General features: G+C 39.1%; 14 protein-coding genes across 20 annotated transcripts; 8 read left to right on the top strand and 6 right to left on the bottom strand.

Moving 5' to 3' along the window:
- Window positions 1-15,909: 15,909 nt before the first annotated feature.
- On the top strand, window positions 15,910-20,036 carry LOC106919326 (uncharacterized). The gene is made up of 2 exons (XM_014989587.2): window positions 15,910-17,055; window positions 17,249-20,036. The coding sequence occupies exons 1-2, from the start codon at window positions 16,896-16,898 to the stop codon at window positions 18,538-18,540; spliced, it is 1,452 nt and encodes a 483-aa protein (XP_014845073.2). The 5' UTR covers window positions 15,910-16,895; the 3' UTR covers window positions 18,541-20,036.
- A 30,706-nt stretch (window positions 20,037-50,742) lies between these two features.
- Window positions 50,743-79,440, top strand: fbxo41 (F-box protein 41). The gene is made up of 13 exons (XM_014989584.2): window positions 50,743-51,737; window positions 53,185-53,414; window positions 62,652-62,859; window positions 67,404-67,477; window positions 68,945-69,324; window positions 71,974-72,212; window positions 72,310-72,425; window positions 72,971-73,123; window positions 73,292-73,387; window positions 73,487-73,605; window positions 74,080-74,238; window positions 74,420-74,535; window positions 75,220-79,440. The coding sequence occupies exons 1-13, from the start codon at window positions 51,189-51,191 to the stop codon at window positions 75,280-75,282; spliced, it is 2,502 nt and encodes an 833-aa protein (XP_014845070.2). The 5' UTR covers window positions 50,743-51,188; the 3' UTR covers window positions 75,283-79,440.
- A 2,430-nt stretch (window positions 79,441-81,870) lies between these two features.
- smox (spermine oxidase) lies at window positions 81,871-96,308 on the bottom strand. 2 transcript variants are annotated; one of them, XM_014989583.2, is made up of 7 exons: window positions 96,164-96,308; window positions 90,418-90,652; window positions 89,562-89,788; window positions 87,845-88,018; window positions 86,075-86,813; window positions 83,834-83,994; window positions 81,871-82,410 (listed from the first exon to the last, which is right to left on the bottom strand). In XM_014989583.2, the coding sequence occupies exons 2-7, from the start codon at window positions 90,623-90,625 to the stop codon at window positions 82,291-82,293; spliced, it is 1,629 nt and encodes a 542-aa protein (XP_014845069.1). In that variant the 5' UTR covers window positions 90,626-90,652; window positions 96,164-96,308; the 3' UTR covers window positions 81,871-82,290. The 2 variants fall into 2 exon arrangements, with proteins under 2 accessions (XP_014845069.1, XP_014845068.1); XM_014989582.2 differs by having other exon boundaries at window positions 81,871-82,419.
- Window positions 96,309-108,621: 12,313 nt separating this feature from the next.
- On the top strand, window positions 108,622-140,844 carry rnf24 (ring finger protein 24). The gene is made up of 6 exons (XM_014989579.2): window positions 108,622-109,084; window positions 123,877-124,026; window positions 128,325-128,367; window positions 130,268-130,309; window positions 134,932-135,011; window positions 137,002-140,844. The coding sequence occupies exons 2-6, from the start codon at window positions 123,884-123,886 to the stop codon at window positions 137,141-137,143; spliced, it is 450 nt and encodes a 149-aa protein (XP_014845065.1). The 5' UTR covers window positions 108,622-109,084; window positions 123,877-123,883; the 3' UTR covers window positions 137,144-140,844.
- An 827-nt stretch (window positions 140,845-141,671) lies between these two features.
- Window positions 141,672-143,690, bottom strand: ccdc86 (coiled-coil domain containing 86). The gene is made up of 4 exons (XM_014989571.2): window positions 143,033-143,690; window positions 142,578-142,707; window positions 142,421-142,495; window positions 141,672-141,852 (listed from the first exon to the last, which is right to left on the bottom strand). The coding sequence occupies exons 1-4, from the start codon at window positions 143,581-143,583 to the stop codon at window positions 141,706-141,708; spliced, it is 903 nt and encodes a 300-aa protein (XP_014845057.2). The 5' UTR covers window positions 143,584-143,690; the 3' UTR covers window positions 141,672-141,705.
- A 139-nt stretch (window positions 143,691-143,829) lies between these two features.
- glb1 (galactosidase, beta 1) lies at window positions 143,830-151,917 on the top strand. The gene is made up of 16 exons (XM_014989567.2): window positions 143,830-144,256; window positions 144,671-144,840; window positions 145,748-145,898; window positions 146,561-146,621; window positions 146,708-146,802; window positions 147,554-147,734; window positions 147,953-148,011; window positions 148,095-148,216; window positions 149,123-149,163; window positions 149,240-149,352; window positions 149,439-149,513; window positions 149,628-149,717; window positions 149,802-149,915; window positions 150,297-150,428; window positions 150,677-150,916; window positions 151,208-151,917. The coding sequence occupies exons 1-16, from the start codon at window positions 144,191-144,193 to the stop codon at window positions 151,460-151,462; spliced, it is 1,965 nt and encodes a 654-aa protein (XP_014845053.2). The 5' UTR covers window positions 143,830-144,190; the 3' UTR covers window positions 151,463-151,917.
- Window positions 151,918-153,008: 1,091 nt separating this feature from the next.
- cldnd1b (claudin domain containing 1b) lies at window positions 153,009-159,323 on the top strand. Of its 3 annotated transcripts, none has more exons than XM_088004090.1 (7): window positions 153,009-153,175; window positions 153,414-153,504; window positions 154,403-154,712; window positions 155,928-156,002; window positions 156,643-156,741; window positions 156,999-157,136; window positions 158,304-159,323. In XM_088004090.1, exons 1-7 carry the CDS (start codon window positions 153,009-153,011, stop codon window positions 158,522-158,524), a joined length of 1,101 nt encoding a protein of 366 aa, XP_087860216.1. In that variant the 3' UTR covers window positions 158,525-159,323. The 3 variants fall into 3 exon arrangements, with proteins under 3 accessions (XP_087860216.1, XP_014845058.2, XP_087860226.1); XM_014989572.2 differs by having other exon boundaries at window positions 153,009-153,157; XM_088004100.1 differs by lacking the exon at window positions 155,928-156,002.
- Window positions 159,324-161,299: 1,976 nt separating this feature from the next.
- LOC106919317 (N-acyl-aromatic-L-amino acid amidohydrolase (carboxylate-forming) B-like) lies at window positions 161,300-164,719 on the bottom strand. The gene is made up of 7 exons (XM_014989569.2): window positions 164,548-164,719; window positions 163,277-163,503; window positions 162,995-163,187; window positions 162,627-162,720; window positions 162,440-162,547; window positions 162,183-162,292; window positions 161,300-162,057 (listed from the first exon to the last, which is right to left on the bottom strand). The coding sequence occupies exons 2-7, from the start codon at window positions 163,501-163,503 to the stop codon at window positions 161,863-161,865; spliced, it is 927 nt and encodes a 308-aa protein (XP_014845055.2). The 5' UTR covers window positions 164,548-164,719; the 3' UTR covers window positions 161,300-161,862.
- A 3,485-nt stretch (window positions 164,720-168,204) lies between these two features.
- tacr3l (tachykinin receptor 3-like) lies at window positions 168,205-173,633 on the top strand. The gene is made up of 5 exons (XM_014989564.2): window positions 168,205-168,742; window positions 169,725-169,913; window positions 170,056-170,206; window positions 173,127-173,323; window positions 173,405-173,633. The coding sequence occupies exons 1-5, from the start codon at window positions 168,360-168,362 to the stop codon at window positions 173,625-173,627; spliced, it is 1,143 nt and encodes a 380-aa protein (XP_014845050.2). The 5' UTR covers window positions 168,205-168,359; the 3' UTR covers window positions 173,628-173,633.
- A 1,657-nt stretch (window positions 173,634-175,290) lies between these two features.
- Window positions 175,291-177,648, bottom strand: LOC106919314 (T-cell ecto-ADP-ribosyltransferase 1-like). The gene is made up of 3 exons (XM_014989565.2): window positions 177,218-177,648; window positions 176,418-177,133; window positions 175,291-175,652 (listed from the first exon to the last, which is right to left on the bottom strand). The coding sequence occupies exons 1-3, from the start codon at window positions 177,275-177,277 to the stop codon at window positions 175,568-175,570; spliced, it is 861 nt and encodes a 286-aa protein (XP_014845051.2). The 5' UTR covers window positions 177,278-177,648; the 3' UTR covers window positions 175,291-175,567.
- Window positions 177,649-177,812: 164 nt separating this feature from the next.
- LOC148161082 (T-cell ecto-ADP-ribosyltransferase 1-like) lies at window positions 177,813-182,796 on the bottom strand. The gene is made up of 4 exons (XM_088004148.1): window positions 182,710-182,796; window positions 182,475-182,558; window positions 181,678-182,390; window positions 177,813-181,211 (listed from the first exon to the last, which is right to left on the bottom strand). The coding sequence occupies exons 2-4, from the start codon at window positions 182,532-182,534 to the stop codon at window positions 181,136-181,138; spliced, it is 849 nt and encodes a 282-aa protein (XP_087860274.1). The 5' UTR covers window positions 182,535-182,558; window positions 182,710-182,796; the 3' UTR covers window positions 177,813-181,135.
- A 338-nt stretch (window positions 182,797-183,134) lies between these two features.
- Window positions 183,135-189,945, top strand: primpol (primase and polymerase (DNA-directed)). 2 transcript variants are annotated; one of them, XM_088004129.1, is made up of 15 exons: window positions 183,135-184,007; window positions 184,332-184,430; window positions 185,444-185,657; window positions 185,740-185,834; window positions 185,902-186,040; window positions 186,818-186,965; window positions 187,064-187,160; window positions 187,242-187,366; window positions 187,935-188,097; window positions 188,197-188,294; window positions 188,568-188,654; window positions 188,997-189,105; window positions 189,188-189,264; window positions 189,367-189,413; window positions 189,517-189,945. In XM_088004129.1, the coding sequence occupies exons 3-15, from the start codon at window positions 185,484-185,486 to the stop codon at window positions 189,724-189,726; spliced, it is 1,569 nt and encodes a 522-aa protein (XP_087860255.1). In that variant the 5' UTR covers window positions 183,135-184,007; window positions 184,332-184,430; window positions 185,444-185,483; the 3' UTR covers window positions 189,727-189,945. The 2 variants fall into 2 exon arrangements, with proteins under 2 accessions (XP_087860255.1, XP_087860258.1); XM_088004132.1 differs by lacking the exon at window positions 184,332-184,430.
- Window positions 189,946-190,021: 76 nt separating this feature from the next.
- On the bottom strand, window positions 190,022-211,072 carry acsl1a (acyl-CoA synthetase long chain family member 1a). 3 transcript variants are annotated; one of them, XM_088004122.1, is made up of 21 exons: window positions 210,952-211,072; window positions 199,507-199,719; window positions 198,719-198,836; window positions 198,568-198,632; window positions 198,370-198,471; window positions 198,024-198,123; window positions 197,766-197,941; window positions 197,654-197,686; window positions 197,442-197,493; window positions 197,256-197,329; window positions 195,868-195,945; window positions 194,232-194,366; window positions 193,973-194,107; window positions 193,711-193,806; window positions 193,500-193,572; window positions 193,278-193,366; window positions 192,545-192,661; window positions 192,309-192,452; window positions 192,102-192,203; window positions 191,947-192,018; window positions 190,022-191,777 (listed from the first exon to the last, which is right to left on the bottom strand). In XM_088004122.1, the coding sequence occupies exons 2-21, from the start codon at window positions 199,699-199,701 to the stop codon at window positions 191,637-191,639; spliced, it is 2,097 nt and encodes a 698-aa protein (XP_087860248.1). In that variant the 5' UTR covers window positions 199,702-199,719; window positions 210,952-211,072; the 3' UTR covers window positions 190,022-191,636. The 3 variants fall into 3 exon arrangements, with proteins under 3 accessions (XP_087860248.1, XP_014845043.2, XP_014845042.2); XM_014989557.2 differs by lacking the exon at window positions 195,868-195,945 and adding an exon at window positions 195,994-196,071; XM_014989556.2 differs by lacking the exon at window positions 210,952-211,072 and adding an exon at window positions 202,817-202,964.
- A 4,706-nt stretch (window positions 211,073-215,778) lies between these two features.
- Window positions 215,779-217,130, top strand: helt (helt bHLH transcription factor). Its single transcript, XM_014989513.2, has 3 exons — window positions 215,779-216,223; window positions 216,347-216,443; window positions 216,573-217,130. The coding sequence occupies exons 1-3, from the start codon at window positions 216,068-216,070 to the stop codon at window positions 217,046-217,048; spliced, it is 729 nt and encodes a 242-aa protein (XP_014844999.2). The 5' UTR covers window positions 215,779-216,067; the 3' UTR covers window positions 217,049-217,130.
- The last annotated feature ends 11,074 nt before the right edge of the window (window positions 217,131-228,204 follow it).

Consider the following 228,204-nt stretch of genomic DNA (forward strand, 5'->3'; position numbering starts at 1 on the left):
AATGGCACATTTGAAGGCCTCTAGCTGACGTCAGTTTTTTTTTTTTTTCTTCTTCTGTTTTTTTTTTTTTTTTCATCGGTTTCCATGGAGCACGGTTGTTGTGAGGGCCTGGTGCTTAATTACCCCACATCAAAAGGCATGGAGTACATTGATGGCAAATTCTTTTCACTCCTTGACATGTGCTGGCATACATTCACACAGCAGGGCACACAGTGGCAGTGTTCCTTGTTAATGCTTTGCCATCGTATGTATTAAGAAAAAAAAAAAAAAAAAAAAACCTGTGGTACTGAGCAGCACTCAGAATGCTTATGTGACCATCGGGTTCCAGCCTCTAGACTTTCATGAATCCTTTGAATGGGCTAGATTCGCAGTTGTATCGCTGAAAGCTTAGCATGGTGCTGTAAGGTTGCATGGCTATAAATAGGGCCTCTGTCAGTTAGCAGAACAGCAAGTAGGCTGTGAAGCTGCACGCTGGTAGTTTTGCCAAATGTTTTACATTTCCCAGTTCCAGAGACTGGTTGTTAACTCTTCCCCGCTTCCATTGTTATTATTTTAATTGACATGAAAAACACAGACGTATGAAGTGAAATGACATGCTTCAGGGAGGTCAGAAAGGACCAAATCTCGGCGTTTGACCCTTTGACCCAGTGACGCAGGGAGCAGTATTCAGGGATTTCTACCGTGGATGAGACACATCCGTTCGCTCCGTTTTTGCCGCTCCTTACTCGTGCGAAATGGATTCTCCTGATTATAACTGCATCGGATTCATTTCTTTGAAGAGTGTACACAGTCTGTGTGACTAAAACACTCACTGCGCAATCCATCCCCCTCACCCGAGACCCCCTTTTTTCACAGGGAGATGGGATAATAGCCAAACGGCATCAGAGCTAACTAATGTGACTGCATAATAAACAGATGAGTCAGTGTTCATTTGCATATCATGTCATCCCATCCCAACCTGATCAGAGCTTCTGGACGGTTAATATTAGCGAGTGCTATAAATGTGCTTTGGATGCACTGACCAAAAAAAAAACACTGCTTCTGTTCACCGTAGATATATATATATTTTTTGTCTCTAATAATGGAAATCAGCATAGATATGCAGTTATTATAAAGCTGTCTAAAAGTGGGCCCCCCAGTCCCCAGCACTGACTGCTGTAATGAATGTAATTACCGTATTTTCCGCACTATAAGACGCACCTAAAAACCTTCAATTTCCTCAAAAGCCGACAGTGCGCCTTATAATCCGGTGCGCCTTATATATGGACCAATATTGAGCCACAACAGGTCCAGCAACGGACCTTACCACAGGGGCCGCGTTTCATTGGCTAATGCCCATTTTAGGTCACAGTGCAGCTACCACGTGCGTGACCGTCTCACAAACACAAGCTACAGTAGTAAACATATGCTAATGTACATTGTGGACCATCAAAACCATGAATGCCGACTTACCCAGCCTTGCAAGAACAATAGGCATCAGTGATCTTGTCCACAGCTATATTTATGCTGAGGGTGTGAGGATCTGCTGTTTTCCTCATCTATCGGTAGCTTTTAGCTGTGACGCGGAGGCATCCAGTGGCTCAAACACCTTGATGTTGTCCAAAAAAGATGACATGAACTTGTTGGTTCCCCTGTCCATTGCCGTGGCTGATATGTTGTGAAAATCCGGCAGAAATGCTACGCTAATTAACTCAGATCGAAATGAAAGACGTCATGTTTACACAGACATGCAGTAGGCTGCTTACGTAGTTGGTCCACTACGGTAAGCAGCCGCCAACTTCTTTTTCCCCCGTAGAAGAAGTAGTGCGCGGTGCATGCTGGGATAGTTGTCAGAACACTGGTTTGTTAATAAAGTTTGATAATACATTTAAAGGGGGGGAGGGGCAGGGGAAGAGAGACAGAGACTGCAGCGGCAGCTTGTCGGTTGGTCTGTGTTACCCAGAAAGCAGTTGGGCATAATATCGCAACACCAACACCGTGAGTGAAACAACGACTGGGCCAGCCTACTATATAAAGTACTCGGGGACCATTTCTTTATTAATGTGGATGTGTAATAATAGAGTATGAAGCGTCTATTCTATGCGCCTTATAATGCGGTGCGCCTAATGTATGAAAAAAGTCCTAAAATAGGCCATTCATTGAAGGTGCGCCTTATAATCCGGTGCGCCTTATAGTGCGGAAAATACGGTACTGGGAAGGTATGCTAGAGGGAGCTAATTAATAAGGCATTTGTGAGTGGGAAAAGTGGATTTTTCACTACAGCTTGGCTATCATTTTACGCACAATAGAGAGAGCTACTTAGAATTAAAGCAGTTATAAGTGGATAATTATGCTAATAGCTCAATTAGGATTTAAGATATGTTGGCAGGCTGTATTTCTGCGCGATCACTGCTCGGCTCTTGGACTGGCTCCCTGCATATGTGGGCTCGTGCATTCACAGTGTCTCACTTCAGATGTCCGATTCTGTGTCCCGAGGCCGTGTGATAATATGTGTTTTTCGAGTGTGACACAACTTTTTGCCTCAGATACGAATGATCCAGTGAACTTGTGCATCCTTGAATATGCAGTTTCTTTTTCCCCGTGCTTGTGTGGGCTACACCTGAAGACTTGTGGCCATTGGCTATTTCTTGGATCCATGCTTAATGAGATGACTGCATGTTAATGTTGTCTGTGAAACTCCAGCTTTGACATCACTGACCTCACCGGCCCCGCTGACATCAGACAGCATGATCCACGCCATGCTGGTAGCTGTTTATACTATGTGCCTGCTTGCAAAATGTGCTTCAGGGATCCAGCATCTCTGGATCTGTGTACTCTGCCTTTGCTTCCCCCCCCCACACCCACCCGCCCCTCAGTGGAAGCTTACTGTGTAGTACCAAACTCGCCTCAGCCAACATAGGTCTATGTATGTTATGTAAGGCCCACTATAAATAGGTTCACCCAGGATCTTTTGTCTTTACCTGATTCGCTCTTAGCCCAACAGTTTTTATTTCTGGAGAGAGCTGTGGAAGCCGGTGCAATGTAGAGCCGGCCGTTTCCATAGTTACTTTTGTTAGCTGCGAGCTCTTAACATTCTTCATCTGTTTCCTCACATGCCTACTGTTGGCTATTTGTTTGAATCTGTTTGTACTGCATGTCTGCGTAATGAGTGGACGTGCAGCAAATAAAGCAGCAGCAGAAACAGTTCTTTCTAATTAACAACGTATCTTTTATAAACACTGCAGTGTCACCCTCTGAGAGAAAAGAGCAACAAATAGAAATCAGTGTGGGTGCAGATGAGTCAGAGACCAGAATATGTAGACCTATTAACTTCTGCTGGTCAAAAGTACATGCAATTAGCTGCATGTTTTGCGAGATTCACTCATATCACCTCAAGTGCTATGAAGCAGATGTTTGCATTTGTCTCCAACATACAGTGCCTCGCAGAAGTATTAATACCTCTTAAACCCTTTTGCATTTTTGCTACATTGCAATTACAAACTCCATTGTATTTTATTAGGATTTGTGATAGATCCACACAAAGTAGCACAGATCTACACAGTGGTTTCCAACATTTGTTTCAAATAAAATCTGAAACGTGTGGGGTGCATTTGTCTAGACGTTTGGCATTTTATTTAGGTCTGGACTTTGACAGGTTCACTATGATATATGAAAACATTTTGATGTTAATCATTTCATTGCAATCCTGACTGTATTGTTTATTTATTTATTTATTTAGTCATGCAGAAGGTGACTCTCCATCCTGTCTGTTCCAGCCTTTACAGGTTTTCTTTCAGGATTTTCCTACCTTGACAAATCACGAGAGGTATACACAAACTGGACCTGATCAGATGGAGACCTAAGGAAAAACATGCATGAAACAAGAGGATCTGACAAAGAATTGTAAAACCTGTTAAGCTACACACATTGAGGGAGTGACTACTGCTTTAATAATTGGATGAATCTTATTACAATATGGAAGCATCTGGGGATGAAGAAATTGAGGAGTTTTTGACATAGAATAAGCACAAAAGAAACCCAGACTTTAGGGAAAGTAACAAAATTAATATACCAAAACATGAGAGAAATGAAAATGCAATAATAAAACTTAAACCTATGAGTAACTAAACACTGAGTTATTGCGACCCTGACAGTATTTAACTTTACACATTTTTTCACCAACTCTGACCAGCTGTGTTGACTGTTGAAGGAGAGCATCCCCACAGCATCATACGTGCACCGCCATGTTCTGCTGTAAGGCTGACGTGTTCAGGGTTATGGGCAGTGTTGCTTATAACATTTTGCTAATGGAATAAGCAGCTACATTTTGATCTCATCTGACCAGAGCAGCTTTTTCCCACAAATTTCCTGTGTTCCCCAAATGGACTGTGACAAATGGTAAACAGGACTTCTTACTGTCTTCTTTCGACAACGATTTTTAGTATTCCACTTCTGTACAGGGCAGATTTTTTTGAGTGCAAAAAAATAATTGTCCTCTCCACAGATTCTCCCACTTGAGCTGTGAATCTCTGCAACTCCCCCAGAGTTATTATGGCCCTCTTAGCTGCTTTGTTTTCTCTCCTTGTCCAGCCTGCCCGTTTAGACCTACTATAAATGTCTTTATAGTAGGTTTGCCAATGTGCCAAATCTTCTACAACTCAAGTGTGGTTTCTGGGATGTTGAAAGCTTGGGACATTGTTTCATTAACTAACCCTTTAGCTTTAGGTTGTCTTTTTTTTTAAAACCCTCTACTATTTCCCTAACGTTTGAAAACCATGCACTTCGTTATGTTGCTCAAATTCTGATGGCACATTGAAGTTTCACTGAGGTGGTATGAATATTTTTGCAAACACTGCGCCATCAGTCTTCTAATAGTAAAAATTATTCCGTTTGAATCAGTTGTGCAGGTCGTAAAACTGGGGGGGAAAAAAATAAAAATCAGATGCCAGTGTTTATTTCTGCGAGTTTTCTCTGCAAGTTGTTCAGGCAGTTAGATAACACCAGGTGCAGAAGTTGGACTGGGCCCAGGTTTTGGACTGTCAAAGTGCTGCAAGGTGGATCCAGCACAGAAAACAGGGCAAGGTGGGAGCAGCGTGAGTGTGTGGAGGAGTCTGGGAAGGATGAGGGGGATGTGGGGTGGGAGGGGTGTGGGGGGGGGCACGGTTAAAGAAACACTGGGTCACTCCAGCATCACAATCCTACAGCTGAATTACGGGTCTCACTCATCCGTGCTGTAGAACCAAACAGTGCTCAGGCGGCTGGGGACCAAAGTGGGCGAGCGCAAAAGTATTTTTGGCACACATGGGAAACCTGCCACACCAACCTCATCATCATCATCAGTAGCAGAAGCATCGGGGCCTGGTACCGGGCTTCCCTAACCCACTCCCACTCTCAGAGGAAGAGCGGGAAGAGAGAGATGTTCCCTGAGCAGAAGAACCACGCTTCCGCTGCTTTTATTTTTCCTGTTTGTGCTTTATTCCTTTCGATTGCCCAGTGTTTGAATGATGATGCAGTATAAATAACTGTGCAGAGCCCACCATGACAGAAAGAGAGAGAGACAGAGAGAGAGAGAGAGAGAGAGAGAGAGAGAGAGAGAGAGAGAGAGAGAGAGAGAGAGAATAACGAACTTGGCAGCTGAGGCGAGTTCCTTGTATTTATAGAAAGTCGTGTTTCCGGCAGAGGTTTCTGCGGTTTTAGCAACCCCAATCCATTTTTGCGGTGCCTTACAGGCTCCTATTGTGTTCAGGCTGAGATTGAAGATGTTCCCTCGTTTTACGCCTTGGGGGCAAGATTTGACTGCGAGACGTGTCAGAATGTGATTTGGGGGAGGCAGATGGATTTCTCAGTCTCTGAACAGACCTGATTTCAGAGGACCGATCCAGAAAAATTTACTTTGTAAGACATTAGTCAAAAGTACATACTAGCACTGGTGGCTACATGTGAATACATGTGAATACATGTGCGCTCCTTATTGGGTCCTGGGTGTATTTTCCCAAATTAATTTTATTTACATATTCTTGTAGTAAATGTTTTGCAGATAAAGTGCTGTAATTTTAAGATGATTGTGTGCTTGAAGTGTGGTTTTATTTTTGCTTTTTTATTTGAAACAACAATGTCATCTTCTGCATCTCAGTGGATTTTTTTTTCTTTTATGGATTTGATTCTTTCATTATTTACTCTCAAACAGTGTGGGCTGCTAAGTTGGTTGACAGCAAGCTAAGGCATGGGAATATTCAGAACTGACTGCACATTAAAATCATTTTGAAGTAACAACAAAAACCTCATAATTTAGATTAATATCCAGTCAAATCGTTGCTGGGCGATCACTCTCAAGGACTGGACTTGGACACCCCTGAATTAAAGCCATCCACTGATTTTTTATTTATTTTTTTTTTTTTTACCCCAAACAGATTTGTAATTGGTATTTGTTTATTGGAACCTGTTGGAAACATGTGGTAAAATCTTAATAATAATTTCATTTAATTTTAAAAAAAAAAATGACAGACCCTTATTACGGCATATTTTTTTCCACAGAGGGGGGACAAAAAATTGAGAAATGGCTCATTTTTTAAACAAAATCCACCCTTGCTGTTAATACTTTGAATGCCAGTGGGATAGCACTTAGATTTCTGTGACAATGATTCTCAAGCAGAGGTTCAGGCAATTCGGTGGTATTTCGGTTGACTTTAGTAGTATTCGGCAGACAGTTTGGTGTAATCTGTTTGCAAGTACTTGTTCCTGGAAAGGTTTAGTCCCAGTTTCATCTCGAAGACTGAACTTATGTCTAGTTAAGAGGTTATCCTTACCATTAGCTTCCCATGTAATTCTGTTTGATTCTCATCTCCCTCAATTGCCAATCAACAAAAAGAAGGAGAAGTTATAAACAAGGAAGTAAATTTTTTGCACTCTTTTAAAATTGCAGTTTGCCAATAGCAGGAGAGGAAGTGAACAAACCATTAAATCTGTGTTGCTCATGCTTCCAAATATTGAGCAACTAAAGTGGGAGCAAGAGGAATGTTTAAGAAATCTTATTTTAATCAGATCAAATCATTTAAATCTTCAACAGAGTCCATACCTCCAGCAAATAATGGTCTCTCAATAGCCAATTTTCAAGATTGTAATGTAGAACAAGGGGCAGTTTGTTATAACTCAAGAACAAATAGAATTTAGCAAATACACCATGTTCACATTTTGGATGTTAAGTCAGAAAATACTTTTTTCTGACATCACTTCTTAATCAACTGGTTGTCATACAGACACCATGATATGGTTGTTATAGAGACCTGGTGGCCCCAAGATACCACGCCACTCAAATTAAAAGCGCCACATTGTTGCAGTTGTTTACATAAACTCAAAATAGCTTATGGTTATCCATTGAAATGCATTGTCTTCACTAAACTAACAAATATATTGATTGCACAAAACCCCAGTTCTATCTCACATGCAGAAATCTCTGGGCCGGATCCTTCATGTTGCAGCTTTAATCCTAATAGGCTGCCCACAAGCAAAAAAAAAAAAAAAACTCCCACTCCTTCGACAGAAGTGAACCTTAAAATATCATGGTCAGTGGGTTACATGTGCAGGGTAATGAAAAGTATTTCCCTTTTTTTTGTGGCAAAAAAAAAAAAAAAAATATTTACCTTTGTGATAAAGCCAGCTTTTTTCTTATTTTTTTCTTTTTGCGAAGATTCGTGCAGACGTTTGTTGTCCCCTGATTCTTGGTTCTTAAAAATCTGTAAATCATATTCAGCACACGTAGTGACTGACAGACAGATTCAAACACGGTGCAGCGTGAGAAACAGATAAATCCATATTATGCCCGTGCCTCCTTGAAAATGCCTCTGTTCAGTCGAAGTGTCAAGACATCTTTTCTTTAAAGCGACGTTTCATCTCCATTCCGGCGCTTTGAACCTCTTTTGAAGGGAAGCTTGCTAAAAGATGGAGTCGGCTTCGCGTGGCAATGCGTTCCATCTCAACCCATTAAGCTTTTCTCTAAGAAACAGGAGCATTTTGTTCAAATGCAAAGCAACAAGACAAAAGCTGTCATTTGGCTTTCACAGGTGTGGCGGTTAGCCCTGCACTATAATGTCAGTAAGTGCTAACATTACGTAAATCCATTACTTAGTCCCAGCACTGTGGCATTTCATAGAGGAGAGAGGTTAGCCACACTGTAGTTATCATAACAGCGTCCCGTGATCTGAACTCTGTGTGATCAGATTGGTTTTAATAGACTCTGGATTACTTGGAGGCAGACCCTCCAAGCTAAACATCTCTGGGGCTGGAATTAGAGTGCAAGGCTGAGGTGAAAACCATTTTTTCTGGAGAATGTCACAGCTTCAGTGAAAGAGCTTATGTGCTATTATCATACTTTGCCTTAAAAAAAAAAGATGACAGTAGGAACTTTGAGGTCCTTTGATGCATTTTTTTCCCCGCTGCTAAGTATTGATGGAAAGCGCTAAATTTGAGAAGTTGTTTCTGTCAGCTGCACCAGACAGCCTTTCTTTAGTCCATCTTCCCAATGATCTTTTTTAACATTAGTCCTTTAATTCTAGCTCAAAGCATAAAACCTGCATCCACCGAGGCCTGAAGAAGTGAATTTCTGTTGACGATTCTTTTAGCTTGATGCAGTTACTCTTGTGTGAATGTGCAATTTGCTGTTTTATGGCTACCGTGAAGGCTGCGGTGAAGTACAACCTCAGTTCTTCTGTTTTTTTTTATTTTACTTTTCACAACAATTTCTAGGTGAAAATATGTTTCAATCTTGATCAGTGGAGAACTGGGGTAGAACCCGGAGAGGTCACGAATTCATTACAAAAACGTAAAGGACGCGTCAGATTGAATGCAGATGAAATTAAGTCTGAAAAATGATCAAGAACTAAACTAATTAACTCTAATTAAATAGAGTTCATTTGTGAGTAATTTAGCTGTTCAGGCACAGCCTTCGATGTTTATTGGAGAACATTAGACAACAGAGTGTTTTAATAAGAAAAGGAGAGTTCAGGGAGAAAGTTGTGGAGACTTAAAGAAGGGTTAGGACATAAAGCAACATCCTTAACATTGGACATCTCACAGAGCTCTGTTCAGTCTATCACCTGAAAATAAAGAATATGGCTCAAGTGGAAACCTATGAAGTTACAACCATCCACCTAAATGGACAGAGGAGAGCAATCGTCAAAGAAGCAGCCAAGAGGTCCATTGTAACTCAGAAATCAGTTCACAGGACAGTTGTTATTCATGCACTCCACTGTTGTTTTCAAGAAGAGTGGGAGGCAGAAAGCCATTGTTGATAAAAAGCCATATGACGCCCTGCTCGTCGAAAGGGACTCAAAAAATATGTGGAAAAAATTTTAACATGCACACAAAAATACTGTGCTAGGCCGAACACTAACGACAAGCATCACCAGACCTAAATCCAAATGAGAAACTGTGATACAGATCAAAAACAGTAATATACTGCAACACTCTTGAGCCTCTCTGAGTTTGAGTTATACGCAGGGAGAGCGTGCAAAAACCTAGACGTGAAAGGTTTTGAATCAGCGAGTGAACCCAAATGCAGGCAGCACTTTTTACATTTGTTTTTGCAAAAGTAATGAAAACATTGCAATTTCTTTCACTAGAACACACTGTGCTCATCTGTCAGGCAAAAATCCAGTTAAACGTGTCAGGGTTCAATAAGTGTGAAAATCCTCTGCAAGACAATTGCGACAGAACACAATAATTCTTCCCTAAAATATTCTAATGCTAGTCACTAATTTGTCCCTGGTTTACGGTTTCATGATTGTAGGATTAGTTTACTTTATGCAACTTCAAGAGGTCACAGTTATTGTTGATCTGCTAAAAAGCAGACACTGCATGCACTTAGCAACAATGACTTCTAGAACAATAGTTTGTTTCAACAATGTCAACCTTGATGAAATATTAATTAATAGGATTTTTCTGCTGCTGGTGGTGCAGCACCAAACATTGTCGCCATTAAGGTAGAACAGTGAGTTCTACCTTAATGGCTGGCTGACTTTTCCATATGGACCTTGTGTTGCTTTTCCTTCTGCTGACCTATAAGGCACTACAGAAGGAAGCTCCTCTGTATTTATCTAACCTGAAGCCACCTTATGTGCTCCCCAGACTCCAAATATCATGTTTTATCATCTGCTTTTAGTCGTCTCCAGATCTAGACAGGAGAGTCTGGACCTTTGCAGTCAGAAACACAAAAATCTAACCTGGAAAATCTATTTGTCTTCGTTGCTCTTTATTCACATTGAAAGCAGATATTTTCTGTGTGTTTTCGTTTTCTATTTTACTGCTGTATTGCTTTTTGCAAACTTTATTTGCTTTAAGGTTTTGTCTTTTACTGTCTTTGCTCTAAACTGCTATGATCCCTCTACTGTTAATACTAGAGGTGTGCCGATCGATCGGTCACCGATCATAATCGGGCCGATTTCCGTGAAAAAGTGCATGATCGGTGATCGGCGATCATTGGCTCTTGTTGCCGATACCGATCACCTGCTTCTCATTTCGCAGCCTGCCTGTGCAGCTGGTCTCCTTTTTCCTTCACTCTGCGCAAACGCGCAGCAACAAATCCTAAGCGATGCGGAACTATAACGCACTGAGTGAATGGGGAAGTTTGCGTGTTGCGGCGGAAAATTGAAGCAGGTCAAAATGCATCAACATGACGAATCTAATACAACATAAAAACAATGCCATACTTGACAGAGTTTGGCTACATCGAGGCTCACTGCAGTAAATCAGACATATGGAGGATCAGACAGCAGGTAAAGCAGCGCACAGCTACAAACACTCACCCGGATTAGCATGACGGTCAGAAAGCTAAACAAATAACCCGCAAAATTATTTAAGTCTTCGAGCTGCGATGTAAGACGCTGGTTCTGCTCTCGCTGTTGAACCGCTGCTACGCTACAGGTAGTAATATCTGACAGACGGAGCGCCGCTTCTGCTCCACCTGGTAGTGACTCTCACACCGAACCTCTGCTTAAAGCTGCAGCATCTAACCTAAAAAAAAAATACATTTTACATACGTATTAAAACTTTCGCTGTCCTAACATGAGACAGATAATCTCTGAAAATTAATCGATCTCCTCCCTGATCTGCATAATTACTCCGCTCAGTCAGAAACAGCCAATCAGAGCTAGCAGTAATCAGCTAGCCGCCATGCTATCAGGAAGTTTTCATTCAGTAACTCTGGATTGTTTATTGTAATGGAACCTGTTTTTGCCTTTGAAGGTTAAGTTTTATACTTTAACTTCTTGGCAATGTTGAGAGGTTTTATTTTGGCTCTTTGCATTATTTAGCCTCTTCAGAGCCTTCATATGTTATCAGTCTGTTAAAGATAGTATTATCAATAGCAGTACAATTTGCACAATGCCTGTTTTGTTTAGTTTTCTTTTTGGAAAAAGTTATTCAAAACAAGTTTTTGTCTAAATTAAGGTGAATTCATGGTTCCTTTTTCCATATAATGTAACTGGTAGGGTTTATGATAAAAAATAAATAAATAATAATTATGTGATCGGTATTGGTGATCGGTATCGGTGATCGGTATCGGTGATCGGCCCTCATGGGTGATCGGTATCGGTATCGTCAGGAAAAAACCTGATCGGGACATCTCTAGTTAATACTTTTTGTACACATTTTTTTTATGTGTAACCTTTTGCTTCAGCCGTTCAAATATCGAAATGTTCGCCTGTTTCAGGACATACACAGATGTGACTTCTACTATTTATAAATGTTTTTAAGCTTTTTTTTCCCCACATTGAATTGAATGTGACAGGCTTTCAAATCGTTCAAGCTCCTTGTGCTTTATAAAGGCTCAATATTTCCCCTTACTTTCAGCTAGAAATGCCATTCAAACTTTCACTGGGTCACACTTAGACATTACCAAATGTTTCAGGTTTTTAATCTCTTTTACCGCTTTTTTTTTAAAATCACAAGTCAATGTCATATGATTGTTATTTGATTTTATTTTATTAACTTCAGCTAATCCCCAACTACAGCTGCTCAGCTGAACTTCTACTTTCTTCAGTTTTCATTAACAAAGTCTTCCATATGTTATGTTAGGAGAACATTAAAGCTAAAGTGACTAAGTCAGCCATATGTTATGTTATGATGCCTCTGACGCTGGATCTCAGAGGCATCACTGGAAGTGAAGTTACATCACTTCCAGTTCAACTTGGAAGTGATGTAACACCAAGTTCAACTGGTTCTAAAGTTGTAAAGTTGTGTGATTCACTATTAAGAGGTCTTAAGTGCAGTGTGTAAACATAGTCTATTATTGAAAAACTGTGGTGAGGATTATTTTTCTGATCTCTATTGGGCCATGTTTCTCAATTCCAGTCCTCAGGTACCACTGGTTTAAATGGTTGGATGACCTCTTCTGCATGCCAGACGCTTGGTGTGTGACGGAGGGGGGGACAGCTAAAATATGCTTTAGTCCCTGAGGACCAGAATTAAGAAACAATGCAATGGGGTCATTTTTTATGACCCCATTTTTTATATATATATAAAAAAAAAATATATATATATATATATATATATATATATATATATATATATATATATATATATATATATATATATATATATATATATATATAAAAAATGACCCCATTGCATTGTTTCTTAATTCTGGTCCTCAGGGACTAAAGCATATTTTAGCTGTCCCCCCCTCCGTCACACACCAAGCGTCTGGCATGCAGAAGAGGTCATCCAACCATTTAACTCAAACAGATCCCAGGAACAACATCAGATATCTCAGTCCAGAAATGTGCAGTTCTAGGCACAGCCAAGATACTGCGCAGAACCCTCAAGCTCCCAGGCCTCTGGTAGAGGACCCGAGCTCAGAGGATGAAAGAGACCACCCGCGGAGGGTGAGAAGGGAATTTTTTATTTTTTTATATATATATCCTGTTTACAAATCTATTTATCTATATTATATATACAGATATATGTGTTTATAGTTATATAGATATATCTGAATGTATATATAGTACTTGCTCACAGGTTGAGTCCAGGAATGCGATTGTTTTGTACTTTTGGTTTGAATTGATTTAACACAGAATAATGCAGTCTGCCTGAGCAGAGAATGACAGGAGCCATTCAGTTTAAAAAAAAAAAAAAAAAAAAAAAAGCAAAGGGTCTGTGTCCTGCTGGTTCATGTGTGATTACATGGCTGAATGCAGCACCGGCGCTATCCGCGGTCCTGAACCTCCAGCCGGTGCAAGAGGTCTGCTGCAGAGAGCCGCATCCTATGAAAGAGTATCGACTTTTTGTAATAGGAAGTGTGACCACGGAGTGCACCTGGCAACAGATGCTAAATAGAAAGGAAAAAACTGCTTTGGGGGGGTTGAAATGTCATGTGAACAGTTGGGTTCAACCACTGAACACCTCAGGGGTGTTATCGACTCCCTTCCATGCTTTTAAAGGCCAAGGGTTCATTCAGACTGGCTCTGCAGCCACTCTCCCTGATCGCGAAGGCCACCACAATTTCCAGCAGCACCTTGAGGGGGAAATGAATTGGAGAAAATAAATTTAGGCAGTGGACTGTCTGAAGTGGGAGAGTGCTGAGATGCATCTAGGAACTGAAGTCTGGCTGATTGTAGGAATAAAGACAGAGGAGAGAAACTGTGAATTGGACTAAAGGTGGTTCTGAAATGTGTATTTGGTGCCAACATGTTTTTGTTTTTTTCTCTTATGCTTACAAATATCCTAGAATATAATTATAGCTTTGGGTTTTCTTGTTTAGTTGGTCTTTTGATCTATTTATTTTATTAATCTATCTCACTCCATTTACTCCCTTCATCTTTAATTTAACTGAAGATCTCATTGAACTCAGATTTTTTAAAGTGTGAAGTATTTTACGGTAAAAATGACCCTGGCAGCCATGCATGTAGATCAGGGTTGAGCAACATATTTTCCTCAAAAACATTTTAAGGATTGATATGACTATTTCTTGTTTAACAGCCATTCTGCTCCCTTTTATACATGTGGTGCTCACAGAACCTTCCACACACACGCAAGGAAAATTTAGGGGTCTATAGTGTCTTCAGTACATAGTGAAAAATAACGCATTTAACTTGATTGTGCTTTAAAATGGGCCTGGAAAATTATGCTGCCCCATCAACATTGTCCCTTTTCCTTCCTTTCAGAGCCACTTCCTGAAAAACCAACTGATTCCATCAAACATGCAGAACAGAGAACATTTACTGTCATGAATAAAATCCTTAAAACAATTAAATTGTTACTCAGTGTCTCTACATGTGGGTCAGACATTTACCACAACCCGTGACATTGAGTCAGATACTCAAGGAAAACTTGAAAGAGGCTACCTGAGGCAGGACAACACTGACATCTGACTGAAAATGTGTGGCAGGATGGGAGAAAGTTAAAGGGCTATGAATACTTCTACAATGCACCGAACACAATGTTTTGAGATGAAGATTTTTCTGAGTTTGTTTATTTTATATTTTAAGACATCTAAAGGTATGAGTTTAAACATTCTGCTTGTTTCCCCTGCAGATTCCTCAGTAAAATGACTTATGTATCTATTTATTGCGCGGTATTCATATTTTAAACCCTACAGGCAAATACAACTGCAGAGACTCTCTCCATATTGCTTGCCGTAACATTCCTCTGACAGTCCAGATAAAGATGATCCATGTCTCACACCCAGTGGCTTTAGTTTGCCCTTGTATGTGCTATGTTTATGACATGTAAAATAATAGTCAGCTCAGTGGCGTCAGTTGTAGTGAGACTTTTAATCTCGCTTTTCTATTCTTGCCATCCTTTTGCAACCTGGCAACTGTTTTTGTGAACTGAAGGCTGGATGCTGAGTCATTTCAGAACTATAAAAAAAACAACTTGGAGGCTAATCTTTACACTATAATCCCCATCCGTCTCCTCAGTAATGATTGGATGCCTTTGAGCAATCAACACTAAAATACTATAATGCGCCTATGGGGGCTGATATTATCTACCTGGACCCCATTAATGTTTTATTGGGATTTTGTGTGACATACTAACATAAAGCAGCACATACTTCTGAGGTGGGAGGAAAGGGATCCATGAGCAAGTGTGACAAGCATTTGCACGCAGTCGATACTATGTAGAAGCACCTTTTGCTGCAATAAAAAGCTGCATATCTCTTTCAGAATTTTCACATTTGGATTATTATCTGACCTTTGACCTTTCCACTGTAGCTCTGGCTGTATATATGTTTAGAGTTGTTGTCCTCATTGAAGGTGAACCCTACTGCTATTCTCATGTTTTTTTTCTTTTTCTTTTTTAGGAACTGACAGGCTTTCTTTCATGTGAAATCATCTCCACCATTTTCCCATCAACACTGACCAGGTTCCCCATCCCAGCTGAAGAGAAGCATCCAGCCACAGCCGTAACATTTTACTGTGGGGGGCGGGGGTGTGTGTTCAGGATGATGTCCGGTCTTGGTTTTCTGTCATGAACAGGTTTTTGAATGTTTAAGTTTTCATCTTGTCTGATCAGAGCACCTTCTTGCGTGTTTGATGTGTTCCCTTCTAGGTCCTCCAGCAAGTTTCCTCTATATATATATATATATATATATATATATATATATGTGTATATATGTATATAATTTTATTTTGTTTTCTCCTCTTTAAACTATAAATTAACCTGACAAAGTCCCATTGAGAGTTAAATTTCTTTCAGAAAGATGAAAGATGGCCTGGCCAAGAGGTCCACATACATACCATACAATTTAAGATCAAAATACGAATCACAAACAGCAAAATTAAACAGATAATAATTCAAATAATGTATTGACACCACAGTAATATTTAAAGGGTTCTGCTCAATGGATTAGTGTAATCTAAAAGTTAAAATAAACTATAACCTTTCAAGCTAAATAAAAAGCAATCCTGACAAAGACAAAAAAAAAGCTATGAAAGACTTCAAACTGGAGCAGAGGTTTACCTTCAAACTGTAGTCAAATGACTGAGAGTTCAGCGTGTAAATTCTCAGCAGACTCGACCATAACATAAGATTCTTGTCTGCTTCTCCAAATCGTGGTTGCTTTGCAGCTGTACCCCACTCTTTCTATCTTCCTACAGAGATCTGTGAGATCTTCAAAGCTTGGTTTTATCATTGACCTGCCTTGGATTTCTCCGAAACATTGTCTCTTACCTCTTTGCTGCGATCCTTGATTTGTATGATGTTTCTCCGCTGATGTTCTCTAACAAACCTTTGAGGCCTTCGCAGAACAGCTGAACTCATACAGAAAATTACAAACAGGTGGACTCTACTGAGCAGATGACGACTGAATGGCAATGGTGTCTAAGTGTGAAAGAGGTTTAATAAGTAAGAGTAAAAATGATATTCTAAGGTATTTCATTGTCTCAGATGCCGTAACAATGCAAATAGTTAATCGTTTATGAGAGAAGACTCGTCTTTTCTGTGGAGAGAAACACCAACAGTGGCCGCCACTTGTTGCAACGTCAGACTCCATCTCTCTCCTATCTCCCCGTACAGCAGGAGGAGGGAGGGAGAAGTGGGGGACTCCGTCACATCCTCTGTCCACATATGGGCATGAAGTTTACACGCAGCGGGGAATCCTCTCACTGGAGCCGATGAATGGGGAGGAGGGTCCGAGGGAGCTGCCAAAGTGTATATAAGGAGAGAAAGGGGAAGTCGCTGATGTGAAACCCACAGCAAGCAAATACCGAGGACCGGAGACGAAACGGAATACCTTTAATTGAATTTCTTTTTTATTCTCACTGCTTTGGATCATTTGTTTTAAAAGCCATTTAAAAGGTGGGTGGATATAAAACGGTGATCTACATTATTTGTTTCCCCCCCCCTTCCTCTTCTTTTTGTTATTTTTTTTTACACCCTTTTTTTTATTCCTTGGGAGAGACGGACTTCTCAAGTGCATCATTATGTTGAACAATATGGATTTGAACGCGAAAGATTCTTTTTATCCTCAATTTGAGAATTGCAACAGTTCTTCCCTGGGAATGGAAAACAGCGTGCGGAAAGACAGCAACCAGGAGGTGTTCGTCGATGCAGAACGGGGGGTACCTGCCCAGTTTGGCCACGGTGAGTTGCTGGTTCATAAACCCCTCTGTGCATGGCGTTAAATATGTAGATAATGAGTATTTTCAGAGAGGAGTGAGACTTTTGTCGAGTCGGGATTTATAATGAGACAAGCAGGTTTATATAAGACGCGTTTTTTTCATTTATTTATTTATTTATAAGTTATCTCTTTCGTTTTTTTTCCCTGTTTCAACAGAAGGAACCCCTGCAACCCTAAAAACTGAGGCTTCCAACTCGGAGTACGCTTTCAACCACTGCGAGTGCCCAAAAGACGCATACACCCCCTCCTCCTCCTCCTCCTCCTCGCTCGCCTACTCCGGCAGCTTCTATGTTGAGGCATCTCAGGGAGCGCCCTGCAGCACCGAAACACTCCTCAACATGATCACCGAGATCGTGGGCATATCCACGCTGCCGCTCTCAGAGGCGCAACAGAACGGCAACTGCAGCCGGGGGAGCTACCCCTCGCCCGGGCCGCCGGAAAGCAGCTCCGGCGGCTTCGGGGACTCGAAGAGGCAGCCGTACACCTGTTCTGGACCCGACCCAGACCAAACCCCGCAAGACGGCCAGGCCCACCAAGACCCGTCCACCTCCCAGTTCGGCTTTCAGAAGAAGCCAGAACCAAAGTCGGAAGCCGCGTCCTTCCCCGTTGTGGTTAAGAATGAGTTTGAAAGCAGCTGCTATGAGTGGGGGAGCTTTAACAATAAGTCTGACTGTTTGGAGACCACTTTCCACACAGAAACATTCCCCATGTCCAATGACTTCCCGCCTGACCAGCAAATGGACGTCAAGGACCTCTTGGAGACCTTTCCCCCAATTTGCCCCAATCCAGACATGGAGTTTAAAGTGGAGGAGGGCATCAAGCAGGAGCCCTGTTTCTCTGACACCTGTTCTCAGAGCTACTCCAGCCCCCTTTACAATAATTACCTTCCACCTCCACCAACCATGGGCCTGAAGCCCTTCCCAGAGCCTCCACAGCCATCAAACCAGTGCGACCCTCTCTACACATCTCCAGCCTTACCCAGCACCATAGACTCCATCCTGTACTCCTCCCTGCTGCCGGACTCGTTCCCGCAAACATACACCAACCGCACGGCGAAGCCCCCCGGCAGCAGGGCGAGGAAGAGCCCCGCGGCCTCCTCCCACGGCCCGGCCAAGGAGAAGCCCTTCACCTGCCCCATGGAGAGCTGTGACCGGCGCTTCTCCCGCTCCGACGAGCTCAACCGGCACATCCGCATCCACACGGGCCACAAGCCATTCCAGTGCCGCATCTGTCTGCGCAGCTTTAGCCGGAGCGATCACCTCACGACCCACACCAGGACTCACACCGGGGAGAAACCCTTTTCCTGCGACGTGTGCGGCAAGAGGTTCGCCCGCAGCGACGAGAGGAAGCGGCACGGACGCGTTCACCTGAAGCAGAAGGAGAAAATGGAAATAAAGCCGCAGGTGACCGCCGGAGCATGGCCGTTCAGTCTTCCTGAGGGGATATGAAAGTTGCGCCCTCCCCCCCTATTCCCCTTGCTTTGTTCTTCTTCTGTTTTTCGGGGGGGAATAAGATGTTGAAAGAAGAAGCCAGCCTGAGTCGGTTTTGCTTTGCAAATCAGTCTGCAACCTCAGAGGTTCTTTTTTTTTTTTTTTTTTTTTAAAAAAGAGAGGAGCAGAGAGAAAGAAAAGAGCCTTACAGTATGTTGCTGCTGACTTTCTGCAGCCAAGCCAAAGCTGCACAGGTCGGCTAGCAGACCAACAGAGACTTGTTGCTTCAACTTTCAGAGGTGCCAAAGCCTCTGTGCTCTGCACTGCATGACTGGCCTGTTTCAGCACCTCTTGAATCTGGACAGCTCCAGCCTCCATTTGCCTCAGAGCCATGGTTGGATTGCACTTAACAGATTATAAATGATGACTATCTCCATTTACAGATTCCTTATTTTCTGCTTTTAGCATTCGTAGAGCAATGATTTTAGCCTATGTTTTCTTCAAAAACAAAATGCATGTTTGTTTCAATGTTTTCTTTCCCTTGACTGGAATATCAGCCACTCTCAGCCCCTCACATATCGCAGTAAAGTGAAGGGGTGTTTTTTGTTTTTGTTATTTATTTATTTTTTTTTACATGAATGTATGGTTTTGACCATGAAGCTGTTCATCTTTGATCAGTTTAGTGTTTTTATCTTATTCTTATCATTTTACCGTCAATGTTTCTTTTGTCACTGGTCTTTGTGTTGTGTTACAATTGTTTGGATTATTACAGTTGTGAAAGATATATCATAAATGGGAAATAAATATATTTGTATCACTGTACCTCTTTGTATTTTTATAGATTAAGTGTATATTTGACAATTAATCCTAAGGTGAAATGTATTCTCAATCATAAATAATGTCTTGATAATTTTTTTCCTTTTTTTTTTGAGGGCTATTATTTAGTAACAACATTTTAAATGTTACAATTTGATATGAGAAAAACCCTTTTCACACATCATTCTTTTATTGGTAAGATAGAGAGCGTTGTCTCACTGAATTGTTGATCTTGATTTCTAATGCGGATATGTACTCCAGTAAATTAGGCGTGTTTACAGTTTGTACAGAATTACGTTCAGGCAGGCTAGAAGTTCCTAGCCAACCACATAAACATTGCTTTTGAGTAATCCGGTAGCACACATTGCTGCGAGTCTTTGTTAGACTGTAGAGTAAAGGGTTTTTGACTTCTGGTATCTTTTGCTGAAGGTACTGTTTTGCTGAAATGTTCACTTTAGCAAAAAAAAAAAAAAAAAAAAAAAATAAGGAGGGGAAAAAACATACAATAAAAATGTTGAAGCGTTTGGTGAAATTGTCACCAACAGGTTATTGCAAAAACAAGTAATTTAACTCGCCTTAAGTTATATTAACTGTTCAAGAAAAGATTTTGTACATAGATGATTTCTACAATATATTACATTAATATCGATGTTGTTATTTTTATTAAAAGTTTATGAATAAAATAAAATAAAAAACTCTGGAAGCTTTGAGTTTCTTGTGTGTATGCCTTGAAAGAAGCAAAACAAAAGCTTGCATAGCTACCTGCTACCACTTCACTCCAATCCGTGCCACGCCGCTCAGAGACCCCCCCTGTTCAAGCTCCATGCATGAGTGTGTCACTCCCCAAAAATACACACTGCAACAGGCCACCTGTGGCTCCTCACTGCCGGCCCAACTTTAGGCATCACTACTCCTCTCTGTGACTCACAGAGAGCGAGGACGTATTTCACGTGAATTCATTTTCATTTCTCAAAGATTCTCTCTTGGTGCAACACCGTGATTGCCTCTGTGATTTTGTTAATCAGGTCATTTTCCTGCCCTGTCAGGGAAACGATCTGAAGATTCATTTCCTTGTCTCCTCTTGTCAAAACTGCACTTGGATTCCTGTAAATGCAGGTAATAATATATGTGCTTTGGTCTCTCCTGGAACTTAAAAGCTGAGTGAAAATTAAGAAGAAGATGAAAAAAAAATAAGCAGGCTTTTATTTGATGTATTTAAGCTACAAGGCCTTGCATACGTTTTCAATTTTACTATGTTATAACCACAGACCTTGCTGTATTTAATCCAGAGTTGTATGTGATAGGCTAACACAAAGTAGTGCATCATTATGAAAATGAAGGAAATTGATACATAAAAATCTCAAAAGTGTGGCAGTAACCTTTACTCTGATACCCCGGATAAAATCTGATTTACCCATTCAACTGCAAATCCAGCAAGAAATGGCCGTCCACCGAAACTGACAGCCTGGCCAAGAGTAGAGCTGAAGCCAACCCTCCAAACATTGAACATCCATGCATGTCTTTGTAAAAACTATTTCAGACTGGCCAGTTCAGGTCATTATTGAGACATTTTAGCTCAAAGATTCTGTCCAAATTTAAACGCAAGAAAAGTGTCACAAGTCTAGCTTGGCTGGTCCATTTCATGAACCCCAATCACTTTTCAGCTGTTTGGATGTCAGAGTACGTTGTCACATTTTCACTTTTTGAGCACAAGTTTAGGTTCTGTTTACAGAATGTATCTTTGTGCAAAGAAAAGGAAAAAAAAAGCTTTTTTAGACTTGACATAAGAATGCATGGAGTAAAGTACAGGACAGTCATGGAAGAAAACCCATTAGAGGCTGCAAAACACTTAGGACTAGGGTTAAGGTTAGCCCTATAGCAAAACAATGTCCCCAAGCAAAATGCCAGATCTAAAACAGTACAGTTTAAATCGAAGCATATGTTTGTCTTACACACTGGAAGCTTATGCTCACAGACTCTATGTGTAGCTTGCAAAAAAAAATTTTTTTGAAACAATTTGGAAAAACTGTGTGCACACGTCCAATACTTTATTTAAATAATACGGGGAAATCTTGTGTCTGAAGAGCCACACACTGAGCTTTGTGTGGCTGTTAAGGGCAGTTAAAAGGAGGTGAAGTTTAAAGTTAAAGCTATAGGAATGCTTTTGCAAGGCACTGTATATGTTTCAGCACACAGTTCTATTGTAAAGTGTACCTGCAGGAGATTTTAGGGCAATTATTCAAAGGGGCTTCTGTTTTGTTCAGCATCTTTTTCTTTTTTTCTTTTACGGTGCCAAGACCTTCCAGTCTGTCCCTACAGCTCATACAGGCATGTATAAGAGGGTCTCCACGGCGGTACGTAGGACATGCATGTGTCCGTGACGCAGTCGGCTGGCAGAACACTACACTGCTTGCCCACGTCAGTGCGTAAGTGCCTGAGCTGTCTGTAGCTGACAAACATACTGTACCAGTGTGAAAATGCAAGCTGCCACATGGAGCACTGTGAATAGTATGTACCCATCTTCTGCTGTCTATCATTCATCATCTCCTACAATAGCACAGAGCCCAACCGGCATCAACAGGCGCTGCCTTTATCTGTGTTATTTTAGTGGCAAACATTTCCCAGTGATGGAGCAGATGAGATTTTGAATTGCAGCGATGTGCAGTCACAGTGACCATTATCCGCACACTTGAAGACTGAAGAGGCATTGAACTCTGGCTACTGATGGAATTTCTGCAATTGTACATTTGGTGAGCTCAAATTCACATTTGCATACAGTAAATGGTCCTTGATGTATCTGCGGTACGGCAGTATATGTTTACCCTGTTTTAACAAAAGCCCCTGATAGAGACAAAAGACATAAATCATTTCCTTTCAGCAGAGTGACATTTATGGCTTTTGCTCCTGTAGATATGCAAAATACCTGAGGCCATTAAGTAATTTTGCAGGAGCGCTGAGAACCAGGCTCTCTAAGAAAGTGGATCGCTGCGAACGGTGGCATATGAAGTCCATTAAATCCTTTGCCAAGGCATTACTAATGCTAAGATGTTAACATTAGAGATGTTGCAACAGGGTGTTTATCGGAGGTAGTCTGTCTGTCTGAATCATATGTTTCACAGGCAACAAGGGAGAAACTGATGAACAGATGTAATTTCACTTCTGTACTGCCTGATCCACAGAAATCGTTTGATATTGGGTTGCTTTTGAATTAGTTAACTGGCCTTTTTATCTGCTGCACCACTTTCCCTCAGCATTATTATTTTTTTAATTCACAAACACGACAGAGAAGGATTACATGGACCTGATAGCAGAGGATAAGTGTCACTACAAAGTGATGGGAGCTTACATGTTATGTTTGCTTCATTTATTTCTTAAATGATTAAAAATTCAGCCACGTCTGTATGTTTTGCTTTATGCACATTTGGAAAACTAACTCATAAAATAGAGAGGATATAAACAATGTAAATATGTGTCCATTTCAATGGACGCTGGAAATTTGATCTTCAGGGATCTTGTGATTAGCAGGCTCTCTGGCTGAATATAGAAATAAATATCAATGATAACACAGTTTGACACGTGTAGGTGCATCTCAGTCAATTAGAATATCATCAAAAAGTTAATTATTTCTAATTTAACTAAAATCGTGAAATTTATACGTCATACTGGGTTTTTACACACAAGATGATACACGTGGCTAACATCTAAAGAAAGCCTGAATATATATATTGAATATATGATGCTAATAAAATGTGATTTCTAATAAAGAAAAGGTTAGATTAAGGAATTATGGGTAAAACTGCTACCTTTACAGGCGTTCATCAGACAGGCAGTAAAGCTCTCCATAAGAAGCGTGAGCGACAAATTTCTGAAGAAGTGAACTGCTTAGAGTTCTGTATCCAAGTATTTTAATGGAGAATTGAGAGGAAGAAACAAACGTAGTGTGATCTTCAGATGAAGTCAAATCTTAAAGATTCACCACACATAGACATTTCCAAGACATGATATGAAGCTGTTTTTTTTTTTTTTTCTCTTGTGTTAAGCCACTGCTGAATCAGAACGTTTTAGGGTCATACATGGGCCAAGAAAGAAAGAAAAAAAAGGACTGGTCTCTTGCTCAATAGTTCTCAGTCAACTTTTTTTCAAAATGAAAGCAAATTTAGCATTTGGAGTCAGGAAGCAGAGTGGAGAGACCCATACATCTAGTCACTGGAGCTCTGGTGGGACGCTCTGATGATTTGGGGGTGACATGACATCGGTTGGTGATCCTCCACTGTGTTCCTTCATGTCTAAAGTCGGCGGAGGAAACTAGAAAAATGCTTGCTCACTTCATGCATCCTCCTGGAGAGAACCTTTATGGAGATGTTGTTTTCATTTTCATCAGAACTTGGCACCTGTCCACTCTGCCAAAGGTACAAAAATCTGCTGTAACAACCATGATATATCACTGTGCTTAATTGATTGGCCAGCAAGCTGACCTGACCTGAGCGCCACAGAGAATCTATAGTTCACTGGCGAGAGGAAGATAAGACACAACAGATCCAACAACAAAGATGAGCTGAAAGCTGCTATTTATGCAACCTAGAGTTCCTTAACACCTTGATCAGAGGAGCCACAGACCGACTGCTTTCATGCCACACAAAACTTATGCATTATTCTGTGGAAGTGATCAAATATTGAGTACATAAACATTACAGCTTATTAATTGCTGTCCATGAGCACAAAAATAAAGACGTGGAATATATTGCTGTGTGTTTGTGTGTGCGTAATGAATCTGAATAATATATTAGCTTCCATTTTTGAACTGAATTCCTGAAAAAGACAACCTTTTCGGTTGAATCCTGACTTATTGAAATGCACCTGTAAAGCATATTGTTCATAACGTCCATAACTGTTCTGCCTTAAAACCTCTGAAGTCTACTTTAGGAGCGATAAGTGCATCTTCAGCTGTCGGTGAAGCATCCCTTTTATGCATGCTTGAACTCCAAACAATTCTACCTCTACAACAATAATCCAATAATGACTTTTTTCAGAATGTTTGAAAATGAATTTATTTGCTTATGCGGAAAGATCATAGGCAGTCTTAACGGCTTGAGCTTCAGATATCAGGTCACCTCAAGCACCTATTAATAATCACAGTCCTACTTGAGACAGTCTATATGGCTGCACAGTCTCATTCTCGTGCTGGATTGATCCATTGTAGGGGTAATCACCGCATAATTTTATGCGCACCTTTGAAATGTGCACCCGGGCACGTCATGGTCCTTGGGGTGGGCTCGGTAATCAAGGTGCATAATCGCATGGCAGTAATGGCAATCAGGCTTTAGCAGATTAATTCCTTGGATCATGCATCAACCCGTTGGTCCGGTATCTGATCATGAAGAAGGGTGTAGGTGGTCTGGAGAGCGCAGGTGATTAAAAAAAGAAGAGAACCAGAACGTCGAGAAGGTGCTCGTTATGCAAACATTTTAAAGTGCCTAATTCTTTCTTTTTTCTCTCGCTCCCAAATTCTTCATTTGTATAACCGATCAGGCAAAGCACGAACCCCGAGAGTAACTTTCTCCTCTCTCCTTCAGAAATTAGAATTCAACTCTGAGGTCAAGGAGTCCATGCAGCCATTTCTTTCTTTGTGCGCTAGAGCTGTCTCTATGATGCAGCTAAGGTAAACACTAAACTATGAATATGTCCCAGCTTAATGAGCACCGTCATTGCCGTCTAGTTAGGAAAATTCATAGCTGCCCTTGAAACTTTGTAGATTTGATTCCTGGCAATACTGTCACAGCAGAGTTATGCAGCTGAATGCAGACAACCTGCAGGATCTTAGATGAACAGGGTGAACAGCCGTTTCAGTGCAGCAAAACACCGTTCACAATGTTTGTGAGAAACAGTATGTGTCGACTTATGGATTTTTTTTCTGTTGTTGCATTTTTGGCACACGTAAGTATTTCAGATTATTAAAGGCGGATACAATGTGACCTGTATTAGTATAATTATTTTTCAGTGATTATTCCCTCTATCAAAGGAAACAGTTTACCGAAAAGTGAAAATTTCCAGGAGTGCCTCACCTAACCAAATTACTCTGAGAATACATCGACTAATCATCCAGGAGGTGATAAAAAAAAAACAACAACATCAAAAGCACCACAGGACTCATTGCCTTCATCTAAACCATTGTTTATGATTTCACAATAAGAAATAGACCGGACAAAATTGGACTCCAGGAACATGTCTTGCAATAAATAATCGTCTGAAAAGCCTCTGTTGATGTTTTTTCAGAGGCTCTCACCAGAGAGTCAAGCTAGCACCTGGCCAGAGTGGGGGCCCAAAAAGAAAATGAGATTTCTACCATCTTAAAACAACTCTGACCTCAAAAATAGCACAGCACCCACTAACAGGTGTCATGGTGAAGAGATAATCAGTGTTATTCACTTCTCCTGTCAGCAGACATAATGTTATGTCTGATTTGAGCATATGGAAGTCTATGATCACCTAAACTGAATAAATGGTTGGTCTGCAGTATCTTGCAAAAAAATGTTTTCTATGTACAGCACATATTGTACAGTGGAACGTGTAAAGCACATCAAAGAAGATTAAATCGTGTATCTGAAAAGTAAAGTAGTGTAAATAAACAACAACAGTAAAACTGTATTTGTATATATAATAAAAAAAATTATACTAAACAATTTTCAATGACAGTTTCTGTATGTAGTTGCACTTAATGTTTCCTGATTACATTTTGGTCCCTATGACCAATCAGAGCAATCTAAACATAGGTGTTTGTTAATACTTTACTCTGTTTTGATCTCACACATTGTTAATTTTATTTGCACATGCCTTCTGGGGACGAAGACAAGTGCAAATAAAGTTCTGCTTTAAATGTAAAATGTATGTTGGGTAGTGTTCCAGCTCTGATCTCTCCTACAACAAGAGCTCTATGTGGATTTCTGTGGGAAGCAGCATGGCGGGTCACAGGTGGCTGTACACTGTGGGCTACTTTGGCCCACACTGGGCAATGATTCTGCAGGGGCCACTGATTTGCTTAATGTGTTGTTGCTTTTACTGAAGCTGTTGTCTGGGTGCAGTTGCAGTCAGGTAGGGGGAGGAGGGGTTATTAGAAAGCTGCTGGCTGGAGGTAGGATAATTTGCCATTTCTGTACCGAAACGTGAGGATACGTACACAACCTCTCACACATCGTATGTCTTTCTTTGTTCACAAGGATTTTGCATTGACTTCCATTAATTTGTCATTCATTTCTGCAGCCTAACCTCTAACCCTAGCCTCATATTTAACTTAAACTCAATTCACACTTTAATCCTAAACTCAGCCCATAACCCAAAAACACCACTTCTTTGGCTCTGGTCCCCATAAGGACCAGTCGGCCCCCACTTAGTATGTGTTAAATGGTACAGTCTGGTTTGCTGGATCAATTGCCTCGCTCATTCCTGGCATGCATCTTCATGTCATCCATGTAGAGATGAAGCCTAGGCAAAAATTCAGCCTGGAAGACTATTATATTCATCCCACCTGCCCAACCAAGATGTCGTCCTGCACCTCGATTCCAACCAATCGGTGATGGTCTCCTCCTCCAATAATCAAGCGTTGCTCCCTTGATAAGGTCCAGCTGTTCACCGGCGTCCGCTCGTTGGCTGAGCTTCAACCTTCCTCCACCCCTCCTCCACCATCACCCCAAGACTTCTTCAATGTCCATTCAGTCTCCACCATCCTCTCCACCACCAGTGTCCGGGCCCAGGGGGAAAGACGTCTCTAATTTTCATACACACAGCGGCCCATTCTCTCTGACAGCGGTTTTCAGCGCAACGTCTTCCTCCTGGGTCCGAGCGCCAAAGACTTTCATTTGTCAATTAAACTCTAATACCTCTCTCTCTCTCTCTCTCTCTCTCTCTCTCTCTCTCTCTCTCTCTCTCTCTCTCTCTCTTTCTCTCTCTCTGTGCATATGAGTCTCTCCAGGTTGAATTGACAGCGAATGATTTCTTCACTCTGAAAACTGTATCTGTGTCTTTGTGACGACCTAAGAGGGACCTTAGAGAACAGCAACATAACAGAACATAAACTTAGTTTGTGCGTCTGCTTTGCAGCTTTCCTTGAAACGGCCTCCAAGTGTGTCCTCCACATTTCCTTTGAGATCCTGGTAAAGATCTTCAGAGTAGCATTGTGCAGTTCCACGTATTCAAGGATTGCGTGGAAATGAAAATCGTAGAATTTCTCGACGTATGTGTGTGCTCACATTAACTGTTAGGAGACCTAACAGAAGCTTAGATGTTATGGAGAGAAATGTTATTTGTCAGCAAGGAGACATTTGCCAGTAGTCAGGGGTCTTTCATGACAAGAACTGTTACGCTCGATTGTGCTTCTGGGTGTTGATGGACCAAAGGCAGTTTCTTTTGTAAGTAAAGGTGAATCAAATCAGAGCCTGGTGAGATTCAACTCATAATTCTCAAGATTTTCTTGAACATCTATCATTGTGACATATGCAGGCTGCTGTTCTGTTGTCTTGAACTTTTAGAGTCATGTGGGGTACCGGGGTCCCCTGAGGCCTGGCTTTCTAAAACGCTTCTTCAGTATTGTTCATTCTCATCTTGAGTGGATCTCCTTGTCTTGATGAACAGGAAGTAGAGCGTAGAAGGAAAAACTGTCAGACAGAAAAGCTGTCTACATGAACAGTCAGGAAGTTATGCCTCTAAGACACAGTCAAAACTGAGCACTTACCTGTCAGAGGAGCTGGAAAATATATCATCCATCAGTCATCTAACACATGTCATGTTTTCAACAAATAGAGCTTTAGGAATCACCCTCTTGATACAGAAAATATCCTTTGTGGTGTAAAATAGTGTAAAAGGAACATATTGTATGTTTTTAACTGACTACTAAAAATAGTGACTACAGATCAAATTTGAAATAGTTATTTTTTTTAGATGCAACTACTAGTTCATTCATTGAGCCAAGCAGCCTTTCATACATAAACAGCGATAAAGGTCAGATTGAATTGCTTTAGCAAACCAGAACTTCTTAAAAATGCTTGAAAACAACAATGTCAACACAGAACCTTCGACAGACCTTCGGCAACATCTGAAATTATTGGTCAAGCTAACTTAAAAGCATCACGGGGAAATCTGGCTCATTTGGAAGTAAAACTCACCAAAATGAGAGGTGCTTGAAAACTTTTGCACAGGAATGTTGGGGCAAATCTTGGTGTTGTTGACAGAAATAACTTTGACGGAAGTTTGTGCTTGCATGAAAATGTCCACAGTGCTATTACTTGTTGTAAATATCGAGAAATCTGCTGTCAAATTAGCATGCATCTCAAACAAACAACAAAAAAAAAGTCTCGCGTCCACCTACCTATATTATTATGATTTTATATACTTGCAACTGTTAACCCCTCTTACCATAGAATAAATTACTACTGTATGTGACCGTGCATCCTGTAGGGCTGTGAGTGATTACTTTAGTGCTTTGACATTTGCAACAGCTGTAATGAGGCATGTCTCTGACAGACGTGTCACCACCAGCAGCCTATGTCTCAGCCGCTCAGTTCAACACTGAGTAGGGAGGCACAGTGTGGCCAAACACTGGCATTCTTTCTAGATAATGATGGCTCACCCAGTGGAGAAGCAGCGGGAACGTGTTGAAGTCTCAGACAACTGTGCGCATGTGTGTTTTAGAAAGGAAGTGAGTGAGCGAGGCCCATCGAGAGCCTATGTGAAGTTTTTTTAGTGTGTGCGCGTGCGTACGCGCGTGTGCGTGTGTATACTTGTGCCTGTCATTGCCAAGATGGAATCAGAGACTGGGAGAGGAGGCTGGCTTGGGACATAAAGACTAGGAGTATAAAAATGAGTGGGCCGAACTCGCTCATACAGTCCACCCTCCTGTCAAGTCAAGCAGGGCGACGATTTGCATGTGCACACCAGCCCGCAACAGCAGCCCCAGCGCCTATTCTGCATCTAAATTAACCAGGAAAATCAAGCGCCAGCTCTTTGGAGCTCCATGAAATGTATGCAAAATGTAGCTACTTCAGCAGCAGCTTGTTTCCTCCGCCACAACAGTTGTTTCAGTCCCAGCCGAATTACCACAGCTGTGAAGTGGAGGCATTAGTGAAGATTAACACAGAACTGGCTCATTAGAAAGAAAATCACACACACTTTACTGTGCCTTGTAAAAGGATTTGCACACCTGGAACTTTTTTTTTTTTTTTTTTCACATTTTGGCACATTGCAACACCAAATTACTGTGTATTTTATTGGGATGCTATGTGATAGAATGAAACAAATACAACATACTTGGGGGAAAAAAATTCCCCCAAGTATGTTGGGGGAAGCTCTTTTAAAAATATGTGTTTAAAGAAGTTCTTTGGAGAAATATTTTCAATTCTTATCATAGATTCACCGTTGGATATAGGAACGCAAAGAGGCATTCAAATACATAAATATGCTTAATAAGACCATTGTAATTGAGTCATGGCTGTATGGGTCCTGGTCCTATGAGCAGGTAAATCTCAGTCCCAGAATTTGGACAAAGACTATAAACTTGCCGTCCTTCCATATCGACCAGGTTTGTGAAGTACATGGCAAATAGTTGCCTTGCGAACAGATTTCCCCACCTGAGGGGCAAGTGAAGCTAAACATAAATGCATAAAAGACTTTTCAGAATTTTATTTGCAAAAGAAAAACAAGAAATAATCATTTGTGTCATTTTTGCTCCTTTTCACAATTATATAATGCTGTGTGTTAGTGTAGACTAATTTACAATCTGTAGCCCATAGTATAAACATTTAGGTTTGCAATTTTACTTTCCCAAAAATGTGCAAAAAATGTCAAAGGGGTTCATGGCAGTACATGTGCAGAGAGTTTTAGGTTGGGAGGAGCATTATGAAACCGCCTTGATTTCTGGCATACATATTCAAACACAGATACCCATGTATACATACATTTTACTTTGGCCATGGCTCGTGTGCATGAAGGCATCAATTTCTTATCCCTTTTTGTATGGCAATGGCTAGGGCCCACTTACAGACATACCATTACTCCTTCAGATAGACTGAAGACAAATAAGAGTACAGTGTATTTATTTAAATGTATGAACTACAATTTTTCATTTTAAATATAGAAACTTAATGGCACACCCTTTCCTTTGTTTGCTTCCTGCAATTAGTAGAGCAAAGATCTCTGTTACATTATGAGCAAGTGAGAATTGGAAGGCGAATTAGCAAGTGGAAATATTTTTAGGGAAAAGCGCTCCGATTTCTGTGCAGGTCTCCATGCATCCGTCTTTTAACAGTATAGCAGAGCTGTTGCATCTCACAACCTCCTTCCTCCCTTCCTCAGTTCTCACAAACTGTTCATAATAGCCAGCTCACCGTTTCTCCGGCAAGGTGGCTTTTAGCCAGTGATTGACTGTCACTTTCCCCAGCGGTGGGGGTTGGCGGAGAACAACGTCCCTCCCTGTCTGAGTGTATAGGAACCATGGAGAGGTTACACAGGGGTGTATCAGATACAGTATGTGCTCCCAAGCCTTGAAGAGCTGGTGGTATCAGACAGGAGCTGTCTCTGATCTCAAACCTGCAGAGTCTTGCAAATCTAAAGAGATGTGGCTTTCATTCTTTCTTTCAGATTTTTTTTTCCCTCTTTCTCCTGTGACTCTTAAATGCAGGCTTTCATATGGATGAGTCAGATCAGCAGCGCACATTTAAAAATCAAAACAGTTTCTCTCTCTATGGGTCCCCAAATCCCCTTGTCTTGTGTTGCAAGCAATCACTGTGTGAATATGTAATGTGATTCAGTGGTTTTGTAGCTCCATTTGTTGCATATAGCTGCATAAGACCAGTCATCAGCAAATGTTCAAACAAATCATTTTCTTAAGTCACTTCTCCTCTGATTTTTAATGACCGCAAAACATGTTTTAAAGACCTAGCAGCAAAAAAGGTCTCAGGTAAAAACAGCAGAGGGGGAAAGAAAAAGGAGTGAGTGCTGCTGTTGTTAGTCATCTGTGATCCTGTCACTCAGTGCTGCTGCGGCATAGGGTCTGCTTCCTGTTAACAAGATATGTTTACAGCATCAGCACTGGGCTCCCACCGTCTGCGGGTTTGTGCGTTTATGCTCCCTGTCACTCCCGAAGATTGACACGTCCGCATGTCTGTTAACCATTAACTGGTCAGGAACTGCCAACTTTTTGAGGAGGCAGATAGTGACAGGATCCCTGTTCCTCCACGGCGCTTCCTGGCTGAGGCGGACCTTCCTTTGTCAACGTGCGGAGGGAGGAGTGCGTCTAACCATTAACTGTATTCCTGACGCCGGGCCATACCACTGGGGTGACAAATCGCAGAAGTCCCTGCAGAACTTTTAGGATGGAGAAATATTAACCCCATCTCAGCTGGGGCTCTTCCTCCAACGGCCTGCAGATAAATGAAGAGTTGCTGATCGTTCCATCACCATCAACTTCTCCTTCCTCCCACTCATTCACTCACAGTGCTTGCGTCTCCTCAGGCACTTTTGACAGTGTGGTGTCTTGTAAAGGAGGAAGAGATTGATATGAAGCGAGGTTCATGTGCTGCGCCTTGGGTACAGATGAGAGAATGATAATTTATGGACTCATCACTTTGCAGGTCATAAAAACACAATTTTTTTTTTAACAAAGAAAAGCCCTCAAAGAAATTATCATTATGAACGAATGCAGAAGAGTGATTGAAGTTGAACAATCACTTAAATCGAGCCGGCACAATCAAGGGTTTTAATTCGCGGAACAGCTTCTCTACATTTGTGTCTTTCTTCTTCCAGTACAGTAGTGTGCACATATATAAATATATATATATATATATATATATATATATATATATATATATATATATATATATATATATATATATATATATATATATATATATATATTTTTTTTTTTTTTTTTTTTTTATTCATGCTTTGCCTTGGAAAAGTATTCATCCCACCTTAACCTTTAAACATTTTAGTACTCTACCACCACAAATGTAAGTGAAATTTAAAGTGATTATATGTGTCACATCAACAGTGTGTGACTGCCAAGTGGAAGAAAAATCAAACATAGTTTTCAAAATACTAAGCAAATAAAAATGAGTCGGTTTTGCATTCAGTTGTATTCACTGCCTTTGCAAGACAATGGAGATCCGCTGACAGAATCACTCTACAAAACCTGATGAGTTGCAAGAAGAAAGCCAGCACTGAAAGAAAAGCATAAGTTCTGTTTGCCACAACTAACACGGTGGACGCACCAAACATGTGGAAGAAGGTTGCTTTGAGTTAAATTTCCAGGTTTGCATGCAAAATTGCTGGGTGGTGGTGAAAAATCAACAGTGTGTTTTACCCAGAACACACAGGACAGAGTAAATGTGTTGAAAGGTGCTCTGGTCAGATGAGATCAAACTGAATGTGTTTAGGAATCGAACACAACACAGTTCCCTGACCAGACAGAAACATGGTGGTGGCACCATCATGATTTGTTTTTCAAGGCTCTGCACAGACAGTGAAGCTGGTCAGAGTTGATGTGAAGAAGGAAGGAGCTGCTTATAGAGCAATCCTGGAAAAAGAAAAAGAAAAAAAAAAAAAAAAAAGGCAAACCCCCAAATAAATGCTGCAGTCACTGAGGGCAAAAGGGGGATCTGCAATGCATTGAATCCAGGAGGTTGAATACAAATGATTTCTTTCTTTTTTTAACTTGGAAAAACATGCATCATTTTCCTTCCTCTTCTCAGTTTTGTGCTGCATTATGCTGGACTATCACATCAAATTACAGCGAAACAAAATGAAATTTCTATTTGTAATGTGACAAAATGTGCAAAAGGGGGCCATGAATTCTTTTGCACAGCACTATAATTCACTGTATTCATAATCATTGTGGTTTTTACACCTTCAAAATATTTCCCCCCCTCCTTCCACCAGATCATAAAAGGGTAAAAGACTCAACCGTTGCCTCCATCATTAAAACCTGCACCCCTTCATGAAGTCGATGCACCTCTGTTGCGTCTCGGCGCCTGTTCTGTAATGGCCGCTCACAACCCAAATGGACTGAAGGGCTTTCATGTGTCCTGAACAGTACACTCCTCTCATTATGGCCCATAGTTATCACACATCAAATGGCCTCATTATTTTCAACAAGGAAAGGAGCGCAAGTGTGTGACCAGTTGGAGCTACAAAGTAACTTCCAAGTTCAAATAGTAAAAAAAAAAAAAAAAAAAATCAGCACTTCGACTTGTACTATACAACCAAAAGGCTGCAGAGATGAAAGGTGCTGTGTATCCCCTGTCTGCTGCGATTATTAAAAACAAGAAAATATGAACCTTTGTTGGTTTTTTTGTTTGTTTTTTTTTCAATTGAACATTTTTAAGCATTTAAGAAGCCAAATGCGTGAGCGTGAATATGCTGTGCAAGATTAACATTTAACCCAAGCACATCTGAACACAACACTCCATAAATGGATTTGCACAATCTGACCGTTAAAGTGCACCAACAAGGTTTTGATTTCACAGCGACCGTTGCATCAGCTCTCAGCTGAATTATGCCTATTTATAGTTTTCAAAGCATTTCACATCATTTACATAAAAAGGTCTAATTTAATATAAGCTGACAACAATTTGACAAGGCAAGATCAAAGGTTAAGCTAACACACAATAGCTGTTAAGTCTATTAGCATGGAAATGAATGCAACACCTCCTAATAGCCTGTTGTCATACCTACAGTGAACAGCCTAAATAAGTTGCAGTGAAAAAAATGAAAAGAAAAAAAAAAATCACAAGGGCTGTACTTGATAAGACATACTCGTGTTTCTATGACAACATCCATGGCTCAAGCTAAGAATGCAGAGATTTGGATAATCGTTGTCACTGTGATGCGTTTAATGTTTGTGCTTGGACAATAATGCTTGTTTAATGTCCAAAGTGCCGCATCCCATTCAGAAATTCAAAATGACTGCAGGGATGTACGACACTGAGCCGCATGCAACATGTTCCCCTTTCAGCGCAGTCTTATTTAGAAAATTAATAGAACTACTTGCACAGGTGCGAGATGCATGTCTCACACACTGAAATAGTTCAATGGTGACGGTTTTTTTAAGTTATTTTTTCTGTACCAGAGGAAAAAAAAATTTCAACATTGTTTCCATGTTAATTTATTAGTATCTAAAAATAATACAAGTTAATTTTTTTTTTTACTAACTGGCATTATATAATCTAATTATTTTAACAGCACTGTGCTACAATGATGATCATGTTGAATTTCATCTGTATGTCACATTATAACTGTGTTGCATTGGAATACATTTTCCTAATGTGACTTCAAGATTTTATATCCAGATCCTATGAATAGGATCTGGATATAAAAAGCCTTTAAAATAGCTTTGATGCAATGTGGAGTCACTTAAAATAACTGAATTACGGGTTAGTGACAACAGATTAGAAAAAAAGATTCCCCACAACAGGATCTACAAACCGAATAAAACAATGAGCTGGAGGAAAGCACCTTCAAATTTTACCGAGGATAAATATTTCCAAACGTGCTTTACTCATGCAAAGTTGAGAATTTCATTTGTTGGTGTCTGTTCATAAATAGGTCTTGCTGTTGGCAAAGCTGCAATGAATCAGTGAGAAATTAGTCAGGTAGAAGTAATTTAAAGATTTATTGTTTTTGACCACTTGCTTCAGATTGTACATTTTACTTGCTGGATTGCTTTGGTAATGTACGGCATACTCACAGTGGACCAACATTGTTTTGTGGTGAATGTGATAATGACTTTCAAGCTGTTAGCCTGCAGTTTCATCACATTTTATCCCTTTAATGACTATAATTGCCTCTCGAGGTGATATATTGATATTGGCCAAGCTCCTACGGGCTGTGTGTTATTCCATTGTGTTACTCTGAGTGTTAACAGACAGCAAAAAAGCCCGTTTGACCTTGTGATGAAGCAAGAATTTTCTCATGCGCCGAGGAAGCCAAACAGACTGTCATTTTGCACAGTGAGCGGTCCCTGAGTACAGTCAGCGCATTGATTTGTAATAAAAATATCGGCTCACTACTTATAGCTAATGGATATTGATTTCAAGTCATTCATACAGGTTGAATAGTTGTAGCTTTTTTTCGTTTGTTTAAATAATTTTAAGTATCTTCACAATGTTTCAGACATGTTTAATTTGTGATCTGGTTCTGATAACAGAAAAGTCTTTTTTTTTTTTCTTGAGAACTAATGTAGTACTAGTGCCCTCTGCTGTTCACAGCATAGAACTATCATTTCCTAAGAGTTTAGGTTTAGTAATAACTCAGAGGGGAGAACAGCTTGTGTTCGTCTCAGTGCAAATTATCTCAAGATCAATTTTAGAATGTGAAGAAGATTTAAAATAACTTTCTGGGTCTTTGGTCATGACTAATCAACAATTACTTTAACTTTTCATCAAAAATAATTCAGTCCATTAATGCAAAAGTTATATATTCTACAAATTTGTTGCAGTGTTATATTTCAGGCGTTAATTTCTGTTCATTCAAATGATTATGGCTTAGAAATCACAAAAACCCAAAACTCAATTTCTTAGACATTTTAAAAAGGACATAAGAAACAAGACAAAAGATAGCTAACTGAAAGCATTTCCACATTGTATATGCGCTCAATACTCGGTCAGGGCTTCTTTTGTATAAATTACTCCATCAGCACAGTGCAGTCTGTGTCTCTGCTGAAACATAAAGGAAGCCCAGGTTGCTTTGATAACGGCCTTCAGCTTGTCTGCATTGTTGTGCAGTAACACCTGGCAGGTTGCACTGAGACATTGACTTGCAGTATTCACTCCTCCAGGACGATTCCGTATAGTGACAGTAGGCAATCGCTTGCACTGCGTCATTGACTTAAAAACCCTTATGACGGTCATACATGTAGCAAATGTAAGGGGGAGGAAAAACTCCCCTTTTAAATGAAGAAATCACCTCCATCAGAACCTTCCTGAGTGCGAGTGGCCATCTGCCATGACCGACTGGGAGTTTCAGAAGACAGAGCAGAATACACATAAGAGAAACAGAAGAACTGATGCTGGAGTAATTTCTATGTTCATCAGAAGTAAAATGCTAGAAGCAGGAGTCGGACAAAGTTTAACTGTTGGCAGCGGTATCTCAGCCGATGCCCTCCTCCAGGAAGGCAGCACAACCAAACAAAATGCCAGACCAGGAGTAGTTTCTATGGAGAGAGAAAAAAACAAAACAGAGAAATTAGCAGCTTAAATTATAGCAAACCATGCAAGTCGAGGAGTAATGGAAGAAGAAAGTCCTCCGGCAGCCTGTAACAGCATAACTACAGAGAGCTCAGGATAATCTCAGTCCTTAAAATGAGCCATGAAAAAGGCAGAGCCAAGGAGAACCAGCTTTCTAGACTGTTCCCCTCCCCCACCTCTGTCAGATACGGCTGTACACTCTTAGATTGCCGTTCACATGAACAAGCAGGAATCTGTCGGACAGAAAAAAATCACTGGAGGTAGAAACTTTGCCCTCAAGGAATTTGGATTCTGAGCCTCTCCAATCTCACACCGTGATTTCCGATTGAAGCGTTGGACCACTGAGAATCAGCCCGGTCCCTTTTCTCGTAGGTTAAGATGCTTCTGATGCTGTTTCTGCTTCACCAGCGGCTTAAACAAAAGGAATCTCCCCCAAACTCTTAAATAAACATATCTTTATAGACCTCTCAAGGCTACACTCAACCCTGTTGCTTGTACTTTTCTTTCAAAGGTTTGCCTTCCATCAAACTTTCCGTTAATACACTTACACATTACACAGCACTCTGTAAAGAACGAACATCATTACCAGCGACCCTTTGTGCCTTACCCTTCTTGTAGGAGGCTTCTGTAATTGTCTGTTGGATTACAGTCAAGCTAGTTTACCTCAAAGAAGGGTTATGTTGTAAAACTATATATGCCTAAAGTGCTGTTTTTGTTTGGTGCATAAAATATACGTGTGTGTAATTAACCTACATAATAAATGAGTTTCGCTTTTTAAATTATGTAACTGAAAAAAAGAAAAAAAAACTTTTGATGATACATGTAGAGATGGACCTGCTTGCCACACTTAAAACATATTTTATTCAATTAAAAAAAAATGACATAAAGTTGTTTTCCTCACCTCACATTTACACTCTACTTTATGTTGGTAAATCTCCAGTGAAATACACTGGAGCTTGTGGTTGTAACGTGACAAAATCCTAAAAGTTTACAGGAGTATAGCTTTACAATCCACTGTACAAATGAGTGGAGTCGAGCAGAATCTCTATATCGATTTTCCTCTAATAACGGGCATGAAAATGCAAAACAACAAAAAAAAATAAAATAAATAATATGAAAATATTAATCATCTTTTATGTTCTGTTTTCTCACTACAAAAATAAACTGAACCCTAGGTGAAACACTTTCATTGTACAACATTTGCAGACATGTGCTGCGGTTGCTAAGCAAACAGTGACTAATAATATCTACATGGAAGAGGTTTGCATTAGTGCAGCAAGCCAAAGCACAGCATGTCTCAGTCTCTACCAATCTAAAGACAATGAAGGTTCACCACACTGTAATTACACAACAATGAATTTGTCAGTCACCTCTCATACATATGAATGAGGGGGGACGGATAAAGGTGTTCGGTCTAAATTTGCCAGGGTTTTTTTGACGTGAGAGCGAGAAAAACGGCCCGGCATCACATTCAACCTATCAAAATCTCCCGAGGGAGAGAATTTCTAAGCTTTTGTGTGTCAGTCTTTCTCTGTCATGGCTGGATATGTGCAGCATGTAGAGGGCGTAGAGGGGTAAGAGACAGACGTAACAGGTTTAGATGTTTTACTTTAAAAAAAAAAAAAAAACATATGGCAAGAATTATAGAGGCTGAAGTTGTTGGCTTTGCCTGTCAATAGCAAGAAATTACATGTGATCACAGAAGAAAGTAAATACACCCAATTTTTTCCATTAAAAGGTCTTACACCACCAGAAAAGAGAGAAAAAAAAATCTGGTCGGTTGCAGGCTTAAATAAATAAAATAAGAAAAAGCATGACATGTGATTCAGCGTGAATAGACATCCATCTATTTTGTAAAGGGGGTCTGCTACCTGTGGCTCGTTGAACCTTTCACAATAACTCTGGCTAAAAATAATAATGAGCCAACTCATGTGTTTTTTTAAAGATACAATGAATCCTGAAAGTATTCATAACATTTTAGTTTTTCCACATTATGTTACGATACAGCGAGCTTTACTGCAAATTGTATTCATTTCTTTTGTCAAAATTGTACATAAACACCCAGATATGATGACGTCCTGCTGGTTCCAAGCTTCTTCCATTTGCCAATGATGGAGGCCGCTGAACTCATGGGGACATTCATAGCAGCATAAATATTTCTGGTTCCTTCCCCAGATTTGTGCCTAAAAACAGTCCTGTTTCAGAGGTCCCCAGACAGTTTCTTTGATTTCATGCGTGGTGTTTGACCTCTGACCTTAACTGTCCACTGTGCGGCCTTATGTTAATAGGTGTGTGCCTTTCAAAATCAAGTCAAATCAACTGAATTTCTCACTGTTGGATTCCATTTAAGTTGTAGAAACATCTCAAGGATGATCCTTAGAAACCGTTACATTTTGAGCGTCATCAACAAAGTATGAAGCAACGGTTATGAATACTTATGTAAATGTTATTTCTTGGCCTTATATTTTTAAATTTGCAAAAATCTCAAAAGTATTTTGTTGTTTTTCCATATTGTTAAAATGGGGTATTTGTAGAATTTTGAAGACAGAGATTAATTTACTACAATTAATAATAAGGTTGTAACATAACAAAATGTGGAAAAAGTGAATATTTCTTAAATGCACACTAGATATAAGTGAATTTCCCCAGCAGAACAATACTAAACATGTCGGTAATCTCATCTAGATATCTTGATATACTTTTCTATTTGTCTTGGATAATGTTTCACAAATATATAGACACATACACACACATTTATTGTCAGAAATATTTATTGGAGAAACACTTTTGATAAAAAAAAAGTTCCACCATCAGAACCCCATCCCACTCCTACCAATTTTTAAATTATTTGAATCTACATTTTTTGTGAGACTTAGTTGTTTATTTTATTTTTTAAATTATTGCTGAACTGTAATTGAAAATAAAGTGCATCGTTAAAGATTAGCTAAAATGTTCACAAAATGTTTGCATATTTTTTCAAGTCATTTAAAAAAAATTAAATGTGATATGTGAATAAAATGTATCTACTTCTTAATGACACTTAAGTCTTAAAAACTAGCTTTGATCACACAACTATTATGGGGTTTTTTCAGTGGAAGTTGTACTACTTCTCTTTGACCAGGAAGTGGTGCTTAAGCACCTACACATAATTACTGGGGATAATAAATGTCCTTCTCCCTAACTTGTTCAGCCATATTTGTTAGTGCTGACTCCTTTTTTAATTGGCATATCTTATATAGAATATTCTTCATATCCAACTATAGCTTTTAACTAAGACCCAAGAAGTGAAACAGTATGGAGCTTTTTTTTTTTTGTCAATGTAGATCATATCTTTTATGCTGAGATGTTTCTAAAACATGCAGGAACCAGTTTCTGTATCAGCATATGTCTGGACCCTTATTTTAATATCAGAAGGGGAAAAAGGTTAAATTAATACTCCCATTGCACTGTTGCATATTTGAGTGTCGTAAACAACCACTGGCTTTCATAAAAATTGCTCAAGCATCATAGTACTGTACACTACTGCTTATGGTTCAGCAGAGAGATCTCTAGGTAAACCGGGAAGAGTTTCTTGGAAATGTGATGAAATTCTCTGGCATGAGCATCACAACTTTGAGAGGGCATATAAACAGATGAAAAAAAATATGTGCAAATTTGACACGGTATTTACGCAAATGCTACTCAAATGTTGCAATAATGCATCCATTGTCTGTACCTATTTGTTCATGCAGGGTCCCTGTCTCCATTGGCCATTTTGTAAGAGACAAGGTACACCATAGACAGGTTATCAGTCCATCACAGGGCAACGCAGAGGCATGTAGGACAAACAACCATGCACACATTCACACCAAGAGGAACAAATTACCCTGGCAGTCATTTATTTTGCACTGTGTGAGGAAAGTGGAGTACCCGGAGAGAACCGACGAGAACATACAAACTACATGCAGAAAGATCCAAGGTAAGTATCTGAACCCAGGGCCTTTGCTGCAAAGCAAGAGTGCTTCAAACTACACCACTGTGCATCAATCACCTTACAATAATCAATTATCATGTCAGAAATCTAAAGGCATGCTAAACTATGCAAAAAATAAAATAAAATTTACTCACCTCAACATTTCAAATGCTTAGGTTGGCTCTAATTGATGGCACGTACTTATAGGATAATGTAGGCATGTAACCTCTTTCCTGATAAATCTAGTTAAAAATTAACTAACGACCTGGGATCACTTTCAAATTGTGACCCCATTTTGTACCCCACTCTGTATCCCAATACACATTCAATATTCAAAGGTTTTCTACTGGTGTTAAGTTTTTCTTTTTGTTTTCTTTGAGCACATACTTTTATGATGTGTTGTTATGCTGTAGTGCTGTTAAATATTAATTTAAAAAAAAACATTTAAATAGCATTCACAAACAAAATTGCAATCAGTGACCCACAAACATGTCAATGAAAGTTTCCAAGAAAACATAAAAGCTAAAAAAAAAAATAAAAAAAATGACAGTTACAAATGACATGGATAATTGCCAAGAACAAAATTAACACATTAATAGTTCAAGTCTATAAGTGGAATTCAAAACAATACACAGAAGTTCATATGTTTTATTACATCTTAATAATAGCTGAAAAACTTTGGATAATGTATTTTTACACCTTTGTTGTCTTTTGAGTCTGTCTTTTGTGTCTCTTTGTGGTAATGAACATTTAGTTGTGGTAATTTTTCGGGTTCACTTTGAATAATCTCAGACAAGACCAAATTGATCTGCTTGTAAGGTAACGCAGGGGGAAATTCAGTTTGTCTGTTCACTCTATCTTTAGTGGGCAGATGTAATCGATCTACCTTCAAATTCACAACTTGAAAACGCTCAGATACAATATCCTCCTCCTGATGAAGGAACGGGGGCTGCTTTTAAGGACTCTTCCACCTTACTCTGTCTCTCCTCCCTCTTCTGTCTAGGGCAATCTGATTTATTATATATTTCTTAGGACAATCTCACATTTGTCCTGTCTACATTTAACATTTCAGATATCTCTAGTATCAATCCTTAGGAGACAAAGGGAATAGCTTTGTCTCATTGCTGTGTTTTGGAGTTTTACCTCAGGATATTCTAAAGTACATGTTGCATATAATCAATATTACACATATCTGAAATCCAACTTGTACCAGCAGAAACTCATATTTGAGATATTTACAACCAAATTATCAGAAAGAGCAGAGTTGCTAACATTTTTAATAAATTAATTTAAAAAAAAAAATTCTGTGGGAGGTTGACTGGGCGTGCACACAAACTGAAGGCCTGAGTGCTGAACACCTAAGCTGCATCTGTTTTGGTTGTTACTGCTAAGGAGTTTGTTGCAGGCAGTGGGTGAGCTAAATCAAATGATTAAATTAGCTTTTTAGCATGCCATCAAGTGTGAAAAAGAATCAGTTCGTTTGATTCTGGTGTGTTAGAGCAGGGCTGCGCCTAACATTTTCTGGACAATAGATCTTAAGGTCATAAGTTGGAGCACCCTGGTCTGTAAGATAAAAGGGAGCTCATACAATTAGACCAAGCAATAACTCCTTCATTTGCTTTGTCTATTTCCTAGACAATAACCTTCCTAGATTAATCATCACCAGGAAAAAAAGAAAAAAAAAGAAAAAAAAAATACTGTCATTCTCTTGTCTGTGCTTGGGATCAACTTCACAACCAAAGAGATGTACATTTTAGAAATTAATAATAATTAAAAAAAAAAGATAATTGAATGAGAACAAGTTCATATTTAGACAGTAAACTTAGTTCAGAATTAGATACTGAACAATGAACATTAATTATTTCATTTTCGGGTGTGTCAAATTAACGACACCAAAAAAAAAAAACAAAAAAAAACCTTTTTATATGGGCAACGCTGGTTGTTGTAGTTTGTTGTGTGAATGGAGCGTGATGTTAGATTAAATCTCATAACGGTCTGCCTTACCTCGGGTCTGGTCCTCCTCTGCAGGCCTTACCGCTTTCTGCTGCAGAGAGGGGCTTCGTGACGTCACTGGCGGCTCCAGCGGCTCGTTGATTGGAGAAGGAAAAAAAAAATGGGGAGAAGATTGTGAGGTGAGTAAGATGCACGTTTCTTTCTTCTTCTTCTTCTTCTTTTTTTTTAAACCTCGCGTCCTCCCTTCATCATTCACACCGGTGAAGGTTCTGTAAGTGTCGCTTCTTTGACGCCGCCGGTGTGCCTGCTCAGCGGTCTGATTTGCGTGGTCCTGTCCAGCGATGAGCCCAGAGCCGCTGCTATGACCGGGAGAGAGAATCGGGTACACGCCAGGTTGTCGCCCTTCTTTTTTTTCCCTCTGCCTCTCTCTTCTCCCGGGAGAGCGCAGCCGCTGCGATCAGCATGGGTGTGAATTAACCTGCCTCCCGGCCTGCTTATGCGTTCTGTCATGACGCGCGGCTTTCGCTGCTGCTGTAGCATCAGTTTGGTGATGCCACTCGTCCACACCCACATGATCCGCTGCTTGTGATTGATCTGTGTGCAGTGCAGATATGAGGATCGGTGATTTTTGTTACCGCTGGATGTGGCAGTGTTTATTGGGAGCCCTTTTAGCTGCTGTCAGTGTGTTCAGAGGGGGACCGTGGCCGGTCTGCACGGCCTGTGTGTGTGTGTGTGTGATGGAACGGGACTTGATGCTGTATTTAGAATAATGGGCATCCTCGGTACAATATGTGCAAGTTTTATATGCCAATTTTACAGTGCACGTTGTACACTGTAAAACAGGCTATTTTACTCCTACTGTAAACCCAAGATCATCGACATGAATAAAAATAAGAGTAGAAACGACTTAACATTCAAACAATAATACTCCCTTGGGACTTTTCACACTGTCCCAGTAAGCTATTGGCTCTTACACTACAATGAAGAAGCTGCTGGAGTTTTGGGAACAGTGGGCCTTAAAGCTCTCCGTCGAAAAATCCCTTAACAAAAGTTGCAGCATTCCAGCAGAAAACGCAAGCAAACCTACAAATCATGCTTCAGTCCAGTGGTGGCATCTGATTTGGGCCATTTATTTACAACTGACAGATATAACCTGTCAGTTTCTTTTCATTTTATTTTAGAACTTGCAGTCAATGTTAAGTTGTAATACCTTCTGCTAGGAATAGGGAGAGTGCTTTACGGGTGACGTTCTACTCTGCACTGCATTTTATCCTGCTTCAGAATGTATGTTGTTCTGGTATTTTGATTAGTTGTGGGGCAGCAGAAGGAGTGCCTTACCCAAGGCGGCGTTCATGCAAAAACTACCAATGCTCTGGTTCAAAGTCTAGCATATGCATCAAGATGCTAACATCAAGAGTTATTCACCGCACCATCAAAACTGGTGCTTCAAATATTTCCCCATAATAACACATTTGGACAAACATTTCTCTCTCTTCACGAACAGCTGGGTGTCTTGTAGCCAGCTGCATAAATCAAACTATGTTGCTGCTCTAGCATAGCCACCTCTTTTCTATCTTTAGACAGGAGAAATATAGCAGAAGCAAGATCTGAACTTCCTCCTGCAGTTGTTGCATTAATTATTTTATTGTTGGCATTATTTTCTGCCATCAATACCCCTCTAATTTTTTTCATCTGCTGTGTGACAGACCAATGCTGCCATGTATTTTATCCTGGCATAAAATACCTTTATATATATATATATATATATATATATATATATATATATATATATATATATATATATATATATATATAATACACCAAAGCAAATAATCCACATTTGTAAAATAGAAGGAAAATAATAAAGGATTTTCAAAATTCTTTACAGATATCTGAAAAGGGTAAATTATTTATTTAATTATTTACTTAAAATACTTAAAACAAACCCCTACATCTTGCTGAAAAGTTACTTTTAAAGTCGTTTTGTCTTATTTCAAGTTTACTAAGATATTTGCACTGGAAATGAGACCAAAAATGCTTAGTTAGATTTTGTGTTTTTTACACAGGCAGCTCAGGACAACCTAAGCTGCTCTATCGACAGAGAGGGAAGCTTTAAGCCTGGTCTTAAAAGCAGACATGCACTTTGCCTCACAGACTAAACATTTGGAGCTGGTACCACAGGAGAGAAGCCTGATAACTAAAATATGTGCCTCCTAAGCTACTTTTAGAGATTCTAGGAACCACCAGTAAGCCTGCAGTCTGAGAGTGAAGTGCTCTGTTAGGAACATATGGAACAACCAGATCTTTGATGTATGATGGAGCTTGGTTATAAGAGGGAGAGTCTGAAAATGCATTCTGGATTTATCAATGAGCAAATGAAGGGAAGCTAAAATAGGAGAAATATGATCTGCCATTTTTATTGTCAGCAGAACTCTTGCTGAAGCATTTTGGATCAGCTAAAGGCTTCTAACTGCATTTTGTGGACTTCCTGATGGTAAAAAATTACAACATTACAGCCTTCAAGTAAAAAAAAAGCATCGACTAGTTTTTTAGTGCTACTCCTGAACAAAAATATTTGTCATTTTGGCAATATTATGGAGGCAAAAGGATGATCTAGAAACTTGTTTCATTTGGGACATGAATGGCAAATCCAAAAATAACACTGAGGTACTTTGCTTTATTACCAAAGGCCGATTTATACCATCTGGATTAAGTGATTGACTAAGCAGTTTATTTCTTAGTCTTTCTGGTCCAAAGACAAGAATTTCTGTCATGTCAGAATATAAAATCATAAAGTTGACAAAATGATACAAATGTCTACTCAGAAACTTGCAAAGTATACAGTATTTAGTCAATAAATCAGTGTCAAGAGCTAACGCTAAATACCAAGCTAATGTATGATTGCTGTCAAGTGTAACAATGAACAGGCTAAATTCAATGACAATGTAACATTTGAAAATCAATTAATGACACCAGACAGAAATTTTCAGCAGCCCAAAGACACTGGATTCAGCTATGCTAATTGGACAGATGTTTAAAATTTTTTCCTACCAACCTCAGAATTTTGCATTTTAGTTTATTTCTACGGTGAAAGTTAATATCGCCCACAAGAGAAAATGACAAGATATGTCTGGGGAAATTCACTATTCAGTGAGAGTCAGTTGGTGGGAATGTTGTGCAAATAATTCATATTACATTTAGGCACACATTATTAACTGACATTAATAATGCGGACATTATAATGCTGTTCTGGAGGATACTTGCCAGCTTTTATTGGTTCAGGTTTATTGTGAGAACATAAGATAACAGTTCTTGTATCATCTCGACCAATTGTTTTATTTACTTGAAATCAACTATAAAAATAAATCATTGGGCTGTGAAAGGGATTCATTTCGAAACTGGAGATGCCAGTTGAGAAAATGGCTCAATTTGTGGGACGATGGTCGTGTCGCACCTCTCATGAACGCCCGCCACCTCCGGTGTTGCACTGCAACGTGCCAGTTGAGAGCTGCAGCATGTCTGGGTGAAGGCCTGGCATGCTAGCTGTGATGCACCTTGAGTCACTCTCCTTCTCACACTCCCAAACAAAACAAATCTGTGTCAGAGACCGCTGGCTCGCAGAAATAAATCTTAACCGGACTGCATGATGGAGCTGCAGAAAGAGAGAAAGAGAGAGAGAGAATACTGAGCAGAGACTGTGTGAAACAGAGAGGCATAGTTTTCTTTTACCAGTTTATTAGAAACCAAAGCTTTAGGCCTTCAGCAAAAAGGGAGATGGAGGGAGATGAATAATATGGGCTTCACAATGCAGATAATTATCACTCAGACAATAAAGAAACAGTGCAAATGTACTGGACACAGACGAGACATATGAAAGCATTGTAGGGACAAATCAATGGCAGCAACAACATGTAGCACTAACAAGCGTTTTGGAATCTTCTGGACGTTTTCTCTCTCCTTCATTTTATGATTTTTGCATTAACCTGTACCACTTGAGAACGAGGAAAAAAGGTCGTCCTGTAAGACATGGCGATTTTTCAGTTTGAATATGAAAATTTCTGCTTAGTTTTTTAGTGAAAAGCAAATGCAGCCAGGTTTGTTCACGGTGGCAGTTTTTGTTCTTTAGAAAGGTCTAAAATTTGGGAGAAATAATTTGCTAGCCATGAAATTTACATTTGGTCCAAGTTAATATGGTCTATGGGTGCATCTCTAATGCAAATACATTCTACTGCTCCAGACTTATTGTTAAAAAGAACTTTACTTTCCGTGCTGAGAAAAATAAAATCTTAGTGTTATGCTGATGTAGATTCTAAGTCATACACGAGGTCTTTAGGATTAGAGGCAAGATTTCTTTACAAAACAAGAGAATCCATTTGTAATGACAACCAAAAACTACATCAGCAAGAATACCTACTCTTGTCTGTCAAGTATGGTGGTGGAGGTGTGATAATTTGGGACTCTTTCACAATCATGGGACTTGAGAACCATGCAGTCATTGACTTGACCCCAAACGCCTCTGTATATCGAGGCCACATTGTCTGCTGAAGGTTGGCCTGAATTGGGCTACCAACAGAACAACGGTCTCAAGCACAACAGCAAATCTCTGACAGCAAGGCTGAAGAAAAAAATAAGAAATAAATAATCAAGACACTGCCATAAACTCCCTTCCCTTTGGTAGGATTCATTGAAATGAAGTGAAGCAATGCTTTAACAGCATTGAGAAAACAGGAACTTCAAGTTCTTCCTTTAGAAGGTGTTTAGAAGTTAATTTTTCTATACAGCTCTAGCCATTTTAGATTGATCTTTCTTTAACAATAAGAACACAGTTGAATATTCAGTGATTCTTTTCAGAACAAGAACCTTGCTGGATGATGGGGGAGTTGGTGGCCATCTCTCGTGTCTGTCTGAAGCGGTCATTAGCCATCAAGGTAATGACCGCTTCACAAGCTAATGCCCTGTGATGAACTGGTTTCCAGTCCATCATAGGTTAATAAAGAGACACATTGAACGAACAACCATACACACAGACACATCCTTATATCAAAGAGCATGTATCAAAGTTGCCAGTCTTAAGCGCATATAGTTGGACTGTAGACAAAGCCAAAGCGCCCAGGAGAATGTTTGGAACAAGCCTTGGTCAGGATGAGAACCCTGAAAGGGAACAATGTGACCAACTCCACTACCATGCAGCCCTTATTTTTTATTTTTTATCATGGCCTGATGTAAAATCCTTGAATGGACAAAGGTTTACTTCCTTTTTATTGAAGCTGTGGTTTTCTTCATCTGTTTGTGTTACCCAGCCTTGATCCCTTCTTTTATGTTCAGAAACTTTTCCTGGGTGTGATAAATGGATTGGGAGTGCACAGTTTTCCAGGTCACAGCCCTCATGTACGCAGTCGCTGATAAAGAGACATTTACTGAACCTTTAATATTATCTGTGTCACTTGTGACCTTGCTGCAGGGAATAGGTTCCCCCTGCAAGTCTCTCTACATATTGCTACGTTTCATTGCTCGGTTTGACCATTAGACAGCTTGCAAATGTGGAGATATGACAGAGGAAAAAGAGATTACATCTCTGCAGGGAGCTTCGAACAATAGCTTTTCAATAAATATCGACAGAAGAGAATAGCTTATGGACATTTCTAATGGGGAGTCTTATAAGTTGGGAATATTGGTGTTTGTTCAAATATTAGACAAAACATAACTGTACAAAATACACATGGTGCGCTTCCTAATGCTGCACACTGTGGCACACAGAGGGGAGTCTTGCCTTACCACCAGGTGGCTGCTTTGTGGAGATTGTTTGTTTCACTTAGCGCTTGTTTGCATCTCGGATTAGTGCTGCAGTACAACTGCCACTTTGACGTAGTTGCAAATCGGCCTGTGATCAGTGCAGAAAATGAGCATGGATCGGTTTTATTCCCTTCACTTTAGTTAAAGGAGAGAAAAGATTTCAACTTGTTTCAAAGCCAGAATACGACTATTTGGTTCCAATCGAGTTAAGCATTTCCTACTTTTACATCAGTTCCACGATAGCGAATGCAACTTCAATGTCTGTTTCATGTATCTGTGCAAGAATAATTGGAACAGCGAGGGGAAATGCAAAAGCTTCTCCCGCATCATTTGTCATAACAGAAAGGAATACGGTGAACAATCCAGCTCTGTAATGGTTTTGCCTGCTGACTTCAGTTTGGTGAATAGGTCTGTGACATTCTGCCTGCTTAATAAGTGGGCACAGCTTGCCAGTTCTCTCCCCGAATTCAGCCTCACCAGACATCTAATAGCGGTCTCTGTGATTTCAGGGGATTTCCAGCCTCTGAATGGTCTGCGTCTGTGACTTGTCATTAAATTTCTAATGGTGGCTGTTTTCCTCATTCACAGCTACTGTAGGATGTAGAAGAGTTCAGACAAATCTCCACTGCTTCAGGCTTTAGTCTTAGATTGTAATTTCTACCCAGATGTAAAGTAGCCAATCTTAAAATAAAAACAGTGCACGCTGCACTATTTGGTTGCACTACTTCACACTACCTCGACCAAAAGCTGTTCGGCAAAGAGGATTTTCTTTTTTTCTTTTTCCTTTTTTTTTCATGGGTGTAGCCCCAAACCTCAGCTCTACTGCTTGACCCACACAGAATGCATTTTCCTGGCAAATGCGGCGCCACATACAGGAAAATAAATAAATAAATATTTAGTGTCAAGAAACATTGTTACAAAAAAAGAAAAACAAACATTACCAAATAGACCAGAAATGTAATGTTCTGGAAGGTCTTCAAATAATTATAATTTAAAGTAGCATATATGAGAAGGAGGAACAAAATGTTAAGCAATTTTCATCCACTGAAATTTTGTGAATGAAGAAGTGTGTTATTTGAGAAAAAGACAGTATTTATACTACAGAGAGTTGGTAATGTTATTTGTGTCTGTTTTCATTTTTCAATATGGGGAATGTAAACACAGTGTTGAATTTCGCAACTCACAGAGAAGTGCAGATGGTTGCAAGTCAGATAATTTACACATTTAGGTTTTTGGTCTTAATATTATCTTGTTTGACCTCAGACACTCAACCCAGAAAAATGATGTTGGCACCAGTGAGCACTCTCCTTAATGGAGCCATTTTCATTTCCTGGATCTCTGAGAGTTTTCCCTCTACATAGGAGGACAAAATTCAGGAGTATGATGTTGAACTCGAACTAAACCTCTTATGTTTCTGCTCTATTAAATGTGTGGACTGTTACCGACAATGATGACATGGAATGATATAAGCAGTGACTAAATGACCTCTGGATGTTGCAGTTGTTTTAAGGACTGTTATTTATTTTCTCTTTTGTTTGCAAGCATATTTCTTGAGTTTGCGTTGTGAATAATAGCATTCAAATTGCTAAAACTGAGTTTAAACAGTGAAACAGTAACAGTATAAGAGACAGCAATGGTAAAAGGAAAAGTAAACTATTTGTTTATTTACAAAAAGAGAAATTAAGTTTTTTTTAAACAACAATAAGATAATCTTAAGTGACAAGACAGCAACACCAATCAAAGGATATTAGTTGCAAGATAGTTTTTTTTTTTTTTTTTTTTTACTTAAAATGCACCACAGAATATATTTTATAAGATTAAGACTAAAGCACAGAGAAATTGACAATTTTACACTTGAAACTCAAAAATCCCAATCTTTATCAGTCAGTGAATGCCTCATTCAGTGAATCCTACCTGAGGCATTTACTCTTTGGTGTGAAAGTTTGGGGAAGAAGGCGTTAACACCAGCTTTTGTGAGGACCATTGAGGTGTTGAGTGTGTGACAGATCTGAAACAATTAGGAGTGACAGAAATCTTTATTTATTTATTTTAGATAAATAAATAAATAAAGATTACTTTTTGAAAGTTCTTTATTAAAATTAGTCACATTCAAAACCCTCTAGTCTTCCTACAGTTAGAGGTCATTTACTATATCAGGAGCAGAAGATGTCCCACCATACATGAGAGGTTTAGATAAAAATGAAAAGATTTGGAATTGACATTTTGAACTTTTATTTTAGTAGAGAGTGTGATTCGTCCAAATCATAAACATCAAGTGATTATTCCCTACACAGTACAGAGCCTTACCTTAACTCTCACATTTGTAAAAAGATACCAACAATTACAAAACCAGAAGACTTCATGACAGACAAAAGTTGAAAACCTAAAAGACAAAATTTGCAACTTTGCTGTAAACATTAAGTTTAGCTGATAGCTACTGAAGTCAGCCTTTCAGATTTTTTCACCAGACAAAAAGTCTCTCAAAGTTGGTATTCCAGTTTGTGCAATTTATGGTCAATGGAAACACATCTACCGATTAGCGAAAAATTTGAATACCAAGGTTCTGACCAATCCAGTCATCTGCCAGAACATCTCTAGCTGAACATTTTCAGATTGTGCCTAACGGTATGAACGTGACTTGATGAAACTCAAACTGTGACTTGTGTTTTTTTTCTTTGTCTTTTTTTTTTGCATCCATTCAGGTACTCAGGACCTCTAAAGTGCAGAGAGTGAATGTTCCCTCCCTGCGCAGTCATGTGACTGACCTGGCTCTTCCATTTTACGGTGGGATCTTTTCCTCCTCATGCTGACTAACCCAGTCCACCCCATTCTCACCATGAGAGATCTGACCTCCGTGCCCTCATACTGGCGCTGCCGTCGTGCCGCATGAGCGCCTCCCTCCCCTCCAGCAGTTACTGCACGGAATGGCCTCTCTGGACCTGCCATACCGCTGTCCTCGCTGCGGGGAGCACAAGCGCTTCCGAAGCCTTTCGTCCCTACGAGCCCACCTGGAGTACAACCACACGTACGAGACCCTTTATGTCCTGTCCAAGTCTAACAGTGTATGTGACGCCGCCGCTCTGCTGCCCCTAGTGGCCGAGGGAGCTCTCCTCACGCCCGCCAACAACAACGACCCCTTCGAAGCGCTCCGGCCTTCGGCTCTGAAGGAGCGCCGCTTTCCCTGCCGGGAGCTTCCCTGTGCCGACGACCTCAGCTTGACCCCAGCTAACTCCAACTCTGCGGCCAGGTACATTCCTAATGTGGAGTTCCCCCTGGGGGAGATCTTCATGAAGAAAGCGATGACATCCACGGATCCAGGCAGCCATGGAAACCCCAGCACCGCTGTGGCTGTGGCAGCAAATGTGGCTGCCAGTGCTGTAGAGGCGGCTTACGAGGAGGGCCTGGCGAGGCTGAAGGCGCGGGCGTTCGAGCGTCTGGAGCTGGACGAGAGGCTGGAGAAGTTGTCGGAGGAGGTAAGTGGGATTGCCGCTGTTATCAGAATAAACTTTATCAGCAGGAGGTGTATTAACAGGCTGACTCTGGTGGCCATGTACTTGCTCAAAGTGCAAGCCTGATTTCTGGAGGGGGTAATTGCAAAGTGCAGAAGCAATCAAGGGAAATACTTATCCCCCTCCCTCCTTAGGCTGGACATTAAACCGTCAACAACACTTCTCCTGACACTCTTCTGCTTTTAAAGAACCTTGAGCTCAGCAGCAGACAGGAAACTAAGGAGCTCATTAAAGCCACAATCTGAATGTGATCCAGTCCTTCTAAAGGTAGCAATCTTGGAACAGCTAATATGTTGCATGTTGGGAGCATAGCGTCTCTACACCTTTAATCAGAAACTCTTATAAACAAAGTGAATATGCAGGAAATTTGAGGAGGTTACCCAACCACCAGAAATGCATATTTCTTAGCCTGTGGGAAAGTAGATTTTCGATGTGAGCACACTAATACTGATATTTATTTATTTATTATTTATTTTGTACTTTTGATTGTGTTGGGGGGTTTTTTTTGCATAAGAAAGAAGCTTTCAGCTTCAATATTTCTGTAATTTGTCATACAACCAAAAAGTAACATTTTTTAATAGACCTACATACAGAATTGTAAAATGAAAAGAAAATTGGGTTTTTAAAATACTTTGCAAATGGAAATCTGAAAAGTGTGGTGTATATTTCACATCCCTATTTTGTAGAACATTCTCTGTGACTCTAGCTGCTTTTTGGTGTTTACTTTTTCACCTTTGCAGATCCAGAAATTGAAATCTTTGCCCATTCTTTCCCAAATATTTCAACCTCCGTCAGTCTTGATGGAGAATGCTGCGAAAGGCAGTTTCCAAGTGTTGCCACAGATTCTTATTTGGATTTACATCTGGAGGGTGAGGGGGCCATTCTTACACATGAATGTACTTTGATCTAAAAAAAATTTTGCCACTCTTGTTCTGCCGTAGATGAACCTCTGCCCCAGTCTGAAGTGTTTTTGCAGAAAGTTTTCTCTCGTGATTGTCCTCTGTTAAGCTCTGTCCATTTTTTTTAAATCAACTCCAACGAGCATTTCTTTCTTTGCTGAATAAAAGCATCCCCAAAGCATGATACAGCCACCACCATGTCTGAAACATGCATGGAGTCCAATACAGTTAAGGTTGGATCTCATCAGATCAGAACACAATCTTCCACATATTTGCTTGAGGAAATAAAACTATTTATGGTTTTCTTTCAACAACAAATTGCATGACTACATTAAATTGATTACACCGTAAAACTGTAAATCAATTCCTAGCAGAAGTCCTTAATTATTGATGTGGTAGTTACTTTGTGTTAAATTTGTTTACATATCATGCCGAGTTTTTTTTTTCTCTCCAGTATATAAATTTCAAAAGGACATGAAGCAGCTGAAACTGTCGGCCTTCTTGTTTTGTAGGTGGAGCAGAAAATAGCGGCCCGTGTAGGCCGTCTCCAGGCGGAGCTGGAGAGGAAGAGCTCCGAGCTGGAGAGGGCCAAGCAGGAGAGCGAGCGGCTGAGCCAGGAGAAACAGGACCTGGAGGACAAGGCCTCTGAGCTCTCTCGGCAGGTGGACGTCTCCGTGGAAATGCTGGCCAACCTCAAGCAGGATCTGGTGAACAAGGAGGCAGAGCTAAACCACAAACAGCAGTGAGAGGAATTTCATTTTTCAAAGATTTCATATGCAACAAAGTCAGTTTATCTTATTTTGTACAGGAGTAATTTTTTTTTTTTTTTTTTTTTTTTTTCTAAATTTTACCTGGATTGCACTAAATAGACTGCAACAGACTGGTGACCTGTCCATGGTGTACCCTGCCTCTCGCCCGAAATGTTCGGTGGACTTAGGCACCAGCAACCCTCCTTACCCCACTAGGGAAAAGGGTGTACAGAGGATGGATGGATGCAGTAAATAGGAACATTTAAGAATTGTCAGACAAAATGGCACCTTATTTTTCAAATGATTACTAATGGGAGTTACCCGTTGTGTGGGCGACCTCCGGATTTACAGCCACAGCTGCTACCTGCTCATTTCAAATGAAGACCAAAGCAAACTGCTGCTTTACAAATTAGTGCACAAACAAGTGGAGATGTTAATAACGAGGAGCTTGTAATTTACCAACAACACTATAAAAGCTTTTCCTCTTGGTACAACACAGGCCCTATTAGCATAAAATGGCACAATTATTGTGGGGAAAGCTCTTATTAAAACAGAACGTTAATCAGGACAAATCTGATTTCAAAAAAAGCCAATCAGACTTCTCTCTCTCAGTACATTAATTTACATACAGTTGTGTTCATTTTTTTTCATGGTTAACGGGAGACAAACAAGACAAATAACATTATGAAAATCTACAGAGCCAGAAACAGCAATCTAGCACAAAATAATTTTTCAATATTCAGGCTTTATCTTAATATACCATAAACTTTATAGAACATAATAATAAAATATGTAATAAGTTTTAACCTTTTAAATACAATCAGAGACTCGGACAACACCTAACTGAACAAATCAGAAGTTTATTAAATGCCAAACAAAAAATTAACAACAAACAGAAAGATGATACGGTATGAGCCTGCATGTGCACAAGCATTCTTTAGTTTCCAGTGATCTCAGGAGCAGCCATTTAACCACATCTTGCTAGAGAGTCTTCACCGCAGGCTACTTTTTTAGGCTTAAAATAAACATGGCACATGTGACCGAGAGCAGATGAAGTTGGAGACAGCCTAAAAGACAGCAGGCAGAGATCAGAGTCAAAGTCATTACACAATGACTTTACGTACCCATTTCCAACCAAAACATTTGTTAATTTTTTTGCAAGCCACACAGCGATCGCATATCATGGGGCCTTGACAACTCCATGAGTCCGTCTGTTGCACAGCAGCCTGCAACCTTCTAAGTTTTTCAGTTTTTTTTTTCTTCCTCCTTCTGCAAGATTATAGGCCAAACAGCAGCTTTCACAAAACCTAAGCAAAGCCCTATCCAAACCTTTTTCCTTCAGAAATAAGTAAACATAATATATCTGACTCTTAAAACTCAGTAACTTTTGCTGGGCTTCACTTGTCACAGGTGAGTGAGTGATGTGCTTAAGAGTGTTAGTTAAAGAAAACTTGATAGAAACTGCAAAAAGACATGAACTTTCAGCCTGACAATGACCCTGAACATACAGCTGATATTTCAATGCAGTGGTTCAGATTGAGATATTAGTGGTGTGTTAAAATGGCCTAGTCAAATATCCAGATCTAAAAGGAATTAGAAATCTGTGGCAAGACTTGTACATTGATGTCCACAGATGGTCAACTTTCAGTCTGGCTTTTTTTTTTTCTTTTTTAATTGAAGAACCCTGCAAAACATTCAGACTTGTATCTCAAAACACTTGCAGCTTCTTCAAGGTTTTGTAAAGTGTTGACTCAAATTAAACTTTGTGTTGCACAATTAGCCAAACAATAATGGTACAATGTGCTGCACCTTTATTGGCACCCTGTTTAAAGAAACGGGTAAAATTAAACAAATCAGTTCAGCTGTATTAGCTCACACTAATACAACTTTAACTTTAACACGCTGTCTTTTTTTTTGTTTGTTTTACCATAATGCCTTGGTTCAGGCAATATTATCCTCCAAAGAAAGACCCGTTCCCCTTGTTTCCCTCACCTCAACCTTGTTGATGTTTTAATTCAGCAGATGAGTATTGCATCTGTCCTCTTCCTCTTGTACACCGGTGCCCTTCAGGGCCGATCAGGTGCTGATTGGATGGTTGAAAAGAAGCAGCTGGGCAGGTAGCAGCAAACTCGTCTCATTGCGTCCTGCAAGTCTCTCCATAAAGCTGCCAAGCTCCTTCATGAACTAGTGCCACTTCTGCTCTGTAAATGGACTTGGACGTAAATCATGGCATTATGAAGCAAGTTGAACGTGATTTGGAGCCGTCTGGCAGTCTGGCACTGAAAGTGAGAGCTGAAACGCTTTCAGAGCTTTTATTGAAATTAGTCCCAGACTGATTTATTGTTTGTTTCCAGACACTGATGTTATTTTTAGTTGCAACCTGTAAGCTGTGCAAAAAAAAAAAATGTTTTTACCGGAGAGCAAGTCTTGTAACCTTCACTGGCCGATCCATTACGTTTGTTAAGAAACAAGCAAAATTAAATTTATGTCTCATTTAGACTAATTGATCAGAGATGTCGTGACTGAGGTCCAAACACTGATATTAGTAAAGCTCTCACCTTTGTTTGCTGATTGTTGGCCTTAAATGCAGACAAAACCTTGGAGTGTACGTGGTTACATGCAGGTCTGGCATGAAGAGAACAGATCGATTAGAAGAGACAGAGGAACGGAAGGAACCAATGAAGAACAATGAAAACCAATGAGTTTATATACAGAAGGAAAGAGCAGAGATTGACGTTGAAAGCAGGTGAATTAATCGAGATGTATGTGAAGCAGCTGTGGTAGAAAGACAGCAGGAAACTTGAGGGAAAAAAGAATATAAAGTATCTGAACTAAGACTCAGCAATAGCCACAAACCTAGGAAAAAATAAGAGCAACACTAACCTCAGAGAAATAAATCCAAATGAACAAAGATCAGAACAGAAGAATAAACTAAGAAACCAAACACAAAGGAAGGAACTCATGTGGCAACACCTAATGCATAATGAACACAGAGAATGGAACGAGGATGGCAAGACCTGCAGAATGTGGTTAAACCAGAACTTCACATATAGTTAGTAAAAAAAAAATTTTTTTTTCATTGTATGAAGTTAAATTAGACCAAACGTCTCATGGTTTAGGTCAGTTAAAATTTCCAAAATTATTGGTATGTTCTAAATGACACAATAATGAGAGAAAGAATGTGTTAGAGATTTATTTATTAGTGGCTTCCACCTTGCTGAGTGGCCTTTTAGCTCAGGTAAGTACAAGACACATTTTACGGTGGATAACGGCGCCTTGTCTCCAGCTTCAGCAGGAAGCTGGTGACAGATGGATTTATGTTGCAATAAATCCAAGCTTCATGTAGTCCAGAGAACTCCAAAGTACTTCACACTATATTAAGTCATTCACCCAATCACCCAACCATGCACACAATATGATAAGGTACTGTATTATAGCCACAACTGCTGCCTTGGGGCTGTCTGACAGAAAGTAGCCTGACATGCACCAGCGCCACAGGCTGTGTGAAGCGTCTGACCCAAGAACGCAAAAAGACAAACAGATTTGTTTGTTTCTTGTGTCAAACAAGAAAGCACATGTTTCCTTAAAATACATCCACAGCTGTGCGTCCAATCAACTCACATGCCAGTTGGTCTATTAGAAGTTTCCAAAAGCATACTTTCATAACAGCAACAATAAAATATTGTTTTCTATTTTATTTATAAATTAAAAATTGAGTTCTCTCAAAAATAAGAGGGAGGTCCTGCAGGTTGTGAAACAGAGGCATTTAAAAATAAAACCTAAGTGAAAAAGAAATGTCTTACTTTTCTGAAAGGCTAAGTCTGAAAAGACGTCTTTACACGACAAATCGTGGCTCCTTTCATTTTTTTATCTCTTTGTTGACTCTTCTGCATATTTAAATATAGAAGTGCTTCCTATCATAAAATGCTAAATTTTTATTCAAACAGCTGTTTCAAAACTAATAACATGCAAAAAAAAAAAAAAAAAAGGTTAAACTGCTGAAACATTCTGTACAAACACAGCTCCACACATCACTACTCTGTGTCTAGAAATAATGCATGGGCTATTTACCAACCCCCACTAATGGCATTGTTAAATACCATGTAGATAACAAACAGACATTCAAATGAACACTAAATGCATTAGAGCCTATTGATGATTAATAGAAGACTATAATTATCAGTATCAGATAGCAGATAATGGTGTCATCTGTTGACTGCAAAAACAAAAATTGTTTGGTTTATAAAATGCTAGCAGTCAAAGATGGCTGTTGCTGTTTGACAGTGTGAAGCATCCAGTCAACCTGGTTTCTTTAAGAAACATTATTTACATCGACACAATGATCAGCTTGAGCTTTGGGGATTGCTGGGTTATTTGTGAGCATTATAGGCCATTACCTTTTGGTTTGTAGTGACTGTTTAGATGAGAAGGCTGGAACCTGGATCTCAGCATCTCTGATTCAACAGCTGAATCAAATAAATGGCTCATTACTCGGCCTCTGGTGGGCTAAAAGCTGCCGATGAGCCATTTGGTTCAGGCGTGTTGGAGAAGGAGCGCATATAAAACCTTGAACAGGGCCGATTTAAAAACATTCCACATTTCAAAAGAAAAACATGATGGACAAATGTTCAGTCACAATGATGAAAGAAACTTAATGATGTATTCAAAATGCATGCTTGTGTGGACCCTGTGTGGATTAGAGATATGTTGCAATAAATCCAAGCTTGTTCACCAAAGTTTTTCAATTATTTTTTAATAATTCTAGAAGTTGTAACTTGTTAAACCATTGCATCCTGAAAAACGACCTATTGACCTGGCTTTATGCACACATCAGTGTAAAAAAAAAAAAAAACCTCCTGCTAACACTTTACCAACAGGACGGTTCCTGTGCAAACTTTAGCTAAGATGTGAATAGGCTACCTAAATAGCACTTAAGCATTTTTTCATTTCAAAACTATCTGTGAGAAAGAAAATACACAAAGACACCTGCCACTTTAAAGGCTACATTTAATTGTAATTTCTAGATACAGTAAACCCAGTGACACTAAAATACATAGAAGTTTCTTATGTAATTTGAATGAGATCTGGTTTTCTTTTATTTCTCTTATGAAATGAAAAACTGCTGCTCATGTGTTTCCTGGTTGAATGAGAACGAAATTGTGAAACTGCTTCCTTAAAATCCTTTCCTTAAAATCTTATCCAAAGCAACCGCTTCTCCAGCATGCACACGCACGTACACACACACACACACACACACACACACACACACACACACGCACGCACGCACGCACGCACGCACGCACGCACGCACACACACACACCTACACACACGCACACACACACACACATATGCACACGCACGCGGACTCATGCACATATCATGTGTCTGTGTCTCTGAGGAAAAGCTGGCAGTGAAACAGGGAGCTTATTCAGACTCTAAAGTACATCATAGGTCTGAGGTGGAAAAAGGGCATCACAGTAAGAACATTTACTGCCAGCCCAATGACTAGGCAGACTTCAATGAGCTGACTGCCTTTGAATAACACATTGAATAAACATTTTTCTTTGACTCATCCCCAAGTTTTTCAAGGTCACAAAGACATCAGCGGCCGCTAAGGCCCTCAGAAACTCCAAACAGGAGTAATGTTTCACATCAGAGGTCTAACTTCTGTGTCTTTTACGTTCACAAATAGCTTTCTGAACCTGAATTTTGCCTTCAGCAGCACTGAGAATAAAATGACACCCATCTGATCATTTGTCCTGAGCTCAAAACCTTTGTAGGTAAGGATGATGAGCAGGCACAACGCCTCACGCACAGCTGCTCATTTATTACTTTGTATGCAGCTGACATTGTGGAGAGATTCATTCACAGAGCAATTATGCACCACAAACAGCTCTTTAAATAGTCACTGCATATACATCATTAAGATAAAACTCCCTGGGATGAAAACAAACAGAAGTTGCTCGGGCTTGGCTGTTAACTGGCTTAATAGCAGCTGGAAAAATTAAGAACATCTGGAATCATAAAAAAAAAAAATCTACGGCTTGCGGACAAATGAAAATGGTGGAACATTTTAATTTCAGCCTTTAAAATTTTCCCTCAGACTTCAGGAAATCAGCTCATTTTATCTGTCTTTGCAATTTGCTGGATGATCAAAATCCGTTCAAGCAAAACCCATCACTGGTTATTATTGGATATAATTAGTTCTACTGCATAGTTATGCAATGGAATCAACAAATAAACACAATTTTGTGACTATTAGAAAATATGGGCTCCAATCCACTAAGATATGATCCTCTGCCTGACTTAACAGACTCCTCAAGGTGAAGAGTTGTATTTTATCTTTGTGGAAAGTATTGCCCAAACCTAGTTAGTCCACAAGTGGTTTTGATAGGAGAAGAATTTATTTTGCGGATTCCGCCACTGTTTTCTTTAGGAATATTTGGAAAGGTTTTCATTATTAAAAATATTACTCATTAATTATTTGTGGAAGAATGCTATGCATAAAGTATTAGGTATCAACGGGCCTCATTTAATCGGCTTTTTTATCTGCAGGTATGTGACTGTATCTGGAGTGCGCAATAGTCGTGACAATCTTTAGGGAATGTTCTGTGAACAGCAAGTATTTGTATTCTGACAGTACAGACCGGCTTTCTGTCGAGATGAAGGCCCTTATGATTGAATTTGATAGATAACTCAGACTGAAGTGAATGGATGGCCTGGTCGATATTGGGCTACATTTAGATGAGGATTTATGAGCAGAGGGACCGTGTGTGTCCGTGGTTAGCAATAAGAAACTAAGACGAGCGTCTTACAAGTTTTGTGAAGCTATTTGAAAAGTGAGGAAAAGAAAAAGAATGGATAACTTTGTCTTTTTGGAGGGTGTTTGTCTTTCCAGTTCTCATTGTTAGGATTGACATGTAAGGCTGAAGTAACGTAAGCCACAAATATCCTGATGTTAACTGAATCGCAAGGCAGACGTGTAGAAGTGTTTCAGGTGCATAAGACGGTGTGAACATGTGTGTTTAGATGTACTTCAGAGATCTGTGTGAATATGGCTGAGATAAAAGTGTCCATACGTCATCATAAAATCTCTGTGCTTGTGTAGAGATATGGATTGAAACAGGAAGACTGCATCATTTCATCCCCTTCACTGACAAACGTTCTGTTTTTTTCTGCTTCCACATGGCTGCAGATTTTCACCTGTTGTTTCAGCCGCTGCAGTATGTTCTTTTTTCCCCCTTCCCAGTCATTGTTCCCTTTGCTTTAACAGACACAATCCACTGTCTCTCACCCTCTGCTTTCTCACATACTTCTTCTTGCATAAGGATAAAAAAAACCCCACAATGTTCTATTTTCTCCCTTCCTGGATACAATAAACAAGGTCAACCAATATAAAATTGTCAACGTTGTGAACAGTTTTATGCTGCTAAAATATTATGTCTGCCAGACATTTCATCCTTTCATACTGTAAGAGGAGGAAAGTATTGGTTACTCCTGTTATCGTCATACGAAGCAAATTTCTGATACAGTTGAATAATTGATGAAGACAAGCTGCATGAATATGCTGATGCCAAAGCACAAAATGCTTTTTTTCGCTTACTGGTTACTAACAAAATCAGCTTTTTCTATGTTTCCTCTATGTTGCTTTCATTGGTTTACATAAATGGGGTGAATTATTTGTCCCTGTTCTTACACTAGAATTTTTAAATAACATAAAATAAAATGTCTGACAAATGATGCAGTATTCTGTTTACCTACATGAGACGTGCTTCAATCCGGCTGCTTGTTGGAAAAAACAGTTAGATTTGCTAATTGTGCTCACTAACCAATCTGACTAGCCAACACTAGTTGATAACGACGTATTTGTCTATATTTTCAAACTTTCACTGCCAGAAATTTGGAAAATGTCAATTTGTGATGATTTTGGCGAAATACAAATAACAATATGACTTGGGATGCATAAACAAATAATTAAAAAGTCTTACTGCCGCAGGTTCATAGCAGACATAGACTGCAGGTAATGAGTAGTTTGTCCAGCCACTGGAAAGAAAGAAAATCATTATGTCCATCTCAACAATCGGGTATTGTTGAAAAAGTTCCTTCTGACTGATGTCTGTTGTGTTTTCATAATGATGTGGTCACCTCACACCTCACCAAAGTTTTGCAGTCATTGCCTGAATGCATGGTACCAAAATAGTTTGCAAACATTTATTGGACTTCAAGCAGTTCTGCACACTATGTTTAATTTGTGCAGTTGTAATGATGAATTTGTGATAAACTGTGGGGCCCTTATTTATATGCTCTGATATCTTTTTAGCAGTCAGTGGCTGGATTGTGTTGTGTGTCTGACGTATTTTATATAATGTGATAAAATGTTATAGTATGTCACCCTATCTAAAATAAATATTTAAGTTTCAGCTTTTAAATTGACCCACTGAAATAAATTTACTTATTTAAGATTGAATAAAATGCATATGTATTTTCTAACCATTTGAAACCTCAAAGGGCAAATTTCAGTGAAAGCAAAAAAAAAAACCCTCCTTAAACAGTTCGCTTTCATTTCATTTGCTGATTCATTGTTTTGTTATGCAGCTTTTACGTCTGACTGACTGTCAGCTACCTTGACTAATTTTGGATTCACAATTCTTGTCAGCTGTGCCTGGAGAGGAGTAAAGTTAACCGTGCCAGACACCAAACTATTTTTATCTCTGAATGTCCCCATTTCATAAAACCTTCATTATGCGTGTTGCTGCTGCTGAGGAGTAGATTCTGGGATGTATGACGTTTCGATGCATCGACTGATGGATTTCGGCTAAACATAAACAATCCAAACTAATGACCGTCATGCTCACAAACAAACAGACTTCTGACCCAGTTTTCATTTAATGGCTGGGACATTTTCAGTGACTCGTTTTTCATCCTCAGTTGAGTTCTCTGCAGCAGCTCTTCTGCGCAGAAAAGAAATGCGCCTGCCTACATTTCAACATCTTAAAAGAAAATATACCAAACAAGTAAAGATTATCAGTTCACATTGGAAGAGTCACCTAAATGTTTAAATGATGTGGTGCCACAAAGATAAATTGTTGTTGCTCCAATTGCATTCACTTAGAGTACCTGGGCTTTACTAGGACAGCTGCTTCTGCCCTCACACACCTGTCCCATTGGGAAATAGCTTCTAGTTTAAAGACTGTCTTTATAAAACTGCCTCCTCCTTCCGTGTGTGCAGGGAGGTTTCCCAGATCGACCAGTTCCTTCAGGAGACGGCGGCACGGGAAGCCAACGCTAAGGTGCGCCTGCAGCAGTTCATTGAGGAGCTTCTGGACCGAGCTGACCGTGCTGAGAAACAGCTGCAGATCATCAGCAGCTGCGGCACCACACCGAACGGCAGCCTGGGACGCTGCAGTCTGCAGGCCTCGAAGGGCACTGGGCGCCAGGTTCGGATCTTTCAACGTATTTTTAGTTTGTGGTCTTAATGCAGTATTCATGCACTCCTGTTGGATCGTTTTGGTTCCGTTTTAAATGTGTTTGAGGGGTAAAACAGCTGGAGTCACAGAGATCAAAATGCTGCTACAATTTATCGGGAATGCTGAACTGTCAATCTTTGCCTCAAACACACACGTATGCATTTTCTAATTACAATGTCAATTTGAATCGATGAGGGTAGTCACAGACGTAGTTTGCTTTTTAAACCTGCAGGTCTTCAGATCTCCTAAAGCGAAAGATCAGTGAGGTTTTTGGATTAAGTTCCTCCAACAGGAGTCCCCAGACGATCTTTTGATCAGCTGATGCTTCCTGAACAAGGAGACTACAGAAACAGGAATCATGATCCTTGTCTGCTTATCATTCAGCACCACATCAGTCAGAACATCGAGTCTCTGCTGCAATTTTTCCTTACCAGAGAGTGTAATGGACAAAGAGGAGCCTCTGCAGCTTTAGACTGACATCCAGCTCATTTGTCTCCAGGCTCAGGGCTTGAACTGTGCCACTCTCCCCTTGTGTTTTGCCTTATTACACAATGATGCAAAAAAAAAAAAAAAACAGAAAGAGAAAGAGGAAAAAAAAGAACAATATCCAAAAGGTCGTTCTTAAAATGACACCTTTTTAAATTATTATCCAACACCTGTGGAGAAAGAGGTGACCTGCTTCATATTCTGCAAATGTGTGTGCTGCCATGGAAACCAACTCCTGCTTTCCATCAAGGTTTTAACAGGATTTTTAATCAGATGTGCTTCAGATCTGCCGGAGACCAAATTTTCTCTTTAGACTCTGTGGAAATCCTTTTCTTCAAAGACCATCAGTGACTGTACAGAGGCATTATTAATCCCTCACTCAGTGCAATGTTTTGCCATTGTTCATGATGCACAGAAACTGACAAATTTATTGTCATCCCTTGTAAAGGTGCAAATTAATCCTAAAATTATACTTCTCTTTTCTTGCTGCAGCATACTTTCAGTCTTTTTTCCCCTGACCTTTATTTTTTTTTTTATTTGATCAAGCAATTTCCTAATATCCATATGACTGCTCTATATACTAATTTACAGGCACCTCAAATTAATAAGTTCAACTATATATATTTAAATCTATTAAGCAATTTCTTTGCATTCATACCAACACTTGCATTCTTTAGTTAAAGATTCTAGAAGATAATTTAACAAAAGTCATTAGTGGAATATTTATGAATCCCTTTAAGAAAAAGGTATCTTTTTACTGATGTCTTACACAAGACAAATAGCTGTTTTGGAGACATGCCAGCAAAGTGCTTTTTCCCTCCTACCATAACGAATGTAAACACGTGCAGTTTGCTAAACTCTAATGGGACTCAAATGAGAATAACATTCAATTTCTTTTGCAACAAACGGTCCAGGGCTATTTGGCATGAAATAAATGATCAATGTGTGGCACACATTGCTTGCTGCCAGGTACAATTGGAAATCTTTTAAATCGCAATCTGATGGACTGTACAAGCAGGCTATTTTATGTTGTTATCATGTCTTTTGTTAAGTTTATGATCCAAAACATATGGTGAAATCAATACACTTATGATTCACTGGTCAACCTTTTTCCAAGGCCATGCCAGTCCTAAAACCTAGGTGTTATGGAAAACTAGTGAGGTGAACCCAAGAGAGGAGAGGATGGTGCTATTTTCAGCAAAATAAAAGCTCAGATAACCTGTAAACGTCTGCTACTTACATTTTCAGGACTGTAAAGTTTCACTTCTGTTACCATATTCATTCAGAAATGCAGCGTTACCCATTTTTGATCAATACTGTTGCCTGCATTTAGATGCGTTGTGTTAAAAGTTGAGATATCTCAGTTTCGTGTTTGCACGCATGTGCAGTGTTGTCTGACTTTGGAAAAAAATCAGCATGACGAGCACAAGTGCAGGGTAGAGCTCAAACTGTCTGACACCTTGTAGCGCCGTGAATGGGAAGCCTGGAGATGTTACCCAGGCAGCCGCTCACCCTCACAGCCTCTCTTCCTCCCTCCATCCGGTGGCAGCGGGGTCGCCCTCATCTCCGCGGAGACGGGCCTCACAGCCAATGATTTATTTGAGGGCTGACACTCGGGGTGGACTTGTTTCCGGCTCTCTCTGTGATTTTAATTCCAGGCTGATTTGAAGTGTTTTCTCACAGAAAACAAAGGGAACACAGCTTGAATCAAATGTCAGTGTTTGCTGAGATTTCTTTGGCTTTGTTACGCCAAGGGTTCGAAGCGGAAACCTACTGAAATTTCATCCAAACCTCTATAGATGAATGCATTATTATTTCGTCCATGTTCTGAAGATTTGCCCTTCTTCTTTTTTTCATCAGCGTGTCCTGGGCTCAGAGCCTCAGACAGTTTGGTCTATTTCCTGTATAGACCATTTCCACTGACAGGAAGTAGGAAGAAGGGGAACAAAGGAGAAATTGTGCTTGTGTTTGCTTTTCCTCTGAGGCATGTCAGTACACAGACCTACACCTGGCTCTGCTTCGCTCATGTCTCCGCGCAGTCTCGTGCAAACAGCGAGTGCTTTGGGGATGAGTGATGTGTGGAAGAGTGACGAGAGGAATTTGTTTCAAAGAAAACGGCGTGAGAATCAGCTTTTAAATCCTGGGAACATGCCAAATTGTCATCCGCTCTCAGATCTGCTTTCCATAAATTTTACAGTTTATGGATTAAAATATTTATTGTTCAGTTTTTTTTGTTTTGTTTTTGTTTTTTCAAATGTTCAAATTTCAAACTAACAGCTGCTGTCTTGATGATCAGTATGCTGCCTAACTTTTCAAGCTAGCCCTGCTTTCTTATTATTTGTGCTTGATGGGGTGGCATAGAGGGTCAGATTTCTCAGGGCAAGAAGATTCTGGGGCCTTTCTACCTACAGTCTGCATACCTGTATATGTTCAGTTTCTTCCCACAGTTCAAAAATATACCTGTTAGTTCAAATGGAGATTCTAAATTTGCCTGTAGGCTCAAGAGATTGATTGTCTTGTTTTGTCGTGTGTGTGTGTGTGTGTGTGTGTGTGTGTGTGTGTGTGTGTGTGTGTGTGTGTGTGTGTGGACTGGTGACCTGTCCAGAGTGTGTCCCACCTAGCACCCATTTACACCAGACACCAGGTCTGGGTCTTCAGTAGAATCAAACAGATGTAGACAACTGTTGGATGTCCTTTGGATAATCAGACTTAATAGTTAATTAATGAAACGGGTAAAAAAAAATAAAAAAAAATCTAAAGTTAAATAAGAAAACATCAGAATTTTTAGGCAGATTTTCCAGTTTTTGTAGAGCTTTTATCCACCAGTACAGATTTTATCTCCTTTTGAACTGTTTCATCACCATACTAACCAACTTCAGAATATTTCTTCCTAACCTTCCTGCCATGAGTGCTCATTACATTAGACACTGTATGTGTGAGAACAACAGGGTCTTGCCATTTTAATCCAAAGACAAACCGACAAGGAAGTTGACATTTAACACTGCTTTGTTTTTTTACTAGCAATTAGCATAATTAGCACATTAGGATTTCTAACTTTAATCATTGGTATCCATGCTTGTTTTTTTGAGAAGGAATATCTTGACTTGAAAACTCTTCTGCCACTATTTCCAAATTCAGCTTTCACCATGATAGACAGAGGCTGAGTTCAAAAGAGAGCTCCCTCCCCAGTTTTAATGTCTCCAGGCTAGATGTAAATTGATAGCCTGTGGCAGGCTATCAAAAAATAAATAAAATAAAATAAAATAAAAATAAAGCTAAGTGAAAGACACTCAAAGCACCAGAGTCTAGCTCTCTGTTGAAGCTGAATAAACAGATGACATACTCCATATAAAATACTTTTCTTTTAAAGAATTTCTGACACTTTCTGTGTTTTTTCTGTCCTCATTTATAAACATCTCACATACACTGAAAAAGCCATGTTTGCATCTTCTTGCAGTAGCAACTCCCACAACAGAGGGTGTTTTCTTTAGAACAGCCTGGATGTACTTAGACCTGGTGTGTTCACTGCATACAAAAAAAAATAGGATTTTTGAGTTTGTTACTGGCAGGGGTCATGGAAAATATAATAGAAAGTAGAAAGTAGTAGCAGGTGTCAGCTGAGTCTTATAAGGGTTTTTACAGTAAAGAGGTTTTGTTTCGTGGCACCTAAAACTGAAACTGTCCTTCACACTTCATTACAATTCTTGTCGGATATTCAATTCTCGTATTTTTTAAGGGGGTGGGGGGATTGGTTGTTTTCGATTAGTTCTTTCTTTCAAAATGATCTCTGCATTAATAATGCTTAGCCCCAGGAATGTTGGTGTTCCATCTTGGTCAGCACTTTCTTCTTAGTGTTAGTGAGTAGTGAATCAGCACCACACTGAAAAATGATCCACTTCCCCCTCAGACGTTTTCCAGACTCCAAAACTAATGAACATTTTTGATTTTTTTTTTTTTTTCAAGATTTCCATCTCTTCCAAACAAATTAACTCTTTGTTCTCACTTGTTTATTTGTCATTTTTCTTCAGAGAAATTCCAGCCTCTCTGGTAGCACAAGAGGAATGTACCAAGTGTCAGAGAGACGATCTTCTCCCAGCACAGGGTAGGTCAGAAACTGTCACCAGAAGTTTGAAATATTATTTTTTTTTCCAGATAAATCTAAAGACAAAAACAGAAGAAAAACAAGTTGTTTTTCTCACATGTAAACAATAGGTAATTCATGCTTCCTTGATCTATTTATTTATAAAAAAAAAAAGATCAGGAAAATTGTTAGAACCTTTAAATGTGTTAAATTTGGCCAATAGACAGTTTTTTTTTTTTTTTTTTTTTTTGCCCAAATCTGACGTGAGACTGAAAATATCTACAACAATAAAATTTACAGCATCACAACATAGCTGTTCACTGTTGTCAGAAGGACAATCTCTCTTTATTGGAGGTGCAGCGGTTTCGACCTCTTACCCAATGCTGTTATGTGATAAACCTTTAAGATTTATTGTTTTGTGTTGTCTACATGATGGATTTTGTCGGGTCCTGGGAAGTGTACTGGAGTTTTAGCATCTCCCTCAGTAGCAGCACTGAGACACAGGGTTGATGTCCCGATTTGAGGTGTGACTGAACTATTTCTGGGTCTCTGGCACCGACCTCAGACACATGGCTGTACCGTAGTACTCTGACTAACCCAACTGTCATTCCCAGTTGGAAGTGAATGTATTTCCTGTAGTGACGTCAGGCTTTCCCCGTTGAATCACTGACAGAAGAACAGACACAGACACACGATGTGGCCAGAAGCACTCGTCTGAGCCTCCTGTCTTGGGTTAATAATAGCTCCTCGCTAAGGATCAATACATTCTATATCCTTGCTGTTGTTGGGCATCATTTTAGAAAAACAGGGAGCTGTTTTTGTGACTTATTGAATATGACTTGATCAGTGCAAGCATGGCTTGCAAAGATAAATCTGAGAAATGGGAAATATTTTGGCATGTGGTGCAGATTATCCATGGCTTTTCTTCCAAGACAAAATAAGACAACATGTCTTCTGTACTGATTCAGGTATTTTACATTTGCTCTCTAATTCCAGATTAGGTTTTTGTGTTCGCATATTAAATTATGGTAGATGTTGGTAGTTTTGTCACAGTTTAGAGGAATACTTCCTTCTGTTGTGGAGTGAATTTCTGTTTGTCGCCAAGCAAACTTGTGGTAATGATGCTGGTCCAAGAAACCGTTTTTCACTTGACCCCCATTAAAAACACAATCTGTCATTTTCAGACAGATTTTTCTGTGCAAAACGGAGATTTACATGCTCTGGTTTGAGTAAAGCAATACATTTTTCTCGTTTGTAATTTGTGGCTTTATATTTCTAACGCAGATTTCAGAGAGGTTTTGATTCTTATACGTTTCTGTGCTTGTTCATGTTTATGTTTCTAAAACTTTCATCATGCTAATAGTCAGCCAAGCTTATTTTGTTATTTATTAAGACTAAAGCGAACTTTTAGAATGAGATGTTATAGATGTGTTTGGCTCGAAGCAGGAAGAGCATATTTATGTTCAAATACTCTGTGTTCCTCTGCAGAGCATCAGGGAGGATAAAGTCTGTCTCGCAGGGTTCTGGAGGCTACGACAGCGACAGCGTCGAGATGCATCCCATGGAGGATTGTCCCGAGGCGCAGTACTATCACATGCAGTGCCGCATGGGCGAGGGTGGCTACGAGCGCTCCCCGGGATGCGGGTCTAGAAACTGGGGTCTTCGCAAGCAGGCCATTCAGAACTGGCAGCGGCGACCGTACAGGAACAGCACCGAGGGTGAGGAGGGAGACGTGTCGGATGTGGGCTCGCGGACCACCGAGTCTGAAGTGGAGATGTGGGAGCAAGAGCGGAGAGCTGTGGCTGAGGTTCAGCAGTCTGCAGTACCCTATCCTCACCACAGCAGGGCAGCGTATCGCCCTAACACGGGTAACAGTTGTTTGCAAAATAGTCACAATCTTGAGGTATTTTCTTCACCCGCCACCAAGGCGAGTTTAATGATACGAACAATAAAGGGTTCCTGATGTTGTTCTGACTTCAAAGGTTAGTGGAACACCGTGGAACTGGCAGTTGCTGTGCTGCCCTGACTTACAGCTGTATTGAGATGTTATTTTATCATTTAGTAATTTGGGATATGCATCTGCCAGCGTTGCATATCTAGAGATTAAACCTTTGCCCCTCGCTTCATCAGTTTGAGTCATATTTGATGGAGGACAACATCTACCTTTTAGTCTTGCAACAGATTTTCATTTTAATTTAGGTCTGCACTTTAACTGGACCGTTTGGCCTCATTGATATGCTTTGACCTAAACAACTCCACTGTATCTCTGGCTATCTGTTTCATGTTAGTGTAAATGGACTGAACTTTCAGTGCTCTTTTCTTCCTGTCTTAGTAGGTTTGGAGTTGCATCATCCTCTCTCCATTTTTAGATAATAAGTTAAGTAGATGTCAGATGTGCAAAGCTTAGAATACTGTTTTTTAACCTTACCCAGACTGAAGCTTCTCCAGAGCTGGGCTCTAGGCCCTGTCTGTTGTATTCCTTGGTCTTCATGATGCAGTTTGTTCACCAATGTTCTCTAACAAACCTCTGAGGCCTTCACAGAACCATTGGATTTACACTGACATTACATTATACACAAGTGGACTCTGTGTACATGACTTGTAAAGACATTCTACTTCCACTTCACAATCATGTGTAATTGATGACATTAAATCAAAGTGCTGTGCACTGAAGTTTGTGGTTGTAACTTCACAAACTGACAAAAAAGTCCCAGAGGTATGAATACTTTTGCACTTGACTGTATTTATGTCATGATCCAACTTTTGCATCCATTGTTCAACCAGCTTTGCTCTCAAGAACACAAGGAAGTAACTCAATAAACCATCTCTTGCAGTTCCTATATAAGAGACTAGCTAGCCAGTCGTTGCTGCACAGCTCAGCTGCACAACAGATTGTGCATTTTTCTATTAGCATCATCCCACACCAACCTCCTTACAAACCCCACTGCTGCACTCTGCGTTCCCCGCCTGCTGTGGACGTATCAGGTGGACTGTGGCAGTCTGGAACTGAAAGAAACTGGGCCGGGGCTCAGTGACAAATTCACATGTATAAATTTGGCCTCCTCATTAGCTGAAAAGGTTTTTTTTTTTTGTCTCATGTAACATGTTGCTAGCCTCTCTGCTCTGACGTAGTTCTCCCTATTAGGAGAGACTCTGCCAGAGCTGTTTGTGTGGTATGTATCTGCAAGCACACAGGCTTGTTTTTTTAGTTCATTTGGCAGTCTTGAGTGTAGGAGGTGTGCGTGAGTGAGAGAGAGAGAGAGAAAGAGTCAAATAGTATGCATTGGTTCACAGCCCTGATGGTTTCAAGCAGATGCCTCCCAAGGCCAAAGATGAAGTGAGTCATGGAGGAGAAATGTTGCTGCGAGGGTTACGGCAGGCTGGGATTGGACACACTGTAACAACAGCATTAGATGGGATAAAAAGTACAAAATGCAGAAAACTAATTATGCAATCTCTGGTTCTGTGGTTTTTAGTTGGAGATTAGCGCCACCATGTGACAAAAATGGTTTTGCCACAGGATGGTGAAGACAAAACGTTTATCTAGATATTTAGCTGATTGCACACCTTAAGGGGCATACGACTTCAGGAATAAGGAGATCCCATTAAAAACAAATGAGTGAAATAATAATAATAACAAAGGGACTTTCAGAATTGCAACAAAGTTCAAAATGTACCAGAAAGGAAAAAAAATTAAAACAAGCTTTGAAACACACTGTAACAACAGCATTAGATGGGATAAATCTATCCCATCTAATGCTATAATAACTCTGTTATACATAACAGAGTTATTGTTATGCTTTGTTTCCAAAAGGCTCTCAGTTTTACTACACAGAAATAGATTAAATCATTTTTATATATGGGGTTCTATGTAGTGACTTATAACCGTCAGTATCTTACCTGCAATATGTGTCTAAATTTCCCCAGGTTAGAAAAACAAAATAAATTCTCATTTGAGGATAGTTTTACTTTTTTCATCTTAAAGCTAGCTGATTCATCATCATCATCATCAGTTAATCATCATGGGCCACTCCACAAGTCTCACATGATGACGACCTTAATTAACAAAGCACTAGACAAAGCAAAAATGTATAAGATAGTCTAACAGGATCTAAATTGAGAAGCAGTTTTCAATATTTTATGGCACAGAATGTTAACCTTTTAAGATGTTCTGTTCTACAAAGCAACACGAGTACTAAACGTGTTTTATTTTAGGAACTCCTGAAACCAGATATTTCCTTACATACAAAAACACACAGCCCTTTCTTCCTCTTTATCTGACATTAAATCAGACTAAATGTTTGCTCTTTCAGTCTGCCAGAATTAGTGTGCAGTGAGTAACGCTCTCCCTGGTCTTTGTAGATTTACAATTATTTCAGTCTTTATTAACATGATGGATGGATCTTTGTGTTATTTTGTAATAACAAAATGGGATCAATTTCAAGAGGTATGGAAACTTTCCTGAGGCTCTGTATGGTATCTGTTAAAGGCCTGAAAGGTCTGTGTTGTTGCTACAGGTCGATCTGACGTGGTTTACAGCAAGCCATGCCGCCACGAAAAGAGCCCATCGAAATCCAACGAGGTAATAAGTCCAGAGATCCTGAAGATGCGTGCAGCGCTCTTCTGCATCTTTACCTACCTGGACACCAAAACCCTCCTGAAAACCGCCGAGGTCTGCCGCAACTGGAGGTTCGTGTCCCGACACCCAGCTGTGTGGACCAGGGTGCTGCTGGAAAACGCTCGCATTTCTTCCAAGGTGCGTTGTCGACGCTTGTCATTGCGCTTTGTCCTCTGTTTCAAGGAGAAATAATTGTGGAACAGTGTAATTATTGTAAGTGTATGAATTTCTCTAGTTTTTGACCACATTGTCTCAGTGGTGCACGCAGACGCACTCCCTCATTCTACAAAACCTTAAACCAAGGCAGCGAGGCAAGAAAGAATCCAAGGAGGACTACCTTAAAAGCACACGGTGAGACACAGACACGTTCACTGTTGTAGGCAGATTACAGCTTTAGCTCCTCCGGGGGTATTTATTCCTGCTCTGTGTGCTGCCTTGACTTGATTAACCCCATTGTTTGCCCGACTGTTGTGGCCGAGCGACGCACCGAGCGATTTCCTGAACAGTGACTGATGAGAGGAAAGCCAGCAGAGAGAACACGAGTGATGTATGCTGACGTTTGTGTGCGGTTTAATTATTCCCAGCATGTGGATATCAGCTTTTATTTGCCGGAAGAAAACAAGCAACGAGGTTTGATTCGAGTGGATTGTTGTTTGTATGAAGGACACGCATTTAGTTGCATAAAGTTCTCTTAAATGCTCTACGCCGCTGAATGCATCTGATGATTGTTGCAAAAAAAAAAAAAAAAAAATAGCGCCAGCAGCAGAGCTCCCAGGAGCATGTCCTGACGTTGTTAGAAGTGAAGTATGATTAAAAGTGACCTTTATTTTTACGTCTGTTTTTTTTTTCTCTCTCTCTCTCTCTCTTGTGACCTTCTCTTATATTTCGGTCAAAAGTGGCTGTCTTGAGGAAGGTTTGGAGGCGTTGTTAAAGGCCACAGGAAGTAACCTGCTGATACTAAAGATTTCACACTGTCCCAACCTGCTGACTGATCGCTCCCTATGGTTGGCCAGCTGCTACTGCCGAGCCCTCCAGGCCGTAACCTACAGGTGAACCATTGCCATCGGATCCCAGCTGTCCTAAAATGTTACAGCATGAATCTCACCTCATTGTCTTTTTTATCCTTGTTTTATATTTCACATGAGGTAAACGAAGCCGCTATCTTCAAACTGTAATCTTCAAACATACATCAGGGTTTGTTTTTTTTTTGGCTGCAGGAGTGCCACAGATCCAGTTGGCCAGGAGGTTATCTGGGCCCTTGGCGCAGGGTGTAGAGATATTATTTCTCTGCAGGTGGCGCCCCTACATCCATGGTAAAATGATGGAACATTAATTAGTAATCAGACATGAAATTGATAACAGAAAGACCAGTCTGGTGATTATGTTTTCATTGGAGTGTTTGTTTCTCTCAGTCAACAACCAGCACGTTTCAGCAACCGATGCCTGCAGACGATTGGAAGATGCTGGCCACATCTCCGTGCTCTTGGTGTGGGTGGAGCTGGATGTGGGATTCAGGGACTCGCCTCACTGGGTAAATATTGAACATACATTAGAATGATGGTGTTTTTTTTTATTTAATACCCTGGAAAAATGTTCTTATAGCGTGATACTTTCCACAAGGCCTCTGTGGTTGCCCTGAGAACATTAATCAGAGATCTCAGTTGGGAGCTTCTGTTGGCAAGGCAACCATGCGTTGTGTACTCTTACAAATATGGCTTTAAAAATCCAAAAAATCCAATCTGAACTCAGGAAAATTATTTGATTGTATGTCACGGATGCCTTTTATTTTTGATTTTCTTTTTCAGAACTTAAGTTGTGTCAACATATTGTTTACTTTGGTTTTTGATTCTTTTGAATCACATGGCGACTTCAGGGATCGCGTTGTTTCGTGATTTCCTGAAAATCTAGATCATAAAAATAAATTGGGTGAATGTGTTGTACTAAAACGTGTTCCTACTTGGCCCTTGTGTTGAATGTGGGCTGTTCCTCTTTCCCATTTGTTCAGCGAGGAACTGCATGCGCCTGCAGGTGTTGGAGTTGGACCATGTGAGCGAAATCAACCAGGAGGTGGCAGCAGAGGTTTGCAGGGAGGGCCTGAAGGGTCTGGAGATGCTGGTGCTTTCATCCACGCCAGTCACCCCTAAAGCCTTGCTCCACTTCAACAGTGAGTTGAGACTGATGTGTAACACGATTCGATGTCAAATTCTGGACTACGCAGCCAATTATTTATTTATTTATATTTTTTTCTGTTTCAAAGCTTTTTCTTTAGAGCGCTAATTTAAATCTTCCCAACCAAGCACAACTTTCAGATGTGAATTACATCCACAAATCCTCCTTCCAACCAGGTGTTTGCCGCAACCTGAAATCCATTGTGGTTCAGATTGGTATAGAAGACTACTTTGAGGACCCCAGCAGCCCAGAAGCCAGAAAGCTGTTTGATGAAATGGTTAACAAGCTGCAGGTAAACAACACCTCTGTGTCTCACAGCAGTGTCCCTACACTTTCCAAACCACTGATGGCCTAAAGTTTTAGAGTTTTAGAAGCTGACCTTTTACGTGTCAGAGAATAGTTCCTGGCACGTGTGCAAAGAAAATGTTCCTGTGGCAAACTAGAAATTATACATCTGTTTTTTGTCAGAATTGACTCTTGATTCAGTTGTTGAATCTATTGGTGTTGGATGAGTGGGACTGACTGTGTGAGCTGGTTTCATAACACCCATGACTAGAGACATGAAAGGCTTTGTTTTGATGTGTCAGACTGACGTGTGGTGCAATGAAGTCAATGCCTACTTGCATTGGCCTCTGTGTCGCCACAGAAGTCGACACATGTCTGTGTCATGTTCACAGACCTCAGTGAACTTATTTGGGATTTTATGCGGCAGACTGATACAAGGTAGTGCATAATTTTAAAAATGATGCATGATTTTGTATTGCTTTAACAAATATATATTGTGACATGGAATCATTCTCAGTCTCATTTACACCAATAATCCTGAATATCCTGCAGGAATGGACAGAGAATCAGGCCCTTGGTAGCTGTCGAGCTGCAGCGATCCATTGCTAAATTGGGAGAATCTGTTAGTGGCGCTCCACAAATTTCACAGGGATTTATTTTTATCCTTTTGTTTTCTGTTTTTTTTTTTCAGGCTCTAAAGAAGAGACCAGGTTTCTCCAAAATCCTCCACGTGAAAGCAGACAGCCTCTGCTAACATCCTTTGTGCAGGTTGCTGGACAGTGCGACCACAGCATGAGTTGATCCGCAGGACACAGGTAGCTTGAGCCCACCTCCTGGTGGCTAGACGCATTTGGAGCACAAGAAACAGAACCAAGAAAGATCTTATTGATGAATGAAGGCCCAGGATTACCAAGTATATTTTACTAAATAAAAAAAAAAAATCTTAAAACAGAAGCAGATTTGATGAAAATGTGCTAAGTGTTGGTGATCTTCAGAGGCAGTAGATACCCAACCAAGAGCCTGTATAAACCTCACTAACTCAAGAAACACAGCTGCGTTCAAAACTGTCTCTCATCCACAATCTCTCTCTAAACGTGGAGCCACTTGGAGTGTCTCCACGCTGCATTCTTACTTTCCGCATCTGCTTAATGCAAACTAGCTTCAACGTCAACTGCAGAAACAAGATTGGGGGACGTGCGTATTTTCCACAGACGTCCATCAAGCGTCTGTTTTCACAAGAGGTTGAGGCTTTTTTTTTCCTAAAGGGTTGCAATGGGAGCTTTATGCTTAGGTGTGATGTTGAGGAAATAAATGCTTATCGCACTCTGTCCCCAAAACTTGCCAAATCCAAGTGTGTGAACATGCACTGCTTCCAAGCACTACAGAAAGGGTGGCGAGGGGGGAGGGGGGATCCTGCCCTGCAGCAACACATGGACCATGTTATCTTGAAAGTGCATGGTAGCGCTGGGGTTTTGCCTCCAGTACCGTCCTCTGCTTCCTTGTATGAGAACAAACTGGATTCAGTGTTTATGAACTTTGTTGTAATCTCTGGACCTGTTTGCGTCAGAGGACATGTACGGAGTATCCTAAGTCGCTGCTGCATTTTGTAGCGACGTTCGTCTTTTTTTCCAGTGTTTCCTTCTCCGGTGTGCCAATTATAAAAGGATGAGGGACCAGGCAAGTCACCAGTGTCCCGACTGGACCCAAGTTTGCTGTCAGCAGAAGCAGCTCAAACTGAATATAAAGTGTTTGTGTTTCCTATAAAGCAAATTATCCAGGTGTGTACAGGTGTTCTAGTGTTTGTATTCATACTGAACAGTGCCATTTGCATCATAGGGGCTATTCTCTGCATTCTAGTTCATTAGGTGACATCCTCCAATCCTCTTCTGATGTTTTCTTCCACCCAGTATCTCAGCTAGTGTGAAGGGAGCTGATCCCTGTACGTTAAGGGATCCAGGGCAAGTATTATGCTTCAGGTCTTCAGGGCTTCCCTTCAAGTTAGGAAATTGATTTGGCAGAAATTTTTTCAAACTTTGATTAGCTGTATTTTTTTTTTTTGGAGGAGGGGGGGTTGAAGACAGCACTGCTCTACACATTTACTGGTTCCAGTGTCGCTTTACTGCAGTGAAACAATAAGCCCGTTGATCCGATGGCTCTGTCTTGAGCTCAAAGTTTTGGATGTTAGAGGTGTGTGTTTGCCAGGCCTTAAAAAGGGACTCACTGTTTTATTTGATAGAATGTAATCCCTACTTCGGACCAAATATGTTTTGCATTCTGGTGCACTGATTTCTCCTTATCTCGAACTTTAATAATGTGCAATATTTTATCTTTCTCTAAAACATGCACAAAATCTGAGTACAGATTGAAACGAAATCACTTGAACATGACAGTCCTTCCCATTCCTCTGCTGCAGGTTGCTTAGAGGGTTCCGACATAATCTTTACAAGAGTGGAGTTTGCATGACATTTGCAAAAACTTATGAGGCTATGATAGATGTTGTGACTTATTTTTTGGGGGGATTGATAAAACACGCCAGTTATTTAAAACATTTGAGCTTTGGATATTAGGTAAATGATATGATAGCGAAATCAAGCCCATGGTCTCATTATCTCAAGATAATGGTATGATGAAAAATGTTACCACAACTGCCATATCTTAAGCACAAAGTATCCTGAGATTCATTTTTCTCTGCATAGTAGGATCAAAAATATTTGAAGTGAGTTTAAAATCTCGCTACTGACAAAATAAAGACACGAAAACTGTTACTGCATCAAAAACAAGCTTAACATTTTATTATCTCTAGATAATGAGACAGGGAAACCCTAATCATAAAAAAAACTAAATATTTCTTGAGGTTATGATATACTGAAAGCATTATAATGAGAAAATGAGATGCAGAGCTCAGGACAAGAGCATAAAGCACTGATATTGTCATCTCAACAAAACATCTTCAAGGCATTTTCCTATCAAAATTTCTATCACGGTATATTGAGCTCAGGATCTTGATATCTTCAGATAAAGTAACATTTGAACATCATAAAAGCAGCTCTAGATTTTTGTTATCTCAATATGATGAGGCGCTGAAATTTTCACCTTGACTAAACAAGCTAAAAAAAAGTTTGACCTTTGCTAAATGAAAAAAAAAACAAACAAAAAAAAACTGTTTTTCACTTTCCTGTGGAAAAACTGCCTGAAAATGAAATGAGAAATCTGAACATTTCGGAGTCCGGAGTTTTGAAAGGAAAAGTTTGTAGGAACCCTTTGCCTGACATGCTCACCGTGAGCACATGTTAAATTATATGTATGGTCACATATAGTATTCTGCAAGCTGTGACTCTCCCTCTTTTTATTCCACTCTGATGTGGATTGGTTGCTGGCTAACCTGAAGGAAAAAGGGTCACCACAGAGGAGATAAACTTCACAGTAGAGAAAACTCCCCACAAAGCACTTGTTGATTTTGAGTTTCAGACAATCCTGCATTCATTATCAGCTACTCTGTATATAATGTTTGTATATAGAAAAAGAAAAAAAGAAGAAAAAAAAAACTCCTGAAAAAAAAAAAAGAGAGAGAGAGACCGACATTTGATGTTATTCTAATAAGGTGATGAGTCGGAGTGGAAAAACTGAAGTTTACAGGTCTTCATTTAGAGTCCAATGAATAATTACGCATAGAGAACTATATTATGTCTAACAGTAGTGTTAAAATTGCAGTTGTGTACTAGATACTTTATATTAAATGTGCATCAGATTCATATAGAGATGGAGATTATTTAAAAAGGTTAAAGATGATAATTCAGCTATTTATTTCTATATAAAAAGAGCGCTGTGTACAGTATAATGTTGGCATGTTTGTGTTCATGCATCAATCATTGAGTTGCCTTTTTAACTGTTCTGCTACTGTGGCAAAAAAAAAAAAAAAAAAAAACACAAAAAAAACAATTAGATGTTTATACAGCTTTGATTGCCTGCAGGTTAATAATAATCTTCATTTGATCCTGTCTGTTGTTGCACTATAGAGAAAAACACTATTTCAGATGTTTATTATAAGAGTGTTTTTAATGTTTTCGGGTATTTAAAAATAAAAAAAAGATGCACTTTCCTTTCTTGAACACTTTCCATGGCCCGTTGGTCATCCATTTGGACAGACGTTTCTGGGACGTCTGTTGCTTGATTGTTGGAAATAACAGTAATAAAAATTGCTTATCTCTGTTTGAGAACAGGCAACATCTCCCACACTGGAACCTATCGTTCTCGTTTAACTACATTTAAGTGCTTTTTGAGTTGCCAGTATGACCTTATATTTGTATTTGTTGTCATCTTTGCTTTATTTCTACCCTGTAAATTTCACACTCACATCAACGGTACTCTCGCTTGGTTGTGAATACGGACTCTTTGTAAACGCCGCGAGCCCAGTAAGGCCATGAAACTACGGCGTAAAGGTACCAGTGACACTGGAAAAACCTGAATCTTTGGCTTCCATCTGTACTTACCTTATCTCAACGCATCATGCCTGAACCGTAACATTTTTGACTCAAGTGTCCTCTGTTAACATTTTTACCATGCCGTGCAATAGGAGAAGAAAGCTGCGTGAGTGTTAATGTACTTCTGTATATATTTTATGTATGAACGATTGTACTCTGCCCATTCATCTGAAGTGTGTTTTACACATTACCTCAACATTTAACAGGGCAATTATAAATGCATTTTCTGTTTTTCTTTTTTTTTTCTTTTTTAGTTTCTAGTTTGTTTCTTACTGCCATCGACAGGTGATTCATCCCAATTTCTGCGAACACATGAATTCTGTTGATGAGAACAAAAAACTTTTCCAAAAAGATCAAACAGCCTTCTACGATGACTGCAATAGATGGATTTTCATTCATTTGATGTCATCAATAAAACTGCTTTAAATTGATTGTACTTCCTCTTTTTGTTCTTTAAATATATGCCTATATATTTATACGAGATGAACTATATTTGATATATGTCTGAGGCCTTGACTGCATTACACCAGTTATTTGACCCGAAAACAATTGGTATACAACCTTTCTGGGATTCTAGTCGAAACTCTGTAATACAAGAACGTAGACATGTACGTGAAACTCAAGGCCCCATCAGATAATCCTAAATATCAGGCAAAATCTTGTAAAGAAATTTTCAGTGGAGTTGCCTTAAAAAAACAATACCTTTGACCACGTGAAGGAGCGCTGAACTAAAATGATCTTTCCATTTTCCATTCATCAGAAAATGGAAAGATCATGACACGACTGCAAACCCACCGAAACTTTACCAACCACCTAAATCTGCCACACGAGATCCGAATTTAACTTTAAATCTAACTCCTCCCTGAAGCTACAAGCACTGTATGTGCAGTAAATCTGAGCTGTGAGCCTTGCTTTAACATGAGGGAAGTCTGGTTATTTGCAGAAAAAAAGTCGACACGTACAGACGAGCAGGAAGTTAACAAGATGTCTTGGTAGTTGTGCTGGTGGTGTGCCTGAAAGCTGCGTTCAGGAAGCTCGGCTGCATGTCACACAGGAAACAACAAAGAGCTTGACTTGTGCGAGCCACTTGTCACACAAAGACCGCCCTGTCTGGGGCTTTTCCTGGTTTCTTGTGAGCAAATCATTTGTGAAAGGATCAAAAGTTCTGCTATTTACAGCACTTTCCCTTAGTAGTAGTCATACACTTGAACAGACACATTGTGTCACGCTTTAGCAAACACCAACTCATTTAGTTGGTATGTACTGAGGTATTAAAGTGGTCCAATTAGTGAATAATATCAAACAAAATTAATACAAATAAAAGCCTGAAAAGAGTTGTATGCAGACATGTCTGGTCCCCTTTACCCTCATGCTCTTAATTCAGTGTAGTCCATGTAATACACGCAAAGGAAATTGAGAAAAATAGGGCTCATCAGCCAAGACTCACCAAAATCACCGAATAGCTTTGCACCAAAATACCTTAATTTGTTGTCGTTGTATCCGGTCTTCTGGTTCTGGTCTGCTCTGCACCCCCAGAGCCAGAACCAACATGGAGAAGCAGCATTCAGTCTTTATGCTTCTCTAATTTGGAACAAACTTCCAGGAAACGGCAAAAAATGCTAAAATGCCGAGTTTCTTTTCTTTACTTTGCCACTGGAGTGTAATGCCCCTTTGCCGTTGCTGTTTATTGCATGTTTTTATCATTTAAAGCAGTTTGAAATGCCTCATTGCTGAAATTTGTGGCACAAATAAACTTGGCTTACATGGCCCTCCAACAGAGAACTAATAATGAAAGTGACTTTTGCCAAGGTGACATGATGAAACCAGGGCAGCAAGAAAAGAATGACAGTTTTGGGTGCGGCGGTGGCGCAAGGGTAGAAACCCGTGACCCATGTACGGAGGCCTCAGTTCTCGATGCAGCCGTCACTTGTTTTGAGCCACCCGCCTGTTGACTTTTGCCACATCTTCCCCATTTCTCACAATCTGCTTTCCTGTTGCTTCACCACCAAACAAAGAGCCAAAAAACAAAAATCCTTATTTTAACATGTTAAATGCATAAATGTGAAGAAGTTCACTTTCTCTTAAGCTTTGCTACTTTCAAAAAGTTGGCGTATTCCACAGATGTTCACTTTCCTTGGCTTTTGTCTTAATACAACAAAGTCTTGAAAAATATCTAGTTGTGTCAAAGTTTTAAAAAATATAGAATAATACTCACTCCTTTCAGACAAAAACTAACCAAGAGAAATTTATCATTTAGGTTTCACTAAGTATAAAACGCATATCATTTTAAGCCCAGATATGTGTGATTTTTTATTTTTTTTTCAGCTGACATTGTTGAGCGAAGCTGTTAAAACTGTGTCTTTAACTTTATGAAGCCAGGAGACTTGACCGCCTGGTGATGGTGAGGCTGCAGCTGAATTGTTAATTCCTCTGCAGCCTCACGTGTTCCTCTGCCGGAGCAGGACTCATGCCAGAACTTTGTCCCAGGGTTCTCCTCTTCTTTTCTCCCTGTCTGAATAGAGGAGGAGAGTGCACAGCCGACACAAAACAAAGTTTCAGCTTACACTCATCCACACAATCCTCTAATCTGACCGATTTAGTAATCTCAGGCAAAATGCTGAATGCTGAATGTTGAAACTTTGAGAGTTTCAGTGGAACTTAAAATACAGCAACAAAGTGTCGTATTAATGTTTAATGCACTCAGGTGATTTTATTATTTCTAGAAAAACCACTGGTATTTGTTAAGGTTTTTTTTCTTTTTTCGGTCAATTAAAACACCTTCTTTTGATGTTTTGGGTGTTTTATTTGACAGCTAATCGGTAAGCAGAGACAGTTTCATATAAAAAGCTGTGAAGCTGAAGAATGATCATAGAACTTTTATTTTGTTAAAATTTGCACTTTTTTTGTTAATTATTTCCATTATTTTCGAAGAAACATGATATTAAATACAGAAGGCACTTATAAAAAGGTAAATTAAAGATGTCGCTGTTAAGAACATGAAATTCCTGATTTAGAAAAAAAAAAAAAAACAGTAACAGCATCATGAAAGAATGGCCAAGACAAGAAATTACAGCACCGTTGATAACTGATTAAACAAAACATTTAAAACAAAATTAAGCTGATTTAAAACCTACAGTACGTGAAAAATACTCATTTATCAGTGTAATAATGCCCGAGCTATGCTTACACATGGAACCTAATCGTTAAGACAGAAAGCTTTAAGTCAATGGTTTGTAACTTTTTTCACTAGTTGGAGTCTCAATATCTTTATATAGATTGTATTAGGCTTTGTGGTCATGGTACACCTCCATCAAGCGGGTGGCCTCTCTCTGCCCTGAGAGCAAAGCACCATGTGTTGTGGAATAGTACTTTCTGTGGGTGGCCTCTCCTGCAAACAGGACCTGCAGCAGCTAAGAAAGGAGCAGAGGAAAGCGGGGGAGGGGAGAGACAAAAGGGAAAACATGTTAGAGAACAAATCCAGATGTCAGTATCATATAGACGTGATTTTGGCCTTCCCAGAGGCACCGTCTTCTATCTCTCTCTTTCGCTCGTTGGAGGTTCACTCGTTGAAATGCTGCTGGAGCTGACCTGAGTGTGATTTTTAGCCTGGCTGGCCTGAAGGACTCTCTCAGCTGAGAGAGGTCATGCTGTTCCTGCAGGAGTGTCAAATGTACACGAAGAACTCCCCACCAATCTCTAGCTCCTCTTCCTCTTCACCCAGAATCATCAGGTTTCATGCTGCAGCTTAGTGGGTAACAATCAGCATTTGCTCTCTGACAGCATTTGCTCTAAATGTGTGGCGGTGTGACGGTTGCTGATCTCTACGTAAAGATATATTAGATCTATGCATATATTTACCCAGTTTAGGATGACTCTATCTGAACTTTACTGAGCTGAACATTAACTTTTCCACATCTTGATACATTACAATCGCGTATCCTGCGCTCATCTTGGGGCAGCAACCCCTACATCCGAGGCTCCTACTCCTTCCTTTTCTATGTATTTTACAACCATTTTGTTTTGCAAACCCCAGTGGTGCAAAATGATATAAATAAAAAACTGAATGGTGTGGTGTGCATTTCCAGCTGGTGTTTAATTGGTGTTCAGTTTCGCAGTGTTCCTGAATCAATATTAGCTGAACTACATTTTGCTGCTGTCACACCTGCAGATGGTTTGACAACATTAAACATTAAAGTCTTTCTTTCTTTCACTAATGTCTTTGTTAATTGCCACTCTTCCATAAAGGCCAGATTTCTGGAGTGCATAGCTAATAGTTGTTCAATCAAAAAAAAAATATTAGACTTGAGCTGTGGATCTCTGAAGCTCCTCCAGAGGTGCCCCCTGATTAAGAGTCTCTTTGCCTGGTCTGTCAATTTAGTTGTTGTCATCTCCACTTCTCCTTGATCTGTTTGCTGTTTCTTCATCTTCATGACGCTGTTTGTCCACTGATGTTCTCTAATAAGCATCTAGGCCTTCACACAACAACTGGACTGAGACTGAGATTAAATTATAGGTTAACATTCTGTAGTATTTAGACTTCTGAAGGCAATCGATTGCATGAGAATTTATTTAGCGGGGAAAACGTGAAGCACTCTTATTTCTCAGTAAGAAACCTTTGAAAATGACGTGTTTTCTCCACTTCACAACGTTATGTAATACTTTGTGTTGGCCTGTCACATAAAATTCCAATTAAACACGCTGAAGGTTTCAAAGTGACGAAACGGGTCAAATGTTTTTAGATTATGAGTCCTCTGACAAAAAGATTTGTTTTGAGTGCATGGCAAATAAGAAAAACATGAGATGTACTTTGTGCAGTTGTCTTACCGGAGCCTTTGTGCTGTTGGCATAAGGCAGCGGCATGGCCAGCCTTTCACAGTCTTGTCCACTGGACCCGACCCTGGTGAAGGAGTAGGAGCCTCGGATGTAGGGGTTGCTGCCCCAAGATGAGCGAAGGATACGCTTGGGCTTTGGAATGTCAGGATTCCCTATCAACAGACAACATGAAGGGAAAAGGTCAGAATATGTACTACTGAATGTTCAAATTAAATATAGTTTGCTTTCCGTGAAACTCAAACAGGTGGTGTTTTGGGACAGGTCAGACTCAGTTCAAATGTACAAAGGGTATATGCATGGTGATTAAGCGTAAGATCTTATATCTTAAATCGATAGTGATAAATAAAATCAATGCTGACACAGAGGAAGCTGCAGTGAGGCCCGAGGTTTGTTGCTCTGATAGGTGATGAAGAAATTAGGACACGACTGTTACGACGGCATAGATTCTGCTAATCTATCATATGACTGCATGTGTAGATATACGCATAGATATACGCATGTTTACTATCATGGGCTTGTCAGCATATGACTCACTATGACGTTGTGCTGAATCATTAACTGTAGTCAAGCTACAGATCAGTAAAAGGGATGAACGTAAGTACAAGAAAAACAGTTTAATCACTAAAATGAAGTGTATTTGCTATGTATTTGAATTCTTAAATTGTGGTGCGCAAAGTAAAGCACGAAATATAGCAAGAAAACACATGAATGTGAGAGACTTAAGGTTTGTAAAAAAGTTTCATGTTATTTTCTATATGCTGAGTTTATGGTTTTGTTGCCCATTATTTCTCTTATGATGATGTTATTTATATTTTCTTATTTGTTTATTATAATTAAGTACCAAGTACATTTGAATTATTTCTGTATAATTACATTATTTTAACTAATTAAATCAGATTACACAGTAATACTCAAGTACCCTTATACTTTTCTGCTGATGTTTTGTGTTAGTTCTTTTTCTTCTACTGAAGTTAGTTGAGTACAGTTTTTGGCTACTTAATCTAAAATCAGGTTATGTAAGGGGGATTGATGCTGTAATCTTCTATTTTGACACAGACAAGTCAGATGAGAAAAACAAAAAAGTGACGTAAAAAGCTGTAGCCATATTGTCGCTTATATGCCAGCATATCACATGATCAAACCACTGTGGGCAAAGAAAGATAAAGTTCAACGAGTCGAAATCGTTTGCTTAGAACTTTGAGTGCAAACAGAGGCTCACCTGTGAGGATATATGTAATTAAACTACAGCTGCATAAGTAAAAACACACTGACCTAATTGAGGAGGGTGTGTGCGTGCGTGTGTGTGTGTGTGCACGTGCGCATTTGCATGTGTGTGTGTGAGAATGACTTTTGTGTAATTCACATTACACATAAATAGGAAGTGCACTGACCTCAGCATGAAGTGACACATACAGCCTCTGTACTTGGACTGTGACCTAGTTCAGAGGAAGAAGTCAGACTTGTGTGTGTTCTGTACTTCCTTCCTGACCTACTGCCATTCAGCACACAGTAAATCAGCCCAGAGAACAGGTTACATGTTCTGTTGCAATCACGTTGGAGCCCTTACGCTACTGTTCCCTGAGTTGTTCACCCTCTAAAAATGTGAGCAAGGCTTGTCTTATCTACTCAGTGATCGATACTCAGTGTTCAGTTCTGCGTCTGTGATCATTACAGAGGTTCTTTTGAGAAACAGACTCTCCCATCTGAGCTGTGGACCTCCATGATTTCTCCAGTTACTGCCGGGACTTTTGGCTGCTTTGACTTTATTATTGCTCTCTATCTGCAGTTGTCCCATACGAAAGACAGGATTTTAGTTTTTATGCTTTTTAGCTGTGAAAAATGCTGACACCGTGTGTGAGTTTTCTTCCTCTGCCTTATTCGTCGATCATACGGAATCACATTAAAATAGGTTAAAGCTTGTGGATGTAGTGTGACAAAATGTAACGAAGCAACATACTTCCTCAGGGTGTAGTACAGCTGAGTCATTCAGCTGATTCCTTTGTAAAACTTTTGGTTTTCTAGGAAAGCAAATTATATCACAGGATCAGTTATGCCGTAACAACTCCCAGATAATGACCCACTCACGACTCACTTCGTAAAGATTCTCACTCTTAGTCATCCGAGGCTTTTTCCAGACGATCGCTTTCACTGAAAGATTGTCTATCTAGAGAAGGCTCATGAAGTGAGGAAACAGATGACCGGTTCCCTGTGCTTGCATGTGTGTGTCCTGACCTGTGAAGCGCCTCAGCAGCTCGGTGCAGGTTTCAGCCACTGTCTCGTCATCGCAGCGCTCCATGTGCAGCGCCTCTTGGCCACAGATCCAGCCGCTTAGCATGTAGCCGTAGCGCTCTGGCGGGTAGAGGACGTCGAAGCTGCAGATTTTCTTGTACCACAAATCTTCGGGGTAGGCCAGCTGTTCGAGCTGAGCTTCATCCTCCCACACGAACTGGATGCTGTTGCACTCTGGGCTCCAGAAGGGCTCCTCAAACTCTAGGAAAATCTTGTCAGTGGTGCTGATGCCCAGCTTCTCTATGGCGAGCACCTTGTCTTCGGGAAGAGATGGAGAGAACATGGCCTCGTGGTTCTGCTTCAGCACGCCGAGGGAAGTCGTCACGATGACATGGTCTGCTGGGATCCACTCCTCATCCTCGCACTCCACCAAAATGGGCTGACCCAGGATCAGGGGGTCCTCGTTACGTTGGTGGTTGTTGTCGTTGTGGTTGTCCTCCATCTTGACATGGCTGCCTTTGCCGATGACTTCTCGATGCTGGGCTGAGTAATTCCAGTGGATGCAGCGGACTGGTTTGCAAAGGCAGATGGTGCGTGTCGGGATGTCCTGGGCCAGGAGGTCCACAATCTTCATGAAGCCTTCAGGAATGACATAATGTGCGCCAGGGATCTCTGTCCACTCTCCGAACTCACTCAAAGACACCTCATCCATGCTGGGAGAGCTGCTCTCACAGCTCTCCACCTTAAAGAAAGACATTATCATATGATATCACTCGTGTAAACATCAAGTCCCTTTCGCAACAAGACTGAAAAGCAATTAAGTTGTTACCCCAACAGAAAATAGCCCAGAGGAATCGTTTCAAACATGTCAGAACTTGCACGCTGTTGTGATTTACAACAAAACTACTATTTTGCCTGCAAAAGGCAAACATTCAGTACTATGAAAATGTACTTATCACCTTACAGATTTCTTCTATCTTGCTTGTTTGTCACGCTAATTTTATTGATTTATTTATTTTTTTCAGATCATCATCAAATGTTAATATCAGGCACATATAATCTGGGTGAATACAAAAAGGAGTTTTCAAATTATGCTTTCATTCATTAAGGAAAATAAATAAATAAATCCTACCAAACCAAACTGGTCTAATATCAAAATGTTATTTTCATTTAGGAATTTTAATATTTTCCAAACATCTTGAGGATCATCAAGATGCATTTCAGTCATTTGTGTTAATTTTGGTCAGCTCTTTTTCAACTCTCCCAATGATGTCATTGTGCACAGTTGGTTCTTAAAGGTGAACTCTTACTTTAATGGAGACCAGGGCTTTAGATGAGGTCCTGGATTTGTTTGTGACCTCCTGGTTGAGTCCCTGAAACCCTTCCTCATCTGTTCTTTTAGTTCTTTAGACTGGGGCATAAAATGTTTCTTTTTGAGATGTTTTAACCAACTTCACATAATACAACATCGTCTAACAATGGGGACAAACAAAATGTTATGTTCTCCAGCATCATTTGAAAATAGATTTTTGTGTTTAATCAAAATATCTTTGTCTGATTAGAAATATTTAATTGTGACCAAAAAAGCTAAAACAGGGGAACACAGTAAACTGAAGGGCATTTATTTAATTGTTTATTAAAGGGTATCAGAGCACAAATGCAAACCAAACTATTTAATAAAATTTTTATTTGTAAAAACATATTAAAAACAGTTTGAATATTTTTTTTTCACTGTCAGAATCCACAGATTGGATGTGAAGAACCCAAACATACCTTGAGGTACTGTTGAAGCATCGAGAGTTTGAGCTTCTTGGTGCTTTCAGAATCCTCAAGGTCCTCCATAATCCTCTTGCGCACCAAGTCTCGAGTAAAAACGCCGACGCTGTTCTGGCTCTCAGCACAAACTGGTTTCCCGTTCTGGAAGAACTCCTGAGTCAGCTCATATACCTAAAGGAGGGAGGAATCAGCCATTCACGACAAGAGAGAGAGGAGGAATGTAAAGGAAGAAAGTCAGTCAGTGGAAGCTTTACTTGAGTCAGAAACGCATCTCAATTATGCCAAAATGTAAAAGACAAAAAAATGTAAATATATAAATATATATATATATATATATATATATATATATATATATATATATATATATATATATATATATATATATATATATATATATATATATATATATATATATATATATATATATATATATATACATACAGTATATAATAATATGATCTGGTTACCTGGGTTACAGTACACCAAGGTTTCTTTTTAAGGAAATAGAACAAATAAAGGGTATAGATGACGTTATTATTAACTGTAAAAACCAACATGGTATGCTATTTTCACAGAAGTGAGGATGATTGTCAATTTTCTCTGTTTTAAAAGAAGTAATTAGGTCGTGTCATGCAGTGTCGTTTTAAAATGTTGACAGGAGTCCTGAGAAATCACAGCTACTGGCTCTTAAAAAAAGCTTGTTTGTATCACTAAACACACCTTTCTCATGAACAGCAATCAGTTATGCTTCAACATATTTCAAGGAAAAACAATCCCAGTGTCACGTCACAATGTTTCAACTTCCAGTTAATGAAGCTGGATTTCTTGGAAAGAATAACCTGCATTACTCACTTTCAGAATACATCAGACGTACGGAGGTAAAATATTCATATTGAGTGCTGTGCCAAGTAAAGTGGATGGAAAGTTACAACCAACGTGGATATAACCATCAAAACTGTGTTCAAAGATATTATCGGTCTGAATGTTGAGGCCACTACTGCAGTGTTGCCCCCACCAGTTCACTCTGCTCAGAGCTGCTTTAGTGAACACATAATAATAAACACTTTGTTAACAAATGAAGTGATTCTGTCCTAAAAGACCGAGATCTTGTCACAGAAATGTATATGTTATGTGAACAACCAGGAGATATCCTGAACTATCAGACGCATCAGATGCATGACGTCTTGCTTCCAGGATGCATATTTTTATTATTATGTTATTGTTATTGTTATTATTATTATTATTATTATTATTATTATTATTATGTTTTTCATATCTCTATTTAATTAACTGGATAAAGAGTGATGATATACAACCATAAAATAAATCATGTGAATATCACAGCTCTTCTTCGTTTTATGTATTAACATTTCCTTGCTTCCTAGCACATGACTATATTAACATTTTTAGGTTTTTACTATTGCACCTTTTTTTCGCCAAACTCCCACAATTAGCATCTGTGGAAATTTCCCCTTCTGAATTTTAAGCAAAGGGTTAGAGTTTAAATTTTTACAGCACTGCAACCTACTTTAAAAAGTAACTGGTGACCTTGTACAACCTGCTTACTGTGCTGTGACTGCCTGCAGAATGGTCTTTGTGAGATTAGCACACATAGTTTTTTTCTGTTGCTTTACAGGCTGAACCATGCGTAGGACAATCTGTACATGGTAATATGAATTCAGATGTGCACCTATCCGTCTCTCTGTAGTCTCACCTGATTGTACAGGTCACTGAACTCCTCCACCAGGTCTTTGGGGATCCTTTTGCCCACGTTGGTCTGGTAGTGAGCCACACCGTTCTTGGTGTACAGGCTGATCCGTCCCACACTCCTCTCTCCGTCTGTGGTGTGCTCCAGCAGCCCATTTTCCTCTGCCAGGTGGTACACTGGGTTCCCGTTGGCACCATGAATCCAGGTAGCTCCAAGTTCCAAAGTTGCTTCTCCTGCAAGAAAAATAATAAATAAATAAATAAATGAATGAATAAATGAATAAATAAATAAATAACATTTGAATTGGATTACTGAAATACATTAGCTCTGTTTGGTGGTTGTTCTGATTTACTCAGATGTAGTTACTAATGTCTGAATGAACAGCACTGAGTATAAAGTCTGAGTAGCTCCACTTCAATCAGGGAATTAGAAAGTCAAGTTCAATAACATAATAGATTTACTACATGGTAAATACAGTTTTTAAATTCATTAATGTATTCTTTACATCAGCACCGGAACTGCACGCAGTGCTGTCCAGTTCCGGTTCTTCCAGCTTGTTTTGGGTGTAATAAAGCTCCATCACACCTGTGTCAAACAGCTGCTCACCTTATCACTGACTTCTACTAATGAGCCATTCATTTAATTTCAGGAAGGAAACATAAAGATTGAGGGCTTTGGCACTTTAAGACCAGATTTGAACATCGCCGATGGATCTAAAATGAAAACATTTAGCATTTTTAAACTATACTTGATGACCAGGTAAAATAGCCAGCGCCCCACTGACCGACTTGTGCCCTACATTTAAAAGAAAGCTTTCAAAGCAAGAACATTTGGCTAAACAAACGGCAACACATGATCTCACCGTTCTTAACACTCTGAACTCGCCCACCGATGTGGTCTGATGCTTCTAGGACGGTGACATCCGTGAATCCGTTTTTCAGTAGGACCCTTGTTGCAGCAAGGCCGGCCAAGCCAGCACCGATTACTACTATTCGAGGCTGTCGATGAGGGCGAAAGCCGCTACTAAGAGGATCATCAGTGCTGTCTGAGGAAATTTCACAACTTTGCATGCCGTCTAAACTCCTCTTCGGTTGAGTCTGGAGGAGACAAATACAAAACAGGGTTAGTAGTAGTCACAACATCTGAGTTATGTCTGGTTGAGCCCTGTCTCACAGTATGCTACTAAGATATGGAGGTAAGTCCGTAATTACTCATATCCCTGGTAGATTACGAGTCAAAATAATCTTTTATTTTAACTGGACAGAATCCCGACTGGAGTCTGTGGACGGAGCTACAGATTAGGGTGATGGCAAGGATGCCTCTCAACCTCAGTCATGGAAGTTCGTTATCAAAAAAACGACAAGAGAGATGAACTGTTAAACAATAGCAATGTTGATGCTTATGTTCTTTCTACAAATGAGTCCATCAGTGCTGCATACTAAGACCTAAATTGAGGTGAGGGCATCTAAAAACCTGTTGAAACTGGAACCAAAGAGTTTGTTGTTTACTGTTGTTAAATGAGTAAATCCTTAAAATATTTTCACCCGTAGGTTCAACACATAATTCGGCCTGATTTGGAGCTGCGCTGAGCTGTTTATCAAGCCACGACTACAAAAGCCTATTGAACAGGCGACCCGTGCTGTTAGTTGGCAGTCAACTTACCATGACCCACATTTACAGCACAGTTTATTACCATCATTAACTTAATTTAGAGTCTTCATTTCGTGACATGTTTACATTGCTTTGTCCCCTGGCTCTGTATTACTGTTTATTAAGCGCGAGGCCAAATTAGAAGGTCTTTGGAGAACCGTGTTATTTCTGTCAGAGAACAGAGTGTACACAAAAGAGAAGCATTTCTTATTACAGCCTCCTGAATTTCTCAGACAGAGAAATGGCAAAGTCCCCGGTGAAGAAAGCGCACAAAGCCGACCTTGTCGCTTCAGCACAAGGCTCTTTGCTGTGAATGTATGGACAGCTGCGTGTAAAAACAACTCGAGGACATTTGACTGAAAACATAATAGAGATGTTTACGCAGCACCAACATTTAGAGTCTTTAATCAAAGATTAACAGTAAACCATCTCCTACATGATAAGGAAGCATTGTGAAATGGTTTGATTAATTCTTCGAAATAATCCTGCTTTGTCTGATTGTATGTGTACATAAAGATCCCTAAATGTTACCCCAGTGAGCAGTAAGTAGAAAATGCACAAAGAATAGAATAGAATAGAATAGAATAGAATAGAATAGAATAGAATAGAATAGAATAGAATAGAATTAAGTTTATTGGTTTAAAGATGTACCTCTTTAAAAGCTGATACAAAAAATAACAGAGAATTATATTCTATTTGATGATTTTGACCAAAATGTTTACCGTTACATTATTACATTCATAAATATATTGATATACAATAGATCTAAGAGTTAAATTCTAATCAAAATATATTTCTTCTAGTCTAAATATGGCTCTAAATGTACATCATTTAATGTGCATTTAAAGCACAAACTGATTCAAGAAATCCACAAACAGAAACATATGACCTGACTCATAAAATATATCTGTTAAAGAATAATTTTGAAACCCATTTTCACGACAGTTTTCTATCAAATTTTAGCTATATTTATTTCATACCTTTTACATTTTAGCTCTTCGCACAGATAAATTAAAGGATCTGTTGTTGACTTGCTAGTCAAGTATAAAACAAGTACTGTTAGAGGCACAGTGTGCCAATGATCAAACAAGAGACGTTAATGTTAGAGGGATCTGTTAGCGTTTGAACTAAACTTCAAGTGGGACTACAAATCAAAATTTGCTCAAGGCGCCACGAAGTCTTACCGAATTTCATCAATTTCTGAACCATCATGGAACAATATACGGATTCAGGCTATGTCAATTTTCACAGCCACAAGGGCGCCTGTAAATACGATCACTGCAAATGCAAACGCAAGACAGCCATCGTGACTGATTTCCAACTCCCTCAGCAGAAGAGTCCGCAGACGTCATCTGACTAACAAAGAAAGAGGAAACCACAAGCCAGGACTTCAGGAAAACATATATGAAAATCACTCTGTAAAGTCAAAATTAGACTGTGACGTCTGTTTATGGAGGACATGCACAAGTTTACTGGAAATAGAGTTTTGGTTGACTGCTGTCCCCTCAGGGAGATATGGGCTAAACCCAATCATATGCTGGAGTCAGCATATGACGTTGGCTCTAATTTCACTTTAAACATCCTGCAGGCTTATAGGGCAATCAGAAATGAATTCCGTGCATAAACAATAATTCCTACAATACTGTATATTTTAAAAATGAAAAGGATTCAAGCAATTACGCTTCATTTATTTTCTGTTTACCAAACAGCCAGCTAATTTCCTTGCCAATTAAATAAAGAGTATTTCTGGAAAATTAAAAGCAATAAATCTCCCCTCTTTGAAACTTTGAAACACAGAAGTACAGCAGTGCATTTATTCCATTCCTAACATTTCAGCATTTTATATATAGAGCTAAAACACTATAGCTGCAGTTTTCATGCATTTTGTGCTAAACAAGCTTCAACGATTCAATATCTCTGTGGAGTTCTCACTGTGCTATACATGTAAAGGAATTTTTCTCTACATCACGATCTCATGTGATTTCATGTAAGGCGATCAATATTCAACACAAACCATCTCTGAGCCTCTCGCACACATTACTCTGACAGATTGTGCGTCCGTTCCTGGTTGCTTGTAATTCCATGGCTGGTTAATACAGTCACCACATGTCGCCACTCCATGCTTTACCCTCTCACCACAGATTACTGTGTGGGCTGGCCTTGGTTAGACAGGTGGCTACGGGGTGGGGTGGGGAGAGGATGAAGGGAAGGGAGTTTGCCAACACTGACCTAGAAATGGCAATTTACAGAGAAGCGAGTCTGCCAGCGGACTCTCAAAGAGCGGGACTGGCCTTCAGCAGGAGCTCTGTTAAATGACTGCATCTGAGCTCCTGTATCTCGTCATAACCGTTTCCCCTCCCTGCTTTCACCCGCAGACACAGCTCTTCCCAGCTGTGTGAGCACAAATCTGCATTTCCTCTCTCAGCCCCACGAGACCAGGGGCAGGGAAACAGACATTTCTACATCTCTACATGAAAAACTTGCAGTTTAGTCTTGCGAATGCATGCCAAGGGTCAGACATTCCTCATTTCTCTCCCAACTCTGATTTTCCCATGCTGCAGGGATCAAGTGGAAGCACGCAAACGCGCGTGTGCACTTCACAGCTGTGCAGCAGCGCACCACACCGGTTGGCTCCCTGACGGGGAATGTAGTCTAAAGCAGAATCATAAAAATGAAAAAGCACTGAATTGTTGTTTGTGGGGTTTTTTAAAAGTTGTATGTGTTGTTAACATCTCCTGCTTTTATTTTATGCTTTCAGTTAACATGGTTTTCATATTGAACCATCAGCTGTTTTATATCAATATTATATTGCTTCTTTCATTCATCTGTTTATCACAGACATGTACCTGCATAGATAACAATAAACTCAAATAAAATAAAAATTGCAAATAGCTTTGAAGGACTGATTTTCTAACAAAATTTTTCTCATGAGAATAAAAAAGAAGTATTTCTTTTTTTTTTTTTTTTCCAAATACTTAAGATTAAAATGAAACATGAGCTGTTTTATGCTCAGAAACAGATTAGCAGAGGTTTACGTTTGGTTTGTGTTTTGCTTTTTTACAAAACAATTTTTAAAAAACTCAGATGAAAAGACGTAAAAAGATAATTGGGCAGGTTTTAAACTACGCTGACATTTGATTCAGTGGTCACTGTAGACTGAAGTGCGCTGATGTAATTATTTTCTCACAAACCAAATACAGATGAACAAGGACATACAGAACTCATCCGTCTGTAAAAGATTTGACAAGACTGAACGAGGATAAGCATTCTACAATAATCTTATCTAATTTTTTATTGCATGTAAACCTGATGTTCATCCTTAAGCTACAAAAGGAGTCAGTCCAAATACGAGAAAAAGTTTTTTTTTTCTTGTTTTTTTTAACTGTGCCAGTAATATGTGTTTTTTTTATTGTTCTACATAAAAAAGTAGGGATGAGTGCTGTGGATTTAGAATTTCATCACAATATTTTGTGGTATGTATTGTGCTACTGATAAAAGTGATTATAAAAATGTACTTCAGGTTTTTTTTGCACAGAAAAAACTGCTTATAAAAATCTAATTTACAAAAGAGACTACACCAAATTTTATTGACATTGTCTTATACCCACTTATCCTTGTAGGACCCCATGTTATCTGGTGTCTATCTCCAGGGGTGATTGAACACGAGGCAATTTTTATTGGCTGGACACGTCACCAATCCATTACAGGGTAACAAACACATGTTTTTTGTCACAAAACAGAACACAGGAACCACTACGAATTTTGGACATAATATGATTTATTAATGCTCTTATGAACCATAGAGTGGAAGAATGTAGTAAAAGTGGGAACTGTTCATAGAACTGCTCAAAAGTGAGCACACTGTTCATATGTTTCTGCTTTGCAAATGTCATCAATTAGAGTTTATCCATACTGTGATAAATCACAAAATCTTACCAAACAAAATGCAAGTAGCTGTAAAATGTATTTTCAACCAAACTCTAATAAAAAAATTGATTAACTTATGTTTGACTACAAAACGATAAATGTCTTGTAGTTCGTTTCAATTATTTTGTAAGACTAATCTAATCTAAGAATGAGATAATCACGTCACCTCGTCCTTCACCTCATCAGTTTCTGATGAGAAAATGTACTTATGCCAGGAAGCTTGAAACAAATTCATGACTTTATAAGATGGATATACACAGAATTTCGACCAAAGCAAAGACCAGAATTGTAAATATATTACTTAGTTTTAAACGATGAAAACAAAACATTGCGACAGGAGTTTCAAACAAAGAAAACTATTTTCTTTGTTCTAATTAGTTTTTCAGGATGTCACTGTAACACTAGTTCTATAAACTGTATAGTATAAGCGCACCAAACTGGGAAGCTGAAACTTTTCCTAGCAGAATAAAGAAGTGAGAGCCGCTCGTCGCCTGTAAGAACAAAGACAGCTGAAATCAGATGTTTCCTCTATGCTGCGCGCAACAGCTGTGTGTCGTGAAAGCCTGCCACGTCTATAGGCTGTGATGCCAAAGTGGCAGCAGCTCTTAACAAAGCGAACCACTTCACAGAGTTCATCTGAAAGATAGGGCAGCGACGGTGACGTGACAACACACAAACGCGCCTCGAGGCGGAAAAATAAGGGTGAAAAACTCCGTTTCCGTTCAAAGCCAGAGCCACTTTTGCTCTGTTTAACACACATCAGTGTGTCGGACGTTGTTGTTGGTCAGAGCGGCGCTCCTGTGTACAGTTTGTCTTTGTACGGCGTTTTTTTTGTTTTTGTTTTTTTTTTCAGTGTTTATCCTCACAAACACCTGGCTGACATTCAGTAAAAACGTGTAAACAAGATTATCTCCCGTTATTTGCCAGCGACACGCAGCCTGGGTTCTAGAGGATGAACGCTCTCACCTTCAGCGACCCGCTTTGTAAACAATAACCGGAGTGAATGTGCTGTACGTGGAGCAGCTGTTTACCTGACTCTCTTGGTCTTCTTCTGTTTAAAAGTCCCCCTCAGAGTGCTCCGCTTCTCCTTTTGTGCCTCTCTGGTTCTCTGTCCGACCGGCTCGGCTTTGTATTTATGTCTGGAAACCAGAAGCAGCCAGTTTTTCTCGTGGCCGCTGCCTCCTCATTAATTAAACATGAGCTACGATGACGGCGCAGACCAGCCCTCCGTTGAGTAAAGCCTGCTGTCACAGGGCTGCTGGTACACCCGGATTCACGCACATCTGACCTGCCAGCCACAACAAATCCCTTCGCTTCACAGTCGGTCAATAATCATGCTCGTGGTATTATGGTGTGATGAGAGACACCGCGTAATGGTTTTCGTTCGCTTCAAAACACCATGGGATCGCTCCACCTTTAGGTGCCGAGGTTATGATATCTTCATGTCCGGACGAAAGCATTTTTTAAGGTTCATGAAGGAGTTCACCAAACTATGAAAGGATTGAAAGAAAAACGTACCACTTTATCTGTGTATTTGTCCTGTATTTGTGGCAGCAAATGAAAAGTTGTGTTAACAGAAGACCTTCATCTAACGTGACTGTGTTTAAATGTCTTTGAAAGGTGGTCCTCAAAGTAGACTGCATGGAGAAGAACTATGCACTAACTTGCGTTGCTCTATATAAAATCACAGTAAAATACATCGAAGTTCGTAATTAGGGCAGCCTGTATACTTAATAAAATGGGGATTTTGTTTTACTGGAAATGTCGAACAAGAGTGACAAGCAAAAGCAGAAGATTAAGAATTACTGGAAGCAAAAGCAACATTCAATTCATAAACTTACTGTATCTGGAGGGAAATAAAGAAGAAATAGCCAGTGCACAGAAAGGAGGACAAGTAAATTAATCCAAAATGCTACAAGGAAGTATTTCTGGTTGCACTAATATTCATGGTCAATTGCACCATGCAATGAGAAATGTGGGTGTCAGGACATGACTCACAAAAGGACATATTGCGATAGTACCCAGCATCAATGGGACTAAGCAAAAGGAAGCTACTGCAAACTAGAATACAAAGTAAAAGATACAAATACAATGTGACTCCAAAGCACTCAAAGAAAAGGTTCAAATTGGGAAGGAAAATCACATGTATTCACTTGCTCATTCTGACGTCACACCCAAAAAGCATCTTTTATTTTTTTTTCTCAAGTCAGTGCATTCAACTAGGAGAGAATTGGGTAGGGAGTGTTCTCTATTCTCTTTCAGTGACACACAGGCTGTCGTTTCATGCGGTGGAGCACACTAAAAAAAATGTTTCTTAGAACAGACTTAAAACAAAATACTCCAGCTTGTTACTGCTAACTATTTTTAAATAATTCTGAAATCACAATTATACCTTGAGCGAAACTAATAAATGTGGCTGTAACTAATAAGAGCACTTTTTAAAAGTTGGTTCAAAGAAACAATTTTTTTCAGTGCAAATATTTATGATGGATAGGTTGAACCATCATCTTCCACAGAAATGAACTGGAATCTAACGTAGATGACTCATGAGGTGACTCGCCTCTTGGGTGTGACATTTTTGCTTGTGTACCATAATCGCTGAAGGCTGGGTTTCCTCCCTTCCTGCTCTCCACTTTGTCTCTTCCCCTTAAAAAAACAAGGCCGTTTGGTTTAAAGTTACTGAAATAACCAGCAGAAAATGACACAATCAATGGGCCGGCTTCATAAAAGCATGCGAGAATTATCACATTAGAGTTACAGCTTGAGTAAAACTATAAACACTGGATATACAGGTGTAGGTAGAAAATGCCATAAAATATGATGCAGCCTTGCTTCAAGAGATCAAACCTATAAATGTAGTGACTTCTAGTCTTTTATGAGCACCAGTTTTACTGCCAGCAGTGGAAGCACCAATACTTTGCGCTCAGAAGGTAGCAACCTTTTTCACAGTGAAAACATCTGAAGCAGAACAATATTTCTAGATGCAGTGCATCCGGAAAGTATTTACGCTGCTTCAATTTTTCCACATCTTATGTTACAGCCTTATTTTATTGAGTTAACCCAGTTCCTTAAATTTCTACACATGACTACTTATGATAACGTAGAAAATTTGTTTTTAGTGTTTGGGGAATTTCTTTAAAAACAAGAAAACCAATAAATCACATTTACATAAGTATTCATAGCCTTTTCTTATAAGGCTGTAGCATAAAATTTGGAAACAGTGAGACACCGTAAATACTTTTCGCACGCACTGCATCTAAACATACTTTTCTGCTTCAGATGTTTTGACTATGAAAAGGTTTGCTACCTCTGAGAGCAACATAATAATGTTTCCACAGCAAAACACAAAGGTTAGAGGCGAAGAGTCGAACAAAAGCATTTAACAAAAGGTCAGGGAAATTAAAAATACCAATTCACAGGAGGCAGAAATAATCTTAGTTTCTAGGTTTCACATAAAGACACTAAACATCGCATAAATCTATAGACAAACATGCCAAAAGTTTTTACTTGCTGGCCAGAAGTTACAAAACCAATAAAATTTGCATTATATTGCAAACATGCAATAGACTAATATGTGTATTGACAGATTGTTTTTGAAGCTAAAACAGCATAGTGCCCCACAGCACCATCAGCACAGATTAGACAATCAGCCAATCGTTCGCTGACAGCATTATGTAATCACAAGATAATTAATCCACCTTCCACATATGTCCATCTTCACATGCTCCCTTGCTATTCTAACCACTCAGCAGAGTGTTTCGGATGAGGTGATCTGATCAGCACGTGAATATGCATGTGTTTGCTGCGTAATTCAAGTGAGGAGAAATGCTGGCGTGGGATCGGTGAAGCATTTGAGAATGGCCCCTCTGTTAGCTGTTCCCTTGGTGCACAGAGACCTCACATTGTGTGTCCGGCCAGCGCCTGGGTTACTGCTATTGTCCGTCCACACCTCCCTTTCATTCTCCTGCACAGCCATGCACCAGAGATGGGGAAGAAAGTGGCTTTTCATTGATGGGTCAGTTGGAGCATGCACAGGAACTAAGATGAGGTGGGGGGGTTTGCGTGGAGGACGGGGGTGAGGGGGTCGCTCAGCTGGCTGCAATGGCCTTTCATTATCTTGAACTATTTCCCAGCAACAGCCAACAAGCATAAATACTATAGAATGGCTCATTACCTCCAAGTACCGACATGAAGCTTTGAGGAAGGGGGAGCAGCGGACCAATGAGGATGCTGCAAATTGCTGGCCAGTTTCAATATTCCTTTGATCGAACCACAAGAACTATGACTGCTAACTTTCCTCATCCTTGCTTGCACGAGACATTTCTTTTCAAAGTTTGCACAGTGGTCAAATTATGTCAAAATGTACACATATCAATTATAAATGAATGAATGAATAAGTTTTCTGTGCTTATTTCATTCTTTTTTCTTCTTTTTTTTTTTTTTTTTTTTTTTTTTTTACAAATCTCATGTCACCTGCATGAAAAAAAGCATTAAAGTTCTATTTTTTTTTTAGAAACAAACATATTCATGTAAGCCAGTGGTTCCCAAACTTTTTCTCCTGGGCCCCCCCAGCGGTTTCCAAACATTTTCTGCCCCCCCCCCATGGATTACAAATAGCTGTCTAGTTGAACGACGTGTGTGTGGGGGGAGGGGGAGGGGAGAGAGAAGAGGATTCTTAGAGACTCCCTGAAGACTCCCTGTCTCTGACTTTTTGTGGGGGAGGGGTAAAATGAATGTACGAAGCTGGACATAGACAACAACATCGGTAACCTACAGGCTACTTGTTAAGCTTAAGGCGATGTACTGATATTAGCTAGCTAGTCATCCTTTAGCTAACTTTACCTGCATCCAACAGGTTCACTCAACTCGCTCGGTTAGTTTGGGGGAAAACTGTGAAAAGTTCTTTGCGTTTTTGCTGTTTGCTGCCATGATTCTAATACACACCTGCGTAGCTCTGCACAGCAGCAGCAGGTCTCCTTTAAAGGCGGCTCGGAAAAACAGGTTACGACACGTTTTAAACAGTTTTAACTGCTGATAAAAGTGACAGAGGACACAGATATGGGAAATGTAGCCCCACTGTATCAAATTGACATAGGAATAACAGAGAGTTGGCCATTCTAAGGTAAACCCCCAGCGCAGACAGCGTTCATGTTTTTTTTTGTTTGTTTGTTTTTGTAGTTGTTTGTTTTGTGTTTTTTTTTTTTTCATCCAGTCGGCTTTCCGCGCCCCCCCTGCAATGGCACGGCGCCCCCTCTAGGGGGCGAGCCCCACAGTTTGGGAACCTCTGATGTAAGCCAATAACAATTATAAGTATTTTCATTGTGCTCAAATGAACTGTAAGAAAAATAATATTAAGCAAATTGCTAATTCTAATTAGTGAAACTGTCTATCTAAGGAAAAAAGTAGATGACAGCAACTTCTCATTTCCACGCAGTCCCCCATCCTGAGTAGGCACAGTGAGCGAAGCCTTAGAAACAGGAAGAAACCTCCTGCAGAAACAAGCTCAGAGCGGATGGCTGTCCGGCAACTTGGCGTTGACATAAAACAAATTACACATGCTTGCTTCCTTACTAACAGATTTATAACTACTGTTCAGCAGCATCAGTAAAAAGAGGGAAGTCCAACCAATCTAATTAATTAATTTTAACAAATGAACCAAAGTATAGAATATTGGCTCCACTGCTAAACCCTGCGGGGCTCCACAACTAGCACATTCCCATATTATCTATCTATTATTCCTTCCATCAATTCTTGTATTTGTAAAATGTAGTTATAAGCATTTTTCCTACGTTGGAGCTAACTCGGTGCAATATACTCTCCACTGACGCTACATAATGGCTAACGAGGACTTGACAGTGACTTGATGCAGTCGGCTGGGTTTCCTCAGACAGAAAACAAATTGGAGAAATGAACCGAACTCGACTGCATCGTTTTATAACAAGGATGTAGTTGGAGTGTATGTAACTGACTCTGAATCTGCATAATTGGACTGAATTGACTTTATATTTTTCAGTAGTAATTGGATGTTTTTATTTACTAGCATTATAGGTTTGAAGTTCACTCAGTATTCACTGGGGGACATAAACTAATATATCAATCTAAGAACTGAATCCAGGCTTTTCCAGATGTTTTAAAATGTTCTTTCATTAGTGTTATTAGCTTCTGTCTCTGTAGTAGTGATGAAAATTGCTAAGCGTTATACTACCAAGCAATCTTTTAATTTAGTACCACTTACGGAGGGGTTCAATGTGTAATGTTTCTTCACTTCTGTTCTCTGGCCCTCCTCCTCAGTTTGAACCATGCTAGGAAGGCTGGGCCCTAGACTTTGAACTCTTCTAGTCTGAAACTGTTACAAAAGTGATAAATGCTGTTAGCATAGGAACTGTACGTTGCTGTGGAAAGTATTTAATATCATCTCCGTGTGCCCTTTTTTTCTCCCAAGAGTTCATTTCTTAAAAAGGGATTTTAAACTCAACTCAGAGCGGCATCAACTGGGAGCAGAACCCTTTGTGAAGCTAACTTAAAAAGTACTGAGTGAAGCATAATTTCAGAGATATAAAATGTTTTTTTCAGTTCCAGCAAATCAACCAAGCCTGGTTGAAGTCTGATGTATCTCTAAGGTTGAGTGTTTGATGTTTGGCTTTTTTTTTTTTTTTTTTTTCCAAAAAACATTCATTTCCGATACTTTTTGCCTGCTGTAGATATTTTTAAAGCCTTAAATCTCCGCTTTCACCTTGTTCACTCTCTCCATAAAGTATTTTAAGGACATGTAACAGAAATTGTGTAATAATTAAAAACAACACTTAAAAAAATCTAACTATTCCACTCCTCTTTTGTCTACACTATCACATCATGCGTTGCGCAACGGGTCTTGGCCAGAAGTCTGTGTTTTCTGTTGCTGCATCGTAACAAGGAGCGCTGTCACAACGTGTTGGGGAAAAATCTGTCCTCCCTCACTGAAACTGATGCCTCCCCCTCTCTCTCACCCCTCCTCCTCCTCCTTCTCCTCCTCCTCCTCCTCCTCCTCCTCCATTCTGAAGTCTCTCTATCAGACATGTTAACTCATGAGCTCCCTTTTTCAGACGCTCAAAGAAATAAAACATCTCAAGACGAAATTAAAGCCAAGTTTAAAAAAAAAAACAACAACAAAAGAAGGTCAAACATAAGTCATTCTATTTTTCCCAGAACCCGATTAAAGGTTGCAAGATTAGTACAACGCAACAGAGCAAGCTGTAGTGCCACTTTTTAAAGCTTTGGCTCTGAAGGCAAACTATTTGAGTATTAACATGCTGTAAACATTTGTTGTGTAGGACGTAAAATCTGTGGCACATAAAACTAAGAGCTACTAGACTGCACCTAACACAGTACCTAAAAATAAGGAGTTCGTCTCCATTTTATTTGGATTATGGAAACCTATAATTACATTTATAGCAATAAAAAGCCATAGTAGGTGCTTAGACATATATGTTAATGAATGTTCTGAACACACGTTTGCCTAAGGGATTAAAATGAAACACTTTGCAAATATGATTAAATGTAAAACAATTTTATAAAAAATATATATATATATATATATATATATATATATATATATATATATATATATATTAACATAGGCAAAAATAATAATTTTGGAAAGATTTCCTCTCTCCTGGGGATGAAATCCTGTCCCAAGTGGTGGAGTTTAAGAATTTCTTGTTCACAAATGAAAGAAAAATGGAGTGGAAGATCAGATGGAGGATTGGTGCAGCATCTGAACTTTCGAGCGCCTAGCCGAAAGGTGAATTTCTGCCTGGCTGGATGGATAGCCCTTGTCTTACATCGTAGCCATGTCTTTATTTTCCCAGTTACTGTAATGACACACATTCAAAGTAAGACATTCAAAGCAGACCTGTGGTTCTTTTGTCTGGCTGCTTGTTTTTGCTCAGCATATTCTGTTCCTTAGTACTTTTCTTCTTTTCCTTTGGAATCAGCACTATAGGCACCAGATGTCCTCCTTGTCTGGCCAGATGGAGGAAGCAGAAAAAATGCAAACACGCTAAAAAAAAAAAAGTGAACTTTGTTTTCAACAGAGCTTAAAGCTATGAATACTGCAGTACTTTATTGTTTTTTTTCTTCTCCGTGTACATCAAAAACATTTTAAATTTAAAAAAATATATAATTTCTATCGATGTTGTGTCTGTATCTATAACAAGAGTTGTACTGCTTCAAAAGAATCTTCAGTAAAGCTCTTTTACTGGTTTCATTCCAGTCTGGTGTGTATGTGGCATGTGACTGCTGCTACATCCTGGATTGTTTAAAATTTCTGTTTGATTTCTATGCAAAATCAGAGATCTCGTAACAGTTTTAAAATAAACTATTAAGTGTGGTTTTGGTCTGAAAATGGACTGAGGACAAATACACAAGAAACTGAAAATTCTGCTTTCAATTTCAGTTGTACAAATTGGATTCAGTTCTTAAATTCTGTTTTCTGGGTCACACACCTCGGTGCTGGAGAAACCTACAGAAGACTGATGACTTGAGAGATTGGCCGCTGGTCATTTGACATGACGAGTGACAAATGACTACTTCCCCTGTGCCTCACTCTAGGTACAGATGCTACAGGTTCGCTGAATATAATGTAGTTCTGTCAATCTGCGTTTAATTACTCTGTGGCTTTCTCAAGGATGTCTGACGCAAAACATTTAATTTCAGAACTGCAATTGAACCGCTATACCATTAGCCGCAATGCACTGAAGAAACTAACTTTAATAAATTTAAATCATTTATTATAATTTGTGTCATAAAATCATTTTGTATTTCATTATGTTGCCTTTGACATAAATATTGTTATTTTTTTTGCTAGTAAACACTGATTGCATACCGTAGGACCTTCAGCGTAGGTAGTCAAGTAAATACATCACTCTAAAAGTTTAAAATCAAAGCTTTAAATAAACATAAACCCTGCTCTGACCTTTAGTTAGACCACCAAAGCAGATGGAGTAGGAAGAACAAGCAATAAAAATGGATGTTTAGATTACAAGAGGAAGCAGACAAAGATAGACCAAAGCAGGAGGGGCCTTATAATAAATACAGATGCTAGTTTTACCTTTTGAAAAAAAAAAAAGAAAAGAAAAGAAAAAGTATTTTAAGTTCTTTTGTGTCTGTGTTCCCTGGGTCTCATCCGGTGATCACACAGTGAGGAACGAAAGGTGAACGATAACCCTTTGACCCGACCTGTGCGTGTTTGTGGTTTATTTTAGAAATCCAGGAAGAGGATGTGTGACTGTGTCACTGACTCATTCAGCAAACTGCAGCTGGAGATAGTCGTTTTAATGGCCCGTTACTAAAGGACAGGAAGAGCGGATACCTGTTTACCGCCACGTTTCCAACCAAAAGTATATATGTGCTTTTAACGCTTTGCCATTTTGGTAGCTCAATAAAAAGCACTGCTTAAAAGTAGTAGCAACATTTCCAATACTTAGAATTTCAGTGTAACCAAAATATTGTCCTCAATTATTATTTTATGTTCACTCTCACAGTCATTTTCACAATATTAAAACATAAGAATAAAGAATATACTTCATCATCATATTCAATCTTTCGATCAAAAATAGCAAAGTTTTATTATTGGAAAAGCGCTAAGTATATCTGTGGTCTTGTAACTTTGACAATGTTTTTGATAGTGTAATTTCTGAAGCTTTGACTTTGGGAATGAGTTTTTATTGTGTTTGTTTGTGTTACGTTGCTCTTCTGATTAGCAATGTAACACATTCCTCTAAACAGTAATCATCATAATAAGCATCAAGAACACTTATGATGATGATTTCTTTAGATTTTATTTGTATTAGTATTTAAGTTAAGTCAGTAGTGGAAAAAGGAAGCAGAAAGGATTAAATCAGCAGTAAGTTAAATATGTTGGATATGAACTACAATAAAACAACAATATCTAACCAGGATCACGGTTAAGACTAATGAAAAAATAATAAGGTTAAATCTGATCAATAGCAGTGAGGTTTTATAAGAGCAATAACTGCTGCACATAAACCTACAGTCCTTTGAAAAGAAATTTCGTAAAAGAACAGAATTTTATTCGATGTGCCTGCCCTGTGAAGTCAGAAATCTTCCGATGCTCATCTGGTCAGTGTTTGTCACTGGATATCCCATCTTTCCACTGAACCCTCTACTATGTTTGCCGTGGTGGGAGAGCAGCCAGAGTTATGACTGTGGTCCTATTACAAAACACACACTACAGCTGAGCAACCTTGCTGACTCGAAATGTCATACCACCTGCAGGAGACGCTGACTTTCTTGGATACAGTACATGCAGGACGTCTAACTTTCAGCGGCAGCAGCAGGTTTCCAAACAAAGTTGAACCGTGGTTGGTGTGTAACTCCAGCAGCAAGGGCTGACTTGGAGTGGAAGGAATGTTGACCCCTTTGAGCCTGTGAGCCTGTGAACGTTAAGCAGTGTAGTTAAAGGGGAAAAGGCCAATGACATGTTCATGAATTAACAGGGAACAGGGATAATACAGTAAAAGATTAGGGGATAATATCCACAAATCAGTAAGTCAAGCAGCTGATAACAGTTCAGCTGACTTAAAAACACCAAGCTGTTATCCTTGGATTTACAGCATTTGACAAAGGTCTTCTCAGTTCCATTACGATAACTGAAAACATACAGCTACATATAAAGGTACTTTCTTAGACTGTGACATCCTACATGTTTTCTGTTGTGAAGAGTAAAGCCGGCACGCACTGTACTGTCAAAGTTCTACTAGAGTGCTCGATTTTTCACGGTGTTGAAATGCTGCCCTCTTGTGGTTTTAATTCTACATCACATGCAATTCAAAACTATCACCACTGGAGGGAAGCAAATCCACATATTTGAAAAGTCTCGCAATTAAAATATAGCATTTTAACTCACCTGGAGCAGCTACCGCATGACATGAATTTATGAGTCTGGGTATGCAACACTGTTCGCAGAACAAACACAAAACATATATATGTCAGTTCCATGTCAATTTGAATGTACATTCAAACTGACAATAAACCAAAAAAAAAAAAAAGTCCTGTTGCCAAGAGATTTGAAGCAACTGACAAAGAAAATACTCACTTTTCTGCTTGTCATTTGTGTGTTTTACTCAAAACGTGTAAATTGTTTGAATTATTTTCGAGTGCCTTACCATTCGTGGCCCTCTAACATTTTACATGTAGTAACCTTTACAATAGAACAATAAAAAAAAACATTACTGTGTAGAGGAAAAAGATGACAAGTGATTTTCATTATTTTAAATATAAAGTTTTAAGTGACATTTGCATTTGTATTCAGTCATCTTTACTGTACATCTATGAAATAAAACCAAATGCAATCAAGTGGTTTATTGGGTTGCATTACATCTGAGTGTTCTGGCGTATTAAATCTGTCACTTTATCCTGAACTAAACTACCCCTGTACAATCAGTAAGTTGGAAATCTAATCTTGCAGATGGAGAATAGTAATACTCTTTCAACTAAAATATATGTATTACTGTAAAAATTCTGTTCTGCACAATAGATGTGGCTGTTATTTATATAATTTTTCATCAGTGCATATTATTAACATTTTCTCACAGACCTAAAGATGGTTGGTGGCGTACACCTATAACAAAACGCTGCAACTTCCTCCCTATAAATATGAAGCCTGCATCCAGGAAGCCACACTTTGGCCACCCAGCCCGGTTCTTCATTTCCTTTTAAAGCAGTGGAAGAGCCCCACCATCCCCTGATGCACATCACTATAAGTGCATGTCAATGAGGTGCAGATGACAGGAGTGCATTGTGAGATGGCTGCTGAGTGGGAAGCGCCATGTGACACTCCTGAATGGGCTGCCGGGGGTTGGCAGGAGGGAGAGGATGGTGACATCCACAAAGGCGCATTCAGGAACCGCAGACGACGAGGTACAAGACTGGCACTGGTCCTCCTTTCCTTCCCTGAGACAGCAGGAGGAGGCTGTTTCTTGGTACGGACTGAATGGAGGAATTATTGTTGAAATAATAGGAGAGAGGTTTATTATCCCTATATAGCACTTCCTTGGGTCTCTTCGTGGACATTGTGTCGCTACTTCGTTGTGTGACTTACAACCTTGTCTTGTTCATGTGGCCTCAGAGACCTAACGGTGTTTAGAGCAAGATAAACTTTTTATGGACACATGCACAGTCCTAGAAGTGTTACTAACCTTCACTTTTTGTAGCGTAACGACCACAAACTTTGGTGTACTTTCTTAAGGCTTTAGAGGACGAATCGACTCTAACTAGTTCATAAGTGAAGGAAAACGATGAATGGTTTTCAAAAATGTTCTGCAAAGAAATATCTGAAGAGGTTTGGCATGAATTTGTAGAACCAGCTGGAGGAAAGTGCTCCCACAGCATTAGTGCTTTGTTCACCAAGTTTCACAATGTGAATGGTGTGTTCAGGGACTCATCTATAACCAGAGCATCTTGATAAATGGCATGAGGTAACAAGGACTTCTTGTGGCTTCCCCCTCCCCCCCCACAATAGTTTTCATTTTGTCCCTCTTCCATAAGTGCCAGATGTACAGAGTGTCCAGCTAGAAGTTGTGATGTCACCACATTATTTTTCCTGAACTGTGGATCTCTGTCATTCCTCCAGAATGACAGAGGCGTCTTCCTTGCTTTTCTGATTAATGCTCTCCTTAACATTTGTGCAATATTTTCTTTATATCTTCAGGTGACGGATTTAGTAGTGCTCCATGAGACAATGAAAGATTTGTCTAATATTTTGTGACCTAATACAAACTTAGTCATACTTCCTCACAGGCCTGTCTGCTATACTCCCCAGTCTTTGTTCACTGATGTTCTCAAACAATCTTCTGAGCCATTTAGAGAACAGCTGCATAAATTCTAGCAGTAAATTAAACACAGGTATTAAGTACTAATTAGTGATCACTGTTTGGTTCCTAAGTAATTACTAAATGGTTTAAACTGATTTGATTTGGGGGAGATGTGGCTCCCCCCCCCCCCCCCACACACACACACACAATAGTTTTCATTTTGTCCCTCTTCCAATTGTCACATTTCTACTTTTTAAATTAATTTGGAAACTTTCTGTCATTTTCCTTTCACCTCACAATTAGGCAATACTTTGTGCTTACTGACACAAAAGACCAGTGAGGCTGCAACCTGACAAATTGTGAGAATGTTCAAGGGGAGTGGGATACTTTAATTTAATAATAATTTGGATACTTCAGGATAAAATAACATTTTTACAGTTTGTTTATACTTCCAGTTTGACTTACTGGATAATTAAGTTCATTCTTGAGGTAAAAATATATTAACTCTAAATGTACGATTTTGTTTTCACTTTTAATCACCATGCATCTTCATCCTCTCTCGGTGAAGCATCTCATCCACAAGGCTCGCTGTGCTTTAATCCTGCATGTAGCTCCACTCCTCCTCCTCCTCCTCCTCCTCGCTCTCTTAGTGCCGATCTGACTGGGAGGAGGTGGGACCTACCCACTGGTGGTAGTGGGCGAGTAACCGCGTACGTGCAAATCGTGCAGACTGCCAAGGACGATTGTGGGTAGCCAGAAACGTGAGTTTCTCTTCGTTATCCGCGAACTCCTGCTTCAGAAAAATTCATCCACTAGGGACCATCTACCTTCTCGAGTTCGGTCCAGTGTATTTTAAGCGATCGGAGCCCCCAGTAGCAGTAGCAGCAGCAGCAGCAGCAGAGAGAACATCACACAGACCTACAGACAGACAGACTGACGGACGGGCGGAGCGGAGCTGTGTGTGATGAGGAGGTCGCCTCGCCGCAAGGCTTTGCGTAACATCCAGATAATAAGAACGGGACATTTTTTGTCGTGGGGACCGCTTTCAGTTTGGGTCTGCTTTCAGTGACAGTCTGGTTTTGTGAAGAAACACACAGCAGCGATATACAGCTACTAAAGGAGCTGAAGGGGAAATCACCGGTGAGTCTCTGTTTATGTTTTTAGCTCACTGTACACTCAAACAGCAACTTAGGGGTGATGCTGCCAACTTTAAATGATCTTAAACTGATCTCAGCTGCGCTTTGAGCACCAAAGACTTCATTTAAGGTCACAAATAATTAAACATGGACAAGAAGACTGCTTTATTCTGGCTAAAAGCTTCCTAAAATGATATTTAATAGGTTAACTCGGTCAGCATAACGCTCGAGTTCTAAGTTATTCTGTCATTTGTAGCAGCTAAAAGGTTAGCGCTACTAGCTTAACCAGCAGCCGCCGCCCCATCTATCCAGTCCTGCTGTAAAGCAATAAAGTCTCCGAGGATGGCTAAGATACGGAGGAAAGATGATTTCAAACCATCCTGGTCTCCAGTTTAAACAAATAACAACAATTACATCCATGTAATGGTGCCTTGCCGTGATTCCAGTCATGTTTTACTCAGCGGCATCAACATTGGTTTACAGCTAAACTCTGACCCAAAACCAACCAGCCAGTTACAACGGCTATCACGTTAAGGTCCAATTCTTCATAATGGAAACGACGTTAACGGGAGCACCTACGCCCCTCTTAGCTGGTTAGCGAAGCAGACCTGCTGCTGTGAATCCTGTGCATGTGTGGACTCATCTGCCATTTCACTGCACCTATCGCTGTTAGGTACTGAAAATGGAGCTGACCCTTATGAATCAAACTGCGCGAAGCTTCATATTTTTAGTGCCATCAACTGGTTTTGGGAAGTAATGGTTTCCTAACCAGACTGAACTCTTAAATATAGAAACCTGCAGACAACAGCCTGCAGTGTTTCTTGTCAGTCTGTATCTTTAAACAGGAAATTGAAGATTCCTCTGTGGCAGCGCGGATTGGATCCAGAAGTTCAGGTTTTGTTTGACTTGATCCTCCGGGATCAATAGGAGGAAAGGGGTATTAGTTGTCCACAAAAGCAAAACAAAAAACAGAACGTTATGATAGCTGACATAGTTATCATAACTAGGTGCTAATGCATAGAAAGGAAGCAATCAGAACAATGATTAAAACTTTAACCTGCTGATTTATCACAAGCTCTGTGTGAACGATGAACAGAAAACGTTTTTCTTTTAAATAGCTTCTTTCAGCTTAGTGTACTTTGTTTAGTCATTTTATCATGGCATTCACAAGGAAGACCATTGCTTTCCAAAGGGGTAGCACTGATGTGTGGTGCATTTACTGGATGGAGAAAGATTGGATTTTTGAGTTGTCACTGAGCCAGTCAACCTGAAAATCATCTGATTTCAGTCAATCTCTGACACTTTGGTTCATTTCTTGTAATACACCAACAACATGTGTGCCAATGTATCAGTGCTGTTGTGTAGAAAAATTATGTTTGACCTCTGATGTTATCTGGTGCTCTTTTTGTATTATCAAATATCCAGAATAGAGACAGAAACAGCTTAATGTTATTTGTACACTAAAGGGCTGCAGTTAAACCCAGCCAGGCATTAAATTTATTAAAATTAAGGCCTATTCTATTGTGTTGAGGCAACGATGCAAGAGTAGTGAGGCACAGTGAGTTGAATGCAGTGCTTTTTTCTAGTTTGGGTGCGATTTGCATCTCAAGTGCCTGCTTTGCTTGTTTCATGAATCCCTGAACTGCTTTGCCTGGCTGTACAGAACAGCAAAAGTCAATCCAGTGAGCAGCAGGTCCAAACAATGAGATTGAACACATTTTTGGCCCAAATGGAAATAATAATCACATAATATAACACACAGTTGAGATGATATGGACTACTGTGGATAGAGTACCTCCAAAAAAGTGAGAGTGCCCTGTGGGGTCATCTAAAGTCATTCTCACAGGAATCAGATTTCTGTTATCTTTGTCCTGAGCCGAGTCATTTGCACTCCTAACAGGTTTTCTGTTGTTGGACTGATATCAGTAAAGTTAATTTCTTATTAGTTGCTTCAGTTCTGCACGTAGGATGATAAATTGTCTGTTTTCTGCTTTGACCAAGCCTTGCCTCAAGTTACCCAGCATGTTTTATTTAGCTAGTTGTTTTTCTGGTGTACTTCCCCGCCCTCACATATCACACACAACTGCTTCAGACACAGATTATGGAGTTGAGGTGCACTCAGTAACCCTAATTTAGATTATCTATATAATGCATTAATCAGACCTCTGATCCAAAACCTGAGGTTTTCTGACTGCTGGTTTAAGAGATTATTAAAATTGGCTTTCATCACATTGACACATTTCTAGACTATAAAAAAAACCCGACACATATTATTTTGTACTTAACACGAGGGAGTTTTTGGGTAACTCCAACTGAACTTCCTTTAATATCAAGGCAAGCAGTGGCCAATCTGGTCTATCTTCGTTTTCTTTTTTCAACATTTGTCTTAAAAAAGACGGAAACTACCGTCAAATTTCATCAAGCTCAAATTTCAACATGGCATTTTGAGCAGAATAGAAAAACCGAGGTGCCCAGTATGTAGTGGGTTTGAAATTCATAGCACTCCTTTAATAAGGGATGTAATTGCCTTCAAAGAGGAAAATAAGTCATTTTTAGCTGCATGTGTTTTAATACTAGTTATGTAAAGACCAAGCTAAAGAGGAACTAAGCATTACTACTTATAGGGTAGACAAGTTCCTCCAGGCAAAGGCTTATTTAGTCAAATTACATAAAAGCTTTAATCTTCACTTTAAATGTAGTTCTTGTCAAAAACTTTCTTGTCTGACTTTTACAAGCTGGACTGCTTCAGTACTTCAGGTGCAAAGAGTCTTACTGTACATTCAGTGCTTACCGAGGAGCCGCTTTCACATATGCACTGCTGCCTTAACATTTTCTGGGTATTGTCCAAAGCAACTGCATGTGGCAACACAAACCTCTGCAATATGTGCTCTGGACTTCTTGTGCAATTTTGTGCGAGAGCTATGAAGTAGGATTCCAACAGGAGCATTGCAAACAGTCGTTATTGCAAGCATCCATTTTGTATCTGTGAGTGTAAAATGTCTCATAAGGTGGTTCATAATGGAAAAAACAGGCAAAAGAAGAAATTAAGTGGCCCTCCAGATATTTTTGTGATGGCTTTATCACAAAAATATAGTAAAACTTAGTTTATAGTAAAATTTAGTTATGACTCAGCAAATAATTTTGTTGCCAAAGTAAACTGAAAAATGTTTTTTTTTAAATGTACCACAGAATGATTTGTAAGTTTTTGTAAGTACTTATAAAACATTACTTAGTGTCATTTTTTGACTTTATCTTTAGAAACCGGTATTCTAAGAATTTCTAGGATGATTTCAGATCATCTTTTGATTCTGATATTAGCCTTTTCCAATTTCCTAATAAGTTTTGCATATAAAGAATATTGAATATAGCTAAAAAAAAATCCAAAATGTAACTGTCTTGCAAATTTGGATGTATTTATTACATTTTTTGACATCCACACCAGATTTCAAAGCATTTACTCATCTAATAGACAAAGCTCACTTTTGTTATACACCTCAAAAAATAGAATACTTCATTATTATTATTTTTGGACAACGCTCATTCAAAATAAACAGCAGCTGTATCCAGCTCCATCCGACAGTCACATCCATTTTTTTCTGACTGTTTATTCATTTATTCAATTTGCAGCTAAACTGAATTTCACTAGCACTCCTAAATATGGACTGCCTGACTTCAAGTGGCATTTTAGATTTTCTTTGCCATTCATGATTAGCACAGTTAGCATAGTTAGCATTACTGACCAAAGACAGCAGTCTATGAAAGTGGAAAATGGCTTGCAGGGAAAGTAAACTCTTACCTTACATGTGAGATTTCTAAATGACTGTCAATATTTCCAAAACGCTGATGGACAGAATCTGGCTCTTCAAAAGGACAAAAACAGAGCAATTTTCCTTCAGTATGCCCAGCCTCAGTGCTGTCTGCTAATGCCTCCCTCCCTTGTTTAAATGGTTAGTTTGGATTTTCCTGTTGAGAGTTTTTGTGATGTTTTTTTTATCTGTATAGTTGCCTTATCTGTTGTAGGAAGATGACATAGCACTGTGAACTCCATGGAAAATCAATGTACTTTGATTAGTGGAAGCTAACAGCATGTCAAACGTAACAGTTTACAACAATTAGCCTGCTGGCTAACCTAAGCTTTTGATCCACTGCAGAACTGCTAACAACACAATAACTCTTTAGATTTTGTGTTGGTTCTACTATAGCATTAAATATGTTTTTTTTCTTGTGCTTTAAGGTTCTTGTAGTTGTTTGAAAATGATCCTGACAGATTAAATCAGTAGAAGTGGAGTCATATACTTCATGAAGAGCTTGTTAGCATTCACTACTCCGAGGATGAGTTTATTTACATACGTTTACTACTGGTATGGTGTGTTCACTGAAAAATGGTTAGACTTTTAGTTTATGACCCAGAGATCACTGATTAGGACCAGTCCAGGATGAACTCATTTAATTCTTTAACTGAGCCGTTCTGAAAACCTTCTGCAGGTCAGCCATGGAAACGTGTCTCTATGCCAACTGTTTTGGTTTAGGTTTATTTAAAAAAGTTGAGAAAGTGTATTTCTAAAGCCTGCACATTCATTGAACATTCTTTAAATAAGCACTCCTTCTGAACTAGCTAGAGGTTAACTTTTAAATGTTCTCAGTTAATCTTTATTTTGATCCACCAATTATAGACCTCCTTCTTGTGGCAGGTGGCCAACTCCGACAGAAATTTTTCAGATTTACTCGAGTGAAACGTATAGTTGTTCATGGAAAACAAACCCCAAAAAAACACTCGTGTTTGGGTTCGAACTCTGCACGTTTTTTTTTTTTTTACCAACTTAAGGTCAGATACTGTTAAGAGCTGATCATCGTTGGACTCTAGTGAGGCTGTTTTTAACTTACTACTTGTAATTCTCACCCTGACATAACAAGTTTTATTTTTAGTGACTGGCCCATACTATGTTGACCTGCACTCTGCTTTTAGCAGCTGAAGAAACAAAGTAAATAATTATGTTGGTACATTTAGTAAAGCTTGAATGTAACCTTTTTTTGTTTTTGTTTTTTAAGTGTTACTGATGTTGCACCATTTGCAAATTTAAAGCTGAACATTTTCATGTTGATTTAATGAGGCGTGGCTGCTGAAACAAAAACTAAATACACATGCCAGAAATTCCAGGTGGGAGTCAGAAAAGAAAGTAAAAGCTTAAAGTTTGATGGCAGCTGATAATAAGGTGACACTGAGTACTGTTAGGAGGGAAACGAGGGGGTCATTCTGGTGGGGAATGTCAGTGCCATGAGACAGCTGTTTGTGTCAGTTCTCCCATGTTTGTGTCAGCTTGAGTTACCCTGAGTCCTCTGAGAAATGATGGAGAGCACAGGGGGAAGGAGAGCAAACCACCAACTGTAGCGGAGGTAAAAATAAATAAAAATAAATAATGCTTTTCTTCATTTTTAAGCTTCTTTAGGGTGAGTTGATGAATTTAGCTTCAATAAAGCTAATTATTGTTGTGAGAAATGCGTCTTTAACCTTCATGGATAAAGAAGCTAAATTTTGCTACTCAAAATTTTTGATTAGCAAATTTTGAGATATTGGACATTTTTACCAATTTCACGGATGTTATTATTGTTGTCTGCATCAGTTGTTTCATCATTACTGAGTGTTTTCTCAATACATTTTTGTTTCTATAAAGGAAAAAAAAGCTTTTGTGTGACCTCAAAATCAAGTGAAAAAAATTTTCCCAGCATGTTCCAGTTGCCTGTTGAAGTATGCTCATGTCTAGTTTAAAACTGTGCTCTTTTTTTTGGCTGTAAACAAGACAGCGATGCTGAAAATAGCTAACTTTTGGACTTCTTCCTGTAGTAACAACTTCATTACTGAAGAGTGTCAGTCTGGTAGAGCTTAGCTGATGGTGCGTTCACTGATCAAACTGAAAACTGTCCAGTTATTCAGTTACTTGGCGCATCTCTAGAAATACTGGCTCTTGTATTAGTAACAACTATCTGAAATGCTTTTCTATAAACCAATCGCATACAGCATAGATCACCTCATCCATCCACACTCACTATTGCGCCCACATTCCCTGACAGACACACAGATTTTTGTGTTATTGTGAGTTTATTTGAAGTCTTAAAAAGTTCTCATACCGCCATTATGACACCTAATTATGAACATTATACGTCTAGTTTGACTTTCAGTGGTTTGAAAGATAAACTTGACTCTTTTATCCTGTCTGTGCTCAGATCACTTTCGAGGGAAACAAAGTGAAAAGTCAATGAGGGGAAATAAGTGGTGTACTATTCTGAATAAGTCAGCTATCACTTGTTCTGTACAAAAAAATAAGTTGTAATTAATGGAGCTGCTCAAGCTGTTCATTACACCAGCCTTTTTTTAAAACATGATGCATATTTGGTTTGACACTATGTGAGTGGACTGCATGTGATTGAAGTATCATTTAATCACAGGCACTTCATAACCTATGCCAGCACATTTTAATGAGCCCCTTCCTCGCCCTGTGGGGCCCTGGTGTTTGTTGCTGCCCTTTGGCATAAAGTTTCAGATGAGCACATCTCGTGGCAGCTAGTGGAAATTTCCACTTCTCATTCAGATGTTTAACTATTATTCAGTAGACTGCTGACAAGAACTACTGTACGAAGCCAAAGTGAAACGGGTGTTTACAGGAAGCATTGTGGTATTTGTTAAAATAACCACATGGGTCTGAAAAGTAAAGTGTGGAGTGTTTTTTTTAATTTATTTATTTATTTTTTTTTAGGCTTGGCATTTTTACTGCTTTTTTGATTGAAAACAGTGGCTGTCTGACTCATCAGCTGTTTGAAATGACAATTTGAGGCATATAGGCTTAGGAGGTCATTGTTTGCTCTTGTAATATGTGTGCAAATGGCTCAGTCACAATAAAGGATAACGTCTGGGCGGAGAGGTGGGTGGCTGTGGGGTTTTATTGCACTTGATAAAACCTTGTAGTCTGCTAAGCATGACAAATAAGTTATGCAAGGCTGAGTTTACTTACTAAGGAGGATAGGGAGGCAAATTGTTTTGTCTAAAACAGCAAAGGAAATCCAGCTTTGTGATGCAGGATGTTCAATTCTGTGTAATAAAGTATTTGCTCCTTCTGTAAGCTTTTATTTTTCATAATTGCATGGTTCAGATCTTCAGATTGAATTCCCAAACATAACCTGGGCAAATACAGAAAGCACTTTTCTAAACCTAATACCTGGCTATGCTACTGTTTTCAGCAGTAAACATACCATAATTAATGAGCAGTAATCAGGCATCAGTTTTTACATTGCTGTTGAGGAAGTTTGCCTCACTCTGCTTTGTGAATTTGTTTTATTTCAGCCACATTGAAAGGTTTTGTTTAAAGTCATGCCACAAAACGTCTGGACTTTGACTAGGCCAGCCCAAACCATGCCTTTTGTTTTGTTTGAATCTAATTATTTGAGCTGCTGGTTCACATTAGGTCATTGAGCGCAAGGCCTCTTAAGGCCAGACTCTAGTACAGAATTCAAAAAGAGAGGTCCTAAAGTTACTAACCAGTCCCAAGCCATCTCTCTAAGCACACCATGTTTACTTGCAGGCGACGTTCTATTGTTAGTTTTATACCAGATGTGAAACAAGAAATTTAACTTTTGTTTCACCAGTTAACTTAAGTTTTCCCTAAAGATCTTGGGAAACGTCAAGATGTTTTGTGTCAGCTGAGGTTTTGACATTGGAACTCTTCCATGGATAACACATCTTTGTCCAGTCTTTCTTTTTGTTGAAACATCAACTCTGACATTAACTGAGACAAGTGAGGTCTCTAGTGCTTTGTACCTTGTTGTTCATTGTTTGTGTGTGACCTGGAGGATTGATGAATCTGCTCTTTGGATAATTATTGTCAGCCGATCTAGGAACGTTCCTTAAAGTCCCACGTTTTCTCCACAGTTACAGATCTGACTGAAACTAGATCAGTTTAGACTTTCAATTGACCTAAATTCTATGTAGTAAAGACACGTCAACAGTCCTCATTTTTGTATTTACAGTAATGTTAAACCGTCTATTGGGTACATCAAGCTCAAGACAGTTGTGTTAAGCAAAATTTGTAAGATTAGCTGCTTTATTAAATAACTTTATTTTTACCCTGTCACACTTTTTCTAGCTATTTGGAGTGGACCAAGTATTTTGGCAAATAATAGTTGTTATTGGTCCAAACTGGCGTCCTGTCAAATTAAACTGATGATTTATGGTGATGACTGGAAAACTACAACAAATATTTGTTTTGACCAACAGCACCGGTCAAAATTAAACTGTTGTATTGAGCAAATATGCCTTGATGACTCGTGTGGAAACTAGAAAGTCCCCTCATGAAATGTTGACCTCTGGCCCACTGTGTAGTATTGATTGGCGTGGAGCGGATGTTTTTTTTCCCAACCTGTTTATGTTTTGGAGAACAATTTCTAATAATGGTGTAGATTGAGATGAGTAGGACTCAGAGGCATTGTATTAGCTGTTTTGAAATCCCGAGAGGAAGTTCCCACATAATCAAGAACAGTGTTATGGTAATAAAAAATACCAAACTAGCCTGGTAAAACCCCTGTTTACACAGAAAATTGGAATCTGCAAAGAACAGATAAGGTTAATTTAAAAAAAAAAAATCAAGAGCTTAAAACTAGTTTAGACAGGAGGCAGCAAATAAAAATCGAAACATAAGGAGGAAAAAAGTCAGATATGTAAAATAAAAGTTTGGGGCCATATTGTCAGGTATTATGCTGGATTCACTTTGTTTTATTTTATTAATTGTTATCCCATTTTTTGGTTGTTTTTCCTCTTCCAGTTACTTTGTGTAGAGACTACTTCAATAAATTAGTGAAATAACTTTAATTTTCAATAATACTCTAACTCCATGATCAAGTGAAGCATATTACATAGATTAGACATAGATGGATAGATTTATGGAGAATGATAGTGCTGTAATAATTAGTCTTCTTTACTATAGCAACATTAAAAAGAGTAGTAACTAAATGGTTTAAAACAACGGTGATCAATCTTTTTTCTTTTTAAAGTAAACACATTTATTTTTTCTCTTGTGGGAAACTGCCTCCCCCCGCCCCAAAAAAAAAAAAAAACTTCTCAATAAATTGGCATTTGAAGGCATTTTAACAGTATAATTTAAAATGTAAAAGTTAGACAATATGATATTTCACAAACCAAGAAGCATTGTCTCTGCCCTTTCTCATTTCTCATGAATGTGATGTGCTGTGCACATTCTTGTTGCTCATTACGTAATGGGGTGAGGCCATATGAAAACAATTGAGTGAGAGAGAAGAGACGCTTGGTAAGAGAGTTGGAATCAAAGGAGAAATCATTTCTACCGTTTAGCAGCCATGAGATGCTGTTAGTTATCATATCATACCACGTTTACCTACTCTTTTGGGATTAATCCCTTGGGCTGTTTGGAATTGCGCCACAGGGAGAGCTGAGAGGGAAACAAACCATTTTGTAGAATCCATTAGAGTTTGGACATATTAGATATTCTTAATTGGATACTTGCATAGTTTTACTTCAGAATTACAATATTTGTGAAAAACAATGTGGTTACTTACCAAGTAAAATACGTATTCAGCTATTAAAGATCCAGCGCACCAGAGAAACCTCATCGGGCTTTGTTTTATAAAATTGCAAGCCTGTCAACCATTGTTCAGAAAATACTGTCGCTAAACAAAGAAGTTATGCCTCAGTTGTTTTGATAATGGTGGAAGTTATTCACCATAACTTTGTGAAACCACTGAGTCATCACTGACCTGCATGGAAAACTCAGCCATTTGCTTGTCTTTTTTTTTTTTTTTCCTCGAATTTCTTACCGGTCTGAGTGTAATGTTGTTCATATACACTCATTGGCAGTGTTTCACTCTAGATACATTTCTGGTTTGTGTGGGATGTTAACTGCGAGTGGGTTTGGATTTCTGGATCACTGGGTACTCCCAAGATCCTGTCGATCAGCGATTCTTGTTGGCAGATTCAACGTCGTGGCACCTAGTTGAAAACTGAGTCACAAAATCTAATTTCCATGAGTAATGACATTTTTACAATAATGTTCTCTAAAGACCTAAATACCTAGAGTTATCATGCTCATAGTGTCATGTCACCACCAAACTTTTGCCAAAAACTAGGACTATGTTAATGTTCAAGTATGTTTGTATATTGGGTAAAATGCTGACAGTGGTAGTTATTTAAACAGCAATACCAGAAGAAAACTACAACCATAACATAAAAAAAGTGAATCATAGCTTTTTAAATTCAGCAGACAAAAATGAAAAGTTGGGTTTATTTATTGGGGCTGGACAAAATTGTACTCTTTAAGCTTGTCAATCTGTCAAGAATAAAGTTTTCTTCTTGGTTATTTATTTGAACCATATTTTCACAATCACAAATGGTTACTGGGACTTTTATATGACAAAATTACTCAAAGTAACACATACATTGTGGAACAGAAGGGAAAATACGGTTTTTCAAAATGTTTCATGAATAAAACACAGTTTGATGGGGATTAACAGTCAGCAAGTCTTACACCAGTTTTGTACATCTAGAGACAGAAAATTTAGCCTATTCCAAGTGTGCAGTATCACTCAAGCTCAGAGGATGGGAAGTAATAATGTTAACATTTTGCTACAGATTCTCAATTGGGTGTAGGTCTGGACTTTGACTGGGCCATTTGAAATACATGTAAATTGAAGCTTTCTATTGTTGCTCTAATTGTATTCTTAGTAATTGCTCACCTCTGCACCATTTTTAAATGTGTTCTTTCAGTGTTGCTCCATATATTTTAAAATCTGCTTCTGCTGATGAGCATTCCCACGGCATGATGCTGCCACCACCATTTTCAATTGTGCAGTGTCCTGTGGATTGTTAGTTTTCTGTCACACATAGCACTTTGCACCTAGACCAAAAAGTTAAAGTGTTTGCTTTGCCCCACTTTGACGTACTGCTACTTTGTATTTGTCTTCTCCATACAATCTTAGTTTAATACAATGAAGTTTGTGGTTGTATGGTAAAATGAGGAGACGTGGACACTTCTGCAATTCATCTGTAGATTTGTCAGTATGTTTGACTCTGATTTTTCCAGAGGTGGCTGTTTCTGACTGTTGATAAGCAAGGGGAGGTCGCTGTGTCTTTCATCAGACAGAGACACCAAAAAGGAGTCACAGTGGAGAGGGGCATGGGTTCAACGTGGGCTGATCTGAAAGGGAGACAGAAATACTGTGGTCCAGAAATCTTACCAGCAGCAAACTCACAAGTTTCTTTCTCAACAACACATTATGTCACTTTACAGAGGCCTGTGCTGCAAGTCTGTGCAGACTTTTCTGTTCTTCAGCATGAAGGCACCACTTGGGTATGTGTACGTCAAAAGAAATGGCACATGCATGAATCTGTGGTCTGCATGAATTTACATGTTTTATCAAGTCATTTTAATGATTAGTAGTATGATGATTTATTAAAAGAATGGTGAAATGTCAAACTGTTTTGTCTGCAAAATGACAAACAGTGGTGTTTGTCATTTTGCTGTAGCTCAGTGATGTGTTTGTGTTCAGATAAGGGAAGAAATATCTTACACAGTTAGACCTTCAACTTTAGATTAAAGAGCTGGAAATATGGGGACAATGATGTCTTTGACACATTCATGGGGTCAGCATATTTGTGAATTATGTGGAGTTACATTAGAGGTTACTTTAAATGTAAATCTGCCAGGGGTTTGAATAATTTTGGCTGTAATTTTACAGTAGTGTTGGATATATATAGACATAAGATTTTTTTTTTCTTGTTTTGATTTATTGATTCTGATTCAACCATCAGAGTACTTGTTTAACTCTGCATGTGAATTTGTCCCATTTGTAAGTGAGGGAAAAGTGTAGTAGCCTCGTTTAGACAAGCGGACCAGCAGTGTGCACTAACAGGTCGGTCCGTATGCAGAATGAAAAGCTGGTCAATTCAAACCTTTTTTGGAATCTCATTAGAACAACTTTAAGCCGTTGGGTTGGTAAGCTATAACTTTGTCCAAAGGGACCCTCTTTATCCACAACTTGCTGGGAATCAGTGCTGTAGATGGTATAAAGATGGTCTAAAATCTCAAGTATTTAATTTCCTCGTGGGAGTGATTGGGTGATGTTTTTGTAGCAGCTCTGTTGGATCCATTTAATAAGTGTAATGTAGCAGCCTCATCAGTCAGCCAACTTGTTTGTCCTGTCAACGATTTATGTAAAGAGCTGAGTGAAATCCCCTGCCAGCTGCTAAAACTTCTAGGCATGATGATATCTTTAAAGACTGAGGAGCGTTGTTGACTTTCACTTCTTATGCAACTTCGCACAACCTGACCGGCCTTTGTGTCCTCGTTAAACTTCCTGTCCTGCATACTTGTTTGCTGGAGTCATCCATGAAACTTAGCCCTGCTAATTTTTGGTCACAGTAAGATGCTTAGACATTGATCTGAAAGAGAACCATCAGATACATAAGGTAGATGTGGGAACACTTCCTTTGCATCAAGCTTTACAGAAGCATATCTTACGGGAGTTGAGAAGGAGGGGGTTCCTTATGCAAGGACTGAGTGTAGCTGTAGTTCAGGGGCTGAGGTTATCCTGATGTTGTATAACCGAGTGCCCGTTTGTGTGGGGGCGAGTTTATGGTTATCCAGGGGATTGTTAATGGTCCTTAAAGTTTCCACAGGGGGAGTGTCGGGGAACGAAGCTGTTTGGGGTGGGTTGAGGCCCTAGACGATGTCCCTAAAGGAGCAGACAGCTATTCCTGTCGTCCCCTCCGCCTACTGCTCCTCCTCCTCTTCCACGGTCCCTTTTTAAGTGTAGGTGTGGACATGTCTGGTCATGTTCCCTTTGAGTGGGAGAACTTGACCAATAGGCTGTTATTGGTATGGCATTACTTACAAATTAGTTTATAGGGCTTTAATGATGGGATTTGTTTAAACAAACGATATATGCAGAATCAGCATCTTGCAAAAGTAATCCATTTTCCCTTTGAACTTTTTCACATTTCTGATCCGTTGCAACCACCAACTTCATAGAGCATGTGACAGACAGAGCAAAACAGATGTATTTATTCTTAATTTATAAATTGTTAGGTCTTAGTGATTGAAATTTAGGTTTTTAGGTGGAAATAGCTTTTGAAAGCAATGTTCTATCTCTGTTCTCTTTTGGTCAACAGATCAAAAGAAATACTTTGATCTTTGTGGTTGTAACAGGATGTAATATGAAAAAGTTCAAGGGGTGTTAATACTGTGGCAAGGCACTGTATCTGTCTGTTTTAAAATAGAGGGGTTGTATATAGCTCCATTAAATTGCATTAGCCATAGATGAGGCTAAATGTTATGCATGCCATATTGCCTTTGTGCTATTTGTTGGACATTAAGAGATTCATCTGCTATTTGCTTTCGGTTTAGATGATGTATTTTTTTAGGTTTAACCGGTTTATGCAAATCTTCAGCATTTTGTTTTTGCACAAATGAGCATCCGGTTTTAAGTGAGGACGAAATTTAAAAGGTGCATTTATAGGGTTGAACATTCCATTTAGGGGATGCACAGTATGTTGGCACTAACATTGGTATGTACGGTGATATTAGGAATTTCCTTTTGTTTCTGGAGGGGGAGGGAAGACAGTTGGCCATGTGGCATTTGTTTGGTTATGTGACAGTAACAGTGATGCAGCTCGGGACTGTGGGAAGTTTAACTGAAACAAAGAAGCCATTGAAGTCAGCAGGGTGGTCATTTTTATCAAGGTGTTGAAAATGTAGTGAAATGTATGACATCTGTACACATTTGTTATCGACTATCACAGATATATTAATATTAGAAATAAATACTGGCCCAAATTTTTATGTCTGTGCATTCCTAGTTGCATTAGTTTAGTTATGTCTTTTGTCTCTACTGGTATAAATCCTGAGTCTCTTCACCAATTAATATCATGTGCCCTGTTAAAATTCATTATGCATCGCTGTAATTGGATGTTGTCAATACCTACACTTGGCTAAATTATTTTCAAAATTTAAGCTGTTTTAATTTGTAATGTGTTTAATTATATATTGGAAGACACTGCAATGTTAAAATCAGGATAAATTATTTTCCTGAAGGACCACATGAATATAGTATTGGTGAGGGCCAGATCATTAACTGAACTGGTTTTTAGCAGGTTTGTACCAGGTCCCATGGCAACTGAGCAATAAATGAATTATGTTGTACTTACAACTGCATTATTTCAATTTCCTCTTAGTGACTCTTTTGGAAAAATGCAGTTGTCAGAGAAACCATGTTTGTGCAGTCTATAAAGCCAATTTAAACAGTAATTCCTAGGAACAGATGTCGGAGTCACTTTACCTTCGATTTCAGCAAGTAGGAGTTAGGCCGCACAATATTGGGCAGTCGGGCTGAAATATTGATCCTGTCAACACTTAAAAATTACAGAAGCACACTTGTGCTTGCATGTAGGATTAACACTTTTGGCATTTTTGACTTGAGATTTTTTTATTGACCTACGAGGGCCACCAACTTCTACGAAAAAGGCTTAATGTGGCCCCCAAGGCTGTAAAATGTGTAGGTCTGCTCTAAATACTGTTGATCTTTCATGAGTATCTTTTTAGTCTATTTACTGATTTTAACATTTAAAATACCTGAGCTGTACTTTCATAATACAAAATATTCATTAAAAATGCTTAGATTTACTTTGTACTATCTTATGTCAACACATATTATGTGTCTCTCAGTGCAGACAGAATGTGCAACTACTTACATTTTGCATGTCATATGTCTCTCTCCATCTAGAATATCCATGAGCTCCGATTTCCCACACTACGGTTTCAAGATGCCAAATATAGGGTTCCAGAACCTTCCTCTTAATATCTACATTGTGGTCTTTGGGACAGCCATCTTTGTCTTCATCCTCAGCCTCCTCTTCTGCTGCTACCTGATCAGGTAAGAGCTGCGCACATTTTAGTTTTGGATGAGAGATTCCTGGCTTTTTCATGGGTCCGTGGCAAAAACTGTCATTCAGGAATTTCTTTAGCGTTGAGTGTAGAAGATCTAAGGTCAACATCTACATCCGCTTTGGAGGAAAAGCTAGCTAGTTTTAGTAGGTCTGGATGAATTTGATCATGTTTTGTTCAAAATCTAAAATACTTACACCGGTCAAAACCTAAACTGGATAATTCAACACTGAATAGAACCTTTGAAACAGATCTATTTATATTTAATTTATTTTATTTATGAAATTTTATTTGTGAAGATTTTTTGTTTTTGCTTCAGAAATACCTTAGAAAACACACAACTTATAGAAATAAGTCAAAACTGGGTTGATATTCTGCACTGATTACAAATCCTTTAAAACATTTTTTATTTGTAGACCCCTTAATATGTTTGCAATAAAATGGAAGTTTTTAGTTCTTCCAAAACAAAATTGCTACATTTTTGCCAACCCAATGTCATATAAAGTCTCATTTCATTAGCTGACTGTATTGTTACACCCACAATATATAGAGAATTTTTATTCATACTATACCAAATGTCTGTTCTGTTGAGCGACTTGGGATCCTGAAAAATGTCAAAACAGAAGGCGTTGATAGCAACTTTTAAATCAAATAGTAGAGAATCTGTCTGTGTCTGCATCATTGACTAACTGTATATGAATGCCATTAGAGTGTATAGAATATGATATAAACTTGTTTACAACCACCATACTGTGTGGCATTGCCATTGCTGTTGTTTATTTCTTCCTTTTTAAAGTGTTGTGATGATTTTTGTGTCTAAAAACGTTTTCAAAAACAGATAGAATATTTCAACAGCACAGTTTGGAGAAGACACTTTCCTTTAATAAAATTATCTAAATTATGTAAGAGTTACATTTAAGTTGCTTTCTATAATCATGGCACTTGAAGTCTCTTATCCTCTTCATTGCTCCCATTATATTCTTTTGTGTCTGTCGTACCACTATTACTTCTGCATTTGTTAGATTTTAAAAGTGCCAATTTTAGTACTTTATTTTAACCATCTGAAATCCAGCAAGATTTACGAGTAATCTGCTAAATATCCATAATCCAAAAACAATCTTTACTTCAGTAGTCAATTCCTCAACCCTCTTTATAAAATACTGGGTATAATCAGATTATCCTCAGTGCTGGTAATGCAGGGTGTTTGTTTTCAGCCAGTAGCAAACTGAACACACATAATGCACTACATTGTTTTATCTGAGACAGTGAGAAGCAGCTGTTTCTCCTAAAACTCTCCCCTCGCCATCTTGCCATATCCTGTCTTGCAGGGCAGAGGGTAAGTAAAAATAACTACTCCTACAATTTCTCATCTACCTGGAAATTAGAAACACTTCATGGCTTACATGTAGTTCAGTGATTCAGTACTGAACGTCAGGATCAGCTTGGCAACTAGAAGTAAAAAGAGACATTTTTGCTCTGTAAAGGATTTCTTTTACAAAGCTAAAGAAGCAGCCTTCCAAACGATTGGACCAAAATTACTTGTACACACTTCAGTTCAGTGCATTCTTGCTGAAAACTGGTAATCTTAGCTGTGCCCATGTGTTTGCAGCATTCTTGTACACCTATCATTGTGGTAACAGAAAAAGCACACATCACAATTTTTGTGGCAGCTAACCGGCAGCAAAAAATTCAGCTACACATTTTCTGCAGCAAAACGTTGCTAAATGTTCCAAAAAGGCATTTTGTGAGGGATTTTTGCACTGCATGCAACTCCTCAGTAAGTGTTAGCCTTTATTTAATTTGCATTTTAAACATTTTATGGTTATGAATGGGCTTGTATTCTAGTGTAGGGGCCCACACTGTTGTCAGATGGTGTGTTTACAAGTGACTTGATTACAAATCTGTAATTTTTATCTTTTCAGTCTTGATTATGATAATTTTTCTGCTTTGAAAAGGATTCTGGTGAGAACCAGATTAGCCTTAAAGGTCACAGAATTGTAATTCTGTTTTTTTTTTTTTTTTTTTTTCCCACATCACATCTCTTGCTTTATGGACATATGATTAAAAGATGCCAGTGTTAGAGTTGACATGCGAAATTCCAGCAGAGACAAATTTGCACACACACTTTGACACAAGGCAGCCTCTCACAGAAACCCTCAACCACCTCTCTCAGTGGTTTATCAGCCTGTCCACACACGTGTAAAATATGTAGCATGGTTTGCCTAAAGGCTGACCGTGTTCCTGTAGTACGTATTCTTCACTTTCTGTAAATAAACAATAACAGTGCTTGAACAGTTGGTTTATTTTGTTGTGCCAGCAAAAGACCAGGGAATGTGCAACATCCAGAGATGAAGAAATGAATAAGAAGACATGGTTTTAGCAGAAATTCATTCCGTGTGTGAAAAGTTGGAGACACTGGAATTGCAAAATTTTTAATTTTTAATTTTTTATTTTTTTTTGACATTACCAGAATATATTGATAAAGTTTTGTGCACGTTTGTAAAGGAAATGCAGCTAGTGAAGAGGGAGAGAAAAAAATCCATCTGAATTGACAACCTTTGGACTAAATTGCCTGCTTAAATTGTAGACTGAAGCCACAAAGTCATGATGAGGGTCTCAAATAATCAATGGGTCACAATTTAGACACTCCTGTCCCGATGGTTTGCAGGCAACAACACTAAAATTAAAATTGGTCTCAAAGCTTCTTGTTGATTCTAAATTGAAAAACTGTTTTAGTTTCACCAGTCTCAGCTACATTTGCTCGAAATGTAAAACATTTAGTCTTGTCAAATCTCATTTGAATAATTCTGGACCAATCCCAGATTTATTTATTTTTTTTAAACTCACTTTGAGATTTATAAAACCTTTCTTCAGTTGGTAAAAACTAAAAAAGACTTTTTGGTGGCGTAAAGATCACCATTCGTAAGTCATGGGTTTTTCATGTAGTCATAAAAAACCTAAAGGTTTGCAGCAGCACAACTGGAATATCCAAACTTTTTTCTATTTGTTAAAACAAATAAAGGGAATTCCTAGACTTCCTGAAAATTCGAAAGATATTATGAACCCAATAATGTGTAACATCTCGGCTGGATGCATCATTACTCCTTAATGCCCAATACTGATTTTGATACTGTTCTGCATTTCAGATTTTCTTTTACTGACTTATATTGACTGGTCAATTGGCTGGTACGTCAAACAGTTTCCATTATTAATGTTTTAAAAACATTTTTAAAACTGCTCATGCTGGATGGCAAGAGATGTCACATTCTTTTCATTTATCCTCTTCGTCGGCCTTCGCAACCCAGCCGAACACCCTACATAAATCATTCATAATCCAGTTACGTTTTGAACTTTGACCCCCCACCCCCACCCCACAGGATCCCCCAAACCATTTGGAATCTCTGCACCTTTACATGCTGACCTCTTTCAAAATGTCAGTTTTTCTCCTAGACTGTGCTGCTTGTTTTACAGATCCCTCTCACTCTGCTGCGAGAGGTTAAGGTTACTAGTAATGGAGGTAAATCTTACAAACCTATGAATTTATTTTGTCTCTTTTGCTTTTTTTTCCCCCGTCCCTTTTCTGTATTATTTAATCTCCCTCTGAAGTATGTTCTGTGGATTCTCTTCTCATTAAATGTCCATCATGTTCTCTTGCTGTTCTCTGAAGTATGTGTATTTAAAGCTCAACTTGTGTCTGTCCCAACTTTCTTGGAACTGTGTAAGACTTGTCTAAACAGCCTGCAGTTCCTAATGGCTGTTAAAATCTCACTTAATTATAGTTTTACCTGAGGGTGCAGTGTTTTGTAAAGAAAGGAGGGCTTAAAGTCTTCCAAGAATATCATCTGTTTATATGTAATTTGACTTACTCCTGCCTCAGTTGGCAAAATAAATCTCTAAAGATTCTAAGTTTTTTTTTTCAGGAGATATCCTGCCTTCTTTCTGTGTTTGGTTGATTAAAGCCATATGTTTTTAGTCAGGAAGTTATTTTTGGCCTGGTGAAATAAATGACAGACTGAACTTTGTGACTCACCACACTTTGCCCAGACATTTATTCTGCTCTTTCTTTTTTGACCTTCTCTCTAAAGTATATTACATGTAAAATTATCTTCTGATGCGTTTGCTAATTTACATGGAAGCCAATGTTGTTGGATAATTTGTTCTCTTTTACCAAAGCCAGTTTTGTCCACCTCTTTTTGTTTTGTCCACCATTGCAGGATGCAGGATATGTGTCCATGTTAATCAATCAATTGCTAATCAGAAAGGTGTTTTGTCTGTCCGTCTCCCCAGGTTACGGCACCAGGCACACAAAGAGCTATATGCATACAAACAAGTAAGATAACGCTTACAAACACACTCACACAGTTCCGATTTGAAGGTTGCACGCATTTGTCATTGACTTGAATATAATTTTTTTAATAAACATTAATTTACATCTAATCTTTTTTTTTTTTTTTTTTGCAATGTGGAAAGTTATACATCAAACTACTGCAATCACTTTAAAACCAAGAACTGGGTGCAACGGTTTGGTCTACTGGTTCTCTCTTATCATCACAGGGTCATATATATACATACACCCTACTGAGGTTTGAATTGATCTTTCTTAGCTGGTTCCAAATCAAAACCCATCAGCTATCTTCTGGCATAATTACGAATGAAGATAGACACTGTTCTTAAAAGAGGAAATGAAAACCCATTTAATTTGGTTGGATGCTTGGCATGAAATTTTCTAAATACCTGTTCAGGTGTGCCAGAGTTCACTTGCTTCTCCCAACTGGTGTTTTTTTCTGAGCTTTCACTCCTTCCCCCCAAAAAAGGCTCTATATTCATGGGTTCATTTGGTTCATTTAAAACACACGATACAACTCTAGTGTAAAGCCTCCTAAGATGTTTATTGAGTTTTGGGCATCAAGGACAGTAAAAGTCGATCCAACTGGGCAAATGTATTGTAGGAATGGAGAGTCTGAGAGAACGGCACCTAAATATAATAGCCCATGAATTATTGCATCCACACAGTTTTTGCAACTGCAATTTTGCCCTTATTGATATTGAGATGTTGAATTAGGGGTGAGGTTTTGGCTATTCCAGCAGCTTAATGTTGACATGCTTCATCTATTTCAAAACTGATTATTATCATTATTATTATTATTATTATTATTGTTTTTCTGGCAAGTAAATATTTTATGTTCAGTCAGGTGATCTGTACCAGTTCTGTGTGGAAGAGTTGTCAAATATCCAGGCAGAATTATGGCAGAATCTCATTGATGGATTCAAAACACAGTGTTGACAGAAAGTCACTAATGGAGGTTTGACCAAATATTAGTGAGGGAGTATCTATATATCTGAACCTGTACATTCAGTTTTGATCATGTGTGGATTGGAGAAAATATGCAGTAATCTTGAATTTGTGCACCAAGTTCTTGTTTCTTCTGATTATTATTTTTTAAAACACAGTTGTCTGTCTTTCACCCACTCAAAAATACAGCAGAAAATTGATCTGATATTCACGTTGATGATGAGTATGCAGAAATGTATAGTGATATATTACATTGTGCATTATGCATCAAATATATTGTACTGGGGTAGTGGAATTCATAAATTGTATGAAATTGTACAGAAAAAAAGTCCTAAACCCCCTTATCTTTGAAGCATACAATTTCTGTTGTACGATTTAGATTGACAGCTGTTGGTATTTCAAGACTATTGTTGTTTTTTTTTTTTTTTAAGTACAACATACTTCTCTGTGCACTCACAGAACTTTTTAAATGCCAGGCTATCCTGCAAGAAATGTGTCCATTAGTGGAGAAGAGTGCGCGCAACATGCAGCCTGCAAAGCTAGTCCAACAGAGAGACAGACAGGCACGCCAGTTTTACTCACTGTGCTGCTAGATGGTTAAAGAACCTGATATTGATTTAAAACAAGTGCAGAAGCACATGCAAGACCACCTCCTAGCAGAAAAGAAGTCTTTGTCTTTGTAATTGGTCTCTCGGCTTGTAACCTCAAAACACCACAACATTGTGCTCCTCTGTCGGATGTGGAACAGCATCAAGCTCAGAGTTTGCAAACACACTTCTACACATGGATGTTTTATTCGAAAACTTGCAGTTGATTTGAACTTATTCTATCAAAGTTGTTTTATTCATTGTCTAAAGTAATGACTAATACAATAGAATTGTTTGCTTTAACTGTATTAAAAAGCATGCTTCTCATCATATTTTGGTTTCCCTTTCAGGTCATTCAGAAGGAAAAAGTCAAAGAGCTAAACTTGCATGAGGTAAGCATTAACCTTTTAGATTTTTCAATATGAAAATTTTCTGCTCTTTTTTTTGTCATCGTTGGAATATTCTGAATTTAACTTAATCGGTTTTTAGATCAGAAAATAGGAAGTTGAACAACAGTGGAGCGAACATGTTGTGTTCACTTAGTGTTGTGTCTAGGTGGAAGCTAATAACAGCCTGTGTTGTGCAAAAGCTCCTGAACCTGACTTATGAAAATATTTCTGTCTTTTAACGGTTTCCACTTCATGGAAAAGTTCTTTTAACAAGGTTTGGTTTGAAAACATGGATGTTATTAGAACCTTAACGGAAGTGAAGCTTACTGTATACCATGTGAATGTTTTGAAGTAAGACAACCTAGGTATAAAAACAATGAAATCACATGCAGTCAAATAAAACATCAGCCTAAGTTGACAAAAGCTGGACTTGTTCAAATTCTTAAGTTAAATATAGTGTATGAAATGGTTGAGGAAACTAACTTTTTGTAAGTCCTGCTCTTAAATTTAAATAAAAATATTTAAAAGAGGCTTCAAAAAAAAAAATTAAACCTCAAACCCATTAATCCCAATAAAATGTGATAAAACTCAGCTATGCTTTTTGGGGAATCATTTTGCTCAGTTTTGTTATATATTTGTTTATTCAGACAGCAGTAAAGACCGGGACATTCATTGTTTTCTTCATGATGCGCTCACATGACTCATTGCCATGTGATAACTACCGTATCCTGTTTAACTCATCAGTCTCTGTTGTGGCGTTATTGCATAATAGTAACCTCCCCTAAGCTTAGTTGGAAAATTACTAGAACGCAGCAGAACCAGGTTTGAATTAGAGTGAACTCCAGTCAAGAGCCCCAACCCTTTAGCACCGGGAATCTCATCTTCACACCAACTCCAGCACAGTTTATTGCCACCCTCCTCTTGGCCCCTCAGGGCATATGAGTGTTTTTTTTTTTTTAAAGAAAAAGTGTAATGTGATTCAAGACTGAAACAAAATAAAGAAGTCAATGACAATAATGCACACTCAACTCAGACTGGATGACCCACTTTTGAATGTAAAGGATTATCCTGGAGGCATGAGTGAGGCTAGGTTGAATTTCAACATTTTAATGGAAAGTACAGAAAAGAAGCTTTGTTTGGGATTGGTTTACAGGTCAAGGCATGCCGGAGAACGTCTGATGTGTAACCTAATCAGATCTTCTAGAAGAATCTCTTCACAGTTTGTTTGAAATTAACCAACCTGCTTGGCACACATAAAAATGTGTTATGTAAACAGTGAACTTCCATGCAATATATTTCAAAATATTTTTGCATTAAAGTGATCAAGGTAATTTTTTTTAGACCTTTTAAATCTAAAACAAATACTGATTGTATTTATGACATCTGGTGTTAAAAATGTCAGTAATTTGACTTTTGGTTTACTTTGATAAAATGGTGAAAACTATGCCTTGAATATTTTGGGATGCCAAGTATTATATCTCAGACTGAAGCCTGTACAAAACTTTAATGTAAATAACTAAGTTGTTTAAAGTACAGAAATACAGTTATTAGAACATTCATATATGCATAGGACAAATATTTTTGCATACCAAGTGAAAAGAAAGTCTGTACGTACCTCGTTTTGCTGTTTCCAACGGTTTTTAAGTCACAAATTGAGTAAAATGTTTGTAAAACTTCCATTTTAGCATTCACTTCTGTGACATTTTGGGGAAGTTTGAATTGAAGCTTACAGGACTATTGGTAAAAGGGATTTGTTTTTCCCCTGTCAATCTCAACTGTGAGTGTGAAATCTCAGGCAAGGTGTTCAAGAAAAGGAAGAACATTGATCTGTTCTCCAATGCAGAGAGCAAAGCAGACATCCAAACAAATAGCTGCTCTGTGTCCAAAACTGGTCAGAAGAAAAAGCTTCGGGCCCCCATACAGTTCTTTTCAGCCACAGCTGTCCATCCACCCATAAATCTGGGTGGCTAAAGGAGTCATTGTTGCAGCTGAAAACCTTCTACCATAAAAGAGCTGTCCACTAGGTGAATGAAGTTTTGTGAGTGCGGGTAGACGAACCGTTCCTATGCTCATGCTTTTGTAATTTGAAGTTTCTGTCAGCCGCTGAATTGGTTGTTGTTAACTCTTGGAGCAGCTCGGTGTGGGCACAGTGTGGCTTGTCATCTCAGGTCACTGACCAGTCATTAACTGCACACTTCGTCCATAACAAGAGTCTTTTGTGAGATCGGTACCAGGGATGTTTGCAGCTTCATGCAGCACCATTTCAAAGTGATTCAACTAATGCAGTTGACAACATGCAGAGTTCCCACGCAATCTCCAAAAGTCTTGAGGAATCGGAAGCTAGCTATTTTCAAGGTCAGAAAATATTTCCCATTGCTTATTCTGTATCCCTTCCTCCGAATATATCCATCCCTTTATCCATTCATCATCCATCCATCCATCCATCCATCCAGAATCGGAGGTTCTGTCCACCCATCATGATAATCTGTAAAGACTGAACTCTGCAGAAATCTCCACCATAAATGATTGACTTTGTATTCATGTATTAACAAAGTGCAGAAAATGACAAATTGGAATTTGTCGGGTCACCTTTACACAGAAGGTAAAATAGTGATTTGTTAACCTGTGGTTTGATAGTTTACCTGTTCTTGACTAATTAATGTGCTTGTCTGTATTTGGCAAGAAAGAAATAGACTGACGCACAGTCCAACAGTGATGCTTGACGGTACTTTTACAAATCAAATCTAATTTAGCCTTCAGGTAAAAATAGACTTTTAGTTTTTGAGCTCATCCATATTTAATTCTCTTCTCTTTAGCTGTCTGTTTCGATCCTGCCTTAATTTGAGAAGAATCTGTTTTCATCTGGGAAACGGTTGTAAATATTTGATCTCAGCAAGCGTGACCCTAGATGTGCGGCCACCGCTGTGATCATGGGCCTCACGCCGTCATGGGTGGTCCCCGGCTGTTAATCTAATTAGGAAAGCACGTGGAGGCCTGTGAACCCTGGCGCTGTTAACCAAGATAGCTTTAAAGCATGAACATGAATAATGCTTCTCTACTAAACTACCATTAAGTTTGCTAATCTTGGGCTGGGTGAATGGATGAGAGTTAGGATGAAGTTCTCTGAATAAATGAATCTTAATAAACATTTTGTAAGTTTAAGGCTTAAGAGCTTTTTGATGTCAGCCCTCTGAAATATTGATGGAATATCTTTTATTCTCTGCCCCCTTACAGATTTATTCAGTTTTTGCTACTTGTTCACACTCGTTCAGATCATCCAATATGTTAGCATCAGTCAAAGACAATATGAGTAACCAAAATTGCAATTTTCAAATGATGATTTAATTTATTAAAGGGAGAAGCTATAAAAATCAACCTGCCTTATGGGAAAAAAGTATTTGTCCCCTAAACCTTACAACTATTGGTGTCGCCCTCGGTAGCACCAAATGCTGATACATATCTGTCATTTTTTGCAGCCATTCAGGGGTGAAGTTGCCAGTGAGCTGCAGATCATTGTTCTGTTGATAAAACCAAAGTGTGAATGAGCTAAAAGTGGCAGAGTGATGGCCACACATTTTGCTTCTGGACTTCCTGGGAGAGAGTCTTGAAGCAGCAAAGTCGTCCCGGATCATCACTCTGTAACTGCAGGCATGATGTTCCTCTGAAACCCTGTTCATTCTTAGCAAAGATAGGACACATCTTCCAGGAAACCCTTTGCAGGAGCTTTCATGGAGCTCATCCATACTTTCTGGCAACACGAGGCGCTGCTTTGTGTTGCTTTTGGTGAGCAGTGCTTTTTACTGCTGCTTGTTGTTTTTTCCATTGACTGTGATTTGACCATGTCTCGGTATAGCTTGTGAAACCGAACTATAAAACATACTTTATCAGAGCTGACTCATAATTTAACTGTGAGGCCAAAGATTGCTTCTTTGCCTTTTTTGCCTCTTTAAGACAAATTGAAAATTGATAGCTTCGCCTCAAATGACTGATTATTGAACAAATAGTCCTAGTCTGAACACTGGGTACGGCTCCTTTTCAGTGAGTTATAGTAAACTGACCGACTGAAACAGCAAAACATTAAGTTACTAGGTCTACTGCTAGTTATACGAGTCTGGTGCAGAGCTGTGTTCCTGCCAAAGAGAACAGATGAAAACTGCTTTTCATTAAATCTTTTTAAACACTATGAAAAGAATGTTTTCTTCAGGAAAAAATGCATTTGAATCAGTGGATTGGCCTGTCCATCTGGAATCCGTCATTGACAACATTCAGAGAATCACATTGCAATGTTTGTTTGAAAAGCTTTCCCAGTGACGACGTTTGCCTTCCCGTTAAATCAGAAAAAGGCCACAGGTAGTCAAGACTTGTATAACCGGACATAGTTGGTCAGTTACTCTTCTGTTTTTCCATGTCCTTTTATTGTCTTTTTGTGTGGATTTTGGCCACAGCTGTGTTTTTCTTTGTGAGCCAGACATTCATGGCTCGCCTGAGCGGTTTGTTTGCAGTCCACCGACACAAAACTGAGATTAGTGCGGAGAGAACCAAAGTGAACTGAATTATCAACACATTTCCAGTTCCTGCACGCTTTATACAGAAGTGGTAGCTGAAGCTCTGGCCTTCTCTTGCAGATATGTGCGGTGTGCTTGGAGGAGTTCAAGCAGAAAGATGAGCTGGGGATCTGTCCATGCAAACACGCCTTTCATCGGAAGTAAGTAAAGGCTTTCGTCTGGGAGTTTGCCGTCAAACTAAAGTATACATGAAGTTTTTTTCCAAGAAGGCAATTTTTATAAGTCCTATCATCACCAATTACAGTGATGGGTGACATTAAGAAAAAGTGTGAAATTTAACATTCAACAGTAGATGAATATAAAACTAAAGACGATCGGAGTGGAAAACACAGATCATAATGGATTAGATGAGCTAACTTCATCCCACATCTCACCTCGTGTCCCAACGTTTCAACCGAGTTGTTTACATTAGTCGAGTCCTTTGACCTAGTTTTCCCCCAGTGGCTGAAAGAATTCAAACCAGAGGCAGTTTTTAATGTGTTTACAAGTAAAACTATGCAGTTTTATACAGAGAGCCTTTAAATCCAACCATTATTTGGTTGGTCTTTAAGTGGATAAAAAAAAGCAATAAGCCATACAGTATCTATAACTGACTGACAAATTCAAGACATTTGGAAAGTTTACTACGTTCTCAATTTGACTCTCACTTGGGGTGGAAAGTGAGAGTCAAATACTTTCCACAGTGATTTGAAATCACGGTTTCAGTTAAGAGAAAAAAAATCCACCTGGTTAAATATAACTAGACATAACCAAGCCAGATCACTGCCAAGGCAGTAGAATCAAACACTTAACTAGAAAATTAACAATAATATGAAAATGTTTAAAAAGCAAAGCATCGGGAAAATTGATGCTCGGTGCCACAAGGCAATTTCTAAAGGCATTCAGATTCACACAGGGTTGGATTGGATCATTTGTCTTTCAATAACAAAATCAGCCTTTGGAAGTTTCGTTTTAAATTTATTCACGTTACCCTCATGTGGTAAAAATAACTAAAAGGAAGAGTAAAAACGTTTTAAAAGCCTCAGAAGCCTTAAAGTATCTTTTTAACTCATTTGGTTTCCACAGATCAGAATTGCCACCTGCACGTTTTCTTGCTCTCCTCATTTATGAAACTGCTTTACATTAATCAAATCATGGGAGTAGAAGCTTGCTGACTGTTTGTCACACACTCATTTGAGCACACACCTCACTTCTGCTCACTGTAATGACCTCCCAGAGAAGCCATCAAGGGTCAAACTAACACTTTGATGCTTATGATATGAGTTTTCTTTGCAGCGTTCAGAAATCATACATTCTGGACTCTTTCACATTTCATATTTTTAATGCTCTTTAAATGATTCAGCTGTCATAATATGTTCCATGTGATTAGATGTACTTTTTTTTCCCTCCTGATGTCGTGACCAGCTGACTCCGTTTCATTGTGGGATTTTCTGTGAGGTCTTGTTTTTATTTTAACACAGCACATACTCACGTGGCCAGAGGAGGACATCTTTGTGACCTCTGGATTGTTTGCGTATATTTTACAATCTGAATGGACAGTGATGCCTGATAGAGAGTCCCATCAGAATGAAGCAGGGCATCCCAAGGATATGATATGGATATGAATGGGATTTCTGACTGATAGGCTGTTACAGCTGACAGCTCATTTATCGCTGCCCTGGGTGGCACCAAGATTTTCAAGTTTTGTTTTACAGATAAATTAAGTTAAAAGGGATTTCTCAAACAGGATTTTTACCCCCAATTCCAGTTTATTTACATTATTATGTCTTATTTTCTAATTCTACTCCTGCCTCATTTGATTATCTTTCTTAGCTTGAAACAGAAATGTTTTCATTTCTTCCTAATCTTTTTTTTCTGCTTATTTATTTAGTCTTCAGTTTCTAGCATTAGTTTTTCTCTCTCAAGATTTCCAAACTATATAAAATTATTTTTTCAGTGTTAAAGATTTCCTTTCTTTTTCTTTTTTTTTTTTTTTGGTTATATATATATTCCTGTTTTGAAAGGTAATTCCTGGCCATTAAGAGTTTATGGGATTGAAGAACCAGCTAAATAGTTTTTGGTCCTAAAATCTTTTTTTTTTTCTAAATCTAACATTTTAAACGCACCTCGGCTCATTTTTCTATCCCTCAGGTGCCTCATTAAGTGGCTGGAGGTGAGGAAAGTGTGCCCGCTGTGCAACATGCCCGTCCTGCAGCTCGCCCAGCAGGCCGGCACCATAGAGCCCCCCTTGCCCGTCCAGCAGCCCCTGCCCGGCGCCGAGAACCTGGTGTAGCGGACACTGAGTCCCTCTCGGAAAGCAGCCGGCGGACACACAACAAAACACATCCCAACGCTCACACTCGCACCTTAAACAGGTACCCTTCGGTGAGAGTGTGTGAACTGACAAACTGGAATAACTGAGCAGAAGTTCACAAAAACTGAGAGTCTGCGGTCGTCATCACCTCTTTTTATTTTTGCATCGGTTACAAAAAGAAAAAAAAAAAGGATTTCCTTTATGTCAGCACAGAGTGGCTGATAATCAGCTGTTCTTTTTATTTTATTTATTTTTTTTTTTTACTTCATGGACGATTAAGTTGATCTAGAAGAAGTTTCTTTTTGTTACTTTTTCACAACCAAAGCGCTTTTCTGGAGGGCACCAGCAAAAGACGAGGAAGAAGAAAACACAAAAGCCAAGAACTTCACTACACTAAGATACATATATATATATTTTTTTTGTTTGTTTCATTTAAAAAGCACTTTATGAGAAGGCAAAATCTTGATTGCTTAGGCCTAAGGTCATGTGTTATATTTTATTTCTTCCTCTTTTCCGTGTACAAAGCAGACGGACAGGTTTTAAAACATTACAGATCTACAGAAATCTCAAAGGGACAACTCTGGAACGGTTTTGTTTGCTTAAATGTGAAACGTTTGACTGTGTCACCATCGCCCAGGCATTACTCTGACTAATCCAGTTGTCTGCAAAATTTAGACTTCAAGTCAAAAATATCCGTTCTAAACCAAGGTCTTTGAGCTGTTTAATAGATGTAGCACTTCTAGTTTTCTAGTTTTTCATTGCCCTTTTTTTTCCTGTATTAATGTCATCAGATTAAGGTTCGTATATTTCACGGATGAAAGCAGGAGACTTTTAAGGAAAGCTGTGAAAGTCGCTTCACGGATCCTGCAACAGAGTTGATTTTTCTGGAACACAACAGAATGAAAAAGAAATCTTCCCTCAAAATGTGCTGTAGTGTCAGCTATTTCATCTCTCTTGCCACAAAAGTGTAAATCCATTTGTCACTTATTTTCTCTTTTTTTTTCTTTTTTTTCTTTTTCTCGGTACCGCTGCGTTTAGGAGCACGAGTCAGTGAACTGGCACCAGCGCCACCAGTCCTGGCCTCAGCGTGTAATCAGCATATCCTTTTAGTGGGCGCACATACATGCACATAAGGGAGCAGCTGGAGCTGACCCTCCTTTCTCTCAGCTACACTGCCATAGTCAGTGGTCAGCAGGTTGGAGTGAACCAGGGTTTTCATTCATGCAAACACACATTGCAGTTTATCCCCTTTTTTCCTGCTTTTTCTCTGCAGTCTTCTGGTGCTTTCGCCTCCCCCCCTCCTTTCTGTTTCGGTACAACGTGCTTTTGTTTCGTGCCACACGTACTTCAGCTCTGAGCCGCGCTTTTGTGGATACTTTTTTGTCCTCTGGTTAGCTGAATTTGGTGTATTAGCTGAAAGGCCTTGCTGTGAACTCCACCCCCCTCCGCCCCACACCTCCCTCCTGGTAACATTAGTGGGCTAAAATAGCTCACTGAGGTTTGGTAATGAAGTGTTTTGTGGCTTCGGTTTGGTGATCAGCGGGATTTAGAGAGCATAATGATAGTATTTTTAACCGATAGTCCTTACAGCATGTTATAATCAGCCACAAGATGATGATAATGTGAAATCAGAAGTTTGGCACCCGTCAGAGCTGATAATACTCACATTGGACACCTCCTGTCCCGTCAGTAAAACAAATGATACATTCTGTATCTTGTGGTCATCTATTATTAGGCCGTGGCCACAGTTATCCGCTTCTCAGAAATTACCGCTCAGTAACATTTCATTCCCACACACTTGCAATTTATGGTTATGACTGAATTATCTCTTTTGCAGGCCTAAGTAACTTGTGGCCACACAGTGATACTTTTCCCACAAACGCTACTGGGAACGCCGCTTATTCCACAGCGACGGATCGAAGATAAGTTTGAGACAGGCTGTCAAACAATCTGTGGTCTGATCTGTTTTAATGGAAATGAGAGCTATTTGTCTACAAAAGGAGCGTAAATAACATTAGGCTACATCGGCATGCTGTTGCAGTAGTCTTCATGTCCCGTTATCTTTTCAACAAATAAAAATCTGAAAAGTGAGCCGTTTGCATTTGTATTCAGCCCCACCAGTCATTCATAGTCACTTTTCTCTGCAGCTGTAAGTCTTTGTGGATCTATTTAAACCTCATTTTTGCCGACGATGCATCTGCTTTGATCCAAACCACGGGTGTCAAAACTCAAGACTTGCTGGTCAAATCCGGGAATCTGTACTCTTGATCGTCGCATAAACTGGACTTTAACATAACAGTTGTGTGCTTAAACATTGTTTCATCAGTCAAGTCGAATCAGTTTTCATTTGAATAGGACCAAATTTAATCAATGTAAAAAAAATTGTTACATTATAAGCAGCCACTGATTGTGTCTCTCTAACACCATCTTGGTCCTATTTTCCTTTCGGTTTTCTCTTTGCATGCTCGCTACAAAGCAATGATCTCAACAAAGCGTCTCTGGCTTTCAGTTAGAAAAGCGTCGCTACTCTGACGAATGTCTCATCTCCGCCGAATGTCAGCCAACAGAGGACTGGACCTTTCCTAGAGGAAAGCGTCGGCCGATACTCTGGCATTAACTCAACACGGAACATTTTAGCCTTAGTTGAACAAAAACTGTTGCAATAACAAAGAAAGATGTGTTTCATTACATCTGTGGTGAACAAAACGACTGCCATGCCATTCTTGTTACAGGATTAATTTCCACACGAGTCCTTCATCTAAACCCCACAGCAGCTAACACTTGCTGCCATTTGTCCACCTTTGTCGTTGGTTATTAGACTTTTTTTTTTTTTTTTTTCCCCCACACATGCCTCCCCGTTTTCCTCCCGCCCGCCGTCCTGATAGTGCCAACCAGACATGAAATGTTAGGAATTAAAGAGAGTCTGTGTGACGACAGAGAGGGGAAAAAAAATGGGGCTGAAGAGCCGCAGTAAGAAATGTCTTCCCACCGCTGAAATCATCCCTGACGTCAGCGTTGCCTTGGACTGAGCTGTTATAAATAGACATCCAGTCAGGAGCACCGTTGGACATAAATAATTTACTGATAACCACAGAAGAAAAGGGAGTTATTGATCACAACACCGTTTTATGACGGGTAGTGTTCATTTTGACAGAAAAAAAAATAGAAGGAAACCCAATGAAATTTTCTTTGCTGCTTGAATCTCTTCATGTTTTCCATGGTTGGTTTTAGCAACCAGATCATTTAGGGTTTTAATCTCTTATCACTGCCTTGTTGAAGTGAACCTGTGTTTGTTTGTATTGTGTATTTATTCCTCTGTAGCTCTTACAAACTCACAAATAACTTCCTCCTCCCTTTTGTCCAAACAAGTCGTTTTACCTTTTCCCTTGAATTCTCCTCACTTTTCCCTTTTTTTTTTTTTAACACTGATTATGTTTGTGAAGTCTCACAGACATTGTTTGTAAAACTAAGAATTCTGCAGCAGAATATTTTTGGAGACTATATGCTGTACAGTATTTGTAAGCTCTATTTTTGTATATTGCTCTTTTGGGGAAAAAACTAAAATGACTTTTTTTTTTTTTTTTTTTTCCTTTTTGCTAATTTTATGTTTATTCGTTTAAAGAAAATGTTGCATGTGACTGACTTGAACTGTAAATAAAATTTCCAGGTTTTGGAAAGAATTTTGTCTAGTTGTGCTTTTTTTCCTTGCATAATTAATATAATATGATCTAAACACTGACGTCAAAAGATTAGTAAAGGGATTATTACATTTTAATTACATACAAGAACCCTGTTCGTACATTTAAAAAATATATATTGTTAAATGTCATTGAAGATTATTTTAAGGTTGATGTAATACCGCCCCCTTGTGGTAAACATTTTTATTTGCACTTGGGCTCATAAATAAACTTTATCAGCGCCCCTTTGTGGTTAAATCAAGTACTTTATTATGTTTTGCCATAATTCTTTCTAAATGATCCTATTTTTGAGATGACAGACTTCATGCGGTTTCTGCCTTTGAACAAACTGAATATTGAGTAAACAGACAAATGAAAGCAAAGTTGATGTGAAATATCAGAATGTTAATTTTTTCCTGATGTGCAGAAATCTCCACTTCATGGAGTGTTTTCACAAATGGCAACATTTTGATTTAATATTTGCTCAATAGTATTTTAATAAGTATATATGCAGCAACGTTATTGGGTGAATGTTTGATTCTGAAACGCAAGTAGTGAATCAGCCAATCACATAATGTCTGACACTATGCTGAATCCTTCATGCAAAATTAACACTGTTTTGAGAGCAAAAAGGGGGTCCACTCAGGAACCAGAAAGGTGGACCTCGGAAAAAGTAGCCGAGTATATTGAGACCAGTTAATAAGTTGACTGGGAAAAAACCTGACCTTTTCCATGTACTGTGACTCTTAGTTCTGTGTTTGGAAGCACAAATGAAGAATAATGTCCGAACTTGATCTGAACAACGATATCCAACAACAGCATGTAGACAATTTTCTGAATAGATGTAATTTATTGTCACCGTTCTTAAGTTAAATCTTGTTGAACCTTTTTTTGCACTTTGCTTGTGCTGTTCTGCTTCTGCGTTTTCTGCAGCAGAGCCAGAGTGTCTCGTTTCTCGATGCGCCTCAGCTGTTTCTTCTTCATCCTCTTGATCTTTGCCGTGTTCCGGATCTGTCAAACAAAAACCAACGAGGAGTTTCATACGTGCCTATGTTTCCCCATCCTTTGTGACTCTACGTGATCAGAGGATAAACATGTCAAAGAATTTCAAATAAAATGTGGGCCTCCATTTGTACTCCCTCACTTTAAATCCAGCTGTTCTGTGAATGCCTCAGAAGTTTCCTTAAGAACATGAGCGAATAAACAGAACCAAGGAACGCAGCAGACGCGAGGTGTGGAGAAGTTTAAAGCGGCGTTTGGTTCTAGAATAATATCCAGAGCTTTGAACACCTTAAAAAGCTCTGTGTACATTTCAGCCTATGTTCACAGTGTTGTGTGGAGAAAAACCAACATTGAACTCATAACCATGGCAAAACGCGATGGCAGCATCTTGTTGTGGGGGCATGCTGATCTTTAGCAGAGACGGTGAGGATCAATGGAGCTAAATGTGGGCCTAACAGAAATTCTGTTAGAGACTCCAAATGATGGAAGAAAAATCCTCCAGTAAGGCAGGGCACATATCAAACCTGTAAGGTGAGAGGTTATTTCTGTGGAACTGTGAGGAGAGTTGTATACATACCACTTGTACAATCTCAGCTTTGCGTTCGTTCTCTGCGCGCCGTTTCAGGTTTTCCTCTCGTCTTTTCCTCTTTTCCTATAAAAAAAAAATGAAGCACAGTCTGTTAGACATAGAACTGCAAGAGCATGACTTCTCCAGAACCTTTGCATCACATCACCTCCTTCTTCTGGGCTTTCTCCTCCTTCAGCCTCACTGTGAACTGTTTGACAAGGTCTTTTTCACGCTTGGCCTGCATCTTCTTCTCCCAGGAGGAGCACAGAGGTTTGTCTCTGACCAACGAAGAGAACCTGGATGCAAACATCACGGTAACATACAGGTGAGTGTTTACTAACAATATGTTTGCATAACTAGTCAATAATTTTTAAAGAATAATTGCTGCATACATTGAAAAAAAAACAAACAAAAAAAAAAAAACAATCCAGATTGTTTTTAGGTGTTATGACAAAGCAGGCTGCATTGTTTATTTGAGAATAAATTAACAGTTTCCATCATAAAATCCACTGGATTTCTTATTTTATCAGTATAGTCATGCAGACAGGTTAAGAAAGAACTTTTCCGAACAGAAATAATACAATTTCAGCTTCAACTCAGCAAGTTGAAGACATATCCCACCTCTGCTTGTTCCGGTCCTTCCACACTCTTCCTGACTTTGGTTTTCCCAGCGGAACCGCCGGGATCGGTTTGGCACTGGGAGCCAGGTGAGCTTTCTTCTTCGGGATGCTACTTGAACCTACAGGAGCCGTTTCTGCTGGTGCAGTCTTGGACAGCTGATGTTCTCCTCCATCATCGGCTTTATCCGTTTCCATGACTGCTGCCTGAGCCGGTGGGTCTGAGGGCACTGTGGGTTCTGCTGGTCCGGCGGGTTCTGTAATTTTTGTGGGTTCTGGTTTCGTAGACGCACTGGATTCTTCCACGGTCGGACTGTCTGGTTTCTGCTCCGTATCTTCGGGGTTTTCTTCTTCCACCGGCGGTGGCAGCTCCTTTAGGACGGACTTCCTGGTCCTTCTGCTGGGAGTCCTCACCGGGGTTGTGCTGTCCTGCAAGGCGGCAGGAGGGCGCACCGTGCGGCCGCTACGGGTCCGCCTGCCCTCCGCTGGCGGATCCTCAGCCAGCTCCTCCACTGAGCTGTTTTCCTCCAACCGGGCCCTCGTTCTCTTCGGCATACTTCTTAATAAAACAGGCAAAAGTACATAACTTTAACTAGCTCCAAGACCCACGTGTGCCTGCTCCCAGCCTTGTGTATGATGCGTTATTTCCGGTTCTGACGTAGATCCAGCTGTGCGTTGTCGCCATCTGTTGGTGTGAGGGAGGAACGGCAAATTACATTCGTAGCCTATAGAACTTTATATTTACAAAAATAAGACCTTTTCGTCTAAGGCCGTTTTTGAAAAGACTTTTCATTTTAATGCCTTTTAGTCAGAGGGCTGGTAACTTTTTGTCTATGGCCTCACATCTGAAACTTTATACACTGTTCTAATGTGTAAGTTTTTTTTTTTTTTTCTTGAGTCCTGAGGATGTCCTAAATTGAACACCGTACTAAAACACTCTGCAGTGCCATCTACTGGGCAGACTGCATCCCAGATCTTTCATGGGACCAGGCGGTCACATGATTTTTACTTCCGCAACTTGTGATGCTGTTCATTGAAAAACACCTCAGTACATTCAGTGGGAAATCCTTGGCTAGATATCTGATTTTGTTGGTGTTTGCGGCTCCTGTTAAGAAGTTTTAATATAGCAACATCCCAGCACTAGCTGTGAGAGAGACTCATCATGTCGGTGCTCCGATTTAACAGCGTCTTTCTGCTGCTGCTGCTGGTGATGATGTTTGGACACTCTGTGAGTATTTCTGAGCACCTAGCTAAAGTCTTTAAACTTTCTTTTGAGTTTGTATAACAGTTTAAACTGAAATGAGCAGATTTCATGGTTTATTGACATCATAATATATAATAATTACATATATTTTACAGATAATTTAAGCTAAAAATGATGGATCTAAATAATGTGTTGCAATTTATAGGGGTCTAGACTGACTAAAGCTTTAATTCAGATTTTTTTATGATTATATTTTTGAACATGTTGATGAATCTGCAGCATTCTTTACTAAAACATTTTAAGTGTCTTCAGGTGTTTGGCTTCTACATCCCTACAGTGACCTGAGGTGTCATCTCTGGGCTATACACTTGAAACTCTATGGGAAGTACTGCGCATGTGTAAGTGTACAGTGACAGACAATGGTGTTTTGACCTGCAGATCGGGACGTCTCCATCATTCAGCGTGGACTACGAAAACAACTGTTTCCGTAAGGATGGAGAACAATTTCGTTACATATCAGGAAGCATCCACTACAGCAGGATACCCAGGGCCAACTGGAAAGACCGGCTGCTGAAGATGTACATGGCAGGACTGAACGCCATCCAGACGTATGATTCCTCCACACACACAAATACGGTGCTCTGTCGAATCACGTTTAAAATCAGGAATTATGTCTCCTAAGAAAGTTGCAGACACTGCACAGATGCGTTATTATCGTTGCATTGTTTTATGAAGCACTGTCATATTCATAACTACTACTTGCTTTTAACAGATGAAAAGTTGCTTTTAGTTTGTCTTCTAAATTAAAATAATGACGTTTGATCATGAATAACAAATACTTTCGTCAATAAAAGCAGGATCATATATAAAAGTGTTTTAGATTTTTCTCTGCTGCCACACACATGAATCAAATGAATGGGGGTTAACCAGTTTTTCTACTTTTAATGGCATCCTGAGGAGATAAAGAAGCAGTCATTACAGTTAGGAGTCCTGGAGCACAGACACATCCAAAGCATGCTGGGTATTGGACCTTGAAGGCCAGGGTTGGAGATTTCTGTTTGAACACATTATTCACCGGACCTGGAAGCATGATGAATGTATCGCACTTATAAAAAAGTAAAAATAAAAGTTCCTCAGGCCAAAAGTGACAGAATTATTTAAAAAAGATGGGTCTTTTTATTTAATGTGTTATTTATTGATTTATTGGTTGTGAGACATAATTTAATATATAAATCTGGTGAACTGAGCAACCCCTCGACATATAAGATCTAAGACAATTTTTAGTTAATATTTACTAGTAATCATTTGGAGTAATTTATTCTCTGTGTGTATTTAAGAAACAATCTTCACTTCAACAGCATATTTTAGATTCATATTTTTGTTTTATGAAAACAATGTGCCGGTTTCTTTTTTTCATTGAATCTCATTCTGATTTTGGGTCATTTTACATTTATTTAGGATAAAACACACTTTATGAGTTAATTGTTGAACATAAATACTTTCTTACGCTCGCAGCTACATTCCCTGGAACTACCATGAAGAGACTCCTGGCCAGTACAATTTCAGCGGAGACAGAGATGTGGAATATTTTCTTAAGTTGGCTCAGGACATCGGTCTGTTGGTGATCCTTCGTCCAGGGCCGTACATATGTGGAGAGTGGGACATGGTGAGGGAAACGTGACTTTAAATGCGTTTGCTTTCAAAAACTGAGTTGAAAAGGGACATTTAGTCTCATTTTTTCAAAGGCTTCCTTTGAGTTCAAGTAAGTGCTGTGATCTAGTGAGTCATGTACTAAAATGACATTGTCAATGTTGCACTCTATATTAGCCAGATAACATAAACACTAAAGTATATAGTCTCTCTTGCATTGCCCTTTTTGCAGTATGTCCTCTGACACAAAGCCTTCTCCAACACTGAGAGAAAATAGCATTTGCTCCACAGACAGTGTGTCTGCTGTGACAATGTACATATGAAGGACTTGTTTGAGGAGCAGACCTCAGAGCGGACTGCAGCCTCATGTTTTATCTGAATGTCACCATTTGAACAAAAAATCTGGAAAACTGGATCAATGTGTTTGCTGGGATTTTATGGTTAAGATTCTTTAAATTTAATTATTTTCTGTTGGTTTACTTCCCACTACAGTCATTGTCTGGCTTCTATGTTGTATTGTAATCAAATACAGGAAAAAAAAAAAAAAGTCTTAGCAAAATGGATGTTTTTGCAAGGCAGTGTACCTATAAAGAACTGTGTACAATGTGTGAAATCTACAGCTTGGCAGTCTCAGCGCCTGTTGTGTTTCTAATTATTAAATGTTATTCTGCTGATTAGGGGGGTCTGCCCGCATGGCTTCTCAATAAGAAAAACATTGTGCTGCGATCGTCTGACCCTGGTGAGCAGCAAACACTCATCTAGTCAGAAATGTATGCGGTGTCCCACTGCATGAAAGCACAATGCTGTAATTTGTGTCCATTCCAGATTACATTGCAGCCGTGGACAAATGGATGGGGAAGCTGTTACCCACGATGAAGCCTTACCTCTACCAGAACGGTGGTCCCATCATCACTGTACAGGTGAGTGTGGATGTCTCTGTTTGTTTTTCATATTAGTACCTGACTGGTTTTCATTTTACAGCCCACTGCAAAGTTACTAGTCCGCCCTGGTGAAGTATTAAATGGTAAATAAATATCAATGGAGAATTTTTAACATGCATACCTCTTGAAGTTTCTCATGGATCGTTTGATGCAAGAGCTGCCAAACCACAGCTGCAATACCAGAATGACATGCTTTTGTAACTGTAGCTCTGGGAGAAAACAGACTTCCTTGTCCTTATAAAGTATGTATTGATCTTTAGTTTGAGCTTTTATGAACAAAAGAAAAAACAACAAACAAAGCAATCCAGGTGGGTTAGGCAGGAAACAGAGGATCAATGTGTGGGAAAGCATGAGTCTCACTGTCAAGTACGGTGGAGGATCTGTGTGGCTGTGGGCTTATTAATGAATTAAAGAACATGAGAACCTTACTGACTTCATGTGATTTTGAACTTATGAATTTAAAATGGATAATCATTGGGTCTTAAACAATAATTACATGATTAAAAATCAAGAAAAAACAGAAATGGTTCAACAGACGCATAATTAACCTTCATCAAAGGCCATCGTATAGATTGTATGGATGAGCTGACGAGCGTGCAGGAGGGGATGATGGATGTTTTTACTTTTTGTTTGAATTGACCAGGTTGCCAATCCATGTGAGGAGTTAAAAAAAAACAAGATTTAGTCTCATAAGATAAGAAAAATATTGACACACAACCTTTATCAACAGGTGGAGAATGAATATGGCAGCTACTTTACCTGTGACTACAACTACATGCGTCACCTAACCAAACTGTTCAGAGCCCAACTGGGAGACGAGGTGGTGCTGTTCACCACAGATGGTGCCGGGGTGAATTACCTGAAGTGTGGCTCAATACAAGGCCTCTATGCCACCGTAGACTTTGGTCCCAGTAAGCTCAGCGACTCTGCATGTTACAGTGAATTTTCCTTTTCTGTGAAATGACTCACTTTGCTTGTGTTATTGTGTACCCTCTGAGATCCCTTCATTTAGGTTTGTTTTCTTATTTGTGTGTCTATGCCGTCTCATTGTCACGTTTTAGCTTAGTCAGAAGTAATGAGGAAGTTGCACAAAGACACTTTGCAATTCTATGCCTCGTCTCTCTGCTAGGTGCAAATATAACTGCTGCCTTTGCGGCACAGCGACATGCTGAACCTTATGGGCCTTTGGTAAGAACTCGCTTTACCCTGCGCATGTTGCTATGGTTACCCGCATGGCAAAGTGAAAATACTCCTGTTCCTTTGTTTCACAGGTGAACTCTGAGTTTTACACTGGATGGCTGGACCACTGGGGATCCCGTCACTCTGTCGTGTCGTCCGCTGTTGTGGCCAAGTCCCTCAGCCACATGCTGGCTGTAGAAGCAAATGTTAACCTGTAAGTGAGCAAAAGTTACCAGTGATTAGTTTAGAGAAGCAGTCTGTGACTCTGATGTTGCTTGTGCCACCTGCTGGCAGAAGTCGTGTAACTTTTCCACTTGTCAAATTTGGCTACTGATAGGCATTGAAGCCTTAAGATATGAGATTGTATAGAAGAAGCAATCAATGATTGTTCAAATATTTAACATTTAAAAACAATCAAAAGAATTGTTGAAAGGAGGGATAATTCTTCTCAAAGCAGCGCCATATATTATGATGCACATATCATCGCAATGTCAGCGTGTGCAGTATTTCTTTCACAAAGGACTTTTAGTACACAACATTTGATTGACTGTTATATGTCAGGTTTCATGCATTCCCTTTCTGTACATTAGTAAAAATGTTGGATTATTTGAATGGACTCTAACTGACCACCAATAGTATGGCAGTTTTATATATTTTCCTGATAAAGCTTGTCAGTTGCCAAAGATGTAGCCATACATGGAAAAAGTGGAAAAGTTTCACGCTTTGATAGAAGACTTAAACCTGAACTAAATGGATCAAAATCAGCAGTTTTCTGGCTAGCACAACTGTAGCAAGCAACAAGCAGATTTGGTCAACAACACATTCAGATGTACCAAATTACAATCGAAACAGAACACATAATGACCAAAAATTGGTCCAATTTGAACATAAACTTCCACACATGTACGTATGCATGCATGTACGTATGTCACGTGATTTATTGAAGTCATTGGAGTCAGTCGTGGTTAGACAGACCTTCTGTGAAGAAAGTTTATCATTACATCATTAAAATGTGGTCAAAATGTTACAGCTTTGTAAATAATTCTAAAAAAATAATAATAATAATCTAAAGTCAATATTTTAAGTACAAACATATATTTTTTTTATTCCTTCCCTGAAGGTACATGTTCATAGGCGGGTCAAACTTTGGCTACTGGAATGGTGAGTGTGATGTTAGCATAATACAGCTTTCCTGCATCTTTCCTGAGACACTAATGGTGTGTTTTAATGCTCTCAGGCGCAAACTCCCCGTATGCTGCACAGCCCACGAGCTACGACTATGACGCCCCTCTGTCAGAGGCAGGAGATCTCACAGAGAAATACTTTGCCATCAGAGACGTTATCAGAATGGTATGAACCTGAATAAATAAGCATTGTTTTAGATTTTTTTTTTTTCCTTTTGTGTCATTGAGAACATCTTTGTCTTCCTAAAATAGTACAGTAAGGTACCGGAGGGACCGATTCCACCAACTACGCCAAAGTATGCGTACGGTTCGGTTACGATGCAGAAGGTAAGCATTCAGATGGCTGTGTTTGATGTTATCACTTACAGGCTTCTAGTTTGTGACCATCGTTTCTGACTTTGCACCAAACTAGCATCGACTTGCTTGTTTTGTCTCCTGCAGCTCCAGACGGTGTTGAGTGCCGTAGAAACGCTGTCGTTCTCAGGTCCAGTTAAAAGCACCTATCCTCAGACATTCACTGACTTAAATCAGGTATCCTCCAGTCTTTTCTCACCACAGTAGTTCCATTTTTGTTTTTTTCACTTTCTGTGTCTTTTTTTTTTTTTACCTCTCCAGAGCTTTGGCTTTGTTCTGTACAGAACAACTCTGCCTTTTAATTGTAGCCAACCCACCCCTCTGTCATCGCCTCTGAATGGGGTCCATGACAGAGCGTATGTGGCAGTGGACGGGGTGAGTCGCATTATTCATCATCAGATCCTCTATGCAAAAGCTGTGAATTGTAGCTAATGATTATGAAAGAACTTCAGAATGACTTCAATGAAGAGCACAATTTTTTTTAATTAACAAAAATACAGAAGGAGACAGCAGTACATTAATTGGCCTTTTACATTAGAGACCAGCTTTTCCAGTGCATTTTGCCTCTGAGTACATGAAACGACAAAGTATGAGGAATCAAAATTAACAAACAGTAGACTGAATCATTCAGTCTTCCTCCAGTCAACAACACTTCAGTACAGAAACAGTAAATACAATTTTCAATTTCAAAATGTATTTTTTTTTCTCAGGATTTGTGATAATTGTACTAATATAAACATACTTTTTTTTTTTAAGGTGGCAGTAGGGGTTCTGGAAAGGAACAAGGTCTTGAGTGTGAATGTGACGGGAAATGCTGGAAGTCAGGTGGACATCCTGGTGGAAAACATGGGCCGGATCAACTATGGAAAAGACATCAATGACTTCAAGGTTTTTTGTTTTGTTTTGTTTTTGTTTTTTTTTTGTTTTTTTTTATTGTTTGTTGTTTGTTTTTGGCTTTAGAAATATGTTACTGAGGCCTCAAGGTCTAATGTGCTGTCAGACATTAAGTTGTTGCTGACATAAAGTCACAGACACTGCACCAACCTGGGATCACAACGGGGCATCCATACTGAAACATTTGGAATGATTTAGAAATGTTACATTTTTTTTTATCATTTGTTGTTTTCTCAATAAAGGGCCTGGTCTCCAATCTTAATCTGGGACAAACCACCCTTACCGGCTGGACCATGTACAGTCTCAGCATCGACGAGGCGGTCAGACAGGGCCTCCTCGGAGAACAATCTCCCACACAAAGAGACCCAGGTCAGCCTGCGACTCTTTCGCTTCCCGCTTTCTACAATGGAAGCTTCATCATTCCTGACGGTATTCCTGACCTCCCTCAAGACACTTATGTCAAGCTGCCAGGCTGGAAGAAGGTGAGAGACCCTAAAATAAGCTTTTAGCTTTTAAGCTTTGTCAACTACTCATGTATAGATATTCAACATGTGAGTTTAATTAAATTGTGAAAGTAGATCTTTTTTTTTATTATTATTTAAGCAATAAGACCATGAGCTGTCACTACCCTTCTACAAATAGTTTCAGATATTAAATGTTTTATTATTGCGTAGTTTATATCGCCAGTAAAACTTTTACACTCCAAATGTAATATCTGCTAGGCACCTTTGACTAAAATGCAGTACAAATTAAATATTTATTTGTTTCCTTAGGGGCAGATCTGGATTAATGGTTTTAATTTGGGGCGTTACTGGCCCGCTCGTGGCCCTCAGGTGACACTTTTTGTGCCTGCCAGCATCCTGAGCACAGCAGCACCCAACAATGTGACCGTCCTGGAGCTGGAAGCAGATCCATGCAGCTACCAGCCATGCACAATTGAGTTTACAAACACCCCGATCCTCAATGCAACAGTCCTCTCTCAGCCCAAACTGCACAGGAGACTGTTTACTAAAGAGGATTTCCTGTGACAATAAGGGAACTCTCTATTGCACTAAAGGAATCAGTTTGCACTGCAGGACTCGACATATCAGCCTGGAATCAATGTTTGATTTGTGAAATGGAAGAGCATTTGAATTTTTTTTTTTTTTTTTTTGAACAATCTATGTTTTGTAAATGACATTTTGTTTTCTGATACTATTTTTCTAACTGTTTGCACCACTTGATTGTAGCAGGTATCCAAAATCTCTTCTTGTCTACTCTCAAAGGGATTATAAGCAATGTTAGCTGTGGCATTTCATCATTCAGGGAACATTTAATTTTTCAGATGAAAACCACATCAGGGATGTGTCTGTTCAGATGCGTAGTCCTTTGAGTAAAACAAGTTGCTCCATAGCTTTAAATTAGTCATCTAGTCATCTTGTAGTTGTAATATTTGTACAAGATGTGCCTATATCATAAAAACAAAATAAAAACTTGAAATCCATCTTTATTTTAATGCAACTTAGCTTTTATGCATATTCACATTTTAGGGCAGGCAAATGTATGGCATCAAATTTAAAGACAGGCTAGGTTAGTTTTGGTTCCTGCATTACACTCATTCTTTATTTGGGATTCTCACTTCAATGTGTTCCACATGCCACATTTTCTTTTTCTCCACCTCTTAGATTTAGAGTTTTCACGGTGCCTGTAGTCCATCGTGGGGGATTTGTATTCTAAAAATACCCAGAACTTTCCATCTTCCACCAATAGGTTAATTTTAGTATGGTCTCTAATCATAACCTGTTTTCCACATGTGTTGTATTTGGAATAACTCTAAAATTCAGCACAAAAACAAGCTATTATTTCTTCAGACATAGTTGGCATTATTCAATTTCATCAACTAGAACAAATAACTTCTACAGCTATGCAGATTTTCTTAGTACAGGGTTTTTATTACTTTAAGAGAAGCATTGCAATTCATTCTGCTCTGGGGTTGCTCATGTTGTTTAAAGATATTGACCTAAAATCCTCCTGACCCGAACCTAGACAATCCAACTCAACTAAAAAGCCATCAATTCTAAAATTCAATCAATATTTTCATGAAAATCTGGTTTCACCCACTTTATCCTGCAGACAAAGTGGAATATCTTTGTGCAGAATCTTAACTGAAAAAAGTGCTCTTTCACTCAAAGTCAAAGAGGTTTCTTCAAAATGAAGTCATTAATTTTAACCAAACAGACACTTCCTTCATAAATATAAAGCTATAGTTATCTCTTGTTCTTCCTGTAAACTTTATACAGGGACTGTTGATTTTTTTTTTTTTTGGGACGTTCACAAAACTTTTCAAAAAGCATTTTGCTGATCTTCATTAACAATGCACCTGATTTCACACTGTATTTGGGAAAGTAGATTTTAAAGTCAAAGATTCTGCCATATTTCTTACAAATAAGATTTTGTTTCTTGCAAAAGTTTTATATTCATAAAAGTTTTTGAACACCTTGTAATAGATTTGAAATTGTATCTAGATACAATCTTAAATTCAAACAAAAGGGCTATAAAATTATTAAATGATTTTTACTGAATACTCTTTGTTTAATGTCCTCTTTTACAGTACGTTTCCTAGATATCCAATACTTTTTCACTGTTTGTAACAAATGCAATAATTTAAATAAAGTTGTAAAAAAAAAAAAAAAAAAGACCAACGTAACACCGGAGCAGCATCAGGAAACTGAGAAGAAGCGGTTGTTAGTATCATGTTTTTGGTACCTATGAATTTGATAATAATGCTAATTTTTTTTTTGTTGAATTATAATGACGGTGGCTTCTTTGTGTGACAGTGGCGACCTAGAAACCTAGCTAGGTCGCCATGTTTCTATTCTCTATGTCTGTGTAGCTGCTAACTGAAACAAGTCCATTAAATTAGCTATTGAACGTCAAAGTTCTTGTCTCCGCAGTTGCTGGTATAGAACTGTTAGCTGTTTTTTTGTCTTTGTTTTTCAGTATCCCCCATCCCAGCGTTCGGGTGATACTTAAACATGACCGAATAAAGTCTCCGAGGTTCGGACACCGACTGAAACACACCCAGCTGAAGGTGCTAACAACATACAGCTGTCAGGACGCTGAAGTTAGCTTTTAGTTCTTGAATAAACTGACTTTAAAGATTCAATATTTTAATGCGAAAATATCATTTCGTTGACTGGTCATACTAGTAGCGAATTGCTTTAGCACTTGACACTATAATTGATTAACTTATTCTAATAGAGAAAATAAAAACATTTTTTTTTCCCTATCTACAAACAGAAGTTTTACTGGAACGCTAAACCACCCAGACTAATTTAAACTGCACTGATGACAGATTCATTAAAGTACAACTTGTAATAAATGACGTTTCTCTCCATCTCATTTCATGAAGTCCAGCTTTAAAAGTACAGCTAGACTATTGAATCTTGAACAGATTCAACGAAATATATTATATGTATCTATGTAAAGAGACTGAAGCCCCTCACCCCTACCCCTCTTTTGTTTTATTTATTTGGCAGCCATATATCAAATTGAAGTATCTGTGTTCAATACCACAAAGGACAGCTTATATTTGACACAGTACTGTAATCCAACAGCACTATGGCATTGTTGGATATCTGGCCAAAAGATATTGGGTAATCTTTTGGCCAGTTTGATTGACGCTAATTCGCTTGTATATTGTCAGTGGCTTAGGTAATAACCTGATACAGTGTGATAGGGACATTGCGTAATGCTAAGGAAATAATCTAGCTGAAGTTTAACAACACAGTGTTTTGGATTTGGAAGTCGCGCGGATCGGAGGTGGCATTCCACATTCAAAATACAGTCAGGTGTCTAATTTAAAGAGTAAAACTGATCCGTAACTTCTGAGTCATGCTGCTGTGGCTGAAGTTGCTGAACAACAAAATATTTATCTAAACAGTCCATTCTTTGTCAGAAACGGCATCTCTCTCCCCCCCTGCTTGCAGGCAGTCCGAGCTGTCTGTGAGACCATGGTGGACAATCGCTACGCCACGGCTTTGGTCATCGGCTCAGTCCTCAGTCTGCTGGCCACTGTCTACCTGTCTGTGGCGGTGGGGACTCAGGACTGGTTCCAGTACAACACCCCACCTATCAAACGGTGTGTCAACACCACTGCGATCAAAAATGAGTTCCTCACTGGAGACTTTGAGGAGAAGACGTACAGCAGCCACCTGTTCAAGTGGAACGGCACCTTGGGTCTGTGGTGGAGGTGCATCCAGGTTCCTCTCTGCAGCCACTGGTATTGCTGTCAGCAAGGTATTGTATCTAACCTGCACTAAAACAAGTCACATAAATGCTAAACTGCAAAGTCTGTTTTTGGTTAGTTAGAAAGTGATATATTTTTTAATTTAGTTTCTAATGTTTACTTCCTCCTCCTGACCATTTATTCCTCCATTGGAATCCAGTCGTTCTCCAGTAGCTATGCGTGTGAACGACCAGGAATAATATGGCTACTAACACCTCTGAACTGCTTTTCACTTTAACCTTTTACACAAATAATTAGAAAATTAAAAGAAATGCAGCTTTTTAAAAAAAAAAAAAAAGAAAAGAAGCAGTGTTCCAACAAGATGCTTTCTTACCTGCTTTGGAAGATGACCGAGCTAGAATCGATCTAAAAACATTAACACATGCCTGCTTCTAAATATTAACAAAAATTGACATTGATAAGTCTTTTTATTTAATTTACTGTGGAAAAAAACATGTATAGTTAAATTGAACAACAAACAGATTGAAAACATAATAGATAACAAAATGTAACTTTGTACCATGATCTGATGAAACCACACATACAATTCACTCCATGCTCTCTATGGGAGATCGTAGTGGCAGCATCTTGCTCTGGAGTTTTCGCTTCCTTTAGTGTAGAAAACCCTGGACTATCCTTATAAAAACCTGAAGGAAATACAGTTTCCAGTAATCTAGACTGTTGTGAAAAAAAAATATCATTTTTCATCCATATTAGATATTAGATCTAGACATTCTATTGTTACCATTTATTAGACCAAAAGAATTTGTTAAATTATTTGATAAGAGCATACAATTTTATAGGTTTATTTCACAGTGAAGGTGTGTTTCAGATAGTTAGACCAGTCATTGCAGATCCACATCAAAGCTTCACAGGAGTGTGATCTGAATCCTTTGTGGTGTAGTGAGTTAGAGCAGCTGTTTGTGAAGACCTTGCAAATTTGATCAAATACCCATACTGTCAATCGCTTTATATTTTCTAATAAATGAATGGAAAATGAATGTGATTGTTCAGAATGTGAACTTGAGGTGGCTGTTTATCTCGTGCATTTAGCTTTGCTTTCAATGAGGAATGTTAAGGTTCGGTGGTGGTCTGAAAGTTTGATCTTATATTGGTAATAGTGGGATGTGCCTTTTACATTGGATGAAATAAAGAAGCCAAAATAATGAATCTTTAAACAAACATGAGAAGATTATCAAGATTTTAATTAGTGTCTTAATCAACAGGTGATCTTCAGACAGGCAATGAAAGTGCCAACACAACACAGCAGAGAAATTGCACTCATCAAAGTGGATGTACAGGTAGTTTACAATATGCCACATTTTGCAGTTTGTATATTTAATCTGACTCTCAGAGCAATCACAAAACTCTCCATCTTTGCAATTTAAAACAATTTTCCTAATTCTATGGCTCACTCATTCTCAACTTGCAGGTTATCTTGTGTGCTTTTTATCTTTAAATAATCCTTTGAGCTTGATTAAAAATGTACTAATTTCAGCTGAAGTTGGAGCACATGGCTCCACTTCGAACAATGGAGGGTTATGAAAAGTAGGTGGGCTTCTTTTACACAGTAGGGTAGACATACAGGCAAAAAAGGAGGGGCTGCCACGAGACTCTGCACCGACAAGACTAAGTGAGAAAAATTCTGGATCCCATTCCATGGACAGGTAAAAAGTAAGCAATAAATAATCTCCGGACTCCTTCCTCAGTGAGAGCTTAGGTTGAAGGACAGAACTGCATCTCAGTTTTTGGAAATGGATACCTCGGGTTTGCTTTCATCTGTTAAAAGTTTGGAGAATTTGTGTATTATTGATCTGTAAGAAATGCCTGTGCAAGTCAGGCTTTCTGTCTCATCCTGCTCTCCAGCCCTGTGTTCCAACCTGCTTTATGTGTTGATCTCGGATGCTCGGGTAGATCTTTGCCCTCTTCCCTTCACTTTAGATCCTAAGACGGAGACCCTCTGTATGAGCTTCACCCTTCCTCAGCAGTTCAGTACAAAGGTCAAACAGAACGAGAGCGAGGAGGATCTGCTCAGAACATGTGAGTGCAAATCCCAAACGGAGGCAAATTTCAAAACGTCACATATTCTTTTAATCTAAATATTTTTGTTCACCTTTCTTCCTCTCTCGAGTGACTCATTGTGTTGGAGTTTTAATTTTATACCCAACCCTGCCTCAAAGATAAAAAAAAAACTTTTTTATTTTTGTTGCAGTAGTTGATTTGTCCTCCAAACTGTTTTCAGTGGTTGGTTTAATTTGACAAACCTCTGAATGGTGAATCTTTGTCTTTTTGTTCAGACCTGTGGAGGTGCCAGTTTCTGCTGCCCCTGGTGTCTTTGTCTCTGGTGTTTCTCAGTGGTCTGGTTGGGGTCTGTGCCTGCCTGTGCCGCAGCTTCACGCCAACCCTGGTTGTGGGATTGTTCCATTTTATCGCAGGTGAGAGAAATGCGTCCCTATCCTGTTGATCCTCAGGTGTACCCTTTTGTTAAAATGCTGTATTTGTATCTTAATGTTGAGTTGAGATGGATAATTTTGTAACTCTTTCCAATCTTCTATAGCATTTAATCTAAGATATAATAAATGCAGGTTTTGTCCGTTTTTTTTTTCTTGCAATATTGGTGTTGAATGTCCACAAAGAATTACACTGAAAGTGCCACTAATATGTTTTCAGTTCTACTTTTCTTTTCATTAGAATTGAATCTGTTTGTTTTGTTTTTTTTACAATATTTTTCATTCTACAGAAAAATTATCTGTCCTCTCTGCAAAATGTTATATTTCTCTATATTTTAAATTATAAGAATTAAAGAAAATTGTTTCTTTGAAATGACACCAAATTTATTTGAGTAGACTTTTATCTATATAAGCTGTATTTTTATTTATTTATTTATTCATTCATTCATTCATTCATTCAAAAAAACACAGTTGCGACTCTAAGTGAGTTTTATTTGGCTGACCTGAGAGCAGAAACTGCTTCTTTGGTTGTAAAGGTTGCAGACGCCTGCTCTGCACTGACCAAAGCTGCTGGATCAACCAGACTGACTTTCCCTGCTGCAGCCTCGAGTATAGCAGCCGTTGTGGTTTTCTCAAATCCATCCAAAATGTGAAAATAAATTATTTGTATTGCTTACAGGACTTTGTTTATAAACCAGAACATTTAAAGAAGCAGGAAAACCAGAAAATTCTCAAACCAGCTCTGTGTAACTACTTTCTTTAGATTTTAATATAGATTTTTTTAAAACTGTCTGTTGAATGTGGTGGTGAGTCTTTTTGATTTTTTTTTTTACTATGATGCTGCACAGATGCTTCCCTTTTTTGCCTTTGAGTCCAAACACTTTGGAGCCTCATTGAGGGCATCGATACTTGAAGTTTTCTTTTTTTGTTGTGCTGTTATTAAGCAGTTCTTTACACTTTTCAAAGGCCATTTCTGGTAGGCGTACAACAGTGTGTTATGGTTTCATTCTTATCACTACCACAAAACAAAGTTTCAGCTTCAGGATGTTGTTTTTACTTTAAGCCCTGTGACAAGCTGAAGATAATGATGGTAATCAACAGCATCTTTATTTCTCATCCTTCTGCTCGGCTGTTGTCTCGTCTTGTTATCAGGCCTCTGCTCTTTGGGAACCGTCTGCTGTTTTCGGATCAGCGTGGATCAGCTCAACGGCGAATACAGAAAACCGGGAGATGTCGTCGGGTCAATGGGGTGGTCTCTCTACCTGGCCCTCATCTCCTTTCCCCTGCAGATGATGGCCGCCGCTCTGTTCCTGTGGGCGGCCAGAAGTCACCGCAAACACTACACCCGCATAACCGCATATAGGGTTGCATAAAGAGACAGGGATAGTATATTTTACGATAACCAAGTAGGTCTACAACCTTCCTTCCAACAATTTGTGGTTGTAGTTCAATAAAATGTTCAGGTCGTAGCTTCTCACTTCCACTGTAGCAGTCTTGCAATGCAGAAATAGTTCAGGGTATCACAGGTTTAAGCGTCAGCTGCAGCCCATCCATACGTACTCATAAACACATTGAAACATTTCGTGTGGCTTTATATCACCTTTGCCTTTGTTTTTTTTAACCCCATTACTGAGTTGTACATCATCTTGATGTTGCATATTTTTAGCTTCTAGGTTTTTGTGGCTATATTTGTTTCTGCTGGGTTTTTTATTTTTTATTTTGCCATTTGCCTTCTTTTTGTTGCCAATGCTTTTCCAGCTGCTCACCATATTGTCCTTAACTCGGATACAACTGTGTAAACTTGCACTATCTGACTTTTAGATGTGGACTTTTATGGTCCAAATCAAGGTAGTTGTTTCTGTTACTGAAAAGAGTCTGGTGCACCTTTATTTAACTTTTTGTCTTGTTTTTGCATCATTTTTAAATATCAAGGCTTTGCATGTCATTTGGGTTGACCTTTCCATCATCTGTGGTGTTTTTTATTTTTTTTTATTTTGGTCTGTGGTAAAATGACTAAATGTCATAAAATGCCACAGTCTAAAAGTGGAACCACTCACCTTCTGCTGTCATTGATATTGATGAATCTTGTGTGTACTGATGCAGCGTAATTACCAATTTTATTGTGTTGTTTTTGTAACAAGCTGAATCTATTAAATGCGTTCAGGAAATTCAGTTACTACTACTGCCATTTAAATGTTAAAAGCTGTCTAAACAGTTGCTTTCTCAGTTGTTCAATGTTGGTTTTATTGGAGTTTGTCCAATTTTGCAGTTTACCTTCGCAGTTTGCCTGGCCATAAACTCAGAAAAGGACACATCCTTGATGTAAGACCCCTTGCAAAAGTATCTACACCCTTGAGTTTGCACATTCAGCCTCCTTACAATCACAGAACTCACTATTTTTGGACAAACACCAGTGCATAAATGGAAAGCTAAAAGTAAATTGATACAATATTTTTACATAAGCACCTCAGCTTTCTGGTCGGTGCTGCAATTCTTTTGGGGGTATCTCTGTTCCAGCCTTAAAAATCTACAAAGTGTTGCCAATTCTATTTTTGGAAAACGCCAAGCTCTTATTGGATACATCTAGGAAGAGCCATTTTTGTCTTTTCTTTAGTTTTGAATTTTGACTAGTCCATTTCCATTCAGTTTTGTTCCTGGCCATATGTTTAGGCTGGTTGTCATTCTGGAAGTTGTAGCTCTGCTCCAATTTAAAATCTTTTGCAGCCTCTCATGGGATTTCACCCAGAAAGGCCTTGTATTTAATTCAATACATCTTAGCTCTTGACTGGGAGTTTGTGATTGTAACCTGACAAAATGTGAAAGTTTTGGGGGTAATAATACTTTTGCAATACAAAGTAGCAGAGTGAACAACTTCAGTAATGGTTTTATTTGGCTAATTATTTCACTGATTTGCACAGTGACCAGATTCTGATTTCTTCAACCAACATGTTTTTTTTTGTTTGTTTGTTTTTTTTTTGTTTGTTTGTTTGTTTTTTCAGAAATAAATTTGCTTTCATCAGGGAAAGAAAAAAGAGACTAACATTGACTCAAAACATGTCCATTTGTATTTTTGGAGAAAGAAAGTGTTTAGAAAACAGCACAATTTCAAAACTGAAAGCAATACTTAATATTTTTATACCATGTGAGGACAATTTATGTTATTCGCTTTAAAGTTCTTTATGACTTTAAAGGGAAGGGAATCACTATAGGAAAAATAAGAAAATAGGCTTCAGTTCCCCAGCTGAATCTTTTCTCGTTTTCCATCTGATGATTTATTTGTTCTGTTACAGAGTGAAGGACATAAATCAGGGTAATTGTTGCCAAGTTGTCGCCCCAGTCATGCCCTGTGTCTACCATGAGGGGGCAGTGTTAGGATCTGGCTTTTATTCAATTGGTCAGGTAAGATTTGAAAAAGAGTCCAGGACATGAAATTATCTGATAATCTGATTATATTCACTTTTGAGCACATTAGCACCTAATCCTCACGTTTTTAGGTTTTTTTTCATGAGATAATTTGAGAAAACAAAAAACTTCCAGCAAAAATGCGCAAAATATCTGTATGAAACATTTTGTTGATAATTCACATTGATCACAGGTGTTTTAACTATGTTACATTTTCAAAAAAGCAAGAATTTGTCATTTCACTCTGGTGTGAGAAAATAAATTGTGACTTTGTTTTGAACTGACATCTTTAACTGAAGCGTTTCCTGTCAGTATGTCGAGTTATACGTATTGAGACTTCTTGAAAACTTTTTCATCTTCTGAAACGTAATACTGTATTGTTGCTATGTGAAATAAATTTGACAATTGGTTACTTTTATTGGAATTTTTTCGATTTTCATTAGCTTAAAATTTGAATGCAGAGATGGTGCTTTACTTTTTGCAAATGGAAAATATCTGAATAAATTTGGATAACTTTACATTTCTGTGCAGATGTGCTTCCTTTCTGACCATTTAGAGCAGAATACTACTACTAAAACTCCATGCGTTACAATAAAGCACATTGTAGGACTTACGACTTAATATATACATTAATGCACTTTCCACGACTTAAAGTAAATTAATTCATGGAATGTGCATTAATGTAGATATTTTTTCTTTTATGTGTCAAGACAATTTTCACATGCTTCTAAGAAGATTATCAGAAATACACAAGTAATGCTTCCATTTATTTTGTTTGGGCACAACTGATGATAATGTAATATTGAAAGAGTGATGGAAAAAAAAGGTTCAGATTCTGCTTTTAATATTAATATTGGTCAATAATCATTTTTTGTTATTCCAATAAATACTAGGAAAAATAATGAAATGTACGTTACATTGCTTACCCCTAAAGGCAGCTCAGGATACCTGCTCCTGTCATGACAAATGGTGGCTTGACAAAATACAGATTCAGGGGCGCTGAATATAAGTCACACTAGCTAGATTTTTAATTAAAGTAGAAATTTTAATATCTATGCATTATTTTCCTTCCATTTTATAATTATGCTCTTCTTTGTACAAGTCTATCATGTAAGACCAGAATAAAAAAAACTGAAATTTATCACAAGATAAAATGTGAAAAGATTTAAAGGCTATAAATATTTTTAGTTTTGCAAGGCACTGTATCAGGTGTTACAGATAAACTCAAATTCCTGACTTCCATCTTTTGCTCCATTGTGTTTTTTTTTTCTTAAGGTGATTGAAGCACTCGTGTTATCTTTGTCTTCCCTCAGTCGTTTTTCACGCTTATGGGTGGAAAGCTGTACGTTTTTCTCTGAGCTAAATGGAAAGCAATCTTCTTCTCGTAGTAGGCGCATTCATTCACAAAGAAAGGGTAGAGGTCTTCTCCCTCGTACTTCAAAATATCCCCAGAAAACGTCTGGAAGATGGGATCCCCTGATCGCAGAAGCTTAAAGTCGTTATCCTAAAAGAAAAAAAAAAGAGAGAAAATTATACATGCATGTTTTCCTTCACTGGTTTTCTAAAGAGCCTCAGTTTTTCATTAAGTTCAAAGGTAAATTGTTGGATTTAAAAGCCTCAAAAGTTCACCTGTAGGTTTTGGTGGATGACAGCAGTGGCTTTACCAGCCGAGTCTCGTGGGTAGTCAACACTTTTAACAAAAGTGTATGCTTCCACTGTGCCGCCCTCAAAACTGTGCCCTGTTGGCAGAGGAAAGTAAATCACTGAGTAATGTGTCTAATTAATATAACACAATCAAAAATAAGAGCAGGATTTAGGACTTTTGTTATGTAGAGATTATTTGCTCAACTAAAAAAAGAAAGAAAGCAACCGGCATTGCTTCCTACCAGAACTGAATTTCTGAAGCCAGTGTAATGTGAGATCCAATGCTTCTTTCACCACGTTGAAGATATCAGCTCTGAGCACACCGTTGGGTTGCGGGCCGACTTCTATCGCTGCAACAAAGCAATGTTTGTCTCAGAAATCCAGCTTAATGAAGATAATCTTTCACATAATGAATATTGACATAGTTACCAAAGCCATGTTTGCCCACTGACTCCAGGGAATAAGCTTTGGAGCTGGGAATGTCCAGCTGTATCGCTCTCACAGGCACAGAGCTCAAGTTATTCTGAAAAATTGATATTTATAGATTAAAAACCTAACATACATCCTGCAGTGGCTCTAAAAACTATCTTCTATGATTTTAGTATAATATAATGAGTCAATAACTAGCCTTAAAATATAAAATCTTGTGGATTACAGACAGGATAACCTATTTTTTTTTCTTCTTCATGTATTAGTTATGGCCACCATTTAGGGTTAGGGTTACAATAGACACGCGGTCTGTTGTATTCTTACCATTTCGATTAGGACGCTGTGTGTGTGTGTGTCTGAGTTCATACCTCTATGTACTTGTAAATGTGCAGAGTGATCCAGTCTATGGAGTAGAAGATTAAGCACAGGCCCATGTTGGAAGTGGTGTTGTGCAGGTCTATGAGCAGGTCAACAGCCTCTGCGCTTCCTTTGGGCCCCAGCTGAGCGTTCAGTTCCTGGGCTCGCCTCACCTCATACGGGGTTGACTCTGTTATGGGGGAACTTGGAGCAGCGTAGCGATTTAAGCAGTGGACACAACACAGACTTCTCAAATTTGCAGCCCACAGGACTCACGTGGACAGCTGGCTTACCTCAGCAAGACATCTGTGAAGCAGCGGTTCAGATCCATCTCTGTGTATCGTCTGCCAGCAGCCACGGCTCTTGGATTGGTCTCGACAGTGGTTACAGAAACAGACCCCGCTTTCTCCATCTTCTGTTTCTGCATTTCCCTCACAATGTACACCCCAGTCAACTCATTCCCGTGGGTTCCACCGCAAATGGCGACATTGTGTATTGGTGGGACAGAGGTGCGCTCCATCTGTTGGGCCCAATACAATAATGGTGATGTTAGTTAGGTGTTGGCAGGCATAGAGTCCTTCCAGAAATGGGGCTGGGAAGAGCTAAAGTTTAGCTGGATGACGATGAGTTAATGATTTGACTAAATAAATGACACAAAAACCTTTAAGTAAACTCAGCAAACATGATCTGCAAGTTTCCAAACAGAAAAGGTCATTCATTAACAAACGGGGCCCAGTATGTTCAACAGTTGATTTTCAAGTGCAACTTTTAATAGACGCCGCCATTTATCCTTTCCTTCCATGTTGGTGTTGATATAATGAGATACATTGAACACTGTGGAAGTTCAGGAATTGGAAGTGGTACGAATCCACTTGCAAGGCACTGTAGTGCAGTTCAGTCCCAATGCATAGCTGAGGACATTTATCTGTCAGCATTCCCAGCAGTTACTTCAAAGTATCGTGAAGCAACCATCTCAGCCTTGCTTTTCTGCAATCTGACTGAGCAAAAACTCGTTATCATTTTACTTTTGCCTTTTCCTTTTTTTTTTTTAAGTTTTGTAAACTCCCATTTTTAGGGGAATTTTTAAGTTGTTAGGTTTAAGTTTGAGAGTTTTGCTCACAGTCTGAGAGTCATCAATGAAAACTGCAGGGGTTCAGAAAGACTTCGGAGAAGGGGGTTGGGTGTAAGTGACTAATACAACTATTAAACTTTAAAAGTGCTTATATACTTAAAAAAAATCTCAGCTGTTAATCTTGCCTTTCTAGACAGCTGTTGAACATGTTTCCACTTTCCCACCTTTTGCTAAAGTATTTAAAGGATAATTGTGTTGTCGTCAGGACGCCCAGGTCCTGACGACCAGGTCCTGACGACCAGGTCAGGACCTGATGCCAACGGTCTGTTGGCATCTGGACCGTCTCCTCTGAATGAGCACAAATGTATATGCATAGCAGAATGCTTCTGTCATCTAATGAAGGCTTTCACTGAAGCAAAGTGTTGTTTTTCCTGTCTCAAAATGGCCAACAGTAAACATAAACAGCATAAATATTAAGACTACATGGCTTACCTGAGAGTTTTCAGCCCTGTCAGCTATTCACTAAACTACAGCAACCTTTGAACTTTGAATCGGCGGCACAAGCAGAGCTGAAAACAAACCACACCGCCTGCATGACTGCCTCTAAACGCTCGCATGGTGCTCCAATTGTAAGCTAGCAACACCACTTCTTGTGTTGTGTCTTCCTCATTCCCTTGGCCCTCCTCTTTATTTTCAAACAGCTCAAGTTTCATACGGCAGAACATTTTGTGATGTAACAGAAACTCGCCCTCTTTTTATTTTTCCTGCCAGACCAGCAGGAGTCGCTCTCAGTGTAACTTTGAGACACCGCAACGACAAAAGCAAAGCAGCAGAGTTGTAGTAGTTTGGGATTTATTTTCTAAACTGCTCTTACGTCAACCACCATCACTTATTGCATTACCTGACAAGAAGTTAATTGTGTTCCTATGTTATTTTTCTGTACTCTGTGGTAGCAAACTCTATTGAACAATATTTACACAGGAGTCCAACTAATATATATAATTTAAAATGCACTTAAGCATTAACATGCTTCAAGACCACAATCAGAATTTCCATATTTTTACATCTTCTTGCTACTTCAGATTAATTAAATTATTATTTTTTTTAAATGTCTTAAAACTCCTTAACAAGGTGCATTACCTCACAACTCTCAGATGTCTCTGTTCATTACAACCTCTTCTGTCTTCTGTACTAAGCCTTCTCCCAGGAGAAACAAGTCCAACTCTTTTTATAGATGTGTAATCCTGCTGGGGACATCCCCTGATGGGAAGCTGCTTTCTCTCTCTTTGTTTCTCTTCCTCGCTCATTTACTTCAGCAGAATCTGTTTTGATGCAAATAAAAACAACAAAAAGCCATTTTCCCAACCAATAATGTGAACAACAAAAATGAAGTGAAACAATGAGATAAAGCAGAAGAAGTTTTTTTTTTTTTTATGATCTTAATTTTTTTTGGTAGAATTTATACTTCCTTGTAATATTTATTTATACCTCTTGAACTTTTTCACGTTTTGTAATGCTGCAGCCACAACCATTAATGACTAAAGCATAATAAATAGGGACTTACAAGTATACTCACTTAACCTTTTTTATATTGTTTCAAATCTCAGACACAAAGCTCTTTGTATTTTACTGCGGTTTCCTGTGACAGACACGTCTAAATAATAAAAAATGTTCAGAACCTCATCAAATATTACTTTTTTGCTAGCGTCTGTGAACAAATGTGAGCATTTTGTTTCTTATGTTACAGTCATATTCGGTAAATTAGAGTAAGGGTTCCAGTGAAGCTTGTCTGTCAGATTCAAAGTACCTTTAAGCAGATATGAAACATATTTTTCACTAGTCCCACCTAAAAAGGTTTTATTTTTTTACTGGACTGATGCAATATATCATTCAGAAATAAAAGCTTTAAAACTTCAGTCTGTGTGTAATTTATCTACATAATGTGTTTCACTTGTGAGCTGAGTTAAAGAAATGCATGAACTTTTCATTAAAATCCTAACTTACTGAATGTGACTTGCTCTTTAAGAGTTAATTTCACACACAAATCAAACCCAGAGCACCACAGCCCACCCTGTGCCTCGCTGTTATCCACCTTTGATTAAATTATACCTGAATTATTCACATATAAGCCAAGGAGAATCATTTTGGGTGAGGCTAATGATCCGATCATCTGTTACTTGGCAGACAGTGACCTTTTTAATATGGAGGACAGGGCGTGTTTGGATGCGGCTCGAACAGTGACATTTGAGACAGGGAGTGGTCTAAGCAAAGTGGCCTCTGCGTAATGAGACCATGCTGGGAGGAAAACACTCTCTGACCTTCTTGTGGTCTTTTCACAGTGGGCACAGCTTGCGTGATTTATGTTCCTAGCAGTAAATAAGTGGCGGATAAAAGGTGATTTCAGCTTTTAGAAAAAGGAAAGACTGTGAAACCCGGATCTGACAGGAGATGGACCGACAATGGAGGTTCATTAAAACAAGCTCAGTGGGTAAAAACTTCACTAATTGGCAGTTTGAAACATCAGAAAACCAACAGAATAATCTGTGTGACAGACACTAAATAGTATCATAAAGTGCTCAACAGAAGATAAAATTACTTAAAATATGATTAAATTAAAACTTGATTAAAAATACTTCACATATCACCTCTTGTGATGTGTTGATTAATTGGTTAATTTTAAGATGCTTTCCAGCGAAAGAACATGTGAGGTAACGGCAGGTTTGATGTAAAATCCCCAACCTCTGCAGACTGTGCAGGTGATTAAAACACCTTGTGGTCCCCGGGGCCGTGGGACTCTGCAGGCTGCGTGACAAAGACGCAACAGTAAAGGCGTTCACATTCATTCTGTCATCTCTCTGATGCTTTTCAGTTTTTTCTGTCTGCATTATGATATTCTTTATTATAGTTTTTGTATCTTTGTTCTGTGTGTGTTTTTGTGGTGCTTTGTGATCTCCAGACATAGTTTATTCTTTCACTGTGCTAGTTTGGTTTTGTGTTTATCAGAGTACATGGGTGTTACTGTTGTAAATTTGTGTCATTTGAAGTAATTGTGCACTAATTTGTGATTTTTCCTTTTTTTATTTTACAACAGCAACAATAAATGTCACTAAGTTGAGAAAAAGGCACAAGAGTTCACATTGTGCATGGTAATCCTCACTCATGTGACTGACGCTTGAACTTAATCTTCTGTTTATACAAACCTCCAGCGAGGATTTTAGACGCACAAAGATGAGGAGAGCTCTCCACCTGAATTGCATGAATTGTTCATGTCAGCCTGACCTTCTGATTCTCTTTATGCACTTTCATTATAAGCAACTACTTAAAAGTGTCCGCATGTTTATATTGTTGGTGTAAAGATGGATCTTTATGATATTCTTTCAGTCTACATTTTTCTAATGAGAATACTCAATAATTTGTAAATTTAAGTTTTGTGTCAAATAATTAAATTGAAGTTTTAATGAATCAGCAGTTTTAATCCAAGCAAACGGATTATCAGCACAGTAACACACCTTATCTGTTGTCATGGCAAAATGTGAATCGCACGCAGAAATCACATTGTGGATGTTTTTATGTATAAATTAGATTAGAGCGCTACATGGCTCAGTAGAGCAGCTGCACCATGCATTGGTTTCAGTTCACAACACAGTAGCCCTTGGTTTGATCATTTGTTGCACGTCTTCAAAATGTTCTCCTTGCCGTCCCTCCTGTGCAACTACTAAATAAAAGCCACCAGTGCCACGAAAACCTCTTTTAAAAAATAGTTTCTCTTTTAAAAGAAACATTCCAAGACAGAATAAACCAAGGATTTTCATCATGTGCTCCATGTGCCAAAAGGCCCCCCTCTACAGTGAGATTATGATTATATAACCAGCATTCATAAAACCCCACATATCTGAGCTTTGCCAAAGGATTAACAGTATCACATCCAGAGCAACCCCTAACACCTCAGATGCCTTCAGTACAGGGAATAATCGTTTTATAACCCTGGAATGAAAGCTTGCCAGCTTTTCTTTTGAAAAGAGAAACTATCAGTGAGTCACCTCTGAGACATAAACGATCTGTGTTTGGACAATGAAAACATAATGACTGGAGGATTTATTCTTAGGACTGTGTGAGAGGGCTAAGGGAGGGGAGTAATTTATGATGCGTTTCCCTCAGGTCCCACCTAAGCCCCTTTTAACTCACAACGCGTGGGGTACGCCCACTCCATTTCTGCCGCGCTGCTCTCCAAGCATCAGGACCACTCTCTCCTTCCCATCAGAGTCATTTCGGAGCAGGAGATCCCTCTGAGGACCCTCGGGGGAATGGCCCCTGAACGGGATGGCTCCAACACCACCACCACGGCCACCAGCAGAGTCTTGGCCAACCAGTTCGCGCAGCCCGCGTGGCGCATCGCGCTCTGGTCCGTGGCATACGTCACGGTGCTGGCAGTGGCCGTCTTCGGCAATTTGATCGTAATTTGGATCATTCTTGCTCACAAGCGGATGAGGACTGTCACCAACTATTTCGTACTGAACCTGGCTTTCTCTGACTTCTCCATGGCTGCCTTCAACACCCTCATCAACTTCATCTACGCAGCCCACGGTGACTGGTACTTTGGAGACGTCTACTGCAGGTTTCACAACTTCTTCCCGGTCACGGCTGTGTTTGCCAGCATCTACTCCATGGCCGCGATTGCCTTAGACAGGTGGGACAACACAAAACAATTCACGGTGTGCTTTAGCCGTAGTTGATTGGACTGTGCATGTGATAACTCTGATCAAATAAAAAACGTTTTCTTTCAGTTTATTTCATCGTAAGTCACATCAATAGTATTAACGTCTTGACAGCAATAAATCACAATCTGCCTATTCTTTCCACAACTTAGTAGAGAAAAGAAGTATATCTTGTCATTTCTGTGTTTTATGTTTAGATTTGTACATTTATTCTTACGAACTAAACCAAGAAACCAAAAATTTTGTACATCGAGAAAAAATAATTTTAACTCCGATTTCTGTGAAAGTGTCTCAAACTCAGTCAGTTTGGACCAAGTTAACATCAGTTTTCTTGAGATTTAGTTTATGAGTTATTGGGGAATAACTATGTTGTTTGTGCATTTTAGTAATTGGTGATGGTAATGTTCCAAGTCATTCTGACCTGAAAAGGATGTTTTCATACGATCCTATCACTTCCTATAAATAACATTGGTAAATATTGGTTGTTTCAGTATTTCCAGGCCCTTGTTATCAATGCAGATGATTATTTTCCCTCTATCCTTCCAGTTTTAATCGTTAGCCTTATCATAAGTTACAGGCAATCCCTTGCCTAGTTTTAATAGTCTCAGCATTCTTGTTGGATATTTTCTTTGCATGATTAATGCCAATAATTTTAGAGTTCTGAAATCAGCTAACATCTTTTCTATAAACACAGGATAAGTCTCTAGTTCGTCAAGAAATCAAAAACTAATCACTGCACCATTTCAAGGTAAATATCTGAAACATCAACGCCCATGTGAAAGTAGTCCAAGGGTAAACTCGTACCTGTTTGCGTTGCTAAATTCAGGTGGCAACTTTATTTTGGACAGGCAGTGGAGGACAACCTATGTTCAGGTTTCAGAAAGTCCACTTTTAGAAGTGTTGTGCTCACTTTTGACCACAGTTCTCTTGTGTATTGTGATGTCCAACAAACAGATACATGGCCATCATCCATCCTCTGAAGCCTCGTCTGTCTGCTAAAGTCACACTAGGAGTTATCTTCTGCATCTGGACCCTCGCCGTGGCTCTTGCCTTCCCTCTCTGCTACTTCTCCACCACCAGAACTCTACCAGGGAGGACCTTCTGCTACGTGGCCTGGCCCCGCATGGTGGACGACCCCTTCATGTGAGGTCACACTCACGGCAATCATCATTATTAGAATTGCTAGGAGACTGTCAGTTTTAGCAGATCTGTCCTCCTCCCTTTTAACATGTTGTCCGTCACGTGCTCTGGGGCGTCTTGGTAATGTTTGTCTTCATTTGTCCAGGTATCACATCATAGTTACTGTCCTGGTTTATGTGCTGCCGTTAGCTGTGATGGGCATCACTTACACCGTAATTGGAGTGTCGCTGTGGGGAAGTGAGATCCCAGGAGACTCATCTGAAAACTATCATGCACAACTCCAGGCTAAAAGGAAGGTAATTTGAATATCTATCAACATAACTTTTTATAATCCTATGTGATTGTTGTTTTTTTGGCTTGTCTTGTATTGTAAACACTGAAACCATGTGGAAATCAAATATTTGATCAGAAATCAATGAGGATAGAAAAACATCTAATTATGGCTTGCACCTGTAGTTATGCACTTTTAAATTCATGTTTTGAATTGTTTTTGTTGATGTGTTACCTTAACTAACAAATACACAGGGGGATTATGAGTGGGAACTTGAAGTCCACAGGACGGCATCTGCACACTAAATCTTAAGTCAGGGCTCAGGACAAATACAAGGGGCAACTCGTAGTGTTCATAGTCAGTTACCCAACAGTGGAAATCGTAAAAAAAACAGGGCTTCCTGTGAAACATCTCTACTCCTGGGGATACGCACACACATTTAACTGTTGGCAGTTTGAAACGTAAAATTGATTTCTCACACTGTGAAAAAACAAAGAAACAAAAACCCCCGTTGATAAACAAATGTACCAAATGTTGTTGTGTAATTCTGAAGGCTGCATTGTAAGACAAATGATTAAATGTCGTTTGTCATCATCTGTCACTGAATAGTGCTGAAGCTTCTCAATAGGCTGCACAAGGATTAGGGACGCCACAGCTGGGATGATGGGAATCTATCGAGACAGCTCAGGGATTATTCCACCACTGAATTTCATTGATGAACTTTAAAAATACAGCAAGGATATAATCTGGTTCTCATTCAACAGATGTTATAAGACGCATCATAAAAATAGAAGGGATGAAAACAGTTTATTTTTTTATGTTCCATCTATTTTTTTTTTTAAAGTTGTTGGTAGTTTATTGAGAACCTAAGTAAACTTAAAAATAAAATTCAGATTGAGCATGATAAAGAGGGAAGTGGATGTTATTGTACCTTTGGAAATAAATATTGGAGAATTAAAAGGTGGCTATACTCTTAAATGTAAAATAAATAATGCACGGAGACGTAATTCCTGCTGCTAGGCCATAGACGAGCCGGAGATTTATTACACTACCACGGATTCCTCATTACAGTTTCATCAGTTCAATACTCAAAAATCTTCCAAAGTCTCAACAAAAAATCTCCCCATATTCTTAACATCACCCTTTTTTATACACTTTCATCTTCACTGATGTGAGTTTAGAAAGTTTCAACCAATGGCGTTGCTACCCTTGATTTGCGTAAAGATTCTGCTGTGCCTTATACTAAGTGTGTGTTGGACGACCTTTAAAAATATTTGAGACCCCATGAACTCAACATCTGCTCCATTTCAGAATTGCTGAATAGGACAATTTATCTCAAATTGTTGTTCTTATCTGTCAACAGCCTTGCTTTCCAAGTCATTTTTTTGGTTCCATTTGCGCTTTGCACGCAAATGGAAGGAAAGGAGTCGGGTCAGTTTGACCTAGAGAGGTGCCAAAATCCTTTTGCAAAAACAACTCCTTAAATAGTATTTCCGCTTACATAATCACAATCAGAGTCTCCAATTTTTAGTTGGTCTGAGCTGAACAATATAAGAGATTTAATGTCAAGAACATCAACATCAGGTAAAATGCAAACATTCAAAGTCATAATCCAGGATGCATCTTCTGCCTCACTGCATTGTTCTCTATCAATCCGGCCTCTCCTCATTCCAGCTGGGGGCCTGCAGGGGCCGATGCGTCATTGCTGACCTTTCTCTGTACTCTGATGGCAACCTTTCTCCAATTGACAATGGAAAAGTTTAATGAAAACTTAGCGATCGGTCAACACTCTCAAAACTTAGCATAGTTTAGTATTTGTAATTCTCCACCAACTTCTGCACAGTTTTTGAAAACCTGATATGAACTCCATGGTGCATTACAGTCGAGCCGTTCACTGGAACATTAATACTGAATCAAATCCAGAGTGATTTAAATTGATTTTATTATTATTATTATTATTATTATTATTATTATTATTATTATTATTATTATTATTATTATTATTATTATTAAGTGTCAACAAAGGGATTTGTGGAGCATTTTGTTTTTAACATAGGGTTAAGGTTAGGTAATCACTGTCAAACAGATTGACTTTTTCCATTTAAATCATTACAATTTAACACAGAAAACCACTTTAGAAGTGCCAGGTCTTGATAGATTCTGCCATTTATAAAATTCAAAAGCAGTAAATTCAACTAAAAATACCAGTTTATGGTTCAGTAGGTGATGGCTTGATGGAAACATCAGCAACCTCAAAATATCAAAACTGGCTTTAAACCTTTTTAAACTTTGTTATGAATACCCCCATTACAATTTCTAGAACAATTGTGGCAATTTGTTCACTTTCTCAGTGGCAGCTAAGTAACAAGAATATTTTTTTTCTGCTACTAAATTTTTCTTTTTCATTTTTTTTTTTTTTTTAGATTTTTTCAAAACCACATTTTAAATGCCAACATCCACCTGACGCATTGATATGTATCTGAAGGCATTGATTGTTTTAAAAGTTATTGCTGTGGATTTATCTGGGTAAAATCTAGTTAGTTGAATCTAATTGGTTTAGTTGGTCAATAATTTCTCGCTACTTTAGTCTTCAGTAAGTTTCGCTGAAGTCTCTAAGTCCGTCATGACTTCAGCCTGCAACTATGAGCAGATATCTCAAAAATATGTACCACAGTAATGTATAACAGAGTGAGGGTGACAGCAAGCACAAGAACTAGAGTCAGAAAAATAATCTGAGTTTATATTGATGCTCATATATGTGAATTTCTAATCTTCATCACCTTCAAAGCCCTCCATAATCTGGTCACCTCACATCTCTCTGACCTGTTCCATCTTTCAAGCCTTTTTCTTTTTGTTTGTTTTTCTTTTTTTTAATAAAAAAATATATCCGATGGGTTAAAGAATACCTTCTATAATTTTCTGCCTTTTTCTGCTTCTTTATTGAGGTGGTGAAAATGATGATAATTGTGGTGGTGACGTTTGCCCTCTGCTGGTTGCCGTATCATGTCTACTTCATAGCAACCGGTCTCAATAAGCGTCTGATCAAGTGGAAGTACATTCAGCAGATTTACCTGTCAGTGCTATGGCTGGCCATGAGCTCCACCATGTATAATCCCATCATCTACTGCTGCCTCAACAGCAGGTTGGTATAAAAAAATATACACTCACAGGTACATCTAACCATCTTACAAGCACATTGAGCCAATGCTTGTTTTTACTGCAGATTCAGGGCTGGCTTCAAGCAGGTCTTCCGCTGCTGTCCCTTCATCCGGATGTCCAGCTACGACGAGCTGGAGCTCCAAAGCACCAGACTTCGGCCGTGTCACCAGAGCAGCATGTGTACCCTGTCTCGAGTCGACACCAGCATCATGAGCAAAAGCAAGAGTATTTGTTCCCGAGGAAACAGGTCAAAGGGAAACTCTGAGCAGAATAATAAAGACAGCTAGACTTCATGGAACTCTCTCTCTCGTTTCCTGCTCAGAATATTATGTTTACAGTGTTTTATGTATATAAGTGTTTGGTATTTTGACAACTTGTGTTATTATTATTATTTTTTTTACTTCTTGCATATCTTTCCAGACAATTAAGACTAGATTACAAGTAGATTAAGGCTGGAAAATAGTCAGTAGGATTTTGTTGCACTTATAGTGAGGAAATCTCAAAGCAAAGTTTTCAGCAGAACCATAGGTTTGACCCCCAAATCTTAAATATGGAGAAGTAGTTACTCCACCTCATCCATTGTCCAGACGCCTTTGCTGTGAGACACACTTCCTCTGAAAACAGGAAAGTTGCACTGTTAGTGCTTTGGTTTTGCACTGATGACACACATGGGCGTTGGCAATAGACCGTCTGAGATAGCAGCTTGCTAAAAGATTGACACTAATGCTGGTGTTGACAGCAAACCGAACTATATTATAATAGGTTTGTGGAACCAGTGTAAAATAAAACTCCCAAGAAGACTGGTGGTTTTGAGGATAAAGACAGAAATAATAGACAGCTCATCTTAACCACAAAGCGTCTTTGGCATCTGTTTAAAAATCTATTTTTGATTTCAAAATAAGCACTTAAAAGGTTTTCTTTAAATTTTACCCACATTAAAATTTTGTACACACTGAAGTTGAAGGGAAACTTACAAAAACCTAAGTAATGACTCTAAAGCTGGAAGGTGGATGAAGCTGATGGAGGAAGTAAGCAAAACAGACAAATTATGAATTTTATAGACAGGGTATCCTGTTCAGGTAGACTCCTTTTACGTGTTTTTTTTTCTTTATCTTTGGAGAGGAACTGGTCTTATTTCCCCTGAGAAAAAAACTCATTGGCTTAATGAGAATTATTTTTGAAATCTGCCAGGAGTTTGAATAATTTTAGGCTCAACTGTATCATGTTTAGTAACACGCAGGAGTACATTTTTCACCTGCGACAACATACCAGGTGTTACTTTTACATAAATTAACGAACATTTTTGAATGATACTTAACATATTTTCACGGATTTTCATTTATTTTCGGATAAATATATATATTTTTTTCCACCTGCGGTCCATTTTTTGCTGCTGGATGTCCGGTCTAAGTTTTTATTCTTCTCAGTGAAATGTGCTGTGGAAAAAAAGAAAAATTGTATTTGCTGCAAAACGCTTCAAAATTCCTAGTTCCATGTCAGTGAACGGGAAATGTTAGTGCACTGGCGTTTCATTAAGACGTAATATTTTGTATATATGTGCTTTCCTGCGATGCATTTAAAGAGAAGAGTTTCTACATGTGTAGTAAAGCCTGTTAATGGTTTGTAGAATGATTTTATTTCTGTTTGAGGTATATTTCTTTACGTGTTAGACATCAGTGGTTGTTAAACCCTAAGAAAGAGCTTTGTTAATACTTTGTTAAACTGTTCCAGTGGTCTGTTAGGTCTCAGTTTCTTTGCACCATATCACACAGCTAAAATGTTCTTGAGGTGGTTTCATAGAGATGACTCTTAGTTCACTGTTCTCTAACAGCCTCCAGAAAAGTATTATATGAGGTGAAAACGTTTCAGTTTACTGGTCTTTGGAAAATGAAACAAATAATGCAAAGTCTGTGGAATATTTACCTTGGTTTCCAACCAAATCACAACAGATTTAGCTCACTGAGTATTTTATTACATTTGAACAATTTTACACATCATACACTCTGATGCAAACAAGACATATTTAAATCATACAAGATGTGGAATTTTACAACGTAGGAAGGGGCCAGGTCCTCAGATTGTGATCACTGTTGTAAAACATTCATGTTGGGGAAGTTTATAGATTTATGATTACTTGACAGACTGAAATCCTACAAAAGTCACTTCATGACATGCATTAGGAGGAAAGAGCATATTTCACTCAGCCAGCGTATTTCTGGCTGAGTGCTTATTTGTTCAAAAGATACGTCAAAAACAAAGTTACAGACGGAAGCACAGAAAGTAATGACAGGGTGGAGATCTCAGCTGCAGACCTGTGGAGAACAGCAGAGTGAGATGAAAGATTTATTATTTCAATTTTTTTTCTGTTTTCATAGTGACTTGTTCTCATGGGTTGACAGACTCAACTGTTTCCTTACTTTTTGAGGGATTTGAGATAGATTTGCACCTACACTGGATTTTTTTTTTTTACTAAGATTAAAAAGACACATTAAGTTTTTGACTTTTGAAATTAATGGGTTCACTCTACAACGATGGGATACCTTGTGTTGCTCTATCACATTAAATCTCAGTAAAACACACTGAAGCTGATGTGTGAAATTTCAAAATATGAAAAAGTTAAAGGAAACACATTTTAAGGTACTGTTTGTTATGCAGGAGTCTAGCTATGCTTACTTTACAACCACACTATAGTAAGTACTAACATGATTATTGCATGTAAATAGTGGATTGATTCTGAATGAAGGTGAGAACAGATTAATAAGTAGTGCAATCCCAAAATAAAGCAAAGTTCATGAAAAAGTAAATGCAGTTGATTGTGATTTTTTTTAAAATACAAAACAAATAAAATTTCTTTCATTTGGGATAATTATGATTTCTTGTTACTTAAGTATAGATGAGAGTTTGATTTTTTTTTTTTAAATAAAGGAATCTATACCTGTTAACTTCATGCCAAATGTTTTCCGATGAAAAGAGTTCATCGAGGAATCAGAGGTTTTCATATAGTTTTAATGTGAATATTTGTGACAAATGGACTTCAGTTAAATGTTGAACTTTGATGAAAACCCAAAGTGTCTTACCTTGAAAACATGACACAGTTGTGGTTGCTTTGCAGATCACGATGGCTCAAAACGACTTCTGTGTATTCTTCATCATCTTCAACGGTCTTTTTGTCTATTCTCTCCACAGTGAAGACTTCAGCTGGAGATAGGAGTATTTTACCAAGATTTTTCAAACAAAGTTGGTCCCCCAGGTTGATGTAGAAGCAAGTTTTTATTTTAAGAATGGTTAGGCCGTACAAATCTATAGACCTTAAATCTGACTCGACGACTGTGAAACTTGCAAACTTCACTGTGGAGTTTATTTTTGGTACTTTTTCTCCATCTTCCAGGATGACATATACCTCTCTGCACTCCTTTGGCTTCAGCAACGTCATGGAATCCATCAGCAGGAAATGAAGAGCCTTGAAATGGAAGTCCTTTTCATACATGGTAACATTCACCATCATTGTCTCCATTGCCTTGTTCAGCTCCTTTAAAAACGGTTCATCTACATAGTGATAGATGGAGAGGGCAGAAGTGTGGTCTTCAGTAACACCAGGGATCTGTGAGGTACAGTTACTCTTTTTTCTCCAATCTTCCCATTTTCTCCAGGCTTTCTGCAGTTTCTCATTTTTGCCAAGCTCTTCTTTGAATAGATCAGGAGTAAACTTCTCCAAGGCTTCTTTACGACATCCATCATACCGGTCGTCAATAACAGGTGAGGTAGGATCCAACAGTTTGACATCACTCACCACCTTTAAAATCAATGATCAGAGGATGAAAGACTTTTACTGATATGACTGCTTTTAATGTTTCCTGAAAGAGACAAAAATACTTACTTGGCTGTAGAAAAATGAGAATATGAGTGTGTCCAAAAGCAATATCCCCCTGCCAAACATGTTAGAGTCCTATTCTTCAAACTGCTGTAACAGAAGGAAAAGTCTCTTTACTCAGTCCAGACTATACGCAAGGCCAGATCCAGATTTTCTAAAACAAATCAGTTTGTAGCACATCTGATCTCCTTCTTCTAGAATGCAGTCCTCCCTTTTCTCTTTAATCAAAAAGAAGGAGCACTGCAAGGGTAAACCAGAAGAAGGGAAGCTGCCAGGGTGTGGCTTTTACTCTCAAAGCTTTTTTTTTATGATTTGCAAGTCGCTAGTTAAGGAAGTGATACCATTTATCCTACTAGGCAAACATGCACTTTCAAAAATGCATGTTGTTCGCCCACTTTGGAGTGACTACACTTGTGAAATTTAAACATAAAGTTGAAAAGGCACCATGATTATCCTCTCTACAACTAGCAGCAACTTCATGAGCAAAACCAAGAGCATTCAAGTAATCGGGTTGATATTCAGTGAATACGCCACACACCTTCACAATTCACGTTAGACTACATGGCATTTATATCAGAGTCTGAAGCAATAATTAAAGCAGTTTTATTTCAGTGAATCTTTTAATCATTTTTGAGCAATTTCACACATTCAACGTGGTTTACTTGAACAGAGGAGAAAGCATAAGAAGAATACAAGAAGATTTCCATTACATCAGAGGCTTCGTGTTAGCTGTCAGTGTAAAAAGTGACCAAAAATATTCCTGGTTCTGATGTTTACAGCTTCATTTTCCTTCAGAAGTCAAGATAACAGCCATGTGAAAAGCTTCATTTTAATTTGACACAAGAGAAAAAAAAATACATTCCTTCAGTGAACCCAAGAAAATGGGTTAGGTGACCTTAAGTTCATGCCTTAAATGGTAAATTCCTCTTTTCTGTAACAAGCTGCTTCTTCTTTTACTTCCACATCTCATTTGCAGTCAGATGCCACTGGAGTAAGCACAGTGTGTACTTCTAGTAACCTCAGCTAAAAATAACTATTTTGTTTTGTCAGAAGAATAGCCCCCTGCTATGTGAGGAAGGTCACTCATCAGTCTTTTTTTTTTTCTTTATCTTTCATCTAGGAAGCCTTGGTGAATTTAAATATTTCCTGATTTCCCACTAAAGGCATACACGGCATAAAAAAGGCAGAGTAATATATATATTGTATATATGTATATATCTTTGCTAAAGAAAAACATATAAAGTTTCCATGTGAATGTGATTACTCATGGGAATTTTACATTAAATTTAACTATGAGAAATAGGGGAGAGTTGGATGATTTACGTCAGCGGGGACGTTGTGTCTTCCCTTGTTTCTAGGGAACCATATGAGCAATTGGTCATTTGACCTCTCATTTTCGAAGACTCGGTTGTTTTATTCATTCTAAAAAGAAGATAATCTTCATTCAACAGATGAAGACACATTTAAGTAAAAAATAAAATAAAATAAAATTATGGGTTAGGATTAAGGTTTTTTAATTTTGTGTGTGAACAGTTGAGGACAAGTTTGAAAACATTTTTCACATGTTTTCTTGCTTTGGTAGGCTACTCTATGAGTTTATGTAGCTAGCACGAAGTTAGCTCAAAACTATTGGATGATGCAGCTTTGCTTTAAAGTCGCTTCAAGTAAAAAACTGGCACAAACTCACCTCACTCTACTCTATGTGATACATGCAAAAATGCGTGTTATGCTCATGGCAAATGCAATTTCGGTGAATTTTGAAGATATAATATATAAAACATATGTGAAACACATGTGAAACCGCTGCTATTACATGTGGTGCTCATGTTTAGTCGCACACGGCATCTAAAATCTATAGCTATTCAGGTAAAATGTGTAATCTGAACACAGTCGCAACAGTCATACATTCAAACAACCGTCTTCAGATTGGTGTGCGTCTTGGATTTATGTGTCTTGCTGAAAGATGCTTCAACTAATTGTGAGCAAAGCTGGAGTCAAACACACAACCTCATCAACATGCAAATGTGGGCGCACATTTCACATGTGACAAAAAGCACAGTTGAAATAGTTTTTATAACTTGGAAAACATGCACTTCACTTGCTGGAACATAACCAGGTATTTTATATATTGAAATGATATTACGTAGAAACATGTGGAAGCTTGTTGACAAAAATTCCACATGTGACAGAAAAAATGCGTTAAAAATGAATAAAGCCATATGTGCAGCATTCGCGTATGGGAAACATTTTCACGTGAAACAGGTGGGGAACAACATGCAACATTTTCCTACAGGCATTTCCCACTTGGAAATTTTTTTTCCCATATTTGAAATATATTGTGGTCACATTTTCCATTTTGCAACAATTGACCAATGTTTTTAGCTGTCATCAAATGTGGACCACGCTACGACATGGTTTTGGTTAATGCAGGGGTGAAAGTAGTTTTAAATTCTTGTGGGAACTATAAAAAAACTATATATATATATATATATATATATATATATATATATATATATATATATATATATATATATATATATATATATAATTGCTTCTTTGTGTGCTTGGAGTTTCTGTGCTGATGAATTTTTTCGCGAAGCGATAAAAGCTGGGTAGCTCTTGAATTGCTACCCATTGCAGCCCACTGCTGCAATGTTAACACTGTGAGATGATACCTAAATTCTGGACATCATGGCATGGAGTGCATCCCAGTTTTCAATGTCTGGCATATAACCATTCATTTTAGCTTTTAAACTGGTTATATTGATCCTGTGTCCAGACAGAGGGATAATCAGTAGCCCAGCATCATGACCTGAAGTTCTGAAGATCCTGCAGCTTCCACTTCATCTTCCTAATATGGCGCCTCCTCACCCTGACTCTCATACTGATAGGAGGAACCACAGAGCTCTGTTGGGTTAAAAGCTCATCTTCTGAAGTTGGGATATTTTCCTCCAACAGGTTCCAGAGGATTCACTCAAACCAGATGTTGGACTGGATTTTATTTCAATGCCATTTAAGGACACCCGTTGCCGTGGCAACCGCCTGCACTCCTCGAGCCGAGCACAGATTACGCTAAAAACATTTAGTCCGTTATGATAATAGGTCTTCAGGCTTGATATTTATTTTTGCGATAATTAATAAGCGCTCCCTGAACACAGCGGTGGTTGATTAGTTAATTTTAAACTCCTGCTCTGCTAGTTATATAGGTTATGGAAGCGAAACGCACAGAATTGCGCAACACCTTGTTGGAACAATACTTACTGAGATTATTATTTTTGTTGGGTCATTAATTTGAACATGTTTTTTTTTTGTTATTTAATAAAGTTACGAATGTTTTGATAAGGACGTGCTGGTCTCAGCTGGTTCAGTTTGTCACCTAATGCCGAGATCGACTCAAAACCTTCCGCTATCGACGTGTTGCAGCCCTGCTCTACTAAAGCACGAACAGTTCAGAAACGATATGAAATGAGAAAAAAAAAAAATAACTGATTAAGTCGTGTTTTAGATTGTTCTTGAAAAACTAATCAGATACGATTGATTAGTGGGAGCACTCACAGCTGCACAGTGAACCCATTGATTCTTTCCAGCTGACAGCCGCTCCCCTCTCTTGCAGGTACTGCGTACCCCCGCTAAATCTTTTAGGGGTACGCAGTACCCGACCGTACCCTCTTACTTTCACCCCTGGGTTAATGATCACAAGAAGAGAAGGACGGTGACATTCCTCCATCCATTATCAAATGATGAAAACTTCAAATGTTTTTATTCTGTAATGAACACTTTTTTTTGTCTATTACTATAATCATGTCCAAGAAGGATTGTTGTGCTAGATAAATTTCTACTAAATGACTATGGTTACTAAACAGACCTTCTTTAATTAGCAGGACTTTATTTTTCTCTTCCAGGGATTTCTGGGTTGCCTTTTTTTTAAAGACACATATAATATAAAGGCAATGCCACAAGCAGAGGAAGGAACAAATGGGTGGAGATGTCAGCTCCTGACCTGTAGAGATAACAAAAAAAAAGGTGGGGTTAGAGATTCTTGCCGTTTCAAGTCATTTTAAATTCACAAGAATCCTTGTTTTCTATTAAGCTTAAAGAAATTAGGTTTTACAATGTAGCAGCACTTTCTGTTGTCTCACTTGTTTTGAAGCTAGGCCAGTAGAGATTTCTGAAGAATAAGCAACATTTGATTCTATTCCACAAACTAGGCATGATTGGATCGCAAGTGCACTGGTGGATCAGTGCACTTACAATGATGTATTGCTTTCAATATTCATTATATGAATATGACTGAAAAACATGGGTGCCTGAAATAAATATTCTTCTATAAAACACATTTACCACGCTTTCCGATGAAAAGAGTTCATTGAGGAATCAGAGGTTTTCATATAGTTTTAATGTGAATATTTGTGACAAATGGATATCAGTTAAATGTTGAACTTTGATGAAAACCCAAAGTGTCTTACCTTGAAAACATGACACAGTTGTGGTTGCTTTGCAGATCACGATGGCTCAAAACGACTTCTGTGTATTTTTCATCTTCAACGGTCTTTTTGTCTATTCTCTCCACAGTGAAGACTTCAGCTGGAGATAGGAGTATTTTACCAAGATTTTTCAAACAAAGTTGGTCCTCCAGGTTGACGTAGAAGCAAGTTTTTATTTTAAGAATGGTTAGGCCGTCCACATCTATAGACCTTAAATCTGACTCGACTTTTGTGAAACTTGCAAACCTCACTTTGGAGTTTATTTTTGGTACTTTTTCTCCATCTTCCAGGATGACATATACCTCTCTGCACTCCTTTGGCTTCAGCAACGTCATGGAATCCATCAGCAGGAAATGGAGAGCCTTGAAATGGAAGTCATTTTCATACATGGTAACATTCACCATCATTGTCTCCATTGCCTTGTTCAGCTCCTTTAAAAACGGTTCATCTACATAGTGATAGATGGAGAGGGCAGAAGTGTGGTCTTCAGTAACACCAGGGATCTGTGAGGTACAGTTACTCTTTTTTCTCCAATCTTCCCATTTTCTCCAGGCTTTCTGCAGTTTCTCATTTTTGCCAAGCTCTTCTTTGAATAGATCAGGAGTAAACTTCTCCAAGGCTTCTTTACGACATCCATCATACCGGTCGTCAATAACAGGTGAGGTAGGATCCAACAGTTTGACATCACTCACCACCTTTAAAATCAATGATGAGAGGATGAAAGACTTTTACTGATATGACTGCTTTTAATGTTTCCTGAAAGAGACAAAAATACTTACTTGGCTGTAGAAAAATGAGAATATGAGTGTGTCCAAAAGCAATATCCCCCTGCCAAACATGTTAGAGTCCTATTCTTCAAACTGCTGTAACAGAAGGAAAAGTCTCTTTACTCAGTCCAGACTATACGCACACGATTAGGATTATTGCTCAACTACGATCTTTTGATGAGCTACAAATCCTACGAAATCTGATCTTCTCTTTGCAGGCTGCAGATAACTGTACAAAGAGACAAACCTGAAGAAAGTACAAGAAAAATTCAAAGCTATCTCATAAGGCTCTGTCCACGAATGTTACACTGCAGTGGAGGGATTGATTTCTCCAGAGCTCTGAGAATGCTTATCTACTGATGCAACTCCCCACTCTTTCCTGTGGAAGGAAACCCGACTACCATGGGGAAAATTCCTCTGTAGTTATTGGTCAACTCTCAGGGAAGAATTTGAGCAAAAATACCAAAGTGCTCTCATCAACTACACTTCTTTCTTTTCTTTCTTTTTTTAAATTCCTTTTACGGCACAAAGTTGTACAACATGTTCAACTACAGCACCGTACAGCAGTTTAACGCAAGCAGGAGGGAACTAGCTGGCAACACCCTAATATGAGATCTGTGCCAAGTTTTTTTTAAACAAGATGAGCATAAACATATCCAGATGTTTTGACAGCAATAACAGCCATGCCACTTTTTGTCTCTACTCTCAGTGAGCTTTGAAGCATTAGTCATACTTCCTTATCATGCTGTGCATTGCTATCTTCCCAATTACTTTTATAATTTTTCAGCAGATATATATGGACAAAACTGGGTAATTTTTTTGCCAGGATTTTCTGACAATGAAAATCAACACACATTAGCCCAAAATATTTGAATGGCATATCTTTTCTTTGTCTTGGCTCACAGAGCATAAATGTCATGACTAAAATTTTAACTTAGTTTTTCGCTTTTCAATTCTTCAGTATGAAACTACATCTCTGCAATACAAGATGGATTTAATTTAATGCTTTTTACATATGATTTTCAGAGGTGTCAGGACTTATAAATTCGGAGTTTGTATTAGTTATTTTTCGTTGTCCCATAAATATATTTCTATCACACAATGTTTGACAAAAATGTCCAGGAAATGCAAAAAAAAAAAAAAAAAAAAGAAAAAGAAAAAACAAAACAAAAATTCGAAATTGCTGATATCAAGATCAACGTTAGAAATCAGTTATTTTAGACGAGTTGATTTTATTTTGAAAAGCTCTACCGGAAACGTACTAGTGGACGATTCCATAACTAGTATGTGAGAGGGGGATGTACACTATGGTTTCTCTGAACTGACGAATAACATACAACTTTATACAGTTTGATCATTTTAAAACTGTTACTAGCATTACAAGAGATGATAGTGTTGAGCTTATGATTGAAACTTGAGTTGTATATTTGCAGTTAAATCATGCGACCAGAGAAAGCCCATTTCCGGTTTGTGAAGCGCCAAAACAGAAACATCTGTTTTCACCGAGTTATAAACAGAAGCTGGAAGGAGACTCAGATAAAACAGGTAGACATTTTTTCCTAAATGTAGCGTTAATGTAACAAACCGAGCTACTAGGAGCAGAGTCTGTAAACTGTAAACTGTTGAAGCTAACAGGTTAATTTATTAGTAGTTCCTGAGAGGAAAGTTTTTCTTCTTGAGACTTCAGTTTTACTATTTTTTTTTCTTTTACTTTTCCAACCCCAAAGCTAATTCAACCAAAATGTAGGTTTACTTCTGCTTGAAATTTACCTTAAATAGGAAAAAAATAAAGTGTCTGAGCCATTTTTTTGTTTATGCTGCATTCTGCTAAATGTAATATTGAATAATATTGATGTATTTTATTACAAGGTAATGCGGCCCAGTGAAGTAGAAGGACAACGTTACATGCTAATCCAGTGTTTATTATAAAACCTCCACTTTGCTGCAATCACAGCTGCAAGTGTTTTGGTGAGCTTCCATCTTTATTGCACATAAAGACTGATATCTTTGCCCATTCTTCTTGGCAAAGCAGTTAAAGCTCAGTGAGATTGGATGGAACTTCAATCTTTGATTCTCAAATAGATGTAGGTCTTAATGTTAAGTGGGTTTTTCTCATGCATGAATACCTTTGACATACCATAATTGCTGCTCTGTCTGTATGTTTATGGTCATTGTCCTGCTGGAAGGTGAACAGGGAGGGATCTGCAACCTTTACAGCCCTAAAAGCCAATTTTTGCTTTTTTTGTTGTTGCCATTTCTAACAGGCCTTTTGATAGAATTCATTTTCATAAAAAATGTATTTTCATGGCCAGAATGTACTTCATTGTCATGACTGAATGCTTAATTTAAAAGTCATTTGACATAGTGCACCAGGATGCTTCAATATGAGTTCCTCTTGAGACCTTCACTGATCAATTGGATTTATGAAATTACTCACACATGGACTGTACTAATTGGGTCCCCTTGAATGTAACAGGTTGCACTGGGTTTTATTGTAGGGAGTGAAAGTAAAAAGGTGTGAATATAAATGATTTTTATTTGTAAAAGAAACAAAAAACATTTACCATTTACTTCTTTTTCACAAATATGCTCTCCGTAGTGTTGGTCTATAAGAGGTATGAATACTTTTCTTGGTAAAACCTGCAAAAAAGGCTAAATGATAAAAAAAAACATCTAATTTGAGAAACTTCTTTTAGTCTTGCTGATGTCTTGTTATTAGTTATTAAAGTAGAGGACAGGATCAAAGTTTTTAAAAGTGTCTCATTTTAAAAAGTAAAAACAGTGAATTTTCTCACTGAACGAAAATCTGTTTTACACATTCAAAATGTTACATGTTAACTCACCAAAGCCACACATTGTCATTGTTTACCAACACTTTAGCTTTTCCTTCCGCGGCCATTTGAACTCTGCTTTCTTCTTATTTTGGGATTATGCTGTTAAAACAGAAAATTGTGCAAAAAGAAACTCCTTTTTCTTTGCAGACTCGTTGAATTGCATATAAGTGGTTTCCAGGACCTGAGGATGAGCAGGTGGGGCGAGCGGCTGAAGAAGGTGGAGCGGCTGGCTCAGTCGTTTCAGCAGAACCCCCTGACGACGGCGTACAAGCCTCGGCTGTGGCCGTGCCAGCCCTCCTCTGTCTGGAAACTCTTCCCTCGACAGAACCTGGCCATCAGCTTCGCTCACAGCTGCAAAGAGGTGCCTCTTTAACGAGCAACATGTAGTTCACTCTGTGCGTGGAGCGAAAGCGGCTAACGCGTGTCATTTGTTCGATTTACAGGCTGTTCATGTTTTTGCACTTGAAAAAGAAAAAGCTTCATTGGGTCAAAGGATTTACCTGGTCACAAGTTACAGCGAACTGTGGCATTACTACAGGTGCTACTGACTTCCTGTTGTTTTTGACTTTTTTTACCTAACTAAAATCTACCTCTACATTTTCTAGGGTGTACCCGCAGTCCTTGATGCATTGTTATGAGGTGATACCAGAGGGGGCGGTGTGTAAGCTGTACTTTGACTTGGAGTTTCACAAACCCTCAAACAAAGGGTCTGATGGGAAATCTATGGTTTCCCTGCTCATCCAGGTTGGCGACATTTGAATGCTCATGATAATAATCAGATATCTCAGACTCGTTAACATTCATATCATGCAATTTGCTTAAGGTCCTACTTTCTATGGTGTTTTGTCTATATTGAACATGTTTCCTTTAATCAAAGTTAATTGTTGAATTGTTTTTCAATGTTTTTCAGTTAAATTCTGATGAGCAAATATGGAATCTACCCTCAGTTTACTGCAAAAATCTGTAATCACAGTTTCCTGTACTCACAGGAAACTGAGGGTAGTTTCTGGAAAAAATAGGGTTTTCCTGTAATTACAGTTTTCTGTAAATACAGGAATCTGACAAGTGTGGCTCTCGGTATTATCTTCTGCTTCAGCCCATCTGGTTGAAAGTTTGACCTGCTGTATGTTCAGAGCAGTTATTCCACATATTGTTATTTGTAGCGAGTGGCACTACTCTTGCCTTTCTGTCATGTGGAACCAGTCTCCCTGTTCTCCTGGCATTCTCGTACATGCAACTTAAGATTTCTGAATATTTATAAAACCCAACCAATAATTGAGTGTGTGATGGTCATGTGTTATCAGACGTTTCAGAAATATTCACACAGACAAAAAAAAAACGCACTTAAAATCAAATTTTTTCCCTCATCAATTTGAACTTCAGCAAGTCGTCTTCCCCGGCATTGAGTTGCTGCCTCGTGATTGGCTGTTTGCGGGAACAAGCCGATGAACGGGTGTATCTAATAAAGTGGCCCCGGGGTACGTTGCCTTAACATTTGCCTGTGTTGGTGTGTGTTGGCAGTATGTCTGCGACAAGTTGGTGGAAGTTTATGGGGTTGAATGCTCTGTGAAAAATGTGCTGAACCTGGACTCCAGCACGGAGGAAAAGTTCAGTCGACATCTTCTCTTCGTGCTACAAAACGCAGCTTTTAAAGACAACATCCACGTTGGTATGTCCAGCCTCAGATGGAGACTTTAGAATGGGGGTTTTTCTTTGATTATTGCTCTGATATTCCTTATTATTATTATTATTATTATTATCTTCTAGGTAGATTCATCCATGCTATTCTCCAGCCCGTAATAAACAAGCTCAAAAGCGACAGCCGTCTTCATGAAGGGGACATTTCACTGACAGACGACAGACAGTCGGTTTTCTTTTCAAGACTTGTCAAAAATAAATGTCCACTTGTCATAACCTTGTGTAATTCTTCTTCTTCTCATTGCAGCACCAATATTGATTCTGCACCAGCTCAGAGTCCAGAAAGGAAGAGGCAGAAACAGGAAGTGAGAGATCTCAGCTTCCTGCTGGTGAAAAACAAGGAGGGTCGTGACGGTCTTTTTGTTGATCTGGGTGAGACGAACCACAGTGTTTTATTTAAAGAACAAAATTAAATAAAACAAATCACTCACTATTAAATGTATTTCAATTTATATTATTTTTAATTTTTTAAAAATCAGGTTTTAGGATTAAGTGGAGAAGAACAAAGCAGATGAAGATAAAACGTAGTTTTCCAAGAAACAGCAAAAAATAAATTAGAATTAGAACTTTTTGTTTGTTTTAATAACATCAAAGCTTTTTGTGGCCCTCAGATCATTGTGGGTAGGAATAGGGGGAAAAAAATCAATAATCACCTCAAGTTTTAGGTTTTTAATTAGATTGTGATAAGAAACCTTTCCCAGAAGACCAAAGAGCTCTGGAGGGTTTGCAAGGCGAAAACAGATGATGATCATTAAAAGCTTTAAAGTCAATCAAATAAACTTTAAAAGAATCTTGCTGGCATCGTTACATTTTTTGCATTTCTTCTCATGCATAAACGTTAGAGTGATAAGACTAAGGAAAATTTATGTCAGTGGACTCTTTGTAAATAGTTTTATATCTTAAATGTCTGGATTTTACTTGTGTGAATTTACACAAACAGGTGTGTACACCAAGAACAGGAACTTTCGGCTGTACAAGTCCTCAAAGGTGGGGAGGAACGCAGCATTCACCGTGGCTGAAGACAACCAGTTCACCGCCAAACCTGCTAAAGAAAAGTCTGCTGAGGAAAATGTCTTCCTGGCATCTTTAGTGTGTAATGTCAGGTACATTTGAGCTTTTGAAATGTTTCAAACTTAAACATCTCAGTTTTTAAGTGGTTGTCGTTTAGTCGGTTGTCGGTTTTGTTTATTTATTTTTATTAGTTTCACAGGCCAGAGGATTCTGACATGGGACGCCCCAGAAACAAAAGAAGTTAAAAGTCCAACAGCACAAAGTCAGCAGGGACTTGATTCAAATCAAGGTAATGCCAAACTTAATTTAACAATATTTCTCTTCTCCATATCACACAAATCATTACGCACTGCTGTGTGTCGAACGTCTGCCAAACAGTGAAGTTGAAAAGTCTGTGATAGTTTCTTTCCTCTTCAAAATGGTAAATATTCCTTGTTTTACATCTCATAGAAGTTTTCTAGCTTACATGAATACATTATGCAGACGTTGCAAAGTGTTATTTTTTTTTATGTATAATTACTTTGAATGCTTTCGCTCAAAACTGCTTTTTTATCCCTGACAGGCACATTTTCTGGCTGCCTGTCCTCTCCTTACAAAGAAGTGGACAACTTTGTGTTTACTTTGGTCAGAAAGGATGGGGTTCAGGGAAGTAAGTCTGACCACAGGAAGCACTTCTGAAAAACCTGCTTACTTTTCAAATAATAACAAAAAAACCCCAACAAAAATAAATCTTCCTACACATCTTTGGAAAATTGAATTTCTGCTAATTCCATTTTATCAGAAATTCAATTTAATCCCTTAAATTGAACTAGTTTTTTATTATAGAAGGGAACTGTCTTTTACCATTGATTTATAATTTCAGGAATAATACCTTGCACCACTATGTTATAATTCAAGGATTTTGTAGGTTTTTCAACATTAAGTTGTTACCGTGTCGTCAGGGACGTACTTGAGGCCCAGATCTCTGAATCTGTCTTCCTAAACTCACCAGGCATTCGACGATGGAACTACTTTGCTGCAGACCAACTTCTTGTCTATGACATTGCCAAATACCGCTGGTGTGAAAACGTGAGCAGGTTCCATAAGAGCAACAACATCATGTAAGTGTGACACCTTGCTTCCAGCTCCGAGTGCTGTCTGGGGGCTGCTGCTGTTCTCATCTGGCCGCCTCCTTCTCTGCAGGATTGTTGTGGACCTTAAAGAGGAGGTCTGGTACCAGAAGTGCCATGATCCAGACTGCAGGAACTTCAGGTCCTCAAGTATGCTTCAGACTTACTTTTTTTGGGATAGAAAATTTCAAAATAAAATTATCTATGAAGGAAGAAGTTGTAAAGAGGTGATGGAAGCATTTTCTGTTGCAGGTTTCCCGCTTCCACAGGAGATCTGTGTCAGCTACATCCTGACACTGGTGAGTTTACATCAACCTGTGTTACAGCAAATGAATTAAAAAAGCGAAAGACTTTTTGTATTTGTATCACATTTAGCATGTCTGCTTTCTTTCTCTCTGACAGGACGAGGAGGATCAGGCATACCTAATGGACGACACTGGCAACATTGAACCCAGCCAGGCCCCTAGCAGCTCCATGCGTCCGACAGAGGCGACTCCTGAAGTGTGGGGAGACGAGCAGGAATTTTTGAAGAGCGTGAATGATTTTGAACAAAGAAGTACTGAGATCTCAGATGAGCTTCTTCTCACATGTGCGGCAGACTTTGACTCCTAGCGGGCGACTAAGATCGGCGTTTCCAGTCGCCACAGCAGAACGTGCTCCGAAACAAATCATAGTTTAAAACAACTTTTTCACTCAAGATAAATAAATGGTGGTAGGATGCCATTAAAAGATGCACATTTTTGTAAGATAATAATACTGCAGTCACCTTAATGTTCTTATAACTTAATTAATGTGCAATAATCTGTTTATTAAATGTTTCTGAAGTCCAAACAGATTTGCATGTTTTATAGATTTATAAACAAAGTGTCCTATAAAATGATAAACACAACAGAGAACTTCACAAAAATGTTGAAAGAAGATATTTTATTTGACAACAATCCAATGATTTCAAAGAAAATTTCATCCCCCCCACCCACCCCATTTTTTATACAAGAGACATAAAACGAGATTTTAATGTCAAAGAGATGCGATATATTGAGCTGTGCAGAGAACGGCTCTAAATTGAAACTAGACATTTTGTTTTTAGGCAGCTTGAAGATTTTAGACCATCACGCAGAGACTTCTGAGTTAACTATGATGTCTTCCAGAAAATCATCACAAGAAAACATCCTCCTTCTAAATGTGTAATATGCATATGTATATATACAAGCTTAAAAAACTTTCATCTTGAAACCTGTGGCATATATATATATATATATATTTTTTTTTTTCTTATAAAACTTTAAACTTGATACAGGAAAGTACCATTTTAGCAAATATTAGCAGCACATCTTTAAAATTTACCACAATTTCAAGTTTTCACCAATTTCACCAACTCAAAATAAACAATGAAAAGAAATGCTATAAATCCCTTCCTTTAAAGATATTTCAGTTTATAATTTCTCTTACTAAAAGAGAAATTATGCTCCTTATTAAAAAACATTTCATCAGTAAAGCTGTTGAGGTGAACCGTGTTGTCTTGAGTTAACTGGTTTAATGCTACTATCCTGCGTTTCCATACTTTTGTGTGTGAATGAGAGGAGCTGAACGTTTACAAAGACGGCGAATTTTGATCCACTGCATTTTGCTGTCAGTCCTCAAAAAAGTAGATACTGTTTTGTGCTTCAAGTTATGTGGTTTGTTCTTCTGCCAGGATAGTTGATTTTTGGCAGCAGAGGAAGGTCAGAAGCAGCACAAGCTCTTTCAGTGACATGTTGAGAAATGTTTTGCTGATCATATTACAGCAAAGATGTTCTGTTTTATCCTTTTGTGTTTTCAACCTCTTCAAACCTGATCTTTGGAAACCTCTGTGCTAATCATGACTAACATCTTAAGTCAGTCATGTGTTGTTGTATTTTTTTAGAAGAGATGTCTCTGCTTGTACAACACAGCTACATGGACTATTTTACATGCACTATACAAAAACAAAGGCACATGAACCCTAACAGGTTCTTGACCAAACTTCTCTTTATACATCCTAACCAACTCCACCCTTCAGCCTTCAATGCTGAGACACACGGGAATGCAGGAGATTATAACTACAGAGTCTCAGACATGCTATTCTGCATACAAATATAGGTTTTCAGCACAAAGAAAAAAAAACTATTTACAGGCATGGTGATCACATTAAATAGCAACTTAAATAGCTCACCAAATCATTAAATAGCTTGGCATATAAATAGTTGTGGTTGAGTCAATGTAAAAGCACTTCAGAGTATTTTCTCCGAGAATAAAAAAAAAAAAAGTCTACACTTTTTTTTAGTTGCTGAAATTTTCTGGCAGTGAAGGCATGAGAAGTTCAGGTTTCTATTTTCAAGAGTTCTGTGCGTTTTTTTCAGGTATTAAGTTGACACCCGTTGCCCCTATTTGTTTGACACGACTACAAAATTACTTGAATCATCACCAGGTAGACAAAATGCACAGAATCCTCTCAAGAAGCGGTTGTTTGCGTGGCCATGCTGTGGTAGTTACTCGGCTCCAGCTCACATCTTAATTTTGGCATAAAGTTCGTCAATCTGCTCTCTGAAGTGACTCCGGAGCTCGTTCCTCTTGGCCTTCAGGGTCGGGGTCAGCAGACCGTTTTGAACAGAAAACATCTCGGGATGTAATGCGATGTCTCTCACCTACAGAGGAACAGACGGGTCGAAATAAATGAGCAGATGGTTTCCCTTTTGTTCTACATCTTCTTGAAAGGCTGTTTTCATGTCGATTCAAACTGGTGAAATATGTTGCTGCGTCACTTCTACAAAGTTTTTTGACATTTGATTAAATATTTTAGCTAACATTAGATACCTGTTCAAAAGACTTTAATCCGCCTTCTTTGCCCAAAATCAAAAGGTCCTCCAGAATGGCTCCCTTTACATCCTTAAATGGAAAAAAAACAAAAAACATGTCAGACCTGAAATCTAGAGTTGTGCGATTAGACAGCAGTGTTTATTAAATCAAACCTTGTTCCTGCACAACTCAAGGTAGGATCCTTCAAATCCTTGTTTCTTGGCCCAAATAGGTAAAAAGTCTGGATCCGGCACCACTATGGCCACCAGGCATGCCTAAAATACAAGAAAGACAAAAATTAAATGGAGCAAAAATAGTTGCAGCATTACAAAAAGAGGTCAATTTCTTTCAAATGTAATGGATCTGGATGAATAATTAACCTTTAAGCTATCCCCATGAACAAATATCTGAGCCACCGGATCGCTGCGGTTATAGATGGTCTCTATTTTCTCCGGGGCGATGTACTCTCCTTGTGCCAGCTTGAAAATGTGTTTCTTTCTGTCAATGATCTTCAGAATGCCATTCTGCAGCAAATCCAAAACGCATTTTTATAGCTTAAAACTTCCCGCATTGTCTGAATCGTAATTTTATGTTGCTACTGCGTTTTTTTGCTCACCGGAAGCCATTTCCCAATGTCGCCCGTGTGCAGCCATCCATCCTTGTCGATTGCCTCTGCTGTTCTCTCAGGATCTTTCAAGTATCCCTTGAATACGTTTGGTCCTTTGACACACACCTGCAATGACACACAGGTTACAGATCGAAATATCACGCCAAAAGGCAAAAAGTCACCTCCTCCACACTCAATTTAAGACAATTTTGTCTAAATCTACAAAGCATCAGGTAACAAACAACTACTTCTTTAATCTATTCACCAGATCCAACTACACCTACTTTATGGTATCTTCTGTTTTCACAGATTATGTTGATTTCTTTCTATATGAGTATGCTAAAAAAAAATGCTTCAATGCACCTATCATAATTGATTTTTTCAGGCCTAAGATTTTTCCTATTCATTAAATCCACCAAAACTGAGAACGTCCACCATTTTGGTCTACAAATACCTCCACCAACAGTGTGCACCTTGATGCACTTTGGCTTTGGACTTACATAAATGGAAATAATCTTGCAGTTCGTTCATAATCTGTTAGAACTTGTATCTCCATCATTGAGATTTAATGGTCAATAGCTACTAAACTCAACAGCTGAATTAAAGCAAAGCTTACACAAATGAGTTTGTATGTTTTACAGTCTTCAAGGAAAAAAAAAAAGGTAATCAGTAGATCATATTTTAGAGAATCCTGGAAATTGGTATCAGCCAGTAAAAAGTCTGGTTAAAGGTTGATCCTCACCTCTCCTTCTCCGTTTGCTGCCAGGTAATTCATTTCTGCCACATCCACTAGTTTTACCGCATTGCATGGCAGAGGAGGCCCAACGTGACCTGAGGACACGACATTTACGTTTATTTTCGTTTTTGTTTGCACGTTCCTGACCTCGGATGCTACGTTTTAACTCATAACAGGGCCTCCTTATTTAGAGTTTAAGCAACACTTTCTGAAAACCAAAACTTTTACCTGCTGACCAGTCTCCGGGCATGGACATGGTGCACCCAGCCGTGCATTCGGTCTGGCCGTAGCCTTCGTAGAACTGCAAGAAAAGATGTCAGTGGTGACGTGAAGCCAAGTGAACTTCAGTAGTTCAATAAATAGTGATATCAGTTATTAGTAATATTTACATGGACCACTTATCAGAATGATACATCTGTCCAGGATGAGTTTGACTGACCTGGCAGCCGAGAGCGGCTCGTAGGAAAGTCAGGATGGTTGGAGAGACGGGGGCTGCTCCGGTGATTATGAGTCTGACTCGACCGCCCAGGCTCATCTGTGGAGAATAAATTCGTGCTGAAGTGTAAATGTTTGAAAGAACGTGACCTTAGTTTGTTGATCAAGAAGGCTTACGTTGAGCTGTGCATGCTGTGACCTTAGACCTGATGAAATGCTTTTAAAGAATACGGTTTCAGGAGAACAAAATGCGTCTACTTTCTAACCTGCACTTTTTTGAAGATGAGTTTATCCCACATGCTGTCCTTTCTCATCACCCCGTTTTTCAGCTCAGACTCCTTCCTTCTGAAGGCGAAATCCAGCAGCCATCTCTTCAGGGGTGTGTTGGCCTGGCTGAACACCTGTCGAGAAATGAGAACATCTCAAGTTCTCCACATCATCGGGGTAAATGAACTAAATAAAGCCACACGGCAGATAAGTAAAGGCCAGGCAGAGTAACAGAAGAAACATCAAGCGTCGTCTGACCTTGTCAAACATGCGGTTGAGGAGACGCGGCACGACGGGGAAAACCGTTGGCTGCAGAGTTTTCAGATCGTCCATTAGGAGTCGAATGTCGCCTTGGAAGTAGCCGATCCGCGCACCGTGGATGAGGATGACACCCTGACGAAGAAAACATCCTACTTATTTCTACGGCGAATCAAAACTACATTTCTTTTGGCCACTAGAAGGCAGCATTCTACAAATTAATTTTGATCCTATCACTTGATGTTTGAGGACAAACACTTAATGGCGTTACTCCATCACACCCAACTTCTGTCTGTTAGTAAACGCTAGCACTGACACAAGTTTTAGAGCAGCCACTTGAGAACTTGTGAAGAATACAGTTTGCTTGAGTTTTGTTCAGGTGGTCTCATGGTAAAATAAAACCTCATTTAGCAAAGAGATACTATTAATGGTTCAGGAAAGGCAGCACAATGGGGAAACCTAATGGCTGTGCAGACACACCATACATGTATGCACTGTTCCTTTTAACCTTTGTTTTACTTCCTGCAAAGTTTATGTATCTCTCCTTAATGTCTACGCGCTGTGAGTGCTTGAAACAGAAGTCAAATTCCTTATTTGCACACACAGTTTTGTCCAATAAAGCTGATTATTGGAAAAAATCATCCAATTTAGCTTGGGGATCAAAAGCTGCACATGAAGCTCCGGAGAAGGCAGCCAGCTGAGCGAGTGAGGATGCACCGAATGTGGTGTGCTTGGGAAGGAAGCAATTAACCCGGCACGGCTTAGAGCTGAGAGGCAGCTGCATCAAATGGTTACATCGCTGCGTTTTCCTCTTAACGTTTGTCCGCTGGAAAACAGGACGGGTTTGTTGCTCAAGATAAGCCTGGAAGTTAAGGAAAGTAACTGGTCACTGATGTGGTGCAGTAAGGGTCTGCTGCTTTTGTTTTAACTTGCTCCATATCAGCATTTTCAAATGCAGCTGTGTATGCCAACTGGCTGACAGCTGACATCCTCCCATTCAGGAGACAAAGCAGTGGGTCTGCAGTGAGCACAGCCTGGTATGAGATTCTCAAGGTTCCATAATTTCGAGTAAATATACGCTTGGAAAAAGTTATTTACGTGCACTGGACGAAAAGACGCATAACCGTTTTCTTCACATCACTGCCTTGAGTTAAATAATGACAAAATCTTTTCCTGTTTTGTCAGAATTATTAAAACTATTTCTAGTTTCTGAATGGCAGAAAGTTTGATTTCTTAAACATGTCCTCCAGCGGCTGACCTGTGATTCTGCTCTCCTCCCAAGACTTGTTTGATCTCCTACACCTGAAATGCGAAACTCTTCACCAACATCTTTCCCATAAGAACATGATTCATTTGCATCTCTTTTAAATATGCAAAGTGGCATATAAACTATTTGCTTGCTCGCTCTCACGCCGATGCTTCATTTGCCAGTATGTAAAAGCTTTCAATTCATTTCAATTCAAAAACACTTTCTTGACCCCAAGAGTAAATTAAACAGACTTCAAATGTCTGCGCTGGTGGTTAAAATGATAAAAAAAAAAAAAACGAGGCTATGTTAGCCTTACTGTAAAGCTAAAAGTAGTTCACCACTAATAATAAATTATTGCAAATACAGTATATTAGGTCCACAACATACCTGCACAACCCGTTCAAACATGTGAGCTAGCGGGAGATAGGATATATGAATGTCATGGAGGTTCAGCATGCTGTGTATCTGCAGGGGACACAGAGAAAACACATGCAGGTCACTCAGGTACTGTACCTCCACCACCCTCTCAAACATGTGGGCCAGAGGGAGGAAGGAGATGAGCACATCTTTGGAACTGGGCTTCAGTGTGTCCTGAGCAACAGGTCACATGGGGCCAAGGGGGGGCGGTGGAGGGGCGCAGGATAGAGAGGGAATCAGAGAAGGTCAGACAGAGACAAACAGCATCAAACTAATCCATCTACACTTAATAACGCCTCGCAAAAAGTGTTAATGCCCCTGGAAAGTTTTGATGTTTTGTTCCGTTATGTTTGACGATAAAACACAATGCAGTGCATAGGCATAGAGTGGAGTGACGTTTTTGTTTTTTTTTACTATTAAAATTATGAAAAAGTTTGCAGAGACTAACATGAATATGCTTTGATCTAAAACATCTGATCGTAGCTCTGACAGCACCTTTTGGGCTGTTTGTCGTGTTGCAACGGGAGCAAACCTCCTCCACAGCCTCTGCTTTTCTGATGTCTGCAAAGGTTCTCTTACCAGAGCACGACGCTGCTTTCACTGTGCTTCACCAAGTAAACGATGCTTTGCGCATGATGTCGCAACGCTTTGCTTGTTGGCCATTCGGTCCCTGTTCTGTGCGCTGTATGAGAAACTCCTACTCTAAACGTTCTTGATTCTGGCCAAGCTTGTGACTGAGGGATAATATCTACCATGGGAAGACTGGTGACGGGAAATTAATATGCTCCTTGAGTAGAAACTCTGCTTTTGTATTGAATCTATTGAGATGCCTTACATATTTTTATTTTTAGCACGTTGCTGCTATGATTACTATATTTAGAATGATTTTTCATGTTTCCACGGTGCGCCCCACCCTGAGTAGTGGTTCCCAAAGTTACCATGAATGTCTTCAGTGATTAATGATCTCCTTGCTTGGTGAAGCTACATGTCTTGGTAGCTTTGCAGAGAATTAAAACGTGAAATCAACTAACTTTGTCCGTAATCTGTCTGCTGTGTTTCTTGCTCTTCAGAAAATGTGTTTATTCATGTATAACTTTTCTTACACTTCACAGTTATGCACTACTTTGTAGGCATATCACTTAAAATCGTTTCACTCCCATTGAAATGCATTGAAGGTTTTGGCTGTTATGTGACAAAATTTAAAAATAATTTGAGAGGCATGAATATTTTTTTCTGTATTATGACAAAATCTTAAAAATTCTGCTTTTACAGGGACATATTCTCAGTTTTGTCATCAGTCAGATTGCGAGAGGAATAAAGGTGAAAATCTCGAAGGTGACTTTTTTTTTTTTTTTTACCTGTGTTACTTTAATGAACGCTGCAGTGTTGGAGATTACATTTCCATGAGTAAGCATTGCACCTTTAGGGTTTCCTGCAGTAAAAAGACAAAAGCTCAGGAAAAATAGAGAAAACACATCCTGTAGTATGGAAAAAAAAAATTATTGTTTGAAAAGCATCCAAGTAGCCTTATTTCCTGGGCTTACCTGTAGTTCCAGATGTAAAGCAGATGACTGCCAGGTCATTTGGTTTGGGAGGCTGTAGTTAAGATGACAGATGTTGCTCATTTTTTGGATCAAAGTGTGCATTGTAATGGTAATGTCTTATAGATGGAGTTTTAATAACAGCGTTAGCATCTTAAGAATCAGGAGCCACGTCTTGTTTGTCAGGCCAGAGGATCTGCGCTGTTTCTACTCACCGTTGGTCTCTGAAGATTAGCTTCACCGATGGCCTGAAAAAACAAAAATCTCTCAACATAAGTGGAGAAGTTAAAATTTTTATTTTATGGAGAAGACAAGCCAGACCCTTACCTCAAACTCCTTCAGACTGAGAATCTCAACCCCGCTCTGCGCTGCTCGGCTCACCAGCTCCTTGTCGAAAGCTTCCATGAGAACGATGGTCTTCACGGTCTTTCCCTGGCCGCTGATGCAGTCCAGAATCATCCGAGCCTTTTCGGCTACGTCACATATCACTGTTGAAATGGTGGCTGAAACGGAGACGACACATGCGGAGTGGTTGAACTTTTCAGTTCCTGGCTCACAGCATGCGATGGGGGAATTAGTTTGTACCTCTCTCAATAATGTAGCCGATGGCCTCTGTGCCGAGCGTGTCGTACAGCGGGACTGCAACCAAGCTGTACGTGTAACAGGCCAGCTCTGAAATCGTCCACTGTGGCAAAAACAGAGCAGATGGGTTTGATGCGTTTAAATCAGTATTATTATTGCACTGAAGAAAGCCTGCCGTGTCAGAAGCACAACATGCAAATATTTGTGTAAAGACGGATGGAGAGAAAGTAAGTTAAATCTAAGATATTGTTGTATGTACAAGAAGACTGATATCAAATGGAAATCAGACAAAAGCAATGGCTTGTTAATATATATATAAAAAAACAACAACAAAAAACATGTGCGTTACCTCGGGTCTGTTTTGTGAAAAGATGCCGACGTACTTGTCGCCTGTGTGAAAGTGACCTCTGTGAAGAAGGGCAGAACCGATGTGCTGTGCTCTGTCCACCACCTTGTCAGAAACAGGGCATTTAAAAAAAATAAAAAATAAAATAACCACATTTGAGTTCAAGCAGGCGTTTCCTTTCAGCAGCACTCCGCAGCTTACCTCTTGATAAGACAGCCACTCGTACGGTTGGTTTGGCTTCCTCGACCCAAGGCAAGGTCCGTTATCTACCACAGAAAACAGAGGTGGCATCCTGACTCCGTTTGATCTCTTCAGGCGTTTGCAGAGTCAACATCATAGCACAGAAACTCACTTGACACCCTGAGTCCTCGCATGAACACCTCATATATTGTCTGTGCGTCGCTGTGATAATGTGTCATGTACTCGCCGTCGCTGTCATTCAGCACTGACCTTCTGGCACGATCTCCCCCCTAAGAAGAGCAAAATAACATCCACAGAGACATGGTGACTCCTGCATCCCTGCGATCAATCAAGACTATAAACATTTTTTGTCAGTAACAACTGACAACATTTTTCAAAAGAAGAGGCACCAATCGGAATCTGGTCGTTTTTGGCTGGTCAAATAAGGAATCAGATTTGTTTAATTCTGTTCTTTGAATGCATCAAAACTAGCAGCCGACTCCACTTTCAGATGTTCCAGTCAACAATAGTGTTTTTGATGCACAGATAACGGTAAGAAACGTCCACTGGATTGCATAAATAGGAGTAATCTTGCCCTTGTTCTCACTTATATATTGTTATATAGAATTATGATAATAATAAAAGAAACTGCAGTAGATTTCTTGTCAATTTTCTGCTCTGGTTTACAAATAAGATCAGCAGGACTGACTTGAGGAAACCAGAAATCAATATCAGCCAAGAAAAACCTGGATGATGGGAATCCAAAGATCCCTGAAAACAATTTCCTGCAGAGATCACTTCACCAGCTGCGAGATAAACTACTCCTCATTCCTGCAGCATGAGACCAGCTGCTTAGGAATGTTCACTCTTATTACTGGACTGAGGATTGACGGTTCCAGTACGCTACACTGGTGAGCAGAAAGACCGTCAGACTGAAAAAAAAAAAACGTGAAAACTCACAGGTATTTCCAGTGACTGCAGTGTAAGGTCACATGGCGGCTTGAGAGCTTTAGGTCTGGAGGCAAACCAGTAGGTGGTGATGGCGGCGAAGGCGCCCATACCCATGAGGGCGTTCGTTGGAAAGCCTCGGACATACTGCCGAAAGTCGTCCAGCTCGGGAATCCGCAGCTGTCTGAGGACTTCCTGAGCTTGCATGGCTGATACAAACTGAACCTGCACAGAAACAGAGGAAGACATTCAGACTGATCTATTAGTGGATCTAAAAACTTTGAGTGTTCATTTCATTCAGACAGACAGATTTTTGAGAAACACATCTACTAACAGTAAGCAGAAATAATTATGGTTTCATCCAAATAGAGCAAATCTTTATCTTTTTAAATGCTGTATTTTAAACTGACAACACGACCACAGTTTAAATAAAGTCAGAGATAATTTTTTGGTAATTAAGATGAATAGCTTCCACAAATATTGTTCAATGATTCCAAATAAAAACCAGAAGTAACCTGTAAAATAAGCAAAACTTGTTTTAAAGTGTTACTGTAAAATGTTCATATTTCCAAAAAAAAAAAAAAAAAAAAAAAAATTGTAATTTACCAGCTTTCTTTGGTTTAGTTTAGGTTGCTAAGTAATTCTGGAAGTGAAATGGAAAACCTACTTTCACCCCAAACCAGAATAACAACACAAACAAAGAGCAGCAGTTCCTTACTGGAATTTAAATTTGTCTAAATAAAAACTCAGTTTTCAATAAACAGCAGCGTCATTGTCCCGTTGACGTGCCAGTCTGGGCCAAAACTCAGCTGTCAAGCAGATGGCGTCCCATTTGACACCAGAACATTTCTGTATACAGAGGAGGTTATTGTTACTTCAGCGACTGCAAGCTGTTAGCTGCTAAGCAAGGACAAATGATCAACCCCTCACCATCGCGCTTGAGAGCTGTTGGGAGGTCTTTGAAGGCCACATCGCTTTCTTGTTTGACACAATGGTAAAGTTAAAAGAAATCAGCTAAGATACATGAAAAAGTGGAGCTGCACAAGTCTGGCTCATCATTGGGAACAACTTACAGCTGGCATCCCCACTTCAACCAGAATTTGATGAACACACAAGTAGATCTACAAGAACTCAATGGAGCTGAAGTGAGACCTGCAAGTCAGTCCGACCAAATCTTGTAGTTAGTCTCTGATAAAGTCTCCTGCAGTGATACTGCCTCCAACACTTGGTCTGACAACACTTAGATAGATGCAACTCACATAATCAAATCTACTGCTAAGCCCAAACTTATTTTTCATTGCAAATGTGGCAGCATTTAAAGGGAGATAAACGAAAAAAGACAAAAAACATTTGGATCTCGGTTTATCAGAGCTATTTCAGATCTGAGAACATGTTAACTTAGCACTTCAGACAGCTAATCTGAATAAATATGACCAGAAGGAACAAGAAATGACCAAAGACTGCAGCTTAAAGTCTTATTTACCAAAATACAAGTTGCCTTAAAAAAAAACAAACAAAAAAAACAGGTACAACCTCCTGAAATGTATTTGGCAAGTCAATTAAGTGGGACACAATCTTAATACTATGTTTAATATAAGGTTTAAATAACCTTGTAATACTAATAAAATGTCATTTTATTGTGCTTTCAAAACTACCGAGTTTTCATGCGCACATATGTTGACTTGCAGCTCCCTATTAAATGGCTTGTATTACTGCCAAATACAAAAACCGTTCTGGAAGAAAAACCTTGAATACAGCTTGAGCTAAGTTAGAGAGTACTTTCCTTTTATCTAGGCTACGTGAAGTATCGCATTTTAGCTGATATGACGTCTATTTTGTTCTTTTGGTGCTTTGATGTATGTCAAGGTGCTACAATCTTAATCCCTTAAAACTGCTGCTGTTTGAGTCATTTCTTCAGTTTCCCCTTCTGTGTATGACATGCACATCTAATCCTGACATGTTGATGGAAAAACAAGAGCCAGGAGACACAAAGGAACAGAAGAGGATAAAACTAAGTTTCGGGTATAAATCCACAGAGAACCGTGTTTATGACTCGGTGATCATTCATCATTGTGTTCTTGGGCTTTCAGAAATACCTCATCACATGAACATCCAATGATGCAAACTTTTGTTGTGTCCTCCCTTTTTACAGCAGTCATGCACTAAAGCATTTGAGGTCTGACTATTGAGCCGTTTCTGCTAGAATGATGCAACGATGTGTCCTCAGATCAGAATTGGACAATTTGGGTGAGCGTTATAGCATTTTTTTTTTAAATTAATATGCTTGAATAAAAGGTTTGATGCAGATATATATACATTATTCCAATTGTGAATTCATACTTCATGTGTGACGTTTTGTGTTTTAACATCTTGATCTTAAAACACATAATCAGCATCTTTCACTTTCTTAAGCTCCATCTAAAGCCCTCTCGTTCACACTGATCCTTCTCAATTGTTGCGTTTAAAGGGAAGGATGTGCTGTCTCGTTTAACAGCTGTGCGTAGGAAGGAAATCCGACTCCACACACGTTTCCTGGTCACAAGCCTCCACGGAGATATAAGGAAACAACCACAGACGTTCAAACACTCAATTCAGGAGGGGATGAAAGCTTTCTGCTTGGAATATTTCTGAGCTGAAGTCACTGGGCTGAAACTTCCTTTAAATAATAAGAAGGTCCTGCTAATACGCTGCAGGAGAGCTAAAAAAGAAATATTAAAATCAGACGTAGCAGAACTATGGCAGCTTTTGGGACTTGTAGTCAGACAGCTCTACAGCTCTGTAGCTTAAAGCAGAAATAATATGGTTGGTTAATAAACCTCGGATTCTGTAAATAATGCACTCTTCAATCACCTCATGCATATTTGTAATAAGTTACTTTTGCTATAAACCTCTGAGGACATTCAGGTCAACTGACCTGACCTCTGCAGTGAAGGTAAATAGAGTCATAGAGGTAACAATTGACTTCTCACCTACTTCTATTATTACCCTGAAGCTCATGACAAGTGAGACTAGTGCCAACTGGAGTAAAGTACTTTAAAGCAGATGCCAAACAAAAGTTAGATTAAACAGTTAATGCTGAATTAAATAAAACATAAATATCAATAAACTTGATCTCCTGACTACAAAACAGAAGAGTAAGCCACTGAAAATGGTTTAGCTTGTCAAAGACAGAAGAAATAAAAGGACTTCTTAGCCCAACGTGAAAGAAGTACGATCATATTACTAAGTCAACTCATTTGAACTGAAATGAACTTTAACAGATTGTCAGACGCCGCTGCTCAGATTATTGACACGATGACATTTAATTCATGTCTGTACTCACAGAGCGTAAACGAGGACGGGCCGAGGCTGTGTTTCAGAGTGAAGAGGTGCTGTTATCTGAAAGGCCTGGCAGTGCTGCAGTTGCTATTAGAAGGACTCGCGCTGTCCTCCAATAGACCTCTGAAGTTCTCACAACTATGAATAGCAGAAACACGCCCCTCCTCAAACAGAAACACAGACGCGTGAGACGCAGCAAGCTGCTCGTCGCGGAGTCACGCAGCTGGCGGGTTGAAGCAAACCCACAGATTGGATTCCCCCTTTTGTTCACCTCAGACACATCGGATGTGCAGTCAAGATTTTCGTCCGGCTCAGCACAAATTTAAACCAAAAATTAGAACAACATCTAACATTTTGAGTGTTGTAATTTTACGGAGCAAGAAGAAAGGTGAAGCTGTCCACAGTGATTTAAAGACTTGTTTCCACAGGTGTTTCGGAGTGTGAAACAAACATGAGGCATTATTTGGAAACTGTGTGCTGTTTTCATTTTGGAGGAAACCGAAACATGTAGTTCAACAAAGACAATTAGCCTAAGCGTCTACCTTAAGGCAGTGCTAACTAGGCATGGGCTGGATGTCCAACCTGAAGGTTGGAGCCTTTAAAAAGTTGAACTTTCAAAATACCTCAAATTATTCATCAAACTTTTCCTGCAGTTTAAATCCCTTTTAATGAGAAGTCAGAGAAGGTGCTAAAGGGACTGGTGTCTCCCTTCCTGCCTGTTGCTGCACACTTCTGGCCAGCTGGCTGGAAGACAGTTAAAACATTTTTTCCTCACTTATTAAAAAAAAGACAAAATTTGGATCTGGGAGAGATATTTTCAGTGTCATAAAACACATAAAGTCAGAATGTGGAAACTAATGGAGTGCCAGATAACAAGCCCAGAGCAGCATGTCAGGTGATTTCCACAGGCTACCAGCTACCAGAGCTGACACCCTGACTAATTGCCAATTAATTACTTCGGAAAACATTGTTTTGGCTAAACCTCAGAAAAAAACTTTTTTGATGCGTCATCAGGGGATGACAGTGTGGAACAAGTAAACCCCAGTGAGCAGTGCAGTGAAAACCTTCACAGAAACTATCCTTACAACCAACGAGCTCTGGCATGGAAGAAGTTACATCCCACAGTGGAAACAAAAAGCCATCGCTCCAATTAAACTAACAGCTCTTGGCAGCTACCACTGGCATGTCACAGGCAGCATGTAACCAGATTGTTGCACTCCCAATGTTTCTCTGCAAGGAGTTAACAGCAATATATGCTTTTATATTTTTACTCCTTAAGACTTTTTTTCACTGATCCCCCACATAGCTTCTACTTTTTGGCTCCATATTCTGTTTCTGTTTGTTAACATTAACTCTAGTCTGGACATCTCATTTTTTATAGAGAGGGTATAACAAACTTTTTTTTTTTTACTGCATCTTCAGATTAGCCATGTGAAGCTTTGCTAAAAAGTAAAGATTTGGGTTTTATAAAAAAAATAAAGACAGAAAGCAGATGAGTATCAGGAAATGTAGAAAAACTGAGCAGGAGTCCATTTATTGTGTTACATGTTAGGTAGAATACTTTGGTGGGTCATATTGATAAAAAAAAACAATATCTATATGATAAACTACTTTCATATGTGACATAAAACCTTTTTTGCCAAAAAGTGTGGTAATTGCTGTAAGACACGATAACAAAAATTCTGCTTTTTAAGAATTTAACATAAACCCAAATGATTTAATTTTATCTCTTCATCGTTTTCAAGTGAGACGAGAAGAAAAATCTGTGGCAAAGATGTAAAATGAAAATACGAGCAACAGACCCCCTTCAGAGACTGCCTCCTGCAGATTATATGTGCCAACAGTCGCTGGAGGTGAAAGGTAGTCCTAAAAAACCACCCCACCCACCTCCTCTCTCCATACTTGGCCTGGAAGACTCACAAGCCAATGGCAGAGCAAGTTCACAAGTCACACCACACTCCAGCAGAAGACACTAGGATCAGGGGAGTGAGGGGTGGGGGGGAGAAAGTGGGGAGGGCAGAAAGGTCATTTGACACATAACAGAACATGAAGACAGGCTGGCAGCTCCCTCCAGCAGCTGGAAGGCACATCGTAGCTTCGCTGTTAACACAAGAGCCACTCCAGACGCAGCCAGAAAGTTAGAGTAATATGACACAATGCTGGTCAGACGCACTTGATTTCCTCTACAATGTTTCACTTCTCGCAAAGAAGTGAAATATCTGTACTTTACAGGAAGTCACACTAAAATATGAGTGACACATTAGAGGTAAAATAAAATGATCTTAATCTCAGGTAATTTGTCTTTAAATCAAAATCCAAACAGCAGAAGTGTCGCCATGTTTGAATCAGGGCTGTAAATTTGCTGTAGCTATTTTTGAAAACTATGAAACCTCACTTAGAGGTGATAGTTTTAGTAGAAATAAAAAAAAAATCCTAAAAACTATCAGCTGCAGCTTGATTTGATACAATAACATCACATATTGTTTTGAAAAAGAATCACATCATGGTAAGAAATAAACATAACACAGTTAAGATACAGCGCTTCAGTAACTGTGCCTCTTAAGATTTTGTACATTTTGTCAAGTTACATCCAAAAACTTCAATGTATTTTATTGAGATTGTACGACATACACTTACACAAAGTTACGCACAACTTTGAAGTTCTGTGATCTAATCTCAATTGTGGAGACATTTAAAGCAGATTGAGATTGCAAAACAGTATTTTCTTCTTTGACTTCTCAAATATGTACACCATTGTGTTTATCACTTGAAATCCCAGTGTGAAACATGACAAAAATGGAGAAAATTGGAAGCAAACTGTAGCTCATCTCGTGCACCAACGTTAACTGGTGACTTCTCCGCCTCTTTTTGCAACAAGCACCGAAGGTCTTTACGGTCTTTAAGGTTCAGTAGGAACACCACTGAAACTAATGGTGCACCCGTTGGCTCAGTGATTAATTCACGACCGGCACACCCTGCCCCATAGGGAACATTCCAACAAAAAGACCAAATGGCTTTAATCATATATAAATCTTTCCATCTACATTTACAGGCTAATGTTTCAAGGCAAAGCCAGACCAGTTGAGCTTGTTTTACGAAGGTGAGTGAACAGGGGCTGTCTGAAAATGGCAGGACAGCTGACACCTTGCAACAAGTCACACAGAGAGGCATGCTGCTTGTCACTGTGCGGCTGTCAGATGGCTGGTAAGGCTCATGTGGCCCCAGTGTGACGTCTTTTCTGCACTTCCTGACTCGTGTCCACCCTACACCCAATCCCTCTCAGCCCCGGTTTTAGGAACCGAAGGCTGACCTTGGACAAGACGACCACACTGAGTAGCGCAGGTCCTGCCCCCCCCCCGATGATGAAACCTCACACTGCCGTTCACATGAGGGAGAGCATGGAAATGTATAGAGCGGGGAGGGTGGAGGAGGGGTTAGTGAAGTAGAGCAAAGGTCACACGTCTGCCAAGAGTTTCCAACCAGTCAACCATTCTTAACGCAGATCACAGAGAGAGTACCATCACTCTGACCACACTGTCCGGTCCGAGGGTCACGTTTGATAAACAATATTCTTGAGCATTAGTGTGAAGCTGGAGCAAATCAACCAGTTAGTTAAGCATAGAGAGTGAAAGCAGCTACTTAGGCCGACTCCTCAACTTCTGCTGCTTTTACAACATTAATTGGTTCTGTAATAAAAACACATTTTTTCAACAATGCCACCACCGGCAGCCTGAGGGCCACAGGGGTTTTTCAAAGCAGCCAGCTACTAAATGTTATTATGTCAGTCAGATTTGTAGATCTGGCTATGACGTACCTATTATTACTATTTTTAAAGTCTCCATGTCTTTTGCACTGGCTCATCGACCCGTCGTAACACACACACACACACACACACACACACACACATTCAAACATATTCTTTTTTCAGAACTGATGACGGATGAACAGAAGGAGCGCTTGCTTTTCCAGATGCACTGAGGAATCAGCTGCCTTTACGCCCCGGCTGGTGGTCGACTGGTTGGAAGCTAAAAATGTAATCTCGTAAACAAAGCATGCCCAAGATCTACCAGGTGGAAATGAAAACTTTTTGGTGGGAAAAGTGTAATTGACTGAATGAGACTTAAGGTGAGACATTTTCACACTGTTTCAAATCAACTCTAAGAGTTCAAAAAAAAAAAGGAAGGAAGCTTCAAGAAAGCTTTGATTCTATTGCAAAACAGCAGATTTCACCAGAAGTACAAACTATGTCGTGTCCTTAGATATAATTTTTACAGTGAAATCAGAATAAGTTAAATAAGTGAGGGTGTTACATCAGAAATCTGTGCACCCAAGTAAACTTTCCTGAGATGACATTAAGATAAGCATTTTATTTGGGAAAAAAAAAAAACCCCAAAACAAACAAGATAACAGTTCTTTAGGACTTCCAAGTAGGTCGTTCCACTCAAACAGCCATGCAGATCAGATTTGTTTATCCTGCAAGGGTCATTTCTGCTCTCACAATAAGTTTTTTTCAACTTAATGTAGTCACGGTACAAGACTTAAAAGTTGTCGGGATGATGACAGTCAGTCTCAAAATGTGATCTTAATTTCCCGCTGTGAAGGTCACACAGACAGGCCGGTTGTGTTGTAAACATCAGCTCTTTTAGGCTGCTCTAAGTCCCACAACAGACAGAGTCATGCTGGTATTCTCAAATGACCGAGGACAGCGTAATGACAGGGTCGCAGAGCCACAGTCTCTCCCTCTGTTTGCTATAAAGAAATCTGCTCCTGTGCTCAAAGGGGAAACATGTGACTTCTCCACGGTCACTTTACTGCCTCTCTGTTTGCCACGGATGTGGAAAAACTGCACTGTGTGGTCAATTAAAAAGAAGGGGAAAAAAAAGGACACCTCACTCAGTCTGCATTCCACAGACTCCTGTAAAAGGAAGTTTACTTTAAAATGCCTGCAGTGTCTGCACCTTGTTTGCCTGGGTCTTTCTAAAACCAGCTGAGGACACTTACAGAAGGATTTCTGCAAAAAGTGTATTGCTTTACGGTCTATTGTACAATGTTTTTTTTTGTGCCGCGGGAATCTTTCCACATTTTGTCTAATAGAATGCATTAGACATAGCAGATTGTTTCTCCTGACTGGAAGTAATACCAATTTGAATCTAACAGCTAGAGAATCTGTGGAAGGAGTTAAAGATTAGGATGATGGTTAGGAGGCCTTCCAACCTCAAACACTTGGAGCTCATCAGCAAAGATAAATTGCCAAAATACCAGTGAATTTATGCAAAAAGCTGGTGAACAATAATAAATCCCTGGCTATTGTAACGCCTATCAGGATTTTTCCAATGATTATTGAGAAGTATATGAATTAGTTTTACTTAAAATGTCAATAAAAACACATGCATGTGTTTCTTTTCAAACTTAATGGTCCGTTTACATTGTTTTATTATCCTCTGTAAGAAGTCTGTCTCATTGGTGTCAGCAACAAAATTGTTGATTGAATTAAATAGGTTTTAAATCTAAATCTGCAGTGGGTATGAATAATTTTGGGCTTTACTGCCTATGTTTTGTGCATGTTTATGAAACACAACCATCGACACAGAACCTAAATAAAAAAACAACATTAAATGTACTTGTATTTGGCACTTTCAAACGAAAGTAAAGGTTTTCCAACCAGCATAACACAAAAATATACAATTATTTATGCCTTAACTTTGTTTCTTGTGCAGGGTTTGCTGTAATATTAATTCTTGAGTTTTTCTGTGGTAGAAATCTCACAATATTGACTTTCTCCGTGTCTTTGTGTGCTTCAAGGACGGCTTCAAATTGGACCTCTGGCAGCACAAAGAAGGTTTCAAACCAAGCTCAGGCCAGATAATGCAGGCCAGCGTAGTTCAAGCAACACTAACCAAACAGTTTGTCAGGAAATATATTGAGGTGTGAAATATTATGAACATTTTCTATTCCGGATGTTACATATTTATGGGTAAACTGCATTGCTCTGCCATGTGACAGTTAAAAAGATAATTGTTTGTTGTTTACTTACTCCAAAAAACAAAGGACAAAATGAAAATAATTCAACATTAATTATAATTTCTGCAATAGTAAAAGCACCATATTTGTTGAAATTCAGATTATTCTGCTGTAAAAAAAAATTAACACTTGTCTCTTTGTAGCTCTTTCAGTCAAGAAACATGGGATTTGTTAGAAGGGATGGGCATGGGCCCCTGAATTTATGGCTAAATACACCCCTGTCTGTGGATTTCCACTGGTTGCTTGGCAACTGTATTCACCATGAATTGCAACAATGACCCTGAAAACTGAACATTGCTTGTGCCAGCTTCCTTTTAGTTAAGTGAAACATGAAATTCATTTAGACTTTTCAAGCTCATCAGTAAAGATGCTGATACCAGAAACATTTAGCTCTTTATATCAGTGAAACAGCCTTTGCTGAAAAATATCTCTAGATATCAACAAGCACATTTCTTCCCCTCACTAAAAATTGTTGTGTTATTTACTTAACCTGAATTATGGGTTTATTCAGAGGGGGCATAAAGTGGGTGGTTGTTAACCAAATGTTTGGTCAAAACCTGTAAGAGAAGAACCGTAAAGCAGCTTCATCATTCCTCAAAGACTGCCAATTTGAACAAAGCAACAACCAGATCAGACATCAGTGTACTTCCACATGATGCAATGAAAAGACACTAAAACAATGCTCCACAATACTATTAAAGTCAGTGAGTTGTTATTGACGTTGATTCTATCAGTAATTAGTGCTTTACTTGCTAAGTTGTTAGCTAGTGCATGTCAATATAGCCAGGCAATATTTTTTTTAACAAATTCAAGAATTCTATGAAAATACTTGCACAGAGTATGTATTCTGATATTCAGCTGCAACAGTTTTTCAGTTAAGGTATTATTGGACATTATGAGGTTAGAGAGTTGTAACTTTAAACCTTCGTTTGGTTTGAAAACGTAACCTTGTATGCAGCATCAAACCCATAACCAAAACAGGTTGTATTAAATCAACAGAGTCACACCTGTCCACTGTTTACAAAGGACCGGAAAATAACCTATTTGCAACCCAGTCGCATTTGGGGTGTGTCTGTGAATATAACAGACATCTGAGTAAGAATAAGAATATCAATGGGAAACTCACATTTCAGATATTTGCCATCACATTGTTGCAAATAATTGTTCCTTATGTTATTATTCACAGCTAAAAAAAAAAAGATAGAATAGGAGGACCTCTAATACTATTTGAAATGGCAAAACAAAGTAAAGGAACAAAAGCATATATTTTGCCATTGTAGCATACAGTTACAAATAAAACATCGTTACAGAGAGACAGTTTTAATTTTAAAATAAAATACCTAATTTAAACATTAAAGAGAGATTTGTATATAAAGCTTTTTTTTGGCATCTATGTCTGATATAAAACAGGTTAAAAAGAACTGTGGTGCAGCCACAGGCCTGCTGTTAATAACACCAAACTTACTTCCTCATGTGAGGACGTCATGTTTAACTGCTCACACACACACACACACACACACACACACACACACACACACACACACACACACACACATACATACACGCTGTGATGATCGAAGTGGCGGGATGCCAGAGCATGAATTGAAAGATAAAGGTTTCACTGTTCCTCTGACACTATCAAGTAATAAACTAACAGCAAAGAGATGGACGGCATTTATGCAACAAAGCTGCAGGGAAACAGGTCCACAAAGAAAAAAGAAAAACCCAGCAAAGTTTGCAGTCAGAGTGGATCATTGCACACTGTGTACCAAATCACCCATGATGCTACGTGTCCATCCATATCTGTTTTCATTTCAAAACCCTCCTTTATGCGCGCACTCAGGTTCCTCTTCACGCATATGACAGAAACTAACGCGTTTTGTGTTTTAATCAGCTGAACACGGTGGTAATGTGAAGAAAAACGGAAATAAAGATGCGTCAAAAAAGGAAACAAAACGTGGCTCACTTCTAATGAAGACAACAATAACATCAACGTTTTAAATGCTCGCATCCTGCTTTATGAGGCGCAAAATCGCCATCTTGATCTCATATCTCAGCCACAGGCTGTAATATGTCTGTGTGTGTGGGTTTTTTTTTTTAAAAGCCCAATGAACTAACCTGTGAGCAGCTGCAGACTTTAATGCGATTCTTCAAGAAGAAGCAGCAACAGCAGCGGGAACGGCAGCGGCGGAACCCTGTGTTTTAGTTTCCCTACTGCTGCTGCTCTCAGCCAATAACAGGCGGAGTCACATGTTGCTTTACCAAAAATACTGAGAGGCGTTCACCCATTGGCCAAAGGGTCGTGATAGCGATGGCTGCACACATTTCCAAAATAAGTGGCACGTATAATTATATCTGCTAAAGTCAGAATGGCTCTACTGTCTCACTAAAACAGATTTTAGTTCCACTGCAGGCTTTCAGTCAGCTATGTTTTGAACCAATTGAGGACAAAGCTCCATACTGATGATGGGAAATGTCAAAATATGAAGTAGTGAGCATTAGTATGTTTGTGTCTGTGCACCAGACAGACGCTTGACTGTCCCAGAGAGGAGAGAGGAGAACCGTCCACAAGGACAACCAGCTCTGCAACAATCCACCAAACATTCCTGCATGGTGGAGTGGCCAGACGAAAGTCTGTCCTTAATCAAAGTCACATGGCAGGAAGTCTGTAGTTTGCTAAAATGTGCCTGAAGGACTCTCAGATCATAAGAAACAAGATTCCCTGATCTGACTAGACAAAGATCAAACTCTTTGATATGAAGCTCACCACCAGGCTAATACAAAGCATGGTGGTGGCAGTTTCATGCTATCTGGATGTTTTTATACATCCTGGGTGAGAACCTGATCCAGAATACTCTTGACTTCAGAATGGGGTGATGCTTCTTTCTTCTTTCTTCTGTGAACGTCCTGATGAGAGCAAGCCAGAGTCCAGACTTGGATTTGATGGAACATCTCTGGAGAGAACTGAAAACTGCTGCACAGACATCTCCCGCCCAAAGGAGCCGAGAGGTTCTGCAAAGAAGAGTGGGTGAAGTCTGCTCAGTTAGTGGTTAGTGGCAATAATTATGTTCATGTGACTTCTTGATTTTCTATTTTTAATAAAAACATAAAATTACTTTTTTTTCCAGATGCACTGTACATTGAGATGCACTCAAGGCAGTGAAGTGGCCAAACAGATATCTGGAGAAAGAGCTGACTCAGTTTAGGTGAATCCTCAAACTCCTGCCTCTGATAGACCCAAACTTGAGATAGAAACACCAGGGATGGGTGAGAGAGAGAGAAAACAAAACAATGCTATCCTCTCACTCACCCCTGCTGGGGCTGGTTTCCTCCATAATAAAAGTAGTTTTAAAAAAGCTTATTAAGTTTTCACATAATAAACTAACGATTCATTTTCTCTGACCAAACGCCACAGCCTTTGCAGTTCCCAAAACACCACAAGAGGGAGCCCTTGTTCCTAAAAAAATAATAAATAAACTGAGCAGCTCTGTTTACGGGTGATCTTTAAAAAATCATATGGTTTATAGTGTTAGCTATTTTTATGAAGAGGAATGTTGAAAATTATGAATTGTGGAAAATCTTGAACAGAGCAGTTGCTTGCCTATTTTCGAACAGCTAAATATGTATGTATGTATTTATTTATTTATTTATTTTTATTTATTTATTTTTTTAATCCAGCTGAAGTTGCAATCACCCCGTTACAAGAATGACATTAACTTTGTTCCGCGCTTTTTGATAAAACACCTAGCACATGCTTCTCTGGAGTCTCAGATCTGAACGTTGTTTTCAGGGGCAAGTCTTTTTCAGACTCAGTGGGGACCGTGTGAACTGTCGCGGTTCAGGCGGAGGGTGGCGCACCAGACCAAAGGATTGCGTTGAGGCCCTCAGCGGTGGTCACCACGGGTCAGAGCGCAGCGCCTGACAACACAAGGGGCCACATCAGCGAGCGCCGCTGCTGCGCTGAAAGGCTGCAGGACTGGAGGCTTGTTTGTGATTCCGCGTTTGAATGTTTGCAGATCATAAACTGAGATAATGAATGAAGTAATAAAAAAAAATAGCAGGAAGTTTTTGGCAATTACAGAAACACCAAAAGTTCATTAGCTTGACATATGGGAATATTTACTTCTAATGCGAAGATCAAGCAAACAAATAAATTCCAGTTCTTTAGTTTTAAAAGCATTAATCACATTTTAATGCATATGATGGTGATATTTTTTCTCTTAACTTTCTATACATGGGTACAAATGTGCATCACATAAATCAAATTCCTTCTTTAATACAAGTCTGTGTTTGGGACTTGAGAGCAAAACTTTACACTTTTGCTCTCAATTGTCTTTAAACCTAACGGAACCAGGTTCCTGTGGTTTAACTTTAGCGTTAAGATTGGTCTTTGCTCCTGGGATAAGCTGCAGTCTAAAACAGCAGATTGATTATTCGGTATACTCAGTGTCACTAAAACGGAGAGCAAATATTTTAAAATACAATATTAAGAACAATAATAACAATGATAATGATAAAAAAACAGGCCCTGCAGGTGTATTTTTGTTTGCTTAGTATGAAAGAAAAATCGTTTTAGTGTTTTTCACTGAAAAGGATGAATTTCCAGTTTAGACGCTCATCCCGAATGCGCAAAACTATTTCTCCGTCGCCTGCGCAGAACTATATGTGGAGACTAACTTAGTCAAAGAGGAATATTTGTTTTCTGACGTTAAAACATTGATAAAACGCAGTCGCCATCCACTACACTTTATGAGTCAGCTGAAACCCCCCAAAACAAACAGAGAAAGACGCAACTAAAGTCTAATATGAAACAATGAATAAGGAAAATATTATGCTGCATTCATCTAATCAGATTTTCATTAGATGTTTAGCTAGAACAAAAACATGGAAATATCACATTACAGTGGGAATAGCACGGGAGAAAAAAAAAATCCAGGCCCGGTTTAGCTCCTCCGTGACGCAACACGCAGTGTAACCAAGTCCGACGCTTAAAACATTCAGTGTTTAATTTAGTCCTTAACAAAAGCAACAACCCACAAGTATCTTTACATCTTAAAGCACAAACACATAAGACAAGTGTTAAAAACTCCACACTGGAGTAATTGGATTTTCTACCCCCGTCCCTCTCTCTCGCGACAGCCTCTCTCCATGGTGCTCCCAAAACTCTCCAAAAGCCTCAGATGTCTTGTGAGCTTTTGCTTTCCCCCTAATTCGCCAACAGGATCAAATATACATCTAGCATGTCGAAAGTTTCCAGATTAAAACGCTCTCAGACACACAAACACACAACCCCCCCCCCCCCACACACACACACACACAAAGAGAATAAGTAGAAAAACTGTTGTTGCGCATGAGAGCGGTTGAATCTGTGCGCACACAATAAACCTGTTGTGGAAATTCCTGTGAAAATATGTTTGAAGAAGAAGAAACAGCCAATTGTTGTATGAAATGTATTCAAGTATAAAATAATGCCCTTTGTTTGGGGGTGGAAAAAACTTGAGCAATGTGAGGGTACAAAAGTCCCCCTGTGGCATTTACCAGCAGCCTTTGTGCTGTTTTTGCGCTCTGGCGTCTCCACTTGGCGCATTACTCAGGCCCCTCTAAACGCGATTGTTTCTTTCTTTCTAATGACATTTACCGGATCAAAACGTGCTGTTAATTCGATCAGAAAGCTTCACCCTTCGCAACAATGGCAGTATAATTTCTCCCAAAGTTTGTTAAGTTGACCGAAATTAGGCAAATGAATAGGGGTCTCCAGGCTACGCATTTCGCAGGTGACGGGGAATAATGCGCGCTCGCACCAGCTGCATTCTTCTTTATTTCTCCCTTTCTTTCACTGCATTATTAAAATTTAGGCCAATGAAACTATTCATTCCTCTGAATAGACATTTTCTTATAGGATAATAGGATACAAATTGAGCCTCTCCAAAGAGTCTCCAGTGGTGGGTAACCCTCGTGTGCCAGAGGCTGCTGGAGACGCCGGGCCTCGACGCAGACGACGCTCGTGTGCCAGCGCTAATCACACACCTGCCGAGGAGTCCTGCGAAAAATAAAGAGGCGTAAACAAAAAGCTTGACATCTCTCATAAAAGATGGACGTGTCAGCAAGTCGTGTGAGAACCGGCGGGAACAAACGGGGGGGACTCCGTCTCCAAAAGATCTCCCCTGAACTCGGCGGAACAGCCTATTAAAGGCTTACTTAATTACTCTAATGGTACTGGACAGGCCTTAAAACTCTGACCGGGGCTTGGATGGGAGTTAAGATCGCTTGCTGGGATTTGTAAACAGGCGATCGTGTGAGAAACGCGAGTTGGAACAGAAAGTTTTTTTTTTTTTCCCCTCCCCTCTTTTTCTTTTGCTCGCCGCTTTGTTTTGAGTGCGCACAGTGCGCCCCACCGGATCAGGCCGATCCCGGTTCTTATTTCCCGCCTGGGTTGTTGCTATGCAAATAATATTCCAAACATAATCACGTGTCCTTTGAAGAGCCACGTGGGTTAACAAAACAGGTTAACCCCCCTGCCTGTTTCAGATTTTTTTTATTGTATTTCTTTAACTGATCCTAAACGCACACATTTACCCGAACGCATAGCTCTTTAATCCCATGGAATAATTTACGCCGTGAATGCCGGAGTCCCCCAGGATGGTCCCTTTATAAGGGGACGGCTTCCTCTGAAAATTCAGTCTGTTTCATCTGCCAGCAGACTTTCACACCTCTCAAATTTAACGCTGAACTCATTTTTTGGACTTTTCCTCTGATATTCGTCCATGGCATCAAAGATGAAGGACAGGAAGGTACGCGCTTCTTGTGCGCTCCACATTTTGGGGACTAACATGATACTTGAACTATTTATGACTCGTGTTCTGGATGTTTTATCCTAAGAAAAAAGAAAACATGCGCTGTATATGAAGTAGAGTCGCTGTTTGAGGCGGTATTATCTCCATCAAAGTTATGAGGTGAACCAACTTGGTGCGAGCGTTCTGGGTAAACTTTGGCGCACTAATTGTGTAGATAAAATATTTTAAACGTTTCAACTATATATATTAAAAACTGCCTTCCAAATGGATGTGTGTACGTGATATATTCCTAACATACCCAATATAATAAAATGATTTTTCTGTAAAGTGCCCGCTTCTGCGCGCCAAAGCGCACGGCCCGGATTATACTTTAAAAGTTTTCAACCTTATTTTTTTATGGTAGAGTTTATTCTACTGATTATTTGAAATGTTTCGAATGTATGCTAATTTTGTTTTTCTGTATTTTTAAATTTATTTCATTTTTTTTACAGAGAACTCCAATTTCCCACAAAGTTATTGAGAAAAGAAGGCGGGACCGCATTAACCGTTGCCTAAACGAACTGGGAAAAACCGTACCAATGGCGCTGGCTAAGCAGGTATTTTATGAACGTAGGATTAGTTAATATTTTATTTCTTGAAATTTGTAAAGAAAAAAGTTGGAGGGAGACAAAATTTAAAATTAGATTTATTTTACAAATCTTAATATGTATTTCTTGTAGAACTCTGGAAAACTGGAAAAAGCTGAAATCTTGGAGATGACTGTTCAGTACCTGCGAGCTCTGCACTCCGCGGATTTTCCCCGTGGCAGAGAAAAAGGTGGGTGAACCTCTTGCATCGCTCTTATCCAGCAGCACCAGAGCATCTTCTGCTCAGCTTTACGCAGATCTGTCAGGAGGTTAAAGGTTATCCCCCGCCCCCCCACACACACTTTTTGTTTTACTGCAGGAGAGCTGCTGGCTGAATTCGCAAACTACTTCCACTATGGATACCACGAATGCATGAAGAACCTGGTGCACTACCTGACCACGGAGGACAGAGCTGAGACCAAGGACATCAAGTACGCGCGGATCCTCGCCTTTTTACAGTCCAAGTCTCGCGCGGTCACCGAGCCCGTATTCGGCTCCGTGGGTTCGATGTCCGACCCACCCGACTATCTTGGCCACCTGCACTCCTCCCCGGAGCACCAGAGCCACAGTCCCTCGGACTCAGTGTACCAGCAGAGCCCAACAGGACACTTCTCATGGCACGGCTCCGGACGCAGTCAGGGCATTTCCTATCCTGCGGTGCCGCTCTCTGCGCACACGCAGCAGCACGGAGGATACTTGTCGCCGGTGCAGGGACTCGATCACCATTACTTCAACTTTATAGGTCACACGCACGCAAACACGTTCAGTTTGCATAGCGCTCAGCACGCCATGTAAAACAAATTAGCTCTATTTTAACTTATGTTTTTTTTAGATCATGTAAATACAATATGAATAAATACACTATTTCTCCCTAAAATCTGTGTCTGTTATTTTATGTGTTAGAAGTTGGATTCTACGTGCGAAAACCCTCATAATATTTCATTTAGCCTATATTGCAAAGAGGTGAGATCAAGTCTGCAAACTTGCAAATTGTTATCACTGAACCAGCGCTTTAACCCGCTTATTACCAGAACTAAAGGTTAAGTAGATTCTTTTGATTTTCTGGCTGAGTTAGTGCATCTGCCCTCTTTCCAAGTTAGGCAGTTATTTAGTCTGACTGCGCGGTTTTTACAGTGTAATAACAGTAAAGGGCAGCAAAAAGTGCCTGCGTCTGAGCCGAAGGTACGGTATAAAGAGGGTTCAACTTGTATGAGCCCCGAGGCAGAATTTCATTAACAACTTTCAGCTAATCCTGCCCCAAATGTCTTGCACCTGCATGGGAGAGTTGGATAGAGATTAATGTTTTGTTCACACCCGACCAGGTACCTCAGGACGGGTCTTCTGTGCCCCAGTAACATTTTCTACAACAAAACACTGAAAGCCATTGAACTTCTTAATGTGATTTGCTGAGATTGTAGATGATCATCATAAAGTAGAGATTGAGAAGTGGAAAGAAATCAATACATCTTTTTTTTTTTAATTAATACTAATACAAATGTGAAAAGTGTCATGTGGCTCCTTGCACATATAGACATGCTTTTTTTTAAAAAATTATCATTCTCCATTCATGCTGAATGGAGAGCATCCTTGCACAACAATGTTCAACTCTTGCCACCAATTTTTAGTTGGATTCAGGTCCAGGCTATTTTTACACATACATTTGTGTTGTTGCCCTGAAAGAAGGTGAACTTCTGTCACAGTCTGAAGTGTTTTGTGTGTTGTACCATATTTAGCACAGCATGATGCTCCCACTATTACATTTCACCAAAGGTATGTTGGGTCAACTGTCATATTCTGTGTCTGTTTGCTGCCACACAAAAACACTGAACATAGCAAAACAGATTTCTTGTGATATAATCATAATCCTTTCCACAACTTTATCCCTGATCTGCCTTCCGAGGAATACCTTGATCTTCATGATACTGTTTGTTCATTCACATTATTTTACAATAAAACTTTGAAGTCTTCAAAGAATACCCTCGTTCATACCTAGATTAAGTTTTTCACAAGTGAACTCTGTTAATGTATTTGATGGTTTCTAAAGGTAACATGGAAGCAACAGATTTCATGTAAGGGTATCGGAGTATTTCTCTTAAGGATCATGAGAGTATTGTGATTAAATACAGATCCACAAGCCACAATTTTTAGTTTTTATTTGTAAAACAAGTTTTCTTTCCTTCATCTTTGCAATTAAACACAACTTTGAGACAGTTTATCAATTTAAACCTTCGGAAATATGTTGCGGTTTCTTTTTTGCGGTAAAGTGACCTAACATGAAATATTTCAGAGGGAATATTTTTGTAATGCACATGGTCAACGGTACTGTTTTAGGTATAAAGATTGGTCGATTGTTCAGTCAAAGACAAAAGCTAGAGAAAAAGCACTGAATGAATTATTTGAGGCGTGATCTGAGTTGAAAAGAGCACAGCACTATTCTTCTCTTGACTTGTTCCTAACCAGTCACTATGCCCCATAAGCTGAATTTAAAAAACCCCGACTCAGATTAGAAGAAATTTGTCTTTGACGCACTGGTAGCTTCAATACGTAATAGAGTCTCTTAATAAATAGCTTTCAGGGTTCTTTCTTTCTTCCTTTCTTTACTCATAGGTCAAGTTTTAATTTATTTAAGAGGAAAGGAAAGGGAGAAACGAAGAAGTAGGGGACACACCATCTTGTTTTCTAAACCAAGGAGCCCCATTGTGGTGCACCTGAATGGAGGACAATCTCAAAGTCCCCGAGCTTCATCCTTGAATGATTATGAAGAACAATAATCAAGACCATGAAATCAAAGTTTTTCTCTGAGAGGAGAGAAAGAAAACAGTTTCCATGCTCCTTCCTTCAGAGACAAAGTTAAAACCAGCACAACACAGACCTCTCACTGTTCCTGTTTCAGGCTTAAAAATCAAAAAGATTTGCAGGTGTCCTCACATGAATGTTGGTTTATGTGAATTGTTAGATGTAGAAAAGGAAGGAATAAGGGAGGATGCATAAGGCCGCATTAATCGGCTGGGTGGCTGGAAAAACCCACATTAACCAGTCTCTGACCTACAAAGACGAGCAACAAGAGAGCAAATGAAAGACATGGAAGATAGTGTGAACGCAGATGGAAAAGTGACAATGAGATAAGAGAGAGAGAGAAAAAAAACGAGTCTTTGAGGGAATACTTGGATCCCGACAGACACAATATTGGTTTAAATCTGGACTCCAAACAGAAGTAAAGGGGCTCATGTTCAGCCACATGAGAGAAATCTAGCAGAAGCACATCACATGAATAATAATGACATAAGCAGGAGTAAAAACAGAGTCAGGGCCATTATTGTCATGTAAAACGAGCACAGTGGTAAAGCTTTGGCTGTTTATCTTCCACATTAAACTCAAATGGTGAACATCAACAACAATATCTTTTGGAATATATTTATCAGCTCAGCGAATGACAAGAAAAAACTTACATCTCCTACATGAACTCTGATGGTAATGAAGTCAAACAAGTTTAAGAGAAAACTTACTGAATGAAGCAAGACAAGATTTTATTGTTACAGCCAACAAAAAACGAGAAAAACAGTTGGGACGTTGAGAGATCTGAGGGATTTATTTTTCTTTGTTTTACCTTATGCACAATCTTAATCATTGTTTTTGAATTTTAGTGACACATAATTTAAAAATTGATTCACATTGTGTTTTAATCATATCATTTTGAATTTCGCTAAATTCAGCTCCCTTAAACTTCAGAAAATGTGATAAAGAGGATCCATGTCTCAGAACGTAGTAGATAATTGATCCAAAGCCTTGGAACTTGTTAGGTTTTTACCATGAACTTTTCAGATATTGCACTGTAACTTACCTGTTACTTTCTCAGTCTCATCAGTCTTCCAACTGGATAATTACCCAAAACACAGTAAAAATGGCCAAGAATGCCTAAGAACAAAACATTGGACTGTAAAACAGTATATATTCATGAGAAAATTAAATGATTTTCATTTCTCGAGTTCAAGTAAAGTAAATTGCTTGATACAACTTCGTTGGGGAGTACAACATTTTTCAAAAACCTAGCAGGTTTAGGTCTAAAGTAATTATGTTGATTAAACCAACATGTTTCTGTGGACTGAATTGGACTCAGGCTGAGTTGTTCAACCAATATGAGTCCCAACGTGAACCCGATACTGAATCTGTGCAGAGAGCTAAAGGTGACAGCATGAACCCCTTCCAAAGACCTGGAGCTCATCACCAAAGATAAATCATCAAAACTATGAGTGGAAACATGCAAAAAGAAGCCATTTAACAAAAATGAGAAGGGTTTGATGCCTGTAGTGACAACAAGAATATTTCCAATGATTCCATGAAGTAAATATGTCATTTGGTTCTACTTTCACTTTTGTGTTTTGAACAATGCCTAAATTCCTACAAGAAAACTAGACTGAATGAAAAATAATTTGTAATGTAAATCTTCAAGACAGACAAGCAGATGTGTGTTTTCCTCTTGAATCTGGTCATTTTAAGATGTCATAGCATAAGAAGTTAAAAAAACCCCATCTCTTTGTACCCTGGATGGTGGGGTTTGAACTGCAAGTGTCTAAAATCTGCTGTTTGATCTTTTTGCATCTGCGCAAGCCCTGAATTCAGACTTTCCTAAGCTTCTCAACAGCAAACGCCCCACTGCTGCGGGTTACAGTCGCTCGTTGGGAGTGAGGCCAAAGACGTAACACAAGCTGTGAGAGAGCCAACAGTCAGCACTGGCTGGTAATCAGAGTGCCCCAGTGGCACAAGATCCAGAGCCAGCTCACCTCAGGATGGTTGTCTGATCTACAGCATGAAAAGACAGGGGGACTGAGGGTAAAGCTGGGGGCCCTGGGGAGGCAGACAGTAACAGAAACAGTCAGTGTAAAAAAAAAAAAAAAAGAGAGAGAGAGAGAGAGAGAGAGAGAGAGAGAGAGTCTGAGAGCAGGGGGAGAAGGGATGAAGATCATTCCCACAGCAGATAGTACTATCTCACAGGGTTTAAAGGGCCCCCTTTCTGTACAGCCCCCTCCCTCCCTTATATCCCCCCACCTCTTCCCGCACCAATAATGCCAAAACTTGGCAGCCAACCCAGCACATGAGCAACAGTTTCCCATCGGAGCGAGGCAGCCATCCTACTGCCTTGGCACCAGCCATGTCTGAAGAATGACGGCCACTGTAAGAGGACATGAATGGAGTCTGTTCAGGAGGGGAAAAAAACCTAAACTTATCAATGCCCTTTGATTGTCTGGGAGCAAATCACTGAGCAATGTCTCAAATAAAGGGTTAATTTAATGTTATTTCATGTTAGAGCAGAAATTAGAGGTTTTCAACACGGAAGACCGCAAAAGGGATTCAAACCCAAATATTTGAAGTTAGTTTCCTGAAGAAGGCTGTTTTACTGTTGGTTGTACCCCCTGCTAATGGATGATGGCTTCACCTTTCTGCACTTGGCACGACCCCCTTTGTGCTTACCAGCAATGCCATCAGATTATGCAAATCCATGGAGATGTTCTATTCATCACTTACCACCTTTTAGAGCAAAGATATGTGAGCCAAAAAATGAATAGGGCAGTGAAAGGGGCAGTGTTTGAAAAGCGGGAGAGCGGAGACGGGTTAAAGACACTTCCAAAATAAACAGCGGCATAATGAATACTGTACAAAACACCCCACTGGGGATCATCATCTCTGTCACGCCCTGAACTTTCTGTCTCTTTGTCTTTCGTTGGGGAGTGAAGTTTTTCAGTCATCATGGCTTAAACAACAGAGCAGCATGGGAACCACCCAACAAGCGTGCAACTGTATGATCTCAGCATGAAAGAAACAAAAATAACAGCACAAGAAGAAGAAAAAAATTGCATGAAACTCTTTATTCATTGGGAAAAAACCGGCTTGTTAAGTTGCACAATTAAGGCATCATTTGCCAAGAGAAAGTGAAGGTCTTTGTGCTTTGAGGGACAAAGCAGAGAGGAGTGTGCATTTTAGGCGGCTGTTGTTTGCTTATCTGGTCGGGCACAACAAGGGGCACTTTTGTCACGAGCACAGACAGTGTGACATCTGAAGGTGCTTGAGATAAATCTGGTAATTTTGCATGGTAGATAGACAAAGAACAGCACACACACACTCACACACACACACACACACACACATACGCACACACAAACCACCAGTTCCCGTGTGTGTGGAGGCAAACACAAAATCAGAGTGGGTGATTTCACAGGACGCCCTCAGTGGAGTGGCATACTTTGTAGTCTTAGACTTTTGTTGTTAAACATTGCCAGTGAATTATTCAAATTCGGAAGAATATGTCAAAGATAATAAAGGTGATCAAACAAGCATTCAGTTTTGCCACACTTTACCTGTCGCTTTTACATGCAATTGTCATTTCTGCATCTTTAAACGCTGCACAGAACAAGGCGGCGCAAAAACAAACAAACAAATGAATCTGCTCATTTCTTCACCGAATGTGGAAGCTGAATTGGTCTATATTGACGTAAGCGCAACGAAATTCGTAAACTACTACTGAAATGTTTAGATTATAATGAGGTGAGAAACTTTGCCACCGAGGGGGAGCACAAAGAAGAGCTGTTGTTCCTCTAACCAATACAGAGCCGTTTTCAAAATACAAAACAGAAGATAAAACTCTTAAAATGAACTTGTCTCGAAACTTTGATGTACTGATAACAAAATAAATGCTCGGACTTTGAAAAGGACATTCACCTAAACACATCCGTGTACTAGGAGCAAGAAGAGAGGACTGCTTTCTTTTCAGCTTCTATCCCTGCTTATGAGAGTGTTAAGGTAAGAAAACATTTAAGTTACTAGCAGGCTGTTTCACAACGGCTACAAAGTGACGCTTCAGTGGCATGTGGAGGATATGAAATCTGACATTGTGAATTAGGAGAATGCTAGACGTATTTTATAAATCTGAAAGGCAGGGGCTGTGTGTGTGATATGGTCAAGTGGTCACAGATGAAGCACCTGACAATCTTGACGCCCCTATCAACACATTTCAGGGCAAAAAAAGAGAGCAAATAAAACCCAGAGGTTCTAATGTGCTCCCTGTGCGCTTGGCTGGACTCACAAGGATCGGGCACAGTGTGTCTGCCTTTTTGTCCGGCAACGTGACGGACACTCCTCTGCATTTAGTTGCTCCTGGGGGCCAGAGAGGGTGGACCCCGGGGCTCCTAAGGTCAGCGTCTGAGGTCGCTATGTGAGGAACCAGTGGAGAGAAGGAAATCAAGCAGAGGTGAGACCGGCACCCAGTTGGACTCACGGTCTTCAACTGAATGACTGCCGCCAGACTTAAAGAGATCCAGCTGACCAGTTATCAGGAGTGAAGTTTATAATGTGACCAAAGAAACAAAGTATCCAGAGGGAGGAACCATGAAATTCTGCAGAAGAAACATGCTGAAGAATAGAGACATGAGTGAGCCTGACCATGCAAGTCGACACTGTCTGCTGAAAGGCTGATTGTGTGGTTGACCAACTGCAGCAGTTTAGATTTCTTCTTCTTCTTGGTGGCTTATGGAGTCACATATCTGACCTTACTGCGACCCTCACAGTTGGACGCCATGTCCAAGCAGCACTGAAGACAGAAAACTCTCCAAGGTTTAGACAGAAAACACAACTTTAGACAACTTTACCACGTTATTATACAGCCCGAATGCCACACTTTGCCGCAGTTCTCTAAGTGTGAGCTTTATTATGTCTTGTTTTTAAATCATCTTAATATTTCTTTCTACCCGTTGATATAAGTCAGCTATGGTGAATATCTGATTAGCTATTTTCTAATATATGAAGATAAATAAGAAGCCACATTTGGCATGTTTCTTTTCTCTTCCCTGTTTCAAAGAGTGGCCAGGACAAAACAAGCTTTTTGTCATGCCATATTTATACCTTGTGGACATTTAAATAAATTAAATACTGATTAAGAGTTTCTGACATTCTGAACAATTTTAGAAAGTAAAGCACAAAGTAAACAAGAGCTTCACATTTATAGACTCTAGAGGGATGAGCATAGCACAAGCAAACAACAGCAGGAAAATCTCTATCACACAGTAAAGATTGTTTCCCATTGGAAAAACGTAGTCACATTAAAGTTAGTATTTTAATTTTTTTTTTTACTGAGAAATCCAACTTCTACAATAAAAGCTATTTTTTAAGCTGAAACTTTTGTTCTGTATGAAAATATTATATTTTACAGAACAGCAATCAGGCACGTTCTGAGAGTGACGACAGCTGTGCGAGTCCAGGTTTACTGTTTATTAAAGTGTTTTGTGAAGAAGGAGCTGCAAAGATGATTAGAGCTCTGTAGCCACCAGAGAGCAGTATTGATTCTAAAACTCAATAACAGTGAAAACCTAACACAGTAAACAGAATGACCACTATGACCAACCACTTTATGGTTGTTACTCTGCATACAACACACTTTTAAATATTTTTGGAGAATTTTCTCAGATTCTGAGTATATTATGAGTGACAACTCTAATCATAGAGATGGGTTTTTATTTTACATTTTTTTACAAAACAACAAACCTTGATGAGTTTTATATGGTAATTTAATGTGAGCATGAATCCAGATGTTCTGTGAATGACTTAGAGGTTGTTGTTTTTTTTAACAGAACATTAGTGAGCAAAGAGCATCATGGAATTTGAAGCAGAGTTAGATTGTAAAACAGTATCTCAAGCTTTGAATATCTCCCTTAGATCTGTTCAGTCAATAATCTAAAAGTGGACAGTTTATATGCGTATGGAGCTATGTGCAGGGCGGTTCTGGAAGAAAAACTTTTTGAGGCTGAAAAAGAAATGAGAAAGGGGTGGAAGTTCATTTTCTATAAATCGGTTTATAATAGAATAGCTCAGACTCAAGCACATTCATGTGTCAGAATGGCCTAGTCAAAGTTCAGACCTAAATCGCTTTGAGACTGCAAAACGTAATATTTACAGAAAGCTTGGGCTATTTTGGACATAAGGATGGGTAAAAATAAATGTTTTATGAAATGTGAAGTGGGTAGAGACATTACTCGAGGAGCTCCACCCACCTTGCCTGCTGGAGGTGGTCAGAGGGCGCCGTGACACTGATGATTGGCAGCATCGCCTCTGTCTGACTGCCCCAGGGCAGCTGTGGCTACATCAGTAGCTTACCACTGTCAGTATGTGGATAAAACAAAAGAAAGTTTTAACTGCCGTCCGTCTTCTTGACAGCAATATTTGGATTGTTCTGTCAAATTTTTAGCCCTTGCATTCCAATTAGTGTTTCTGATTTGTTTTTTATTTTTTATTATGGGAAATAAAGATAACTGATGACAACCTTCATCTGTGAGAAAATGTATATAAATTAAATGAACATCAGTTCCTTGTTGTTGAACCTTTTCTTAGAGGTTTACTAAGGATTAGCAATCGGGCAGGTGTTGCTGATTTTTATTATGAATTATACTCTATCAAAAAAGTATACTTGCTTTAATGTCAGATGATCCAATTACATCTTGTTGTTGAAGGGACTAACAACATATTTTGCAAAAAAAAAAAAAGATAAATGAAGAAGACCCTTTTCAGTCATCTTCAATCAATATGTTTGTTTTTGTTTTTACATATCTGTAATAATATTCTTACCTATTCTTAATACCAATGTTTTTTTGTTTTTCTTCCCATTTTATTTAAGGCAGTTTGGTAATACATAAATAAATAACATGTGAAAGTTTCTATTTACTGAGCTGTCGTTTGTTCCAACAAACATATCAATTTTAGAAAAGAAAGCCAAATTAAATAGCACAGAAAGAAATAGGAGGATTAAAACCACAACACAACTGGCCAACTTTTGTGGCGAGAAGACACCCACAGATAACTTTCCTGAATGACGGCTTATTCTTCTCTTTTTCTCCTCCCGTCCTGAGACGGGAGACGAGAGAAAAGGACTAACAAGATGCACATTTTACATTGAAAACTGTTATTGTTCCCCTCCTAATCTGGCCCACCATCTGAGAGGAGGGCTGCGAGGAGAGCGTAAGGGCTTTAATGGGAGGACGACAGCCAACTCGGATGGATGGGAGGAGAGAGAACTGGGGGTGGAGGGGCTTTACTCAGGGGATCACTTGGGAAGTGCAGAATGGATGTTTCTTCTTCGCAATGGGGGAAAACTTTGTGTTTGACTGTTGATTGTATCTGTCTTTCAGAGGCCTGATCCCTGTGGGCTGGGACTGGGAGATACATCGATATGTGTCTATGCATCTGTGTGTGTGTGTGTGTGTGTGTGTGACGGAGAGGACTGATGGTGGGACCTACCCTTCTTCTTTCCTACAGCTGCAGCTCAGCGGATTAGCCGTCATCCACAAGGCAACATTACACAAGTAGCCTTTGAACAAAAGTCATGGATACTATTAATGATATGTTAATCCGTAATGGAGCTACCTCCCAGTAGTGATTATACTGGCATGGGAAGAATGTCCAAGAGTCCTGGACGCAACAACCTAAACAACACTGTGGCTATTGTTGCCAGACCTGGTCTAAGGTCTGCACCAACATCCACATCGTTTCCTCCTACACAGACAAACACACAGACGCACGCACATGCACGCACACACACACATACTTGACACCCATCCCTCCACACTGATCACCCAATGAATAAAAATGAAAACCCAAAAATGGATGGACAAGGAGAGAGGGAGGGAAGGGTTGGGAGCAGAGGGCAGAAAAACAAAGTGCCTTGGCCAGGATCAGCCAGGGATTTCTGCCTCCACGGTTCCCACACACTGACTAGAGCGCTTCTCTCTCACAGCCCAAACCGTCCTTTCTCCTCCGCAGAGGACCACACAGACGCAGAATGATTTTATGATGCAGCCTTGGTCGGAAATTTGCGGAGAGGACGAGAGCTGAGCTGGTGTTCTTTTTATTTATACCTCTGTGGTGGGTGTGTTGGGCTGGATGTGGAGGTGGAGGAGGGGTGAACGGGGTGTTTGTAGGGGTAAATGTTCTCTGTTGGACAGGCTGGGTCACAGCAGGGGCGCTTAACCCTTAGAATGTGTTTCTTTTTGCTCGCAATTACACATTTCTGTGTTGAGTCACCTTACTAATTCTGACATTAGTCATCTTTGAAACACATAAGGAAACCTTTGCGTAAGCAGAGTATTGCACCTTGGCAGCTAAAACAAATGTATTTTGTCAGATTGAAGGGCGTTGTTTAGCTAGCTCGCATTTAGCTGTAAAGCTTTTACCAAAAAGTTTGAAAAGTGTGGTGTGTATGTATATTTAACACCTCTTTTTTTTAGCACCTTCTCTACAATTACGGCTAAACCTGTCAAGGTTTGTCTCCACCCTACACGTTTACACATCTAGAAGTTAAAATATTTGCCCATTCATCCACTTCACCTGCTTTTCCTTGCATAAACCCTGGGCAGGTAGCCAGTACAACACAAGGCACCACAGAAACACAACTAATTAAACTAAAAACCACGTTGTCATGCATAATATATGGCTGTGAAACATGGAGGTAGTCATGCTTTGGGGCTGCATCTGGCACAAGGTGTGACAAATCTGTACAGGGAGCGATGAAATCTCAAATCTAAGGATTCTGGAGAGAAATCTGCAGTCTAGTGTGAGTAAGCTTTGTCTCAGTCACAGGTCATGGGTTTTGCCACAGGATAATTATCGGAAACATACATCTAAAAACAACAAAGTATTGCAAATAACAAACGATTGCATTACTCTGAACTGGCCTTCTGAGAGTCCTGATCCAATCAAACTGAACGTCTGTAGAATTAGCTGAAACAAGATGTTTGGAAAAGATTAAAATTACTTTTAAGACCACTTAATTTCAAGGTTTTAACATGAAAGGAACGGGTTAATTCACACAACTTTACAAACTTTACAAAATTTAAACAACCACTCCTTCACCATCAGTCTGCCTGTGGATCAACGGCTCTGTCCTTGCTTGACTGATATGTCAAAGTTGAAGA

The sequence above is a fragment of the Poecilia mexicana genome, unplaced genomic scaffold (assembly GCF_051168715.1).
Source record: "Poecilia mexicana isolate PSO_F unplaced genomic scaffold, ASM5116871v1 scaffold_1, whole genome shotgun sequence".
Taxonomy (NCBI): domain Eukaryota; kingdom Metazoa; phylum Chordata; class Actinopteri; order Cyprinodontiformes; family Poeciliidae; genus Poecilia; species Poecilia mexicana.

Excerpts from the sequence above, each read along its gene's own strand:
- LOC106919314 (XM_014989565.2), bottom strand. The coding sequence starts at position 177,277 with ATGTTTGGCAGGGGGATATTGCTTTTGGACACACTCATATTCTCATTT. Across the intron at positions 177,134-177,217 it reads TCTCATTTTTCTACAGCCAA|GTGGTGAGTGATGTCAAACT; the intron begins GTAAGTATTTTT and ends TTGATTTTAAAG. Across the intron at positions 175,653-176,417 it reads AACTGTGTCATGTTTTCAAG|GTCTGCAGCTGAGATCTCCA; the intron begins GTAAGACACTTT and ends TGTTCTCCACAG.
- glb1 (XM_014989567.2), top strand. The coding sequence starts at position 144,191 with ATGTCGGTGCTCCGATTTAACAGCGTCTTTCTGCTGCTGCTGCTGGTG. Across the intron at positions 148,217-149,122 it reads GTAGAAGCAAATGTTAACCT|GTACATGTTCATAGGCGGGT; the intron begins GTAAGTGAGCAA and ends CCTTCCCTGAAG. Across the intron at positions 150,429-150,676 it reads AAGACATCAATGACTTCAAG|GGCCTGGTCTCCAATCTTAA; the intron begins GTTTTTTGTTTT and ends TTCTCAATAAAG.
- LOC106919317 (XM_014989569.2), bottom strand. The coding sequence starts at position 163,503 with ATGGAGCGCACCTCTGTCCCACCAATACACAATGTCGCCATTTGCGGT. Across the intron at positions 163,188-163,276 it reads TTCACAGATGTCTTGCTGAG|TTCCCCCATAACAGAGTCAA; the intron begins GTAAGCCAGCTG and ends CGCTGCTCCAAG. Across the intron at positions 162,548-162,626 it reads AGTGGGCAAACATGGCTTTG|CGATAGAAGTCGGCCCGCAA; the intron begins GTAACTATGTCA and ends GCTTTGTTGCAG.
- LOC106919326 (XM_014989587.2), top strand. The coding sequence starts at position 16,896 with ATGTTGAACAATATGGATTTGAACGCGAAAGATTCTTTTTATCCTCAA. Across the intron at positions 17,056-17,248 it reads ACCTGCCCAGTTTGGCCACG|AAGGAACCCCTGCAACCCTA; the intron begins GTGAGTTGCTGG and ends CTGTTTCAACAG.
- tacr3l (XM_014989564.2), top strand. The coding sequence starts at position 168,360 with ATGGCCCCTGAACGGGATGGCTCCAACACCACCACCACGGCCACCAGC. Across the intron at positions 168,743-169,724 it reads GCCGCGATTGCCTTAGACAG|ATACATGGCCATCATCCATC; the intron begins GTGGGACAACAC and ends TCCAACAAACAG. Across the intron at positions 169,914-170,055 it reads ATGGTGGACGACCCCTTCAT|GTATCACATCATAGTTACTG; the intron begins GTGAGGTCACAC and ends TCATTTGTCCAG.
- helt (XM_014989513.2), top strand. The coding sequence starts at position 216,068 with ATGCTAATTTTGTTTTTCTGTATTTTTAAATTTATTTCATTTTTTTTA. Across the intron at positions 216,224-216,346 it reads CAATGGCGCTGGCTAAGCAG|AACTCTGGAAAACTGGAAAA; the intron begins GTATTTTATGAA and ends TATTTCTTGTAG. Across the intron at positions 216,444-216,572 it reads TCCCCGTGGCAGAGAAAAAG|GAGAGCTGCTGGCTGAATTC; the intron begins GTGGGTGAACCT and ends GTTTTACTGCAG.
- rnf24 (XM_014989579.2), top strand. The coding sequence starts at position 123,884 with ATGAGCTCCGATTTCCCACACTACGGTTTCAAGATGCCAAATATAGGG. Across the intron at positions 128,368-130,267 it reads AGCTATATGCATACAAACAA|GTCATTCAGAAGGAAAAAGT; the intron begins GTAAGATAACGC and ends TTTCCCTTTCAG. Across the intron at positions 130,310-134,931 it reads AAGAGCTAAACTTGCATGAG|ATATGTGCGGTGTGCTTGGA; the intron begins GTAAGCATTAAC and ends CTTCTCTTGCAG.
- cldnd1b (XM_088004090.1), top strand. The coding sequence starts at position 153,009 with ATGTCCTCTTTTACAGTACGTTTCCTAGATATCCAATACTTTTTCACT. Across the intron at positions 154,713-155,927 it reads CTGGTATTGCTGTCAGCAAG|GTGATCTTCAGACAGGCAAT; the intron begins GTATTGTATCTA and ends CTTAATCAACAG. Across the intron at positions 156,003-156,642 it reads TCATCAAAGTGGATGTACAG|ATCCTAAGACGGAGACCCTC; the intron begins GTAGTTTACAAT and ends CCTTCACTTTAG.
- LOC148161082 (XM_088004148.1), bottom strand. The coding sequence starts at position 182,534 with ATGTTTGGCAGGGGGATATTGCTTTTGGACACACTCATATTCTCATTT. Across the intron at positions 182,391-182,474 it reads TCTCATTTTTCTACAGCCAA|GTGGTGAGTGATGTCAAACT; the intron begins GTAAGTATTTTT and ends TTGATTTTAAAG. Across the intron at positions 181,212-181,677 it reads AACTGTGTCATGTTTTCAAG|GTCAGGAGCTGACATCTCCA; the intron begins GTAAGACACTTT and ends TTATCTCTACAG.
- acsl1a (XM_088004122.1), bottom strand. The coding sequence starts at position 199,701 with ATGCAAGCTCAGGAAGTCCTCAGACAGCTGCGGATTCCCGAGCTGGAC. Across the intron at positions 197,687-197,765 it reads TCAGTCTGAAGGAGTTTGAG|GCCATCGGTGAAGCTAATCT; the intron begins GTAAGGGTCTGG and ends TTGTTTTTTCAG. Across the intron at positions 194,108-194,231 it reads TCAACCGCATGTTTGACAAG|GTGTTCAGCCAGGCCAACAC; the intron begins GTCAGACGACGC and ends ATTTCTCGACAG.
- fbxo41 (XM_014989584.2), top strand. The coding sequence starts at position 51,189 with ATGGCCTCTCTGGACCTGCCATACCGCTGTCCTCGCTGCGGGGAGCAC. Across the intron at positions 69,325-71,973 it reads AGCGTATCGCCCTAACACGG|GTCGATCTGACGTGGTTTAC; the intron begins GTAACAGTTGTT and ends TTGTTGCTACAG. Across the intron at positions 73,606-74,079 it reads TCAGGGACTCGCCTCACTGG|CGAGGAACTGCATGCGCCTG; the intron begins GTAAATATTGAA and ends CCATTTGTTCAG.
- smox (XM_014989582.2), bottom strand. The coding sequence starts at position 90,625 with ATGCAAAGTTGTGAAATTTCCTCAGACAGCACTGATGATCCTCTTAGT. Across the intron at positions 89,789-90,417 it reads AGTTCAGAGTGTTAAGAACG|GAGAAGCAACTTTGGAACTT; the intron begins GTGAGATCATGT and ends TTTTTCTTGCAG. Across the intron at positions 83,995-86,074 it reads GCTGCTGAGGCGCTTCACAG|GGAATCCTGACATTCCAAAG; the intron begins GTCAGGACACAC and ends GTCTGTTGATAG.
- primpol (XM_088004129.1), top strand. The coding sequence starts at position 185,484 with ATGAGCAGGTGGGGCGAGCGGCTGAAGAAGGTGGAGCGGCTGGCTCAG. Across the intron at positions 186,041-186,817 it reads TGGTTTCCCTGCTCATCCAG|TATGTCTGCGACAAGTTGGT; the intron begins GTTGGCGACATT and ends GTGTGTTGGCAG. Across the intron at positions 187,367-187,934 it reads CGGTCTTTTTGTTGATCTGG|GTGTGTACACCAAGAACAGG; the intron begins GTGAGACGAACC and ends TTACACAAACAG.
- ccdc86 (XM_014989571.2), bottom strand. The coding sequence starts at position 143,583 with ATGCCGAAGAGAACGAGGGCCCGGTTGGAGGAAAACAGCTCAGTGGAG. Across the intron at positions 142,708-143,032 it reads AAGGACCGGAACAAGCAGAG|GTTCTCTTCGTTGGTCAGAG; the intron begins GTGGGATATGTC and ends GTTTGCATCCAG. Across the intron at positions 142,496-142,577 it reads AGAAAGCCCAGAAGAAGGAG|GAAAAGAGGAAAAGACGAGA; the intron begins GTGATGTGATGC and ends TTTTTTTTATAG.